At 41.3% G+C, this 288,358-nt stretch overlaps 3 protein-coding genes and 1 non-coding gene across 11 annotated transcripts; 3 read left to right on the top strand and 1 right to left on the bottom strand.

The window, feature by feature from the left end:
* Positions 1–84,844: 84,844 nt before the first annotated feature.
* Positions 84,845–185,990, top strand: RAB3GAP2 (RAB3 GTPase activating non-catalytic protein subunit 2). Of its 4 annotated transcripts, none has more exons than XM_047840634.1 (36): positions 84,845–85,064; positions 105,221–105,285; positions 121,401–121,536; positions 122,619–122,700; positions 124,488–124,535; positions 124,620–124,695; positions 125,026–125,127; positions 129,108–129,207; positions 131,174–131,272; positions 138,021–138,169; positions 139,013–139,092; positions 139,222–139,311; positions 141,687–141,826; positions 143,628–143,844; positions 144,410–144,553; positions 145,006–145,088; positions 145,637–145,701; positions 148,165–148,255; positions 150,914–151,041; positions 153,327–153,543; positions 153,926–154,023; positions 161,153–161,258; positions 162,111–162,271; positions 163,347–163,575; positions 168,416–168,589; positions 168,694–168,800; positions 171,790–171,856; positions 174,044–174,114; positions 175,356–175,418; positions 176,906–176,941; positions 178,148–178,222; positions 178,722–178,940; positions 181,966–182,055; positions 182,573–182,794; positions 183,681–183,839; positions 184,260–185,990. In XM_047840634.1, the coding sequence occupies exons 1-36, from the start codon at positions 84,950–84,952 to the stop codon at positions 184,413–184,415; spliced, it is 4,260 nt and encodes a 1,419-aa protein (XP_047696590.1). In that variant the 5' UTR covers positions 84,845–84,949; the 3' UTR covers positions 184,416–185,990. The 4 variants fall into 4 exon arrangements, with proteins under 4 accessions (XP_047696590.1, XP_047696591.1, XP_047696593.1 ...); XM_047840635.1 differs by having other exon boundaries at positions 84,846–85,064; positions 121,413–121,536; XM_047840637.1 differs by lacking the exon at positions 175,356–175,418 and having other exon boundaries at positions 84,846–85,064; positions 121,413–121,536.
* Positions 133,129–133,260, top strand: LOC125155887 (small nucleolar RNA SNORA36 family). The gene has a single exon (XR_007148403.1). It is a non-coding gene; the product is annotated as a small nucleolar RNA SNORA36 family (small nucleolar RNA).
* Positions 185,991–186,892: 902 nt separating the features above from the next.
* IARS2 (isoleucyl-tRNA synthetase 2, mitochondrial) lies at positions 186,893–253,330 on the bottom strand. Its single transcript, XM_047840638.1, has 23 exons — positions 252,940–253,330; positions 251,383–251,505; positions 233,678–233,837; positions 232,327–232,475; positions 232,195–232,244; positions 232,004–232,113; positions 231,586–231,676; positions 231,137–231,252; positions 227,018–227,187; positions 223,515–223,605; positions 222,103–222,254; positions 219,858–220,018; positions 210,008–210,110; positions 209,071–209,164; positions 199,322–199,430; positions 197,143–197,245; positions 196,002–196,127; positions 195,298–195,429; positions 194,060–194,166; positions 192,778–192,923; positions 191,873–192,063; positions 189,832–189,976; positions 186,893–187,987 (listed from the first exon to the last, which is right to left on the bottom strand). The coding sequence occupies exons 1-23, from the start codon at positions 253,204–253,206 to the stop codon at positions 187,842–187,844; spliced, it is 3,042 nt and encodes a 1,013-aa protein (XP_047696594.1). The 5' UTR covers positions 253,207–253,330; the 3' UTR covers positions 186,893–187,841.
* A 4,317-nt stretch (positions 253,331–257,647) lies between these two features.
* On the top strand, positions 257,648–278,772 carry BPNT1 (3'(2'), 5'-bisphosphate nucleotidase 1). 5 transcript variants are annotated; one of them, XM_047841041.1, is made up of 11 exons: positions 257,672–257,818; positions 259,179–259,383; positions 262,760–262,887; positions 265,496–265,600; positions 266,340–266,447; positions 268,138–268,186; positions 269,919–270,010; positions 271,123–271,167; positions 273,738–273,935; positions 276,273–276,378; positions 278,131–278,772. In XM_047841041.1, the coding sequence occupies exons 3-11, from the start codon at positions 262,768–262,770 to the stop codon at positions 278,277–278,279; spliced, it is 972 nt and encodes a 323-aa protein (XP_047696997.1). In that variant the 5' UTR covers positions 257,672–257,818; positions 259,179–259,383; positions 262,760–262,767; the 3' UTR covers positions 278,280–278,772. The 5 variants fall into 5 exon arrangements, with proteins under 5 accessions (XP_047696999.1, XP_047696996.1, XP_047697001.1 ...); XM_047841043.1 differs by lacking the exon at positions 259,179–259,383 and having other exon boundaries at positions 257,648–257,719; XM_047841040.1 differs by lacking the exon at positions 259,179–259,383 and having other exon boundaries at positions 257,666–257,818.
* The last annotated feature ends 9,586 nt before the right edge of the window (positions 278,773–288,358 follow it).

Below are 288,358 nucleotides of genomic sequence, written 5' to 3'. Positions count from 1 at the left end.
GACCAATCTGCTGCACAGTGTACAATTAGGGGGAAAGCCAATCTCACACTTGAGGTGAAAAGAACCAATACCTGTGTCTCTGTAGTCACAGATTAATACCTGTGCTTCCAGAGAGGATATGGGGAGCTAGAGAAGGTAATGGAGTGCACACTGATGGTTTGATGGTAAGAAGAGTGTGATGTTACATACTTCATAATTAATCATTCCCTAATTAACAAGTGTGCTGAACCTTTTATATCAGGTATTCTCACAACGGTTGCTAAATGTAATTGATTCAAGCCACTGCAAACACACAGCAGAAGTTAGCACAACTCGTGGAGGTTAAATATAGCAGAAGTATCCAGGATAGTTTGAGCCCTTTTTTTTTTAGAGAATATGCTACTTGAAAGAAAGATGTCTCAGAAGTCAACACCAGATTAGGTTAAAGATAATTAATTGCAGAATGTGTATGAAAGAACAACTGAAATCAATTTCTGAAATGTATATACCAAAAAATTGATTTTTTGGAAGTGAAGTCCAGACTGTTTCCACAGTTTAGGCGCCATCAGCATTGCCCTCAGCCTTGGGCTCTCTCTAAAAGTATCTGCAACATTCAATAATATTTTTTAAAGTTTATTTATTTTAAGAGAGAGAGCGTGCACTGAAGAGGAAGAGAGAGAGAGAGAGAAAGAGAGAGAGAGAATCACAAGCAGGCGCTGCACCATCAGCTCAGAGCCCGATGCAGGGCTCGAACTCATGAACCATGAGATTATGACCTGGACCAAAATCAAGAGTCAGACACTTACCTGACTGAGCCATTCAGGCACCCCAACATCCAACAATATCGAGCAAGAATTTATTATTTACTGAGGAGTCTGACCACACCTTGAGAAATCCCTTAGATTATTAAAATACAATCCCTTAAGGAGTTTGTAATTTAGTGAAGAATACAGAGTCCTTAACAGATGATTAGAGAATAATTTAGAGGCTCCTGGGCGGCTCATTCAGGTAAGCATCCGACTCTTGATTTCAGCTCAGGTCATGATCTCACTGTGAGTTCAAGTCCCATGGTGGGCTCTGTGTTGACAGCAAGGATTCTCTTTCTCCCTCTCTCTCTGCCTCTCCCCAGCTCATGCATGTGCTCTCTCTCTCTCTCTCTCTTTCTCTCTCTGTGTCTTTCTCAAAGTACACAAATAAACTTAAAACAAAAACAAAATAATTTGGTGACCACACTAATGGGGATATGCAAAGCACAGTATGAGACTTTCAAAGGTAAGTACGCTTTCTGATGACAAATCTACAAAACTTCTTTCTTCCATATATTTCACACTGAATCAATTTGTTTTTAAGTTATGCAAATTAATTAATTATAGTTCCAAGTATCATATGGAGGTGCTTAGAGAGCTGGGCACTCCCAGGGTAATGGAGTGAGGACCTTGGCAAATTTGCCTTTAAAAATCACTGACAAAACACAAAATTATCAATGATTTCAGAACTCTAAAAATTAGCAAAAGTCATACAACAAATTGAAAAGCATTTACTGAAGAAAACTCCTGACCCTCAGTAAGAACAGTGAGGTCTGTAGCATTTTAAATATGGAGTTGTTCTCACTTCATCCTCCAGATCCATGGTACAGTTCACCGTGAAGACAGTCTGCTTCACTGCCATGGAAAGAACTGATCTGATTTGAAGCTCCCCAGAAAAATCCCATGCCCTAGGGCATTGTCAAAAACAATAGCAATGTAGCAAACCATCGGGAAGGCCAATATTGCACCTGCCTGAGGCTACGGTACTAGTTGGGATAAGCAAGAGATCAGCCAAAAATTTAAAAGGAATACGTAGGAAAATGAGACAGCCATGGGGGTTTCATATTTCCAACTTATTTCTAGGGATCTGGAAGATTATATACACGTACAAGAATGCATGCACACTCGGAAAAGAGGGTCCCAAGATCCCTAAATAGATAAGAGATAGAACCGTGAGCCATCTAAGCTTTGAATGTGTGCACCACCCCACACAGATCCCTTGGCGGGTAGAAACCTTGCCGGCTCAAGATGTTTAAGGTAAACTTCTAACCAATCATGAGATAACCACTCAGCGATGGCAGAGCCAGAATTGACCGCTAGGAAGCCTGGCTTACACATAAAAGCAATAATTGGAAACCTGATTGGCCACATATTGAATGGACTCTATTAGTCCAGGAAAAGTCACTAAATAAACAAATAAAACAGCAAAACAACAACCCCTTGGGAGGATCAAAATCCAGATGTTACAACATATTATGTAAAATGTTTTTAAAAAATTACCCGAATCGCAGAGAAACAGGAACAAGTCCCCATGCACAGGAGACGAAGCACTGAATAGAAACTGTCTCTAAGAGAGTCCTGATGTTGGACTTAGTGGAGAGAGATTTCGAATTTGCTATTCTAAATCTGCCCCCAAAATTAAACGAAACCATGTTTAAATAATTACATGAAAGTATTACAGTAATGCTTCACCAAGTAGAGAATCTCAATGAAGAAACAGAAATTATTAAAGAAAAAGATCCAGTGGTACCTGCGTGGCTCAGTCGGTTAAGCGTCCAACTTTGGCTCCGGTCACGATTTCATGGTTCAATGAGTTTGAGCCCGCATTGGGCTCTGCAATCAGAGCGAAGCCTGCTTTGGATCTTCTGTCTCCCTCTCTCTCTGCCTACCTCTCAAAAATAAATAAACACACACCAAAAAATTAAGGAAAGAGAGCCAAATAAAAATTCTGGAGTTGAAAGGTGCAATAACAAAAATGAAAAATTCACTAGAGCTGTTCAAAAACAGCTTTGAACTAGCAGAAGAATCAGCAAACTTGAAGATACAGAGAAAGAGATGATCCAATCTGGAGTACATAAAGAAAAAGAACAAAGAAAAATACAGAGTATGAGAGACCTGTGAGATACCATTAATTAAACCAATCTTCACATAATACGTGTCCTAGAAGGGGGACAGAAAGAGACACAGAAGGGGAGAGAGAGCGACAAAGAGAGAGAGAGGAGAGAAAGGGAGAGAGAGAGAGAGAGAGAGAGAGAGAGAGGAAGAAGAAAAGAGGGAAAGAGGGAGAGAGGGAAAGAGGAAAAGGGAGAAGGAGAGAGAGAGAGAGAAGCTGAAACAATACTCAAGGAAATAATATCTGAAAACTTCCCAACTTTGATTTTGAAAACATTTATCCACACAGCCAAAATCTCTGCAAATCTCAAGTAGTATAAACTCAAAAGAGATTTGCCCCTGGATGCACCTGGTCAAACTTTGAAAAGACAAGTGCCACCAGAATGAACAATTGTCAACTGAAAATTCTACATCTAGTAAAACCATTTTCAAAAATGAAGCCAAGATAGAGACATTTCCAGATAAGCAAAAGCTAAAAAGACTTACTGATAGCAGACCTGCCTTATGTAAGCTATTAAAGGATGTCCTTTGTGCTGAAAAGAAATGGTAACTCAAATCCACAGGAACCAACAGAAATAATTATGTAGGAAAATAAAAAAAAAATTTTTTTAATGTTTATTTTTGGAGGGAGACAGAGAGAGAGAGAGAGAGCACGAGTGGTGGAAGGGCAGAGAGAGAGGGAGACAGAATCCGAAGCAGGCTCCAGGTTCTGAGCTGTGAGCACAGAGCCTGACGCGGGGCTCAAACCCATGGGCCAAAAGATCATGGCCTGAGACGAAGTCAAATGCTCAACCGACTGAGCCACCCAGGCGCCCCAATGTAGGAAAATTTTGTAGGAAAAAAAAAGGCAATATAAATATATTTGCTGTTCTTCTTTCAACTGTTTTAAAAGACAACTATATGAAATAATGAATATAAAACTGAGAAAAGAAATAATGATCTCAATATCTCTCCTTTTCCATCTCCAGTGAAGATCATGGCTCTGATGTAGATCTGGGTATCCTCGCTGGGGTTGAGACCTGTGAGATCAAGGCCACTCAAAGACAGCAAACAGTAAAAAGAATAAGTAGCAAAGAACCTCTGCGCTAGGATTAGAGCTTACCTACACTGTTGTCCACCTCTGGTGGCCTCTCTAACCTCATGGGACATACCTGCCCCATCTTCCCCAGAAGACTTCTCTTGGCCGAACCACATACTTTTCAGAATCTACCCTGTCGGACCCTACTGAGCAGTTAGACTCCTAATCTCAGTCATTCTGCCCACCTTGGTCCCTGTGATGCCCTTATCTTGATTTGGCAGAGATTATTTCATTTCCCAAGCAGCCAAATAGTTGAAGAGGAAAAGCTGTGATAACCATAATCTTTATGAGGACTTGTCTGTCGTGTTCCTCTCTGTATATTTGGTACATCAAGTTTGAATGAATGTTGATTGGGTGAATGAATACAACGCAATAAAACTCAGACAGCGGAGAGGTCATGGTGGTCTAGTGTTGAGGGTTTCTCAAAAACAGAAGTCATGAGCTCTGAGGGATTACAGAAATTTTGAGAAGCAGCGGTAAATGGTAGTCTAAAACCATGTTTCTCCCCCTTATCCTTTCTTACACATTACCTGTTACCTCGCTAATATTCCTCCTGTCCGTTATCAGTTAGTATCACTTAGATCTGTGGAGATGACAGGACAGAAGAAAAGCAGGCAGGTGGGGAAGCTGGAAAAAACTAGAGAAAGAAAACCCTGAAAACTGCTAGCTCTTTCTGTTTGAGAGCCTGCAGTTTTCCGTTCTCTGCTCTTTCTCTGTATCAGAAACTTCGACCTCGGGAGGAGTCCTAGCCTCCGGCTTGAGAAACATTATTTTTAGTCACTGCTGCTCGAAATTAGAACCAATTAACAAAAGGAAGGAGACAGATTCTCTGGACGCCAAAAAGGAAAGTAATATACACCATCCAGGGCAAGGTAAAATTTGACCCTTTAATTTGGATTTTTGTATTACATAACTACTGGGGATTACATCACGGTTACTTTTAAATGCACGTATTGAAGATTAATTGCTCTTAGTTCCTATTTCCTTTACCCTTTTCATCTCTGCCTTTCGGAGGCTGCAGACTGGAGATGTTGCTGTGGTTGCTGTGGCAACTGTTAATCAGGAGCTGGTGCTGAAGACCAGGGCAACTGGGTGGAAAGGGATGAGCGGCGGTGGCTGCAACCCTCACCACTGACCTTCGGCACTCAAGTGCTTTACTGTGGGCTGAAAGAATTAACAAGTCCAAGGAACCCAAATAGGGAGTCAGAGGTCCAGCGGAGAGGGAACGGCTCCAACGTCCCTTTTCGATGCAAACTTCTTCGGAATGACTCCGCGACAGCAAAGTTTTCAAGAACACACTAGGCCTGTTCAGACGCCCTCTGAAATGTGAGACATACATATTCAAGACATGTCAAGGACAGGGCTGTGCTCTGAGCTCAGCACCATCTGGAGGCATTAGCATGAGTGAATCCACTTGTCTTTTTTGTCCCTTTGTGAATTCATTTCCCCAACTTATGTATATCCTGTTTCAGGCTGTTCATGCACAACAAATTTGACTTAAAAAAAAAAAAACACCCAAGATCCAAGATCCTCCAAAACTGTAGTTCTCTCTTCACCCTCATGCCAGAGAAAGATATACTAAACTCTGACCTAGCGATAGAGCCATCTGGGCACACATGACTGATTTGCTCACTATAATAGTCAGGAAAGTGGTTTGACTTATTTTTAACCTACTAAATTTTACAAAGATTTGATTAGGGGGTGAAAGTGTATGCGCCTTCCTCAATGAGACCCATGAGGCCCCTTCTTCTGCTCCTGCACAAAACAGCCAATACGAACATCCCTGGTTGGTGAGTACAAGTCTGGGCTCCCCCAATAAGTCGTTCTGTACAAGGTGAAACACAAACTTCATTCAGAAAAGAATTTTCAACAGGAAATGGAAACACCGATGTCCCGGTTTATGGTACCATCATATTTAACTTTGAATTGATAGACCACACAAGGCACTTGAAGACACTTTTTTTTATGTTTAGGAAGAGATTGCGTTAAGGAGCATTAAAGAAAAGAAAAATGTTGCCTTTCAGTTTTGTTGGTTGTTTCCGTCGCCGTGCAGAAGCTTTTTATCTTGAGGAGGTCCCAATGGTTCATTTTTGGTTTTTCTCCCCTTGCCTCTGGAGACGTGTTGAGTAAGAAGTCGCAGTGGCTGAGGTCAAAGAGGTTGCTGCCTGTTTTCTCTGGTAGGATTTTGATGGTTTCCTATCTCACATTTAGGTCTTTCATCCATTTTGAGTTTATTTTTGTGTGCGTTGTAGGAAAGTGGTCCAGTTTCATTCTTCTGCATGTTGCTGTCCAGTTTTCCCAGCAAAAATAAGATAAAAACAGAGAGGGAGGCAAACCATAAGAGACTCTTACATACAGAGAACAAATTGAGGGTTGCTGGAGGGGAGGTGGGTGGGAGGATGGGTTAAATGGGTGATGGGCATTAAGGGGGGCACCTTTAGGGATGAGCACTGGGTGTCATGTGTGAGGAATGAATCACTGGGTTCTACTCCTGAAACCAAGACTACACTGTATGTTAACTAACTTGAATTCAAATAAAAAAATAAAGTAACTCTTTAAAACATGTTGTAGATTCTGGAGCCTTCTGTGCTCCATCCAAATAAAGGGATGAAGTGAGCAGATCTTGGATCTTTAATGCTCATCACTGGGCAAAGTTTTGGAGTGCAAAGACTTAGATACAGATCTCTGCCATGCCTCTCTGTGGGTGTGTGGCCTTGGGAAATTTGCTTAATTTCTCTGAACCTCAGTTTTATGATCTATAAAACGGACATACTAATAGTACCCACTTCGGGAGGATGTTAATAAGAGCTGAAGAAGACGGTGTTTGTAAAATGCCCACCATGTGCCGGAGTGGCCGTTATTGGCTTGATAGGACCTAGCCATGCATCTCTTGAAGTCTCACCCTCAAGTCTTCCCAACTTTGGTAGCGTGACATCGGCCATGGTGGGTGCATTAATACCACAGAAACTGGCAGCACTACAAAAGAGGGCTTTGTTTTTAGTTTCACCAAAACAGCTCACCGACACATGACTGTGCTCTCCCCGCAGGACATGCTCAGGTACGGCTACTTGTCATGTAATGATGACGGCCCACGGGGTGTGTAAAACACCCAATGTTCTGAGCTAATCCACTTAGACCAGAACACGAAAGAAAAACAGCTGTAAGTGAACTCAGTCAGCTTCCCCTCACTTGGGCGGCTGGGTTGCAGGGTGGTGACCTCACTCATACTTCCAGAGATCACAAAGAAGATTGAAAGAGAATGTGTGGTCTGGTCAACACAGCCCTTTTATTTATTTATTTTGAGAGAAGGACAGATAGGGAGTGAGCAGAGGAGGAGAAGAGAGAGAGGGAGACAGAGAATCCCAAGAAGGCTCCATACCATCAGTGCAGAACCCCATGTGGGGCTTGAACTCTCAATCTGATGAGCTGAAATCAGAAGTGAGACGCCCAACTAACTGAGCCACCCAGGCGCCTCTGAGTGTGATTTTTTTTTTTTTTTAAGAGATAGAGAGAGAGGGTGCAGTGAGTGAGGAGAAGAGAGAGACATGGAGAGAGAGAGAAGCCGGGCTCAAGCTCACCCAGCGGGGGGCTTGAACTCATGAACCGTGAGATCATGACCTGAGCCGAAGTCTGATGCTTAACCGACTGCGCCCTGACACAGACCCTTTAAAGGAGAACAGTAACTCAAATACCAGCCTAGCTTGCACAGGGATGGTGGCTTGGCAGAGTAGTGAAGGCTCACGTGGTAGAAATTTGACGCACGTCTCTGAAGAGGACAGAGCTTCTGTTTCCACCTTAATATAATGTTAAGAAGACGGTTTCCCTAGGAAGCTGACAGTCAAACCGGGTGCTCTTGTGCTTGTACAGAAGATAAGAGACTTCCTGAAACTGCAAATCTCAGGAAATAGGTCCTATCCCCAAGTATCGATCCCTATAACCTCCTGTAAGCAATGCTGGTGCGTTTGAGGTAAGATGATCTGTTTCTGAGCTCATGAATAAGCTGAGTTGTCTCCCTTCAGCGCATTTCCTGTTAGTTACTTGATGAGACTGACAGATTTTATTTACCAACCAATTTCTCTCTCTTTCTCTTCTCCCCTCTTCTCTCTGTCACATCTTTGTCTCTCTCTCTCTTTTTAGTTTCTCTCCATATCTAGCGAAGAACTAAGTAGCAGAGAGAAAGCGATGTTCCCATCTGGGTTCGATGGACAGTAAGACAGCCCGACAGGGGAACGTCAAATCCCAGAGGCCTTCAGGATAGCAGGAGGTCGGGTATCACCTAAAGGGAGATGCCTAAGTAGTTAAATTATCCCTCAGGGGTCTAGAGGCAAGTAACGAAGGCCCAGTCGTGGGAACCGGGAAGGTAAGAGGATCACAATTCCCAGAAGAAATATGCTGCAGGAAGTGAAAGGCGAGGAAGGACCCTTTCTCCGAGAAACTAGGTGATCGGGCACGTTACAAGGAATCAGGGCAGCCTTCCCATTTAGGAACAGGGTAAAGGAAATAAACCAATTACTAGAAACGCAACGTGAGTCATGAGGTGGGCACAAGTCAATATCAGAGTAGAATCAAAGGAGCGATTGGCTTGGTGCTGACTGATTGGCCCAGGGATCTTTGATAATCAAAGCAAAACTTTTATAGGAAATTGCTTTGGTGGCACCATCTACTCTTAAAAGAGTGAAGTGACACAGAGCCAGGAAATGAAGTAAATTATCATAAGACTAAGCAGTATGTCTACCTCGAGGCCTCAGATCAAAGGTAGTTTTTCATCCACTAAGATAATCCAACTTTATCTAATTATAATGATTAAATCAGCTCTACACACACTTAATATGTGTAGGCAGCTTTTGGTGATGGTGTTGTTCTAAGAAATTATCGGAATTTTTACTCTTGTGTTGATAAATATGGCCGCCTACTGATGACCACTGTTCATTTCCTATGATTCCACACTGAAACACTTACGTTATTGAAGTAAAAAATAATTAAATTTCGCCAGAGACACCGGCCTCCCAAGAATCTCTGGGCAATCTGGATTGGCCTTCACAAAGCATACATTTGCCGACAGGACTAAACTTATCCCTAGGCAGAGTAGAGAGAAGCATACATTTGGTGCAATCCTTCTCTGGTCAACTGAATTCAAAGACCTTGAGCTCTTGCCGTGAGTTGCTGACTCGCAAGTCATAATATTGTTTATCAAGCACCTATATATGCCACATCATGAGCAAAACCCTGGCAATTTATTTTTTTCTTTTTATGTTTTCTTAAACATTTCTTAAAATGTTTATTTATTTTTGAGAGAGAGGCAGACAGACAGAGCATGAGCAGGGGAGGGGCAGAGAGGGAGGGACACACAGAATCCAAAGCAGGCTCCAGGCTCTGAGCTGTCAGCACAGAGCCCAACGTGGGGCTCGAACTTACCAACCATGAGATCATGACCTGAGGCCAAGAAGGATGCTTAGCCAACTGGGCCACCCAGGTGCCTTAAAACTCTGGCACTGTAAAGAAAAAGGAGCGTGTTCCCCTGCCATTGAGGAGCTGAGGCGAAAACACCCACTCCTCCTGTTTTTGCTTCCTTCACGCACACTCACCACACTTCTGACACCAGATGTGTGCATTTTCCCCACATCGGGCAATGCTCTCTGACACCATCTGGGTGTGATTCAATTCAGTTCAATTCCAACACTAACCAGAGGTAGTGCAGATGGCATAGCTTCAGGAGTTAGTCCCACAAGGCTGCCCTCCTGCTCTGAGACACCTGTCTCAAGTCCCAGCTTGTCACCTGTACTTTTGATCAACTAGCTATAAATTAGAGGTTCCCATGACCTCTTCGTTAGGTTCAGTCAGTTATTAGAACAGCTCACAGAACTCAGGGAAACTCCTGCTCATGTTTACCAGTTTATTATATAATAAAGGATCTGAGAAAGAGTACAGATGAACAGCCAGATGAAGAGGTACGTGGAATGAGGTCTGGAAGGGTCCCAAGTTCAGGAGCTTCTGTTCCTGTGTGGAGCTGGTATGCACCACAATCCCGGAACATGGATGTGTTTACCAACCTGGAAGCTTTCCAAACCCTGTACCATTGGGACTTTTATGGAGGTTTCATCGCCTCGTCATAATTGATTATTAACTCTCTTTGCAGCCTCTCTACAGAGAATGTGAGAGAGGGCTGAAAGTCCTAAGCTTCGAATCATGGCTTGATTTTTGTGGGGACCAGAGCTCATTCAGAAGCTTACCAAGAGTTGCCTCCTTAGGACAAAAGACATTGCTATCACTCAGGAAATGACAAGAGTTTTTAGGAGCTCTTTGGCCAGGGTCAGAGACCAAATATGAAAACAAAAGGTGCTCCTGGTGCTCTTCCCACCTCGGAAATTACGAGGGCTTTAGGAGCTCTGTGCCGGAAACTGAGGACTGAGGCATATATGCATATTCTATTTGACAGGCACCTGGGGGTGACTAAAGAGTATAAGTGGGTATTGAGTGAGAAGCATTTTAGGAAGCAAGGAAGAGGAGAGAGCTCTAGAGCACTGGATATCTGAATTCTAGATCAGGGAGGCAGGGTCAGGATCAGGATGTCGGCCAGGATAGGAGGGGAGGTCAGCGACGAAGTACTATGCAACTTCACTCATTCATGTATCCGCTTAACAAATACTTATGAACTATCTCTTATGCCCTGTACTAGTTGGAGGTGGAAGAGTGACAAAGTCTTCCTTGTCTCGTGAGAAGACAGGTTATTAATAATTGCCATAGCAACCACACACAAAAAGAGAAGTATAACGTAAGCGCACATGGCATTTATATCTCTTTTATTTCACCGGGGTATTCCCCACACCTAGACCAGTGTTTGGCATATAATAGGACTCGGTAAATATCTTTTGAATGAGGGAATAAACATAAGGAACACCTAATCTAATTGGGGAGCGGGCACTGAGTGTCCGGGAAATCATGCAGCAGGAAGTTACATTTCAGGTAAGTCCTTGAAGAGGAGTAGGACATAGGCAGAGATGAGAAGCTCCTGTGTTCCAGGCACCAGGAATAGAAAGTTGAGAGAGAGCCTTGTAGGTTCAAGAAACTTTTACAGATGAAATATAAGGACAGAGACACTAGCTTAAAGAGTTTGTACTTTTTTCTGAGTACAGTGGGAAGCCATTGAAAGATTTTAATCATGGACAGATAACCATCTATTTTTGGTTTCAGAGGGATTATTTCACTACAACATGGGAGAACGAATTTAAAGGACATAAACCTGGAATCAGGAAGGCCAGGTGGCAGGCTTTTGTGGCTGTCCAAGGGAGACAAGTCTGGATTATGGCCGTGTGTGCAGCGATATAAAATGGTGGATGAACTTGGCAAATATTTTAAGCAGTAGCCCATGGCTAGTCTCGCACACAAAATTTTTTAAAAGTCACATTGTGGAATCAGTCCATTAAGATGAAGAAAATCAAAATTAATTCTTTCGTGATGATTGATTTTATGTACCAACTTGAAAGGTGTCTTGGGGTGAGATTAACATTTAAATTGGTAAACTTCTGGTAAAGCAGGTTGGTCTCCATAGTGTGGGTGGGCTTCATCTGATCAGTGGAAGGCCTGATCAGAGCAAAAAGACTGTCTTCCCATAGCAAGAGAGAATTCTCCAGCAGACTGTCTTTGGACTTAATCTTTACCTTCAGCTCTCTTGGGCCTCCAGGCTGCCAGCCCATACTGCAAATTTGGACTTGCCAACCCCCGTAATCACATGTACCCATTTCTTTTTCTTTTCTTTTTCTTTTTCTTTTTCTTTTTCTTTTTTTTTTTTTTTTGAGGTTTATTTATTTTGAGAGAGAGCAGGCGGGACAGAAAGAGGGAGAGACAGAGAATCCCAAGCAGGCTCCACACTGTCAGTGCAGAGCCTGATGTGGGGCTTGAACCCACGAACCATGAGGTCATGACCTGAGCCAAAATCAAGAGTCAGAGGCTTAACTGACTGAGCCCCAGGTGGCCCATATGAATCAATTTCTTATAATCTATCTAATAATCTATCTATCTATCTATCTATCTATGTCTATCTGTCTCTTATGGGTTCTCTTTCTCTGGAACACCAACTAATACATCGTTGAATTAAGAACACAAGAAAAAAATGGTCTAGATTTCTCAGATGTTTGATCTCAAGAAGCCATCATTGAAATCCACTCCAGGCAACATATGATCTCAATATACACTAAGAAGATAGGTCTAGGAATTCAGCCAAATGTGAATATGAAATTGCATCAGACTTTAAAACAAATCTAAGGTTGATGATACCTAGTGGTATCTTGCTTTCGATATGACTCCGATTCATGAACTTGACAACACATTTTTTAGAAATTAAGTGTATGATGATCAGAGCTAGGTGAGAATTTACAGGTTGTTAGTTTGACCCTATTATTTTTTAGTTGTGAAAAATGCCTAATTCCATCAGCATTTATGAGCACTGCCCAGGATTATATAGCCAGGAGGAAGCTCTGGGATGTAGCTGATGGCCAGCTTAGACTTGAGGGTTAGAATATGGCCCTCCTCAGCTGCGTGTGTGGGAAGAAGGGACATGGGGCATGTTATCCATGGTTGATTAATTAGATCAGTTCAAACACAGAATTAATGATGCTGATGTGATGGGTTTTAGTCTCATGAGCTAATTAACATCAGTTGTATTATTTTGTCACAGGCAGAGTTACTAGCCCTTAGTGGTTTGTTCCTCACAACTATGTGCTATGGGTCACAGTCTGCAAGAGAATGTGGCTGATTCAGAACAAGTTCATGCCACCACTCACAGAAATAATTACAATGAAAACGTGTAGATTTTTACTTGCTCAACATCCTTTCTTGCCTCTTGGAAATAAGTGACATTCTTACCTCAGAGGAATGCCCTTTCTGTTGCACGAAGTTCCAGTGGGGCCACCTATCAGAGTCCCTCTCATCACCTATGGTTGCACGGCAGACACACCCGATCCCAGCCAACCAGATCTTCTCTCTTGGGAATGTGAGTCTTGATGGGGCACAGGGACCTGAAAGCTGTTAGAGCTGAGTCATCCAGTGGTTGTGTCCTATGGTTCCTGTTGTCGACCACCATAGTAGTGGTCTGGGGGTTTCTACACTAGAAGTCCAGCAACTGACCTAGTTCTGATTTTTCCTGAGGTCAGGTTGCTCAACTTGTCCTGCCGTCCTCTTCCAGTAAGTGTCCATTTCTTACTTAAGATGAGTTTTTTGTGGCTTTCAGCCAAACATCATGATGCAACAACTCAACATGCCTATTTTTCAGTGAACCATATCTTATTCTTTTATTCATTCATTCAATACAATGATCACCGGCCATATTTTGGCACAGTTTTAGATGTGTTGGATTCTTTTTATCAGAAATGTTATGCGTGCATATACACCACGCAGAAGGTACACGTGTCCTGGAAACACGCCTCTCTTATGGAGTAGTCACTGCATTGTACAGTTGATACACGGTAATCCAAAATTTTCTGAAAATGGGATCATACTATAAATACTGTTGTGAAACTCATTGTTTCTTTTTAACGGTATAGCAATAATATCTCTCCACATCAGTGTCCATAATTCTACTCATTCTTTTAATTGGCTGCATATTATTATATTTTATAGATTGTTTTAAGGTGAGGATGCGAAGCCACGGGAATTCTCATTCACGGCTGGTGGGGATTCAAGAAGACACACGCAGCCACTTTGGAAGATAACTTGGCGGTTACTTACAGAACTAAACATATTCTTACCACACGATCCAGAAGTTGCGCTCCTTGGCATTCATCCAAAGAGCTGACAACATATGTCCACACAAAAACCTTCACACAGACATTTATAGCAGCTTTATTCGTAACTGCCAAAACTTGGAAGCAACCAACATCTTCTTCAGTGGATAAATGGATCATAAACAGTATACATCCAGGCAGTGGAATAGTATTCAGTGCTAAAAAGAAATGAACTATCAAGCCATGAAGAAACATGGAAGAAACTTAAACGCGTGTTCCTAAGCAAAAGGAACTAATTTGAAATGGCTACATACTAAAGGATTCCAACTGTATGACCTTCTGGAAAAGGTAAAACTATGGAAACAAGAAAGACATCAGCGGTTGCCACAAGTTAGCAGGGAGAGAGGGATGAATGGGCATAGTGAAGAGAATTTTCAGCAGTGAAAATACTCTGTATGGTACTATAATGGTGGAAACATGTCATTACACATTTGTCCAAACCCATAAAATGTACACCACCAGAAGCGAACCCTAATGCAAACCATGGGTTTACAGTCTGGATGGTTAGCGATGTGTCCGTGAAGGTTCATCAATGGTAACAAACGCACCACTCTAGTGGGGGGAATGTTGGTACTGGGTGGAAGGAAGGAAAGAAGGAAGAGGAAAGCCAGCCAGCCAGGAGCCTGGTGAGGGTGGGGGTGAGAGAGCAGGTGGCATTGTGAAGGCTTTGGTGATGCGTGCTCCCAGCTGTGTGGGCCTGCTGGTCTTGGTCACAACCGCTGGCCAACGCCTTCTCCCAACCCCATCTTGGAAATGTGATCCCTTTCACATGTACTCGGTGAGTGCACTAGATATGACCCCTTGATTGGAAGTGCTGAGATCTCCGAAAACAACCTAGGGAAAGATTGGACGCAACCAGCCTTGGATAACGCCGTTTTCTAGCACTTGCCATTAGCTGTGTCTAAACTGACTCCATGTGGAAGACTTGGCTCCTGTGCTCCAGAGAAAGTGCCTCGAGTCTTGCTAACATTTGATATTCGGGCTCCAGAGATGCTGGGTCTGCTCCTAACATTTGGTTTGCATTACACATATGTTGCACAGATCTGCTTGAGAGAGTTATGCTCTCCCTTTTAGGGTGGCCTCGCTGAGAAGGCAGAAGGAGGCAAAAGAGGAATTGCTTTTTGGACTCAAACACGGCCAACCGGTTGCTGACATGGCAGATAATACCTTAGGACCTGGTGACTCGGTCATCTTGGAGTTCTCGAACCAAGGAAGGGAATGCTGGGAATGGTCTAGCACGGAAAGTTGAAGTAAGACCCTCAGAGACAAGGCAGGTAGAATTCCATGGTCAGAAATTCCTTTTTTATTTTATTTTGTTTTAAGTTTATGTATTTATTTTGAGAGAAAGAGCACGAGTGGGGCAGGGGCAGAGAGAGGGAGAGAGAATTCCAAGCAGGCTCCGTGCTCTCAGCACAGAGCCCGATGTGCGGCTCGAACTCACGAATGGTGAGATCATGACCTGAGCTGAAATCAGGAGTCAGATGCTCACCTGACTGAGCCACCCAGGCACCGCCCGTGGTCAGAAATTCTAAAGGAGAGTATGGTTAATAGAAGATTACATTTTCCAGAATAATTTAAATATAATTCTAATAATGCAATCCCAAACAATCCCAGTGATGATTTCAGTGGGGCTGGGACAGATCATTTGCGTGTGATTTACTCAGTTGGCATTTATCAAATTCTTAATGTATGCTAGGAACCATGCAAAACCCTTCACAAGTATTTTCTCACTCAAACCTCAGATGATCTCTTTGTTAGGTACCGTTGTTATGCCCATTTTGCAGATGAGAAAACCAAGTTTCACATGGTTACATGAATCAGCCGAGATCATACAACTGGTAGTTTCTCAAATCTGGATTTGAACCTAGACAGTCTGTAGAGTTTATGCTCTTGACCATTTTCTACATGAAAGGGAGGCCCAGACCTGGAGGGTAGTATCAGGCTACACAAAGCCCAAATGAAGCTAGAGGTTATGAAAATACTAACTTGTTAACAATTTATATTCAAAGCAGTACTAATGAGGCAACAACAGGCCCATTTTTGGGGGGAAGCAAATAATATAGCTCAGGTCATGATCTCACAGTTCAGGAGTTCAATCCCTGCATCAGGCTCTCTACTGTCAGCACAGAGCCTGCTTCAGTTCCTCTGTTCCCCACCCTCTCTCTCTCTACCCCTCCCCCGCGCGCTCTCTCTCTCAAAAATAAATAAACATTAAAAAAAAAATGAAAAAAGAAAGAGGGCTGAGATTAATTAACGATAGTTGCTAAGGGTGCAGGGGTTGGGGAGAGGCAGAAAGTGCTGTGTGTGCGTCATTTTTTTTTTTTTAATTTTCCTTTTAATGTTTACTTATTTTTGACAGAGAGAGAGAGAGAGAGAGAGAGTGTGAGCTGGGGAGGGGCAGAGAGAGAGGCAGACACAGAATCCAAAACAGGCTCCAGGCTCCAAGCTGTCAGCACTGAGCCCGATGCGGGGCTCGAACCCACAAACCGCGAGGTCATGACCCGAACCAAAGTTGGACGCTTAACCGACTGAGCCACCCAGACACCCCATCGTCATTCTTGGTAGAAGCCCACAGGGGTCACAGAGAGAGCAGGATTTCTTCAAGGAGTTAGGCGAAAGTTGAAATAGATATGTGGCCAGCATCAGAGCGGTCTAACCATGACAAACGGTATCTGTTCTGACGCCACACTGCAGGTGGCCTCAGGGGAGTCTGCACTTACGTGGATGCACCAGCTTGTTCTTCAGAGTCAGTGGCCGAGTATCCAAGGGTAACTAGTAAAGGTGGGATTCCTTTTCCAGAAGAACAGGATCTCGGAAGAAATTAGGCGGTGACTCAGTGACTTGGATTGTGGTCTCAAAGGAGAAAGCAAGAGCTAGAGGCATGGTCCCAAGAGGCCAAGTTGGAGTGAGGTTGGCAACATGGCTGTAACACGGTTCCCCAGAGCTATGGGGCTCCAGTCTGTGGGTGTCTGTCCATGCGGGGTCCAAAATTGTTCTACAATACAAAGAGGGACAACTGGGAATTAGGAAGCCCCATTTGTTTGTGAAGCTTGAGAGAAAACAAGGCAAGAAAGCAGTATGCCTCACACCCATTCCATGGAGAGAAAATGGGGAAACTGGTTTGGCAACCAGTCAAGGGACAAAGGCCTAGAGGCTTTCAGTTGATGCTAAACTAAATGGAAGCAACAACTAACATGCTAATGCATTAAAAGCTAATGCAGGGCACCTTGGTGGTTCAGTCCGTCAAGCATCTGACTTTGGCTCAGATCATGATCTCATGGTTTGTGGGTTTGAGCCCTGCTTCGGGCTCTGTGCTGACAGCTCAGAACCTGGAGCCTGCTTTGGATTCTGTGTCTTCCTCTCTTTCTGCCCCTCCCCCACCCACACTCTGTTTCTCTCTCTCTCTCTCTCTCTCAAAAATAAATAAACGTTAAAAAAAATTAAAAATTAATGCAATCAGCTCTAGCCCTCTTTTTGGGGATTGTGGCATCCAGATTAACCAGGGGTAATTTATATTTTGCATTTGTTTATTTTTTATTTTTTAGAGAGACATAGCATAAGCAAGGAAGAGGGGCAAAGACAGAGAGAGAGAGAGAGAGAGAGAGAGAGAGAATCCCATCCCATACAGGCTCTATGCATAGCACGAAGCCTGTCATTGGGGTTCAATCCTACGAGCCTGGGATCATGACCTGTGCCAAAGTCGAGAGTCAGATGCTCACTCAACTGACTGACCCACCCAGGTGCCCTTATAGTTAGCATTTGTAAAGCCACATCTGGGGGGTTGTGCCCAGGTCTGGCCACTTCATGTTAAGGAGGCCAGGAATATAGGTACAGTTGAAATGACTGAAGCTGGGTATTGATTTCATTTTTGTTTTCTGGTTAATAGCAGACCTTTGAGGAACATGGGGGCTTCTTCTAGCCAAAGGGCTGGCCTTTGGAGGAAGGATTTGATTTACTCATAGTAACTCCTAAGGAAAGAATTGAAAACAGTGGCCTACTATTACAAGGGGGCTGATTTCTGTTCAATAAATGAAAGAATTTCTAACCATTAACACAGCTTTCCTCCAGATTATTTCCCCATAGAGTACTCTTCCCCTGGATATTATTAGCATGCACCAAGGGGTAAATTTAGGAATGTCTGCGTTAGACAAAATAAACAGGTTTCTTCCTGGCTGGACTCCTCAAATGCTTTAATGTATGAGCATTAATATGCTCAAAATTTCTCCAAGAAGAATATTTCCCAAACTTCATTGACCACAGAATCAAACTCAGTCTTTTTTTTTTTTAAACATTTTTTTTTTTTTTCAACGTTTATTTATTTTTGGGACAGCGAGAGACAGAGCATGAACGGGGGAGGGGCAGAGAGAGAGGGAGACACAGAACCGGAAACAGGCTCCAGGCTCCGAGCCATCAGCCCAGAGCCCGACGCGGGGCTCGAACTCACGGACCGCGAGATCGTGACCTGGCTGAAGTCGGACGCTTAACCGACTGCGCCACCCAGGCGCCCCAAACTCAGTCTTATTTATTCATTCAGTTTTCATGACTCATCTGTTACTATCTCCCAAAGCAAGTACTCTGTGAAACGCGTTTGGGAATGCTGGGCTAAAGCTATCAACAAGGAAATTGGTCGCTTAATGAAGAAAGTTAGCGGCCTGTCAGCATTCGAGCAGATATCCTTCAAATTCTAGGAAAACGGTTGGAGAGGAAAATACCTCACGGAGACACATTTGGGAATAGACCGCTCTAGAGCGTATGGTTCTATGATGCCACTGCCAGCCTTAATGACATTTGTCCCATAAATGTTTTCAAAGGTGGCTGAATTAATTTTGCAACCTCGACAGATCCCTATGACGATATAAAGGTCGTCACATGAGGCTACTCAACTGGTGATACCTCCTGAGATTTTGTGGGTCTAGCAAGAGCACACCGTTGGCAAATTCAGGTTTGTGAAATTTTGCAAGGCTGTTGCTGCCCCCACAAAATGCCTTACTTGTAGAACATTCTAGCCATCTTGTCCTGGCACCTCAAGTTGATCTCTGAAAGCTTTTTTTTCTGCTCTTTGTTGCAGAGTAGCTTTTGTCTAAGTTGTATCCACGACTTCCCCTAAAAATGATTCCGCTCCTCACGCTTTCATACCATTATAAATCTTTTTAGAAAGAGAGAGCGGGATATACATTTTAAATAATTTAGCTTAAGAAGACTGTGTCTGTCATGTTAAAAAAAAACATTTAAAAAAATTTTTTTTCACGTTTTTATTTATTTTTGAGACAGAGAGAGACAGAGCATGAACGGGGGAGGGGCAGAGAGAGAGGGAGACACAGAATCGGAAGCAGGCTCCAGGCTCTGAGCCATCAGCCCAGAGCCCGACGCGGGGCTCGAACCCACGGACCGTGAGATCATGACCTGAGCCGAAGTCGGATGCTTAACCGACTGAAAACATCTTTTAAAAAAACATCGAAAGGGGCGCCTGGGTGGCTCAGTCGGTTAAGTGTCCAATTGCAGCTCAGGTCACGATCTCGCGGTCCGTGGGTTCAAGCCCCGTGTCGGGCTATGTGCTGACAGCTCAGAGCCTGGATCCTGCTTCAGATTCTGTGTCTCCCTCTCTCTCTGTCCCTCCCTGACTCATACTCTGTGTCTCTCTCTGTCTCTTAAAAGTGAAAAAATGTTAAAAAAAAATTAAAAGAAGTATGTGTCTGTCATAAGCATAATGCGTGAGCATAAGCATATGACCAGTTAAAAAAAGGTGGGCCTGGTGTAAAATCTAACATCCCTGGGTTGAACAAACAAGACCCCAACCCTTTTCCTTTTGAGTAAACGACAGGGCTTTAGTTACACTATGCGAGGTTCTAGGGACTTCCGTAAACATCCCAAGCAGGCAAAGCCTATCGTCTGTCCAGCCGGTCAACATTCGGGGCAGCAAGGGGTGACTGCCTTGGGTTTCCCCGTCTGAGGATGTGCTGTATACACAGCCTAGCCTCACATGTGCTGCATACACAGGCAGTTATATACACAGCCCTAGTCGCAGCCCCCACCTCTGGACAAGAGACAATGGTGGCTCTTGTATATTTCTCTGAGTCCTGTGCACCCCCGGCTGCTAAGGAAGGGAGGGAGAACAATTTCTTACCACAGCCCCTGAGGCCTCCTGCGATCCGGCCCCCATCCAACCCTGTGACCTCACCTCCCAATACTCACTCTCCTTTTTTTCCCTTCCAGCACCTGCCTTCTTGCTGCCTTCTACCTCACCAGGCTCACTCCTGCCTCTGGGCCTTTGCACGCGCCCCTTCCCTCCAGCTGGAATTCTCTTCTCCCAGCCTTTTGCTTATTTCACTCTCTCCCTTTTTTTTAGTCTCTGCTTAAAGGTCACTTCCTCCGAGAAGTCTTCCCAGATTACCCCGAAAAGCCAGCGACTGTTTTACTAGGAATCCCTCACTCGAGATCCCCTTACCCTGCTTGATGTTACAGTAGCATTTGCCACTGCTTAACACTTTACTCATTGATTTGTTGCCTTTGTTTACTTCAGGCAGGTCTAAAGCCTAGGTCTGCGAGGGGGATAATGTGCCTAGAGAATGGACCCTGAGGAAGTGGACTTCGATCCACTCACCCTGCAGCAAGCTCTCTGAAATGGCCCGTCACCTGGTTCTGGTTGACAGACAGGCATCGGTGACAGCCTCTAGCACAGCTGAGTGGGTCCCGGAAGACATAGAACCCTCATCAGAGTGGCAAAAAGACCATCTCTTAGCACTTCCGGTCTAAACAGTTCATGTGGTCATCAGCTGCTGGGGCTCCTCCCAGGGCCCAAAGCCCAGGAATACGGCCCTGTGCCTTGAACCCCCAGCTCTGCAGAGCTGTCTGCGTGGGTGAGTTGCATCCCTCACGTGAAGGAGAGCCCCCGGATTTTGGCATCTTTCCATCAATCCTTTTACTGTCTCATTTGCACAAGTGAACAGAACTCAGTGAGAAAACAGTGTACATAAAAGGCGCTCAATAAAAGCTTTTTCATGGCTAAAAAGAGCAGTGGGAGACCCTCTAAGAGTGAGAGGAGAGAAAAGTGTAAGATCAACAGGGAGGACTATTGGTCAGCCTTTTTGGTTTTTTTTTTTAATTTTTTTTTAACGTTTATTTATTTTTGAAGGAGAGAGAGACAGAGTGTGAGTGGGGGAGGGGCAGAGAGAGAGGGAGACACAGAAGCCGAAACAGGCTCCAGGCTCTGAGCTGTCAGCACAGAGCCCAACGCGGGGCTCGAACCCACAAACTGCGAGATCATGACCTGAGCCGAAGTCAGACGCTCAACCGACGGAGCCACCCAGGCGCCCCTAGGGGTCAGCCTTTTTGTTCAGAGGGGAGCAACCCCAGAGGTGCCCCTAACTTTGTGACAATGGTCTTTGACGCTGACCAGCAGCCTCCTATCTGGACGTGCTGCGCAGCCTTGATGGGCCAACGGCCCACAGTATTGCCTCGGTGGTTCAGCTGGGATTCTTCCCTGGTAATAAAATCCTCTGAAATTTACAAGATGATGAGAAGACACGCCCTTGTTGTTCAGGAAGATGTTAAACCCCTTCCAGATTTGTGTCCAATCTCCCTCTGATCGGGACCATCAGGACTCTCTGTCATCCTCTGACCCACTGAATCCGCCGAGCTCTGCCTTCCATCCTCCACCAAGACTCACACCTGTTTCCTGGTCCAGCTCTGCTCCTGGAGCACTCCTCATCTCTGGCTACTCTTCTGGGTTCTTCCTTACCCCCCCACACTAATGGGAGCTGGACATGTGCCCCCATAGGGTATATATACTGCTTTAGGAAATAAGACCGTCTCTGGAAAATGGGAAGGACTCCTGGGGAAGCAGGCTGATTATGGGGAAATCATCAGGTTAGAAATGAGTACTCGAGCATCAGATGTAGAGGCAACGAAGTTGAACTCCAGAAGCTGTAAGTTACAAGCCTTCAGTCAACACAGGAAACAGGAAAGACGTCTATTTGCTGCAAGTTAGCTTGTTTTTAAAAGACGCCATTGAAAACCACGATCCATTAGAGAGGGTTTGTGTAGGTGGGTTACTCTGAGAAAAATCCTGCCTCTCACTATACTTTCCAGGAGGGATAATGAGGCAAATAGAATGATCAAGCTGACCTTCCATAATGAGGTCAGCAGAAGGGAGTTTTCTTTTCTTTTCTTTTCTTTTTTTTTCTTTTCTAAGTTTATTTATTTATTTTGAGAGAGGGGGAGAGGGGAGACAGAATTTCAAGCAGGCTCTCCACAGCCAGTGCAGAGCCTGACACAGGGCTTGAACTCAGGAACTGAGAGATCATGACCTGGGCCGAGATCAAGAGTCTCATGCTTAACCAACTGAGCCACCCAGGAGCCTCCAGAAGGGGGTTTTCTAAGCCCAACTGAATTTAATTTTTTTGATGTGTATTGAGTTTTGAGACAGAGGCAGAAAGAGAGAGAGAGCAAGCGTGAGAAGGGGAGGGGCAGAGAGAGAGACACACACACACACACACACACACACAGAATCTGAAGCAGGCTCCAGACTCTGAGCTGTCGGCATAGAGCCCGAAGTGGGGCTCGAACCCATGAACCTCGAGATCACGACCTGAAGTCAGATGCTTAACCTACTGAGCCACCCAGGTGCCCCTAAGCCCAAGTGAATTTAGAAATAGATGGAGGTGGTGCAAAGTGTCAGAGAGCAAAGAGCTGCCCTTCACAAGCTCCCTCATTGCCTTTGTGCCTGGGAGTCCCTTGGGGTCTGAGGGTATCACATGCCAGTCTGTCTTATCTATTCGGGGCTGGAGGTGTGTGCCCTTGGTCTGGAGGGACATCGGAGCCACTTGGTTCTGATCCGCCCCATCATGGCCCAAAGTCACTGGGCCTATTCCAGGATGTTCCCATCACCCTACACGTGTGCACACCCACACGTACGCACATGCAACAAGATGGTGACTCCTTCATGGGAAGGGACTGTCAACATCTCAAGACAGGAGAAAAAACCTAGTTTCAAAAAGCATGTTCAATGTGCTTCTGGCTTAATAATACAAAGGACAGGAAGCGGAGGTTCACAGAAATCTCTGTGTTGGTTTGCTTTAGCAGACAACAGAGCGAGAATACAGTAGGAAGCCACCAGGCTTTTTTTTTTTTTAATTCTTATTTATTTTTGAGAGAGAGAGACAGAGCATGAGTGGGGGTGGGGGAGGAGCAGAGAGAGAGGGAGACACAGAATCCGAAGCAGCTTCCAGGCTGTGAGCCTTTCAGCACAGAGCCTGATGCTGGGCTCGAACCCAAGAACGGTAAGACCATGACCTGAGTCGAAGTCGGACTCTTACCCGGCTGAGCCCCCCAGATGCCCCAGCTATTGGGCTTTAAAAAAAATCATTGCGAACCACTACTCGAGTTTGTAGCCTGTCCTTAGTGAGGGAATCAGAGATGGACAGAGCAAAGCAGGGTGCTTCAGCGCCTTCAGTCAGCAAATAGTATGCAAGCCTCTGTGTTTGGAGAAAAAAAAAAAAATCTGACCCCTAAGCAACGGAGGCCACAGGCAAATCTGCCTGCAGTAACCAGCTGGATGCTAGAAAGGTTTGCCTCTGCCTCGTGAAAATGTATTTCACTCGCAGATGTCTGATCTCCACCTGAAAGGATTACTGAGCAAATAGCAGATTTGCCTCAGACAACAGCTTAGTGAGTCATCACTGATGTCAGGCGACGCTGGGGCTCAAAACATCTGGGGACACGTAGCCGGATGGGGGCCGGCTGCGGACTCTGGTAATGTGGCATCTCGATGGGAAGGCAGAGCGCTGGAATCTATGTGACTGGAATTCTAATACATTGAGATTTTTATCAAGGACTGTAGGATGTCCAGGCTCGTTCACTGCCAATCGGAGCATTGATTCTGGAGCTGAGAATAGATCTCCCACCTAAAAGAAAAAAAATATATGGAGACGCTTCAGACCGTGACTGGCTTTACTTGGCAGGCGACATAAAGTTTAAAAAGAAAAAGTTTAGGCGTCAAGATTGAAAGGGACCTCAGACAGGATACAGTCTAAGCAATCAAGAGGCCAACCTCGGGGCGCCTGGGTGGCGCAGTCGGTTAAGCGTCCGACTTCAGCCAGGTCACGATCTCGCGGTCCGTGAGTTCGAGCCCCGCGTCGGGCTCTTGGGCTGATGGCTCGGAGCCTGGAGCCTGTTTCTGATTCTGTGTCTCCCTCTCTCTCTGCCCCTCCCCTGTTCATGCTCTGTCTCTCTCTGTCGCAAAAATAAATAAACATTGAAAAAAAAAATTTTTTTAAAAATAAATAAATAAAATAAAAAAAAAAAAAAGAGGCCAACCTCTCCAGCCCCCAAAGACATCGAATTTGAATTTGAGTAAAAGAAGTTGAAGTGTTATTCTGTTTCAACGCTGGGGAAAAGATGTCTTGAACATATTCCAAGCCATCCTAATATACACACATACACACGCGCTAACACGCCTCACATACATGTGCACACGTAACTCGGATTCTTCTGTCAATAGCAACACTTCTGCTTTATTAGATTTATCTGCGGAACTTTTGAAAATCCTGACACTTAGTCCATACTCCGGATCGATCATGTTGAAAAGCTCCAGGAGTGGGACCCAGACGTCAGTAAGTTTTAAAACTGCCACTAGGAGATTCCACTGTGCAGCCAAAGTGACGAACAGCTGCTTCAGAGGTTTGTCATTCAGTCATTCAACAAACATTTATTGGAAATTTAGTATGTGCCGGATGCTGGGAATTCAGGCATTGTTCCACTGTACGACACGGTGGAGTTTTTCTATAGGCAATAAGACAAGGTCCTGCACTCAAGGAATTCACCCGTCTAATTAGGGGGACAATGAAGAAGTGAGCCCAGTGCAGTGGGTGCCATGACAACATCCTAACAAAGGTTGGCACAGGGCTCCAGTCTCCTCACACAGGTGACTGAGTTGACCGGACAAGATTACGTCCATTCATTCACCAAACAGTTGTTGAATGCCTACCATGTGCCAGGACCTGCCAGGAAGCTAGGGATCCAGGGGTGTCAAAAACAGACAAGGGGGCGTCTGGGTGGCTCAGTCAGTTAAAGCGTCTGACTCTTGATTTCGGCTCAGGTCATGATCTCACTGTTCGTGTGCTCGAGCCCCGCATCGGGCTTCAGGCTGACAATGTGGAGCTTGTTTGGGATTCTGTCTCCCTCTCTCTCTGCCCCTCCCCCGTGGCTCTCTGTATCTCTATCAAAATAAATAAAAATGAAAACTTAAAAATAAAAAGAAGAAGAAGAAGACAAGTCCCAGGCCCTCACAGGAGGCGAGATCTCAGACTTGGAAGTTACAAAGATCTGGGCTCAGATTTCATCTCTCCTCTAGTAGTTAGGTTCCCTGGGGCAAAGGGTATAATCTTACCAAGCCTCTGTTTATCTATCAGGTGGGAGTAATAATAGTACTCAGCTCTTACCTCATTATGAGAACGGAATAAGAAAATGCATATATTTGTCGCCATTTTTGACACATAGTAGGTGCTACAATGCTTTTTTCCCCATCGTCTGTGTGTGTGTAAATAGAACCAAGGATTTCTCTTTGGACGTTGGCCTGAAATAAAATGGGAGGGTGGAAAGTTCCAGAGAGATGGAGGACGAGACAAGGTATATGTGACTCAGCATGGGGCTCTAGATTGCTCAGCACCATGAACATAATGTTCTGTCCCCACGTGTGCATTTCCATTTGGCTCACAGGGAAGATCTGTTTAGGGAAACAATCTTTAAAATTATTTTTAATCATAGCCAGGAAAATACCAGAATCTAAATCTTACTGTTTATCTGTTTAAAGAATAAGTCCACCCTTGGGGTGCCTGGGCGGCTCAGTCGGTTGAGCGTCCGACTTTGGCTCAGGTCATGATCTCACGGTTCGTGGGTTCAAGCCCTGTGTCAGGCTCTGTGCTGACAGCTCAGAGCCTGGAGCCTGCTTCGGTTTCTGTGTCTCCTTCTCTCTCTGTCCCTCCCCCACTCGTGCTGTCTCTCTCAAAAAAATAAACGCTAAAAAAAAAAAAAGTCCACCCCCACCTCCAGAAGGCTAGAGGGATTTTTCCACATGGCACAGATAAGGTGGCCAATTTCTTAAAAAGACAAATCAGGACATATCTGATGGCATGGCCACACCATACCAAAAAACAAAACAAAACAATATAATAAATAACCATTATTATACACATAAGGTGACTAAATTAGCATAAAAATATCAAAAATAGGCATTAATTTGAAGTTATATATTATTCTATATTATTTGCCTTCCTGTGACATAAATGTTGTTATTGTTAACAAAACAGTAACAGGACTGGGTAAGAGTGAATTACTAGTAATTGAAAGTAGGAATAATTTGGGGCGCCTGGGTGGCTCAGTTGGTTAAGCATCCGACTTCGGCTCAGGTCATGATCTCGCGGTTCCTGAGTTCAAGCCCCGCGTTGGGCTCTGTGCTGACAGCTCAGAGTCTGGAGCCTGTTTCAGATTCTGTGTCTCCCTCTCTCTCTCTGACCACCACCCCCCCCCCCCCCCCGTTCATGCTCTGTCCCTCTCTGTCTCAAAAATAAACGTTAAAAATTTTTTAAAAAAAGAAAGTAGGAATAATTAAACAAAAAATATGTGTAGGAAAAATATAACAATATTTTCATAGTGTTTCTTCCAATGCAGCAATTTATTTTAACTCGTCATTGGATAGTCAAATTTTATACGCTTTTTTATTGTGTATTCTTAAGCTACATAAATGTAAGTCTTCTAAAAAAAAGAGAACATAACTACAACAGGACTAATTAAACCACTATCAATAGTTGACAAAAGACGACAGTGACATGTTTCTTTCTGTCCCGTGATGCAGTAGGATATTTTACACTTTGTGTTTTCTTTTCTTTTAATGATTATTATTTAAAAAAAATTTTTTTAATGTTTATTTATTTTTGAGAGAGACAAAGACAGAGTGTGAACAGAGGAGGGGCAGAGAGAGGGAGACACAGAATCCGAAGCAGGCTCCAGGCTCTGAGCTGTCATCACAGAGCCTGATGCGGGGCTTGAACTCATGAGCCATGAGATCATGACCTGAGCCGACGTCAGACGCTTAACCGACTGAGCCATCCAGGCACCCCCAGCAAAATTCACTTTGACCCGCAGCTTTGCTCTTACCAAAGTCACATTACACAGAGTCCTGGTGTCAATCCTATGTGCTAACATCCAACTGAATAGCCTCACGAGGAATGCATTTGAACTTGGAACTCATAGGACTTTACTTTTTAGCAACCCCACTTCTACAATTCATTTCCAGCTCTTCAAACATGTCCACCCACTTTGTATTTACAGGCTCGTTTTGGTAGACCAGATTTTGTCTTTCAGGTCTTTGGCATCTATAAATTCCTCCCATAGGCTACCATGCCTCAAAGGGCCATCACTTGAGAACACTACAAATCACACTGTATGTCATTGTAAGTTAAACTTCTCCCTCTCGGGGAAGATGGTTTTACAGCACAGGGGTGGTTTAAGCTTGTAAGGGAGAAGCTGGATTCTAAAGACATTGTAGTTTTAGTAAAGCTATTGAGAAATTCCTGTTGAACTTGGCTGTCCTTTACCGGTGACTTTTTTTTTTTTTTTAAGGCTCTGAAGCCATCTTATTTCCCCCAAATGAATCATATTTTAAAACTATGAGTTTTTAAAAAAATGTATATTTATTTATTTATGAGGGAGAGAGAACGTGTAAATGAGGGAGGGCCAAAGAGAGAGGGAGGCAGGGAATCTCAAGCAGGAGCCACGCTGCCAGCCAGAGCCCAATGCAGGGCTCGATCCACAAATTGTGAGATCACGACCTGAGCCTAAATCAAGAGTCGGATGCTTAACCAACTGAGCACCCCCGGTACCGAAAATTTATGAGATTTTTTTTTTTTTATCACAACCAACACAGAACATCAAGCATCGCAGGCGCAGTCAGTTTATCCTCTTCTAGGCTCTTTGGGCTCTTTAAAGATAATCTTGCTCTAGAGAAATAGCTCGTAAATTTCTGTTTCACTGTAATCCTTTTATCCACTCTCATCCTCAAAACTGGAGGCCATTCTTGCACCACACTTTGAAAATGTGATTTTACAGCAGGTCAACATTTTAACATCTTTTCAATGGCCAGCACTAATGATAGCAAACCAATGGTAGTAGATGCATGTCTAAGGATACCTCCTTCTATTTCTATCAAGTCAAAAATCTCGGGGCGCCTGGGTGGCACAGTCGGTTGAGCGTCCGACTTCAGCCAGGTCACGATCTCGCGGTCCGTGAGTTCGAGCCCCGCGTCGGGCTCTGGGCTGATGGCTCGGAGCCTGGAGCCTGTTTCCAATTCTGTGTCTCCCTCTCTCTCTGCCCCTCCCCCGTTCATGCTCTGTCTCTCTCTGTCCCAAAAATAAATAAACGTTAAAAAAAAAAAAAAATCTCATTAAGTGCTTTGGCACATCCTGAAGGACTTAACTCGACCAACGGCTTTCATGATGAAAGTCTCAATATCACGGAAAAGCAAATCATACCCCTTTTTTCGGCAGTTCTTTTTTTAATTTTTGAAGATGTATCTGGATTTATTAGACCATTCATGGATCAGGTGACAATCCATCTAGCAAGTAGAGAAATGCTCTCTGTAGCAGTGTTGCATGAAAGGTGTGCAGGACCTTTTCAGTAGGTAAAAGCTTTTCGTTTTATTTGGTAACACGTTGATAACCTGAATGGAATTTGCCAAAACTTACATTTGCACCGTCTCCCGATTGCATGCGGATGAGTCAAGTCTAGCTTTCATTTGGAAATCGGCAGTCTCAATAATGTTTTTCTGCAGTTTCATTAAAAACTTCATAGAAATCAGGAACACGATTTGAAACTCCAGTTTTCACATCAAAGTACCTAAGAGCTAGGGACAAAACACTTGTTGGATGCTGTGATTTGATGTATCACTTGTTCCACTGTGGAAAGCATGATGGTTGGTGAGTTCTTGCAAAATCAGTTCTACACTGCAAGATGCTGACGTATTTGTGATCAAAACGTCTTCTTTTGTTCACCCAAAGGATGTCCTAGTTGCAATCTCTGAATCAGAAAACTTATCTTCACAAAGTTTCATTGAGCAATCAAGAGAAAGATGGATAATGCGTGTTAGTGTTTTGCCCAAGCTAATTTAGTGACCACCGTTTGGGGCTGAGAATTAATGTCTTTTGGGGAGATGCAAAACGTTTTATTAAATTAAAAGTTAAAGCTGTGGGGTTCAATATCTATATGTGCTTTTAAAAAAAAATGTGCTCTCAGCACAGAGCCCTGACACGGGGCTTGATCTCTAGAACTGATCTCTAGAACCGTGAGATCACGATCTGAGCTGAAATCGAGAGTCAGATGCTTAACCGACTGAGCTACCCAGGCGCCCCTCTGTATGTGCTTTTAATTCTCCTCAGCCATTCTCAGCCACAAATTCTTCTCTGCATATTATGTAGATGGTTCTCTTTGGATCACTCACCTCCCTTCTCCAGTTGCAAGCGTCCTTCATCAATCATAAGAGCACAGTCAGTGAAGTCTGGGTCATACTGGTGCTGGAACTGTCATTGTTCTCATTTTCATTGCCTGAACTTTTAGCAAACACGGTCACGATATTCACAACGTGAAAACTTCAACTAGCTGTTGATACAAAGCATGACAATTAATCTGCAAGCAAAGCCAAAGGTGAGCTCTTAACACTCATGATTACAAGGCCCTTGAGCTATACACTTAAAGTCACATCACTCAGGGACGCAACAAGGGGTGAGCCTTTAGCGAGGACTGGAAATCGTCCTTGTCAATACTACAGCTTGGGTGAAAAAAACGACAGTCACTTTGGAAGGTGGGTAATCTTTGTCGGTTCTTTTCACACCAAATCAGTGCTGCTTTCAGCTCCCATTTCTGGGGCCACCGTATGGGTTTCGTATTCCCTCCCTCTCCCGATCTTTCACACCCATTGCCAAAACCCTAGGACCTTTCACATTCTGGAAACGTTTTCTGGGAAGCAGGACTTTCAGTGCTAAACCCAGGCCACTGCTGGCCACCGCAGGACTGTTGATCACCCTATAAGGTTGGTCCTGACAGCGGTTTCCTGGCTCTCCCGCAGCACGTCACCACAATGCTGAACAGTAGGATCTCTCTCGCTCCAGACTCCAAGCTGGAAGTCACTCATGCCTCTCGGGGCTTCAGATACTTCTTCCCTTTCCCCAGCTCTGAGGATGCATGCCGTCCCCGGAACACAGATGAAGAGCCCTGACTTAGAGAGCCACAACATCTTGCAACCCGTCTTTCTGAGTGCAATGTCAGGCGATGTATTTTGAGGGAAAAGAAAGCTCCCCCTAAACACAATCATTAAAATCTTAGTAACCAGGACTTTAGCTTGAGCAAATTCAGCAAAATCCTTTTGTAATTAATAGCTGGAGACCTGGTATAGAAAATCAGCATGCTATGTGACAAGAGGCAGGGATCTTCTGTGTTGTGTGCATGTATATCCAAGAAAGTTGAAAACTATGTATCCCTTGCACATTTTTACGAAAAATTTTAATGTTTATTTAATTTTGAGAGAGAGAGAGAGAGAGAGAGAGAGAGAGATGCGAGTGGGGGAGGGGCAGAGAGAGAGGGAGACACAGAATCCAAAGCAGGCTCCAGGCTCTGAGCTGTCAGCACAGAGCCCGACGCGGGACTCGAACTCACAGTGAGATCATGACCTGAGCCGAAGGAAGATGCTTAGCGGACCGAGCCACCCAGGCATCCCCCTCCTTGCACATTTTTAAGTTGACATAGAAAAATTACACATACTACAATGTCATTTCTGGTATATGATAAATAATAACATTTTAAAATAAAACTGTCACATTACCCAATGAAATACCATAACCATTTGATATCTACCATCTTTCACTTCAAAAATATGGGAGTTTGTTTTTTAACATTTGGAAATATAATAGCTTTCCCTGCCCTATTTGAATTCATAATTCTGCTTCTCCACACACACACACACAAAACTGTCCTAACATCTTTTATGGTTAAAAGTCCTTCATGGTTAAAACGCTCTGATCATCTCTTCATACCTATAATAAAAATCTGTATATTAATTGAAATTTTAATATCCGTATCACTTTTGGTGACCTAAGGTGTTAAATGTTTAAACAACATTTTAGATTGCATTATCATTACACTGATTACTAAATGCAATTGATGAAGACAAAGTAAATATTTTTATTAATATTAACTATAATGAAGTATAAAATTATATTTTATATATACTACATTTCCTTGACAGATGAATCATGATCAAACGTTTCCTGTGCATAGGTGTGGCCACTAGCCCATAATTTTATTGTTTGCTAATGAGTTAAAAATAACTTAAACACCTTATGACATGAAACAAGGATTGATTGTAACTGGAATAAATATTTAATAATATGATTTGATAATATAGATTTTAACTGGGGCGCCTGGGTGGCGCAGTCGGTTAAGCGTCCGACTTCAGCCAGGTCACGATCTCGCGGTCTGTGAGTTCGAGCCCCGCGTCGGGCTCTGGGCTGATGGCTCAGAGCCTGGAGCCTGTTTCCGATTCTGTGTCTCCCTCTCTCTCTGCCCCTACCCCGTTCATGCTCTGTCTCTCTCTGTCCCAAAAATAAAATAAACGTTGAAAAAAAAAAATTTAGAAACACAGTCGAAATTTATCAGAATTCCCAAGATTTGGGGGCGCCTGAGTGGCTCAGTCGGTTTAGCATCTGACTTCGGCTCAGGTCATGATCTCGCAGTTTGTGAGTTCGAGCCCCTGATCGGGCTCTGTGCTGACAGCTCAGAGCCTGGAACCTGCTTTGGATTCTGTGTCTCCCCCTCTCTCTGCCCCTCTTCCACTCACACTCTGTCTCGCTCTCTCTTTCAAAAATAAACATTAAAAATTAAAAAAAAAAAAAAAGAATCCCCAGATTTTTAGATTGTAAGCACTGAACAGCAGGGATTCTGTTTCTTATTCACTGTGACATCCTCAGCATCTAGTAGAGTATCAGGCACACAGAACGTGCTCAATGTGAAATGAAAGAAAAAACAAAAAGGAAGGAGGAGAGAATGAGAGAGAGAAAGGGGAGAGGCAGAGAGGAGGGAGGAGTGGGGGAAGGAGGAGGGAAGGGGTATCGACTTGCTTGCATCCAAAGTCGGATTCCAATAGCTCTTGGGAGAAAATCTTCTATTATATCTACATAATGGCTTACCTAACATGTGTGGGGCTAGCTACACACCCACACAACACATTATAAATTTATATTTGGAAAATATGCCCCTGTGCTATGCCATATTATCCTGCTGGTATTCTTGGATCTACTCAAAATATAATCAGTAGGCCAGGACACTCCAACCTGATTCTTCCCGCTTATCTCCTCTTTTCGGGGACATTCCTATCAGGAATAAACTAAAACCTCCCTGGCTCCTCCCTACCTCACTCTACCTGCAACCTCATTTTAAGGGGAGAAATTCAAGAATGCAAGAGATACCAAGTCGAGCATTGAGCCATTCACCCCAGAGAGACCAGACAGAGGCATGTGTGGCTAATGAGAAGGCCTCTGTAAGAAAAAGGAAGTCAATGAATCTGTACTCCAATAAGGCCAGGACTGCTATTTTATAAGAACTTGGGTCAGGGGCTCCTGGGTGGCTCAGTCGGTTGAGCTTCTGACTCTTGATTTCAGCTCAGGGCATGATCCCAGAATTGTGGGATCCAGCCCCGTGTCGGGGCTCCATTGAGCACCAAGATTCTCTCTCTCTCTCTCTCTCTCTCTCTCTCTCTCCTTCTGCCTCTCTCTCCTGCTCATGCGCGTGCTCGCTCGCTCTCTCAAAAAAAAAAAAAAAAAAGAGTTCTCTCCATGGTGGGGTAAGACTGCTCTTGGGTAACTTAAGAGAAATTGGCGATGGTTCTTGCTGCTGGAGAGAAGCTGGAATGGTATTGGCTCACCCTGGTGAGCCAGCCTAGCCCCTCCCCCATCCCATCCCACCCCACCCCCAGCCACATTTGGCTAAGAGGAAACCTGAGTTCAGCCACACCCCCCTCAGATCCCGCAGAAACCTATGGGAAGATTTTACTGACTCCAATTGAAGCCCAAGGAAGCTGAGTGTATGAGGCACAGAGGGATTGGACCTCGGATACTTTAGCCTGTGGGGAGGTACAGTGTACCCAAAGGAAGAAAGGGGGTCTTACAGAGAGCATTCCTCATGCAAGAGAACACAGGGAAGATTGGGGAGATGGAGTTAGGGAATGGCAGACAAATCAATGAGGCTCAGCACTGCCCTCAGTTCACCCGACTTCATCTACCCCCGTGTATTATAAGGCATCAAGTTAACTAAATAAATTCACAGCTTCTGAGCCTACACTCTGTAAGTCTTTGGGACACTTGGTTCAACACCTTCATTCACATTTCAGTGCATGAATTTGGTCTGGGGAGGATGAGAAGGGCAATACTGAAGGCACGTACGCAGTCACCTCCAGAAGACCGCACACCCCTACCTTACAGCATGCCAGCCTCAGCGTCTCTCAGGAGGAGAGTTAGTTGACTGGGGAGTCTGTCCAGGGTCCACTGGCAATATTTCCCCATGGAAAAGAAGAGCATTCCCCACCAGACAGAAAGGAAGCTCTCTCAGAAACTCTTCAACACAACTTCCTGTGACATTTCACCACAAATAAGGGAGGGTTGCAATAGAGTAGCTATTAGTACGGTAACTCCCACTGTTCAAGGAAAGATGCTCGTACAGTCACGTGTGGGAGATTACAACCAGCCATAAATGCTCTCAACTTCTCACATCAAAAGGTAGTGCGTTTTCTAACTCCTTAAATCTGGATTGGCCTTGTGACTGGCTTTAATCAACAGAATGTTGTGGAAACGATATTCTACAAATTTGAACTTAGGCCTCCAGAGGCCTTACAGCTTCTACTCTTCTCCTGGAACGTGATTCTCTGTGAACAAGCCCAAGGTAGCCTCCCTAATGATGAGAAACCACATGGAGAGAGAGGCCGCCGGCACGAGGAAGCCAGCTCATATCATGTAGAGCAGAGAAGACCCATGTGGGTTTAAAAGAAATCTGGAAATTCTCTGATACTTCTCAGGTAACATGGTGGAGCTGAATTCCCTCTCCCCTTGACAATGGGTTGGCTTTAGAGACTCCCTGGTAAGGGATACAATGCAGTCAAAGTGGCACTGTGACTTCTGAGACTGGGCTAGAAAAAACAATACACTGCCCACTGGGCTCTCTGTCTTTAGACACACACCATGGGTTCACCGAGCCAACATTCGAGAGGTCTGGCTACGTTGGAGCCACCACGCTGGAGAGAATACATGTAAATAGAACCGGGTGCTTGAGGAGTCTGCTCCGCGTCAACCAGCAGACATGAGTGAGTGAGTGAGCTGTCACATGACACTCACTTCAGATGAGCCCCCAACTTGGAGACACTCTATGCCGACGCCGGGTGAAGCAGAGATAAGTGGTTCCTGCCAAACTCAGCCTGAATTGCAGATCTGTAAGCAGGATACATGTGCTCATTGTAAGCCACTGAGTTCTGAGATGATGCATCAGCTAACAAGATATAACAAACATGATACTGCATTTTCTTAATCTGGTCTGTCATAACTTGGTGAGTTCTGGTCAGGGGTGTGCTTAAGCCTCATCAGCATGAATCAGTGAGGAAGAAGCAGCTCGAACAGGAAGTGAGAGGGATGGAGGCTAGAGATATCGACCTTGGCCGCAGAGGTAGCTGCGGGTTCCAACACATGATGTTTGAAGGTCAGGGGTACTCAAGTGGAGGGGACAGGAGAGGTCACAACCCAACAAGTGTAAGTACACATTTTCAGGGAGGCCAGCAGATACCACGTGGCCATTGGCGGGCCTCACAAGGTCTTAATAATTCTCTGTCCCCAAGGGGCTTTCCTTTTGATTTTATTACCCAGTTGGAAGGACAAAAGTAACACACGTGCAACTTTTAGAGGGAGAAGTAAGTGCTCAATCACTTGGGCTATGTGTTCAGAGAACAGAAAGTTAAACACGAAAATCACCTTCACACCATACTAGTCATGTTCGTTCACCTATCACTAGCTGACCCTGTCGTAGTCAGCTAAACCGAAGGTGGGTCACTATGGCTCGAAAATGATTCCAACCTATTTCCTAGAAATGAATGGAAGGGTTTGGTGAAAACAAACCACTACTTTTCAGAAAGAGAAGGGTGTAGACTATGCCGTAGTTTGAATGTGAGAGTGAAATCTCTATCTGCCCCAAATCTCATTTTCCCTTCCAGCATTGGTTTTGGGAAATCCATTGCATGCTCTTGCCTTCATGGACTAGGCACTCAAGCACCAGCGTCATATTTTTGTATAGGTTACGCTGAACCTCTACCCATGAGAGAATCTTGTGTTCTGATCAAGCAGGGGTGGAAAATAATAATGGAAGGGAAACCCCAGACACTGAGCATTTATCAGGGACTGAAGGGTAGTGTATCTTGTGTCTATGACTATCCGGAATAATCTCATATTCTCATTGTGGAATGTTACTACCGATTTTCTACCCATTTGCCAAGAAGAATATGGAGAAAGGCAGCAGTTTCAGAGAACTGTGTTCAAAATAATCTGTTGCTGTTGGTAACTAAGACTTGGAATAAATTGAACTATAGGAATCTATGCTCCTTTTTGATGTTCAGATGGTTGAAACTTTTAGAAAAGGGACTTAGTTTATTTTTGGTTTTTATGGTTCAACTATTTCTCAGAAGGTCAGTAGGCCTTGGGAAGGTTTATATCCCATATTTGGATTACTAGATCTATGTTTTAAAGAAGAATGTTTGGGACTTCCAAAAAATTCAACTTACAGAAAAGAATTGTAAGATAAATAAGATTTCAACTGCCAAGCCAACCGCTTCACGTCTCCATTCAAGGGCACCATCACACATCATTTCACTTCATGGCAGCTATTAGTAGATCACACTCCAGAGAAGTTTCTAGGGTCCTCCAGTAGCTGGTCTGTTTTTTTTTTTTTCTCAATCCTCACTCTCTGCTCACCCTTTGGACTTGACAAAGGAATTTGGCTAACTCAGTGTATACATCGGGATTTTTCCAGTTGCATGTCACAAAGTATTTAAACCAAACTGTCCTGAACCAAAAAGGGAATGGATTGGCTCATGTGACTAAAAATTTCAGAAGTTCCAGGTACATCATGTTTCAGGAGCTCAAGTGAGATCTCTCAGTCACATTTTTTTTTCTCTGTCTCATGACTCAACTTCTGCGTTGATTCCTTTCTCAGATAGCCGCCCCCCCCCCCCAATGGCCCCCAAGTAGCTGCTACCTGCTATGGGAAAAACTTCCTTCTAGGTTTAAATCTGGTAGAAATAATCTGATCGAAAGTCGAGAGATCCACATCAATTAGACCAGTCTAGATCTCATTCCCACCCTTGTACTGAGATAATATGATGTGCCAATTGGTTTAGGCACCAATCTAATACCTAGCCCCTAAGCTGGATCTCCACCTATACTGCAGGAAATGAAATGGGGGAGGAATGGGTTCCAAAATGAAAACAGGGCCTGTTGATAGGAACCCAAGGTTGGATAGCAGGAAGGCAAACAACAAATACCCATTACATCTAGTTTGGGCCATTAGCTCTACCCAGGCTCTGATCCTAGGCTCTTACAACTCTCCAGCCATACGGAGCTCTCCACACCCTTAACTTGCTGTATTTTCCTTCTTCCTCTGCCTTCCTGCATGCCGGGAAACTTAGAATGGAGTCTGGCCTATTGCATGCCTGTCATGAAAAAGTGCAAATGAAACTAAACTCTAGGACCCAGATCCGTAATTAAGGTCTTGGACACAATCCAGTGAAACAACCTGGCAACACCAGGATTGCTACAGATATATAGAAATGAGCATTAATGCTCCCAAAGTGTATGGATCATGTAAGCCAAAGCACATCTAATTTGAAAGATCTATCCTGATGTAGGAAGAAAGATGATAAAACATCTATAGCCGACGCCCAGTGCCCAGAAGCCCTCACCATGGTGGCCAATACACCCTGGAAGTGCTTCCCTCTCTGTTGTCATCTTGAAAATATTCAAGACTTCTCCTCCAAGCAATTAATCCCTTTGAAACTACTAGACATCTGACATGGTCATTCATCCTAGAGAAAAGAAGTCTGACTTCAAATATATGAAAGACTGTGAGCTAAATAATAATAAAGTAAAATAAATAGACTTTTTTTTTTTGGTAATTTTTTTTAAGCATGTGACCAGAGCTCAAAAAACAGCACATCTCATTCAACACACATTTACGAAGAGCCTGCCAGGGCCAGAGCTGGGTATACAACATTGAAATGACACAAGTAAGATCTCTGCCTTCAAGACTAACCCACATTAACACACACATGAATACACACATTAACAAATGCCTGTCTCCCCCCACCTCGCCCCACCCCTGCTGGGGCAGCAATAACCCTAGGTGAGACCCACTGCACCCTTTCCACCTCTCTCCCAACACTCCCACCTGGAAAGGAGGTGAGCAGGCTTGGGCTTTGCAACATTCTAGGCCCTGCTTGGCAGTCTCCAGCTGATGACTCCTCCTTCCCTATTTTTGTCCTTCCTGTTAAATCCCTCTGTGTCAAGACCATCATGACACTTTCCTGCTGCTTTCCCTGCTGTCGCAAAAGGGCTGTGAACTGGAGCAAGGCTCGCTGAATAATTTAAAGGCAGTTTCTCACTTCCCGAAGCAGTTCTCCAGTTACGTAAGATAGCATCGGGCCACCCAGCTCTCGGCCTGGGCCTGAGGCAGGTGAGCCCTGATGGTGGCTCCAGCTGCAATCACCATGAATCAGCAGTGGCACTAACTATCCCCCGACTTTCATGAATTATGGACATCACTCTAAATGAGGGATGTGGGTGGAGGAGCAGCTGCTGGGGTTGGTCAGCAGCAGGATCACAGGCAAAAAGGACCACCTACTGGTGCTATGACAACAGGTCATGTTTGTGTTAAAAAAAAAATTCAAGTCAGTAAACATGAAGAGCTCACTGGCTTTATTAAAGGCTCCATGAATCGGGCAGCATCCCACCTAGCAAGTAAAGGATGTCTAGAGGAGTTGTACAAAATGGAAGGAGAGTACAGTAAGTAGGTTATAAGCAAAAGAAAAGAAAAGATCATTCCAGGGTAAGATCACTTTCCCTTAGGGGGAGGAGCGGGGGGCGGGCAGTCTTCCTGTGCACATTACCTCACCTTCCTTTGGGAGATAGATTCCCTCAATAGTGCTCCCTGGAAAATTCCTGATTGTTAGGTTAGGACTTAGATTTCTGGGGCAAGGTGAAACCACAGTTAGGGTAGGTTCTAACCCCCTGTTTGGTGATCTGGCCTGGCCCAAGGAATGCTCCTTTGGGGCCTGTGGTTTTCTTTTTAATAAGTGTTTACATTTTCTTTTAAGTTTATTCATTTTAAGAGAGAGAGAGCATGTGCTTGTGACTTGGGGAGGGGCAGATAGAGAGGGAGACAGGGAATCCCAAGTAGGCTGTGCACTGTCAGCACAAAGCCCAACGCGGGGCTCAAACTCCCAAACCTTGAGACCATGACCTGAGCCGAAGTTGGATGCTTAACCGACTGAGCCTCCCAGGAGCTCCAACGAGTGTTTCTAGTTTAAAAATCAAGTCTGGAATTTCACCTACTTCCTTCTTCCTGCCCCCAGCATTCTCTGTCACTTCACTAAGGTCATTCCACCTTCTCCAGGGAATTCAGAGAATCACAAATCACCAGTGTACTGGAGTCCTAAGTATGAACAGAAGTGAGACTCCTTCTGTGAGGAAGACAAAATGCAGGAAGGTCTAGGGTTCCCCAACTAGCTTTGTTAACTCAAATCTGCAACAAAAATTCGTTCTTAACATTGCTTAAATGATGATCATACTTGCAAGATTTCTGGGTGTGTTGGTTGAAATGTGATTTTTTTTAGTTTTTTAGTTTAACTCCAGTATTGGTAACATACAGTGTTGTATTAGTTTCGGTGACTCAACAATTCCATACGTTACTCGGTGTTCATCAGGATAAGGGCACTCTTGTTCCCTGTGCCTATTTCACCCATCCCCCACCCACTCCCCTCTGGGACCATCAGTTTGTTCTCTATAGTTACGAGTCTGTCTCTTGGTTTGATTCTCTCTCTTTTTTTTTCTTTGCTCATTTGTTTCTTAAATTCCACATATGAGTGAGGTCTTACGGTGTTTATCTTTTTCTGTTTGACTTATTTCACTAAGCATTATACTTTCTAGCTCCATCCATGTTTTTGCAAATGGCAAGATTTTGTTCTTTTTGATGACTGCGTAATATTGTATTGTGTAAGTATATACCACATCTTCTTCATCCATTATCAGTTGATGGACACTTGGTCTGCTTCCATAATTTGGCTATTGTAAATAACACTGCAATAACATAGCGGTGCATGTATCTTTTTGAATTAGTGGTTTTGTACTTGGGGGGGGAAATGCCCACTAGTGTGATTACTAGACTGTTAAAAAAAAAAAAAGAGGGGCGCCTGGGTGGCGCAGTCGGTTAAGCGTCCGACTTCAGCCAGGTCACGATCTCGCGGTCTGTGAGTTCGAGCCCCGCGTCGGGCTCTGGGCTGATGGCTCAGAGCCTGGAGCCTGTTTCCGATTCTGTGTCTCCCTCTCTCTCTGCTCCTCCCCTGTTCATGCTCTGTCTCTCTCTGTCCCAAAAATAAATAAATGTTGAAAAAAAAAATTAAAAAAAAAAAAAAAGAAAGAAAGAAATATAGTGATTTAGTTAATACTGAACAGAAGCTAAAATTGGAGGAAGAATGGAAACAAATCCAAGACATGGGGTCCTCTTTATATCCACCTTATGAAGTTTGCTCTTATTAGTTTAACTAAGCTCCTGGATTAATTTAGGTAAGCCCCTCTTGACTCATTCCTTACTCATGTAGGGATCCCAGCATGAGCTTAAGCTGGGTTCACTCTAGGACTCAAGCAAGTCAAGACATGTTGCAAAGATAGGTGGGGGTGGGAATGGGGGCAGTGTTCAGTAGGGCTTTACCGTGACAGATAAAGGAAGCTTCTGGAAAAGAACTTTTCAGGAAAGAGAATTGTAAGGCAAATAAGTATGATCCAGAATGAGAAGGGCAAAAGGGCAAAAGGAGTGAAGTGGGAGGTCCTCTGAGAGGTTGAGAGAGCCCCAAACCCATGTTTTTGAGACTCCTAAAATATTACACCACTAAGAAATACCAATACTGGCTTATAAAAATGGGCACATTTTTACAAATTCACATTTACTATTTAAATTTACATTTGCACTTAACATGTTCATTTTTTAACACCAAAACAGAAGCAAATCACAAATAATTGCACTCTTCCAAGATAATGAAAGGATTTATAAACATTAGTAATTCATAATTCAACGCAGGTAGGGTGATCCAGTTCAGGAGCACCAGGGAAAGGTATGTTGAATGCTGTCCGGTTTCAGTTCCGACAGCATCTCTGAGACAGTATGAACGACCTCGTTTGGAGTCATCCCCATGGCTAGCCTGCATGGGGGACTCCTACACCGTCCATCTGTCCTCACTGACCCAGCCTACAGCTTTTGCCTAGGGAGCTGCGGGGAAAAGGCAAGTGGAAACCACAGGAGCTCTTTATCCAGAAGCTCCGAGAGACGCTGAGCTCGCAAACCTCTGGCGCCAACAACTTCTGCAGCGATTGTGCTGACTTTGGCAGCCACAGGAGTCGGCTCAGACATTATTGCCTCAACTGGGCGTCAGCAGCTTTGGCACAGGTGTGGCTGGGCCATCACAGAAGTGGGAGTGCCTTCTACTGACACCAGCAGTGGCTACGTCTTCCAGGCATACTGACAGAACTGTCGCTTTCAATATTGGTTATAAGAACACCAATGGGAGCCAGATCACCAATGGCGGAAGCCATGGCATAACCAGGCGGATGGTATTCTGTCAATTAATCCTTCCGTGTCCTCTCCCTTGGGGCCAGACTTCCCGTAGAGGGCACATATTCTGTTTCTCCATGGCTGATTTTCAAGGGGCAGACCATGTGGGGAATCACTGCCTGTGACTGGGTGTGTAGGTCTATTTAATTCTAGGGTTTAATATTTAGAAGCCCTCTTGTCCACAGAGGGAAGGTCCATTCTTCAATACAAGCTTTACTTAGGAATTATTTTGATGTTATAACTTTGAGTCTACATGCTGACTCATCATCAGTGTATTCTCGGAGCCAGGTATATTATCTGACCCTAGCAGACACATAAAAATATATTCGTGAGAATGAATGAATGAGAACATATGTACAATACTCACCCCAGGGCAATAGCAGGAATATCTGGTTAGAATTTGAAGGGTGTGCCATGAATGGGAAGAAGGCAGATCCAGAGAAAAATTGTTGGTTGCAACAGTGACTCAAGTTTTTTCCCTAAAGCTAGTATACCCCAGGAAGCATAACTTATGCATTTATTGACTTATAATTTCAAGAAACATCTTTTGAGCACTTCACTTGCACCAGAAAGAGAATTGTCACCTTTAAGCGGTTCATATATTCTAGTTGGGTACACAGACCTGGATGCGAGTAATTGGGTTGCAGAATGACAAATGGTTTACCAACAGTGTAAAACCCGTTGCTACAGGGGCTTAGAGAAGGTGACAACCCTGCCTATCAAGAGAGTTAGAAAAGTTTTTAAATGCTGAGGACCAAAAAATATCAACTACATTTATGGATTCACAATAAGGAAAAGAAAGAAATGCTTGCGACATTGAACAAACTTCCAAGTAACTGCTGAAAGGGTATGGAACTTCTAAGGCCTCTTGGAGAGTGTCACTCTCCCCAAATCTCCAGGTGTTTGCCAACCTGGAAGCTCTCCACACACTGTCCTTTTGGGTTTGTATGGAGGCTTCATCATATAGGAATGGTTTATTAGATTAACCCATTGGCTATTGGTGATTGATTTAACCCCCACCCCCTCTCCCCTCCATGAAGGCCAGGGGGATGAGAGCAAAAGTTCCAACTCTCTAATCCTGTGGTTGGTTTTCTTTGCAATTTGCCCCCATCGTTAGGTGCCATCCAAAAGTCACCATTTTACAAAACAGAGGACAACTTTATTGCTCTCGTTGTTTAGGAAATTCCGAGGGTTTGGGGACCTCTGTGCCAGGAACAGTAGACAAAGACCAAGTATATATATATATATATATATATATATATATATATATATTTCTTACTATAAATCACAGTATCACACCATTCAACCCACAAGGTAGATAATGGCAGAGAGGTTTACTGCACATAGACCCTTTCTACCTGGGTTAATAGATCAGTAAGACAAAGGGCAGCCATCTAAGATGGACGTCTGTCTCCAAAACCAGAATTGGGGCTAAGAGATGCTTGCAAATTGCTAATGGTTACAGTTCACACTGTGCTCAACTGAAATATCTTAATAACATTACAAACTTGTGTATGGAGAAGCAGAGGTCACTGTGAAGACAGAAACCTGATGCCCAATGAGAAAAAGCCAGAAGGAGCCTAGCTGCCCATAGCTTAGTCCCTATGACATGGCCTCACCTCCTACTCTTGGATCCTGTTGCCCCATAATAAATCCTTGGCACACCACATTTTTGCTTAAGTTAGTTTAGTGGAATCTTCTGTGTTACCAAAAGAGCTTGAGGCTTTAAAAAAAAAAAAAAAAGAAGAAGTACAGCAGAGACCCTCTTCTGGGATGAATGGTCTGTAACTCACTAGCTGCAAAAGTTTCAGTTGACTTACAGGGTTCTATAAAGTCTGTGTAGTTGTGGGGGGATAGCTACATATGAACTTGGACACCTCATCCTACAAACTATTGCTTGCCTCTGGGAAATGCAGTTGCTTAGGTAGATCGGCTGCTGAGCCCCCAACATGGAAAGGCATGGATGCCTTTGCAGGCATGGATGTTGCCTCCAAGAAGAAAAACTGAAAACAGACTGGACTGGGTTTAGCGATGTTACTGTAGACTGGACTGATCGTGCCTTGTGCCGTTTATGTGGTGCTCTTTTAACCCAGCTGAGATAACACCAGAGTTTCTCTCAGCTGTGGGATTGGTTCAGGGGAGGGAGAGATGGATGGGGCAAACACGGGCACCAAAAGGAACGTTTGGGTTTTGTTGGTGCTCATGGGATCAAGATGGTCCCCAGATAGTGTCTCTGGTTTTCAGGGTTCTGGGATTGGTTTGTTGATTTCCCTGTGAAAACCAGGAAGAAATCCCAACTCCCCCAGTCACTGCTCTCTGAGCATTGCAAGGGCCTCTTCCAGCTGGGGTCCTAGCCTTATCTTGCTGTCACCTTTCTAAAAGTGACTGTACCCCACCTCAGGCAGGGTCACCCCCACTGGTGGCAGAGCTGGGGGGGGGGGGTGCTGCGTGGCGGTGGGCCAGGCCAGAAAATGCTTGACAGTGCTCTCGTTTTGTTCATAACATAAATTATTGCTGTCATTTTAGAAAATTAAAAAAAAGAGTTTCAAAGCAATTAAACAAATAGTTATTTTCTAAAGAGACTCTGTTTCTGAGGACAGAGACCACCTTCTATGGGGCAGGGGTTGATCATTTTGCTAAAGGGAATGATAATTTCCAGAACCTGTCACATTGGGATCGGACGATCCAGAGGCAGAAAGAAAAGACTCAGAAAGCAGAGAACATTTTACCTTTGAGGAATCTGACGATACCGAGGCCAATGGCTCAACAGAGGGGGATGGGCTCGAGGTCTTTCCTCCCCGTGGGAAAAAGAAAGCTGCCATCTACTACAGTGAGATGGGCCAGAAACTATACAGGCTTCCATGGGTGAGCTCTGAGAACAGTCATATCTATACTGGTTTTAGGTTTCTCTGCATTGTAATTTCCTTCTGTGATATTAAAGCCTTCAGTAAATTTTTGTTGGTACAGTCTGGCCTTGACCTAATTCAAGTAATGAATGGAAGGGTCTGTGTAGAGTAGTAAAGGGGAAACAGACTTTCCTCATCTTGAGGTCAGCTTCATGATGGAAGAGAGAAGTTTCTGGAACTGCATAAAGTGGCCATGAGGAAAGTTGAAAGAAAGCCCATGGTGGAGTGGAGTTCACCAGTCTGGAATAGTGCAAAGCAGAGGCATGGGTACAGCATGATTGGCCTGGGAACCAACATGAAACAACCTTTTTCCACCCACCTCCTCCCAAGTATGCTACAGGGGAAGGAACAATTATGGCAGAGACTGGGTAGGTGCCAGACAATAACATTTCCCCCTCTTGAGCGCCCCCTCTTGAGCCCACAGAAGACTACATCTTCCAGCCCCCTTGTAACAGCCAAAGGAACATGACCAGAAGTGAAATAAACCGCCACTTTCAGGCCTAGACCCTAAAATCTCCATGATACACTCTGCTTAGTTTCTCCTTGCTTGCTGGTCAGCTCAATTCAGACTCTGGGAGCGTTGTAGAGGACAGCAAACCCAAAGGATGGAAGGAAGATGAATCCCTGAGTCATCGCTTGGAGGAGAGCTGCCAGACCTGTTTTGAGTTGCAATGTGAGTGAAGAATAACCATTTACTGTGTTCAACCACTGAGATTGTGAGGTTGTTTTGTTCCTGCAGCCAACATTCATTACCCTAACTGATACAACAACCTAAAGAGATGCCTCACGTCCTGTTATTACTCGGATGAGGGCGTTTGAGCCATCGGAGATCCAGGTTACAGAAACATGAATCAGATATAGAGCTTTCCTCCAAAGAGCTTGCGATCCACTAAGAGGGTTAGACAAAAAGTGACAACAGAAGGGTAAACAGGACCTAATAAATGATGTTGTGACGAGGCATAAGGCCACCAGGAAGTGTTTAAGCAAAGATTCTTATAGCACCATTCCTTTGTCAGAATCACTGAGAGTTTCACTAGTAGTGAAGTCATGGAGATCCTACCCATTTTTCTCTCAGATGAGCTCATAGGGTTTTGTTTGTAACCTCTATTTTTTCATTGCCATGGTTTTATCTTTTACTTCTCCATGGTTATTGGAAAACAAAACAAATTAGAGAGACACTCTATATACTCAGTCAGTTCTCACTGAACCAACCTTTACTAACACAGTGCTTGTTAATGACATGTATAACTACAAGCCCAAATAGGACTAAAACTTTTTAAAAATACTTTTAAAGGTTTATTTCTTTTGAGAGAGAGTGAGCACATGACATGTGTACGCGAGCAGGGGAGGGGCGGAAAGAGAGAGGGAGCAAGAGAATCCCAAGTAGGATCTGTGCTCCAGACAGAGTCTGATGCAGGGCTCGATCTCACCACCGTGAGATCACGACCTGCGTGGAAATCAAGAGTTGGACACTTAACCGCCTCAGCCACCGAGGTGCCCCTAAAACTTTTTTTTTAAAGGTTGACCCGGCGTCCTTGGGAAAAGAGCTGTTCACATGGGATATATAGACTTTATTTCTTTTAATCTCCTTTTCCCGCTTCCTTGGGACCTAAATAACGCACCAAATCAGAGGTTTGTGATGGCAGTTCTTTCTCTCATGGACTGCCAAGTAACACTGGGTGAAAGGAGAAATCCAGCCAGGTGACATGGGTTGGTGACTTTTTTTTAAATTTTTTTTTAATCGATTTTTTTTTTTAATCAAAAGTCACTTACGAGATCTGCTAACCACGGATGAACCTTGAAAACATGAAGCTGGGTGAAAGAAGCCAGACACACACAAAAAACCCCACATACGGTATAATTCCATTTATATGAGATATCCAGAACAGGCAAATCCGTAGAGACAGAAAGCAGATTAGCGGTTGCCAGGGGCTTGGGGTCGGGAGGGAGGAAGGGAGAGGAAAGGAGGAGTGACTGGTGCTTAATGGGTACAGGTTGCCTTTTGGGAAGATGATAATGTTCTGGAACTAAATTACGATGGTGCTTGCACAGCAGTGTGAATGTACAAAATGCTGCTGGATTACACACTTTTAAATGGTTAAAATGGCGAATTTTACGTTCAATGACTTTTACTTCAATTAAAGATATTCTGATTTTTTTTTTAAAGTTAACTTGACATAATCTGTCGCCTTCCTTGCCCCACATACTCCTGCTCTGTCTCCTACTCGTCCTTCCTGAAATTATAGTATTCATAATGGTAGCACTAATAACAGGAGAAATTAAATGCAACTCACTGCAGCCACACTGGCAAAAGCACAAAAGTCAACTTTAGGGGAATTGACCGTCCGCCAAATCAATGGAAGCTCTGAAAGGCGAAATCACATGCTGTTTCGTCAAGTCCTGGGGGAGGCGGTGCTTCCAGTCGGGGCGGACACACAGCTGTAGGTTCCTGGATGGGAGATTAATAACCAAAGAGTAGAGAAGCGTATCTGGGTCCCGTCTAATTCTCTCCCAAATGCATGTTGGTGCTATTTATGGCTCAATCATTTTTACAATCCTCTTCCCTCCCAGCACTGGTTTTTGTGGCAAACCAGACTCAGACAGAGAAGAAGAACAGAGTAACCGAAGGACAGGAGAGGATCTGAGGTTGGATTGTGATTGTCATGCCGCTCTCCCGAGAGCCACCCCGTCCCTGTCACCGATGCTGCGCCGGGCCGGGTAGAAAGCCATGTGGCTTGAAGAAAATAGACTGAAGACGCTTGATTTAAACTCCTGCCCTCCCCTTGCACCTTGGCCACACCTTCTCCTCAGGGAGACGGCTTAGCACCTTCAGCTTGAGTTGGGAGATAAAGGGAATGTTGGCAGGAGGTTTGTCACTTCATAAAGAGGCTCATCTCCTTCGCAGAGGTCCCGGTCCGTTCTGTGAGATGGTTTCCAGGCATGTCCGAGTGTAAAGGTAGCATGATGGCAGCCGACCTTCCAGGGTCCAGCACAACGGAGAGCGAAAGCCACGTGGCGGCTTTGACGATTGAGCCCTGCCTTGAAGAAGACAAGAAGGGAGTCAAGCCAGGTCACTGCCCGCCTCAGAGACAGACGCATGCTGGAGCTGGCTTGGCTCACGGGAGGCAGTGATTACATTTGAGCGTATTTTGCAAGCCCAGTTCTTAAAACTAGTGTTTAAAAAATTATATTACAAATATGACCAGAACTGAAAGAGCTCTCAGTTTAATGGTTGTAATTTGCATACAGGTGATAACTCCTGGACAAACTGTAGGTGACATAGCAAATGTAATGGCAATAAACAGTGGGGAAAGCTTTAGCGGATTGGAATGTGACTCCCTTTGTCACATCATGGTTGAATTGCAAAAATAGGTTGGCTAGGGATATGTGAATGCAGCACAAGTCAACGAAAGCATTTTGTGAAAGTCAATTGGTTGTATGGAATTTACAGTAAAGTGTGCCATGCATTGTGTTATTGTTTGTTAATTGTATGAGACACTCCCTTTATATCAGTGAAATTCATAATAAACCCATAAACGCATTCTTTTTGGAGAGCCAGTTGTTAAACATTACTAGCTCACCACTGCCCGAAAGTCGATAATCCAAGGAGACCCGAATCGAGTCATTTGGAAAATGAAGAAGTGAAATGAAAGAAAGAAGGAAGGAACAGAGGCAGGCAGGTGAGCAAGGAGAAGAGTTATCCTAAACAATCCTACTCCTTGTGTTTCAAATCTAAAGTAGTGAAGGAAATGATAGATATGAAAAATAAAGGGCTCTCTCTGCAAAGGTAGAGTAGGTGGCCTCCCGTCTGGTGTGATTTGAGAGGAACTCCAAAGCTTGCCAGCCCGGAGATATCTACCCCTCTGGCTTGCCCGAGCCTGCTTCTTAAAATTCACAGGGTGTGAGTGTCCTTCCTTTGGGTGAGCGTTGCCTCCTGGAGCTTTCTCTTGCCTCCAATATCACTCATTAGCACCTTGCCCACATTTGTGTATAAATAACCACATATGACCTTGAGAAGCACTGAACTTCTTCCCGGGGGAAAAGAGACATAATTAAAAGTTCTGATGTGGGGCGGAAGCTGAAAAAATCCCAGACCTTGGGCTTGCCTTGGCAGTACAGGCCACAGATGGGGAATCACGGACAGCCGTGGATATAGCCACTGAGGGCACTGGGGAGGGAGCATCAGGGTTTTGCAGAGACAGGTGCTCCAGAGGCCGCTTCATCTGTGGGTCAACTTGATGTGTATGCTGGCATTGAGCTTGCGCGTTGGACCCCACGTGAAAAATAAGGAGGGTAGAGTGATTCCTACTGTAAACAATGGACTTTGGGGGATAATAATGTGTCAATGTAGGTTTCATTGATTGTAACAATTGTATAGGTCTAGCGGAGCATGTTGATGGTGGGGAAGGCTGTGTGTATGGGGACAGGGGTGTATAGGAGCTCTCTGTACTTTCTGCTCCATTTTGCTGTGAACCTAAAACTGCTCTAAAAAAAAAAAAAACAAAGCCTATTTCAAAAAAATAAGGGAGTTAGGATTCCAAGTGTTTACCTTATTTACTGTTCTAGTCTGAAGCTGCCCACCCAGGAGTGTTCTTCTCACTTCTCAGCGCCCCTCACCATGTCACGATCCTAAAGTGTCCCATTCCATGATGGCAACAGTGACAGTTCTTGGAAAGACATAATTATAACTTAATAAATAAGCAGACATGAATGTGTAGACATACATCCAAAGCGATGGGAAAGATGAGAGAAAGCATGTCTCCTGCACTGCCAGCAATCACATAGCAGAACTAATAAATAGTCTTGGGGTGCCTGGGTAGCTCTGGTGGTTAAGCGTCCAGCTTCAGCTCAGGTCATAATCTCGTGGTCCGTGAGTTTGAGCCTCGCGTCGGGCTCTGTGCTGACAGCTCGGAGCCTGGAGCCTGCTTCCGATTCTGTGTCTCCCTCTCTCTCTGCCCCTTCCCCACTCGTGCTGTCTCTGTCTGTCTGTCTATCTCTCTCTCAAAAAAATAAATAAATAAACATTAAAAAAAAAAAAAAACAGACCCTAAAACTCACGCAAGAATAGCCTGGTTGTTCTTTACTCCCTTGAGCTCTTGCTGCATGTATGGAAAAGCCACGTATTTTTAAAAAGGGGTTAGGAATGAATCACTGAGGCCACACAGGCGAGGCTAGCTTTTAGTGGTGATTACAAATGCCAGGGTCACTAGTTCGAGGCGAGGTTGCTCCATTGGTATGGGTCAAACTCCCCCCTGCTGGGCCTGACCTGTCTTACTTGCCACAGTGCTAGCCTAATGAGGATTAAACCTTCCTTTCTGGGTCTGCTTCAGTCCAAGAGAGCTCTGGGATGGCCCCTGGCGATCCAGATCCGTCTTCAATACCAAGGTCTCAGTCAGCAGCCATTGCCTCACCCGCCAGGTTTGGGCCTTGCTAAACCAAAAATGCAACCAAGTGGTCTAAGAAAAAAAGTTAAAAACATTTTTTTTTAATTAAAAAAAAATTTTTTTTAAATTTATTTTTGAGACAGAGCATGAACAGAGGAGAGGCAGAGAGAGAGCGAGACACAGAATCCGAAGCAGGCTCCAGGCTCTGAGCTGTCAGCCCAGAGCCCGACGCGGGGCTCGAACTCACGGACCGTGAGATCATGACCTGAGCCGAAGTCGGACACCCAACGGACTGAGCCACCCAGGTGCCCCAAGAAAAATAGATTTTAAAAGACATCCCTGTGTCTTTTCTCACACTGGCCGTTGCCCTCATGCTTTGGCCTCCACGGACACTTGCACTCCATTGGCAGAGATGGGACCACAGGGCACCCAGCCCTTGCCTCCAGATGGCCATGACTTTCACAAGAAATCACCTTTGAGAAGTCACCTCCACGTTTCAGTCTGGGCGGGAGTCTTTTTCCTTCACGCCTTCAACCCTCAGACAGAGCCAGTGAGTGGCTCTCTCTTCCCAGGCGTTAGCTCTCAAGTGGACGGTCTCTGCTTGGTTCACCCACAACGTAGAGGAAGCAATCCGGTGTAAACAGAACACCCAGAAACTGAGTTGAGTTTCTGACACGTGTGAAAGCTGCCCACTTAGTTACAGGATAGCAAGGCAGACGATGGCTTGTGGGAAGGATTCTTAGTCAACGAATAGAAGCCACAAACATGATGAAACCATGATTACCAGTGTATCTTCTGCTGTCTGCGCACGGTCAGGTGTCTCTGGGAGGCTTCCCGGGAACATCAGCTCTACAATTGCCACATAGAAGAATTGCAGGAAGCAGGTGACTAAGCAACTCCGTGCCTAGCGGCCTCGCTCCTCCAGAAGTAAAGAGAGGCCAGGGAGGACGAGACCAGGGAAGGGGCGCTGTGCTTTCATGGCTCTAGCTGTTTCCGAGCACATGTTCTTTGCTCAGCCCTCTGCCAGGCAGCGTTCACAGGAGCCCCAAAACATCAGGCGCATCTCCCTAGAGCAGAGCTCACCCTCAGCAAGAGTGAGAGAGGGCTGTGCCTGACAGCCATCCTTGCTGAGGTGTGGCTTCTGGGCTGTAGGGAGAGCCCGACGGCAGAAGCTAAACCAGGAGAGAGTTAACCCAGAGCCTGCAGACGGCTAAAAAAAAAATAAAAATAAAATAGAAAGTAGCAGTTGACTGTTTGCTTTGTGGTTTGTATCTCTGTTCACTCAGAAAGGGTTGTGTTCCCTCAGAGCTGCAATTAGCCCAGCTCACGAAGGATACGCCGAGGCCACTCCTGGCCGCCAACCATCGCTCCCGCTGTGACACCCTCCAACTGGAGAAGTTCACCGACGAAGAAGGGCAGGAGGCAACATGGGCTCAGTCCCTACGTCCAAGGCTGCTTGTCTTTGACCTTGTTTTTCTAACCCAAACTCCGGACATGTGGTCTGAAAAAGGATTTTTGTGTTCCCAGGGGCATGAGTCAGTCGGGAGAAACATGGTTTAGAAGGACAGATGTTGGAATTTCTGGTACATTTTAAGAATAGCAAAGAACAGTAGTTTTCAAATCAAAGGGCTGTGATTAAAAATTCTATCTCCACTACTTAAAAACTGCAGTCTTGGACAAATTATTTCACCGTGACACCGCTTTCCTCTGGTAAGAGGGAGGAGTGATACCTATCGCGTGCAGTGGCTCTAAGTGTTGAGGTAATATGTGCATTAGGAGAAGAGAAAAAGCGTCACGATAAAGTTGCCACAGATGCTTTCTAAGGAACTGGGATCCTGTTACAGACGGCCCTTTTAGTCTCGTGAACTTCTTCATGGGTCTGCTGGCTTTTCTTAGTAAAGAAACAAGAATTTGGACTTTGGGAATAGTCCAGGAGTGATTCCCTGAGGAATGGGATGGAAATAGGGAAAGAAAATAGAATCTTGGAGCCGGGGGAGGAAGCTCCAAGCCAGGGGCTTTAACGCTTGATAGACAGACCAGAGTCCAAATTCTGCTTCTTTTTTTTTTTTTAATGTTTAAATTATTTATTATTTATTTTTGAAGGAAAGAGCGAGCGAGAGGGGCAGAGAGAGAGGGAGACAGAAGTTCCAAGTCAGGCTCTGTGCTGACAATAGAGAGCCCAACACGGGGGCTCGAACTCATGAACCGTGAGACCATGACCTGAGCTGACGTCGGATACTTAACCGACTGAGCCACCCAGGAGTCCCTCAAATTCTGCTTCTAACACTTAACCAACTGTGGCGCGTTGGGAAGTTATTTGCCTTTGCTTGGTTCAGTTTCCCCATATAGAAAATCAGGATCATAATTCTTCCCTCTTGGGGCTGTTGTGAGAAATAGATGAGATAAGATTGTGGAAGTGCCTAGTATGTTGCATCCGTTGTTGCTATTGTTGTGAATGGCACCGAGAATATACGGTCCGATCTCTGCAACAGGGGACAGCTTGGCAAAGGCACATTGCCCGCTTGTGCAGCTAAAACTGGGCACGTGCTTGGCCCACCTTCTCCAGAGTCCAGTGTCATACGGGATACAGTTGGGAGAGCCCAGGGAACATCTCCGGATACTGGCAGTAGCTACCACACCCAAAGCCCTACCCGAATCTCAGATACGTACACACCACACTCTCCCCTTGGTATTTTATTTTTGAGCCAGGAAAGCAGCATTCTATAATGGGATGACAAATGTGGAAGGCCTACATTTATGCAAATAAAGTAATGGGGGCACCTGGGTGTCTCGGTCGGCTGACCATCCAACTCTTGATTTTGGCTCAGGTCAAGATCTCGTGGTTCATGGGTTCGAGCCCCCATTGGGCTCTGGGCTGACAGTGTGGAACCTGCTTGGGATTCTCTGTCTCTCTCCCTCTCCCTCTGCCCCTCTCTCCCGCTCATGCTTGTTCTCTCTCAAATAAAATTTTTAAAAAGATTTTAAAAAGTAAACTAATGTATGCGAAAGTATTTTGTAAACAAACTCGGGTGGGTGTATTATGCAGAAGTAAGTCACTGGAATTACTTTATCAGAAGACAAGGGCTTCATACACGCAAGGCTGGATATTCCTTTTTTATGTCAAGTATGGTTTTTCTCAGATACATCATCTAGGCATTAAGGAGTTAAAAAAATCATCTTGGGGGCACTTGGTGGCCTGAGATTCTCTCTTCTCTCTCTCTCTCTCTCTCTGCCCCTCGTTACCCTCCACCAAATAAATAAACATTAAAAAATAAAATAAATAAAATCAAATAAATCATCTCTGCAGCTCCACTTAGTTTCTGCAGGGTTGCTGAGAATAAGTGCCACTTCTGTGGGTGGCAGAGTTGTGTGGCTTGTGCCCAAGCACAGGGGACCTGCCCGCTGTGCCTGGAAGGGCAGCAGAAGTTGTGTCTGCCTCCTGTGTCCCTGCACTAACGTCTCCATGCTGGTGGCAGCAACTATCTGCTGGGCCCATAACACAACAGTGAGTAAAACACAGTACGTACAGGTATACACAAATATCGTTCAATTAAATGTCTAAATACATGTATACACGTGCATTGCAAAACAAGAGTTAGGAGTGCTTGGGTGGCTCAGTCGGTTAAGCATCCAACTTCGGCTCAGGTCATGATCTCACGGTTCCTGGGTTTGAGCCCTGTGTCGGGCTCTGTGCTGGCAGCTCAGGGCCTGGATGGAGCCAGCTTCACATTCTGTGTTTTTCTCTCTCTCTCTGCCCTTCCCCTGCTCATGCTCTGTCTGTCTGTCTGTCTGTCTGTCTCTGCCCCCCTCTCTGTCAAAAATTAATAAACATTAAAAAAAATTAAAAAGAAAAGAAAAACAAGAGTTAAAAGAAATATGTCAAAAGATGGGATTAAGGAAGATTTTCTTACAATGTGTGGTTGCTATCTTTAGAATAGAGGAAAAAAAGAAAAGAAACCAAGCTGTCTCTGGCTTATTAATTAGCATCTGGTGACAAATAAAGTTTCTTTATATATTCTCTTCCTCCATTTAGATTTGTGTACCTCGAGGTGCACCTGGGTGGCTGTGTCAGTTAAGCATCCAACTTCGGCCCAGGTCATGACCTCACAGCTCCTGAGCTCAAGCCCCACATTGGGTTCCATGCTGACAATTCAGAGCCTGGAACCTGCTTGAGATTCTGTCTCTGTCTCTGTCTCTGTCTCTGTCTCTCTCTCTCAAAAATAAATAAACATTTAAAAAATTAAAAAAAAAAAAAAAAGATTTGGGTACCTTGAGACTAAAGACCCTCTCTGCTATTTCTCTTGTTTTCTCCCTCCTGGTACCGGGGTTTTTGCACCGAGGGGCAGTCAGCCAATAAGTCTAAAGGAAGGATAGGAGCAGCTGATATCATCAGTTCAGTGATCACTTCTGTAAAGGCCCTGTGGTCAATCTTTCAGCAAAAGGACCAGCGGGTCACTGGGTGAAATTCTACAGCATTGAAGGTGATGAAATACCCAGTGCAGAGGGATAGCAAAAAACAAACAAACAAACAAACAAACAAATAAAAAATAAAAATAAATTAGGGTCAAGCACACCTGAGTTTTAATCCCAACTTTGCCACTTAATAGCTAAGCAAGCTGACTTGGCCAAGTTACCTACTTCTGTGAGCCCCAGCTTGATCACCAATGATAATACCGCTCCTTGAGGTGGTTGTACAAATTAAAGGAGGTACAGTGCCTGGCAAATTGTTGGTAGTTTCCCTTTTTCTTTTGGAAGCATGGATCATTTTACTAAGAAAAGGAGATTGTGAATAATTAAAATTGTCACCAGCTCTCACGGTTCATTAAATATCTTCTTTGGGGGAACTCAAAGGATTTAAAATGAAAATTTAAATGGTATCTGTGTGGACAGAATCCACCCACACGTGGAAAACTAGAGGTTGAGCCTTTGTTCTTGCTGCCAGCAATTAGATTGTTCAGTATTCCTCTGAAAACCTCTTGCTGTTTCATCAAATCTGATTGGGGAGGGACACTCGATTCCCCAGGGTCTGAGGTTAAGCGTTAGACAGGAAAGTCACATAGAGACCAGAAGAGATGAATAATATGCCTCAGCTCATTTATTTTCAAAAGCTTTTTGAGGCAGGAGAAGAGGCGGATGGGAGGAACTTTGAAAGACTAACCAGTCTGATGAGGCGAAAGGATATCGTTTTCATAATTTAATCCTGGAAAGCAGGATTATCTTTGAAGAAATAGATGTTGGAACGGGAGTAACTGTTATTTCTTTTCTGTTTCTCCAGGACAGCACAAGGACACTACAGTGACTGCCACAGGGCCATATGCAAGTTTATTTTGCCTCCTACACCTCTCTCTGTCCTCTCTTTCCTTGTGTTGTGACTATTTGGTTAAACACTGATTTTCCAAAAATTATTTTTCTTAGTTATGTGCTGTATACGTTTTCTATTATCAAAATAATTCTCTATTCTTTCATTCTGGCTTATGAAAATTGAATCTTTGCATTGCCCCTACCTTGAAGGTGGTGGCAATAAATCGTTTGGTCTATTTGCACACTAAGCAAACCAGTCATTTTCGCAAAGAAAAATGGTAGTAATGATGATTGGATTTTGGTGTGTATTATTCAATGTTATCTAATGCCAATCTGTATAAATTCCACTTAAAATGACCCTATTCCCACCATCCTTTGGGAAACACTCCTTCTGTCATGGTATCATCCAGATTCCAGAATCTTTGATCCTTACACTGTGAAATCCTTAGAGTCTGGCTTTTGTTCTCATGGTCTCAAGATGGCTCCTCCACATCTTCCAGATACATCCTCATTCCAACTGGAAGGAAGGGTCAAGGACCAACACAGTGAGTATAACAGCTAATCTTTGATTTTTCAGTGGGAAACAGTACTTTAACTAGCATTTCCACCCAGTTGAATGCAACTTGCCTCTCACTGGTCTGAATGATGTTACATGTCCATTCCTCACTGCAAAGGAAGGCTGGGGAGTCGTCCTCATGAGATGTGTTTCCTGTACAAATGTATCAGATATTCCCAGATCCATTTCCTTCCTTGGAGACACCGTTCCCGGTGTGCTCTAATGCCTGGATCCAACCTGCCCGGAATATGCTCTAGGCTTGGTGCTCAACCAGAAACCCGGGACACTTCCATTATTTTCCATCCCGGGAACTGTATTCCTCTTGTTCCTGTGTTAGATCCTTTGTTTCTTGGATGATTACTTCTTGGTTTACTCTCCCTTTTTTGATGGTGTGCATGTTTCCATAGCTTTTGGAAAAGGCAAAGTCAATTTTTGAGAGCTTACGTGTCTGTAAATATCTTTTATCTAGTGTCGTGGTTGACTGATAGCTTGGATGAGTAGAATTCCGGATTGATTACATATCATTTTTTTCTTATTTGTTATTTATTTTTTTACTTTTTGCTTTTGAAGGTATTGCTTCATTGTCATCTAATTTTCAATGATGTAATTGGGAAGTGTCATGCCATTCCTATTCCAGAACTTTCATGTATGTTCTCCTTTTTCTTTCTGGGGCTTTTCAGTATGCTATTTCACGTGTTCTAAAAGTTGGCTCGGTTCCTTATTTATTGTGTTAGGCACTTGTGAACCTTTTCATCTGGAGATGTATGTCCTTCAAGCCTACGAAAAGTTCTCATCTTATCTCTTTGGTCATTTCTTTCTCTCCCTCTTCTCTGTTTTCTTTTTCTGGAATAACTGCTAATTAAATATTGCACCTTTTGGATTGCTCATGTTATGTTCTTGTTTCTGTTTTCTCTCATGAACCATTGCTTTTACTTTTTATTCTTCTTTCTTATGATTAGTGTTTACATATAAATCTTTTTCCATCACTTCCCTTTTAACTTGTCTGTGCCTTTCTGTTTAAAGTACATCTCTTGGGGCACTTAAGTGGCTCAGTTGGTTAAGGGTCTGACTCTTGATTTTGGCTCAGGTCATGATCCCATGGTCACATGGCCCTGCAGGTCACATGGGGCTCTGTGCAGGTGGTCCAAAGCGTCCTTGGGATTCTCTCTCTCCCTCTCTCTCTGCCCCTCCCCCAAATGTGCTCTTTCTTACTCTCTCTGTCTCTAAAATAAATATATAAATAGGCCTTAAAGTATATCTCTTGTCGGGGCACCTGGCTGGCTCAGTCAGTGGAGCATGTGACTCTTGATCTTGGGGTTGTGAGTTCGAGCCCCACACTGGGCATAGAGCTTACATTTTTTTAAAAAAGTAAAAAATAAAAAGTCAAGTACATCTCTTGTAAACAAATATAGTGGGATCTTGCTTTTTATGCAGTCTGACAATATTTTTCAGATTTTGATTTCTATTTTGACTGGCTGCCCAGAGACTTCCAATATTTGCCAGAAAAATGATTCTGAATGTAGGAATAAAGAGAAGATTCTGTCAGAATAGATACACACAGAGGTGATTATTTTCTATTATAATTCCAACACGTCACTGAGTGAAACAATTTGTTGAGCCAGAAAGCTCCGACAGATCATGAAAAGCAATGTTTAAGATAAAAGGCAACTTACTCGAACTCTAATATGTGCTGTGGATAGAAACACCATCTGGGCTCCTTTTCCAACAGCTGCAGAGCCTTATGAGTCCGTAGTTCTTTGATCCAGAAGGTTATCCACATACCCCTCATATGCCCCCCCCCCCCCATATTCTGCTTCTGCCTTTCTCAGGTGTTGAGAAACCAGCACTGGAGAGCCTGTCAGCGCAGGAGTATGGCCTCTGGGAAATTATCCTCTCTGAGCCTCCGTTCTTCACCTGAAATATGGCAGAAAGCACTGCTTTTTGAGACATTATCTGTCTCTGTCCTGCCAAGTGGTTGACGCTAAAGCCGACTTGCTAGGGGAAGTGCATGGCCCAGAGGGGCATGTTGGAGACCCTTCTTCTCAGCAGGGGAGGCCGGAACTGATCTCCTGCATGTACACCTGCTACCTGACTTGCTTAGAGTAAGTGGTAAACCACTACGTGCCCTGTGGGTGTTAGCCCCGAGAGGCTTCACCTACTTCATTGTTCTTGTTCTGTGACAGTACCTCACCCGCTCTTTCCCTCAGGGCTCTGTACAAGCTCCTACTTCTGACAGGAACGTTCTTCCTTCTCAGATCTTCACTCAGACTCCCATCCCCAGCTTGATGCTTCCTGGTAAACTCCTACTCTTTTTTAGATCTCAACCCAAACATCCCTTCCCCAAGGATCACTTCTCTGACCTCGACTAGACTCAAATTCCCCTGCAGTAGGATCCCCTAAAAACCTGGCCTTCCCCTCATGTAACATGCATCACAAACGAGAGTATTTATTTAATATCTGTGCTCTCTGATAGGACAGAGAAACTCCCTGAGGGCAAGGATCGTGTGTGGAATCTCCAAGACTCGATCCTGATCCACAGAGAGTTGCCCAACGAACCGTTGCTGATGTGAGGTGTTAATTTTAGTTGAAACGCACCCCATATATTTGGAGCATGTTGATGTTTGAGGACCCAGGGTGGAGTAGCGGGGTGACTGGGTGGAAGCTTAAGTTGGGGTCCAGCAAGAAGATACTTTTGCAGCATAGCTTTTTATATTAAAAACTCCACACATTGAGGGAGTCAGATGGCAGAGGAGGAACAGAAGGTTTCGGAGCTGAGCAGTGAGGCACTCTGCCTGTGAAGGTCCTTGTGGAACATCTGCTGAATAGAAGACAGAACAGAAGATCTGTGTCACAAAAGGCAACCTCTGCTCGTTGGTACAAAAAGGTGGAAACTGAAAGTCTTTGAATCCTGACCAACAATGGTCAGGACCAGTTACATGCTCAGTGTTTCCCTTTCCTCTCTGGTGAAAATCAAGAGGCAGAAAGTATGTTTGTGGTCGTGATAGCCATTTTCTTTTTGTACCGCAGGAGTAAAAGTGCATCGCTTGTCTTCAGGCACGAGAGAACCAAACACGGGAACAAATGCCTGCATTAAAAAAAAAAAAAAAAAATTCTCAACATCGGGGAGGGGATTAAGAAGCAGTGACATTTGCTCTGAATAATTTGGACAGTTTATCAGAACTCTTCAAAAAATTAGATACACATGAAAGAGAGAGACAGAGAGAGAAGGCACTTGATTTTTCTCTATGTACTCTGTGTGTGTATGAAAAAAAAAGAAAAAAAACAAATATGGAAAATGTTATTAATTGGCGAACTTAAGTGAAAGGTATATATGGGTATTTTAGTATTCTGTAATTTTTCTCTATATTTGAAATTTTATAATAAAAAATATCACCATGATTAATAAAAGCAAAGCTGTGTATTTTTAAAATATTATATTTAGTCCATCCAGGGAGTTTGTAGAAGCTTTATTTGCTGACCCCCACATTCCTCTCCCCGAGATCTGTCTCTCTACCCACTTAGAATGCATAAGAATTTCTGCTGGAGCGACATGTCCAAACCCTCCCCCTAGACATCTAGCTAGTCCGACTAAGAGCCACTGCTCTAAAGGTAGTGACACTCTGGAGCCACTTACCAAAGCAGGTTATACGCCATCATTCTCCTGGAGAGTTTCACATGCTTTGAAGTTTTAGATATAATCTTCCTTAGAGGCAGATGGTTGAACCAGATAAGCCTCCCTAGGTCCTTTGATTATAAATGTGTCTGAATGCTGAGAGGTAAGGGTTTAGAGTCTCTGGAGTAAGTATTACAACTCCCTTTCTTCTCCCTTATGATTTGACTGCTCAGATTTTTGAAGCTGGCACATACCTTGTGTTTTGCTCTGATTTGTTTGCTTTTCTGTCTCCTGAAAGAGCTAGGAGCCAATCTGCCCAGCAAAGTTGCCAGTGGCAGCATTCTGGGAAGTTCCCACCTCCGGATGATGTCAGACTTCATGTGACCCAACCACCATGCATCCAGAAGCATTACATCATTCCAGGATGTGATCCCTTCTAAACGCAAAGCTTGTTGTCACCGTGCTGCCGTTGCCTCTGTGGCCACTATGAGCAATAAGCTATAACCTCAAGTGGAGTCGGCGTTGTCCAGGTCAGCAGTCAAGGCTAGGTCAACAATAGGCTCACCTGAAGGTCAGAGTGTCCCCCACAAGATACAGTGGCTTCTGGGGCAGGCCACACAACACATTCAACGTACATGAGACATTCTACGATTGAAGATCAAGAAATGAAAGGAAGGTGGCTTTTTCCTGGCCAAATGTGTTAGCATGCGGTTCCTGTTTTGTTGAGTCAGTATTTTGGTCTGTCAGGTATGGGCAAATTATGTAGGCAAATGTTAGAGTGAATCATCACTGTTGACTGTCTGATGGGGATTGGCTCTGAGTCTAAAACTCACGTACGGACAGGAACGGGCAAAGAGGACTTTTGAGGGGCATTAAAAGACAAGGCCTATTTTAAAGCCATTTGTGGGGTGTCTGGGTGGCTCAGTCAGTCGAGCGTCCCACTCTTGATTTCCATTCGCATCATGATTCCAGGGTTGTGCTATCAAGCCCCACATCAGGCTCCATGCCAGCATGGAGCCTGCTTAAAATTCTCTCTCTCTCTCTCTCTCTCTCTCTCTCTCTCTCTCTCTCTCTCGGGGCGCCTGGCTGGCTCAGTTGGTTGAGCGTCCAACTTCAGCTCAGGTCATGATCTCGCGGTTTAGGAGTTCTAGCCCCACGAAGGGCTCTGTGCTGACAGCTCAGAGTGTGGAGCCTGCTTTGGATCCTGTGTCTCCCTCTCTCTCTGTCCCATCCCCACCTGCACCCTATCTCTCAAAAATGGCCAAATGTTAAAAAGAAAAAAAAAAGATTCTCTCTCTCTCCATCTGTCCTTTCCCCTGCTCACACATTCTCTCTCTTTCTAAAACAACAACAAAAAAGTAAAGACGTTTGTAATCCATAGTCACCTCAAAATAATTAGAGACACAATCTGGGGTTGGAGGGAGACGATAAATAGTTAACACCCATCTGTAAAGGTGAATGTAACTAGAACAATAGAATTTTAGCTCTTACCATGTGCCAGGTGCTGTGTCAAGCACTTAACCAGATAAGGAGGCCACCCTTTGCCTCTTAGCCTTGTATCCCAGGGGGTTCCCATCAGTTCCCACCTCCTAACACTGAGCTCTATTGGATGAGCCTCTTGCCGTCTGGAGCAATTCAAATACATCTGCATTTGGATGAGCTTCAGTGCTTCCCAGAGACAAGCTCAGGCCCAGGAAGGATGGCCTCAGTCATGTGGATCTCAGTAGCCACAAGCATTTGACCACCATGCTGGATCTGAGGAAAGCAGGGAACCATGAGTTCCAATCCAATTCCCCAGGAGCTTCAATCAAAATGACTCCTTCTGCCATTATTTGCTCCGAGCAACAAGCCTTTGGTTTCTTTGCCATCTACACAACCTCATGGAAGTTAGCTCGTATTGGTGCCTCATTCTGCATCTCTGCCTCTTATCTATAAGCTCTTCCCCCAAAGTTCTTCCTTTCTCTTCCGCAGCCAACCCCCATTTGTACTTGAACTCAGTTTTGAAAAACTGGATCAGGAGTCCAGGAGGGATTTGCTCCTCTACTTACTCAACGGTTGTGTTCATCCGGCTAGCTTCCCCAGTGAGCTGAGGCCCCTTGATCGCTGCCTGCTGCCTCAGCTCTGGTCTCCTAGCAACCGTCAGCCTTCACAGTTTGGGAGGTAGAGGTGTCAAAGGGAGCCAGGGTGACGGAGGTGAGACTGTGAGGAAAACTCCTGCTCCCGGGCCCTGAAGTGAAGAACTGTTGATTCGCAATCATTGCTTATTACAGAAGGGATTGGCTTTCCCTGGCATATTTAAGAATCAGCCCTAAGGGTAACAAGTCATTCGCCAAGGAGTGCAGGGTTGCACTTTGATGCCAGAAGCAGAAACTTCTATTTGAAAGATGTTTAATGATTCCTTACTTAGTCTGCCCTGAGGACTGATGAAAAAACAGTGGGGGTTGAATGTGATTTATCTTTTTTGGGACAAGAACAAGTTGGACTGACTTGTCTTCACTTGCTCTTTGAGAATAATGTCATTTTAAAGCCAGATGATATCTTAGGATCACACTGGTCAAATATCATAATTTTTGTAACCTGGTAAAATGAAGCCCAAAGAAGTTAAATGACTCACTTGGGGGGGGGGGAGCTGTCTTCCAATGAGGAAATGCTGGAGTTGGAACCAGAATGCTATCACCCAAGTCTCAGTCCAGTGCTCCGTCTATTACCTCACTCTCCTTTCCAGAGATAGTGTCGATATGCACTGAGGCACACTGGTTCACAACATGGTCAAGGTCATGGGTTGCAAAACAGATGGATGTTTTTAGGGGTAAGTCTTATGCTATAGACAGAACAGAACTAAGTGAACCACATGACCCATGCAACCCGCCCTCACTAACAACATGTTCTTCCTGGTTGAGCTAACCAGGACAGGAAACGGGGAGGAAATATTTAAAAATAAACTAATCACTACTTACCCATGAGTCTGGTATTGAAAGATGGGACTCTTGGCTTGATCTTTAGGTTAGGGTCAGAAGCATGGTGTTATGACCCCACCCCAAGTTTGAACAGTCTCTGTAGTAGTCAGAATTCTTCACTGTGACAAAAATCTAACTCAAACTACCTTTAAGCAACAAAAAAAAGTGGGAACTGATAGGCTGGTGTAGGTAGGAGTAATAACTAAGGTGACTCAAAAGCCTGAGGAGCTGTAGGAGCCAGAGCTAATGGACTGAAATTAGGATTCGTTCCTCCATGTGGCTTTTGTCTCTGGCTCTATGCTTAACTCTCTTACCTCTTCTGGTTGCAAGTCTTCTCTATTTGGTTAGGAGGCTGTCCATGCTTGTCCAGTGCTTCTCATTCTTCTGGCGTCATGCCCCCCGAGACACGACAGCTATTCCTTCAATTGCAAACTCAGAAGTGTCAGAGAAAGGACTCTAACAGACCCGGCTGGATTTCCTAATAGAGCTCTCCTGAACCATCACGGTGTCTGGGAGGGACAGGAATCCGTGGTTAGGCAGACCTGTGTTGCTGACCCATGCCTCTGCGAGTAGGGGAGGGGAGAACAAGTGGTTACAAGAATCAGGGGTAATAGGAAAGGCTGCTCTTTTGTGGAACTAAAAGGCAATAGCTCGCAGCGGCACCATTCACTACATCTTGTTTTCTCTAAGCGCTGGCATTCAGCACGGTTGCCATTACATCATGCTACTCCTCCCTCCAGCCCACATGCATAGATATGGACCATTAATAAACTTGGATGATGACATTGGCAGTCCCAGGAATTCTTGGCAAGTTGATCAGCCTCGTCAGAAGCGATCTCTCGGTGGACCCCACACGAATCCTCCAGGGACTGGCGGGCAGGAGACAGTGTGCTACAAAAGGAATGCTGGAAGGAAAAGTAAGTGATCTGGGTTTTGCCACTGGCCAACTCTGTAACCTTAGGCAAGTCCCTTCGTCTCTCTGTTTGTTTATAAAACTGGAGAAGTTGGCCGAGGAGATCACTAAGACCCGTTTAGCCTTCATATCCTACAGGTGCATTTCAGGTGCCCTAACGGAGCAGGTCACTGCCCCCTCTAGTGGTTAATTTAAAGTAGAAAACGAGTTCAAGTGTATTTTCATTTCAAGATGAAGACAGGAACAACTTTCTCCGTAGAGTTTGACAGGCACATTCCAGTGGAACAAGGTAGAAAGGCAAACTTCTGGGAGCAGAAGGATGCCATTGCTTTGTCAATGGCAGCCGTTGAGAAGTGCAAAAAAGAGAGACCTCTCTCCTGCCGGGCAACGTTGTAGCCACTCTGACATCCATCCACCAACACACTACGTATCCCAACTGTAGGTAGTAGGTGTGTGAGAAGAAGGAAACTGATAGTAGACAGAGGAGTAGACAGAGAAGGAGAGCGAGAGAGGTTAGTCTCACAAATGCTATTGATCAAAACTCACTTATTCCAGAAATGTTTATTGAACATCCACCGTGTCCTAGGCACTGGTTGTGATTTGTAGCACTGAAGAAAAGCCTAACACAGCAGGGACACAGCTCTTGACTTTAGGATCAGGGGAGGTTCTCTGAGGAAGTTATCCTTAAGCTCACTTTTGAGAACACTAACACTGTGATATTGTGATTTATAATAGGAAATATATATATTGGGGGCCTCCTGGCTGGCTCAGTCAGTAGAGCATGTGAGTTTTGATCTTGGGGTTGTGAGTTTGAGCCCCATGTTGGGTGCTTCACCTTCCGTTGGGGGTGAAGATTACATAAAAAATAGATAAATAGGCAGGTAGATAGATAAATAGATAGGTAGGTAGATAGGTAGAATCTTTTTTAAAAAACATTTTTAAGAAATATATGCATATCTATTTCTCCAGTTTCTGACACGGGGCTCCTAAAACCCTTGTCATTTCCTAAATGACAAAAGCACTAAGAACATCTTTTGTTCTAATATTTGGTCTTTGACCCCAGTTCCTGACACAGGGCTCCTGAAACTCTCGCAATTTCCTGGGTGATAGGTGTGTCTTTTGTTCCAATAAGCGAGCTCCTGGATGGCTTTTGGATGAGAGCTGGCCATTGGAAAGACCAAGCCATGACTAGAAGCTTGGAATTTTCAGCCCCACCTCACACTCTCTTGAGAGGGAAGAAGGGCTGAAAATAGAGTTAAAGACCTCTCATGCCTATGTGAGGCAGCTTCCGTAAAATCCCAATAGTACGGGGTTCAGACAGCTACGTCTATTTTACCACAATTTAAAATTACTATTACTTTCCTTTTTATACAACAGCCAAAATTCTCAACTATCTTGGTGTATATCTTGCCCAGAGTGTGAGAATACTTAGTTAGAAGAGAGAAATCATAAAAACAGTGGCACAGAACCCAAATCATGGAAGTCATTGCTCTTGGATGAGGAAAGGAAGGAGCTCTTTTTCCATTAACCTAAGGAATTTGTCTATTCCTAATATATGTCTACTCGTATTTCCTATAACTTTAAGAATTCTATCTTATTCCCTACATCTAGGATAACAAGCTTGATCCAGGACATAGGGAATAAGATGCTCGACATAATTTAATCATAGTATTCTGTGAAGAGTTTAATCCAGCCTTTAGCTTTTCTTAAAAAAACCATTAGGGCTGCCTGGAGGGCTCAGTCAGTTAAGCGTCTGACTCTTGTCTTGAGCTCAGGTCATGATCTCACGGTTCGTGGGTTCCAGCCCCGCATCAGGCTCTGTGCTGACAGCTCAGAGCTTGGAGCCTGTTTGGGATTCTCCCTCTGTCTCCCTCTCTGCCCCCCACCACTCTCAAAATAAATAAATAAACAAACTAAAAAAGAAAATATTAGCAACTGGGTCAGCCCAACCCAAAATTCTCAGAAACTTTCAATACACGAACTAGAAGTAAGTGCAATTCGCCTGTCCCGTTACTGTGTGAACGTGCCTAGTAGTCACTATAATTTGCATTGTGTTCTACAGACCTCAGAAAGCTGTGACCTACTGCACGTTATTTTATCTGACCCTCATAATAACCCTGCAAGGGAGTTAAACAAGTATCATTGTTCCCATTTTAAAGGTGAAAACGAAGTCTCTCAGGGAATAAATTACATAACCAGGGTTAAATAAAGAGTAGAAAGAAGGGAAAAAACTCAAACCCAGAAGGCAAAAATCCATTTTCTTCCACCGCATTATGAGGCCTCCCCTAGCACTTGGAGAGCAAACTGCTTATTGTATTAAGCAAGTCAAGGATTCTATCCCTTTAAAAATTTTTTTTTAATGTTTTTTATTTATTTTTGAGACAGAGAGAGACAGAGCATGAACGGGGGAGGGGCAGAGAGAGAGGGAGACACAGAATCGGAAGCAGGCTCCAGGTTCTGAGCCATCAGCCCAGAGCCCGACGCGGGGCTCGAACTCATGGACCGCGAGATCGTGACCTGGCTGAAGTTGGACGCTTAACAGACTGAGCCACCCAGGCGCCCCGATTCTATCCCTTTTAAATGTATGAACTCATTTCATTTTCATTCAGATTTTCAGGCTTCGTGCTTTCATTATGTATTTTTCTTCAAAATGGAAAAAAAAAATACCTCAAAGCTTTATTCTGAATAAAAGCCAAATGTAAAGGTCTTAAAAAGAAAGACTTTGAGAGAGTTCCGTTTCCAGCTAGAAGGGGGACAAAAAATATCTGGCAATCTTTCAGCTCTAAGCATCTCAAAATGCTGGGTAAAATCTAAGAAATATTCTCTAAAAATTTTTTTAATGTTTATTTATTTTTGAGAGAGAGAGAGAGAGAGAGAGAGGATGAGTGGAGGAGGGGCAGAGAAAGAGAGAGACATAAAATCCTAAGCAGGCTCCAGGCTCTGAGCTGTCAGCACAGAGCCCGACACAGGGCTCGAATCCACAAATCGCAAGATCATGACCTCAGCCAAAGTCAGACACTTAACCAACTGAGGTACCCCGGTGCCCCAAGAAATACTCTTTGAAGTCATAGCTGAGGGAGCATGAAACAAAAGGAAAATTGCACGTGCTACAAACGAAAGAGAGGCTGAAACAGAGAAGCAAGCTTGCTTAGCTACACTTGAACAGCAGGCAGTGTGCATCAGCCTTGGTTAGTCAGGGCAACTCCAGTCCCCACCTGGTAAACGATGATTATGCCTTGGGCTTGTTCAATGCAGGGTATTGGCCCTGAGACTGTCCTCACTAAAACTAAGATTTTAAAAGGGGTGTCCTCTTAGCGAAGGACTGGTTTAGAAACAATGCACCTTCCAGCACAGCAAGAGAGCTTATCTGAGTAGACCTGGTTCAATGCGGAAAAAAATCCTCCCAGGGGCGCCTGGGTGGCGCAGTCAGTTAAGCGTCCGACTTCAGCCAGGTCACGATCTCGCGGTCCATGAGTTCGAGCCCCGCATCGGGCTCTGGGCTGATGGCTCGGAGCCTGGAGCCTGTTTCCGATTCTGTGTCTCCCTCTCTCTCTGCCCCTCCCCCGTTCGTGCTCTGTCTCTCTCTGTCCCAAAAATAAATAAACGTTGAAAAAAAAATTAAAAAAAAAAAATCCTCCCTGAAAAGTTAACACCACTGCCACAAACAAAGGTCGGGAGCTAATATTTATTGCACCCTACTGTGTGCCAGTCACCGTGCCAGGACCTCCTCCTGAATCCTCTCATTTAAGAAGCATGAACTTCATTCAGTGGGCACCGAGGAACATTCAGAAGCAAGGCAGTGACACAATTATTGAGGATGGAAGAATGTCATGCATTCATGTGTCTTCGAGCTTCCTTTCAATGCACAGAGTGGTAATATTTGGGAAATTGACTGAATTCTGGAAATGTGAAACAGTGGGGGTAGAACCGCCCAAAGCTGGGGACTTTCTATGTTAACTCCAAACTTCGCTATTTTCCGAGGGCCCTCCAAGGAAGCTAAGTACCATTTACTCCTTCATTTCCTTGAATAAGTGCAGCACAACTATGGAAAAGTATACAGACTCGTTAAGAAATAGTGCACTTGGGGGTGGTCTCATCTGGAACCCAACCCAGATAACTCATGTCTAGCACCTCCTTTAACAAACAGTATGATATCTTAAAATATAGGATTCCCTGGGGGAAGGTATACCAAAGAATAACAAGAATCTTCTGTTTCTTCATCATCATCATCACCATGATATCTTCACATTTTATATGTAGATGTAGCATAGTATAATCTATCTATATAGTGTGGTATAACCTCTCTCTAGAGTATAGTACATTATATACAAACCATGTACGCCTTGCTTGGCAATCCCTTTATGTCGCTCTAGTTCTACAATGGTTATTACATTATTCTGCCTCCATTTATTCAATTGTGAGAGGAGAATATTGGGCTAAATGGTCTCTAGATTTCTTTCCAGGTCTAAATTTCTACACGTCTATGATTCTACTGCAGTCCATAATTATTTAATTATCTTTTGCTAATGGTGTTTTCTCTAGCCAAAGAAATTGTATTCAAACTCTATATGTTGTGTGAGCAATATTTCAAAGTAGCACACTGTATTTACCAGCATCACTTCTCTCCACTGTGTCAACGTCAGTCTATGGAGTTACTTTACATTGAACCATATACATTTACACCTCTCCAGGAGAAACATCTCTGGACATTTGATAAAATAAGTGTTGCTTTTTAAATTTTTGATCATTTACAGTTACAGTCATTAGTAGTTATGTCGGGGAACGAGTGGTTCTTTTTTATGTGTAGCAACTACAATTTAGGATTATGCAGCCTTTCAGTAGGCAAACCATTTATATGGAAATCAAATAAATCTGTCTTTAGTTGGTTGCTTTATAAAAATAATCTCATAAAGACTTACTTCAAATAATGAAGTCCTCTAAATGCAATCTTTATAGTGGTTCTGTCACAAAAAGTCTATCTATCAAGACCAGGATAAACATGATGAAATACTCACACTATATATATATATATATATATATATATATATATATGTGCTTCGTGTGTGTGTGTGTGTGTGCATACAGACACATGGACATATATATACATATACACATACACACACATAGGACAAAGTGCTTGTATCCAGAATATATAAAGAACTCTTACAATTCAACAACAAGAAAGTAACCCAATTCGAAAATGAACAAAAGCCCAAACAAAAACTTCATAAAAGAAGATGCATGAATGATCCATTAGCACATAAAAATATGCTCAACATCATTAGTTATCAGGAAAAAAGCAAACTAAAGTCAATGGGTTACGACTACAGAATCATGAAAACAGCTAAAATTAAAATGACTGACAATACAAAGTGTTGAGGAGAGTATGTAACAACTGGAAACCTTATGCATTGTTGGTAAGAGTGTAAAATGGTACAACCACCTATCTTTGAAGGTAATAAAACACCTATCTTCTGATACAACAATGCCAACTCTAGGTGTTTACTAAGAGATATAAAAAATATATGTCTATACAAAGGCTTGTGCGTGAAAGTTCAAAACAGTTTTGTTTGTAAAAGCCCCAAACTGAAAGCAACCCCAAGTCCATCAATAGGTGAATGAATAAACAAGTTGGGTATAACCAAACAAATGGATACTACTGAGAAATAAAAATGAACAAGGGCGCTTGGGTGGCTCAATCGGTTAAGCATCCGACTTCAGCTCAGGTCATGATCTCCAGGTCCATGAGTTCGAGCCCCATGTTGGGCTCTGTGCTGACAGCTGAGAGCCTGGAGCCTACTTTGGATTCTGTGTCTGCCTCTCTCTGCCCCTCACCCACTAGCACGCACTCTCTCTGTCTCTCCCAAATGAATAAAAAACATTGAAATATTTTTAAAAATTAATAAATTTCTAATATACACAACAATATGCATAAATCTCACAGAGATTTGGTTGAGTGAAAGAAGTCAGACACAAAAGGGTCCAAAAGAGTCCATACTTGCTTGTTCCATTTGTATGAAATTCTAGAACAGCCAAAACTACTTTGTTACGATAAAAGTCAGTGCTTCTCTGGGAGAGGGGTTGGATTCGTGTTGGCTGGGATTGACAAAACAAAGTGGCAGGATGAAAACTCCCTAAGGTGATGGAAACGTTCTGTATCTTTTTTTTTTCTTCAAATAGTCTCTATGCCCAATATGGGGCTTGAACTCATGACCATAAGGTCAAGGGTCACATGCTCCACAGACTGAACCAGCCAGCCACCTCCCACCCCCAGAAATGCTCTATATCTTGACTGGGGTCAAGGCTACATTGGGTGTATATATTTGTTAGAACTCATCAAACTGTGCAATGAAAATCTATGTGATTTAATCTATGTAAGTTATATTTCAATAAAGTTGATCTTACAGGATTGATCAGTATAGACTAGTAGGCACTTTCTGTTACAGTAAAGGATTTTTGACACTTTCTTATGTTTTGACTCCTAAGTTCCTTCTAGAAAAAATGTAACTATAAAACCAGTGGTTCTCGACAGGGGATGATTTTTTTCCCCCAGGGGACATTTGGCAATGTTTGGAGATACATTTGGTTGTCACAGGCAGGGGCAGGAGCAGTTACTGGCATCTGGTGTGTAAAGGCCAGGATACTTCTCAACATCCTACGGGGTACAAGACAGGACATGTTATGTTTCTCCATAACAAAGAATTATCAGGCCCAAAATGTCAAAGTGCCCGGCCTTAAAACAGTTTCTGAAATCATAGTCTGCTGTGCACACACATGTTAGTGAGATTATCAGACTTAACTGATTGAATGTGAGCATGTGTATGGTGACACTAATGTGTGGTACAGTGACCCAAGGGACAGTTTGCAGTTGACAGTGCTAATAAACCCGTCATCCTACATGATATTGTCAGTTTTTTAAAAATGAACTGCTAATTGGGAATGCAAGCTGGAGCAGCCACTCTGGAAAACAGTACGGAGGTTCCTCAAAAAACTAAAAATAGGATTACCCCACGACCCAGCAATTGCACTACTAGGCATTTATCCACGGGATACAGGTGTGCTGTTTCGAAGGGACACATGCATCCCCATGTTTATAGCAGCGCTATCGACAATAGCCAAAGTATGGAAAGAGCCCAAATGTCCACCGATGGATGAATGGATAAAGAAGATGTGGTATATAAATACCATGAAATACTACTCAGCCTTGAAAACGAATGAAATCTTGCCATTTGCAACTACGTGAATGGAACTGGAGGGTATTATGCTAAGTGAAATCAGTCAGTCAGAGAAAGACAAAAATCATATGAGGACTTTAAGAGACAAAACAGAGGAACATAAGGGAAGGGAAACAAAAATAATATAAAAACAGGGAAGGGGACAAAACAGAAAAGACTCATAAATATGGAGAACAAACTGAGGGTTGCTGGAGGGGTTGTGGGAGGGGGGATGGGCTAAGTGGGGAAGGGGCACTAGGGAATCTACTCCTGAAATCATTGTTGCACGATATGCTAACTAATTTGGGTGTAAATTTAAAAAAATAAAAAATAAAATTAAAAAAATAATAAATAAATAAAAATAAAAACTGAACTGGTAAAGATGGAAGTAGTAAACATAAAGTATGAATTTATTTTTTCTTTTAATTTTCTTTCACATTTATTTAGTTTTGAGAGAGAGAGAGAGAGAGAGACAGAGCACAAATGGGGGAGGGGCAGAGAGAGAGGGAGACACAGAATCTGAAGCAGGCTCCAGGCTCTGAGCTGTCAGTGTGGAGCTGGACCCGGGGCTCGAACCCACGAACCATGAGATCATGACCTGAGCCAGAGTCTGACACTTTACTGATGCCACCTAGGCATCCCTAAAACATGAGTTTAAAAGATCCATCTGAAGACAACGTTTCAGGGACATATATGCAACATAAAGAGAGGCTATAAGTTTACTGACATAGCAACAGTCCTCTTAATATTTGTGTTCAGAATTCACCCTGATGCTTTATTTTAAGTAAAAAGAGTCCTGGTAAGTACAATGAAATCAGAGTGAGGGTGTGATAAATACATGTCTTTGCCTTTGAATGTCTTCTACTACTGTTGAGTTCACTTATTAAAACATCTGTAAAGTGTTCTTTTCATATTCATTACTGACTTCTGTTAAATATTTTATCTATAGATCCATGGCCAGTAATACTAAATAGTTTAAGTTGTAACATATAAAACATTCAAAGAATTTCACTTACTAAGATATTAACATGCATTAACCAGGACTCCACTCAGCGCTGAAATATTTATTAATACATTAGTGAATTATTTATTCCCTTGCTTTATTCATTGCTTAACATCTCAGGACTTTTGAAATTTAATTTCTTTAGGAAAAAAGAATCTCGAAATGGATTTTTCCCGGTTTACGGAGCTTAATGTCATACCTTACAAAAAATATTGTTGTCCAAAGGGTAAATTTTTTTGGGGGGGGGAGGGAAATGTAATTTAGCTAGAATGGCTGTATATACTATAGAGTCACGAACTCAGAGAGTACACAGTCAGTGTGGAAGATGCAGTGATCAAAATGGGGAGAGGAACGGGATAGATAAATGTAAATAGAATGACAGCAGTTGCCCAAGGAGTCATAATATGTGGCTAAATTAGTTACTAAAAATGTAAGATGAGAGTATACATATTTTTAAAAAATAAAATGTAGGTGGCTCGTTTCCACACAACATCTATATTCAGTTCATAGCAACATGAATGATAGTAACTTCAAAAATCGACAATTATTACACAAAGCGCACAATACAAGTCTATTCTCCGATTAAACGAAGGTCGGCAACTAGTTTCCTTATCCTAATGGTGAAACGACATTTGATGTGTGAGACTCCTAGAATTACATAAAGCATAAATTACATAATAAACGCTCCTTGTTTTTACTTCTTTGCTATATTATCATCACTCATTAAGCATCTGGAGGTAATAGCAAAACCGTGTCATAGCTAAATTCTAAAAATTACTAGTTGCAAAGAAATTACTGGACAATCTAAAAGTCATAGCGTTGGTTTTTCAAATTCTGCAACCACCAATGATTTATTTTCCTGCTTACAAATGATTACTGGCCGTTTGTCTTTTCAAACACAACGTTTATTCAGAAGAAGTGGTTTTCAAAATGGATTCAACACTTCGGTTTGCTTTGACTTTTGATCTTTTAAAAACCAGTGTTTATTGTCTCCTTGCATTTTTGCCATGTACATTGTTACTCATAAGCCACCATAAATGATCTGCTATTTGTATTTTGAATTTAATGAATGTGGAGTTCGTATAATCCCTGATCATTTTTTTCCTACGATGTCACAATTAAGTTTCACCCTTTAAGTAGCAGGCAGACGTATCAATACAATGGCTCTTTTCCCAATAAGATATAAACAACCTGACTGGCAAGAAAGACAACCAAATAAATATGTAGCTCTATGTTACTGTTTTTCTGTTAGGAGAAAGAATTTACCATGGCTCACACAGAAAATGTTGAAATATGTTTTAGTTTCGTTTACCTTTTAAATTCAGAAGCGACTCAGCAGAAAGAGGGAGGGCGTGATTATCAAGAAATAAATCATTGGTAATCAACATCACTTGTGATTTTTTAATAAATTGACTAGCAGACCAGAGTAAAGTATAGATGCAGGTGCTACTATCAAAATTAATTCATTTAAGGGGCGCCTGGGTGGCGCAGTCGGTTAAGCGTCCGACTTCAGCCAGGTCACGATCTCTCGGTCCGTGAGTTCGAGCCCCGCGTCAGGCTCTGGGCTGATGGCTCAGAGCCTGGAACCTGTTTCCGATTCTGTGTCTCCCTCTCTCTCTGCCCCTCCCCCGTTCATGCTCTGTCTCTCTCTGTCCCAAAAATAAATAAACGTTGAAAAAAAAAAATTTTTTTTTTAAAAAATTAATTCATTTAAAATACTTTTGACAATGTCACAGAAAAGTGTGGTGTTATCTGCAGTTCTTAAAAAAAGAAAATGTGTATATTGTTCCAAAAGTTTAGAAACTAAAAGCACAGCAATACTTAGATAAGAATGTGATCGAATCATTCCAACCGGATTTCTTTTATATTGGTTAGTCCAGAATGCCCCCTAAACTACTATTTCCACAATAGAAGGAGCCTACCGAGAAAATTTCTCATTGTCACATGTTCTCATTGTAGAAAATGTTTGAGAGTTCATTGTCATATGCCATTGACCCTAAGGTATACTTTCCCACATTTTAACAACTCTGAAAGGGAGATACACTTTACTAAAATAAAAAAAAAAAACTGTTATAGTTTAACTGACAATGTTTCTTATTCTTTGTGGTACATAAAATAATGGTCCATCCTTTAAGTAATGACCTCTCGGATTCAGTAAAACAGAGTCAATGCCGGGTAGAATTGTGCTGAGTGATTTACATGCATTAGGTAATGTTAATATACCCATGTTACAGGAGATGACATGGCATTTAGAGAGGTTAGAGTCACCTGGCTGCTTATACCACAAATAATATTTGTGCTAGAGCTCACATTTAAGATGTTCTGACTTTACAGCAAGCCCTTGCTCTAGGCGAACGACAGCATCCTATGCATTCATTGAAGTCTTACCAAGAGGACCAGGAACTAAGATATTGCAGCACAGGATGAATTTTATGTAAACATAAATGTCCCATAATCACAAAAGCCTATTCGAGACATTTTTAAAAGCTCTATATTAAGAAAGCACAAACTACAGATCTATGTTTTTTTTAATTACCTGAATGATAGTCAGTGGTGTGCTGGTAAATATTTAACAACTGGTTTTGGTAGGGGTAGAAAGAATGAATCCCAATTTGTAGGGTTTGCTGATTTCTCTGGTATAAATACTCTCACCATGGCAGATTTTAAGACACAAAGCTAAAAGCAAATGGTTTATAAATTTCTTCAAAAGTTAATAATAGCCAGCTATGGCAAGCTGGTAGGAGGCAGCTGGAGCATACCACGGCTTGTAAATGTTACCTAATGATTAAGAAACATTTTTATCATACTCCTATTTTATAAAATCTTATTTGCAATAGTAATTCAAACTGACTTGGGAAGGAGGATTAAAAACCGCTAAAATTATCATAAAGCAAATATAACAGTATGGTTAGCCTGTTTAAAAGGAGGATGGGCAGGGAAATCATAAATCTGGTCAGGATTTGTCTGCAAGTATATTTTGAAATTCTAGAGTCAGCCCTCACTTTTAAGTCATAGTCTATAAATAAACAGCATGAATGTGATGGTCAAAATTTAAGGATTTTCTAAGAGAGAAAGGAAGAAAAAGCTCAATAAGAAAATCTCGGGATTATTCTAAATTTGGGAGTATCGCAAACAATAGCCAAGACTGAAAAAGAATGCCAGAAATCTTTAAAGCCTAAAAGAAAAAAAAAAAAACATGAGGGGAAAATAAGTTTTAATTTCATAGAATATGAACCATTACATTCAGAGAAAATAATTTCACACACTAAAATTGGAAAAACAAAAAGTCAAAGACCTCCAACTGTGACACGCAAGTTGCCACGGGAATGTGTTTACACGAGGAGAGACAACGTGGCAGCACATCTAATAGAAGACTTAGCCAGGACAGTAGAAGTCAAATTCCATTACACAGGCTCCCAGGAACTATCCACAGACATGTTGATCTAGAATGTTCTTGGTTAGCTATCTCTTGAAATTGGCAGGGTGTTGGTTGCTTTTGCAAAACCAAGATGATCCTGTTTGGAAAATGGTATTTTTATATTAGCTGAACAATGAACACAGAGCACATTTTGTATATCCGTGCTTCTTTTTTTTTTTTTTTTTTTTCTTTTCCGGAACACACATCCATACCAGAAAGTGTGTTCACTTCAGGTCAAGCTTATGAACCTGAGTCTCTTGGGCTCTGATTCCATGAGCAGGTCTTCCTAGACAACCCCATGCCCTATGCGGTGGGACCTCTCTGCAGATATGTTGCCATCCTCAAAGCAACCTTCGTTAGATAGAGGTCGACTGGAAGAGGAACCAAGAAAAATTTGCAAGGGATTTTCTTTCTCCTTCACCTTGTCTCTCCATGCCCTCACCTCCATGGGGTAAAATTCAGAATGTCCTATTTCTTTTCTTCCTGTTTAAACCATACTCATCCCGCAGCTGCAACGGGTCCCATTTTTTTCTTGACATAGGCTTCGTAGGCCTTGGCGTAGGCCACGTCCTGGGGACAGCAATCTCTCCAGAGGTGTTTGCTGAATACCACTGTCTTTTGGTATTTAATCAAATGAGGCCTGGTTTTATTTACCTATTTTGACAGATGTGTCTTGTCTTTCTCCCATGGCCTTGAGGGCAAATGGGTCTGCATTTCATATCACGTATGTACCCTACTGGAGTGCTGGACCATCCCTCCCTTCCTCTCCTCCACAGACATCGGTCAGCTACTGGTTTGTCAAGTACTTTGCTAGGCACTAGAGAAACAAATTTGAATAAACCAGAGAACCTATCCTTGAGTCCTTTTATGATTTTGCCCCCTTTACGTCTCTAGCTTTATCTTAACACTTCCCTTTTAGCTCTAGATAGGCTAAAGGATGTTCAACCTCTACATACAGTATGTCTTCTCCCCTCTGGGATTTGGGCTATTTCCTCTGTGTCTCAGAATACTTTGCCCTCCCTGTTCCCACTCTATTCTCCACCCACTTTATATCTGACTAACACCTACCCAAACCTTCTGGGCTCAGCTTAGATGATACTTCCTCCAGGAAGCCCTCCCTGGTCCGCAAAGTGAGGTACCCTTTTTATGTGCTCCTTTTTATGTTCAACATTGCACTTTCAAAATGGAGTTAAAATTACCTGTTTATCAATGTGTGTTGCTGGAGCCCGTCATGTGTTTCTTTTGTATATGGGGAGGAGATGTATGTTTAGCTCCTGATACGTAGTAGGTATTTAAAAAAAATATATTGAGGGGTGCCTAGGTGACACAGTCAGTTGGGCGTCTGATTCCTGATTTCGGCTCAGGTCATGATCTCGCGGTGTGTGAGTTCAGGCCCTGCATCAGGCTCTGTGCTGACAGTGCGGAGCCTGCTTGGGATTCCGTCTCTTTCCCTCTCTCTCTGACCCACCTTCTCTCTTTTTTTCTCTCTCTGTCAAAATAAAGAAATAAACTTTAAAAAATGTATTGAATGAATGAATGAATGTCACAAAGGTAAACAGGTCATAATCCCTGCCCTTGAGGACATCACCATCTAGTGGGGGAGACAGAAATATAAATAGTTAACCAGAATACAAAGTGCTAGGTTTTAGAATAGATAACATAGCTACAAAGCTAGGGGGGGTTCAAAGTGACTGGTTTTGCCTGAGGAAGTCAGCTCTTTCACCAAGGAGGTGATAGGTGAGCTGAATTTGAAAGGATTTCAAAGTGTCCTGGGTAGAGAAGCAGCATAGAGCGGGTGCTCGATAATTAACTACTTTAGAATGCTCCAACATACCTTTGTGCAGGTCTATGGTCCTGAATGGCTCAAATCTTCCAGGTGCCATCTGGTGCAAGAAAGAGAAGAATAGAGTATGGCTGAGAACAAAAGATTCAACTAATTAGGACAGTGGTAAGGATTGGATTTCTAACAAGATTTGACAGATGTGTCCAATATAAATCAAATCCGTGGCTGCTGGCAGGACTATTCTCACTGACTACATCTAAGGGAACAAAACCACATCACGAAGAATGAGACACGGGGTCTCCCAATACCAGTCAATGTAAGGAGAAGAAATTAAAGGAGCTAAAAGAGGAGAATGCCTCACTGATCACATACGGGAAAGTTCTTCAACTCTAGACTCTAGTCGTCTGGGAAAGCTTTACCGAAGAGAAACGGAAAGCCAACACTCAACGCAAATCTAGCCTCTGGTGGAAATCACCAAGGAGGTCATGTGGAGTTAGGCCTTATTAGCACATTATGACTCCAACCTACCAAGCCCTGTCCCCTCCCTGCAGTCCTTTAGACTGCAAGCAAGATATGAAAAGTGGCATTGATGAAGAAAATAGACAAAAGGAGACTTTTCTCACTTCTAAGCAAACTAAGCAACGTTGATTAGTCCTTAATTTCTGGAGGAAGTGAAATCTGAGGATGGTTAAGGTCACACAGGCCACCTCTCTGGACTCACCCCCTGACCATGGCGTCACACTTCACATTCTAGAAACAGCTGCTTGTGTTTCTCTCTACACACAAGTCATTGGTTCTCCCAAGCCTTTGCTGATGTTTCCTTTGCTTAGGTTACTTCCTCCCCTCTCCTTTCCACCATCATCAGCCGGCCAAAACCTATTCTACGCTCAGGACTCAGCTCAGATATTACTTACAGAAAGCCTTACCTGAATCCCAGAGCTGTGCTGTCATCCCCTGCTCTGCACCCTTGTAGTATGTTAACCTGTTTGTGCCTTGGTAACCCACCACCTGCGCTAGCACTGGGTCTAATTTATATTCATGTGCACAGGGCCCCCTGTTATTCACAGCACCTTGTGGGCATCTAGAAAATAGCTCTTGAATGAATGGAAGTGTTATGGGAAGATTTACCAAGTCGCGCTGTCAGGAAACAATTCTGGCAGCAACGTGTAGGACGACTGAAGAGGGGAGACACCGGAATCAGAAGCGAGACGAATCAACGGGCTATAAAAACTGTTCAGGGGAGTGGTCATGAGGGTCTGGATTAAGGAGAAGGAGAAGGGCAGAGCGCCTGGGTGGCTCGTTCGGGTAAGGGTCAGACTTTTGATTTCAGCTCAGATCATGATCTCATGTTCCATGAGATCGGTGAGATCGAGCCCCATGTTGGGATTCTCTCTCTCCTCTCTGTGTCCCCTCCCCTGTCTCTTTCTCTCAAAATAAATAAATAAACATTTTTAAAAAAAGGAGATGGAGATGAGGATGGAAAGGATGTCAATCCGAATGACATTTTGGAAGTTAAAACAATAGAACTTGGTGGCTGGCTGGTGAACAAGGGGAAGAAAAGGATATTTTTATTTTATTTTATCTTTAAAAATAAAAAAACCCTATTTATTTATTTATTTATTAAAAAAATTTTTTTAACGTTTATTTATTTTTGAGACAGAGAGAGACAGAGCATGAACAGGGGAGGGTCAGAGAGAGGGAGACACAGAATCCGAAGCAGGCTCCAGGCTCTGAGCCCTCAGCACAGAGCCCGACGCGGGGCCCGAACTCGTGGACCGCGAGATCATGACCTGAGCTGAAGTCGGCCGCTCAACCGACCGAGCCACCCAGGCGCCCCCCCAATTTATTTATTTATTCATTCATTCATTTTCATAAAAGTTTATTTATTTATTTTGAAAGAGAGAGAGAGAGAGAGAGAGAGAGAGAGAGCATCGGTGCACATGAAAGCAGGGGAAGGGCAGACAGAAATGGAGAGAGAGAGAGAATCCCAGGCAGCCTCCACTGCCAGTGCAGAACCTGACACAGGGCTCGAACTTACCAACCATGAGATCATCACCTGAGCTGAAACCAAGAGTCGGATGCTCAACCGACTGAGCCATGCAGGTGCCACAAAGACTTTTACTTATTAAGTAATCTCTACCCCCAACATGGGGCTTGAACTCAAGCAAGTCACGTGCTCTCCTTGACTGAACCAGTCAGGCCCACCGAGGGTATTGTTAGTCTTTTTGTTATTAAATGATCCACCAACAGAAGGTTATTACTATTAACAGAAAGAAAGGAGTCTGGAATAAGATTGACTTTGAAGAAGGGACTGGAGGAGAGCAGAAAGATGAGAAGAAGATAATAAAATATCCAGAAATAAAATGATCAGAGGGGAAGAAAGGGGCCGTGAGGACGCAGATTCGTTGAAGCTAAGGATTGGGAAACATTTAAGGAAAGGATGAGCCAGGGCATGGAAGCCACAGGGAAGAAAGATGTTTGCCTCAGCTCTCATCATTCACAAATCCCAGTGTGATGGCGTTTTGGACTTGGGGTCCCAGGTTTAAATAGAACGCCTTCCAGCAGTTTGACCTTTTATTGACCTACCCTTGATTTTCCATTATGAAAACCATTGGTTGGAACTTTTCACACTGCTACTAATCATAACCTGGGGATATTTCTTTATTTCACAGAACCTTTTACGGATCTATTTAAGTTGTGCCCAAATAAGACAACAAGAGATATTTGGTCATCTGGGATATATTAAAAAAATTTTTTTAATGTTTATTCTTGAGAAAGAGAGAGAGAGAGAGAGAGAGAGAGAGAGAGAGAGAGAGAGAATGAGCAGGGGAGGGGCAGAGAGAGAGGGAGACACAGAATCAGAAGCAGGCTCCAGGCTCTGAGCTGTCAGCACAGAGCTCACGCGGGGCTCGAACTCACCAGCCGTGAGATCATGACCTGAGCCGAAGTCGGGACGTTTAACCAACTGAGCCACCCAGGCGCCCTGTGGGGCATGTTTTTATGTACAAATGAAACCAAAAGTATTTGAACAACTCAAAATGTCCAGGTAGTTGGTCTAATTTCTTCTTAACTACGCTGGAGAAAAAGAACATCCAAGAAATGAAAATGGTTTTGTTTAAACAGGACATATGGAACAGACAAGCTTCCTTCATGAAAAGTTCTTCTTGGCTATTTTGATCATACTGTGTCAGGATTAGGTTGTTTGCTACACTAACAGAAAACACAAAATAACAGTAGCTGAGACACACAAAATTTGATTTTCTCATGTAAAGGAAGCCCAGGTGTGGCTCTCCAAACATGACAAGGCATCTCCACAAAGCAAAGGATCCCCAAGCTCCTTGCACTCTACCATAGCTGAGGTCATTTCATTGTCTAAAATGGATGCTGGAGCTTCAGCCATAAGGTCAAATTCTACGAAAGAAACAGAAAAGAAGAAGGAAAGATCAAAAGGAGTTTTCTTAGCTGTCTGTTCCTCTTTTCAGTAAACTTTCTGGAAATTCCTTCTGACAATTTTAACAATTTGTGCTCCACCTAATTGGTCAGAACTCAGTTGTATGCATACACTAGGAGTCCAAAGAGATTGGTAAATCTGAGAACCAGATTGGGGGACCAGAGAGATTTGTTTTTAAATCTGGGTACCTAGTTGCCCCAGTAATAGAGGGTTGTCTTGGTAAAGAAAAAAGGAGAATGGATAATTTCTTCCACAAATGCCCATTCTCATTGTTTTAAAGATGGTGGCTTACTTACCAGGCAAGTCCCAAATGCAGGAAGGTCAAGAAGTTGGAAACTTATATGTGGAATTAAACCAGAACAAACCAAAACAATACTGAGCTCACAAAGGGACAACACCTTGGTGGTTGCCAGAGATGGGGGTGTGGGTGAAATAGGTGAAGGAGGTCAAAAGGTAAAAACATTTACTTGTAAATAAGTCAGGGCGATGTAATGTACAGCGTGGTGACTACCGTTAATACTGTGCTGCTTATTTGCAAGTGGCTAAGGGAGTGGATCTCAAAAGTTCTCATCAAAGAAAAAAAACTTGTAACTATGTATCATGATAGATGTTAACTAGACTTGAGATGATCATTGTGTAATTAACATACATAAATATTGAGCCATTATGTTGTAAACCTGAAACTAACAGGTTACCTGCTGATCATATCTTTAAAAAATTTTTTTTTAAATGTTTGTTTATTTTTTGAGAGAGAGAGAAAGCGAGAGAGAGGGAGAGAGAGAGAGAGAGAGAGAGAGAGAGAGAGAGAGAGAATGAGCGGGGGAGGGGCAGAGAAAGAGGGAGACACAGAATCTGAAGCAGGCTCCAGGCTCTGAGCCATCAGCTCAGAGCCTGACATGGGGCTGGAACTCAGGAACTGTGAGATCATGACCTGAGCTGAAGTCAGAGGCTTCACTGATTGAGTCACCCTGGTGCCCCTATGCTGATCATATCTAAAATAAGTTATGAATCACACACACACACACAGGAAGATGGAGATTTTTTTTTTTTCAACGTTTATTTATTTTTGGGACAGAGAGAGACAGAGAATGAACGGGGGAGGGGCAGAGAGAGAGGGAGACACAGAATCGGAAACAGGCTCCAGGCTCTGAGCCATCAGCCCAGAGCCCGACGCGGGGCTCGAACTCACGGACCGCGAGATCGTGACCTGGCTGAAGTCGGACGCTTAACTGACTGCGCCACCCAGGCGCCCCAGGAAGATGGAGATTTAAAAGCACTATAACACCTACGTTTTTTAGCTAATGATGTTACTATATTTTCTTATGCCATTATAAAGTAGATTTTGGCCCAATATAAATATTTGAAAATATTGAAAATATAAACATTTTCTTACCTTCAAACAAGTCATAAAACACTTAAAGTTCACTGAAGTTAGTTCTTTTTTCCATACTTGTTAAATGCCAGTAAAAACAAAATTCTTTCTCTCTCTAAAAAATTTCTCCTTTAGTCAGAGTTAATTAAAGACCAAGATGCCTTAGCTAGCTCCTGTGGCTGTTAGAAAAATAACCTACTTCTGAAGTTAGGTAACAACTTATCTGCCAAGGAAACAGGAGTTTGGCTGTTCAATAAGCTGGAGAGTCACCTTGTTACTTCCTACCTAGGAAATGCAATCCCCTCTTCACAGACTTTGCTCCCCTCAAATTCTTTATTGAATTCAACACAATAGATTCACCTGGTCATGGAAATGTCTTATGCCTCCCTCGGCCTCTATGGATGGTTCACTTCTTTGCTTTTTTCCAACCTGTGGCCTAATTCCATACTTCTAACTTCTGTTTATAACCCCCTCCCTTTTTTAAAATGTGTATTTATTTATTTATTTTGAGAAGAGAGAGAGAGAGAGAGAGAGAGAGAGAGAGTACTAGCAGAGGAGAGGGGTAGAGAGCAGGGACGGGGGGAGAGAATCTTAAGCAGGCTCCATGCTCAGTGTGGAGCCCCATGTAGGACTCGATCCCACGACTGGGAGATCATGACCTGAGCCAAAATCAGGTGGGACACTTAACTGACGGAGCCACGCAGGTGCCTGCCCCCCCCCCCGCCCACTTTTAAAAACCTATAGGCACTTCAAATGTAACATATGCAATACTGAATACATCCTATTCCTGTTGGCCCCCAAATCCACTCCTCCTCTGTCATTCTCTCTTTTGGTTGCTGACATGACATTGCCGACATCTCTCTAGTTCTTTACACAATGCACTTGAACGTCGGTCGCCTTGGCTCTCATCTTTTGTCCCTACCATCCATATCTAATCACACACTGAAAATCCATTGATTTGGCCTCCAGAGTGGCACTGTCTTTCCACTGGCATTACTTCTCATTTAGAATATTTGTATGGCATCTTGAGGTATCTCTGTCTTTAGTCGTGCTACATACTGCTACCCCACTGCTTCTAAAAAACTTTTCAATTGGGTATACCTTGCATGCAGAATAAAACTCAGATTGTAGTATTTGGACCTTGAGGTTCTCTAAAATCTGGAACCAATCTGTTTATTGCCTTTCATACGTCTTCCCCACCACTCCTTTTCCATTGGTCAAGACCACCAACCAATATTAATCTCTCCCTTATATCTCCCACAGCCCTTTATGAGTACCAAAAGTCACCCATAATACTCATCACACTTAGAGTCACGTGTAGCTGTCTCCCAGTTAGGCAGTGAGCCTCTGGAGGGCTTGTCCTCACCACCTCATTGTGCTCACATGGCCTCTAGTGTGATAAATTAGATGTTATCCTCTGAGGATGTTGGTTGAATAAAAACTGGTTGTATATAGCCTTTGCTTCTGCTGACACTTCAATTCAGATGTGAATTCAAGGATGACTTTCTGCGTGGCTCTGAGGTTTCAGTGTCCTTCCATTCTCCTTCTCTGCTCTCCTTTCTTGCACTTAAAGAGGCTCGGTGCCCTCATGTTCATTCCTGTCCACCCACGCCTCTTACTGGGGAGCCTACATAGATCATTCCTTTTAAGGAACACCAGCTCCCAGACCCTTTCCTTCCTAATTTCTTACCAAAACTACACAACCCGGAGACAGACTTTGAGCCCATTCTCTTCATTTTACAGATGAAGACAAAGGCCTAGGAAGGTGGCATGAATTGCCCAAGTTCATGCCACATATTAGTGGTCTCACTAAGACAGACCCACGGTCTCCGGACTCTAAGCCATTGCTCTGTCTTTCATACTTTGCCCCCCATTCCGTATCTCAACACCATCAGCCTCAGTCTGCCATTAAAGATGGGCAAGGACCCACTTCTGACAACGTTCCGGAAGCATCTCTCTGTCACCAACAGTTTCTAGCGCGCTAACTCAGAATCATGGGTTTGGGAGAGTTCATGTTAGTACCCTCCTGTGATTATTTTGGTCACAAAATCTGGATGATTTTGGTGCTTTTTCTAGCTCCTGAACTCATACCTCGGAGAGACACGGTCTATTCTGAGATGTGTAAAGCCTGCACATTTTCTGCAATGCGCTTCCTTGTGACCGCGTGGTTGGTGATGTTCACTGTCTAACACAATCCTCCCACACTCGCAGAAACCATGGCAGGCAGAGCTGCAGCTTTACAACTTCCTGGGGGAAGAGTTCAGTTCATGAATGTGTTGTAATTTCTGTGAAGGGTATCTCAAGTCCTTCAAAACATTCATGAATGAGCCTTTTCAATACCACTTGGAAGGAAGTCAGGGACTTCACCCGTTGAAACCCAGCAGTAATGAAATTCAAGGCAGCCACACAAGGGATACATGAATGCCTCCGGGCAGAACAAAGGGCAGCTGAATCAGCCGGGGGCAGTCACTTCCACAAAATGCGTTCACCTGAATAGGAACTCAGATGGTTTTCAAGGAATGACACTGTATCCTTCCCAAAAGTATCACGTGTTCTCTATTCTTCCTGTAAAGCTAGGAATATAGATTTACATTTTATTCTCATTTGGTATTGGTGCCATATTTTAGGGTTTAATCACTAGGACTTGATGATCTGAGGAAGCGTTGCATTTTTTTTCAGATGAAAAACAGAAGTACTGAAAGCTTGCTTTTTCTGCAAGCTTGCATCACAGAATTACAAGTCCCTGATGCTTCAGGAACCTTATAGTACATCCAATCCAACCATATATTTTGTAGGGTTAGAACTGACCCTGTTAACCTGATAGCATAGATTATCTAATTTTGTGCAAATCATTCTACTCTAGAAACAGGAATTGATCGAGTAGTAACTCGGGCACTAAATTATGGTTATATTATTAGGACGAAGTGTGTACACAGGCCTGACAGACAAGAACGCTCTGGACTTCATCTATTTGCCTTCAATTTATTTCCATCTCATTTTCTGTTGTACAAAATGGGTGACCACTTCAGGTTTTGGAAAATTATGTGAGTGCCAATGGTGCTTTGCGCTACCATTAAAATCATTCTTTTTTGGTTTTTACTTTTGAGGAAAAAATAATGTAAATGAACTTCAAGACAACTTGAACTCAGTGACACGTCAATTTTTTCATTAAAAAAAAATGAGCGAAGACACACTTTCAAGATGGTGTTGTGACTATCCAGTTAAACAATGGACAGAAAAATACTTTAAGAAATATAAAGTGCCTTGTAAAAGAAGCAGGCTACTCTACTTAATTTACGTACGCATTCCATTCCATTTATTTCCTCAGCAAATGTTTATTAAGCACTACGCGCTAGGTCTTGTGCAAGATACCGCCGACATGAAGGGGAGTTAAAGGAGATCTCACCTTGCTGGAGTTTGCAACAAAGTCTTCCTGATCCTGGTAACTCTCCACCCCCACTCCCCAAAACCAAAACCACCACCAGGTAAGGTTCCCTGTTATGTACTGTCTTCCCACTTCGTACTTCTTTCCTTCCCAGCATTGTCAGGATTTCAGTTACATAGTTGAGTAATTAATTGCCTACTACTTGTGTGCCACTAAAATTTTAGCTCCGTGGGAACAAGCCTTTCATCTTTTATTCTTTTATACTCAGCGCCTCACGTGGCTGGCATAAAAAAGACGAGCAACAAATAACTTGCTGAATGGATGGATGAACGAGAATGAATGAAAGGCCAAATGAATGTCGAAAACTTAAAGAGTATGTAATACATTATAACCCGTACTATATTAGGCGTGCAGAGTACTATGGGAATTTGCAGCAGGAGCACTTAAAGTTAGCCTTAATGGGGCTGATTTCCAGATGAGAAAGTAATCTCTTCAAACTCTGATGCTTGCAGGATACCGTTCCCCGCTGGGCTGCCACGAGTTTAACAGGGATTCTTCTCTGAAATACCAGGACCGTGCCAATAGTAGGACATCAATAAGATTGGTTAAACGGTTCAAAGGCTGGCGTGGACAACGTCCAATTAGGTCATCTCTGGCTCAAAGCCAGAACAAATAAAAGCGTTCGTTCCCGGCTGTAGGCGCAGAGCTGGGATTCAAGTCGGCAGCCAGCCTCCACGTAGACGTTGGCTCCCCAGGGCCGCAGCCGGTCACGTGACCCGGACCTCGCCAGGCCCCGGCGCCTGGGCCGGCCCGCGCATGCGCAGCGCTCCGGGGCGGCGGGCCCGAGCGCGCTGACAGCTTCCGGTTTGGTTTCCCCGCCCCTGCGCGGCTAAAGCAGTGCGGGCTCGGCGGCGGTAGCCGTGGGGCGGCGGGGGGGGGCAGGGCGTGGCGAGGTGAGGTGGGTGCCCGAGCGGGGTTCCCGGAGCCATGGCCTGCTCCATTGTCCAGTTCTGCTACTTCCAGGACCTCCAGGCCGCCCGGGACTTCCTCTTCCCTCATCTGCGGGAGGAGACCCCCAGCGGCGCCGTGCGGAGGGACCCCAGTAAGTGCCCCCTGCCTGGCCGCTCCCTTCCCCCGCTCCGCCCGCGGCCCCTGCTGGGCGGCTGCGGGTCTCCTCCCCGCCCCGCCACCGCTGCCCTCGGGGCTCCTAGATTTCCCCCCTGCGCTTTCCTTCTTCGCTCCGCGCTGAACCCCTGCCCTCCTCGTCCTACACCCCGTCAGCCCTGGCCCTCTGGCCAGAACTGCGCCTTGCTTCCTGACGCGTCTGCCTACCCCCCTCCCCACCCCCTACCCCCAGCTTTCTGCCCGAGTGCCCTCTCCATCTCCCCCCTCCAACCCGCGGTCCCCTGTTCCGCACGGCTTGCTCGGCGTTCGCAGCCTCCTCCCCGTGCCTTGCCAGCTGTCAGCGCCTTTCCCGGGTGCTGCCTCAGCCCCTACCCCTCCATCCCCGGAACTGTGGCCTTTGGCCACCCTCCCTTCCTAAAGTGTTTATCTTCGCCCACCGCCTGCCTTCTTCCGGCCCCTTCCCCTCCATTCCCCGCCCCCCCCAGTCCCCCATTCAGATGTAGAGAATAAGTGGTCTGATCGACAAGTGAGTGACTCCTGAGGTGGTGAGTAGGCGGCTCCCAAATAAGGAAAACCTGACAGGAAGCGAGGGCGAATCTACATCAGGAAGTAAAATTACCGTAACTTGGGCCAGGAAAAGTTCATGTGCTTTATTGAGACGAGACGCCGTCCCCCTGTTTATTGCCATCCAACAGTATGAAGCGAGTCCTGGCCCAGGCAGTATACAACCCCGAGTCTGGTTTGTTAGAGACTGCAGAGTTTCTCGGCATTTCCCCACGTTTCTCCTGTTGGAAGGGTGTGCGTTTGGTGTCTCCCGGGTTCTCCGTATTTCCCACCTCGAGCGCACGTCTGGTTTTGCGGTACCGTGAGTGCTGTCATTTGTGCAATGCCGGAATGGTGACAAAAGACCCGGACCCGCTAAATAAACTCCTTCCCCCTTCTCCAGCGTGGAAGGTGTCAGGACTCTCTGTGCCAGTCAGCAGTGCCGCAAATCAAGGAGGGTAGTGTCTGCCATCTAGGAGCTGGGACCGAGAAAGGAACACGGAATGAGATCTACATGAACACCCCTACGTGCATGTATAGCCATCCACACGTGCGTGTGCATGTGGCCCTAGGACACTCCTTGAAGCTGAGCCCGCCTTTGAAGTAGTAGCTACGCGAAGAGGGGAGAGGTGGTGGGATGTGCAGAGGAAGGGAGGCCTGAAATCACAGGGCAGAAAGTTGCATGGCTGAGGACCAGGAGGCGAGGGAAAGAGTGGGGGAGATGAGGCTGTGAAGGTAAGCGGGAGTTTGATCGCGAGAAGCCCGTGGAGGTAGTGGGAAAGGCCTTTGAAAGACTTTAAGCAGAGAACTGACTCGGCCGGGCTTCTACTTAAGGTATGCAGCAGAGTTTTTGAATACCTGTTACGTGCTTGCAGGGAGGTGGGTGGGAGGCTGTCCCAGAAACGCAGGAAGTGATGGGAGCTTGCACTAAAAGAGCCTCAGCGGGACTGGAGAGGAAGAGAGAGATTGGAAAGCTGCTAAAGGAGGTAGGATCTGCAGGACCTGGTGCAGATCTGGTGTTGGCATTGGAGCTGATGAGTGAGAGGGAGTTGAGAATGTCTTTGGCTTGGGCAGGGGTGTGTAATGAGAGAATGAAGGAGATGGGTTTTGGGCCTTTTGCGTCTTACGTGTTTGTGGTATGTCCAAGGGAGGGGGTCCAGTCAGACGCTAGATCTGGAGGTCTGAAGCTTAGTAAGGATCCCGGGCCAGCGATGTTAACCTGGAAGTTACCAGCCAAAAGTGTCAGTTGAGTCTCAAAGATCACGTATGCAGTGAAGTGAGTACAGCAGATGTTCCTTAGAGGAGCAGTGGTGTTCAAGAGTCATGGAATGGGAAGAAGACTGAGAAAGGAAAACCAGGTGAGAGCATGCCCGGGAGCTGAGGGGGGTCAGGATTTGATGAAAGGGAAGAGCGATGAGCAGTTGCAGGCGCAGCTGAGGTCAGCTCCGGCAAGGATGCAAAAATGCAGGGCGCCTGGGTGGCTCAGTCGGTTGGGCATCCGACTTCGGCTCAGGTCGTGATCTCCCGGTCCGTGAGTTCGAGCCCCACATCGGGCTCTGGGCTGACAGCTCAGAGCCTGGAGCCTGTTCGGATTCTGTGTCTCCCTCTCTCTCTGACCCTCCCCTGCTCAAGCTCTGTCTCTCTCTATCTCAAAAATAAATAAAAGTTAAAAAAAAAAATGAAAAAAAAGGATGCAAAAATGCTCGGTGGTTTTGGGCAGGTGGGGGTGAGTGGGACCTTAGGGCAGTTTCCATGGAATGTGGAGACAGAAAGCATATTTACAGAATATTGAGGAGCAAAAAAAAAAAAAAGAAGTTGACTCAAGGAGCCAGGTGTGAAGGATAGTAGATACAGGACTGTGGACAGGAGATGCGGCAAAAAGAACCCATTCTGTCTATCCTGCCGCTGATCCCCTGCTCTTCTTTCACCCGGGCAGTGACACCGGCCTGCTGATTGATCTTCCTGCTTCTGACCTTGATTTCTTGTCATTCTTTTCCCAAAGTAGTCAGAGCGAGCTTTTAAGACATTTTAGATCATAGCATTGTCCTTTAGAACTCCATGGCTTTCGATGGCGCTTAATATAAAAATCCAAAGTCCTTACATGCTTTATAAGGCCCTTGAGGCCCTGCCTCCTGCCACTTCTTGGCACCTCATGTTCCTCTCCCTTATTTCCTGTGCTTCGGACACACTGTTGTTAAACCAGTCAGGCTCCTTTGTGCCTAGGGCCTCTGCCCTTGTTCCGGTCTCTTCTTTGGATGCTGTAGGCAGAGCTTTCATTCTGTCTGCATCTTGTTAGTCAAGTCTCCCCCTCGGATGTCATCATCTTGTTCTGACCATCTCATCTAACGTAGTCACTCCTGCCCACTCAATTGCCTTTGTTACGCCCCATCATACCATTTATTTTTATCACTGTGTCCCCTCCAGTATGGTAGCCTCTAGCCACATCTGGCTCTTGAGCCCTTGAAATGTGGCAAGTGCTACCGAAGAGCTGAATTTTTAATTCTACTTGATTTAAGCTTCAGATGTGCCAAATGTGCCAGTGGCCAGATGTGGCTAGTGCCTACCCTATTGTGTGGCACAGTTGTAGGTGCTAGGATTTAGGTACATACAGAGTGAATACTTGTCCAAGGTCACACAGTGAAGGCTAGCCTTACGATATCAATCTGGGCAGTGGGGGATATAGAGTCATCTGGGGATATAAACATCTAGATTAATTTGCAGTATGCTCATGAGTTTGCAAGGGTGATTTAATTTCTTACCCTTTTAAATCAAACTCTCAGGTTTGTGGGTGTTGGTATTATTGTGGCTACCATCAATTCAAGTAGAAAATAAATAGAGAAGGAACCTCTTACCCAGTTGAGCCCATTTGCCAAGCCAATATTTTACCGCTAAAACAGTGCATTTATTTACAATTAAAAATCATCAAATATCTTGTCATACTGTTGATAGTTTACTTCAAATTCTTGGAATGACTAACTATGGATTTCCATAATCACTGCAGGTGTTTTTTGTTTGTTTTTTTACAAAACCTCCAGTTTTGTAAAGAGGTCTTCATTAGGACAACGCGAACTAAGGTTTTGTGAGGGTGCAAATTTACAGAGTAAAAAGAGCAGGTAAGTAGGACCTGCCTTAACCTGCGGATGGTGTTTGGCTTTGCGTTTCTTCCCTTTATTAGTGTTATAAATGATTACTTTATTAGGAAGCAGAAATCATGACATCATTTTATTTTCCTAGCTTATATAGTTTTAATTTCTTATCCCAGCTCATCTCTAGGGGGTATGTACAACCAAAACAACAATAATAACAAAAACCCCTCAACTACTTGTCATGAATTATTTGTTGTAGGTAAGTGATGATCTTGAAGGCTCATTAGTTGGTTCAGTAATTGTTTTAATGTGGACAGCTGCCATAGACATAGTGATAACCTGGTGCCTGGAGACCCAGAACTCTGTACTACTCTCTTCTATGTTTGAATTGTCAGAGAATAAGAGTATGACTTTATGGTACTTTGTATCTTCAATTATGAAATGAGAATGTCTTCTGTGGCTTTAAGAGAGGTCTTGAACCCTGGGGCACCTGGGTGTCTCAGTTGGTTAAGCATCCGACTTCGGCTCAGGTCATCATCTCACGGTTCACGAGTTCCAGCCCCACGTCGGGCTCTGTGCTGGTAGCTCAGAGCCTGGAGCCTGTTTTGGATTCTCTGTCTCCCTCTCTCTCTGCCCTTCACCCACTCACACACTCTCTCTCTCAAAAATAAATAAACATTAAAAAAAAAAAGATCTTGAACCCTACACTATTTCCCATTGTTTATATTAGTGATAACTATTAGTAATTGTTTCTACTAAATCAAATGCTATTTCAGACAAAAATTTTGGTCTCATGCTTTGAAATTTCAGAGGTGGGTAGTAGTAGGGGTCTGCACATAAACTATGGTGGCATAATTTCCAGTGAGACTGGATTTCTGGACCAGATCTTTCTGGTATTTATAATTGAATTGGGGGGGTAGAAAATAGACATACAGAGAGGGAGAATCAGAATATTTGGAGGTAATTTGGATATTACAGTATTGTGGATCTCATAATTACCTGATAATAAAATAATTTCCAGGTGGCATACTAAAAAAGTAAGGCAGCTTTCCTTCCTGCCTCTTTTACTGGAAAGATAGAAGATAAAGCAAGCAGGAAATTACCTTGGAGTCGTCAATTAAAGTCATGTTTTTATACAACTGCTGAGCAAAGTGTGCTTTTTAGGATAACCTAAAATCATGGAATCCACTTTACATGATGGGATATTACAAAGGGCATAAAATACCCATTTTTTATACCTTGTGAAAATGCTCTCTTGTTTCAGATCATACTAGGGGTAGAGATGTAATCTGAAAGTGGAACGTTTATAGGAATTTCAGAAAACTTATGGGATTACTGGATTTTGTTAGCTATTTAACATCGGAAGAGCTCTTACAGATAAAATGTGTCAGTGAGGAAATTGAGACAGGCATTGTCTTGTTTCATTAAGCTAGTATTTGTTGAGTACTTCCTGTGTACTAAGCACAAAGTAGGCATAAAATAAGTCCCTTTGCTCAAGGAGCTTTCAGCCAGTAAAGGAAATAAGCACGTAAAAGGAGTGTTAAAGGTGTTGTGCTGTAACTTGGCACAAGACAGTTGGAGAATGAAGGAGTGTCCATTCTATATAGGGGACTCACGGAAGTCTTCTTAGAGCAACTGTTACTTTCACTGAGTCTTAATTGTTTAATGGATGTCTGTCAGGTGGAGAGAAATGGTCAGCCAAGGGGTGTGAAACAGGATGAGGTTCAGATGCTGCAAATAGAAAATTGCGGGAGAGTGGGGTATGGTAAGGGATGAGCCTGCAGAAGTTGTCAGAGGAACTTCAATTTTATGCATCATCAGATGGAAGTTAAGAGTACCTTGGGGTTACATGGAAATTTGCCCAAGAGTTACTTGGCAACAGATAGTTTTAAGTAAACTAATTTCTAGGTACTCTTTTAAGTGCCTTCCTTTCTACCCTGCCTTTCTCCCACGTTACTAAATAAAGGCTCACCTTTCATACATTCTGAATATTATTATAGTAAGTTGCTCCAGATTATTTAGAAAAAAGTCCCCTTTAATCAAGGCCCCATAAACTCTCCATGCATCTCGAGACATTTCCAAATAATTTTTGCTATTTAATAGTCATCAAAATTTGTGATGTATGTATGTTGTTATTCTCTGTTATTGGCTCCTAATAATAATTGAAATAGGTCAAGAAGAAAAATTCTAATACATAATTCTAATAAAATTCTTGTCACAGCAAAGATTTTTCTCAATTCATGTTTTTGCGGAGAAATTTTTGGATTAATAATTAGAATCGCATTCTGTGGAGGAAATGGAATGGAAATAGGCATTTAAGGAGAAGGGAGTACTTACTACCTTTAGAGAACATCATTTTTTAATGGATATTGGTATCTTTTCCCTATAGTGTATGGAATCTACTGAATAAGTTTAAAAGGGTGGTATACATTTATATGAAAATGTCCATGTTTATCATATATCAGAAATTGTATCTTTTATGCAAGGGATACATACCATTGAAAAACTCTTGGGGGTGTATATAAACAAAAAGTTTGAAGGTAATCTTCTATAGGGCTCAGTCATTCCCAGTCTTTTTTTTTCATCATAGGACACATAAAAAATGAAACTTTGTATCTGAATAGTGAAAACAATTTTGAAAAAAGAAAAAAGTTGGAGGACTCATACCTCTTGATTTCAAAATATTACAAAACTGCACTAATCAAAACCATGTGGTACTGGCATACAAATAGACAAGTAGAATAGAGTCCAGAAATAAACCCTTGCATATATGGTCAGGTGATCTTTGACAGGGATACCAAGACCACTCAGTGGGGGAAAGGACAGTTTCTTCAACAAATGGTGTTGAAAAAGCTGCATATCCATATACAAAAGAATGAAATTGGACTTCTTAGACCATATGCAAAAATTAACTCAAAATGGATTAAAGACCTAAATATAACACCTAAAACTATAAAATGCTTAGAGGAAAACATAGGGGGAAGCTTTATGACATTGAACTTCCCAGTGAGTTCTTGGATATAACACACAAAGCAGAGGCAACAAAAGAGAAAACAGGCAAATGGGACTATATCAAACTTTAAAACATTTGTGAATCAGAGGATGCGGTCAACGGTGAAAAGGCCACTTACGGAATGGGAGAAAATATTTGCAAATCATGTTATCTAATAAGGGGTTAGTATCCACGATATATAAAGAACTACTTCACCTCGACAGTAAAACCAAAACCTGGACAAAGGGCTTGAACAGACATTTTTCCAATGATGTCATAGAAATGGTCAATAAACATGAATAGATGCTCCATATCCGTAATCATGAGAAATGCAAATCAACACCATAATGAGAGATCACCCCACACCCATTAGGATGGCTACTATTAAAGAAAAAAACCCAGAAAATAACAACTGCTGGCAAGGCTGTGGAGAAATTGGAGCTCTACACTGTTGGCAGAATTGTAGAATGGTGCAACTGCTATGGAAAATAGTATGGAATTTCCTCAAAAAACAAATAGAATTGTATAATTCAGTCTCATTTACGTCTCATTTCTGGGTGTATATCCGAAAGAATTGAAAACAGTGTCTCAGAGATATTTGCACACCCGTGTTCTTAGCAGTGCTGCTCACAAAAGCCAAGGAGTAGAAGCAGTCCAAATGTCTATTGCTGAATGAATGGATAAACCAAATATGTATACATACAATGGAATATTATTCAGCCTTAAGGGGAATCATACAGCATGCTACAATGGGAATGAACCTTGAGGACATTATGCTATGTGAAATATTAGTCACAAAAAGACAAATGCTACATGATTCCACTAAAGTAAATACATTCATAGAAATGAGAATTAGAATGGGGTTACTGGGACCTGGGAGCCGGTGGGGGGGGGTGGGGGAGGGGAAGAAGAGCCTTGTTTAATGGGTGTAGCGTTTCAGATTTGCAAGATGAAAAAGTTCTAGAGATCTGTTTCACAACAACGTGAATATATTTTGTACTACTGAACTGTACACTTAAAAATGGTTAAGATGGTGAATTTTATGTTTTTTAACATAATAAAAATGTGTATCAGTATGGTAATAAATTGGTCGTACAGAATAAATAAAGATGCTCATGGTGGGAAGTGACCTGCCAGTAGTTCGAATAGCCCCAAGCCCTACCTGGCTGTCATGAGAGATGAGAGATACCGGTAGCCTATTTGTAGTTTACTAGGAAGTTCTACTACAGGCAGGGAGTAGACATTAATGGTTTTAAGCAAAAGCATAGCATTTCAGGATTTGAGTTGCAGGTAGATGGATTTGGTGGCTGTGAAAAGAATAGATTGGGTAGTTCAAAGCTAGAGGTAGATGACCATTTGGGAGATGTTTATAGAAGTCAGATGAGGGCCTTCAGAAGTAAAGACAGAACTAGGGCTGTAGCAGTGGCGATGGAGTTTGAAACTTGCCAGAGGTAGCAGTGGCAATCTACGAAAGGAATTTGAGCTGAGAAGTAGCGTAACCAGCTAATATCCTGGCGACATTGTTTTGTCAGCAAAGAAGAGAATGGATGGGACTGGTGGGTGAAAGTGGAAGTAGAAAGACCAGTTGGGTGGCTGTATTCCAGAAGGGGAGGTAATCTTCTTAGATTGGTATTCCTCAGGTGTTATTTAGTATTATTTAAAGTGGCCATCCTGGAATTAGAAGACAGGAAGTATTTTTTTGCATGACTACTATGCTGATTACCATTTGGAACTATAGAGACCCTTAGTGAACGTTCCTGATGGAAAGGAATCCTTGAATCTCTTAGGTGTGTGCCATGCCCGTATTTCTCCTTTGAAAAGAAGAACAGAAATAGTCTTCCAAAGACAGATCACTTTTCTTTGTGCCATGTGAGCCGAGGTCTCACAAATTTCCTGGAAGAGAGAAGGTTAAGAGAAACTTAGTTACTCATTGTCACATTGCCTTTTTTTTTTTTTTTTAAGTATATAAAATCAGACATGAAAGTCACCTTCTGGTTGCTCATATCCCACCTTCTAGGTGTTAAAACTTCAGTGCTGTGCTGTTCAATATGGTAGCCATTAGTGATACGTGGTACTTTAAGTTTAATAGAAATAAAAGTAAAAATTCAGTTCCTCCATCATACTAGCTATATTTCAAGTGCTCAGTGGCTACATGTGTCTAGTGGATACCTTATTGGAGAGTACAGATATAGAACACTTCCATCATCAAAGTTCCATTGTAAAGTGCTGCTGTGGTAAGACTCCTCTGAGACTCTCTGCTTAGACAACACACATGCTGCTTGGGTATTTTAATTTTGTATTATAGTCTCATTTTTGTCAAATATGTACTCTGGAACTTTTATGCTTATCTGATGTAAACATCTTTCCAAGTTTGTATACGCAACTCTATAGCATTTTTTCTAATGACCACACAGTGTTCCAATGAAGACTCTACCAGGCTATATTTATTCCCCTATCAATGAACATTCAGATTATTTCCAAAATTTTTGCTATAAGAAAATGCTCTAGTAAGCATCCTTATGCGTGTGTTTATGTATGATATCGGTATTTCTGTGTGTACATTTCTAGGGTTGGAATTGCTGAATGATAGACATTCACATTTTAAATCTTGGTTACAGTTGCCAAATTACTCTAAACAGTGGTTGGGTTCACTCCTATCCATGGTAAACAGAAGTGCCTATTTACACACATACTTGTCATCATTCTTTGTTCCAGTTTCGTTGACTTGCTTTTCTGATAAGTGAAAAACGGTTCTCATGCGATAAAATAAGATTGTTATCAGACTTTATCTGTATTTTTTTTAAAGCGGCAGGTAATAGCAAAGTTAATCTGGCATTAGAAGAATTTACTTCAAATACAAGGAAAATTTTCTCACTAGTACTAGTTGAATATTATAATGAGTTAAATGATAGTGTTGAATTGGCTTCCTTAGAATATGCAGGAATTAGCTATAGCTAGCAGTATTTACATACCTTCACCCATATTTCACATCCTCACCTTATTAGCCATGCTTGTCTTTTTCTGAAGCTTTGGATATAATAAATCAGTAATACGTAAGTATGACATTGTAGGAAGCAATTATAAAACATGTAGAAGTTTTTTCTAACATACACATTATTGACCTTATGATTTCTTTTGAAAAACAAAATGAATAGAAAATGGACTAGGGCAATTAAATTATGTTAAGTCTATGTAGATTTTGTTGTTTTTAAGATGGGTCTAAAGAGTTCTTAGGATTTGGGGCAAAGGGAGCATATTTATTTTTATAAGCTTTTTAGAGGAGGAGGATATTTTAGACCTTAAAGATATTTTCAGTTCTGTCATTTTGTGAACTATTAAGAGCATACACTTACTTGACAACAGAAGTCATTAGAATTCTAGAACTGAAAGGACCCTTTTGAAGAGCTAGTCTGATTTAATCATGGTGTTCTGAACGAAGCTGCTTGTAGAAATGGGATGGCCTCTTCATTTTAGATTGCTGCATATTTTATGTGCTGAAAAGAATATGCTAATATGCAATTTATTTTACCATTTCCCTAGAAATAGAAAAAGATGAATAATTCTGAGGCATAGGAAATTAAGAAGCAGTTTCTCTATTCTTTAGTCCTTTTTTATTTCGTATTGCTCTGTGATGGGTTCTTTGCCTTGGCCAAGAAGAGCCAGCTAATTTTGTTGAAGTTTCTGAATTACTTACAAGCCGTGGGTTCTAGAGGTTCTTGCTCTTTATAGAAACAAGTACATTCTCTGTTTTTTCTTGTCTCAGGAAGAATGGAAACGAATTTGCTTCTGTGCTAATAAGATCTTTTATTAGACCATGGAGATTAAATTAAGTTTTTCTTTTTCTAACATTTAATGATTTCAGTTTCTCATTTAGTTTTTGATCTTGACATGCTCATATTGGAAAAAGCAAATACTGCCAAATTAATTGTCCGCTTCAGGATTCAGTTTCCTTTCTAGCTTCAGGTTCTTGTTATATGAAAAACATACACTCAGTTTATGAGGACAGACTGTTCAGAAGCAAATCAGACTAAGGTATTTTTGGAATTAAAAAGAGCTACAGAAAGCAAAAGTTGAATTTCTTATTTGAGCTTTTGTTGGTAGAATAATTCATTCACTGGGAGTACCCCTAAAAAAATCTGTATTTTTTCATGTTTGAATTAAAATGTGTTTTCTCTGTGTCAATGACTATATCATTTATCAAATGAGAGACTGAACAGTTCTTTTATACCAGTATAATCTGATCTCTTCGGGGATAAATTCTCTCCAGAAGGAGATGTAGTTACATTTTACATTTTGAAGTCACTGGTTTTATTCATTCAGGCAGAGTGTTGAACTTGATCAGGATAAGAACATCAGTTTGTGCTTATGTTATCAACCCCTTTAGACAGTTCAAAATAGTCATCTTCAGTGACGGGTATAAAAAACTTCAGGATTGAAAAGTCAAGTTACTAATCACTGAAGAGGTAGTTGCTTTTTGTTACTATTATTATTACTTCATCTTACTTGTTTTTATTTCTCTCCACATTATATAAGTTGTGGAGACAAAAGAGATCAGCTTATGAAATTTTTTTTTAATGTAGAGAACAAGAATGATTCAAGATGTGGTATGAAAGCAGGAATGAAGGGTAATGTCATCAAATGAAGTAGACTAACAAAATATGTTAAGCTGGCAAACTTTTGCAAAGAATCAAAATCCTCCGCATAGTCCTTGCTTTTCAGTGAATTTTAAGGGAAATTGGCTAAGAGTGTGAAAATTTAAAGAAAGCTCACCTCTCCAGAAAGGAGCTCACCTCCCCCACCCAAATTAAAACATTCAAAACTAAGCAGAACTGTCTCATGTACTTGGAAATGCCAGTTTTTCAGTAGGTTGCTCGGGAAATGAAGTGGGAAAACCCAGTTAAAACATGAGCCTTTGAAATATTTGGCTTATAGACGGAGGCTATGCTGATGTAATATAGTTGTAAAATTATTGCTTTAGGAGCAACATCTGGTACGTGAATCTCAGCATGAAAGTAGCAAGACGAGGGTAGGAGTTCCATGATCTATTTTAGATTTTTTTCAGTAGGCACTATTTGCCATTTGGAAAAAAGTTTTTTTTCCAGGTAAGTGTATTTTTATTATTTTCAATTCCAGTGTAATTAACATACAGTATTATATTAGTTTTAAGTGTATAATATAGTGAATAAGCAATTCTGTACATCTCCTTAATCCTCATCTCCTATGATCTCCCCCATCCCCCCCATCTCCCCACCTCTCCTCTGCTAACCATCAGTTCTCTGTAGTTTCTTGGGGTTTGTCTCATTTTTTCCCCCTTTGCTTGTTTTGTTTCATAAATTTCGCATATGAGTGAAAGCATATGGTATTTGTCTTTCTCCGACTGACTGACTTCGTTTAACGTTACACCCTCTAGATCCATCCATGTTGTGGCAAATGGCAAGATTTCATTCTTTTTATGGCTGAGTAATATTCCATCGTGTATGTATACCGCCTTTTTATCAGTCATCTATTGATGGACACTTGGCTGCTTCCATAATTTGACTATTGTAAATAATGCTGCAGTAAACATAGGGGCTCATGTATCCCTTTGAATTAGTATTTTAATATTCTTTGGGTAAATACCCAGTAGTGGAATTACTGGGTCATAAGGTAATTCTATTTTTAATTGTTTGAGGAGCCTCTATACTGTTCTCAACAGTGGCCGCATCCATTTACATTTTCACCAGTCGTGCGTGAGGGTTCCTTTTTCTCCACATCCTCACCAACACTTGCTGTTCTTGTGTTTTTGATTTTAGCTGTTTGGACAGGTATGAAGTGATATCTCATTGTGGTTTTGATTTGCGTTTCCCTGATGAGGAGTGATGTTGAGCATCTTTTTATGTATCTGTTGACCATCTGTATGTTTTCTTTGGAGAAATACCTGTTCATGTCTTCTGCCCATTTTTAACTGGATTATTTGTTTTGTGTTGAATTGTCTAAGTTCCTTATATATCTTGGATACTAGCCCTTTATTAGATGTGTCATTTGCAAATATCTTCTCCCATTCAGTAGGTTGGCTTTTAGTTTTGCTTGCTTTGCTCTGCAGAAACTTTTTATTTTGATGCCATCCCAACTGTTTGTTTTTGCTTTTTGTTTCCCTTGCCTCAGGAGACATATCTAGAAAAATGTTGCTTTGGTCAGTGTCAGAGAAATTACTGTCTGTGCTCTCTCCTAGGATTTTTATGGTGTCAGGTCTCACATTTAGGTCTTCAATCCATTTTGAATTTATTTTTGTGTATGGTGTGAGGAAGTGGTCCAGTGTCATTCTTTTGCATGTAGCTGTCCAGTTTTCCCAACACTATTTGTTGAAGAGTGTCTATCTCCCATTGTATATTCTTGGCTTCTTTGTTGAATATTAGTTTATCATGTGATTGTGGGTTTATTTCTGGCCTCTCTATTCTGTTCTGTTGACCTATAGGTCTATTTTTGTGCCAGTATCATACTCTTTTGATTACTACAGCCTTGTAGTATGCCTTTTTTTTTTTTTATGTTTATTTTATTTATTTTGAGAGAGTGAGTGAGCAGGAGAGAGGGAGAGGATCCCAAGCAGGCTCCGGGCTGTCAGCGAAGAGCCAATCAAGAGTTGGATGCTTTACTGTCTGAGCCACCCAGGTGTCCCTAGTACAGCTTTGTAGTATATCTTGAAATTTGAGATTGTGATACCTCATGTTTTGTTTTTCTTTTTCAAGATTGCTTTGGCTATTCACCGTCTTTTGTAGTTCCACACACATTTTAGGATTGTTCTAGTTCTTGTGAAAAATGGCGTTGGTATTTTGATAGGGATTGCATTAAATGTGTAGGTTGTTTTGTCTAGTATGGACATTTTAACAATATTTGTTTTTCTAATTCATGCACGTGGAATATCTTTCTCTTTGTGTCATCTTCAGTTTCTTTTATCAGTGTTTTCAAAGTACAGGTCTTTCACCTCCTTGGTTAAGTTTATTCCTAGGTATCTTATTATTTTTGATGCAATTGTAAATAGGATTTTTAAAAAACTTTTTTTAATGTTTATTTTTGAGGGAGGGAGGGAGGGAGGGAGAGAGCAAGGGAGACACAGAATCTAAAGCAGTCTCCAGGCTCTGAGCTGTCAGCACAGAGCCCAACGTGGGTCTCAAGCTCACAAACCTAAGCTGAGGTCAGACGCTTAACCGACTGAACCACCCAGGTGCCCCTAAATAGGGTTGTTTCTTTAATTGCTCTTTTGGCTGCTTCATTATTAGTATATAGAAATGCAACAGATTTCTGTATATTGATTTTTGTATCAATATACTGAAATTCATTTATCAGTTGTAGTCCTTTTTTGGTGGAGTCTTTCAGGTTTTCTATATATGGTATCATGTCAATTGCAAATAGAGTTTTACTTTTTCCTTACCAGTTTGGATACCTTTATTTCATTATGCTAATTGCTGTAGCTAGGACTTCCAGTAGTATGGTGAGTAAAGATGGTGAGAATGGACATCCTCTTAGGGGAAAAGTTCTCACTTTTTTCCCCATTGAGTATGATGTTCGCTTTGGGTTCTCTCTGTAGGGCCTTTGTTATGTTGAGGTGTGGTCTCTCTAAACTTACTTTGTGGAGAGTTTTTAATCATGAATAGATGTAGTACTTTGTCACATGCTTTTTCTGCATCTATTGGAATGATATGGCTTTTACCCTTTCTCGTATTGATGTGATGTATCGTGTTAATTGATTTGTGAATATTGAGCCACTCTTGAAATACCACTGGATGGAGAATGATAATTTTAACAGCCGTTAAGAGTGTCTATGTGCTAAGCACTGTTCCTAGTGCTTTCGCTATATTCTTTTTTTTTTTTTTTTTAACGTTTATTTATTTTTGAGACAGGGAGAGACAGAGCATGAACGGGGGAGGGTCAGAGAGAGGGAGACACAGAATCTGAAGCAGGCTCCGGGCTCTGAGCTGTCAGCACAGAGCCCGCTGCGGGGCTAGAACTCACGGACCGCGAGATCATGACCTGAGCTGAAGTCGGCTGCCCAACCGACTGAGCCACCCAGGCGCCCCTATATTCTAACAACAGTATGAAGTAAATATGGTTACTCACTCCATTTTGCTAAAGATGAAGCTGAGACAGTAAGAGATTACATAAATTGCCTAAGGTCATATAACTCTTTAGGGGGTAAAACTGGGTATCCAACCCAGACAACTTGACACCAGAGACCTAATAGTTGTAGATTTGTGCTGTCTCATATTGTAGCTGCTAGCCACATAAACTTTTGAGCACTTGAAATGTGCCTCGTCCGAACAGATGTGCTCTAAGTGTAAAATATACATATCAGATTTTGAAAATTTAGTGTGGGGGAAAAAAGCGAAATATCTTCTGAATAATTTAACATTGATTACATATTGAAGTGGTATGTTGGCCATATTATATTACATAACATATTAAAATCTCACCTGTTTTCTTCTACTTTTAAAATATGGCTGCTACTAAATTTTAAATTGAATGTGTGGCTCCCATTATATTTTTGTCGGAGAGCACTGCTAAAGACTGGCCACCGATGAGTGAAGAGTCTAATTGGAGAGAATAGAAGGGTGGTGGCAGGCAAAGGAAAAAAGGATAATTAGGATCAGATTAGATTGGCATTAAAGTTTATCTTTGAAGCCGGTGTTCCTCAGAGAGTGATGCGTGGACGGTCTGCTTCAGATTTGCAGGGTGAGGCCATCCCTGGAACTTCAGTCATCCCTGATTCATTATTTTCACCTCTTGCAGCGCTACCTAGAGAGAGGAATCTGCAGAAGAGACAGTAACTCTAATTTTATAAGGCAGTGAATGTGAATCCCATTTCCTTAATTTTCTGATCAATTTTGTTGAATTAGACTTTAGCATAATGAAAGGCATAGGCAGTTGCTGACAGTGTCATTTAAAGATTTGCTTTCTGAAGATTGGATGTTTGCTACTTATTTAATAAATGGGGAAAACATTTAAAATGACCTTATAATCTATAGTGTAGCCTTTGACTAAAATGAGTGCCACTTAGCTTAGTAAGCAAACTAGGTAATTGCCAATGGCTAAATGATTTGGTGAATTGTGGAGCGTTTGGAAGTTTCATACTGGACCCTGACTACCCTAAAGAAGTTGTATGTGCTGGTGTCCTTAGTCTAGAATACACTGTTAAATTGGCCTACCTCTTAAGTTATACCACAGCTTGGGTCTCTTTAAAATTACCCTGCCCCATAGGAGATTTTTGTCTCTTTATTCTAAGAGACAATCATGGTGAATGATTTTTAGCTTTTCTTTATAGTAAGTAATAATGAAAAGTTAGTGTTATTTCATTATGAGTACATAGAATGTATAGATCTTAAGGTCCTATAGTAATGTTTCATATTGACACTGAATAGTGCACAGTTCTTAAATATATTAAATACGTTGGTTTTGTTATCTACAACTCTGATTAAAGGATCAATTAAAAAACGCTGACTACGGGATCACTTGTAGAACACCAGCCTTCATAGAAAAGTTACCAGAGGGAAAGACTGCCTGAACAAAATTATTCGCCTGAATGGCAACTTGATTAGACATTCATCAGATATTGTTTTAATATAAACCATTTTTTTTTTAAAGAATGTGTTTGGCCTGCTTGCACAGTTTGAGGGCATAAGAAATAACCTCAGTGAAGTGCAAGATTCCAACACTTTTTAACAGCTGACAGTAGCCATCAGACAGCACTCTGCAAAATGGCATCAAATGATTTTCAGCAGACTTCAGGAGGCTGCAAAATTTACATCACCGGCACAGAGTAGAAATAGCCATAAGGGTAGTACCCAGTTTCCAAATGTCTCCCTTTAAAAAAAAACGGTTTCCACTTTTGAGTTGATGAGAATCAGAATTCATTTTCTTACAGTATTATAAATTAGGCTTAGGATTCTAGACCAACCTTCAGAAACATCTTTGACCTTCCCGAGTAATAGTTCTGTTTCACCTTCCATTAAGCTCTGACTTCTTTAGAAAATATATTCCTACGATAGGGGGAGATGCCTGATTAAGTCCCCTTACCCTCTTGTTAATAGAAACTTCTATCAGGGGCCTCGAGAAATGGGTAAACCTTCATGAACACAAATATCTCGTATAAAGAATTTGTCAAGGTCTTTCTCTTCCTGGATGTTTCTGATTCTGCTATGAAGCGATACCAGGTCTCTGCAGGGGCAGGAAATCCAAATTGCTGCTGTCTTGTGTTTGATTGTATGAGTCATTTGTGAATTGAGTCAGGTGCTTTTTATTTCAGTATGGAGGAGAAATAATACATTTTTCATTGTTTTGTTCAGAAGTTATGTGCACAAACTAAGCTTTTTTTTTTTTTTAATTTCCAAACTAAGCTCTTTGAAGGCTTATTTGCTTTTGTGTCTCTAGCAGTTAGCACAGTGGCCAACACACAAAAGATGTCATGTTTGTTGAATGAATCAGTGACTGACTGAGGGAGTGAACCATTAGCTGACCCCATTATGTGTTTGCAATTATACATGGTCTTTCTGAGATTGTGGTATTTCGATATATTCATTTTATAGCAGTATTAAAATTGAATTATGGATTTTAGAGGGATAAGCTTTTCAAGGTACTTTCCTTTCTTGAACAAGAAAAATAGTGCATTTTCTAAAACTCTGTAGATGGGATGGCCTAGTTGCCATCAGCCCACAATAAGGCAATTGTTTTTGGTCTAATGGAAAAATTAGGAGAGTAAAGAAATTGCCTAACTGAATTAGATTGCCAAAGAACAAACTGTAATTTTCCAATTTAGAAAAAAATTTCCAAATCTTGATATCAAGGGAATGTTTCTGTTTTAAGTTTTTTTTTAATGTTTATTTTTGAGAGAGACAGAGACAGAATGCGAGTGGGTTGGGGCAGAGAGGGAGACACAGAATCGGAAACAGGCTCCAGGCTCTGAGCCATCAGCACAGAGCCCGATGCGGGGCTCGAACTCGTGAGCCGTGAGATCGTGACCTGAGCCGAAGTTGGACGCTCAACCGACTGAGCCACCCAGGCACCCCTTCGGAATGTTTCCATTTTATGCATTCAATTTTTTTTAATGTTTATTTATTTCTGAGACAGAGGGAGACAGAGCATGAGTGGGGGAGGGGCAGAGAGAGAGAGGGAGACACAGAATCCGAAGCAGGCTCCAGGTTCTGAGCTGCGGGCTCGAACCCACAGATTGCGAGATCATGACCTGAGCCGAAGTTGGACGCTCAACCGACTGAGCCACCCAGGTGCCCCAGGAATGTTTCTGTTTTAAAATAATATGTCAGGTGGCTCAGTCGGTTAAGCCTCAGACTTCGGCTCAGGTCATGATCTCACAGTTTCGGAGTTTGGGCCCCGCATCGGGCTGTGTGCTGACAGCTTGGAGCCTGGAGCCTGCTTTGGATTCTGTGTCCCTCTCTCCCTGCCCCTCCCCTGCTCATGCTCTGTTTCTGTCTCTCAAAAATAAATAAAACATTAAAAAAAATTTAAAATAATATGTCATCTTGCTTTTTGGCCTTAACTGTAAGCCCCATGTTTCCTAGTTTTTATGCTCCTTCATAAGCCATAGGAGAGTAGAGAGTAAGTATAGCAGAATATGTGTGAGCGTGGGCTTTAGAACTCCAGGAGCCCTGGTTTCAAACCCCACTCCACCACTTAATGCTCTGTGATCTTGGTCAAGCTATATAAACTAAGTGATCTGGTTTTCTCATTGTAGTAAAGGGACGATAAAGAGTCCTTGGCATGTGTAAATCAATTAATGTCTATAAAGCACTTAGACACATAGAAATCTGAATATGTTAGTTGTTATGTGATAACCCCTATATGTGAGTTGCCTCTTTTTGCCTTTGCTCATGTTAACCTTTTTTTTTTTCAAGTAAATTTGAAAAATTCCTGGCTGCTCTTGAAAGACCTACGGTGACTCCTCCCTGCATTTTGTGACATCTCTCTCGCCATCTCCTCTTTTTTATATTAAGTAGTTGTTACGGCACTCACCATGTACTATAGTTATGTGTTTGTCTGCATTGGGTCACAAATCCTCTAAGGACAAGGAATATGTTTGAATTTTTCTCTGTTCCCAGTACAGGGCATGGCACATGCACGTGGTATTTAACAGAGCATTTGTTAAGTTGTTTATTTGACGTGTATGTGGAGATCTTCTACAAGCTATGCAGTGTTAATCAAATGATAGTGCTGCTTTAGGACGTATAACATGGCTAGGAATGTGCTTGGCAATTAGGAAGTAGTTACCTGATATTTCAGTGCCAAAGATGAGAATATTATCACAAAGCTAATTGAGCCATGATTCCAGGTACCAGACTGTTACTTTCTTATCATCTATATGTAATTGAGTTTAGCAACTTTTAAAACCTTATATATAATTGAATGTTATATATGCATCCTTCCCACTGTAAGCATCCTAGGAATCTGGTTTAGTCCCATCTTTTAAAATGATTCTTTGCTAGAAATAAGAAGCTTGACTGGTTTAAATACAATATTTTGTTTATATTTTGTAGTATTTTAATAACTAAATCTTGATGATTAGCATTGAGAACTTACTATGTGTCAGGCACTGAGGATTTTAGTATGCTATTTGATTTAAATCCTTATAGCAATCTGACGAGATAGTAAGCACTTCTGATTTCCATGCTTTTACAGAGACAAGTAAAGTTTGCAAATATGGGCTAACTTGCTGGTAAGTCCTAGATCCAGGATGTGAACCTAGGCAATCTGATTCTGGGGCCTAAGTTTATAGTTATGCAACTGCCTGCTCTTTTCACGTTTTCTTTGAACTTTATCTGTTTTTTAATTTAGTTTGAGGTAACATATATAAAATGTTTGTCTCTGAATAGTTGCTCAAAAGTAATAGTTTTATTTCTTCTGATGTGATATATCATAAGAGATAAATTCAAAGATACTCTCCATACCTTTTTGAGATTTTAATTCCTTGTTGCGGTGTTTCTTGAACATCCTATTTTAATCTGAGCAAATGTTCTCATGTGAAGGAAATCACAGAGTGTCAGAAAATATCAGAAATTATAGACCTCTTGTTTCAAAATTCAGTTTTTTTCATTGATACTTTGTTTTATTAAAAAAAAAGTTACATTAAGGTATCCGTGTGAAATGTTAGGTGTGTTTTTTGTCACTGTGTGCATTTAATTTGTCTCATGTCTGAGCAACAAATATTTGTAATTTTAAAGATTTTTAAAATTCACCTTTGTGGTTTGGTTTAAATGTGGAAACTTGATATCCAGTATCTTACCATCCAAATAACTTGCACAGTTCTACATAGATTTGGAAATTCAGCCCGAATGTTTCCTAATTATTATGTACAGCAAAATTTTGCCATTGTATAGTTTACCTTTTTCTTCCTTAATGCCAACATTATATTTATATAATATGTATTTATATGTATATATCAGGTGTTCTATTATGTTTAGAGAAATGTTTTTAAAAATATTGTTAAGCTCTTTGTTTCATGTAAGCTCTTTTCATCTTTTTTAATAATAGGTAAATCAACAAGCTGGGAAGATGATGGTTGGGGAGCATGGGAAGAAACAGAACCCCAAGAACCTGTAAGTCTTTATAAATGTATGCATGCTTTTTGAAAGTGGCATTTTCCTCTTGTAATGATGGTGACACATTCCAGTGTTAGGTCGACATTTGAAAACCTTTGTCAAGGACATCTTTATGCTTACTTAATAGTACTTAAGCAAATATTTTTATTTTTAAGGTATATTTATTTATATTGAGAGAGGGAGCATGTGCACGTGTTAGCAGGGGAGGGACAGAGAGAGAATCCCAAGCAGGCTTCGTGCTGCTGTCAGCATGGAGCCCGATGGGGGGCTTGATCTCACAAACTGTAAGATCATGACCTGAGCCGAGGTCAAGAGTCAGATGCTTAACTGACTGAGCCACCCAGGCGCCCCAAGTAGATACCTTTCTTAAGGATTTAATGACTTTAAGTCAGCCAGCTAAGCAGGCTGAATGGAGAATAACTGCTTTAGGATTCTTTCTCCTTGATTAGTTATTATTTTAGACTCCTCTACTTATTCAACACATATTTGTTAAGTGCCCATCATAAGCTAGGCATTTTTCTAGATGCTGGAAGTATAGCAATGAGTAAGTAGAGGAAGTCCCTGGATGTATTTTCATCTATCAGTAATAGAAAATCTAACCTAAACTGGCTTAAATAACAAGGAGATTCATTAGCTCATATAGAAGGAAGTCAGAGGTAGTATGGACTCATAGGTTGTTTGATCAGGAGATTCAACTATGTCATCAAGGACTTAAGTTTTTTCCTTCTGTCTCCTCTGCATATACAGTACTGACTTCATCCTAAAGATTGTTTTTCTCTAGATGGAGTGTGGCACCATGTTTCTTCATTCATGACCAGAGGGAGAAAACAGACTCTTACAGGAGCAGGGAACAACTTTTTCAGAAACCTCTAGCGAGCCTTGCCTGTATCTTCTTGGCCAGAATAAGGCCAGACCCTCATTTTTGAACTAGTCACTGGCAGGGGGTAGATTTTTCATCAGTCGGTCATACCATTCCCTCGAGTTGGAAGATAAAGGGTCAACGTCTCCTGAGGCCCATGACTGAACAAAATTACAATTTTTTATGAAGAAAGAAGAATGAACATATATATTGGGTAGATCTTCTTATCATCCCTGTTCTAGCAGCTTATACTCTAATGGGGAGAGAAAATTTTTTTTCAAAAAGATAGATAAAAGTATCAAATGGTGGTAATCAGAGTTATGTAGGGGCTTCAAACGGTGATGTGATGGCAAGTGATCAAGTGACTACTATAGCTTGGGTGGCCTAGGAAGGCTTTTTAGAGGATGCCACATTTAAGCTGCGGTCTGAAAGACAACAGGGAGTCAGCGACGTGAAGATCTGGCAAAGAACATTGCAGTCCAGGGCAACAGCTCATGCAGAGGCCCTGTGGCAGGACTGGGCTTGGAGTTTGGAGGACATAAAGAAGGCCAGTGCGGCTTGGCAGGACTGGAGGCTATGAGATGGGGTCAGAGAAATTGGCGGGCTTCGTGTAAGGCTTTGTGAATTTGGAGTTACTGTAAATGTGATAGGAAACCACACATAGCTGATTTCTCACTTTTAAAATTCATCTTCGCTGCTTTTTGGGGTAAGTTGAAATAGGGAGCGAAAGTAGAAGCAGGGAGAGCAGTTAGGAAGCTGTCGTGGTAGTGTAGCTGGGAAATGATGATGGCTTCCACTAAGGTGATTTTAGTGAAAATGAGATAGTGATGGATTCAGGATAAGTTTAGAGATAATAAGATTTTGCTCTCAGTTGGTTGTGAGGGATGAAAGGGGAAAAAAATCGAGGATTTACTTCTGTGATCCTGGGATGTGATGTAGAGTAGATGAAACATCCTTGGCAAGGTGTCGGTACTCCCTAAAGCCGGGTGATAGGTGCCAGTCTCTTCATTTTTGGCAGTGTTTGAAAGTATCCACTGTAAGTTTCTTTCTAAAAAGAAAACTTACTTTTGGTTTTTGGCTTGAGCAGGTGTTTGGCTTGAGCAGCTGGATGGATGGTGGGGAAAACTAGAGTAGGTTTGAGGGAGAAATGGAAGAGCATTGTGTTGTAGGAAGCGGAGCCTGCCACGTCATGCCAATTGGTGGAAAAGCTCCGTGGGGAGATTAAGAACAGGAAACCAGTTAAGAAGGCCTTACGGAGAATTGGGATGTGTTGAATAAGATGTAATGCAGCTCGAGGAACTTGTTTCACCATCACTTCAGCAAACAGACACCTTGTTCCTTGCCCCTCTGGCGCGGTGTCATCATGGGGACTCGGCTGTACTCTGTCTCTGCTTTTACCAAGACCGACTGGCTTCCGCTTACTCACGATCTACACTGTTTCATGGCTGTTATTTGTGTCTTTCATTTGTGGTTGTCTTGGATTCTTCTCTCCTCTTTGTTTCACACCCAGAGCTCATATGAGGATTTGATGGAGTCTCTTCATCACTACCCAGTACAGGACATTTGCAGACGGTGGGGCATAGTATTTATACCCGGCCACTCCGTGGGATGTCAGCCTGCCTCTTAATGCTGCCTCTGATGGGGCATCCACCAGAGGTCTCATTAGCTACTATGGGGGCGGAAAGAAAGGTGAGGGGGTGTGTGTAAAGAGGGTTGGAGCCTCCGCATGACCGCGTGAGTAAACCTCTCAGGAGGAGATGGGTGTGCTTGGAGAACCTCTCAGAAAGAGGCGGTGTGACTGGTAGCTACTTTGCATGTGGCGTTGGCTACATTCAGTATTTGTTTTCTAGAAACCTATAGCTAAGTGACTGTTGTGAGTAATACGACAAGCTCCTGAGTAAGTTTGAGGTTTCCTGGAATAAACCTCACAGACATTGCGCGTTAAAGTGGACACACGCATTTGTGATCTCCGGGGAGGTTCCATTGGGACAGTTGTTATTAAACATCTAAAATGGTGCTCGTGCTGAGTTACGGTATTTATTTACAGACCTAGAGGCCTACATCTTACTGTGTCTACTGGGGCATAGTTGGTTCTTTCTGGAATGGATTTTTCCTAGTGAATGACATAGTTGGAGAGTTGTGTGTCTGTTACATTTTCTGTAACATTAAGTATTAATATTAATATTAAATATTAGATGTAATATTAATCTGATAATATTAAGGGGGTTAGTTTACTGATAGTGTGTCATATCCCTGCTTTTTGGCTCACGTAACAGTGTGCCTTCTCTAAGTGTGTACTTCCTTGTGGCATTGTAATGTACCAGAGTAGAAAATGATCGAAGCTACAATTTGGAGTCAGAGAAGCAATAGTCCTGATGTAAGGCTTTATGAATTTGGAGTTTATTATCTTTATTTTTTATTAAAAAACTTTTTTTAATGTTTATCTATTTTGAGAGAGAGAGACAGAGCACAGGAGAGGAGCAGAGAGGAGACAGAATCTGAAGCAGGCATCAGACTGCGAGCTGTCAGCACAGAGCCTGACGCAGGGCTCAAACTTATAAACAGCAAGATCATGACTTCAGGCAAAGTCGGATGCTTAACTGACTGAGCCATCCAGATGCCCTGTGGAGTTTATTTTAATGTTTATTTTTGAGAGAGAGAGAGAAAGTGTGAGTGGGGGAGGGGCAGAGAGAGAGGGAGCCGGAGGATCCGAAGCGGGCTCTTGGCTGACTGCAGAGAGTCCAATGCAGGGCTCAAACTCCTGAACCGTGAGATCATGACCTGCGCTGAAGTTGGACGCTTAACTGAGCCACCCAGGCGGCCCTGGAGTTTATTCTAAATGTGATCAGAAACCACACTATTTCTGATTTAGAAAGCTCACCTTTGCTGCTCTGTGGAGTAAGTTGTAGTGGGTCTTTTGATTAGTTAGTTGTGTCTCTCATACTCATGACTTTTCATGGGCCGGCTTATATTATAATATTTTATATTGATGTGCCACTGTTCCAGCTGATTCTGGGTGATGTGAACAATGATCGCCTGGTTAGAGCGTGTATATTCTTATACTTTCTTTGCGTCTGTTAAGGCGTGCCAACTTCTGTTTATTGGTAAGGCTATCCTAAATTTAGGAGTAAAACTTCTTTTAACTGTTTCAGTAAAAAGCTGAAATATGTTTCTACTCAGTCCAAAACACATTAACTTACGTGTAGCACATTTCTTCATTTGGATAAAATTGGTTGTTTACAAATGGCCCTTGTGGATGATGGTAGCTTGTTCTCTTTGTCCTAACTGATTTTCTCACACAGTGGATTTGGCATACACGGCCAGTGAGACAGTTGACGACAATTTTGGGTGTACAAGTCATTCCTAACTGTTCTCATTATCCCCCTTTGAACCCTTGTGCCTTGTCAGGATCTTATACACATGGCAAAGGAGAAGGTATTTGAATGACAACAAAAGTGGGCCAGGATAGTGACATTGAGATGTTACCTGGGTGTTAAAATGATCCTGCTGTATTTAACAGAGCTTCGTTGAATTTGGATCCTGTCCTTAAAGTAAGACAGCATCTTTGTGAAGGGAGACTGTTCGGTAGTGAGAACAAAAATGGCAGGATGGCCAGGCGAAAGGATGTGATTGCTGCCTTACACTGCAGCATCATCACTGTCCATGCATAACATCACTAGGAGGTGAGGTTTTGCTGAGCAAAATGTTTGATACCAGGGCTGTTGGAAATGTTAGCTGAGGTAAGAGACTTGTGTTATTTCTGCTACTGTCTAGGATCATGAAAATTCCAAAGGCATAGCCAGCTTTAGAGGCATAACAAGAATCAGAATAAATTTCTGCAGATATATGAATTGCATGCTGTAGTTAAGGTAAGAGAGGTAGCCACCTTGTCAGAATGGAGAAGGAACTTTCTACTGTCTCTTGTTAGGAATAGACAGCAAGGGGCACCTGGGTGGCCCTCGATTAAGTGACTGACTCTTGATTTCAGCTCAGTCATGATCTCACGGTTTGTGGGATCCAGCCCTGCAGCAGGCTCTGTGATGATAACATAGAGCCTGCTTGGGATTAATTCTCTCTCTTTCTGTCTCTCCCTCCCTCCCTCCCTCTCTCTCTGCCCCTGTGTCCCTCCCTCTCTCTCTCTCTCTTTCTAAAATAAAATAAAATAAATAAAATAAAACAAAACAAAACAAAACAAAATAAAAAAGGAACAGACAACAAACTCAAAACCTGCCTTTCCTGAGAGTCTCACTTGTAGGTCTTGTCCACATTGAAGTTGAGACCAGTACTGGAACAAGAGACAAGTCTTGCGATCAATTTATGGCTGCGTCAAGGTGCTGTAACTGTAAAAACAATGGTAGCGTTCTCCACCACTGGGTTGTGGTCATTATGAACAGCAGAGGAGAATAGTCTGACACTGGAGAGGTGTTGTGTTTTGGTCTTTAGGGGGGCTGCAGTGGTGTGCAGATGAACCACAGGTGGGGTAGCTAAGAGTAAAGCACAGCAACAGCCACCACGAGCACCGAATGCCGGCCTGGAGGCCAGCTGGCTGTTAGCGCGTCCAGCAGAAAACGAAAAACTTCGGGGTGCTTTTATCTCCATAAGTCTGTCAGCTCTTTGAGAGTAGGTTCTTATTTTTGGCAGAAGAGAGGGAAGGGTTTCTGTAATCAGAAAGATTTGGCACCAGTGTGGACAAAGCTCTTTTAAGGATGGGAGAAGCCTCTTCAGCTTTCTGTGATTCTGAGATGTCCGCTATAATAAGGGCTCAGTGAAGAAAGCATATTCTAATACCCTTTATCAGCAGTAGCCACCATGTTCAGGAAAGGATACATTTGTGACATGGGTGGGCTTAGGAACTTTAAGGATAGCTTCCGTTAGAGGACAAATCTCTTGTGTAGGTATTTCATGCCTACGTGAGTCAACTTGGCTGCTGTAACAGAATACCACAGACTTGGGGTCTTAACAGAAATCTATTTTCTCACAGTTCTTTTTTTTTTTAATTTTTTTTTTTAATGTTTATTTATGTTTGAGACAGGGAGAGACAGAGCATGAATGGGGGAGGGTCAGAGAGAGAGGGAGACACAGAATCGGAAACAGGCTCCAGGCTCTGAGCTGTCAGCACAGAGCCCGACACGGGGCTCGAACTCACGGACCGTGAGATCATGACCTGAGCCAAAGTCAGACGCTTAACCGACTGAGCCACCCAGGCGCCCCTATTTTCTCACAGTTCTGAAAGCTAGAAGTTCAAGTTCAAGGGGCTGTCAGAGTTGGCTTCTGGTGAGACCCCTTTTCCTGGCTTGCACACAGCCACCTTCTCACTGTGTCCTTACTTGGCCTTTCCTCTGTGTGCAAAGAGAGAGCAGTGAGTCATGGTGTCCCTTCCTCTTATAAGGATAACCAGTCTGTCAGATTAAGGCTCTGCCCTTCTGACCTCATTTAACCTTAGTTACCCCCTTAAAGGCCCCATCTCCAGATAACATTCCCATCAGGGATTAGGGCTTCAACGTGGAAATTTTGAGAGGACACAATTGAGTCTATAAAAATGCCCCAAATAACTCTTTGTGTACAAGTGCAAAAAATAAGCTTAAGGGATTCCTACTTGCCCAAAGTAAAAGAAGATAGTTATACTGTAACACCTACCGGTGAATGATCCTCTGATAGTAAATAGCTTTGCTGTATTTTCTACAGTGTGGTTACAAGGGCTTTTAGTTTAGATTATAATTTGTTTGCTTTGGGAAAGAAGTGATCAGGGGGGGTATTTTGCTCAGCCTCATGCAGTAATAGAAAGGGAGGCAGTTAAGGAAGAAGCTGGACAAGGTTTAATTTTAAGGCAGATTTAATAAGCTTTCCTTCATTGGTGTATTAAGTCCAAACGGTAGGAAATAGAGAATCCAGGATTTGCAGGGCAATGGTTTCAGGAAGCACAGAAGCTGCTGGGTTGAGGCCTTCAGTTAAGGTAGGACACGTGGGAAATTTCCATTCAGAAGACACTTTGGAATGTGTTTTGTCTGTTTTACAGAAAGTGGTGTAGTACAGTTTACAATTTGATTTAGCAGATTAACAAGAAATGAATGCATGCTGGCCAGAGAGAGGGCCCCAGAGAAATGTTTGTTTATAGGCTGAGAAATTGGATATAGCATGACCTGATTAGAGATTCTTAGAACATTAATAATCTGGGATAATACTGGAAAATATTTTGCCTTATTTTAGTGTCATTAGACTCTGGAGTCACCCACCGCATAAGAGACCTAAGCACCAGATTGGCCACAGGCAGAGGAGAGCACCCACGTTATACCAAGGTTATGTTTTAGGTTCTTTTACAAAAGGGGAAATGGCTACAGAGGTTCTCCTTACTAAGGTGGGCTCTTATTGAGATTTTGGTGTTTGACTCTTAGAAACACTCATTTTGCCAATGACCTTCCTGTTAACGTTACTACATGCTGGGTCTAGCCTAGTGATTCTCAATTGGAGGTGATTTTGTCCCCTTGGGAGATATTTGGCACTGTCGAGAGAAATTTTAGGTTGTCACAACTTGGGGGAAGGTGCATCTAAGGGGGTAGAGGACAGGGACGCTGCTAAACACTTTACGCAGGACAGCATTCTAAAAGAATTTTCTAGCCCAAAATGTCAGTTGTCCTAAAGTTCAAAAACCTGGGTCTAGCTCATGGCTTTCAGTGTAACTCAGTCCTTCTTTCTGCTATTCCTCCTGCCTGTTTCTAAAATCCCTTGGCCTCTTTGGGGGCTTCAGAACTTTTGACCTATATGGCCATTGATTTGTTTTTAATAGATTCTGGTGAGTTGGTCTGTTAGTGTGAAAAGTGCAGCTAAAAGATTGTTTGCCAGTAATGAAAGGTGAACATAAAGTTGTTCCTCAGTCTTTGGCCACAGGTCAACAAGTAGTCCAGGCTCTGTCTCGGTGGCCTTATTTATGCCTAAATGTTTGAAGGAGAGCTGCCTTTAGTTTCCCCGTCACAGCAGCCACCACTTTTTCCTGCTCTTGCTTACCGTTGGTTAATTTCATTTCAAATCTGTACTCCTCAGGCGTTCCTGTAGGGTAGCTTGTACATTTTGGCTTAGTGATGGGCCCGTGGTCCTCAGCTGGGGAGGGTGGGACAGCCATCTGCCTGGGCAGTGGGGGGGAGGGGTCAGGAAACATGACTGTTGCTCAAACACACGTTCGGCGAGGCCTCCAGACTTGAGCCGCATCTTTGCCCTCCTTTCCCGAGGGACCTGGTACCGGTTCCTAAGCCTGTGGTCAGTTCTAGGGACTGTGAAATCTGTTGGCACCCGCCCTTCTGCTTTCTAGTGGCTTTTCTCCTCTCATTCTTTTTGCCCTTCCTGGTCTTTACCTTTAAGCAAACTCTGTAACTGCTGTTTTTAGTAGGGTTGAGGGCACTGGGGAGAGTAAGGGGAAAATTCATGTATTTATCCCTCTCTCTTTTTTAAAAAAGTTCTTTTATTTATTTTGAGAGAGAGTACACATGGAGGAGGGGCAGAGAAGAGAATCCCAAACAGGTTCCGTACTGTCAGTGCAGAGCCTGATGGGGGACTGGAACTCACAAACCATGAAATCATGACTTGAGCTGAAATCAAGTCAATCGCTCAACCAACTGAGCCACCCAGGCGCCCCTTGTTTATTTCTCTCTTACCGGAAAGTCTTTGTGGGTTTCATGTTCTACCTCTTTGTTTTTCTGGTTAATGTAATTTGGAGGTTTTTTCATATCTGCAGATATAAATCATCTAGTTCTTTTAAAGGAATGCTGAATATCTCATTGTGTAGACGTACTGAGATTTATTTAACCATACTCCTGTTGAGGGACATATAGTTTTTGTTTGTTCTTTGGTTTTTTTTTTGTTTTTTTTCCTATCACAAGCAAATGCTAGTCACCTTTGTATCTGCCTTACATCTTGAAGTTTTTTTTTTAAAGTTTAAAATATGTGCACACTTGAGAAAGAGTACAGATCTGACCAGCTCGTTTCACTGCTCAGAAACTCCTTCAGTGACCGCCCGTGTCCTCAAGATCAAGTGTAAGTACCTCAGCACAGTAGACGGAAGTTCTTCATCACCTGTCTGCTGCTGCAGTGGACCCTCTTACCTCACACTGTTGGACTTGTCCGTGACAGCAACCCCTTGCTGGCTCTGTTGCCTGTAGGCCTTCAAATATATTGAATTCATGGTTTTCTAGAGAACTAGGGTGCGGAAATAGTCTAGGAACGTCCACCTTCTCTTCCTCTCTCCTGCTGCCCCCAACCTGGCTACCTTCTACTCTCTCTGCAGGATTTAGCTTAGGAGTTATTTCCATTAGGAGGGTTTTTGTGTTGTTGTTGACACTCCACCCTGCCAGCCCCAGTCTGGTCTGGTGACCCTCCCATGCCCCCTTGTCTGACTACTGTGTACTTGTCCCTCTGTCTTCCCCAGAGGAGGGAAGAACGTGAAGCCCGAGAATTCTCTTTGCTCTTGTCTTTCTGTCCTAATACAGCGCTGGCACGTGGAAGTGGGCAGCCCTTCTGTAGTGTGTTGTGTGGGATAGATCAAGGCAGGGAGAAAGGTGTGAGACATCGAGGATCTGGACATCCTCAGGGGTTCTGACCCATAGACCGTTGCCTCGTTCTTCCCCCTTATCTGGACTATTCGTCCAGTCCCCGATTTTAGAGGTAGGGAACCAGACCTGCCAGGTAAAGTGTCCAAGGACTGTATGAATGTGTATTACTTTAAATTTATTACCTGTGGCATTCGTGTGGTTAGTGACAATCCATTTATTCTTTCCAAGCCTTGGTTTCCTTTTCTGGACAATGAGGATTTTGAGTCACATAGTCTCTATGGCTCCTTCTCTTCCTTTATACAATTGTGTAATCCCGTCAGCCGGCCGGGAGAGATTATGGCACATGGGTGAGGGAGGGTGTTGATCCCATGGTAATTAAAAAAAAAAAAACAACTTTACAGTGTGTTTCTTATTCAGCTAAATCAGTGGTTCATAACATTTTGCTCTGCAGGGGACATTCGGCAGGGTTTAGTTGTCCCAACTGGGAAATGCTGTGGGTATTTGGTGGGTAGAGGCTAGTGGTGCTGCTCAGTATCTGCAGTGCGCAGAACGGCCCCTCCAGTAAAGAAGTTCCAGCCCGAAGTGTCAGAGTTGCTGAGGCTGAGAAGCCCGGAGTGAGCTGTTAAACCACCCAGTAAGGTTTGAGTACTTTCAAGGCAAAGCTTAATTTCATACTTCTTAGCATTTATTGCAGCGTTCGTGACCTTTTTAATTTGATAAAGACTCTCAATATGTCCATTCATTCAATGTTTAATTACATTGAATGGGACGGGACTATTTCTTGGCTCTCTTTAAAAAGAGACTAGTTGAACAAGATTATTAAATACGTGACAAGCCTTTGCAAAAAAGGTCACCGTAGTCAACCAAGTGGCTGAATTGGATTAGGTTCGACCTCACTTGATCCACGTCCCTCCTTCTTTACTTCTTCCGTCACTGAGGGGCACTCGCCTCTTAGCCAGCAAGTGGGGTAGAGCTTCTCTTCATCCCTTTAGTTCTGGACACAGCGTCAGTCATTCTGCCTGGTCACTCCCAGTGTCAACAGCGAGGAGAGCAGCGGAGCAGGCAGGAATCAAAGGTGCTGTTGCAGATGTGCTTAGAGGGGACCAGCTTCCCTCGGCAGTGTCGTGTGGGAGCGGCACAGGGGAACTCCGAAGCCTGGGTTCCTATCTCTGCCCCAACTGTGTGACCCGGGAAGGGGGGTTATCTTGATAAGTATCTGTTTCTCCGTCTCAAAACTGGGGTACTAACATACCTTCGTAGAGTTACTGTGAGAATTAAGATTTACATGTAAAGCATTTAACCCAGATTCTGGCACATAGTGAGTGAGTGGCAAATGTTGCAGTGAACATCTTCCAAATCACCAGGACCATGGCTGCTCTCTTCCCTGGAGTTAAGTGACCGAACCTAAAGTCACATCAGTGCCAAACACTTCTTGATAGGCCTGCTGTCCTCTACTCACGATGGTGTGGAAAGATTTCTTTATTGTGGGAAGAGATGTCACGGTACTGTGACCTGATTTCGACACGCCACATTGCTTGGGTACAACGTAGCAGACATTGTAGGACAATTTAGGACACGTACTTTTCCATCCTTCAGTTCTGTGTTTGCCTTTGTAGATAGCATGTTCATTGTTGATGCACCATCCTGATTTACCTGGAGATTTGTTTTTTCTTTTTGAGGTTGAGGGTTTATTGAAAGAAATTTGATTTACATGAGGTCTCTTCTCCCGCCCTCCTGGTGGCTTTCAGTTTTTAGATTTACTTCCTAATATTCTGGCACAGTTTACACTGTTTGGCAAAATAAATGGCTAATTAGGCTTATAGAGAAACACCTAGTTATGAGGAAATAATGCATCTTTACCTCTGTTGGTAATTTTAAGGATATGATTCATTTTTGGTTACTGTCCTTAGAGGCTTTTAATCTTCAGTCTGCTAACCTCGAATACTGTGTCTTAGGGACAAAGAATGTCTTTGGGTTTACACATGACCAGGAGCTTGTGGTTCTGTAGGTCGAGATGCTCCCCCATGTTCCCCCCGCCCTGTGTGACTCCACATCCAGAAGCCACTGAGCTTGTACTAAGAGCTCACTGCCGTGCATTTCATGGCAAGCTAGTATCATGCCCAAGCAGCAAGACTTGAGATCTAGAATTTTAGGGCATATCAAACCCTAATGATGATAATGTTATGTAATATAATCATACGATAGTATTTTCTAACCTGTTTTTAGAATGTAGAACTCCTGCTTGTACATGCCCCCCTCTGCCCTGACAAACAGGGCAGATCTGTGTCATAAGGAAAGATGGAGAGGTAAAGAGGACCTAGAAAAGAAAATGCAGTGAACAGTGACAGAGCTTGGTTTTCTCCCTCTTGGAGTAAAACCTGAAAATGTTTGAAATGCCGGAAACTAGACTGCTAATTCACGTGAAGTTTCTTTTTCTGGCTTCATATTACTAGATAGGCACATTTATGAGATGGCGAAGCAGGGTTAGGCAGGTAGCCAGTGGAGTAGTTTCTCTGAATTTGTTTCCAAGTAAGTGGTATGTTTCCCAAACTTTCATCTTGGTTAGTTCTTGCAGGGCAGAATTCATGCTTGCTTCTGGGATCGCTTGTCCATTTGCTGGGACGGTGGCGGACAGAGCTGAGCTCTAGGCTCAACTAAGAGGGTAGTACTTTGTCCCTTTTTACATCTTTCTAACTTGTGTTTTCCACGGGTATGGTATATCAGCCAGAATCTTGAGCTATTTAAGGGAAAACATTACTGAGGATACTATTACTTAAGGATGCTAGCTTTGAATCGGCTGTTTGTTGATGTAGAGTTTGATGTGTAAGAGTGATTTCTGGGTTATTCTATTATCTTTATGAATATAAGAAAGGAGGCATGGGAATGCCGTTATCCACTTGTCTGTGTGTCAGTGGGCTGTGTGACGTGTGGACTTGAGGAGTCCTATCAGGCACAGGCTTGGCCAATTAGAAGGCTTGGAGTCTAGTGTGAGACAAGTACCATCACAGAATAAACAGGTAGCAGAGAATAAATAGGTAGCAGTAAGTTTGAGAGAAGGTAATAGAACAGGATGGAGGGAAAGGACCTGGCACTGGGCACAGAAAGACAGAAATGAGAGGGGAAGTAGTTTTGAAGGAAGGCCTAGAGAGATATCTCTAGGGTATACTGGCTCACATGCTCAAGTAGTGCCCTGCGGTTCCAAATTGGTTCAAAAACTGTGGGAAGGTTGGCCTGGGATAAAGCGATAAGTAGTAGTAATCGTTTGAGAAAAGGCTTTCGTCGACTAGGAGAGTAGAGTCAGATCCCAGGGGAAGACCCATCTTCTCGGAGGGCCGTTAACAGCTGTACCCCAGGATGACTGGGCAGGGTGATGAAATGGGAAGACCACCTGAATTAAATGTCAGGAGGCATGGGTTCTAGTTTGGGCTCCGACATGGATTCTGTTCCTCCCTGAGACTCTGTTTTCTTTATTATAAAATGAGGTTTTGAATCAGTTAGCTTTTAAATCCTTCCATCTTTGAATTTCTTTTACTCTGTCTTTTCAGCAAATATAAACACGTAGGTCTAATCCTTGTTAGTGGCATTATTTTGAAAACGTAGGACAGAAACATAGAAATGATGTGCTTTTGGGGCTCCTGGGTGGCTCAGTCAGTTAAGCAGCCGACTCTTGATTTCGGCTCAGGTCATGATCTCCTGGTTTGTGAGAGTCCCATGTTGGCCTCTGACAGCATGGACCCTACTTAGGATTCTCTCTCTCCTCCTCTTTCTGCCCCTCCCCCACTTATTCTCTCTCTCTCTCTCTCTCTCTCTCTCTCTCTCTCAAAACAAATAAACATGAAAAAGAAATAATGTGGTTTTTAAAAAAAATGTTTATTTATTTTGGGAGAGAGAGAGTGCACGCATATGCACACACCCCAGGGAGGGGCAGAAAGAGAGAAAGAGAATCTGAAGCGGGCTCTGAGCTGTTAGCACAGAGCCCAACGTGGGGCTCAGTCTCCTGAACTGTGAGATCATAACCTGAGCTGAAGTCAAGAGTTGAACACTTAACCGACTGAGCCACCCAGGCGTCCCTAATGTGCCTTAGTGCGAAGTAACTTTTAGAAGATTTTCAGGATCTGTTGTTTGAACCTCATTTTGGGAGTGTAATAAAAGGAAGAAACCTGTTTGTATAGAATTTGCTAAGATTAGGACTGTATCACATCTCTGGAACGACGTTTTGATTCTTTTTTATTGCACTAAGATGGAAATTTTAAAGTCAGAGTTTTAGGCACCCCTGACTTCTTATCACAGTACCCAAACATGCCCGTGTGACTCACCCTGCTTCTAGCGGCCTGGCTGAAGGTGAGATGCTCCATCACTTGAAAAGTCCTGCACCTCGAAGTTGGTACAGTTGGAATCTCAGTTGTTGGGGAGGGAACCCCAGGGCGGGGTTGTCTTCAGCTATAGCTGAGCCGCGCTGAGGAGTCCTGGGTGTGCGCTGCCTAAGCAGAGACTGTATTCTACAGCAGCAGTTGTGGGCCCAGAGAGAGGCGAACTACAACTAGCCTTTGCTATGTTACTTTCGTCTTTAGGGGATGAATTTTCCCCCTAATTTACATATAGGAAAGTACACATTAAGAACACCAAACCGGGTAGCAGAATTCCTTAGAAAAGTAGAACTTTAATAAAACAAGGAACTTTTCCAGAAATCTACATGATTCCTATTTGCTAAGTTTAAAAAAAGTATAAATGTGTAGATTAAGAAGAAAGAACGAACAGCCTACGTGTCATCCCCTCTCTCCCCATGTCCTGCTGTTTAGTTCAGGCTGAGAGCCACTGGGTGGGTTTGAGTAAAGCTTTGAAAGCTTAGAAACCAAAAAGAATAGATCGAAAATTTAGCTGCACAACATTAAAAAATGTCTACATAGAACACATTAAACTACCATATTGACTGGGAAAAACTATTGCAACTCTTATGTTCAAAAGGCCAGTTTTGGGGCGCCTGGGTGGCTCAGTCGGTTAAGCGTCCGACTTCAGCTCAGGTCACGATCTCGCGGTCCGCGAGTTCGAGCCCCGCGTCGGGCTCTGGGCTGAGGGCTCAGAGCCTGGAGCCTGCTTCCGATTCTGTGTCTCCCTCTCTCTCTGCCCCTCCCCCGTTCATGCTCTGTCTCTCTCTCTCTCAAAAATAAATAAAGGTTAAAAAAAAAAAAAGGCCAGTTTTCTTTGTATGTAAACAATATATACAAATAAATGAGAAAAGGAGTAGCAACCCATCAGGAAATGTGTAAAGGAAAGGAACAGACCATTCATAGAGAAGACTTTTTTTTTTTTTTTAATTTTTTTTTCCAACTTTTTATTTATTTTTGGGACAGAGAGAGACAGAGCATGAACGGGGGACGGGCAGAGAGAGAGGGAGACACAGAATCGGAAACAGGCTCCAGGCTCCGAGCCATCAGCTCAGAGCCTGACGCGGGGCTCGAACTCACGGACCGTGAGATCGTGACCTGGCTGAAGTCGGACGCTTAACCGACTGCGCCACCCAGGCGCCCCTAGAAGACTTTTAAGCATATGAGAAAATGACTGTTCTCATTAATAAGAAGGCAGTATACTGAGGTAGCATTTGTCGTCTGTTGCATTGACGGAGATCCAGAGTTAAAGCATCTTTTGAAAAGTCTGTGGGGAAGCAAGCACTTTCAAAACTTGCTGGTCAGATTATAAATTAATACTACCTCTGTGGAACACAATTTAGATAGCAAATTTACTAATACAGATTACCTTTGACCTGGCAATTTCACTTCTAGGAATTTATCCTGCTAATATGCTCCCACACAAACTGACAAGTGTATGAAGTTATTTGCTGTATCGTCATTTGTAGCAGCAGAAGAGTGTAGACATCACAGATGCCCATTAATAGGAGACTGGTGAAATAAATCATGGTGTATCTCTACAGTGGAGTATTATGCAACCTTAAGAAAAACTTTGTGGGGAATGAAGTCTCAGGCATACGTTAAGAGGAAAAAAGTAAAGTATAGAGGACCCTGTGTGTAGTGTGCTACTATCTGTATAAGAGAAGGTAAAGGAGAGTAATGTATTTGCTTGTATGTGCATAAAGCATCCCTGGAAATACACCCTCACTGCACTGGTTGTCTCCAGAGTAAATAGGCAGCTAGAGTTCTAGAGTGTGAGAGAGACCATCTTAGAGAGAAGACCATTTTAGATCCTTCGAATTCTTAACCATGGGGATTTTCCTCTTTTTAATTATTTTTTAAGTAATTTTTCAATAAAAAATGAAAACATCTTTCAATTCAAATGAAGGAAAAAGTATCAAATTTATCCAGTACATTTACAGACCCTACAACATAAACAGCAGAGAATTTTTTCCTTGCCGTGTAGCTGCAGATACCTTAGCTGTCTCTCTGGAATTGGATTATTCAGTAAAGCTTCTAACAGTGAGTCATTCTTGGAATGATCTCTGTATGACATTCTTTTAATGTCTTACTAGTTTATATGTGCTTATGTTAAAACTGTCTGCATTAATATTCAAAACTGAGATTTGTTTGTAGTGGATATTTTATTTATTGGTCATCTTTGACATGTTTTGATAAGGAATATTATTGAGACTTTTAAAAAGAAATAGGAAGATTTCTTTATCCCTTTTTCTTCCCCCTTGTTCCTCAAGGCAGATAAGCCGAGATGCAGTACTCTCAATATTTTTACATACACTGTAATTGAAGTTTTACCCACAGGAAGAAGAAGGAAATACTTGCAAAGCACAAAAAACTTCCTGGCTGCAAGACTGTGTTTTATCCTTATCTCCGACCAATGATCTTATGGTTATAGCTCGAGAGCAAAAAGCTGTTTTTCTAGTGCGTAAGTACTCTTATTATTTTTAGTGCCTTTTATTTTAATGCATAGAATAGGACGGAAATGGGTTAGCTAGAAACAAAAAATGTTACTTACATTGTATGCATTATATGGTGGCGTTCTACAGTGTACTTTCATGTTTTGTATAACACTTATTTTCAGTGTTTTTGTACCTCTCATTCTCTTTCCTTCTTTCGATTCTGTTTGTTTCCTCTGCTTTTCTTTCTTGGCTGCAGATACTTTAGCTGTGGTTATGTGGCTCTTCAGAGGCAGAACTGGGCATTGCCCGGTTCTTGCAAGGGGCGGGCAGAGCTAAAGAGGCCGCTGGCCCCTTCTTAGTCATAATGTGAATGGAGGTGATTTTTAACTACATTTTGAAAACTCGTAGAACTCTAGTTTCTCACTGTGGGCATAAATTTTCAGTTCATAATTTTTGTTGAAGACTAAAATGAAGGTTGACATAAAATATGGAAAACCTCACTGATCAAAATCAGATCATACGTTATTAAACGGCTGTGGAATGGTCTTCAAAGTAGATTTATCCTTCTGTAGCATAAGCCTTTTTCTTTTTTTAATATTTCTTTCTTTTGAGAGTGAGAGAGAGTGGGGGAGGGACGGAGAGAGAAGGAGAGAGAGAATCCTAGGCAGGCTCTGTGATGTCAGTTCAGAGGGCTCCGTCTCACGGTTCGTGAGACCCGGGTCGAAATCAAGAGTTGGATGCTTAACCGATTGAGCCACCCAGGCGCCCCGGTAGCATAAATCTAATAGAAAAGGCTTCTTTGTCATCTGAAGATAAAAGTCATTGCATAAATACAACAGATGGGGTGGTACATAAGAATAGTAATTTTCTTCTGCAAGAACTGCGACATCAGATGGATTTAATTGGAGGAGGGGAGAGACTACGGGCCAGGAGACTAGGTTGAGTTTTATAAAAATCTTATAAAATTTTTTAAATATTTACCTATAGAGACCCAAACCCACTAATATAGAACAATTACATTCTGTACTTATTCTAAAGGGAAACTGTGAAATTTATAAATTACTGTTTTAGTATGCTATAAAGTTATTTTATATGATAATTTTTTCAGCAAAATGGAAATACAGTGATAAAGGAAAGGAAGAAATGCAATTTGCTGCTGGCTGGAGTGGTTCTTTAAATGTCGAAGAAGGGTAGGTACCAGTTAACGTTTTGTTTCTCAGCTTGTTAAATGTATGTGTGAAATTATTTGACTTGTAGAGCAAGAAGTTTCATCACTGGAGTATTTAGTGAATGTATATTCATCCCAGCTTAGAGGTTGTGGAGCGTGATTTGGTCAGCAAATTTAAATTTTACTCACGTGATTACTTTTTTAAAAAAACTAGTTTGCAGAGGATTTAAAGAGAAGCTCAGAGAGAATCCCATACTTTCTACATTTTGTTGTTTCCTGTGTTCATTACTGATTTTATTCAGCAAAAAGTCCAGGGCAGTCATTGTTTTCTCTGCTTTGGTAGCATTGGCCTTGTACTTAAAGGGGACAGTGCTACATTAATTCTTAAAACTCATAAATACTTCAGAAAGGCAAGTTGGTAAATTCAAGTTTCCCAATGACCCAATAAGAGTGATTCTCTAGCCTGATTATTTGGCGGAGCTGCTAACCTGGAACCTGGTGCCAAAAACTGTTTTCACTTAAATTTTTATGACAAAGCTGTCTGGTGAGGATGAGTAAGATACTTCAGACTTTGGATTCAGGTAAAAGACAACAGCCAAGTGGAAGTCCATAATATGTGTTGACACGTTGTAGTTACTCACTGGAATGTTCTCTACTCTTATCAAAGTAAATGATAATATTTCACCTCAAGCCGTGTAGTCTAAGAATTTGAAGACATTTAATTTCTGTCAGCAGTGCAAAGCAAACACAGTGGTTCAATTACAACAAACAAAGATTTTGTTCAGTGGTTGCATAATACGATGTATGGGGCAAGAGTGTTCACACCTTCTTTAATAAGCTGGTGATGGGCCTGAGGGTTGACACTAAAATCAGGAGAAAAAAAAAAAAAAAAGATAAAATAAAATCAGTCAGGAGGAGTATTTTATTTCATTTCATTTCATTTCATTTCATTTCATTTCATTTCATTTCATTTCATTTCATTTCTTAAATGTTTATTTACTTTTGATAGAGAGGGAAAGCGCAAGCTGGGGAGGGGCAGAGAGAGAGGGAGACACAGAATCTGAAGCAGGCTCCAGGCTCCGAGCTGTCAGTGCAGAGCCTGATGCAGGGCTTGAACTCACGAACTGTGAGGTCATGACCTGAGCCGAAGTCGGACGCTTAACTGACTGAGCCATCCACGCGCCCCAAGAAGGAGTTATTTTAATTTGGGGGCTTAGTCTCTGAGCTCCTGAAAGATTTTTCAAGTCCACATGTCACATTAAAAAAGAATCTTTTAGGGACACTCAACCTAGCATTTTCTTCGAAATGGATTATCAGGGGCAGTTTCTGCAAAATATCAAGGAAGAAGCCAACCAGGTGAGATGCAGTTAATCCCTAGAATAACATAGCCGCCGAAGTGGGGTTTGCCTGTGATGTGACCGACGTGCCTCCCGTGCTGTGCCCCATGCGTAGCTGACGTGGAGGAGAGGGGGCCGGTAGGAAGTGACCGCCCACAGTGACCTGCTGTTCCTCAGTTCTGTGTATAATCCGTGCGCGCAGTAAAGTTTTGCTTTCTCTTGTGCTTTTCGTGACGGTACAGAGTGAAGAATAGTGTTTTCATTAACCTCAAGTGAATGTGACCTTACCTTTTACGTGAATGATTTTTATGATTCCTTATGTGGAATTTTACTGTATTTTTACTTCTGCACTGAAGAAAACTGGTTCACAGGGCACAGCTTCCATTGGTTGCCCTTTAACATTGAAGTAGAGGGAAATAAAAGTACTTGCTGAATTCATTAGATAAACCTACGATTTCGTTTCTGTTTTTAGAGAATGTGTAACCAGTGCTCTGTGTATCCCCCTAGCAAGCCAAAAGAGGTGAGGATAAAGAAATTATTTGTTTTCTCTGCTTTGCTTTATGAGCAAAATTAGAACAAAAATTACAAATTTTGTCTGTGGCAGGAGTTCCACCGGGCGTCCTGACTGGACCTGCATCGTGGTGGGCTTTACTTCAGGCTACGTACGCTTCTACACGGAGGTGAGCCGAGTGTTCAGCAGTTAGAAAGCACCGCTCGACGGGAATGTCTAGTTAGGTGTCCCCATTGTACTCATTTGTGACTCACTGCCTGCTGCTTGGGAATGTGTAGTTGCTGCTTCCTGTGGGGGGTGGGTGTGGAAGCAGGGACAGGGGAAGTCACGGTGGAAAGTTCTGGTAGAACCTATCGAGAAGAGAAGCTGTGTTCTTCTGAAAGAGAGTGCCTGATATCCGTGGAAAACCGGCGGGGAAACGACAGTCTCTGCCTGGCCATACATGTTCGGGTCCATTCGTAAGGAAACGAGCAGAGCCCTCCTCTTTGCTTCCTTCCAGAACGGCGTGCTCCTGCTCGCACAGCTTTTGAATGAGGACTCTGTGCTCCAGCTTAAGTGCAGGACCTATGAAATCCCACGGCATCCTGGCGTGACCGAACAGGTAGTGTAGAAGACTGTGTTCAAAGTAACAGTGCCTTTACTTTGAAGTATTTTTTTTGTCTTTTTTGGGAAACTTAAAGGTATCTTGTGACACAGTTAGCTGTGCTGGCATATTCTGGAAATATAACCTGTTTATAACTGAGTAAAGAATCCCATTCTTGCTTTTACTTATTTAATGAAATATCCTATGCTTTATTATGTAATAAAATAAAAGACTGTAGTCAGAGAACCTTAAAAGGGTTTCTTATTTTCAGAATTTAATAGTGACTTAAGGTAGACATATGGTATATATCTTTTTTATTTGGATTTAGCTGTCAAAATTGTACACAACAAAAGAAAAGAGTTCTGACCTATTATTAATACTACTATATTGTACTACCTATTTCTCAGGGGGTGAAGTTTTTTTATAGTGGGAAATACATTCACTGAACTGAAGATTTTGATAGTAGAAAATAATATTTCATATCTAAGGCTCTCCAAATGTACAGTTTTCACTGTTTCCCAGGTGGTGTGAGAATTTGCCTCAGTCAAAAATTAATTGTAGAGCCATGTAAACTAATACGCTCTTGTTTGACTCACAGTGTACATAGTCAAAACTATGTAAATATGCCTTCCTCCTTTTTACTATCCTGCTTCCAAAAGGTTTCACGTGAACAGATGTGTGTATTGTGTACCTATGTAGACTTAAATTGTATGAGAGGTGGCCTGGAGACTGGAGCTGTAGAAACTTAATCTAGTAAGAGAGACTAGATTAATTCGTATTAATGCCTTTGAGCGAATTAAGCATCAATGCAAAGCAGTACCTAGTGATTTGCCATTTTATGTGGCCAGAATACATTCTGTACAAGTTTGGAGAAAGGGGCGCTCAATTAGAACGAGGACAATAAAAGAAACTTTCATTGAGGAGGTGAGATTTGAATTAAGCTGTGAAGAATGGTTATAGAATCTAATTAGTTAATGGTAAAAGAAGGGAAAGTATTTTAGGTAATCAGGAGAAAAATGAAGGGAGATTCAAATGTAGGACAGTGCATGAGACAACAAAGAAACCTATGATAGAAAATATTGAGAAACTGTCGAATAGGCAGAGTGGCCAGTTTTTTTCATAAATTTGAAAACCAAGTAAAAATCATAGTGATTCAGGAGATGAGCAAAGCTACAAGGATTTATGAGAAGGAAGTGATATATCAAAGGGATACTGAAGGAATCTCTCCTCAGGAGGAATTGGAGTTGAGAGAGTCTGGAATCAAGGAGGCTAGTTAACTGATTTTTTGAAGTTCTCTGTAATAGACGTGCAGTGTTGGGATGGGACTCTAATGGCTGCAAGAAGAGAAAAATGACCAGTACAAAAATCATTTAAAGGAACAATCGACAGGATTTGGTTATTGTCTAGAGATGTAGACGAGTCAAGAGGAAAATGAGTGGTCTCTAAGATACCCACGCTGAAGAGTGCCATTGACAAAGTAGGAAGATGGGACTGCTTTGGCAGTGAATAAAGGTTGTTAAGTTTGGTTTTAGATATGTTGAGTTTGAGGCGATGGTAGGAAATAAAATGAAAATACTAGTATGGCTTGCCATACAGAATTTCTATACAGGCGCAAAGACTAGATTGAAGAAGTTGGTTTAAGTCATAGATAATGAATTCCTCCAGGTATAGGACCTAGGAAAATAAAAGTGAAGACTGAAAATTTAAGTCTTCCTAATATTCACCACAAGAAAGTAGAAGAAAATGAAACCACTGAAGGAAACAAAGAAGGAGCTCTTGGAAATCTAAGAAGATATTGTGTTCATTGAAGATACTTCTCAAGAGCTGTTCTCTGTTTTTCTATTCTCTAGGTGGTGAAGGTTCTTTGAACATTTTAAGTTGGGTTATGTCTATACTATTTTTTAGAGTTGGTAGAAAAATATAACATTTAAATACTTGCTGTTTGCGAGTCAAGAAAATCTATTGGTTGAAAAATAATTCTTACTGAACACGGAGAGAGAAGTCTTTGTTGTTACTCTATATTCTACATAAGCATCTTTGGATCTGATATATCAAAAGTACATATTCGCTTCTTCTTGTACTCCCAGATCTATTAAGGATCATAGAGCACATTCCCTCTGATTCAATTCTCTGGGGTCAATGAGTGTAGTGGGAGTGACAGCAGGTCATTGTAGGAGAAGATTCCAAAGAGAGAAGATCTCTTTCTTGAATGTCAAAGGAACTCCTTCTGGGTCTTCTGCACAAAGATCTCTGTCATCCGGCATAATTTCTGTAGCTTTTGGACCATTGGTGTTTGTATTAGTATCTCCTTCAGGAGGACTTTCTGGATTTGGAGATAACTGACTTGCTCCTCCAAGGCAGTGACAAGGCTCTTTCCCCACTGTTGTGCTCAGTGGGCCGTACAGCCTAGCCTTGTGCATCTGTCATATGAGCACCCATGCCAGCTCCCTTCCTCTGGCTCCTATTCCTCGTGGCCCATAAATCTCTTTTAAAAATGGAAACAGTCTACTGGTCCAGTAGAAAAGAGGGCAAGGCAGTTCTGAAAAGGAGAAATAAAATTTGTCGGAAAGCACATAACATTTTGAATCTAAATAATAATCTAAGAACTATAAGCAACTACATTTGGATAATTTTTCACCTTTTATATTGACAAAGATCAAGATTTACAAAACTGTTGGTTACAGTATGGAGAAACACACTCATGTATTGGTGGAAACGTAAATTGACAGGTACTTTCTTGAGGGCAGTTTAATAATATGAATGAAAATTGAGAATACTATACGCTCCACCAGACCCAGTTGAAGGAACTTATACTAAAGTGATGTGAAAAGATCTACACAGAAGAATTTTTATTGCAGTGGTGTTTATAATGAAAATGTATTAATTCATTCATAACTATTTATTTACTGCCTATTTTATTCCCCGTCCAGTTCTAATCACTGAGAATCCTTGGTTAAGCAGACACACAGAGATCCTCCTTTCCTGGAGCTTATAGTCTGGGGATGGCGAAGGGAGACCAGCAATAAACAACTAGAGATACAAAGATGGTTTCAGTGTCTGACAGGTACTAGGAAGGAAGTAATCATGTTGATGAGGTGGTAAGGAGGCAGGAGAATGGAGGTGCCTGCTTGACCTCTAGGGGCTCTGGAGCAGCCTCTGAGCAATTGCGTTTGAGCTGAGAACTGATTGATCAGAAGAATTAGGCAGGTGATGACCTGGGAGGTAAGGTCTAGGCTTGTTCAAAGCACTGAGATGATAATGGCCTTTGTTCAGGGAGCAAGGGGAGAGAGAGGTGAGATGATAGACAGGTGCCCCGTCCTCCAGGCCTAGTTAAGGAGGCAGGCTGTATCCCAGAGTGCAGAAGGAAGCTGTTGGAGGGCCTCAGTCAGGAGAGTGGTTTCTAGGTCTCCCAAACAAAATTTCTATCACTAAGAACTAGTTAACTAAATTTTGATACATATGCTACCTACTGCTTTAGCCACAATAAAAAATGATTTGCTCACTTACTGGAGTGGAAAAATATCATTGACATATTGAGTAATAAAAAACATGTTATACTGTATATAGTATAACCTCATCCAAAGCGTATAAGGATGTGTATTGAGACATGTCTGGGATATCAGGTGAGTTTCTTTTTTTTTCCTTCTTCTTCTTTTATATATTGTTGTATTTGCACGATGACTATACTTCAGTTTAATGCAATGTGTACGTTTTTTGGTTAATCTCACCACCTACCCTGAATGCATTATATGTCATTTACAAAAGCTCATGTTTGAGAAGAATTGTAGGTCCTTGGCCAAAAGGCATTCTGAATTTAATTTTCCATTTATTTTTACTTTTCTTCTGCTTGATGGTGTTTTGTGTGTTGGGTGGTTGACACTTAACTTAGTCATAGTATTTTCTATTTTTCATTAATCCTGACATTCAACTATAATACAAGAAGTAGACATGCTTATTTGGCAATGATGAGATGTATTATTTTCTTATTTCTTTAATAGAATGAAGAGTTGAGTATCTTATATCCAGCTGCCATTGTGACTATTGATGGATTTAGCCTTTTTCAGTCTCTTCGTGCTTGTCGAAATCAGGTAGCAAAAGGTAATTTTTGGCACGCCGTATCTGACTTCTAACTTGTCATTTAATTTAACCCATTTAGAGAATTAAGTATGTCCTCTAAATTAAAAAGGCCGCCTGTACTAGATTTACAACAAAGACCCTGTGACTGTAAAAATGGGAGTGCATTGTTGGGTAGATGGCTCAGTAAGATAAAGGCAAGGACTGGTAATCAACGCCATGTATTGGGGTGAGAAATTTCATTGCATCTAGCCGAGGATCCAAGTTCTCACTATTTCAGCAGATGTTGGGCTGGTTACTAGAATCTTGTGATTCTGCATTGCTTCCATTCTCACCGAGGGTAAGGATGCCACTGTGTGCAGGGGGGATTTTATTCCCCACCCCGCCCCACCCACCCGTGGGCAAGGCCCAACAGGGAGTCCACACTGGCTCCTCTTTGCTAACCCGGAAAGCTTCTGAATGGAGAAGTTAAATGCCTGAACGATGTGTATATGGGCAACTACATTATTTCCAGACTTGGGGGTGAAAAGTGCACAATCAAGAGTTCTTTCTCGTACTGCTCAGTTTACGTTCTTGGGAAGAGGATGAAGAGCAGAGTTGTGTCCATCAAATTCAAGATGTCATTGTTTACAGATGCAGTAGTACCTGCAAAAATGCCACCAGAGAGAAACATACCATCAATTTTAAGACCCCACTTTTAGAAAAGCCTTAAACTCAGTGAAAACACCAGTGCTAGACTTCCTCCTTTTCTTCTGGGCTTGGGTAGTGGGGCTTATAATGGCCCTAAAACCAAGTTTGTCTTGTTTGCAGGTTGATGGATTGGTAAAATCAGGAGGTTTTGGTTATGTACGTCTTTAATGGTACCTGCTTTTGTATTCAGTCAGAACTTGTTGGAATTTTTATGGCTATTTTCATAATCTTTTAAATTATTTAAATTTAGGCATAATAAGCATCATTATCTTGGGGTCATTTAAAATAGTCATTAGTATATATACCTAAAGAGACTGGCAGTTTTCTGCAGGTAAGAATTCAGTCGGTGAAATAAACTAGAAATAGATGATTATTGGTATTGTCAGCCATTTAATTTTTATTGTTGAGTTCCTGTTTATCTTTTGTGTTTAAGACCATAAAGCCATTGGTCTCCTAGGAAGTAAGAAAGCCACTAAGTGCCCACCTAAAGTAAGCTGCTCTGAAAAGAATTCTGACAAATTGTTGTGTCTTTTTATTTCGGCATGTAGGAAAATTCTCTTTTGTTGGCCTTACTATCAAAATCTGAAGTGCTTAGAGGAATCTGTTTTTCCCTTATTAAAGTACTTCACTTCCCAGAATAAACAACCAGAATCCAGCTGTATTCTAATATGTAGCATGAAACTTTACTGATAAACAGGACCGTGTGCCTAAACCTATGGCAAGAGGTGTAACTATTGCTTTTCTGTTCATTACTCGCTCACTAGGTGGAAATACTGAGCAGATACAGGCATTTTATTCTTTCTGGTGATGCTATTGCTGGTTACATATCTTTCTATCAAGACTGGCCTAGGCTGTTGTCTTCGAGGCCTTGCTATATGTGTGCTCTTACAGGCATGTCATTGAGTTTTTAATTTTTCACCAAGTTAAGGCACTGGTTGCCATTCTCAGGATTTTATCCACTATTTCTCAGCAGGGAGAGATTGTTTCTTTGTCTTCAATTGCAGTTTGAATTCGCCTTAAAGTTTAGTAATAGTCTAGAGTTTTTAATAGCCTTCTTCCAATTACGTGAATGTTCCAAAATCTCTTGTGACGGTCAACTTGCTCTTTTAACGTTTGCGTTTTACATATACTGTCTTGGCATGAATAAAGTTCACTTTAGCCTTGTTTATGTTGCCTTGCCTCATTATTATTATTGAAATTTTAAAGTAATCAAGTTATTATATTTTTAAAGGTTTTTTTGTAAAACTTCGCTTCATCCATTATAGTTAAGTTTGGATTGTTTAATTTTTGTCTTTAACAGCTGCGGCATCAGGCAATGAGAACATACAGCCACCACCGTTAGCTTATAAAAAATGGGGTCTACAAGATATCGACACTATTATTGATCATGCTAGTATTGGTAAGCATTACTCATTCAAATTCTTATGGAATTTACTTCTTTTGCTTTTTAATTGATGTATCTCATTTATTAGAAATATCCATTTATTCTTAGGCGAAAGGAAATGCATTGTCTTTAGTGCGACATTTGGAAGTTACTCCAGACTTACGGATCATTGTAGGTTTATAAGTTTAAGAAGTGATAGCAGTTTTAATAATTACATCTTCAGCAGCAGTATTGTTCAGTTTTAGGTCTTTCACTATTTGACTTCTTTTTTTTTTTTTTTTTTTTTTTTTGCAGACAAGTTTAATTCATATAATCACCATATAGCTCAGTCTTCTAAAACTGTAACCTTTAGACCAGCAGAGTATAGGTAAAAGCAGATTTCTCCTTGCGAGCATAATTGAAGACTCACTGTGTTAGGCACTGGGAACACAGACGAAAAAGACAGAGGTGAGAAGGCTTGGTCTCATCAGGGAAGCGTGAGGCTAGCTGGAAGAACCATGTGGAAACAGCTGCAGTCCCCAAGTGCGCCAGCTGGGGCGGGAGGCGGAGGAGAACCCCTGGCGCTGAGGGAGGTAGGGAGCAGTGGCGGACTTCAGTCTGAAATTGGAAGAATGAGTGGGACTTGATCAGAAGCAGCAGCACAGAGGCGGCATCCTAGCCAACGGGTGCTAGGCGTGAGGGGGGAAGTGCACCGCGTGCTGTAAAAATAATGGGTCCAAGGAGAACTGGCAGGCAGACATGTAAATAGGAGTCAGATTTCGAAGAGCCTAGTGTGCTACGCGGAGGAATTTAGGTCTTCCTCCCAGCAACACTGAGAGCCACTGGAGAATTCTTAACAAAACAATGGTATTATCACTTAGCCTGTTAGAAGAATCACTTTGGTAGTTCTTAGTGACTGTAATGTGGGGGTCAAGGCTAGAAACTAGGTGCAAGAAGGATACTTCTTGGTAAGAAGTAATGAGTTTCTGAATTAAGGTAGTAGAAATGGAGTGGAGGAGAAAATACTATTTAAAAAATGTGTATTGTTTTCTGTTTACCAACATGTTATATGCTTGTTAAATTCAAATAGTATATAAGTATATAAAGAGGAAAAGAAAAAATATCCCCTTAAACCCTACACCATCCAGAGATACTCACCATTGGCATTTTGGTAAACATCCTTATAGACTTGTGTGTGAAATGCATGTGTAATATGTATATGGTGATAGAAATAGGTTTTCATAAATAGGATTACATCATACCAACCATATTACAGCCCTTTTCTAATCAACATATTGTAAAGAGCCTTTCAATCAATTTTGCTAAATACACATTTTATCGGGGTCGTGATAGAAAACAGATGGCACCCCTGAAATAGGACAGCTGAAACGTGTTTTATTTACAGAGGAACTATTTGGAAAGATGTGGTGCAGGAGAACCACAAGGGATGGTACAGCATCTCGGGGCTTCGTAGCAGCCCAGCTGTTAGCCACTGCTAGGCCACAGGGGGCGAGGGCCTGGGCAGTTCCAGAACTTGGAGGTAGTGAGTAGAATCAGCATCTTACGAGCAGGATGGCTTTTTTTTCACGTGTCACAGGGAAGTAGGTGTCCTGACTTCACTTTCCTTTCTGTCTTTGATGTCCTGATGAGGCTTCCCCTTGTCTGAAGCCAGGCGGACGTCAGCCTAATCTACACACACTGTGCCCTGGGAGTGGGCGGGGAGAGAAGGCAGGAGTGTGAGTCTGCAGGGTCAGACGGAAGATCCCTGACACACGCATCCCGTGGCTTGTTGCTGCGTCCTTCTCATGAGGAGTACTCTGCAATGAAGCACTTTCTTGTAGACATTCAGTGTGTCTTTACTGTTTTGCTGATAACATAAACATGCTGCAAAATTCCAAAGTGTTGAGTTCGGTTCAGGGTGGCTTCCCTGTTCTGTTAATTGAACTTTGGAACATTGAAACGGGCTAGGAAAAATGATTGGATAGAAAATATTATTCTATTCATTTATCTCCCAGCCTACAAAATGATGGGAAAATAAAAAAGGTACAACGGACTTTATTTTGCATGTACATCTTTATGTTGAAGTTCTGATGAATTCATCCAACAAATAAGTGAACACCTGGTATGTCCTAGGTGCTAATATTGGAGCTAGAAATAGAAGGCAGACGGAACCCCGTCCTGATGAAGCTTACAGTCTGTGATAGGGAGATACACGATGGACAGTTAAGCCAAATGAATAAATATGGTCACACCACAAAGTTAGCCTGCATCATGAAGAAAATAAGCAGAGGGTTATGATGGAGAGTGAAAGGAAGAGGCCACCTCAGGTAGACTGGTGAAGATAAGGCCCTCCAGAGAAGTGACGTTCAGACGGGACATCGGGGGGGAAGAGCAGCCAGCTATGTGAAGGGGGGTGTAGGAAGAGCATTCCAGGCAGAGGAGGCAGCAAAGAGAGAGGCCTGTGGGGCCTCAAAGTCCTGAGAAACGGGAAGGAGGTCCCTGTGACTCGATTGTAAAGAGTAAGGGGAGGGGCGCCTGGGTGGCTCATTCTGTTAAGCGTCTGACTCTTGATTTTGACGCAGGTCGTCATCTCGTGGTTGTGCGATCGAGCCCCATATGGACTCTGTTGGGCTCTGTGCCGGGCATGGAACCTGCTTAACGTTCTCATTCTTTCTCTCTTTGTATTAAAAAAAGGTGGGGGGGGGGGGACAGGACAAGGTAGGGTTGGAGATGGAGACTGGGGACAGATCACATAGGGTAAGGAGGTTGGATTCTCTCTAAATACAGGGGATGTCACTGATGGTGTCTAGCTACGGGGCATTTAAAATTATCCTGACTGCTGCTTAGAGGCTTATGAAATAAAAAGTAAAAGCAGGGAGACCAGTAAGGAGTTTGTTGCAATAAGGGAGAATGGCGGCCTTGCCTGGAGAGGAAGCCGTGGAGCTGGAGAGGGTGGACAGATTGAGATATTTTTGTAACTGGTAAGGGATGGATTTGAGAAATGAGAGAAAGGAAGGACTCAGGAATATCTGATTTTGTTTTAATTTGAGCAAGTTGAGTGGATGATCTGTTTACTGAAATGAGAAATATGGAGAAGGAAGAGGTTTGAGGTGGACAGATCAAGAGTTAGGTTTCTTACAGGTTAACTTCTGACACAATTACACATTCAAATGGAGGTGTCCAGTAGGCAGTTAGACATCCATCTGAAGTTTAGGGAAGAAGTCCAAGTTATTGACATAAATTTGAGAGGGAGTGGTTGACTGTGGGATGCTTCATAGAATGCAGGAAGGGAAAAGGTCCATCAGATTTGGCAACGTAGAGCTCTTCCTTGAGTCTGATGTGAACACTTTAGGTGGAGCAGTGAGGAGGAAAGCCAGATTGGGGTAGGTTGAAGAAGAAACTTTTCCACCTCTATTTTCAGAAACTAGAAACACAAGAGCCAAGAAACTGGATCACAGCATCTCCATTTTTTATGTTCAGTCTTGACCTCTTCCTTAAAATTCATTTCTATAAAATTCATTTTCCACCAGGGTATCCAAACTTAACATATCCAAATCGGAATTTTTTATTTCCTCCCCCAAACTTGTTTCTCCTTTTTTCTTATCATCTCTTCTGTTGCTCACACTCAAAGATTCTGAGTCATCCTTGACCCCTCCTTCTCTTAGGTTTTTCATCCAGCAGTTACCCCCCCCCACCCCCGCCTCTTCCTGCACAGCAGACCCTTTCTGACCACCGCTCATCTCCATCATTGTGAGCACCGTGGTCTAAGCCACCATCATCTCTTGCCTGAATGATTGAGGAAAAAACCATTCTAACTGGTCTTTCTGCTTCCTTTCTTCCCTCTCTAAAATCTGTTTGCCGGTTAGCAGCTAATAGCCTTTTGAAATGTAAGTCATGTTTTTGTCACTCTTCTGTGCAAAATGTTATTTTTATAGTGGCTTCCTGTCTTATTCCTAATAAAATCCAAAGGCCTTATAGTGGCATACAAGGCCTGACATTGCCTGGATTTTGGTATGTCTTTTACCTTATCATCTTTAGTACCTCCCCCCCCCACCCCCCACCCCGTGTGTTTGACCACATCTCCTAGTTGTTCCTCAGATACACCAGGCAGCCTCCTGCTTGAGAGCATTTGTGATTGTGGCTCCTTCTGCCCGGAAAATTCTACCCAGCTAGCCATGGCTCGCTCTCTCTCTCACCTCATTTAGGTCTCTGCCCAGATATTATTTTGTCAAAGAGGTCTTCTTTAGCCACTATAACAGACCTAGAAAATTATCTGAGTTTGACTTTATGGAAATTTGTATTAAGAGTTAAATTAATATTTATATTTTAATAATAATATTTAAAATAATAGTGGGTTAACACTTAATCATAAATTATATTTCAAATTAGTATTATATTTACATAAATATATTTTAATATGTATTTTAACTGTAAATTGTAATTTTTATAATATAAGTTATATTAATATTTATACTAAGTTTCAAAGTGTGGAAAGGCCTCAGATAAGATGTTCAGGAAAAACACAAAAAGTTCACATCTAAGGAAATACACTTATAGTAGGCAGCTTGTCTCAGCAGTAATATTCACCTCATTCCTAATAATGTAAGCAGTGTATATTTAATAAGAAATTGAAATATTTATATATTGAAAGGATATGGGGAGAAGAAGGGCTGTCAATAAGCTGTATCTTCATTTACCTTAAATCAATGAAAAATAATGCTCAGATTGGTGACTCATCAGACCACGGGTCTCTCGATTTCACCACTTTGCTGCAGTACAGAGAGCAGGACAGCGCACATAAGACCTCAGGGATGCAGTCAGCAATCCGTAGGCTGTGGGAGAGGAGTGCCTATTGGAGAACAGGAAGAAGTTATTTAAAAAAATTTTTTTTAATTTATTTTGGGGGAGAGAGAGCAGGTGCATTTAGTGTAGGGGCCGAGAGAGGGAGAGGGAATCTCAAGCAGGCTTCTCGCTGCCAGTGCAGAGCCCAGCATGGGGCTCCATCCATGACATGGGGATCATGATCTGAGCTGAAATCAAGTCGGACACTTAACTGACTGAGCCACCCAGGCGCCCCGAGAGAGGTTATTTTAAAACTTAAATTTCAGGGGCGCCTGGGTGGCTCGGTCAATTAAGCGTCCGACTTCAGCTCAGGTCACCATCTCGCGGTCCGTGAGTTCGAGCCCCACGTCCGGCTCTGGGCTGATGGCTCAGAGCCTGGAGCCTGCTTCTGATTCTGTGTCTCCCTGTCTCTCTGACCCTCCCCCGTTCATGCTCTGTCTCTCTCTGTCTCAAAAATAACTAAACGTTAAAAGAAAAAAATTTTTTTTTAAAAACCAAAACTTAAATTTCAATTTATATGTCACACAGTCCACCCTTTGATTTCATTCTGGTAGTGTCAGGCCAAAGTTATGCAGATTTTTATCACATAGTAAAAACATTTTGTATATTGAATCATGAACTTATTCATGAAGGTGGGACAGGTGTTCTGCTCTTTGAGAATAGTCCAGCTTTGACAATTATTTGATCACTTCAATCCCTCAGTCCAGCAAATGGCCTGCTCGGTCTCTCCCTAAAAGTATTTCCTTTCCCAGGACTCTTCTTCAGGAACATTGTGTTTTTTGACCATTTGCAGGTCAAGTCGAGGCAATACCTATATGTGAAAATTAGGGTAACTCCTGTTCCAATCTACAGTGTATTTCAGTTTAGAACTTTCCAACTGAGTATCTTCACGGACCATGTGAATACCCAGGTACCGCATGTGTGCCTGAGTCCACATAGGTTGAATCTTAGCAGCACATCTTTACTTCCTGGATCTCTAAGCTTCCTCCACCACCTGCTGCTCCCATCTCTCTCTCCCTGCCCCCCAGGTGAATTTACATGACCTTGGTTTTTCCTTTGCTACTCCAGACAAGCATGTGGGTGTCAGCAGTCTGTCTGCTTTTACTCTTAGAGCCTTGGGGAAACAAAAAGTTAACTCTTCCTTCGAAAAGGTTGGGGATTTCTGGACTACAGAGTAAAGGTTTGAAAGTGTTTGTTTTTTGCTGTGTTGGGAGGGGTAGGATACAGAGCACAGATGCTCTCGTCTTTTTGGTGGCCGTGTAAATTAACACCACCTCTATGGAATGCAGTGTAACAGTATGTAATAAAATGTTTAAAAATGTGATCCCCTTTGAGAATTTCTGTCTGTAAGAATTTTCCGTACTGATAGACGTACATAGGTGTTCAAAGACATATCAGAGATCTTTATCACAGCGTTATTGGTAGTGGCAAAGATGGGAAACAACCTAAATATCCATCAGAGGTCAAATCACTTATGGCATGGCCGTCGTGGAATGTTCTGGGTGACTGAGAAGAACGTGGCACGTCTCTTTGATGTTTTATGAAATAAACGAGTAAGACACACATCCTTTTACTTGGTGTGCTGTCATCTGTTGTACAACATCTCCTGAAGGTGGCGTAAGACACGGTTTCACTTGTTGCCTCTGGGAACTGACTGATGCCTGGAGATCTGGGCAGACTGGATACCTTCTGTACTGTCTGAGTTTGTGTGTGTCAAAAAGTTAATATTGAAATTTTGTAGTATTTTACGGCTTAGAGAAATAGGTGGCACTTTTAATATTTTATGACATTGGTTTTACAGTCATTTAAAAATGACTTTTATCTGTTATATAAAAGTAAGCAGTTTGCATCTTTGAATGGAATCGAAAATGTAATGACCTGAAGTAACAGTGTCATTTCAGTGCATTTAGCTCACGTGTTGTTGCTGTTGTTTCGTCATTAGGTATTATGACTCTGTCCCCGTTTGATCAAATGAAGACTGCTTCCAATGTAGGTGGATTTAATGCAGCAATTAAAAACAGCCCACCTGCCATGTCTCAGTACATCACTGTCGGGTCCAATCCATTCACTGGCTTCTTCTATGCTTTAGAGGTAAGAGTTTTGTCACTGATCACGGGTAAGGCCTCTCTCGGTTTTTCACCTTGTCTGCAAATTGGATATTGTAAGTTAGCCTTAGAAAGATTAGGCAGTTTACGTTTCTAAGTTTTCAATGTAAGCTAAAATTAGTCCCCACTGACTTCCTTCTAGATTCTTTAGGTGAACTGAAAAGGTACTAAAGTCAGCGTAAAACCAACACATTTCTCCATTTCAGCTGCCCCAACTTCCTGAACGGTTGATTTGTCTTTAAACACTGGTGCACTAATCAGCGTCTCAGGGTTACTCATAGCCCACCAGAGACTGCAGTAAATCAGGAATTGTAAAGTTACCCGCTGTGGCGGATACAAGTGGTGAAAATTGGTTCCTAAAAATAGGGGAAAGTTAGGTGCTGGACTTGCTGGCTCTTATTTCTCGCTTATAAAACAGCCTTCTTAGAATTGTCCAAACTATCTTTTTACTTTAATAAAAATATACATTAAAAAAAAAAAAAAAAAGAGGGACGGGAGCCAGTTGTGAGTAGACAGGAGATCCACAGCCTTGCTAGAATAATGCCATGTTAACGTCCTAGTTAAACTTTTTAAATTAAATTACAATTTAAGGAGGCTAATCCTGAAGATAAAATGGACTGCTGGTGATTTTACTTTTAAACTGTAGACTTAAAACTTCTGATTATATTCCTACTTCCTAAAATCATGTTTATTGCACTCTCTGAAAGATGCTATTTTTGATGGTCCAGGCTTTACAGCCTTTCAAAATCTTTAAAAGTAAGCCTTGTTTAGAAAGTATATTTTGGTTGTCAGCTATTCCCTGTTCTCTTTCAAATGTCTTGTTTTTCAGGGAAGCACGCAACCATTATTATCTCATGTTGCCCTGGCTGTTGCAAGTAAGCTCACTTCGGCTTTATTTAACGCTGCCAGGTAATTACGGAACGCTTGACTGCAAGATGATCTAATTTGTATCTCGCTTGGTTTTCACATCTGTTTTGATAATCTGCACATTAGGATGTTGGAAGCCCCGGTTTTATTCTAAATTCTCTTTCCGGTCAGTGGTTGGCTCGGTTGGAAAAGTAAGCACGAGGAAGAGGTGGTGCCGAAGCAGAAGCCGAAGGTGGAGCCCGCTGCCCCGTTAGCTGTAAGGCAAGTTGGCCGTGCTCGTCTCCCATTGTGGTGTTTGTGAAAATGTACCGTGAAATGTATGGCCTTTTAAAAAAAATTTTTTTTTATGTTTTATTTATTTTTGAGAGAGAAAGGGAGAGAGCATGAGCAGGGCAGGGGCAGAGAGGGAGAGGGAGACACAGAATCCGAAGCAGGCTCCAGGCTCCAGGCTCCAAGCTGTCAGCACAGAGCCCGATGCAGAGCTCGAACTCACAAACCATGAGATCGTCGCCTGAGCCGAAGTCGGGTGTTTAACCGACTGAGCCGCCCAGGCGCCACGATGGTCTTTCTATGAGTTTGGTTGATTTGTTGATCTCATGAGTTTGTGGAGCTTCTGAAAGTCATTAATGTGAGACTTTTTCTGTCGGAATATAAACTCCACGAGGAAGGTGATTGGCATGTGTTTTGTCCACAGCTGTCTCCCTGTCATACAGTAGGCGCTCAGTGTGTGTTTGTGGAGTGTGCTTTCTTGCAAACACCTAGAACCTTAGCTTAAGTTTTAGGAAAATTAGTTCTGTGATAGCTGTTGAGTTTTTTGTTAGGTTTATTTATTTATTTGAGAGAGAGAGAGAGAGCATGCCTGCATGGGAGAGGGACAGAGAGAGAGAGAGAGAGCAGCGCATTGTGCCGGCAGTGTGGAGCTTGACATGGGGCTCGATCCCACAAACTGTGAGATCATGACCTGAGCTGAAATCAAGAGTCAGATGCTCAACCACCTGAGCCACCCAGGCGTCCCAGATAGCAGTTACAGTTTTTTAAAGAAAGTTTAGTTTGTCAGTCAACTGTGTAAACTTAAAAAGTGCTTAGTAACTTCTTTAAAAAAAACAAAAACAAAAACGAGGAGTCTGTGCATTCAAGCACTCTGAGGAATGCAGGCTTGTGCTTTTTTGTTGACTTCACTGGTGCTGTAGGATAGTGTATTTGTCAGATTGTGCAGGGACAGGGCGTGATTTTTGCTTGATTTTGTTTTTAAATCGTTTGTGTTACCTAATATAAAATACTACCACGAAGGGAAACAGAATCCACCCCCCCTTGTAGATATTCTTTAACTAAAGAGATATAACGAACTGTCTGTTATTAAAATTTATTGAAGATTATCCTCTAAGGTTGTTTCGTATTATTTTAAAATACTGTAACACCTCACATTTTCTAAATTCACTTAAGAATCAAGAAGTAAGCCAAGCTGCCCTCTGCCTGCACACAGATGTAACAGAATTTGGACACTTTGTCTCAGGGGCTTTTCTCAAAGTGAGTGCACTTGGTCCTTTTGTAGTACCTCTTTACTTTTATCTTGCAGTTCTAGTAAGATTGGTTATAGACCAAGAACAGTTTAAAGATAATTATTTAGGGGCACCTGAGTGGCTTAGGTGGTTGAGCATCTGACTTCAGCTCAGATCATGATCTCACAGCTTGTGAATTCGAACCCCGCATTGGGCTTGGTGCTGACAGCTCGGAGCCTGGAGCCTGCTTCCGATTCTGTGTCTCCCTCTCTCTCTGCCCCTCACCTGTTTGTGCTCTGTGTCTCTCTCCTCAAAAATAAACATTAAAAAAAATAATAAAAATATAGTTATTTAGAAGAGGGAGAGTTCTTCAGGCAGATTTGTTGGTGCCAGTAGATTATGGTATCTAGCAGAAAGTAGAGGTTAGAAATACAAACTTAAGGGGCGCCTGGATGGCTCAGTTGGTTAAGCGTCCAGCTCTTGATTTTAGCTCAGGTCATGATCTCACGGTTCGTGAGTTCAAGCCCCTCATGGGGCTCTATGCTGACAGATTGAGACCTGCTTGGGATTTTCTCTCTCTCTCTCTCTCTCTCTCTCTCTCTCTCTCTCTCTCTCTCCCTCCCTCCCTCCCTCCCTCCCTCCCTCCCTCCCTCCCCCCCCCTCTTTCCCCCCCTCTCTCCCTCTCCCTGTCCCCTTCCCTGCTTGAATGTTTGTATGCTCTCTCTCAAAATATTAAAAAAAAAAATGAACTTAGGACAGACGAAATATGCTTGTATAGAAGTGTGGTATTCTAAAATTGGTCATGAGGGTACTGTTTCCTCTGACATAACACTTCATCAAGAAAAGATAGTTATACTTGATATTCTCTAAAAATATAAGATTATCGATACTTATGTGGAAAATCTATGAAATAAAACTTACCTGTTTTTATTTTATAATGGAAGAAACTTCTTATGCATTTTGTGTTGCAAAATGTCTGGTACGATTAGTTAATAAATTCACCATGAATCCGTGCAAAGTTTATATTTCTTTACCTAAAAGCAGATTTTGCCTATTTTATTTACACATTTCATTATTCTGTTAACTTTTTCTAGATTGGAGTTTGATTTGAGCTTTTTATTTTCTTTTAAATATCAGATTTGGACTTCCAGATTCTAGACGCCATGGTGAAAGTATATGTCTGTCTCCATGTAACACGCTGGCAGCAGTAACGGATGATTTTGGCAGAGTTATTTTATTGGATGTAGCTAGAGGAATCGCAATACGCATGTGGAAAGGTACTTCCTTATAAAAATCTAGAAAAAAGTTAATTTGCTTTTTAGCCCTATAGTTGAGCAGTATTCTCATCCTTCAGCTTCTAATTAACAACACTGCTTAATGCATTACGTATATGCTTTCTTTCTTTCTTTCTTTTTTTTTTTTTTTTAACAAGAACTCCCATCAGCCACACTTGATCCAGTCCAGTTGGTCTGTTAACTTTAAGTTTGATCAGTTTATACGCTTTTAATTTCTTCCTTATGTCTTTTTCAATTCTGTCCTTGTCAAATTCCTGAAGTCAGTTTCTTGCTCCTGTTATATTCATTCCACTTCACAAGGTCACACTTAAGTCAGATGTTCTCTTCAAATCTAGAATGCTAAGTCTTTCAAACTAAAGACAGCAAAATAATTTTTGCTTATTTGACTTCCATATCCATATGCTGGGGTCAGTTTCTTGGTAAAATGTCAGTTAGGAGTTGTAGTTAGTTGCTAATAAACGACTCAAGTTCGGGATTGTAATGATATGCCCATGACAACCTCAGGAGCCCAGTCGCCTTTTATGTAGCTTCCCTACTCAAGGTTATTTCATGGTTCAAATGACTACTGGAGCTCCAGTCTTCTTGTCTGAGTTCCATGAAGGAAGAAAGGAAGAGGAAGAACTTCCAACTGAGCCAGTTCGCTTTGAAGATGATTCCCTGCCAAGCTCTTTCCACAGTGCATTAGTCAGGACTTAGTCACATAGTCATACCTAACTATAAGGGAGACTTGAAAATATCTAGGCACATTGTCAGCCTGAGAAAGGTAAAATCTCTTTGACCAAGGAAGAAGGGGAGAATGCATTGTTTTGGAATCCTTGGAATAGTAATACGTCAGTAATATGGTAGGAAATCCCAGCTGTGATGCAATGTGGTCTCTGCTTAGCAATGCGAGGAAAAATGGATTTGAGGAGATTAAAGTACTCTGGACAGATGGAGACCAGTATCACCTTCTTGCCAGAGAATTCCTGCAGTGTTTACCTGTTACATGTTTAAGTGTCTATAGAGGTAGGTTTCAGCACCGCAGACACATCATTTCTTCTTGGTGTCTGTCTTCTGAAATAACATCAGGGATGGTTCTCAGCAAGACTTTTCCAGAATATAGAAGACATAGGTGTCCCAGCGGGCCCACATCCACTACAGCGATGTTGTTGGAGGCATTGTGGCCTTCCCTTCTGCGGCTGGTGCTGTTCCCCCATATTTGGAAGAGAGGGGCCTGTGGCCGGTGGAAGGGGCCCCCCTGAGATGGAAGACTGTGTCGGCTGCCTCTTCTCAGAGGCAGGGGCTTCCTGCTGCCACCTGGCACCACATCCCCCCCCCCCCCCCCCCCCCCCCCCGTCTGCGTAGCACCACAGGATTTGAAAAGCACAAGATCAGGTTGATCTTTTTCTTACGTTTTAATGGGACTTTTATTCAAATCCAAGCCTGGTAACCTCCCCCAGAGTTTTTAAAGGGAAAGAATTTTTTAAAGAGAAGGAGGGGAGAGAATGGGATCAGGGAAGGGACTCATGAAGCCTTAATGACAGCCGTTTGTTTTTTTTTTAAGAAAAAAAGTGATCAGGAGGAAATTTAACAAAATTCTGGATTTAGTATGACTTGGTGATTGAGTCAGTATTTGTTACAATTATTATTATCTTTTCTGTTGAAGCCATTTCATAATAAAAAGGTAATGTGCTTTTATAGCTCTTCTTAAACCCCTGGCTAAAATATCCCAGAGTGCATCAGAAAGCTACGGTTGAACCTAGATTAATTAACTAATTAGCTGCCCTTTTCCTCTGTCTCAAAGGGTATCGAGATGCACAGATCGGTTGGATGCAAATCGTAGAGGACCTCCATGAAAGAGTACCAGAAAAGACGGATTTTTCCCCCTTTGGAAATACTCAGGGTCCAAGTCGTGTAGCTCAGTTCCTTGTGATCTATGCACCTAGAAGGGGAATCTTGGAAGTGTGGGGCACACAGCAGGGGCCTAGGGTAGGAGCCTTCAACGTGGGAAAGCACTGCAGGTAAGCCGCAGACCCCGTCATTTTCCTGGTTACAAAAAGGAATGCTTTTGTTCGAGTAAAGCTTTTATTAAAGCTACTTATTAGATTGCGAGTCGTTTGAGAATTGCAGTGTTCTCTATTATGGTTTTTCCCTGTGAGTGCCTGGTATATAATTAAGGATTAAGTATTTAATAACAACAACAAAAAATCTTAATGAAAAGGCCATGATATGCTACTGAATTTAATAAAGTGACGTGTGGTGTTGCCATTTGCCCCCATCCCTTACTTATGCTGTGGGGGCTCAAAAGGAGAGATTCCTTCAGATTCCCATGGTGATGATGTTAAGTGAGGTGAATGCTTTGTTTGCCATAGGCCTGTCACTTAATTTTTCTAACACATTTTAACAAGGCGTCATTCTGCCAGTCACCTCTGCTTCCCTTGTGTTTTTGGTATCAGTTAGTGTTTATTTTACTTAGTGGTGCCCCCAAATCGAGACCAACGTAGGGGTCCCTAGCTATAATATAAGCACTTCTGGCATTTCTCCTTTCTCTAATATTCTTACCGTATTGGTATGTGATTTCCTCAGGCTTCTGTATCCTGGCTATAAAATAATGGGCTTAAATAATGTCACCAGTCAGAGCTGGCAGCCACAGACTTACCAGATCTGTCTTGTTGATCCAGTGTCTGGAAGTGTGAAAACAGTAAACATTCCTTTCCATTTAGCACTGAGGTAAGATCTATCAGGTATCCCTCTGCTAGCTTTTCCATCCCGTGTTTTGCTCTTGGTTTTGTAGTTATTGTTTTGTTGTTGCTGTTTTTTTCTCATTAGACAGAGATCTTTATTTTATTTTTTTTTAACGTTTATTTATTATTGAGAGACAGAGAGACGCAGAGCGTGAGCAGGGGAGGGGCAGAGAGAGGGGGAGACACAGAATGGGAAGCAGGCTCCAGGCTCTGAGCTGTCAGCACCGAGCCCGACGGGGGGCTTGAACTCATGGACCGTGAGATCATGATCTGAGCCGAAGTCGGTCGCCCAACCAACTGAAGCACCCAGGCGCCCCTAGACAGAGATTTTTAAAGTTAAGTAGGAAGAACATAAAGGAAAAGAGAGTTGGAGTGTGCCAGACTTAGAAGGAAAGCGATTTCATGTTCTGTAAGAATTTGTTGTGTTTATTGTTTTAGCGACAAGAAGTGTGAGCGAGCCAAGGACATGCACCTAGTGAAGAAACTGGCGACCCTGCTGAAAACAAAACCTCCCAATCTCGGTGGGTGCCCTTTAGTCAAAATAACAAAGCATGCTCTTTTATCATTTTCTAAATTAATAGCATATTATAAATGGAGCAATCGAAATAGTTCAGGGGCGCCTGGGTGGCTCTGTTGGGTAAGAGTCTGACTCTTGATTTCAGCTCCGGTCATGATCTCAAGGTCGTGGGATGGAGCCCTGGGTCGGCCTCTGCGCTGGTCGTGGAGCCTCCTTGAGTTTCTCTCTCCCTCTCCCTCTGCCCCTCCCCTACTGTTGTGTGCTCACTTGTGCTCTCTCTCTCTCAAAAAAAAGATTCATCTCTGAGCAGTTGCAGTTCCTTAAAATAAGGTGAGCTGCAAGTAATCCTGTATATATTTTATTGGAATTGCTCTGTAAAGATGAAGCTTGCCACCTGGGAGATATTAACATTCATGTAAAGTAACAATGTGAGAGAAACCAGAAGTCCTGTAGACTGACTGATAGCTACAAATATATGCATTTTTCTTTCCACATAAAGTTTACCTTGTAATAATAGTGAAAAATTTAGTTTGGTTAATTTTCTCTTTGTAGATTTGGTTGAAACAGAAATAAAGGGATTAATTCTTGATATTAAGTATCCTGCAACGAAGAAACAAGTAAGTATGCATGTGAATTTTCCTGACGAGTGGCTGTAACCTATTTCTCTTAAGAAAGCCTTTGTTTTCCTCTTTCCCTCCAAACATGACAGGTTAACGTCTTCCTTTTCATGTTTTTATTCATGCATCCTTTTTATATTCATATATGGAAGTTGTGTTGTCTCTCTTTCTCCTTCTTTTTCTTTTAAAAATTAAGCAATACTACCATACACGTGTATGCATGTTTTAGACACAGACACACATATCTATACATAGCATTTATTCAGATTAAAGAATAATAATAAACCCTTATGTATGACCAGTCCCCTGAGGAAATAGAACGTTACCAGGAACTCTGACGAGCCTCCTGTCCCTCCTCAGTCCCCTCCCCCATCCCTAATGTGACCAGTGTTCGGAATTTCGTTTCTCTACAGTTGATGGAGGTACTGCACGTGCTCACATACTGTATGGATTCCACCCTGTGACTCTACTTTCTTCACTCGCCTCCTGTCAGTGGGCATTTAGGTTGTTGCCGGTGTTTTGGTTTTTTGCCATTACCGTGATACTGTGATTATCCTTGTACTAGGATACTGTATCTTTGTTTCCTGGTGCCCGGTGTGCAAGAGTTTCTCCTGAGTTTTATACCTAAGAGGGGAATTGTAGGGCACGAGCTACGCTAGCTGTACTAGTTGATGAAAAATTGCTTCTCAAAGTCCTTGTGCTGCTAGTTTGCTTTCTCACGTGTGCTGTGTCAGAGGCCCTTGTCAGGCTTCTTGAGTTTTGCCAGGTTTGGGATTCTGCTGTGACAATTCACTGTGATTTCTGTCCTCGCACCCTTTTATCAAAACCCTCGTAATGCTGCTTGAGTTTTGGCTGTCTGAGTTCTTACACGACGCTTCAATCCCTGTGGACATCTCTGAACTCCTAGTCTACTTTTAATCAGAACCGTGATGTACATGGGTTATAGCTCACCGTTTTTTTTCCCTTTTTACCTCGTTTGAGCCCCTTCAAGTAGGGTCTTCACCAAAGATGTCTGTTTCATAATCCACAGCAACTAAAGTAATGCCGGATTTGTGGGAGAATTTAGTGAATACTGATTTCTTATCTCCTCTTACTGTGGTAGTCATTTGGTTGAGACACTTCTTCTTGTTTTCTTGTAAAACAGGCAAGTCCCTGTGACTTCTCATCCAGTTTCCATTCTGACAGGGCTAATTAGCTCTCATTTTCCTCAGGGCAGAGTCTTGGTTATGAAAGCTGACGTTCCTCTGACAAGGCGGGCACCCAGGAGAGGTAGTTCAGAGAATCTGTAGAAAGGGAGGGCTCTCACCCAAACAAGGCTTCTCATTTTGATACTGTCTTTTCTCTTACCTTACATCCTGGAACAACAAAACTGGGAACTTTAGCATATTACAGACTGTCATCTTGGCCTTTTTAAAAATTACTGCACTACTGAATTGTGCGTGAAACTATGAATTTCATTAAAAATGCAGGAAAAGCTGATAGTAAAAGTTGTGTATTGTTTTCAACACTAAGCGGGGAAAGGAAACCAGGTTAGGCTTGAGAAGACCGAACAAATAGGCAGCCAGCTGCCCCTCTGTGTAATAAATACCAGAACACAGGCGGTTACATTTTCTTGGGTGTTACCTTTCTCAGAAGTCACTTTCTTTATATCCACCATGTACTGAGGCAACTACATCATGGGCTTGACCAACCCTCTGAGCCCAACCCTCTTGAGCCACCCTCTGAGCCTGTTTCTTTCCCCCCCACACACAGAGGGGGCTGTGATACCATTTTTGTCTCATGCCATATTCTCAGCCTGCTTTTGAAACTATGTAATCTCATCGATAAAAAAGCCAATTTAACGTGGTAGTATGAAAGGGTAAGTATGAGCTTCAGCCGCTGTGTCTACCCATTGGTGATTCTGATGGTTGCTTCTTTAGGCACAAAGGGAGATTTTGGAACTATGGTGAAGGCTCTAGAGCATCTACTGGGAGAGGGCAGGAGAGGTAGCTGGGGTGAGGTGGCGCCATATATATCTCCCATGGCCTGTAGGTTGACCTGGCCGTGCTCAAATGCACTCATTAAGCAGTAATTAAGTTCTTGTCAGATTTTGTTATTGGCACATCAGCAACAGCCTCTGCTTTTCATTTATGCCCGTGGGGTATAGACTTACACTCTTCTTACTGGTGAATGGCTTTGTCTCGGTTTCTGTTTGTCTTGGCCGTTCTGTTAAACACCAGTTGCCTTCTAGTTGTCTCATTCTGAGTCCGGACTCTTTGTCATCCACCATATTGGGTATACGATGAAATTCATTGATTATTACGTATGATGCAACCCTCATTCTCAGGTACGTATGCTAAAACATCTTACCAATGGAGCTTCCTTGGGAATTTGGGGCAACAAAGGTGTAGGCATAAATACAAAGCTTAAAAAACAAAATCATTACCTTTTAATTGTTGCAATTGCTCAATATCTTTCTTCCAGGCTTTGGAAAGCATTTTGGCAAGTGAACGTTTACCATTTTCCTGCCTTAGAAACATCACTCAGACTTTAATGGACACTTTAAAAAATCAAGGTAATAGGGTTTGTACTGATTGGAGGTTCTGGTCTCACTTCAGATTTTACAGTTCTGATTATAGAAAGCTGTTCCTGTGAAAGATACCATGATGTTACTTCAGCGTGGAAATAATACATATAAGACATGGTATTTGGAGACTTTTACTCCCTATTTAGTATACGCGCTGATCTTCATCTGAGCTTTCTCTGAATATAAAAATATTTCTCTTTCAAATCTCTCTACTGGGGGAAGGACACCAGCATAGCACGGCGAGAAGTGATTATTCTGATACAGCTATACACATGTGAAAGCCATTGGCACGGGGAGGAGATGAGCTGGTGGTGTGCAAAAAACAGCCAGGTTCTCTTGCTGGCATTTTCTTCTGTTTACCTTTATGGGAGGAGAACGGTTTCTGCAGATGAAGAGTTCTTTAATTTTGTTTTGACAGGGAAGATGATAAGAAAATTTATGCTTTGAATTAATATTCTTTTAGTGTATAGAATCCACATTTTCTCATCCATTTCCCTCAGGAACAACTGAGGACTTCCCAAATCAGACTATGAGTAAATTATTAGTTCTGTTTTTGTTTGTTTGTTTGTTTTTGTTTTTTGCTGTTCAGAATTCGTCAAAAAAGAATTACGTCTCTATCTGTAGGATTTTAACTCTGTACTCCAGCTAGCTAGCCCAGCAAAATGCAATTTATTCAGAATCCCTAACATCAATTAAATTGTAGTGTGCAATTTGCAGACTTCATCTAGTTGTGACTTTCTGCTTGTCATGTTAATTATATAAAGCCAGCTTTATATTTATATTTAAGCCAACGTAAAGTGGTTTAATTAGCAAATCATAGTATCCTCTTTCAACACTTTCAGCATCCTAATTTTGAGATTTGCTTTCTCCACACGTAATTAAAGCTGCCTTTTGGAAGATAGTGAACTTCTTTAGTGCATACAACTTGTTGGAAATGTCTGTTAAAAAGCATAGTATGCTTCTGAAGCTCCCCTGTCCCTCAAGGCTTTATCAAAATCTGAAAATTTATTAAATAAGAATTTATCTTGCACTGAGCTGAGAATAAACCAAACACCACTTTGGAGCTCTATAAAATCATCACTGGTTTCAAGTTCTACCCAGAACTGGGATTCCTAAAAATTTTACCTGTTTAATATGTTAATAAGTTTTATTGTGGCTATAATAACTCTTGGAGGTAAAGTGTCTGTCTTTTGAAATAATAGTTGTTTTATATTAGGTTATATCTAAATTACCATGCAGGAGGGGCGCCTGAGTGGCTCAGTCAGTTAAGCATCTGACTTCGGCTCAGGTCATGATCTCACGGTTTGTGAGTTCGAGCCCCGCGTCGGGCTCTGTGCTGACTGCTCAGAGCCTGGAGCCTGCTTGGGATTCTGTGTCTCCCCTCTCTCTTCCCCTCCCCCACTTGCAGTCTGTCTGTCTGTCTGTCTCTCTCTCAAAAATAAATAAAAGGTTAAAAAATTTTTGTAAGTTGCCACACAGGCATGTTTTATACAGAGAGGAGTATTTCTCTGATATTAAACTTTCTTCAAGAAGCCTGATGGACAGACGGGGAATGTCACTTTGGTCTCTGCCTCCCTTGAGGGTGGGCCTGTCACAGTCACAGTTGGCAGCAGGCACCATGGTAACGGGAGCCAGGCAGCTTCCTGCCGGCCATCCTCTGTGTGTGGGCACAGGAGGCAGCGTGTGAGCTCCGGGCTGACAGAGGATACCTTCAAGGCTGCTTTCAGTTTAGTGTTTTAAAAATTGAGTATTAGACTCAGGTAGCTCTTTCTGTTTTTCCCCACCTCCCCTCCACTACTAGTCTGCCTTATTTCATTTAAGAATTTGGATATTTTTCCATGGTGGAAAATATATACTTGTAGCTTATTAAGTACCCCAATATTTAATAGAATAAAACATCAGGCTGGGAATGCCAGCTGGTGCAGCCACTCTGGAAATGGAGGTTCCTCAAAAAGCTAAAAGTCAAACTACCCTACGACCCAGCAATTACACTACTAGGCACTTATCCACAGGATACAGGGGTGCTGTTTCGAAGGGACACATGCACCCCCGTGTTTATAGCAGCACTATCAACAATAGCCAAAGTATGGAAAGAGCCCAAATGTCCATCAGTGGATGAATGGATAAAGAAAATGTGGTGTATGTATACAATGGAGTATTACTCAGCAATCAAAAAGAATGAAATCTTGCCATTTGCAGCTACGTGGATGGAACTGGAGGGTATTATGCTAAGTGAAATTAGAGAAAGACAAAAATCATATGACTTCACTCATGAGACAAAACTTCACTTTAAGAGACAAAACAGATGAACATAAGGGAAGGGAAACAAAAGTAATATAAAAACAGGGAGGGGGTCAAAACAGAAGAGACTCCTAAATATGGAGAACAAACCGAGGGTTGCTGGAGGGGTTGTGGGAGGGGGGATGGGCTAAGTGGGGAAGGGGCACTAGGGAATCTACTCCTGAAATCGTTGCACTATATGATAACCAATTTGGATATAAATTTTTAAAAATAAAAAAATTAAATCAAAAAAATAATAAAACATCAGGGAAGTATATAAGACTATGAATGTTAATGAGAGAAAAATCTTTTGTGAGTCGACTAACTAGAGCTCTTTAATGTATTTTTTCGCCTCCACCTTTTTAGAACTGGAGTCTGTGGATGAAGGATTGCTACAGTTTTGTGCCAATAAACTGAAACTACTCCATCTTTATGAGTCTGTCAGTCAGTTAAATTCCCTTGATTTTCATTCAGACACACCATTCTCAGATAACGTAAGTAATTCTACTCCTCATCATACAAAATAATCTCTTGGATTATTTTTAATGTTTTAATTGATAGTAAAGTAGAAAATTAAGAATTTTTAGGAAGTATAAAGGTGTATTTCTTTACCAGACCCCCTGCTGGCTCTCCGTGCCTTAATGTTCAATTTATATTATTTATGCTAAGATATTACATTTTATTATTAATCTATTTTTACTACCGTAGAAGCATTGTTTTTTTTCTCATTTTTTTAAGGTTACTTCATACCACATAAGTTTGACAAGATTTGCCAATTACAATAAACTTGGTTTACTAAAGTAGGAAAATTTTAATTTCTTTAAAGAAAAAAAAAAAAAAAAGATTCTGCCAAACAGAAGAGATTGGTTTTCTGTGGTGGTGTTGTGAACACATTCCTACAGCTTGCTCTGTTGTATACTACATAATGCTTTAAAAAATTCTGTCTTACATCATAGTGTTTCATTATAGTAACTGTTCTATGTTTTTATTCTGTAAAACATTAAAAAATGGCAGCGCCTTGTAATCTTCATTACGGTGCAGTATTACTCATTTCTGGGGCGTGTATACAAATTCTTACTTTCCATACAGAGCAATCAATAGGGAAGGAAGTAAGTAATAAATAAATAAATTTCTTAATAGGGAACAGAGGGAAATATTGTCCTGTCTTTCCCTCAGATTCGTGTGTGACTGGGCGCAGGTCGCTTGCCCTGAAAGCCTCTTGTCTTCCACCTCTCTCTCAAAAGGAAAATTATCTAAGTGATTTTAGTTATTTGTCAAGTCCCTGATAATGCTTTTAGAAAATTACCAGGTGTATCTGAAACTTAATTGAGGTTTAAAGTGGAAGCTTTTTGTTTTAAATATATGTATGTGAATAAAAAATTTTTAAACAAAAACAAGAAGATTTTTCTCTATTGGAAACCACTTACATATTCTTAACATCTTTTTAATCTTTGGGATTATAGATGGATTTCATAAAAGCATTTTAACAGTCTTCATCATTTTCTATGATTGCCATTATAAACGACAAAGCCATTTTTGGGGATCTTTTGCTTTTCTTTCTACTTCAGCAATAGTATAAAATCTTTCAAACAACAAAAAGGTCAGGTTGATTTAATTATGTCTGTAGGATTGCCTAGACGTTTCATAGATTCTTAAGTGCTTAATTTTTTTTGTAAGATCCAAACCCTCCTACTTTGCCAGAGAAAGTTAAGTATATGTCATTAATAATCCCTTATAGAATTCATTTCCACTTAATAGCCCCAGTATAGTCTGTAAATAGAAAAGATTTAGAAAATTTAAGAAATCAGTTTCTTAACCGATTGTTCTTTTTTTAAGTTTTAAAGCACTTTTTAAGAATTATAAAAATTATGTTTTGCTGTGGACTTTTAGATCCTTCAAAAATATACAGTCATTTTCTAGGCTGAATGGCCAATATTGTACATGTAAAACTAAAATTGAAATTTGAAATCATTCTTGTTGTCTGTGGGACATAGTTCATATAAGCTCATATCAATTCAGTATAGCATTGAACTGCTGGTGTGTGTTCAGTGCATTTTGCAATTTACTGCTTGTTTTTAAAAACAACAGCCTTAATAAATAGAAAGCTGCATTCTTAAACAAGCGCAGTTTTATCAGGTAGCATGGGGGGAAGAAAGCTGTGCTTGCTGTGGCAAAATGGTCTCTTACGTATGTGTGTGTTTGTGTATGCTTATTCCTAATTTAGAAAAATAATAGTATCAGGAGATGTTTTTGCACATACGGGATATAAAAATCGTTTGAAAGGCTGGCAGGATGTTATCTGTGACTTTTCAATCCCTGTGTCCCTAAGAGTTACATAGAGGATATGCATGTAAATACAGTGATGATTGGTTTCCAGTATTTTATTTTATTGTGTTTTTGCTGCTTAATAAATATTGTTTCAAACAGACCTTTAGTTTTCTTAGAATCACAAGAATCACAAGGGTTGTAGTTGATACTCTTGTAATTTTTTTCTGATTATACATTAATACGATTAGGTGTAATCCGAACATTTTAGAAGAGAATATTCTCAAGACATTATATAAAAATGGTACTTTTAGTTATATGTAGTATTTCAAGATTAATTTATTTAAATAACACCCCACTCGTGATTTGAGAGTAAAGTTTTAAGCGGAGTACGTTATAGCCGTCTTTTGCTCATAGCCTTGAATTTCACCTCAGATAATGGGGTCGACTCCTTTGGCAGAGTCAGAGAAAGAGTCATGGTCTATTCAAGGCTTTTTTTTTCCTATTTTTTAAGGACTTGGCTGTGTTACTGAGGCTTGATGAAAAAGAACTGCATAAGCTCCAGGCATTACTAGAGAAGTACAAACAGGAAAAGTCCAGAACTACTACCGTCCGATTCTCTGATGATAAGGATGGTGTGTTGCCTGTAAAAACATTCCTGGAATATTTAGAATATGAGAAAGATGCGATCAACATAAAAAAGATGAGTGAAGAGGAGTATGTGGCTTTAGGTAGGTGGCATGATAAACTGCTCTTTGAAACCTGCCTCTTCTGGATGAAAGCCTGGGAGGAGTTCACAGCATCTCAGAGATTCAGTTTGTTTCAAAAGTAAATTAATGAGAAAATTTAATGTATGTTTTTCAGTTAACATAAGATACTCTGGATATGTAGACACTATGTCATAAAAGTTTTATTGATTATTACTTATACTAAAGAGACAGTGCTAGACATGGAATGATTTGCCTTCTGCTATAAAGTCAACAAACCGAACCATTCATTTCTCTTCTCTTGTGCTGTATTGCTTCTCTGAGGATCTAGGTTGCAATTCAGGAAGAATGTTAGTCCAAATGGTAAGTAGCTGTTGGTTCATGCATTTTGCTTTTGTTTTACTAGGCAGCTTCTTTTTTTGGAAGTGTTTGCATGGAGAAAGCTCTACTGAGGATATGTGTCGTACATTGGAGTCAGCTGGACTTAGCCCTCAGCTGTTGTTGGTAAGGTTTCTTCGCATGCTCTTCTTCCCTGCTGATGTCATCTGGAAGTGTCAGTCTTTTGTTTAAATGCCATTGTCTAAAGCATATCATACAACATACATCAAACCTCCCAAAAATGATCAGAGAAACGTATAGTTACCATATTTGAGTAATAATTATTTCTCTAATTCTCTGTAAGTTGTAGCATGCATGTTCCATGGTTGGCCTAAAATAAATTTAGAATCTGACACATATGCGTGCATTTATAGTGGGTTGTGATCATCAAGGAAAATGTTCATATTGGAACTAAAAAAGGTCTTATTTACAGAACAAAATCAACTTCCCTTAAAGCAATACAGAGTTGTTATCAAACATTCCCAAACTTTGAAAATAGGTTAGGGTTTAGTCTCTGTGCTATAACAAATGTAAAACAAAAGAATCATCCAGTAGAGAATGACAACACTAAATGTTTGCCCTTCTGCAAAGGACCCTGTCGTCATCCCTTTTCTGTTCCCTCCCCTCTTACATGCACAAATACATACTTTTTCACATCCTTACTAACATCTCCTATTTTGGCCAGGATTTGGGCAATCTCCCTCCGTAAGCCTGTTGACTGTGGTCATGTATTGTTTTAATTGAACATTTAATCTTCTAAAAACAGATTCCATTCTGTGTCACTTTGCAGTATGTATGTCCGAAAGTAAAGTAGTTAAAGATACATATAGATTGTACATGGATTTTCATAAGCAGCGTTTTTTGGTTTTGTTAGAGAGCATGTGCGTATGAGCAGGGGAGGGGCAGAGAGAGAGAGAGAGAGAGAGAGAGAGAATCTTAAGCAGGCTCCATGCCCAGCGTGGGGCCCAACACAGGGCTCTATCCCGCCATCTCATGACCCTGGCAGCATTTCCTGAGCCAGAATCGGGTCAGATGCTTAACCAACTGAGCCACCCAGGCACCCCAAAACCAGCTTCATTTATAATAGCCCAAAATTGCAAACTACGCAAATGTCCTTCAGTGGGGGGAATGGTTAAACTGTGGTACAGCTTTACCAGGAATACTCCTCAGCGATAAAGAGGACTGAGCCACTGATTGAGACAACACCTCTAGTGAACCGCAAGGAAGATATGTTGAGTGTAAAAATGTCAATCTTAGAAAGACATGTACTGTGTGATTCTGTTTTTGTAACAGTCATGAAATAGCACAGTTACAGAGATCGGGAATAGATTAGTGGTTGCCAAAGGTGATGGGTGAGTGAGCGGGGAGGGACAGGTATGGCTAGAAGGATTAACACAAGGGAGTCTTGTGCTGATGTATAGTTAAGTGCTTATAGTGGTAGTGTGTTTGCAAAGTTACACATTTGGTAGAATTGCATGCACACACGTATGGGTGCATGTATTACTGGTGAAGTTTGAATACACTCTATGAATTTTACCAGTGTTAATTTATTGGTTTTGATATTGTGTAAGATGTTAGCATTAGGGGAGACTGCAGGAAGGGTGCATGGAACTTCCTTGAGTGTTTTGTGTGTGTGTGTGTGTGTGTGTGTGTGTGTGTGTGTGTGTGCCACTAGTGAATCTTTCACTGTTATGAAATAAAAAGTTAAAAAAAGAGGAGGTAAGTATTGCTTATTATTCAAAGTTGAGATGCTTAAACAGGATGAGTACAGAAGACTTCTTATTTCACACTGTGTTTAATCAATATCAACAAATTGTTATTTGCATTAAGTCTGGGGTCTAAGAAACTGGGAAAATACGAACCTCAAATCTTACCTCACTCCATATATAAAAATTAACTCAAAATGGAACATAAATATAAGAGCTAAAGCTACAATACTTACAGGAGAAAACATAGGGGACAGCTTGGATTGAGCCAAGATTTCATAGGACACAAGAAGCATGAGCATAAAAGAAAAATATTGGTCATTTACACTTCATCAAAATTCAAAACTTCTATGTTTTACAGCTGTTAAGAAACTGAAAGGCAAGCCTCTCTTTCAGAATTTATACTTGATAAATGAACTGTAGCCACAGTAGGAAAGAATCTGTACAACTCAGTAATAAGACAAACAGTACAATAAAAAAAAAGCAAAAGATTTGAACAGACCCATCACCAAAAAAGATACATACAAATGGCAAGTGATCACCTGAAAGGTGTTCAGCATCATTTGCTGTTAGGGAAATGCTAAACAAAAGTACGGTAGCCTCTTTCTCAAGAAGGTGACTGAAATGAAGTCTACTGATGGCATCAAGTGTCGAAGAAGTTGTGGACTGATCGGAGCTCTCAGCACGGCTAACGCAAACGATAGCACAACAACTTTGGAAAACTGTTTGAAAGTTTCTTATAACGAACATAAATTTACTATAAACTCTAGCAATCTCACTCCTGGGTATTTAAGAGGAATGAAAATAGATGCTCACATAGATTTGGAATCAGATATTAACAGCAGCTTTATTCGTAACAGCCCAAAGTGCAAGCAACCCAAATATCCGCCAGCTGATAAATGGATAAACGATGGTATCCATACAGTGGAGTGAACTACTGGTACACAGAATAACTGTGCGATGAATGAATGAATGAATGAATCTCAAAAGCATTATACTAAGTGAAAACATCCAGAAACAAGACTGCCCACTGTATGATTTCAGTTGTATGAAATACTAGAATAAGCAAAAATATAGGGATGGGGGGGATGGGCGTTTGCTGGAGAATGAGGGTGGGGGTTGGAGACTGACACCAGGAAGCACAAGGGAACTTTGGGGAATGAAGATATGTTGGCCACCCAACTTAAAATCAGTGAACTTTATTGTAAATATGTAGATGTTGTAAGGTAATCAAGTGACGCATATTATGTAGGAAATCTCCCTGCTTTAAACCCATAAAGCTGTGATCTATAGAAATATTGTGCTGTAGAATTTATAAAATGGGTTATAATTTGAAATTATTTTAAAAACGCATCTGAGAGATTGTATTTCACACATTCCAAATGATTCATCTCTTTTCCCTTGTTTTTCTCAGACAAATGGTTTACGGCTAGATTTTTTTTTTTTAGAAGTATTTTATCAATAGCTGAAAGCTGTTAAGCAGCTGTGTAATTTTTAAAAATCCTGCCGTGAGTACAGAGAAATAAACAAGGCGTTTTCACTTAAAGTGTGTAATTAATAGTATGAATAGGCAGGGAAGGGGGAATGTCTTTAAAAAAAAAAAAATACAAAGCCTAAGAGTTAAGAGTAAGAAATGGAATATACAATTAAAAAAAAAAAAAAGACAAGCTTTTCAAGAAGGCTGCTTGGTCATTGTGGTCACGTTGATCAGAGAAAATAGTGGCCGGCACGTTGAGGCCGCAACTAAGCCATCTGACCTCGGGGAGATAAAGTGCAGGGGTTTTGTGTCCCCGTGTAGTAAGTGTGTGTCCTGCTTCATCCTGCTCATCCCCAAAGAAGTTAGTGCCAGTGTCAAAATATTGGCCAGTGATATTTCTTTAGGCTATTAAATTTTAAAAGGTTTTTTTAAAGAGAATAAATGTCTATTATATTCAAGGAGTAACAGACTTTTAGGAGTTAGGCACATAAACATTATGAATAAAAGGTGTTTGGTCTTTCAGCAAAATATATTATTACTGTTATAAAGACACACTATTTGAAATGCTAATTCTTCCTATTTTTCTGCAGTATTTTCATAATAGTTTTATTGGAATTATGTTCATGAAGAAATTTGGTACTTGTAATCTAGGTTGTATGTGTTTGGGCGGTATATATTTTTAAGTTTAGAAATATTTCTAGATATACTTACCATTTTTTTTGTCAAACTTACATTTGATTTAGTCACTATTTTACTATATTAGTGTAATTCACAGACCGATAGCCCGATAGTTTTTAAATGCTTAAAACGATAATGTTTAAAGCTCTAATTACCCTCAGTGGAATATTATCAAGTTTTAAATCTGTAACCCAAAACAGATCTAGTTTTCAGCAAAGACTGGAAAGTAAGGCTCCTCCAAAAAACTGACAAGAGAAGTTTCTTTTAAGTAGAGACTGGACTTAACAGATGGCTTCCTCACATTCTGTCTGCTGGCATTTCTGCTGAGGGAAGGGTTTAAAACATCTGGGTTATTACTATTACAGGAGGATACTTAGCAAGAGGTACAATTAATTCATTAAGCATTAGAAGCAGCTACCAAGGACTCCTGGGATTTTCTGTTTCATTCTTAGGTACAGGTTTTACCAGGTCTTAGATCTTGCTTGACTTAGAAAAGAGGAATTAACTGAATTTCCTCTCAAAGTTTCTCTTAATAAAAATCTCATACTCACATATCATCTGGTAGTGTGTCAAGACGTGACATTTGTGTGTGAAACAACAGTATACATTTATAGTATGAATATCCACGTTGTAAATAAGCTGACATTTTTTACTGTGATGTATTGAAAGAATATTTCGTATTTACTAGTTACAGCTACCTTCTGTATGCTTACTCTGTTATGTATGTTCATGTGTATGTTTTTATGTGGTATCTTATCTCTGTATTCTCTTCTTTGATTATTTTTCTCCTTTTACCTTTTTTCTGATGCTTAAAAAATCTTCCTATTGCTTGTAAGTGATCCTAAAATTGTGTCATTGTGTTCTGATGACTCCCATGGCATCCTCTCTTTCATACTGACTTTTTACATGCAAACTAAAGCAAAGCTGATTGGAATTTTTAAAGTTTATTGAAAAGGGGGAACACCCACTGTGTCATAAGCAAAGATTACCTTGGTGGAAGAAAGTTAGAAAAACAGGGCTGACCCAGAGAGAGACAAAGAAAGAGGGTTCAGTAGAATAGTTTTTTGTTTTGTTTTGTTTTGGAATTTGCTAAATAAAGGTGGTGGTGGGTAAGGGGGAATGGTTAGTTGGAGAGAAAACTAGAAGGGTTTATAGTATGAAGAAAGATTCAGGGTATGGCATATACTTTGTCTAAGTAGGATTTAGTCTGCAGTAACCCCTTGGGTTGTGTACCTTTTTGAGCACTTTGAAACTTTGTTGCTGATGAGGAGACGAATCAAGCTTGAAAAGACAGACTGTAAATCTGTAAGTGTGTTTAGAAACCTGCACGGTGCCTGGGTGGTGCAGTTGGTTAAGCTTCTTACTTTGGCTCGGGTCATAATCTCTGCTTTCATGAAGTCAGGTTCTGTGCTGACATCTTGGAGCTTCAGTGTCTGTGTCTCCCCCCTCTCTCACCGTCCCCTGCTCATGCTCGCTCGCTCGCTCGCTCTCTCTCTCCCCAAAATAAACATTAAAAAAAGAAACCTGATGTGCTCTTAAAATACCCCTGGGGCCTATATTTTGTGCCTGAAATTATTCAGAGTGAATCTAATGGCAACTTAACAGTGAAGCTAAAAGATAAATTGTGCCAATTCCCCCATTTCCTTTTGATTTGCTTCATAGCACGTGTGTTCATCGAACACTGGCACGGTTAAGTTCTGGATTTTGGAGTGTCTTTGTTGCCTTTACAGGCAACTTTTTTTTTTTTTTTTTTTTTTTTAGCCTGCCTAGTGGTTATAAGTAGCACTGTTGTATGAGGTTACGAGAAGATCTGGAAGAGAGGGAATAACCTTGATAAGTGGATAAAGTCAGTCAAAACTTCGTGGACTACATAGGATGTTGTGTGGCAAGTGGAGTGAACGTGGCATAATATGACCGTGTTTTTATAAAGCAGTGACCACCTCTCTGTTATGCCCCTGCCTAATGCTCTCTGGGTAGCTATACTTAAAACACTACTAGTGGCTTGGCACATGGTAAGCTCTGTATAACCACTAGCACTTATTATTGTTCACATTGTCTTATGAATACGCAGGCAAATATGAAAGCACATATTCGGTTGTAAAAAAAAAAGTTTTGGAGGCGCCTGGGTGGCTCAGTTGGTTGAGCGTCCGACTTTGGCTCAGGTCATGATCTCACAGTCTGTGAGTTCGAGCCCCACATCGGGCTCGGTGCTGACGGCCCAGAGCCTGGATAGGATGAGGTAGAAAGGCTGACATAGGGAGAGACATAAGAGTTAAAAAAGGGAGACAAGTAAAAACAAAAGAAAACAACAGTACTTTTAAAAGTGTGTATTTTTTATTTGTAAAAATTATGTAACGTGTAAGTTTATTTGTACATGTACATGCCTGTGCACATGTATAATTTTTTAAAGAGAAAAGAAAACATGCATGTTAGAATCCAGCAGATCTAGGTTCAGACTTTAAGCCTAACTCATTAGCTATATGGTACCGGGTAAGTTACTTTTCGTCATATGTACAATGTGGGAGACTATCCCTGCCACAAGGTTGTTGGAATTGAACGGGGTGATGCCTGGCAGGTACTTCCCTCTCCTGGCCCATAGGTCATTCTCATAGGTTAATTTCCTTCACACACTTCTTCAACTTCCTACTCTTCTGAATTTTTGAGAATTACTTGTACTAATATATTTAAAGTGATAATCAACCTTTTATTTTCAAGGCTTTTTTTTTTTTTTTTTTTTTTACATGAAGGTCCAGGCTTTTCACAAACACCAGTACCGAGAGGTGTGGTGCTGTGCCTTTGAACTTCTCATTATCTCAGAATTATCTGTGTACAAATTTTATACATCTTCAAATACTTGAGTTTTCAGTAGGTATGCTGGTTCATAGGCATCTTAAAAGTCACTTATGTTGATTTAGGTGTTTTTGCTTAAAGTCTGTTTCTCATGCCTTATTTAAAGACTAGAATCTGATAGTTGTACATGTCTGTTCACCATTGCCAAGTCCACAGTGCCTCGTGGCCAATGCAGGGTATGGTCCACAGCTCCAGATCCTTCCTTTCTTCCAGTCGGCTGAGTGGCTTCTCACCAATCCACAGCGATCTATGCTAACTTGGTAGTGACCTTTCTGGTAATATCCTCCGTAATCAAGGCTCAACCTGGAAGGCAATGCTTAACCCAAAGAAGAGATGGAATTGGTGGAATTTAGTTATCTGACAGATGATAGAGAATCTCTTAAGTAGACAAGGTACCTTTTCTGTCCCTCGTGTTATGTGATACAATAAGCAACCACTTCTTTCTCCCTCGGAAGGACTGAATCATATACGCACATGTGCTCTCTTGAAAACTGCAACCTTTTGTTTATTTATTTTACTGAAAATTATTTAAATTTGATTTCAGGCTCTGCTGCTAAGTGTTTGGCTTTCCAAGGAAAAAGATATTTTGGATAAACCGCAGTCTGTGTGCTGTCTTCACACGATGCTGTCCCTCCTGAGCAAGATGAGAGGTAAGATAGATGCCGGTGGAAACCATGGTTCCCCAAGCCCTGAGATGCAGGCTGCTGCTTTTGCAAATGAAGATTAATTACCATTTGAAAACCACAAAACTGGGAAAGGAGGATGCTTTCTCGAAATAAAAGGAGACTACAGTGTACAAAACGTTTCTCTACAGATTCTTTTATGTATGAATGGCTCTCAGTGAGTTCAAAGCATGCTTTATGGAAATTAAATTTATATTTTGTGTCATAAAAGTAATGTGATATGAACAATGTGTTTTCTTAATTCATTGAGGTAAGTCATATGGTCTTTGGTGGAGGTCATTTTTTAAATTATTTTTGGCCTCATTAGAATAATAATCCGTTACATCAAAACATTCAGTAGTAGTGGGGCACCTGGGTGGCTCAGTCAGTTAAGTATCCGACTCTTGGTTTCAGCTCAGGTCAGGATCTCAGGGTTCGTGAGTTCGAGCTCCGCATCGGGCTCTGCGCTGACAGTGCAGAACCTGCTTGGGCTTCTTTCTCTCCCTCTCTCTCTGCCCCTCCCCTGCTTGTACTCTTGCTTTCTCTCAAAATAAGTAAAATAAAACTTAAAAAAAAATTCAATAGTAGTTTTCAGCAATGATGAAAATATTCCACAGATTTACAGTTGATTCAGAAGCAAGACCACTAAAGGCAGCCTAAATAAATGGGATATAAGTATTTTGATAAGAGAAGTTATGGATTTGTTTTCTGAGTCATTCAGAAATCTACCAGTGCATAACTAGGGAATTTAGCTTCTGCATTACATTTGATGTAAAGATTGGACCAGAAAAAATCGACAAGCTCCGAGTCTCTTGTTTAACTTTCTCTTTTTGCCTGCAGTGGCCATCGACGAGACCTGGGACTCCCAGTCTGTGTCCCCGTGGTGGCAGCAGATGCGGACGGCTTGTGTTCAGTCGGAGAACAACGGGGCCGCCCTGCTGTCTGCACATGTCGGCCATTCCGTTGCCGCACAGATCTCGAACAGTCTGACTGAGAAGAAAGTAAGTGGGCAGGGGCGCGCCCATGTTTGGATGGGCTGGGTCCGTCCCTGTCCAGCCTGCGTCGGGGCTGCGGTGTCTTCAGTGTTACGGAACATCTGGAGTTTGAAATGTGTGCTCAGCAGGTTCTTATTTGTCTTATTGGGAGTGAGGGGTGCTGCCCTTAACTTGTTTATTCAGATGACATGCGTATTTGAGCTGAGCCGCCACCTCATGGCATGAGGGGTAAAGTCCTGCAGGTGGAGGGCAGAGGTCTTCCCCCTCGTGTGTGGTAAGTCCCTTAAACATGTATCTCCTGCTTCGGTTCCGTCTGCAGGAGGTCAGGGTTAGACTGCATTATTTCTGAGCTTTGTTGTAGCTCTCAAGTTCTACGGTTGCATTTATAACCTCTGCCCCCTCTTTTATAAACAGAAGTTGTTTTAGGGGATGTAGTGTTGAATGACACATAAAAGTTTCCTATTGACCGTCCGTTTTGCTTTGTGGTTTCTCCTCATCTCTTGAACACTCAAATTTATTTTAAAAATCTCATATCTCATGGTAGATCAAATAATTTCTTTCTAGGGGACATTGCGTTTAATTGGATGAGTCACTTAAATGGGCCTGTAGACATTCACTTAACACTGTCGGTCTGAGTATAGTTTCTATGCTAAATTTAAGAGTACTGGCTTAAGATGTTTATAATAATGGAAAGAGAAGAAGTTTGAGATACATTTTGTATGTTGGTGAGTGCATTTTGAAGAGATACCAGTACCCGGTACTGACCGAAGAGACCGGGGCCCTTGTCAAGGATGGCCCTGCAAACGTGTTGAAGTACACACTGGATGAATCGGGCGTTACGGCAGATCTTCTTGCAAATGTCGAAGCAGTGAGTCCAACTCACTGTTGCCCCAGAGTCTGCCGTCTCCTCCTGTCCCTCCTGTTCCATCCCAGTCAAGTAGTAACATTTGTGAACCAGCATCTGTGTGCTGCTTTGTGATGTATCCTGACGGTCTGTCATCAGCTTTCAAGTTAAAAGCTCATTCGAGTTAATGTCGATCCAGATTCTTTGCCAGAGTATCACCAGTGCGTTTTCTGTTAGTTTTCCCAAACAGTCTTGGGTGCTGATTCTGAGGCCCTCACCGACTCCTGGGAGGCCCTCTCTCTTGACACCGAGTACTGGAAGCTCCTGCTGAAACAGCTGGAGGACTGTCTCATACTTCAGACACTACTTCACAGCAGGGCAAACACGCCAACCTCCAAAGTGTCATCGCTGCAGGCTGAGCCCCTCCCGAGGCTTTCTGTCAAAAAGTTATTGGAAGGAGGAAAAGGTGAGCTGGAGTGTATTTGAGCGTTGCACCTGTAAATCTGCATGTTTATGTCGTGGGCGTTTCTGGTGGTTTTTATAGAAATGACTGAAAGAATAGGGAAAGAGAAATACACTCAGATTAAAAGAATTCTAACTAACCCACCACGTACTTCTTCTCAAAGTCTGACCCTGTCAGTTCCCTGCTCAGGAACCCTCCTCCTGCTTCCCCCACCTAGAAAATCAGCTGTGGTTCTCAAAGAGTGCAAAGAAAGAGTCAGAAAACCCTCCCTTTTCTGACTTCGTGTCTGTGGGAGGCTGGATTTTCCTCCTGTACTTCAGCCAAAACAACAGATCACAGTGGATGGAGAGCAGAAACTGATGGGAGACTCCAGATATGAGCTGCACAGTTGAAGAGATTGGCAAAGACGTAGTGTTGCTCCTCTTGCTAAACGTCTTTTGTTGCTTTGGGGAATACAGCTATTTTCATAAAATGTTATTAACACATAATAGGCTTATTATTTGTATTTAAAAATGAATTAATAACAATATTTTAAAATTTTGTTTTAACTTTTAATACCATAAATATCAGTAAATATAACCCATAAACTCAAATTCTTTGGAATTGTCAGTAATTTTTTTTTAATGTTCATTTTTGAGAGAGAGAGCGTGAGCAAGGAGGGGGCAGAGAGAGTAGGGGGGACACACAGGATCTGAAGCAGGTTCTGAGCTGACAGCACAGAGCCTGACATGGGGCTCGAACTCACAAACTGTGAGATCATGACCTGAGCTGAAGTCAGACGCTCAACCGACTGAGCCTCCCAGGTACCCCTGGGATTGTCAGTATTTTTTAAGCATTTAAGGAGATTCTGAGACGAGAGTCAAGAACTTCTGGAACAAATATAAACTCTTAAGTCTTTTCTCTAAGAATTTGGGGCTTTGAATCCAACCCATTTTTCCATTTCTTGCTGCTTGATTGTGGTTCTAATGAAGGACCTGTGATTCCCCATCTCTGGGTCTGAGCCTGCCCCCTTCCTGCTCCCCACCTGTCCCATTCCAGATTCTAAATTACATGCCTTTCTCAAGGCCCAGCTCAAATGCTACCTCCTCTAAGAAACTGCTCATGATCCACTAGCTGCAAATTTTCTCTTCTTCCTCCTAATTTCCACAGAACTTTACACCCTCTTCTGTGATTTATTACGTTCTACTGTCCTAGAGACATTGGGTTCCTTTGACCATAAACCTCTTGAATTTTTAACCGTCATGGTGTAGTTTCTTTTTACCAGCAGCTCTTTCAGGCATTTGATACTGGAATGAATATATTTCTGGATTTATAAATACCTGTGTATTTATAGATTTTTTATTTAGTTAACTTGTTTTCTCGGGCTTTGTAAGACTTGTAAGCTTTGACCTGAGAGGCAGGCTTTCGGTTTGGCACATATTAAGTGGCCTATGGAGCTGCTCTGAAGGAACATAGGCTGTGGATGCCATCTTGGCACTCGCCTTCTGCCTTGTCCCAGTTTGTCATTATAACCCAGAAAGAGCTTATACACTCATGAGCCCTAAGTTTTGCAACTGCCACCCGGGGGACATCTCAGGTCTCCTAACTCTGGTGGCCGGTGGGGTTTACGCTTGTGGGCCTACAAGACTATATATATTTGCGTACTTTCAAAAGCTGATACCTGAGGTTCTGGCTTCAGTCAGCCTGAATCGAGGTGTTAAGATTCTCCCTTTTGGGACACTGGCATGTCTCAGTATGTCCTCCACTACTAGAAGCTGTTATAAATATAATAGGCTGCTTGGATAAGCACAGAGGCTTGAGAGCCAGCCAGGAGCCAAGGCAGGATTGAACAACAAGTTTCATCTCCTACACAAATCCACTCCTTTAAGACTAGGAGAGGTGGTTCCATCTACTGTATAGAAACCACAGGGAGTCCAGCAAAATGAAGAAATAGAGATATTCCAAAAGAAAGAAAAAGATAAAACTTCAGGGAAAAAAAGCTTTAATCAAATGGAGATAAGTAATTGACCTGATAAAAGGTTCAAAGTTATGATCATAAAAATGCTCACCAAACTGGGGAGAAGAATGGATGAATACGGGAATAACTTCAAGGAAATGGAAAATAAAGTAGCAAGTAGAAGTCACGAGGCTGAATAACATGGTAACTGAACTGCATATCCACTACAAGGTTTCAGCAGCAGACTAGATGAAGCAGAAGAAAGGACCAGTGAACTCAAAGACAGGGCAGTGGAACTCAATCAGAGCAAAAAGAAAACATGAAGAAAAAAAAAAAAGGTAAAGATAGCTTCAGGGACTTAGGGGACAATATCAAAGGGGCTAACATTCATACTGTAGGGCTCCCAGAAGGAGAAAAGAGAGAAAGGGGCAGGGATCTTACCTGAAGAAAAAATGGCTAAAAACTTCTCTAATCTGGGGAACATCCAGGTCCAGGAATTTGACAAAATTCCAAGTAAGAGGAATCCAAGGACCCATATTAAGACACATTATTATTAAAAATGTGAAAAATTAAAGTCAAGGAGAGAATATTAAAAGCAGCAAGAGAAAAACAACTTGTTATGTACAAGGGAACACCCATACGACTGTCAGCAGATTTTTCAGCAGAAATTTTTCAGGCCAGAAGGGAGTTGCATGATATATTCAAAGTGCTGAAAGAAAAAAAATTTTCAACCAAGAATACTCTGTCTGGTAAGTAAGTTATCATTCAGGAGTGAGGGACAGAGTTTTGCAGACAAGCAGAAGCTAAAGAAATTCTTCAACCCTAAACGGACCTTATAAGAAACACTAAAGGGACTTCCATAAGATGAAAAGAAAGGGCACTAATTCTTAACGAGAACACATGTGAAAGAATAAATCTCACTGGAAAGGTGTGTATATATATATATATATATATATATATATATATATATATATATATATATGGTAGCGGATTAATCACTTATAAAGCTAGCATGAAGGTTAAAAGACCACTATGAGGGGCACCTGGGTGGCTCAGTCAGTTAAGCATCCAGCTCTCGATTTTGGCTTAGGTCATGATCTCACCATTTGTGAGTTCGAGCCCCATGTCAGACTCTGCAGTGACATTGCAGAGCCTGCTTGGGATTCTCTCTCTCTCCACCACCCTCCCCCCACCCCTCTCCCGTTCACACACATGCTCTCTCTCTCAAAATAAATAAACATTAAAAAAAATAAGTAAATACAAGGGGCACCTGGGTGGCTCATTCAGTTGAGCATCTGATTTCGGTTCAGGTCATGCTCTTGCATCTGTGGGTTCGAGCCCTACATTGGGCTCTGTGCTGACAGCTTAGAGGCTGGAGCCTGCTTTGGATTCTGTGTCTCCTTCTCTCTCAACCCCTCCCCTCATGCTCTGTCTCTCAAAAAATAAAAACATAAAAAAAAAGACAACTATGATTATAATAGTTAAGGGATATGCAAGATAAAAAGATGTGAAATGTGACATCAAAAATATAAAGTGTGGTACCAGAGAGTCATTATGTTGAACTTTCCAACAGGATCAAACTTGTTATCAACTTAGAATAGCCCACGACAGACACAAGTTGTTATATCTAAGCTCATGGTAACTACAGAGCAAAAACCTATAGTAAATACACAAAAGAGAAAGAGAAAGGGGTATAAACATATCACCAAAGAAAGTTATCAAGCCACAGAGGAAGAAAGCACGAAAAGAAGAGAGGAACCATGAAAACAGCCAGAAAGCAATTAAATGCCATAGGCGTATACCTATCAGTAATTACTTTAATTATAAATGTACTAAATTCTCTAATCAAAAGGCATCAGGTGCCTGAATGGATGAGAAAACAAAAAAAAAAAGACCTATATATGCTGCCTAGAGACTGACTTTAGATGAAAGGACACAGAGACTGCAAGTGAAGGGATGGGAAAAAATACTCTGTGCAGATGGAAACCTTTCTTATTTATTTTTTTAAGTTTAAATAAATTAAAAAATTTTTTAACTGTAACTCATTATACCCTATGCTGTCACCTGCTGCTAGTGTAGGACCATCACTGTGATATTAACCTAAGCAATATAATCAAGGGCTTGATTCTAGAATGAAAATTACCAGTTGATTTGGAAATCAGACATAAGAAATTAGATCACTCAGCCTACTGCTGTCATTTATTTTCACTGATAATTGTGATTTTACTGTGAAGCTTTTGTTTTGTTTTTTTGGAAAGGTTGTATTTGAATCCAAGTAGGAAGAAAGAAAGGTTTTGGTGAATTATAGAAGAGTGTATAATTTGTTTTAACTAATAAACAGGACTTTTTGCCTTGAGTGTTTTTCAGATTACATTTATAATTTTTTTGAACTATATTGATGACCGAAACTTGGGATAGCATCATGTTTCTTATACATGGCTAAGTTTTGCCCATAAATATTCCATATAGGCAAGTTAGTTGACTATTAAAAGTAATATGCTAAGGAACCTAGGCAAGTATTATGCTGATCAGTTTCACTTACAATTAAGTGAAAGTGTTTTAAAGATATATTCATCCCTTCATCTGTGTCTGTTAAAGTATACTTTGAATTTGTGGACATAGAAACCACGTGGTATATAGCCATGTATATGTGAATGCATTTACCTTTCTCTAATATTTTATGAGAGTATAGAGATGCCCTTAGATATCAGATATCCCACCTGCCCTCACAAGATGAATGGTAGGTATTACACTGGTGAATCTCATGGCTTTTGGGGGTCACTCTCAGGTGCAGAACTGAATGTGGCACTTAGATCTCTTTATAAGGAAGACCAGATCGTGCACTGTGTTGGCTCTCTTTGGCGAACACGGTAAGTTTTCATTTTGTTTCTTGTCTCCAAACTGTAGGTGGCATTGCAGACAGTGTAGCCAAGTGGATATTTAAACAGGACTTCAGCCCTGAAGTGTTAAAACTGGCTAATAAGGACAGAGATGCAGAAAACCCAGATGAACCCAAAGAAGGTATTAACAGAGGTTTATATGAGGTGCCAGAGGTGGAGACGAACCTCGGAACTATACCAGGTAACACAGAAACAGGGAGAAAACACAATCCAGAGAGGGGGAGATGTGGCTGAGACTTTGTTAGGGAAAGAATACTAAGTACGTCTCTCTCTTCTGGCTTTCAGACTTGCTGCATTCAGCCTATAGGCAGTTTCCCTGTAGCCTTGAGCTAGATGTGCTCTACGCGCATTGTTGTTGGGAGTATGTTGTTCAATGGAATAAAGACCCAGAGGTAAGATTCCTGCTACTTCTGTCCTGTTGATTCTGTCGTCGTGCTCATGCTGTGCACCTGTGAGAATGTGTAATTTGGTAACTTACTGGAAACACTGGGCTTTCCCCTTTGGAATGCCTCCACACTAGGAGCGGTGCTAGGCCTTTTTCATGATCTCTTACAGTCTTCACAGAAAACCTGTGTGGTGCGGACATTGTCACGATCCCCACTCTAGGGAAAACGAGAGCTCAGAGAAGTTCTGTTCCATGCCCCGGCATACCTTGTCAAGTTGGGGTCTGGGCCCGGATTTAAGCCTGGGTTTCTTTGTCTTTAAAGCCAGTGTGTTTTGCCCCACTCCTGGGTAGGTTGTGATGAGTAGAGTTATTTCCTTTTGATTTCATACAGGAGACAGCACCTACCTAATGGAAACTTTTTAACATTGTAGTCCTTGTGATGAAAGCCAGGGTAAAGATCCTGACGTTCACCTAGCGTCTGCTTGTTTAGAAAGCCCGTGTTTGTCACTTCTCTTACGTTTGCCTCAGAAGAAAAATCAAGAAAGTCACGTCCAAGGCTGACTCAGTCCAGGGTTAGCCTTGCTGCCCTTTCTCCTCTCTGCTTGGACACTCTTTTCTCCCACTCGTGGTAGCCACCTTCTCTCCTGGCACATTCACAATCCAGAAGCAGAACGGGAGAAGGGCCCGTCCTGGGGGCAGGAGTCCTGGATTTGGATCCCAGATGAATGGCTGTGACAAGGGTCTGGGTTTGGGCCAGTCACTGAATCTCTGGACCGGTTGTTTTCTCCCTTCACCTTTTTTTTTTAATAAAGGTGCCAGTCCTTCAGGGTTGATGCCAGGATCAAGTAAGATGTCCAAACATAGGATGGATATTCCTCTTTACCAGTAAGTCCTTCACGTAGGTCCCCCTTGTCAGCGCTCCGGGAAATGATCCTCCTCAGAGCAAAATTAACACCTTATCGCCCTTGGATCAGGTTGCACTTTTGAAGAAACATCTCACCGATGAACTCATTCACACCAGTACTTTAATGGTAATCATATTCTTCCTCCAAAAAAAATGGTCTTTGATACATAATCATACATACTCAAGGAAGAGCTTTAGAAAAGAAAGTGCTTTAAGCAAAGGAATGGCCTTTGATCAACTAAACCTTGACCAAAAAGTGATTTTAGGACAGCGGACCCTCTTGATGACCCTTGAGTCACCCTTTTCTGTGGACTCCCCTGCAGTCTGAGTGATAATTGTGTTCGGGCTCTCCCCTTACATGGAATATTTTTCTTACATGAGAAAAGAATGTTAAGGCTATAGTAAGGACATAATAATTTCTAAAATCTGGATAAATTCATTCCAGATTCGGGTGTAAGAAAGTGATACTTAAGAAAACTGTTTTGGGGCACCTGGGTGGCTTAGTCAGTTAAGCACTGACTTCGGCTCAGCTCATGATCTCACGGTTCATGAATTTGAGCCCTTGTTGGGCTCTGTGCTGACAGCTTGGAGCCTGGAGCCTGCTTTGGATTCTGTCTCTCTCTCTCTATCTGCCGCTCCCCAGCTCACCCTGTCTCTCTCTCTCTCTCTCTCTCTCTCAAAAGTAAATACACATCAAAAAAAAAATTAAGAAAAAACAACTGTTTTTAGATCATTCATTATACATTATTCATTATAAACCAAAGGCAGCTTGCAGAGTAGACACAGAATTGAGGTCAAGCCCATTGCCACTATTAACAGCCGTGTGACCTCTGGGAACATTTCTGAACCCTTTGTTCTCGCTTTTCTCCTAAAAGTACATGAGGACTAGGGCTACCTCAGAGGGTTGTGGCAATTTATAGAGAAGGTGCATACACAGCGCCTGACGCTTTGATTAATGTTATCATTGTCTATTGAAATTGTTTACATTTCAAATAAGTGGCCGCTTTTCTCTTTTTTTTTTCTTCTCAAATAGCCCTCCTTACCCCATCCGACCCCTACCCTTCTTCCACCATTTTATGCACACAGCTTAATATTAGGATCAAAACAACTGAAATTACTTTGGGGAAATTTTTTTTTTGAGAGAGAGCGTGAGAGGGGGAGGGACAGAGAGAGAGAGAGAGAGAGAGAGAGAGAGAGAGAGAATCTGAAGCAGTCTCTGCACTTAGCTCAGAGCCCGATGCAGGGGCTCAGTCTCACGACCCTGAGATCATGACCTGAGCCAAAATCAAGAGGTTGAACACTCAACCGACTGAGCCACCCAGGCGCCCCACCTTTGGGAAGTCTCGAACAGCGGTATGTGTTGGCAAAGGTGATATATTTAATCTTCATACAGGCCATACAGTTACTGAGCAAAGGTCCGGATGGTTTCGTCGGTTTCGCATGCTATGTTTGAGTGTTTACTGTGTAAGCAACTGCCTCAATTGGAAGGCTGAATTCAGACGTCCCCTCCAGTAGGTCTTGTTTCCCTTTACTGCTCTGGTTTTCCTCCTTGGCACATATCACCGACATACTGTATAATTTACACACCATATTTACTTGGCTCCCTCGCTGGAACGTAGCCTCAGTGGTTACGTTCCCCGAGGATTCGGGTCTGTTTGTTCGTTGCAGTATCTCTGGCGCCTCAGACACTGTGATGTATAGTAGTTGCTCCGTAAATATTTGGTGAATAATGAATGAATGATATTTGCAAAGAAGTAAATCCACTGTTTTCACATCCTTGTGAAATTCAAGTATTAGAGAAAATACTGCTGTTATATACAGACCACAGAAAATTTTGATTCCAGATGTCAGCATATATGACCTGGGGGTTTCTAGGAATCAATCATTATGTAGATCATGTGAATTTCAAGATACCATTGACACTATCCTATGAAAAATTACTTCTTACCTAATGATTTTATGTTCTTATCACAGCATTCTTGGGTAGCTTTATGCAGAAATTTATGTAAAAAGTTACCATTTATATTGAAACATCTGTTAAATGATACTTCTGTTTTTTTTTTCTCTCTCTCTTTTTCTCCCTGTATGTAAGGAAGCACGTTTTTTCGTTAGGTCAATAGAACACTTGAAGCACATTCTTAATGCACATGTTCAGAATGGTAAGTAAATAGGTGTTAAAAACATAACTGGTCGATTCAAAAGAAGCAGGAATCTTTTAAGTTCGCATTCTGTTAAACTTTCATTTGATAGTTCAAATCTCACCTGTAACTGTGAGTGTGTATTGTGATGTGACAAGTCCTGGCTGTTTGAAGTGCTGGGAGAAATGCGCTCCAGAAGGGGAGGAGGGGTGGCCACAGTTCTCCCCTCTGTCCCCGCCCACCGGTTTCCCAGCTGTTCCTAGTGAGTAAGGAGAATGTTAGACGGAAATCACTGCTCTTCTTTTCAGCTCACAGGTAGATGAGGCAGGAGGGCTGGGCTTCTGAGGACTGCAGTTCCTGATGACAAAGCTAGGGAGCCAGGAGCCTAATCATATATACCCTACAAAAGAGCTTGTGCTTTTTTTGTTTTTAAGTTTATTTATTTTGAGAGAGACAGTGCATGAGAGAGCAAGCGAGGGCGGGGGGAGGGGCAGAGAGGGGAGGGGAGGGCAGAGAGAGGGAAAGAGAGAGAGAGAGAATCCCAAGCTGGCCCTGCACTGTCATGGCTCGATCTCACGACCGGGGAGATCACGATCTGAGCTGAAGTCAAGAGGTGCTGAACCGACAGCCACCCAGGTGCCCCCGGTGCTCCTTTCAGCACCTGTGAGTACTCTTCTGGTGGCTGCCACGCCGTGGGGACTGCTGATGTCTCCTTGAAAAAATGTCACACATTGTTGTAGACAAATTGCAAAGAGGCTGCTGTTTCCATTAAATGGATAGCTGGGTTTCCCCGGAAGAATTGATGGAACAGCTCAGAACGAGGCTAGTTATTTTACTAATAAGTAAGTGGGGAAACTAGAAGTTGGGCCACGTAAGAGGGAGGCGTCATCTTGATGTCTGTGTGGTGAACTTTAGAGAAGCTCCTTGTCTCTTCTAGAATGGTGCCGCCTTCTCCCAGCGGTATGACGTCAAGTTGCAGAAATTCTAAATTGTCTCGTTTTATGTGAAGAGAACTTGAAAATTTTATTTATTCGTCTCTTAGATCTGACCTTCTTCCAAAGAGAAAAGAGAAATGACTCATTTGGAAAACAAGGTCTCCATAGAATTCTTTCCTTCTTGATAAAATTAAGTCACTGCTAACTTCCGGCTAGTAGTTAAGTAAGAACTTACCCGTTTGTCAGCTTCCTGGCTTCTCACCCTTATATCCAGAAGCAGACAAGGGGTAGTGGTGACCGCATGGGAAATGTCATGTTTAAGTTGCCTAATTGACCACTGTTTCTGAAAGTTTGATGCCATGGTTTATTGTATATGGAAGTATAGAGCCCAGATTTCTTGCTTGGTGTCTTTTGTATTCTCTTTTGTTTTTTTAATACTTCCTTACATGGCACTTTATTTGGTGGTTGCTTATGAAAAAAATCAGTTTTAGACACGGGGCTGTTTCTCCTGTTTGGCTGTTTTGAACAAAGCTGTTCTCAACACGCCTGTACGGGTCTTCATGTTCATCCGTGCAGTAGAGTCCCCGGGCCATACGGCAGACACGCGGTTAGCTTAGCAGATATGACCAAGCAGTTTTGCAATTTGTGATGCCCCCAGCAATCCATGAGCGTTCCAGTTTTTTCCACATGCTCCCCAACACTTGGCACTGTCATTAAAAACAATTTTAGCCTTCGTTGGCGTCCGGGTGGCTCAGTCGGTTGAGCGTCCGACTTTGGCTCAGGCCATGATCTCACAGTTTACGAGTTTCAGCCCCGCATTGGGTTCTGTGCTGACAGCTCGGAGCCTGGGGCCTGCTTTGGATTCTGTGTGTCCCTCTCTCTCTGCCCCTTTCCTGCTCGTGCCCTCTCTCTTTCTGTCTCTCAAAATTAAACATTAAAAAATTAAAAAAAAAACAAAACAATTTTAGCCTTTGTGTTGTTTGTGTAATGATATTTTCTTGGATTCTAATTTGTATTTCTCTGGTAACTAATGATGTGGATCTTTTCTTATGATTATTAGCCTTTTGGATATCCTCTTATGCAGCTCAGTTCTGATTATTGTTGAAGATCAAGGTTTTTGGTAATTTTATAAGTATTACATAAGATGTAAGAAACGATATGTAAATAAATAGCCCATATAGCTTTATAAGTTTAAGGAAGACAGTAATTTATTAGGTGTGGTGAAAGGGAAAATAGATCAGCTTTCTACTTACCGCTTTTACTTGCTGTCTAGGTATTGCACTGATGATGTGGAATACATTCTTGGTTAAAAGATTTTCTGCTGCTACATACTTGATGGATAAGGTAAGGTCATTTTAAGTGTCATCTACTTGTTTATTTTGTTCCCTTAATTAATATTGGAAAGATTATTTACCATGGGCCTTGTTAGACTTTTTTGTTTGGTATTACATTTTACTAATGCTCAGTTAAACGTAATTCCCATGCTGGCATCTTGATGACCTGGAGAAGAACCTCAGGTCCTTGAAAGTAATTTACTTTAAAAGCTCCTTAAGCAAAGAGAGTAAGACTCGTGGTTGAATCAGGGATTTGCACTTTTTCTTTAAGGTTTATTTTGAGAAAAAGAGGGAAGCAGTGGGGGAGGGGCAGAGAGAGGGAGAGAGAGAATCCCAAGCAGGCTCTGTGCTCAGTGCAGAGCTGGACACGGGGCTCGATCTCGTGACTGCAAGATCATGACCTGAGCCGAAATCAGGAGTCAGACGCCTAACCGACTGAGCCACCCAGGTGCCTCGCACCTTATTATTATTTTTTTAAATCCTTTTTAAGTCTTATTTATTTTGAGAGAGAGAGAGTGGAGGAAGAGAGAGAGAACGAGCCCGTGAGCAGGGGAGGGGTGGGGGGGGAGAGAGAGAGAGAGAGAGAGAGAGAATATCTCAAGCAGGTTCAGCACTGTCAGCACAGAGCCCAATACGGGGCTTGAACCCACAAACCTTGAGGTCATGACTGGAGCTGAAATCGAAGTGTACAAATGTACAGTTTCTCATCAATCTTTGGATGTAGGGCTAAGATATTTTCTTTGAGTAGGACTGCCACCCTACTTTGGTTTTCCTATGTAAACCTCACTCACCCCTAATGCCTGGCCTGTGATTTCTAGATCGTGATTCTTTAACGTTGTGATGCAGTCTGAGTGCAAAATGTTTAGATTTTATAAGCTCTGCCCTCATCTTTGTAGCTGTCCCTCTGTCTAATCCAGTAGACATCGGTGTTAAATCTCCACAAATGTTTTGAAAGCCTTCAACCTGGTAGTTAAATAAACAACTCCCCTTGTTTCCTCACGTTTTATCAGTTATTTCATTAAGTTGCATAATTGCGACATTACATATGACACCCAGCGTGAGCAGCGTTGGGAGCAAACCCAGCACCTGGGCAAAGACAGCAGCCGGTGGGGCCCTGCCCCCAAGCTGGGCGCCAGGCCGTCGTCACCGTCCCCAGGCCCGTCCAGAGGGAGGTTCATGTGGCTCAGTTAAGCGGATGTCAGGAGAGTTACCGCTGTAATTACAACATGTTCTTTCTGATGTCGGTGACAGACGTTCCTAAGCCATGAACAGCGCTACATTCAGACCCACTTTGGGCCACAGCTCCTGTCACCGGTAACATGTTTTTCTAGTTACACCTGTTTTTCCCTGTGTGCTCACCTTCCTTGCCTGCTTAAATGTTTCTTTTTCAAAACTCACTCCTATGGCCTTTCTGATCCTGTTCTGTTCACCTGCACCTCCGACCGCTGCTCTTTTGGGAGAATAGTGAGCAAGAGTTCTGCGTGTATGTTACTGCTTAGTGTTCTAGCATTCTCCCGTCCCCGGTCACGCTTGAGCCTCACAACCTGGATTTGAATTTTTTGAGCAGTCCTGAACGAGGAGGCAGAGAATTTTGATGAGACATTTGACAAGTATTGATTATGATGAGTATCTCTTCTGTGCCAAGAACTGTGCTAAGTTCTATGGCCACAGAGTTAAAAGCCCCAGTCCCTGCCCTCGGAGGACTCCCAGTCCACAGGGTACATAGGCTGCCTTTGGAGTGGAGAAGAGGAAGTAAGTAACAGACCAGAGGGAGGGCTTCTGGGCTGAATTTTGAAGATTAGTACGTACGAAGCAGTGGGTGAGAAGAAGAGGCATTCACAACAAAGTCGTGGACACAGGAGGCTGTGTTTTTGATTCAGAGCTGCGAGTAGCTTCGTGTGCTTGAAGCGCAGGCTTAGGAAAGTGCAGGAAGCAGGGCATGAAGTACTTCCCAGGTAGGCTCTGGATTTGGGGTTTTCTAATGGTACGTGTAGACCACTCAGCGTGGGGCACATACGGCAGGGGGAGGGTCGTCAGTGGTGGCCCTTCTTTGTCTTGAAGACACTGGGGCAGCTCAACGCAGGGGAACGATAGGTTCAGGTTTGCATTTTGCAGGCAACAGGGTGAAATGTTGGGATTGGGACGGGCTGGGCTTGGTCGTGTGAAGGCCATGGCAGTGATCTCAGGAGAGGCAACAAGGTGAAGCGGCCTTTGTGCTGGAGTCCCATCCCTGGTACTTACCACTGCCTCCTGTGAATTCTGATCAAGGCATGTTCCTGAAGAGCAGAACTTTCCGCTCCCACTTATCACCTTGGGTAAAGTGCACGGTGGAATCTCAGTGCTTACAGAATCGAGAAAATCAACCAGTTTTCTGAGCTAGGAATTTAACTTCTGTCTGCATTAGATTGTCTCTCCTTACCATTTAAAAAATTATCGTGTGTCTTTATCAACAGGCAGAATTCTTAGCTTCTCTTTATTCATAACCTTGAGTTTTGTTCTGGGTTTGAAGGCAACACAGTTACTTGATTGTACAAATTGATCACCAGATTTTTAGAGTTCTTTTTTTATTTAATAGTTCAAAAATATTTATTTTTGAAAGGATTATTTGGGGGCCCAGCGTGACATATTTTCATAATATATGTTTTAAGTTCCACCACAAAGTTAAATGAGCAGAACCAACATTTATTTATAGCTCGATTTAGGTTCTTTAAATTTCGTTACTTTTTATTTCCTATACCATAGTAATGCCTTTTTTTTTCAATTGTTAAATAAATATAGTATTCTGTGTCCTTTTGCCTTAGGTTGGAAAATCACCAAAGGATAGGTTATGCCGAAGGGTAAGTGAATCTCCTTTAACTGGATGTATAGTTAATCCTGTGCTTTACGTAGGTGCCTTATTAACTTCAGGCAGGGGTGAACTTTGCCTTTGTTACCGTTTTGGTGACCTGTCAGGAGATAAAGGTGGAAAGAGAGTGTGATACTAAGGAGACTGGTCACGAACTGCGGCCGATTTTAATTGACCTTTCCAGGTTGTCAGATGCTCTGTGTCAGGTGAGTTTTCACAAGGTGTCTTCAGTCTGGACCGTGGATGGGAGGGCGCCAGGCCGTCTTGGCTTTGCCGCGCGTGGTTTCTGCGCTTCCTGACAGCGGCAGCCAGTGTCTGGTCGAGGCAGATTCACGAGCGAACGTAGCCACCTTTATGGAACAACCATTGTACGAATAGTCTTAAGCAACATTCCAGCCCACGGATACTGGGCTTCTGTTTGAGGCCAGTGATTAACAGTGCAGACTTTTGCTTGAAGCTTTGAAGTATTCTTATTGCAACACCTTAGGAAGTAACGGGGCACGTGCATGTAGCCGTTCTAGGCCCACAGCCCTGAAAAGCCGCCACCGTCGAAGATTCTTCCGCTGTGCCCTCGAGAGTGGCTCTGTGGCTACGGTTATACCTGTGTGCGCTCTGGATCCCTTAGATGTGAGGGGCTTATTGGTTGGTTGTTTATGTTGACTCCAGGCAGTGGTACCTTGTGGGTCAATCTGGAGTCAGGAGGAACGGCCTGGTGCCCACAGCACGGGTCTGGTGTTTAGTTCACAGGCTCGAGGATTCAGGTTTTGTTCAGAGGCTTCAGCTCCGTCCCTGAAGGACGCTCCAAAACCAGAGCAGGTTGTTTTCTCGCGACCTGACAGATGGGGCTTTCGTGTGTGCGTCTTCCCGTGCCAGGGTCGTGTGTGTCTCACGCAGGTGGCTGTGACGTGCCTTAGCGAGCCTGCCCGCAAGCAGAGTGCCACCGTCTATGGCGTCTGACGACACCATGTCTTTCAACACACGAAGAACACTAACTTTCATAAAGTTGATAGTGGTACCATAGTTTTTAAAGCCCGATTTAAAATTAGTTGACGCTCAAGAAAGGAATAAAATGTGCCCGGGTCTTCCTGTCTGTGCAGTGCAGACAGTTACATAGGCCTGTTTTTTATTTTTCTGATAGTAAGTGTAGCAGCTTTGCTCCTAGCACTAATTGTGTTCCTTTAAAAAAAAAAAACAACAGGATGTGGGGATGAGCGACACGGCAATGACCTCTTTCCTCGGCTCCTGCTTGGATCTTCTTCAGACTTTAATGGAGGTAAAAGAGGTGTATTTGCATTCTGAACTGTCTAAGACAGTAAATGTTGTTTTTTTTTTTTATTAATTTTTTTCAGTGTTTATTTTTGAGAGAGAGAGCACGAGTAGGGGACAGGCAGACAGACAGGGAGACACAGGATGCGATACAGGCCCCAGGCTGAGCTGTCAGCACAGCGTCTGATGTGGGGCTCATACCCATGAACCGTGAGATCATGACCTGAGCCGAAGTTGGACGCTTAACTTACTGAGCCACCCGGGCGCCCCTAAATGTTTTTAAAATCATTGGACTAGAGAAAAAAGTTTTTTCATTTATTCATTTCTTAGTTTTGACTTAAGCCCCCAAAATAGTGGTTTCTTATAAAGGATTAGATTTGTTGTTGTAAATCGGAGGTGCGGGGACAAAAGGGGTTTGTACTTCCCACTGGTAGAGCTCGTTAACGTGTTTGCAAGCTGTTATCTCTCCGGTTCTGAACACAGTTCTCTGTTCTGAAAACACGTAGGCTGACGTTAGCAGGGATGAAATGCAGGCACCTGTCCTGGATACGGAGGACGCGTGGCTCGCCGTCGAAGGACCGATCTCGATCGTGGAGCTGGCCTTCGAGCAGAAACACATCCACTACCCGCTGGTGGAGCACCATTCCGTCCTGTGCTCCATCCTCTTTGCCATTATGAGGTTTTCTCTGAAAACCGTGAAGCCGCTTTCACTCTTTGATAGTAAGGTGAGTCCCTCCGAGGACGCCCGAGCCACCTCGGAGCCGAGGGTCTCGCAGGACGAGGAGCCAGACTCATCTTTCACACTTGAAGTTGCTCGGTACTTGTGTGACTCAGGGGTATCCTGTCTCTCTCAGAATGTGCTGTGCGATCCCAGACACTTCATATCTAAAATCTGTCTCGACCCCCTCACCCGCACTCTGCCCTTGACCTACGCTGCTGTCCTCCTAATCCCCGGCTGCGCCCGGGTGGACGGGAAGCCGTGAAGGTCTCTTGCTGTCTCCCCTTCGAGCCCCTCTCGTCGATTCTTCCTGAAACCGCCTCCGTCCATCCCTCCCATCACCCAGGTCAGGCCTTCTGGTCTTTCGCTTTCTCTCCGTCCAGTCCCACGCTGCCACAGTTCCCTTTCCAGAACGCACATTTACTCAGGATCCAGACAGCTGGAGATGAAAATCAGAAGTCAGGCGGTTGGCCAGCTTTATTACTTAACCTTTCACTGACAGAAGCAGAGTTGGAGAACACGGCTTAGCCTTGTGGGAAAGTGGTGTATTTCACCCTCAGTGAGTCACGTGCCTGGGGCACGGCTGGACTCGCGCGGGCTGCCCTTCAGGCTCCTGCTCCGTGCACAGAGGCTGCCCCCTGAAGAAGGAACGCAGGGAACGCTCAGCGGCTTGTCCCAAATTCACAGGTCCCTTTAGCGGGGAGAGTGCGGGTGGGGCGGGAGACGCCGGCCCGTTACTGCGCTGGAGGCAGAGGAAGGCTCCCCGCACCAGGGGCTGCCTCTCCTCCCTCCACCCGTTCCTCCGTGCACCTGCCCCGCAGACAGGGGCAGGCAGACACTTTTCCCTCTTCTCACTGCGGTGGTCCGTTTTCCCAGACCGTGGTTTTGCTGTGGCCACAGCTTCTGCGTGTTGTCCCTTTCTCACTTAAGTGTCACTTTCTCCTCCAGGTCTTGGTCAGCACTCCCTAACTTACCACGTCTTCGCTGTTCCCCCGGCTCTGTGCCGTGCCTGGCACGCCACAGGAGCCCAGAAAATGTTTAATAAATTTAAAATTAAGGAGATGTTAGAGAAGAGTCAGCGTCAGCAGGATGCAGAAGAGGGGAGACGCGGCCGTGGTCTGGGGAACCAGTGACAGCGATGAGTCGCTGAGGGTGCGGACTGGGGAGAAGAGGAAGTCGTGGAGGGTCTGGGGGAACCCGTACCCTGAGGACGGGCTGGGAAAAGTGCCGCAGGACACGAAGGGGCCCCAGTTCCATGAGCTCCCAAGCTTGGAAGGCTCGTGGCTTCCCAAGGAAGCCCATGTAGAGGGGTTTTGGATGTGTTGAGTTAGGGGGTAGATATAAACAGAAGTAGCTATGTTTTAAGAAAGTTATTTTCACGTTTAAATCTCAGTAGTTGACCTTTGAAAGGTAGAAGGCTGATGACAAATTTTTATCTACTTCATAAAGTAACGATATAGTTTTTACATTTGTGAACATAGATTCTGGATGAATGTTTATAGCTTGCATTGATGTTTGTAAAAGCAGAGGGTAAATTTTTTTTCTTTAAAGAAAAACTAAAACCGCATGCCTAGCTCAGTAGTCCCCTCAGGGAGCTTGTGAGACCAGAACACGTATTGGACAAGCCCGGTGGTGAGGTTAGTCCCGGCCCAGGTCATGCCAGGATGCCCCGAGACAGCTGTGGGACTCTCACGTGCAGAGGCGGTGGGGTTTGGCTGGTGAAACCGAATCCTAGCTCTGCCATTTCCTGGTGAGTCTTCCTGAGCTTCTCCTGGCCTCAGTTTTCTCATTCAGAAGTGATGATTCTAGTACCTGCTTTATGGTGGTTCTGAGGGTTACGTTCACTTAACACGAAGTGCTGAGCGGTGTGAGAACTTGGTAAACAAATGGTGCTGTGATAGCTGTGCATACGTGTTCCCTGCCCAGAGGCCCTCACATACGGTAGACCCTCATTATAACTGAGACCACCAGGCGGAATCTAGAGAGTAACAAATTGTGAGCTTGCGGAAAAACTTTGAATCAGTGATGTCTGTAATGCAGGGCCTTGCCCTAGGGAGCCTGCTGTTTCTCCTCACTAAAGGATGAGTAGCTTTATCCTCATTGGCAGTCACGCTACAGATAACCTTTGAGTCTAGAAAATACGTTAGAAGATACCCGATGACTGTCTGCAGGTGAACACACAGCAGCCTGGGATGGTGGGGTCGTTTGTCCAAGATAACACGGTGGCAAGTGTGGGCCTGGGACTAGAAGCTGGGTCTTGGCAACTTCCGGAGGCCGGTGTTCTTGGCTCTGTGTTACACTTCCTTCCAAGGAAGTTCTGAAATCCAGCTTTCTGATGTTCTGCTTCGCCTTTTCAGACACACATCCATTCTCTTAAAGATGACTTCCGAGTTGAACAAGTGTTTTTAAAAGAATTCAGAGTACACACATGTCTTTGTTATCTATTACTGCATAACAAATTATCTCAAAATTTAGTGGCTGAAAACAACAAACATTTACTACCATTTTCCTGGGTCAGGAATCTGGGTTCTGCCCGCCCTCCACCCCTTAGTTAGGTGCCTCAGGCTCAAAGGCTTTCAGGAGTCTTGAGGTAGGGTTTTAGCCGGGGCAGCAGTCCCATCTCGAGGCCCAACTGGGGTGGAGATCGGGGGAGTCACTTGCGGGCTTCCGTGGTTGCTGTGGGTGCTGGCTTCCCTCAGGGCAAGGAGCGTGAATGTGAGCACCCAAATCTGGAAAATGACACGCTAACATCTCTGCTCTGATGCTGGCACCAGGTCCAGCCCCCACTCAAGGGCAGGGGACAACCCGAGGCCTGCATAGCAGGGGGAGGGGGATCATACCTTAAAGGCTGCCTACCGTATACTAGATAATTATTATAAAAATTAAGTGAATAAAATTCTGAAATGTTACTGTTCAAGGAGAAGAAACATCAACCGTGACTTATCCATTAAATGACTAAATTTTAAAATCTTTTGTCTTGCCTTTAATAGTAATGTACTCATCAGTTTTTTTGGTCTTTTCTTTCTCTTCAGGGGAAGAATGCATTTTTCAAAGACCTAACTTCAATTCAGTTATTACCTAGTGGGGAAATGGATCCAAACTTTATTTCTGTACGACAACAGGTAAATTACAGTTACTGGATTTTGTTTGTGTGTCTCAGAAAATAATAGTAAATAAAAAACGTAGCAGGTCTTAAAGGATGGCGACCACTTCCAGGGTATTCTGGAGAGCCATTTTTCCTTTCAAGTATATGTTCCTCTTTGATCATTATTTTTTTTTTTTAAAGAATTTATTGTTATTTGTTTTTAATTTTTTTTAACATTTATTTATTTTTGAGACAGAGAGAGACAGAGCATGAACGGGGGAGGGGCAGAGAGAGAGGGAGACACAGACTCGGAAGCAGGCTCCAGGCTCTGAGCCATCAGCCCAGAGCCCGACGCGGGGCTCGAACTCATGGACCGCGAGATCGTGACCTGAGCTGAAGTCGGACACTTAACCGACTGAGCCACCCAGGCGCCCCGATCATGAATTTTAATGGAAAAGCTACCCTGACTGAGAGGAAAGCCAACAATTACTTTGATTTAGACATTTTAAAACGAGATATACTAACAGTGCTCTGTGTCCTTCTCCATTTTTGAGTTCTTACTGAAAGTCGTTAGTGCAGCCGTCCAGGCCCAGCATTCAGTCATGAAGGACAGAGAGTCCTCCGAAGAGGCACCAACCACTCCTTTTGGGAAAGACCAAGATTGGCCAGTTCTGGCCGTGGATTTGGCTCATCACCTTCAAGTTAGTGAAGATGTTGTTCGAAGGCATTATGTGGGGGAACTCTACAACTATGGAGTTGACCACTTAGGAGAAGAGGTAATATCACCCTAGGAGCGGGAGGTGGGGGCTCAAGTTAGAACGTTTATAGTTGGAGTAAAGAATCAGAAAAGTCTCCAGTTAAGCTTTTTGCTTTTCTTTCTGTTAGAACGTCTAGGTCCCCAAATAAAAGAATATTAAAATATAAAACTGTAATCAGTTGCCCGTTTCTGGTCTGTGTTTAACAGACTCCTCCAGTGTGTCAGGCCTGTTCTATGCAAAGGGCACAAGAGTAAAACAGACCAGCTCCCTTCCTCGTGGGGTCAATAGTCTGCTGGTAGCAGAAGAGCACGCTGACTCCTGTACTGAGTGAGAAACGCTGTGACGAACAGCGGTGGTCAGAGGTGACATCTGAACCGAGCCCCCGAGGAGAAGATGCAGCCAGTAACAGAAAACTGGGGCAACCGAGCTCGCGGCCCAAGTAGCGACAAGAACAGAGGCCCCGTAGCGGGACTAGCTTGGCAGCGTGCCAGGCCAGAAGGGCCCGCGTGGGGGACCGTACGTAGCACGGAAGATGAAGACGTCAGAGACGAGGCGGGAGGTCGGCAGGGGCCAGGTCCTGTCTCGTGGTGATTCAGAGTGTGTTCGGAAGCCATTAGAGGGTCGTTAGCAGTCATGATGTGATTTTAAGTCCCCTTCTTTGCCAGAAATTTAAAAACGGACTCTTCTAGTCATATTGAATTAAAAAATTAGGGGATAAGAAAAATTAGGTGATGAGGAGAAATTTGAATTTTGAATGCCAAATTTGATTTGGACTTTTCTTCGTTGGTTGTATACATGGCCACAGCTCAAAAATGAACGGGAATCTCTTCACTGGCAAAGCCTTTCCTAGAGTAAATAAATCTGTTAGCTCTTACCGTACGTTTGTCCACGTTCATCTCCTCAGGCCATCCTCCAGGTTCAGGACAAAGAGGTCCTCGCCTCTCAGCTGCTGGTGTTAACAGGGCAGAGACTGGCGCACGCGCTTCTCCGCACCCAGACGAAAGAAGGCATGGAGCTGCTGGCCCGACTCCCACCCACGCTCTGTACCTGGCTGAAAGCGATGGTGAGTACGAGCGCGTGGGACCGATGAGGCCACTGGATGCCTGCCGTCTACCTGTCTGTCTGTCTGTCTGTCGTCTATCAGAGACAGAGTAAGCGGGGGAGGGGCGGAGAGAGGGAGAGAATCCCAGGCAGGCTCTGTGCCGTCAGCGCAGAGCCCGACGTGGGGCTCGATCTCACGAACTGTAAGATCGTGACCTGAGCTGAAATCAAGAGTGGGACGCTTACCTGACTGAGCCACCCAGGTGCCCTTGGGTGTTTTCTCAGATGCATATTTAATAACGGTGAAGGAGAAGATTTAAATTACAAGTTTAATTTAGGTCCAAAGAAAAGCATTCTTACTAGGAAGTAACTATTCTGATAACTCTGAAGCGACCAACAGTTACTGTTGTGTATGACTGGTCATTTTCTGTTCCATTTGCAGAACCCCCAGGATCTTCAAAACACAGAAGTGCCAATCGCAACAACAGCTAAACTAGTACATAAAGTAATCGAGCTGCTGCCGGAAAACCACGGGCAGTACAGTTTAGCCTTACACCTCATTGAAGCTGTGGAAGCCATATCGAGTCCTTCTTTATGACACTCAGCCAGTTGTGAACCGTCTACAGTTGTGAACAACATGAATTAGTGCATGGTAATTGTACATAGTAAGATCTGGAATTTTATGGAGGGAGTAGATCTTTTTTCTTTTGTAAAATAAAAACACATACTACTTTTAAAAGTGCAGTTCTGGCTGAATCCACTCCTTTCGTTAATATTGAAGATAAAATATAAACAAATATCAATGATACCATTAATTACTAACAGGTGTTTTACTGTTTATTTCTAATTTAAGCACTTTAAGTAGCTTTATTGGTGAACTTTGCTATTTCAAATGGGTTATAATTTACAGATTATGTTATTATCAGAGTCTATATTTTGTACTTGAAATGTTATTGTAGTTAAATTTAAACGTGTTCATGTGTAGTCCCCGTCAGCAACACGAGGGAAACGACCCCCTCGCTTTTGTCCGCATGCTCCAGTCCCACACCCGGGCCGCCGCCTGGAGTCAGGACGCGGACAGGCTCTTTCCCAGAGGTTATGCTGCCGCCACCGGAGGATGACCTTGCTCTGGAGGAAGAACGGGTTCGAGATCATCACATTCATCGGAAGGGACGCTGAACAGAACCTTAACCTGCTGTGCTTGCCAACTTGCACACAGCAAAGTTAATTACGGTGTAAGCTGAGATTTCCCTTTGCCAAGATTCAAAGTTGTATCCACATCAGGTGATTGTGAAACTGTACTATCTTGTAAAATTTATGTTTTAAAAAAAGGGCAACGATGCTAAAAATTTAAGTCCCACTGTATTTTTCCTACCAGTGTTTAGAAACGTCTGCTTCTGGGATATGGTAATGTTATCTGTTCTTGGGAACAGCCCAGAAAAGGCTCGGTGATAATTACGGCTCCGCAAACCTACCTCACAGCTGGGTGGAGAGAATAAGATGATCTTGTACCCGAGAGTGCCTGTGCAGTCCAAGTGCTGAATAATTACTTGTTGAGTAAAACCAGATTAACCAAAACTCTGTAAAAGCTCCACAAGTACCAAGTATAACGGCATATTTTTGGAATGTAGCCATATAGTGCAATTACTGACCTCTGTCATGGATCACAGGTGTTATTCATAGTAACTCATTGTGATACAGAAGTTTGTTTCGTACTTGTGAGAAGCCAACTTTAGCGACTGGAGAATTGAGGAGCATGCCCCTCGAGGACTAAAGAAAAAAGTCTTATGTCTGAGGATCCTCAGAGGATATCCTAATTCTTTTTAACTAAAAGATAACACCCGAATACGAACTGAACAGTCTAAGACCTAATAATTACTGTCTAATTTAAAAATCTTGAAAGATAAAGTTGGAAGACGTCTCGACTATTTGGGTGAGGGCCTGTAAGCCTGGTCGAAGGTCCCGCTGTACCGTGGCAGCACTGAGAAGGACCGAAAGCTAGCCCAACGTCTCAGCCTCTGCTTGGATCTCCGCTGCCCCATCCAGACCCATTTGTGTGATTTCTTGTGAACCTACCTAGCTTTATGTAGTCACTTGTTATATGCATCCCAAAAGCTTAGTCTGAAAGTAGTTATGAATTTTGGGGGCTGGTCAAAGAAACTTTAAATCCTCACTTTGATCCAAGTGTCATTTCTGGGGGAAGGGGTACCTAATGAGCATTTTAGAGAATAAACCTGGTTAGACTAATTCTGGTAGGACTCATAATCAAATTTGGGGATTGTTGAGAGTAATAAGCTAAAATATGGCTCATAGAACTGTAACCAATCGCTGAATTACAAATCTCTAGTTACACCTGTGATCCTAAAGTGGACCATTCACAGAATTTTAAAATTGAATTACATGCTTAATTCATGGTTACATGGTTAAGAAAAGCAGCTAGGGGCGCCTGGGTGGCTCAGTCGGTTGAGCGTCCGACTTCGGCTCAGGTCGTGATCTCACGGTGAGTTCGAGCCCCGCATCGGGCTCTGTGCAGACAGCTCAGAGCCTGGAGCCTGCTTCCGATTCTGTGTCTCCCTCTCTCTCTGACCCTCCCCCGTTCATGTTCTGTCTCTCTCTCTCTCTCAAAAATAAATAAACATTAAAAAAAAATTAAAAAAAAAAAAAGAAAAGCAGCTAAATATTTATTACCTGCTAGCCACAAATAAAGGAATTAAACTGTATGTAGAATAATGGGTGGTTTCTGGAACAAAGGTCGGCTGCACTTAGTGATGGGAAGCCAAGAACCAGTCGTGTTTTCTTAGGTAGAACTGCCACCCCCCTCTCTTCACTAACATTAAATAGGCATTCTGTCCCTTGTTAAGTCCCACTACATAATGCTGAAGGAAAACAGGAATGTTCAAATCGTCATAACTTCTACATTACAGGTTGTGTTTAGATGTAGACCTAGAAGAGCCAGGACAAACCAGGTGGGGAAGAACATAGCACTGACCTTCTAGAAGCTTCCTGCATACTATTGCAAAAATAAGAAAGGAAGTTTCACCTTTGTTATAAAAACTCATCTAAGGTCAACGTAAGCACTGTTAAAGTGTCTTCTTTAAAAAAAAATGGTTACAATTTAAAATCAAAGGCAAGATTTAATAATACGAAGCTTATGTGGAACATACCGTTCACTTACAAGTTGCTGCGGCTCCTTCATTTACAAGAGACAAATCTTTTTAAAGGATGCCATAGCGACAGTGAAAGCCCTTTCTCACACTGACGGGAATGAGTTTGTTGGGCTTCTGAAAGTTAGATTTCTGCCGGTAGAATTAGCCATCCCTCGCAAGGTTTTAATCCAATACTGAATTGTTTATAAAACGCTCTTCTCTAATGTACTGTAAGTAGTGACCCTCTGTATATACTTCCATTTTCTGTGTCTGTTCCTTGTTGTGAACTTACGTATGTTAGTGAAATAAATTTTCAGCTTTCATGTTTCAACATTCATAAATACAAGGATGAAGTTTTTTTCCGCTCTCGTAGGAGAATAACAAGTTTGGTGGCGATGTGTTGTGACGAGGTTGACGTTCACTAGTGAGGCAGAATGAAATCACTCTTTTCGTCCCTGAAGGGGAACACGCACCTCTGCCATTTGCCTTCAAAACCATATTTTTCACTTGATTTTTACAACTTCACCAATGTCGGTAATTTTCCAGATGCCTTTATTTTTAGACATTAGAGAACTTAAATCCTGAGTCAAGAAGATTTATAAAATATTAAACATTTTCCTGTCAGCCACCTCTGAAGGCAAACATATTCAGTGTCTCTGTTCTGAATAAATCCATTATGGATCCGTCCAGATCCATCTTCATACGTGTATTTTTCTGCGTGTGTGTATATACATACACGTTACTTTTTATCTAACACAGGAAAGACTTACAGTTCTGAATTTGCCCCTTCTCCTCCGCCATCTCCTCTCCCACTCGTCACCTAAATCTTGGGTTTCTCGCCGGTGCTGTGAACGCTCCCCCGTGAGCAGCAGCGTGACCTATTCCCTCCCAGCGACGACTTGCGTGCACCGGGGGCAGAGCGCGTCTGAAGAGTCGGCGGTGTACTTCCAACAACGGGGGCATTTTTCTTTGGTGGTCGGCATGGCGATTACTTTATAGGAAGACTCTTCACGAATATCCCCACCTGGGAGAGAAAGGACACCAAGAGGCTTTCTGACGGGCCGGCCCGCTTGTATCCCCAGCTCCCGATGGCTCTGCCGGCGCTCCGTTTTTGAAACTTCTCCTTCCCCTGGTAAACCGGTCGTTCCTACTTCACTTGCCTCACACGCACACGGCTATGACGGGGGACTCACGATCTGACGACTGAGGACGGCCGAGGAATCGGGAGACCCTGAGTGAGAGCTTAACTGCTTTTTCTACAAGTCACTGAACTGTTATCTCCTCAGGCAGAGCGGAGCGGGCCTGCTAGCTCTTCTTTAATCCAGGTTTAGTTCTGACAAATTACTTTGCCTCTCTAGCTACACAAGAATTTGACTTTAAAAAAATTTTTTTTTTTTACATTTATTTTTTTGAGAAACAGTTGAGACAAAGCGTGAGCGGGGGAGGGGCAGAGAGAGACAGAGACACAGAATCGGAAGCAGGCTCCAGGCTCCGAGCAAGCGGTCAGCACAGAGCCTGACGTGGGGCTCGAACCCACAAACTGTGAGATCGTGACCTGAGCCTAAGTCGGACGCTTAACTGACTGAGCCACCCCGGAGCCCCTACGCAAGAATTTTTAAAAGTTGAAAAATTCTAGTGACAACTGCAGTGTGCCCACTTAAAATTGCTTGGTTTGACCAAAAGAAAACAAAAATTTCTCCATTATCAGTGCTCAGACTTCAGACTGAATACACGTAAGAAAGGTATTTTCTAGCCATAATACAAACAACGTACATTAACATTTTGAGAAGCAAGTGAGAATCTTTACTCACTTGGTCAGGGTTTCCAGGCCTCAGATTTACACTGATGCCCATAAATTAGCCTCACACCTCCCGATGGCACCTAACAACTCTGGGAAACACAGGCAGCATCCCCTTCCCACAGATCCCGCAAGTTATTCTCTGTTAATGTTGCTGTGCCTCCATCGCATCACCCGACAGTACTTGCTTGGGAGAGAGACTGTGGTGGGCACGAGTTCGATAAGACCTCTTCCTTAACCCTTCATTAAGAATGCCTACATCTTGGGGCGCCTGGGTGGGTTGAGTATGACTCTTGATTTCGGCTCACGTCCTGGTCCCAGGGTCGTGGGATCGAGCCCCGTGTCGGGCTCTGCACTGAGCACGGAGACAGTCTCTCTCCCTGGCTCTGGCCCCTTCCCCCACCCGCACTCTCACTCTCTCTAAAATAATTTTTTAAAATGGCTAAATCTGTTAACATAGGGTGGGCAAAATAAGCAATTTCAGAGTCAATGCTGGAGAAGGGCAGGCGAGGCAGTACTAGGGTACTGAGTGTCAAAGGACAGGAGCACAAAAAGCCAACAGGAGTGAGTGAGGCCAACTAACTTCACACACAATGACAATTATCAATTATTCACAGGACAGCAAGGGAAGCTCTCTCCTGTCCCTAGTCCTGGGTTCCCAAGGTCATCATGCAGGATGCTTCTGAGAGCTGGCTTAGAAACTTGAGCCACTTTCCATAAAAAGATGTATTCCAAGGGGCGCCTGGGTGGCTCAGTCGGTTGAGCGTCCGACTTCAGTTCAGGTCACGATCCTGTGGTCCGTGAGTTTGAGCCCCGCGGCAGGCCCTGGGCTGATAGCCCAGAGCCTGGAGCCTGCTTCCGATTCTGTCTCCCTCTCTCTCTGCCCCTCCCCCGTTCATGCTCTGTCTCTGTCTCAAAAATAAATAAATGTTAAAAAAAAAAAAAAAAAAGATGTATTCCAAGAACATATCTGACTTTAGAATACACCTAATCCACGGGAAAGCTGGAGATGACTTTCGATTATCACTCAGTTCTCCAGGTCCCTCTCGTTACTGTGGCCTCCTCCTTACCTTCTAAATTGATCAGAAACGTCCCTTTGCGCTCAATCACATCTGTTGTTAGTGTTCGTGGTTCCTCAGGGAGTAAAGTCGTTTGGGAAGCCATCATTAATTCATTCAACTGAGAGGTGCTGGAAGTCTCCTCAGCTTGTAGCATCTGGGAACGAGCGTGTCAAAGTTACCATCTCAATTTTTACTGCAAACTGAGGTTGTAAGAATAAATGCTACAGACTCTCGTGTTTTGTGAGTAACCCTTTGGTACCAATATCTCCTAAATCCATTCTTAACTAGAATGAAACGCTTCAGATAAAATCTTCCAGTCAAGGGGCACCTGGTGGTGCAGTCGGTTAAGCGTCTGACTCTCGGTTTCTGCTCGAGTCATGATCTCACAGTTTGTGAGTTCAAGCCCCACGTCGGGCTCTGTGCTGATGGTGCGGAGCCTGCTTGGGATTCTGTCTCTCATTCTCTCTGCCCCTCCCCAACTTGTGCTCACTCGTGCGCTCTCTCTCCCTCTCTCTCTCAAAATAAATTTTAAAAAATTTTAAAAAAATCCAGTCAGTAGGTACCTCACTATGCTAGATGCTGAATGTCCCTTATGATTAGAAACACAGTGTTTCTTATCCCCATTTTCCAAATGAGGAAAGCCACTCGGAGGGGTGCACTCACCCGCGGGTCTCAGGCAGCAGGTGGGGAGCTGCGATTCCAGCCCAGGTCTAGTGGCCTCACGGCCCAGACTTCTTTATCCTGCACCCTGCCTCCCGCTTTAGGAGAGGGGTCAAGGCGCTACATGAGCAGACCTGCTTTCAGCAACACAGACCAATGGAGGCAACTGAATTACCCCCAGAACTCTTCTGAAGTACTAGAAAGCTGGGTGTCTGATAAGAATTTTTCCATTTTTCATTGTAATTCTGCTCTTCAAAATGAGTTAGTAAGCTAATATGGACATTCCTTTAAAAAAAAAAAAAAGCTCAAGAGAAAACAGGAGCTTTGAGGAAATTAATTTGGCTTTAACAAATTCATGTAATCAGTAACTGATAGATCCAGGACTCCATCATCTGACAGCTATCTAACGTAATTCCTAAGAAAAATACATTCATATTTTTTTAAATCCCTAAGTTTTTTCCAATGTAAATGATCCAAACAAGGTGTATTTTTTTAACTTACTACTCAGAACTAATGAAGTCAAAAGAAACACGACATGCAGGAGAAAAGCCCAGTACTAGGCTGTGTAGCCTTAGCTCGCTCACAGTTGCAACGGTCCTCAGTTTCCCGCTCACAAAATAAAGGAGTCTGAGCCTGCCAACCGGTAGATTTTAAAACGTATCTTACTGAAATTCTCCGCTATGGTCAACGATCTCCTAGAGACTAGCTGTTTCAAGCCTCAAATCCTAATTTAATCACATTACTAAAAACTTAAAGTGAGCTTACGAACCAAATGAGATGGTCATTTTTCAGAAAACTATGATAGCAGTAAGACTTTAAAATATAGATTATCAATTCTCTTCTCAAGCATTGAAAGTAGAGCCAGTATGTTAACATAAAAGTCAATCTGGCCAATGAACCCCTAAGAATCCCAAGAAGAAAATTCTGATGGTCCTTTCGGAAATAAAAATAGGATGAATGCTTTCAGAGAATGCATGCTGATTTGCTACAGCAAATGAATTTTCTTCAGGTTTCCTGAGAAAAAGATTGAAATCCGTTCTTGGATTTCTTTTGACAAAATTCGCAGAGAACTAAACCCTGAACACAAAACTCTCAATTTTTATGTACTGGAAACTAATGTCATAGGTTTCTGTCACATCCAAGTAGGCCCAAGGTTTTGCATTTCAAATAGGACTTTATTGCACCTTCCCTGCCCCTCTGGTAAAGTACGTACTTTGCAGAAGGAGGGAAAGGAAGCACAGAAAAGTAGGAAACAGAATCTGTGATACTATCAGGGTTACAAGATTTGGAAACTACAAAATCTTACTTACACGGAGATTTTTAAAAGCCAAATTTCAGGTGAGGCTGTAGGATCCTAACATCATTTTCAAAGGTACAAACCACTCCTCACCTCTATTATCTCAAAAAGCAGCCCGGGCTCTATCACAATGGTAACCTGGTACTCGGCGGCATTTTTACCAGGGATGCTTCCAAGAAATGAATCTCTCATTGCACACGCGCCCTCTATTGCTTCCTCTAATCCTGGCTTCTTCCAGATAGAACTTGTTCGAATCCACCCAGTACGAAAAACACTCTTGGGTTCTATAAAAAAAAAAAAAAAAAAAGGTAAAGTAATTCACATATAGCCGTTTTACACCGTACGCAGAGCGCTAACCATGAAATATTTATTCACAGAAAATAAGAATTGTTATTTATGGTAAATATTATGGAGCCATTCTAATTGTTTACCAAATATTTATATTCACATTTGGAAATCTAAACAAAGGAAAAAATACATAGTAAGACCTCAAAAGGAAAAAAAGGATGCCTAGAAGAAAATAAAATTGAAAAAATAGCCCCAAATTAACAGTAGTTGTCTTTGCGTAGCGAGATTGTGAGTGACTTTTTCTCTTTGAATTTCTATAGTTCTAATTTACTATAAGCTTACTAATTAACAATCAGGGGGAAAAAACCGTGATAAAAATATTCACTAAAGGCACCACACTTTGTCTTAATAAAACCTAAAATATATTTCACACATTTATAAAGGCATCGAGGAAAAACTGATTTTGCGGCCATGTCAAGTTGCTCGTACGTCTCAGAAAGCACTCCGTGGTGGCTTGCAGGCCATTCTGAAATGCATCGCACGCGGCCCCAAACAAGGGCAGAGACGGTTGAAGGGCCAAGACCTGTCCTGCCACACGCGCGCACCGTGGACGGGAAAGCGCCCCTTCCACCGAGTAGAGAAAACCAGAAATCGCATCCTCACCAGGGAAGGGTCTTTCTCCTCATGCGAACAAACCGAGTGTTCCTTACCTTTGACGTAAGGTATGTGCTGGAACGCTTCCTCAGCCAGGTGAGGAAGAATGGGAGCAAAAGAACGAACCACCACGTCCAAGATTTCAGCCAGGGCGGTCTGGCAGGAGCGCCGCCCGGGGTCGCCGGCGCTTTCACAGTAGAGCCTGGGCGAGAACAAAGTGCGCGGCGGGGCGTTACACGCACGCAAGTGCGAGCGCCGAGGCAGGGCCTGCCTCGGGTGGTCTCCTCCTGCAGTGGCCGGTCCTCCGGCTCTCACCACCTTCCGATTTTCCGCGGCAGATGTTCCATCACGGAACTTGACTGATCAACCCTCCGTCCCGGTTCGCCCCTCGCGGGTGCGCTCGCCTTCCCCCAACACGCCCCGCAGCGGCGCCGCGTCCACGTCGGTTTTCCGAGAGACGACAGCCGGAACCCTGACCACTGATACGTTAGTTGATGGTATTCATCTTCCTGCGTTCGGAGGACTGGGGGTTACGATCCCCGTGTGTGAGGTCCCTGAGGTGCTCAGGGGTCGGGGCTGACCCGTCACGGTGGCTCACCCGCCACCCAGGAAGACTAAGCACCAAGCCCTCCTCTGAAAGGATACTGGATAGGGGCGCCTGGGTGGCGCAGTCGGTTAAGCGTCCGACTTCAGCCAGGTCACGATCTCGCGGTCCGTGAGTTCGAGCCCCGCGTCGGGCTCTGGGCTGATGGCTCAGAGCCTGGAGCCTGTTTCCGATTCTGTGTCCCCCTCTCTCTCTGCCCCTCCCCCGTTCATGCTCTGTCTCTCTCTGTCCCAAAAATAAATAAACGTTGAAAAAAAATTAAAAAAAAAAAAGACACCAGGGCCAAACAAAACACATGTCCAAGCCAGATTCAGACCACCTGCTGCCAGTTTGCTACACTGACATACAGTAAGTTTTCCACTTTAAAAAAAAAAAAAAAAAAATGAAAGGATACTGGATAGTACTGATCTGACACAATGTTCGTAGGTAACAGTGGCTTGTCTCTTGGTCTCTCCTCAAAATTTATAAACTCCTCTGAAAACAGGGACTAGATTCATTACCCCCACTGGCACCTGTTGCTTAGTGAGCCCTCACTTTACCACGCAGAGCACAAAGCACGTTCCTTATATCATCTCTTCTCATAATCACATTATGAGGCTGTATTACCCCTGAACTCAAGAACCCAACTTCTTCATGACTGCACAGTGCCGCCCGTCTGGCTCACCGATGTACGCCCGGAGTTTGTCAAGCAGAGTAGACACTCAAGAAATGTTTGAATATTCAGTCCCACATACCTGTCTTTGATTATGCTGAAATAAAAGTTGGAGAGTTCTCTGGTATAAAATGCTCGTAACAGCCGAACAACTTTTCCAAAATCATACTGTTTGTATGAATCGGTAATCTAAGGAACAAAAGCCAAAACAAATTTGGAAGATGGGATAAGCAAGCAAAAATGCAAGTCCTGTGAGCTTGCATTATCCTCCCTGGATCCCTCAGTGAGCCTAGCCCTCACCCTATGAGCAAAATGTGTTCCTTTTCAAAATCTGTTCAAAGGCAACAGATACAAAACAGGAGATATGCAGTAGTGACAGGATCTTTGAAACATTTCTGGCTATCAAATTTGACTATCCTCAGAAAACACTGAACATTCTACTCTGGAAACTACAAAAGAATACTCGTCAAAGGAATCAAGTTTTTTTGTTTTTTTTTTGTTTGTTTGTTTTTAATGTTTAGTTTTGAGACAGAGAGAGAGAGAGAGAGAGAGAGAGAGAGCAAGCATGAGCGGGGGAGGGGCAGAGAGAGAGTGGGAGACACAGAATCGGAAGCAGGCTCCAGGCCCTGAGCTGTCAGCACAGAGCCCGATGCCAGGCTCGAACTCATGATCTATGAGATCACGACCTGAGCCAAAGTCGGATGCCCAACCGACTGAGCCACCCAGGTGCCCCAGGAATCAGGTTTTAAATGATAAACCACACTATTTTAAAACAGCAGAGACTACAAGTTGCCACTGTTCCCTCATTTTCGCCAGAAAAGTAAAATTGGGCAAACGTCTGCAGGGACATTTCTGACACAGGGTACGTGGAAGCAACCACATTTCCAGTTTCTGAGAAAACACAAATTATCTGTGTATATATAAATGGGAGAATATCTTACGAAACACAGAGGAACAGTCATTTCAGTTATTTCTATTCTTTGAAGAGTGCATCTACAGATAAACTATAGCTCCACTTTATTCCTTCTTCTTGGGGAAATATGTAAGGCAGACCTCGAAAGAAAAGTGTGGTCTTAGGGGAAGTCTGGGCCTACTGTTCCCACCAGGTACTGTGAGTCTCCTGAAAAACCACCAAAGAAATCCCAAGACTTCACTACCTAAAGTGAGCCTAAGAATGTGTGGACCTCACCAAGCATGACTTTTCTCAGTGCCATGGTTACTGTTTCTAGTAATGTCTGTTCTGCTTGCATGCAACTCCAATTTCAACATTCCACAGTGCTGATATTTCTATTTGCCAAAGGCTTATTAGTTCATACTTACCTTGTTTGCTAAATCCTGCAGTAAGTGTAGCATATACTGGTCTATGACATACATATCGTTAACAGGAATGGCATCTGTTTCTGGGTTGAAACCACTGACATTTCCCAAAAGAAAGCGGAGTGTATTCCTAAGCTATCGAGAAAAAAACATGCAGTCAAAAACAAACGTGAGCCTTTAATTCTTACTGAAAAGTTTTTTCTGTAATTTTTATCCAACTCGTGACTTTCTTAATGGTTTTTTTTTTTTATATATATATATCATTCCTAAATGAGACTACAAATGTCAAAAAACAGACTCTCATTTCAATAGCCCAGGTATGGAAACCACCTCTGGACTCTACACATGAAGACTGAATTTTCATTGTTATTTCTTTATAACCTTATAAAGGCAAATCCCCCTTCAGTGGCCCAGTGTGTTCCTCTGTATAGGTAAGAATGTTATTTTCACCTGCTTCCCAGGCAAAAATAAAGATAAATGGAATGAATGTGAAAGCTCACAGAGCACACAAAAAGTATATAAAATTAATATAATTTTGTATTATCTTATGCTAGGTTATATTTTATAAAATATAAAGACAGCATATAAAATTATTAGGATTACACTATGTTTTCACTGTTTTGAAATGCCAAATAAAATGTACTTCATTTAAAAAAAAAGTCATTTAGCTCACTTTTTATTTGGAAATGGGAAGAAGTGACGCTGACCTTGTTAATATCATCTCTGGCAGCATTAAGTGCAGCTGGACCAATGGTCACTTCAGTGAAGACGTTGGACTCGGCCACCCACCAGCGAAGGACATCAGCACCATAGGGAGGCTCTTTGCTTTGATCCTTTCGGTGGAGGGAAAAACATATTAACATACAAATGGTGAACGAATGTTTTCGATATTCTTCCTCCGACACATCTGAGCTCAAAGTGAGCATAAGATATACTTGCACTGTAATGAAATAAGGGCTAACAATCTCAGAGATCAGCTGTGTCTAAAAACCAACACTGGGAAAAAGTATGCTCTGCGATCTTGTTTCATGCGTGGATGCGGGCATTTCTGTATCCATCCATCTGTGACCGCTGGGGTCGAAGCAGCGCCCTGATGCCTCTCTGATGGTGGAGGGGGTGCTCCCTAGCCACTCCTTACACACAGCAGTGATTACTGGGCATTAGGAGGGTGGTACAAAGCCAAAGGAGTAATGGGTATCTGGGTGGCTCAGTCAGTTAAGTGTCTGACTCTTGATCTCAGCTCAGGTCTTGATCTCAGGGTCATGAGTTCAAGCTCCACTCTGGGCTGTGTGCTGGGCATGAAGCCTACTTAAAAAAAAAAAAAACAACAAAAAAAACAAAAAAACACCAAAGGAGTAAAACGACAGGTGATTTCTTTTCTGAAAGCAACTCCAAAATAAACCAAATTATTAGCAACTCCAGATACGATGCTCATTAATGACCCACGGTAAGGGGCGGAATTTCTGAGAATGTAATAATGAAGCATGAATTGTAATCTCATTGTTTTCTTATACTGATTCCACTGAACTGTACATTTTTATTGTTTTTTTAAATAAATTTTTACAAATTCTGAAGTTCAGTTAAACAAAGAGATAGCATGGTTCAGGACCCAGAGACTCAGACCTGAAGTGAGTCAACAGGGCCACAACCCCAGCCCTTCCCTTTTTCATTAAAATCACGTATTACCTAAGAGCCTAGATTTAAAACACAGTAAGGCACCTGCTATTAGCATAAAAGATAGGTTTTCATTATTTTTTTTTTACATCAAAGCAACTACATTAAAGATTTTGGCTGCCAATTTAGAAGCCTTAAAGCAAAAATAAAAAGACTTTTTAGAGAACCACCTACTTGTCCTCCATTGATGACCACATCAGGATCAATGACATTCCCAAGAGACTTGGACATCTTTTCTCCCTTTTCTCCAAGGGTAAAGCCATGAACAACCACTGTCCTAAGAAAACAAATCAGCTATTATGATAACACAATTCCAACAGTCTTTTTGAAGGTCACTTATAGTTTAAAAAGAGTTATCTTAGCTTGATCCAAAAACCAGGATTTTTCTTGACAGATTATGCATGAAAGCTTTTCTTGAAAGCCTAATTCTCAGCTGCTTATTTGTGATGACTGTTAGATAATAAGCTCTCTACGTATACACAGAAATTACTTTTTTGAGAGAGAGAGAGAGAGAGCACCAGCAAGCAGGGGAGAGGGGCAGAGGGAGAGTGAGAGCGAGAGAGAGAGAAAATCCCAAGCAGGCTCCACACTCAGCACAGAGCCCGACACAGGGCTTGGTCTCATGACCGTGGGATCATGACCTGAGCCAAAATCAAGAGGTGGATGCTCAACCGACTGAGCCACCCAGGCGCCCCATACCTAGAAAAATTTTGATGTTTACATTCACTATACAAATATTTCCTGAGCATCTATGATGTTTTCATTTTGGTCATTAAAACCAACCAGGAAAAATGTCTTATTATTATGTATTGTTATGTCTTAAAAAGAACAGATTATCACCTCAAAATATTTTCAAAAAGACAACGTGAGAAAACTACATCTGCTGTTCTACTGGCTTCTAACAGCAGGTTATAGTAGTGTCTGGCCGGCTCAGTCAGTGGAGCATGCAACTCGATCTCAGGGTTGTAGGTTCAAGCCCCGTGTTGGGGGTAGAAATTACTCAAAAAAAAAAAAACTACAATCTTTAATCAATCAATCAAATAAAAGCAGGTTATACAAGAAACCTACACATGTAAATTGTTCTGGGATGGGTTTTCGTTGTAAGATAGTAAAAATCTTAAGCTATTCAAAAATTTTTCCGATTCTCTAGCCACACACTTGAATAAGGAAAACCAATTATCTGTAACTTAATACCTAATTTAACAAAACAAGAATGTTTCAGTTAATTAGCCACTTGTGGACATTACAGATACAAGGAGATGTGACCTCAGGCCGTCTTCAAGCATCGCAGAGTACCATCCTCCACGTCAAGTCTTCCCATATTTCAAGATCTGGCTCTTCGGAAATTTCCCCACTCCTCCAGTCGATGCTGACTTTACCTCTTGTGGGAATTACCAGTCTGTGTCAGTGACAAGACTTCTCTGTATTGCTGTTTGTTTTTTTTTAACTTCAAACTCATTTCTCATGAAATAAGAGACTAAGCTAATAAAGGAGGTGCTTTATCATATCCAGGCATAACTCGGAGATATTGCAGATTTGGCTCCAGACCACTGCGATCAAGTGCATATAAAAGTTATGTCTACACTACTGTATTCTATGAAGTGTGCGAAAGCATTATGTCTAAAAAAACTATGTACATGTCTTAAGTAAAAAATACTTTATTGCTAAAAAACGCTAACTATCACCTGAGCTTTTAGCAAACTGCAATGTTCTTGTCGGGGGGAGGTCTTGCCTCGATGCTGATGGCTGCTGACCGGTCAAGGTGGAGGTCGCTGACAGCGAGGGTGGCTGTGGCAATTTCTTAAAGACAACAGTGAAGTCGGGCACACTGCCTGACCCTGCCTTTCACACACCACTTCTCTGGGCACGCGATGCTGTCTTAACACCGTTTTACCCAGAGAACAACTCGTTTCGAAACTGAGCCAAGGCCCTCCAACCCTGCCACTGCTTTACAACTAAATTCATGTGATACTCCAAATCCTTCACTGTCCTTTCCAACCATCTGCACAGCCTCTTGGCCAGGAGTAGATTCCACCTCAAGAAACCACCTTCTCTGTTCGTCCGTAAGAAGTGGCTCCTCACTGTGAGAGCTGTGTCACGAGACTGCACGATTCGGTCCCGTCTCCAGGCTCCGCTTGGGACTCTGCTTCTCCTGCCGTTTCCACCACGTCTGCAGGCACTTCCTCCACTGAGGTCCTGAGCCTTCAATTTGTAAAAAAAAATGCAGCATCTGCGAAGCGCAACACAGCGAGTTCTGCCGGGATAAGTGCTCGGCACGGGGCTTGGCACCGGCCAGGGCGCCGCACAGGTCCTCACGGCGTGAGGACACCTTTAGCTCAGCTTGAACACTTACTTAAAAGGTGCTTTTTTCCTTGTTGCCACACTTGTTAATAAAGAAGACTGAAACCAACCACCAAGCTGGTCTTTTCCTTCCAAGTACAAATCTGCTCTTTGGTCAGTACCTCAAAATAAATATTAAAGAACAGAGAAATTTAAGTTAATTAAAATGGGAAAATGAAAATAAATATGCATCGAAGTGTTAACATAATAAAAGCAATCACGTCATTTATTTCATGCGTCATGCTGCCAGTCACTGGAGCTATTACCCTCTCGCTGCCCATTTATTAATCAAGAGAAACAGAATAAACGTTGGGAGTATGATCTCCTAAACTAGAAGTAACTAAAACACTACCTAAGTTAGGGACTGATTGGGACGCCCGTGTGGCTCAGTCAGTTGCACCTCTAACTTCAGCTCAGGTCACGACCTTGCAGTTTGTGGGTTCGAGCCCCACATCGGGCTCTCTGGTGTCAGTGCAGAGCTGCTTCAGACCCTCTGGCCCCCTTCTCTCTGCTCCTCCCCCACTCAGGCTCTTCTTTCTCTCTTAAAAATAATAAAGATAGATTTAAAAAATTAAAAAAAGGATAGTGACTAATTAATAGTTACCGGTATCAATGTTTTCAGTTGTCTCTTATGAAAATGAGCATCTAGCTTTATGTTAATTCATTTGATTCTCACAGTAACTCTATACGGTAGGTATTATCATCATCCCATTTCACAGATGAGGAAGGTGAAGCACTGAGATGTTTTAGAACTCGTCCAAATTTATGGGACAGTAAGCGGTAGAGAGGGATCCTGAATCTAGACAGTCTGGCACTGGAGTACATTTAAGCAAGAAATTAAACAAATCAGAAAAAAGAATCTTTTAAAAAGGGCAAGTTATAAACTTCTAATTTGACAATGACCCAGTCAAAGATGGACCACCTATTAAAAAGCCATGTGAGGCAGGGGTTGGGGTGAGCGATGAGGGGCTGGGGTAGGAGGGATGAATGGCAGAGCACAGAGGATTTTTAGGGCAGTGAAAATACTCTATGTGATACTATAATGATGGATACATGTCCATTATACCTTTGTCCAAACCTATAATATGTACAACACCAACAGTGGACCATAACGTAAACTACGGACTTTGGGTGGTCATGATGTGACGCTGTAGGCTCATCTACCGTAACAAATGTCCCACTCTGGTGGAGGATACTGATAATAAGAGAGGCTATGCATTTGTGGGGGCAGGAGGTATACGGAAAATCTCTACACCTTCTTCTTAATTTTTTAAATACTTATTTTGAGACAGAGAGAGAGAGCATGCAAACAGGGGAGGAACAGAGAGAGAGGGAGAGAGAGAGAGAGTCCCAAGCAGGCTCCACACTGTCAGCACACATCCCAATGTGGGGCTTAAACTCACGAGGCGTGAGATCATGACTTGAGCCGAAACCAAGAGTAGGTCATTTGACTGACTGAGCCACACAGATGCCCTTGAGTGTTTATTATTTTTGAGAGAGACAGAGAGAGACAGAGAAAGAGAGAGAGAGAATATGCGCTGGGGAGGGGCAGAGAGAAAGGGAGGCAGAGGATCCAAAGTGGGCTCTGCACTGTCAGCACGGAGCCCAGTGTAGGGCTTGAACTCACGGACTGTGAGATCATGACCGGAGCTGAAGTTGAAGTTGGACACTTAACTGACTGAGCCACCCAGGCTCCCCTCTTCTTAATTTTGCTATAAACCTAAAATGGTTCTTTAAAAAAAATAAAGTCTTTTAAAAGAAGATGTAGTAAAAGGAGAAAAAATGTGGGGCCCCTGGGTGGCTCAGTTGGTTGGGCCAATGACTTCGGCTCAGGTCATGATCTTGCGGTTTGTGAGTTCGAGCCCCGCGTCGTGCTCTGTGCTGACAGCTCGGAGCCTGGAGCCTACTTAGGATTCTATGTCTCCCCCTCTCTCTACCCCTACCCTGCTCACGCTCTGTGTCTCTCTGTCTCTCAATGATAAATAAATGTTTAAAAAAAATTTTTTTTAATAAAAAAAAAGGAGAAAAAATGCTCTATGAACAACTTAGTCTCAAATTTGTTAGGACATATACATAAGCAAGCTTCAGGGCTACTTCAGCATTCAACAGTTAACCAGTTAATTCAGGAGTTAACAATCTAAGATAAAAGACCATTTGGAAAACATCATAAGTAACAATCATTTCAGTCAAGACTCATCAAGGGTGAAAATTTGGTGAGAACACAGGGTATTTCCATAGTTGTCAAGTGTCTCTCTACAAGACACTTCCTAACGTAATAACCCCTCTGGCGACATGGGGGTAAGAAGTCACCGTAATGGAGAAAACAAGCAGACACCACTTCCAAGTGACCAAAGTTCAACATCACTGGTAAGTCACTGTGTGACTTCTGTTACAATGTGGAAAAGGACACAGTGTCTCTTCCGTGATATTCCTGCCCAAAACGCATAGTCTAAACCACATCATGAGAACGCATTACACAAACTCAAAATGAGGGGCCATCGACAAAATAACCTGTACGTGCATGTATGTCAAGGGCATGAAAGACAAGATCAAAGTAAGACTAAAGCGACGTGACACCCATGCCACGTATGGTCTTAGACCCTAGGACACTTATTTTCCCTCCTTCCCGAGAAAGGGCGTCACTGGGTGAAATGTGAATAAGGTCTGTAGATAGGTGACAGGATGGTGACAGGATGGTGACAGGATGGAATCAGGGTCATTTCCTGAGTTTGATACTCATATTGGTGATATAAGAGACTGTCCATGTTTTTAGAAAACATACGCCGAAAAATTTAGGGATAAAACAGCATCAAGTCTGCAACTTACCCTTAAATGGTACAGAAAAAACTGTATATACATAGCCATAGGGAAAAAATATATAAAGGAAACACAGTAAAATGCTAACTTTGGAAGATCTAGATGAAGGGGAGATGCTACTTCCTTACACTGCTCTGTGACTTTTCAGAATAAAATGTTATTTATTTATTTTTTTTTTAAAGAATATGAGGGGCACCTGGTGGCTCGGTCGGTTGAGCTGAGACTTGGGCTCGGGTCATGATCTCGCAGTTTGTAGGTTCAAGCCCCACGCTGGGCTCTGTGCTGACAGCTCAGAGCCTGGAGCCTGCTTCAGATTCTGTGTCTCCCTCTCTCTGCCCCTCCCCTGCTCGGGCTCTGACTCTCTGTTTCTCAATAACAAATAAATGTTAAAAAAATTTTTTTTTAATAAAAAAATAAAAAATAAAAAATAAAAAAAAGAACATGAGGTCTTTGGGAAAGATTATTCCTATATTTTAAATCTAAACTCACAACTTTAAAAGCCCCTTCTACTTGTGAAGTGAAGATCGGTCCTTATGCCCTAATATTGAGGATTCGGGGTTATAATCCTTATGTGACAATGCGGGTCTGGGGGGAGGTGGGAGACAAAATTAAAATAATTAAATCAAGCCAGTTCCATTCATTCAACATTTCTGAGCACTTATCATCTGACAGGCACTGTATGTACTAGGTCCTGGGGCAGAAAATGCAAAGAAGTCTGGCATCTGTCTTCTTGGAGCTGACAGTTAGGGGGTGAACTTTATGTTAAATAAGAAATAATTGTGCTGGTTGTTATCATGGCAAAACTGCACTTCAGCCTAGTCTCCGCAGCCAGGAAAGTCTAAGAGGGTAAGAAGACAAATGCATATGCAGTAAGAACAAAATGTTTTAGCCTCAACATCTAGAATGCTACATCTACAACCTACTTTTCTTCTCCCTCTACTGACCTGTAGCCATTTGTAACCCTAACCTTCTTTTTTAAATCTTTTTTTAATGTTTATTTTTGAGAGAGAGAGAGAGACACACAGACAGGGCGTGAGCACAGGAGGGGCAGAGAGAGAGGGAGACACAGAATCCGAAGCAGGCTCCAGGCTCCGAGCTGTCAGCACAGAACCCGACGTGGGGCTCGAACTCACGAGCCTTCAAGCTGTGAGATCATGACCTGAGCTGAAGTCGGCTGCTTAACCTACTGAGCCACCCAGGCACCCCTGTAACCCTAAACTTTTATAAATCCTCTTCCACCCAAGATGTTAACCTCCTACTGCTGACCACTTTGGGGATGTGGCAGTAATCAAGGAGATGATTGATAACAGAATGCTAGTGGAAATCTTTTCCTGAAGGAAGGAAGGAAGGAAAGAACAGAAAGAATCACTAAATCCTCTTCCTCTCTGAAAGCTCAATCACTGACAGTAACCGGGCATCAAACGGAAGTTCTGTCACCTTACTGCAAACACTGCTTCTGAGCCTTGATTAACACACCTCTCAAATAAGGGGTTTAAATAATCTCTAAAACCTTTGCCCTAAAAGTCTAAAAAGCTGGCTGCTGCCCAAAGACTTACAGTCGTCAGGACACCAGCAATCTGACTGCACGGGGGCGGCACTGAGGCTGCCGGAGTCCCAGTCCTGTGTGTGGGACGCACCAGGTGTGGGGTCAGAGCTTAACCTTCCCACGTGCCCAGGTCTTTACTAAGATGAGGACAACCCCAAATGTATTTACCTTACGAGGCTGTAAGAGAGATTAAAGAAGCAATAGGACATGCTGCGTACACAGCACATTATCAGTAAACGTTAATTATTACAAAGATTTATCACAAAGGGCACTGACATTTCCTGATGGAAAATTAAGAAAGGTGTATTTTTTCAAATAATTTTTATATACAAGAATACTTGTGAAAGTATCGTTATCCTAAACTATTTTAAAAATACGTGGTCTCTGATTCTGTCCTAGAAATATATGCTGCAACGCTCTAAAATAGGAGGACATCAGCCTACTAATCACAGCACAACAAAACAGCTCATACTTAGCAGGGGTCAAGTCTCAATGCCTTTTCCATGCTCATATAGATACTGAATTGCTGGAACTGGGAAGGAAGCAAAATACCATCCTAGAAAAGGAAGTGTAACCCCAGAAAACTTCTGCAAGCCAGAGCCTTTCAAGGTGGTGTATGAAACCAGTGGAAAAAGATGGACGGGGTAGTGGGGTGTTTGGGCGTAGCAGAGCTCTGGACAAGAAATGAAAACAATAAAGCTTGTAGGAACTTTAGAAAAAAAGATAAGCTCAGTCTTAAACGGTAAGAAATATGAAGATCTGTCAAACTAAGGTGCTGGAATACTCTGGAATTACTGTACAGCTACAACCACATATGATGAATTATTGGGACTATTCCCTATTTTAGTAAGTTTATTTTTAGTAATGGTTGTTTTTCCTAGCAAATGTACATTCTCACTTTAAGAAATCTGTAAAACACTGGGAAGTTAAAACAAAATAAAATCACCTCTATCCCACTACCTAGAGATAACCATTTCATTACAGCGCATGTCTTCCCAGTCTTTTGTCTGTGCTCAACATTTCCATGAGTTGTTAGCAAATCACGGTATTTGTCTATATCCTTTTGTTTTGTATTCTGTACTTTTTCAAATTTAGCATGCCCTTAGATAATACCCATACCCTCAATTATTTTTCAAAAACATTACTTAATGGCTGCATATGATTCTGATGTATGAATGTATACCATATTGCTTTAGTAACTTTTCTACACATAGACAATGAATTACTGTGCCAAATCACGTACTATTAAAATAGCATTGTAAAAAAAGAAAGAAAGAAAGAAAGAAAGAAAGAAAGAAAGAAAGAAAGAAAGAACGAACACTGTAATGAATATCCTCACACACAGTTCTTCATCCAGATTTGATCACTTGAGAGAGTGCAGGTGTGTGAGCAGGGGAGGGGGAGAGGGAGAGAACCCCAAGCAGGTTCAGCATTGTCAGCACAGAGCCCGATGCGGGGCTCGAACTGACAAACTGCAGTGAGTGAGCAGTGCGTAAGCTCATGACCTGAGCTGAAACCAAGAGCCAGACACTTAAATAACTGAGGCATCCAGGAGCCCCACATCTGACCACTTGGACAGGAGAGATGCCCATAAATAGAACTTTTTGGTCAAACGACAGAAAACCACTCCAAAGCTTCTGAGGCATAATGCAAAAATCCTGTCCGGTCCACCTGTGACAGATTACATTCCAACAGCAGTGCACAAGAGGGAGCAACGGTGCCAACTTTTTCTGCCTATTTTTTAATCTTCTTTCCTCTTTTTCTTCCCTCAATAGACCTTCTAGTAAAAGAAAAAAACTAGAAATAAACCTGGGTGTTGTAATACTCCAGGAAAAGTTGCAATCAACCATGTGGCAAAAGGCTAATATTTCTATTACAGTAACTTTCTTTGTTAGGAAAATTACAAAAATCATAAACTATTCAGTACCTCTAAGATTATGATTTAGGCATGGTAGTAAATAAAGAATAAACTAATTACAGCATTAAAAAAAACTCTCAAAGCAAAATCAGCCAAAAAATTGAGTAATCTATAATTTCATTACTAAATTTGTTTAACTTAGCTGAACTGATAAAGTTTGAGCAAGATTATATTGTATTTAAGAAGGCAAGTTATAGAACTAGCACAAAACATATTTGTCACAACTACTGCTTAACCAACGTAAAATAATTTAAGCCAAGAGTAATTTGTCAAAAATGTTAGGATATAATTATCAATTTTAAAAATTAGGCTATTTGTAAACTATCATCTATGTTCTTAATAGGGTAATCCTTTAAAAAAGGCTTTGTAAATCTAAACTGTAAATAATAGTTTCTCTTTCAAAAAATGATCTTTTTTCTATTTATTTCTCTTTATTTGTTAAAAAAAACAAACAAATGAAGTAGAATAAGTATTTTAAAACACTAATTCCTTGATAGGTGAAGATAAATAAGTTACGGCACATGCAGACGAGGGAACATTACTTAGCACTACAAAGAAATGAGCTATCAAGCCAGGAAAAGACACGAAGGGACCATGGATACATGTTAAGTAAAAGAAGCCAATCCGAAAAGCTACATACTGTGTGACTCCAACTATATGACATTCTGGAAAGGCAAAACTATGGAGAGTACAAAGATCAGTGGTTGCCAGGGTCAGCTGGGAAGAAGGGATGAACAGGTGGAGCAAATTTTTAGTAAAATTTTAGTAGAATTTAGTAAAATTTAGTAAAACTGTTCTGTGTGATACTACAATGGTGGATACATGTTGTTATACATTTACCAAAACCCACAGAGCGCACAACACCAAGAGTGAATCCTAACTATGGACTGTGGGTGATCATGATTTGTCAATGTAGGTCCATCAATAGTAACAAATACACCACCGTAGTGTGAGTTGAAGGCAGGGGAGGTTATGGGGAAATGGAGGCACAGTGTATGGGATCTCTGTAATTTCTGCTAAAACTGTTCTAAAAAATAGAATTTACTTAAAATTTTTGAAAACATTATTTTTAAATCACTGCAAAAATTAATGCCTTCGGTAAATGTTTAAAGAATGTTTTAGAAATGATTCACTTAAAAACGCCATTCCCTTTCAGAAAGCGTTCGGGTTTCAGTTTAAGTACTATTGACCTTGAACTCACAATCAAAGAGGTACCTGACCTGGTGTTCAAATTCTTAAGCCAAATCTTTCACTGTTGTAAAACGTGTCAACAAAAAGTAAAACCAGTCATGTATGCCATAATCACCAAATTCATCTTGTTAAACATCAACAGGTACTGATGAAGACTAAGTAGCTCAATTAAACTCAAAAGTAAGTTGATTTTAGTTTGCAGTAACGTACTCTGAGGGAACTACGCAGGCGTTGAATCATTTATTAGAATTAATGTAAGCATTTGAGAATGGAAAGTAAAATACCCTTCTCGAAAAAGACTTCTCCCTCTTGTTCTTTCTCTCTTTTAAGGAAAGTTTGTTTTATGGATTTTCAAACCGTGAATTCACTATATCTTGGCTCTTTCCCACTTCATTCTTTCTCCCTGTCTTTTGAAAATTTTCTTATCAAAAAAGAATAAAAGCTCAGAGGTAAATAGGATAAAATATAAGCCAATTGATCTAATTCTTTGACTAACCTCACACCATGTTTGACTGATTTAGAGGAAGAGGAGGAGGAATATGACAGCTCAGTGAAAAAGGAGAAATTACAGTCTAAAATTAGTCTTGTGCACTTATCTGTGAAGGTAGCTTATTTAAGTTCTGGCGGCCTCTATGCAGGCAACATACAAGTTTAAATGACAAATCAGTTCTCCTTCTTCGAATTAATTATCTAAATATGACACCTACCGCTTAGGTGTAATTCTACCACTAACTTCATTTAAGAAACTATTTCTTTCCCAAGTATTTAGTTAAAAACATCATCAACTAGAAGGAACGTGACTATACTTTTATCAGCACCACTGGCAGCAGCACAGACGGGTTTTAACGAGCTTTCATGCAGTTTCACAAGGTCTCTAAGTAGAACACGACCTTGCTGTGTGGAGTAATGTGAAACCACTTCTGAAATTAAACTGCAACAACGCTCAAGACAGCCATTGTACCAAGGCCAAAAAAGTTAATGAACTTAGAAATATATCATATAAACGATTTTGCACATGGCACACTTTTGCTGAAATTCACGATGCTGCCCCAATGTGGTAGGAGATACAGAACTCTTCTCCCTATTTATAACACTACTTCTACCTACCTTATGTAGTGGTCTATATTTTCAGTATAATTGAGGGAAACAAAGTAATCGAACTTGCAGTATTTTCTCTTAGGTGTGGTGGGAGAAACTTACGAAATAATAATTCTGAAAATTACTAAAAACTGTAAAAGATTTTATTAATATGTAATTTATACATGGTCATTATGAATTACTATTTGTATTTTAGCTGTAATATAGAGGAAACATGAATTTACATGGATTAATTTCCTAGGCTACTAGAAGGGGACAAATGATCATATTTACCTACCAGGAATCAGATGTACGTCCTCTCAATAGTGAGGCCCAGTACCAAAAGGATACCTCAAGTCACACTTGGGGACAATCCCTCTCAATCCCGTAATAATGGCCAGCTGCAAAGACAAGTTACTTTCCCACATTCTCTCGCTCCAGAAAGCAAGATCTCTTGGGCCCAGGGTGGCGCTTAGCAGCAATGTGAAGAAGCATCTGATCCATCCTCGTTCCTGTCTTTGACCTCACGGTAATGATGGGCTTTGCTCTTTGTTTTCCCTCTGGTGTTCGCCCGGTGTGCTTAAGGATATCCTCTTAAGCAGCTACACACAACCTCCAATGTGTGCCTTCTCCTACTTCTCCCTGCTACTGCCCACCAGGTCTCTCCCTTCTCACAGTGTGCCCTGTGAGTGAGTGTAACATTAGTCAGCTGCCTGTGTGGAGGGGGGAAGAGCTGTGAAATGACAAGGTCGTGTAAGAAAAATAAGAACCAGAGATCAGGGTATCTGATTTCTGGTCTGAGACTAACTAAGCTATGTAACCATCACCTAATTTGGCTCTAATCTAATCTCATTTCCTCTTCTGAAAAGTGATGGGAGTCAGACCGTTTCAATGACTTCTAAATGTTACAGAGCTAATGCCTTGGGTTGCTAAGTGCGTCAAGAAGAGCTGGTTGAGAGGAGGAAGAAATGTCCGTTTTTATCTACCTTATGTATTGTGGGTCTATATAAAATTTCATTTGGAAAACCAAACAAATTTAGACATCATTGGATTAAATGATCTCCAAGAGCCCTTCCAGATCTAAAATCGTATCATGGCAGGAGATTTTCTTCCAAATAAAAAAAAATACTCCCAGATTATAGATTTCTTCTGAGTAACTTTTATGTATTTTCAAAACTGCTTGACTGGTATATAACCTATTATTTAAAATTACCTGGAAGAACACAAGACCATGAAGTTCCACTATCGAACCAGATGTCCAAGATATCCTGACCAGGCACATACTCCAAGGCATCAGGACCACCAACCTAGTAAGATAACGTGAAAACATTTTAATTATGCAAAGATAGCGATGTACACAATAAAAAAGCAAAAAGAAAAAGTCTTAAGAAAATAAAAGGATGGGGAGCCAGGGTGGCTCAGTTAGTTAAGTAGCCAACTCTTGATTTTGGCTCAGGTCACGATCTCACGGTTCATGAGACTAAGCCCCGCTTCGGGCTTTACGCGGACACAGCAAGGAGCCTACTTGGAATTCTCTCCCCCACTCTCTCTGCCCCTCCCCCACTCTCTCTCAAAATAAATCAACTTAAAAAAAAAAAAAGAGAATCAAATGCTTACAACCATTAAATTCGCATTTTAAAATGAAATTTCAAACATTTCTAAGTATTTTGCAATTGAGTACAACTGCCTCATTTGTATGTGAAAGTGGTTGTGGCCACTTGATTCTACACTTACTAACATAAAGTATTTTCACTTCTTGAAATGATCTCCTAACTTGGAGTCTGTTCATGTGTGATGGAATCAGTCAACTCCAATGCAGATCCTACAAAGCCCCGATGTACCAAGTTAGGCACCGCTCTCTCATAGTCAACACCTACATCTGCTTAGTCAACTAAACCCACTAAAAATCAATCTTGGCCCTCAATAAGTAAACAAATAACCCTCATACTCCACTGCTATATTAAACACCAAGCTTCTATGGCTAGGCAAAAACGTCTACTCTCAAACTGCACTGGCTCCTGATTTATCGTGAAATGAACTCATCAACTTTACACAATGACATAAACACTTTTTAACGCTCAAGAATCCCTTGTGTTTTCATTAAGTCATGCAATGCACACGAAGGTTGTTAAATACACACAGAAATTTACCTTAGATAAGACTTCCTGAGGAAGAAGCTGCTCAGGGGGATGAGTCCACCAGACATCGCTGCCATGTTGTTCCACTAGTTTAATAACATGCTCTGTGGTTTGGCTGTTTTAGGTGGGAAAAGGCAGAACTGTTCAATTAACTACAGAGGGTAATAGTGAACATTTAAAAAATAAGAAACAGCTAAAAGAAAAAAAGAAAAACAAAGAATAGTTATTTTCCCCTATCCACAGAATATTTTATTCAAAAATATTTATTGAGAACCTCCAGTATCTTAGAGACTGTCCTAGGAACTGGAAATATAGCAGTTGACAAGACAGATAAGATTCCTGCACTAATGGAACTTACACTGTACGATCCGAGATACCTCCCTCAGAATGCCATGTAAACGAAGTAAGATGATGCACAAAAAACGCAGCACAGAGCCTAATATGCAGTAAAAAGCCAGTAAGTGCACATCAAATGAAATTGACCATATCTTTGGGAAGACACACAGTTATAAATTCTTTGAAAACTAAACTCGGGAAAATTTATACTACATTTTCTCACAGCAGTAACATACTTTTAATTTATTATCACAGCTTTATTGACGTTACAACTTCCTCTAGTTGCTTTCCATGGGTCAGAGTACATGTAATGGTTAAGAGCATGGACCTTAGAACTAGACAGCTTTGGTTCCATTCCTGGCTCTTCCACTTATTACCTAATGTGACCTTGGCTACAGCACGTAACATTTCTGTATCTGTTTTTAAAATGCAGATAATAATATCATCAAGATGGCTATTAAGGATATTAATTAAGCTTATATATATAAAATGCCTAGGACAACGTCTGGCACATACTAACAAGTATTATATAAGTGTTAGTTATTATTCAAACTGATTTTGTGAAGTCAGGTAAATTTAGAGAGTAATTATGTTAACCTATCACCAAAATACAAATCCGTATTAATATTTACAGATTAAGACACACATACAAAAGCTAACTTTTGAATTATGCTCATTTCCACCACATTCCATTAGTTACTAATTCTTAGTAACTAAGAATTAACTACAGGCCCATGAGAGTCAATGGAAATGGAAAGACTAGTGAACGGGAAAAGCTTTACATTCTTTAAAATTGTTTAATGTTTATTTATTTATTTTTGAAAGAGAGCAAGCGCACAAGTGGGGGAGGGAGAGAGACAGAGACAGAGACAGAGACAGAATCTGAAGCAGGCTCCAGGCTTTCAGTTCAGAGCCCAACACGGGACTCAAACACGTGAACTGTGAGATCCTGACCGAAGTCAAAAATCAAGACTTGGACCTTAACCACAGAGCCACCCAGGTGCCCTGAAGTCATGAGGTTTTATATTCCTGACCCGTTCCTCACTCGGGTTGGTTCACATAAGGACAGGTTTCAGAATACTGTTTGGGAAATATACTTAGGCCAGCATTTCCCAAACCATCTTTGGGGTACACGGAAAACTCCTAAAGTTAACACAGACATACCACGCAACAGTCCACTGTGATCACACAGATTTAGGCAACTCTGATGCTGTGTCCCTCTTTGTAAGTTACGCTGTGAATTAACATATTAAGGATCCTGAGAAGTCCTGAAGCAAATGAACCGATCCCCCTTAATTTAACTCAACGCCCTGAAAAGCTTTACATTCTTAATCTGGATCTGATTCTTATTAATCATGACTATGCAAGGGCAAATCATCTACCTCTTTGGGTCTGAAAATTCACAGATGTGTATGAAAAAATTATTAAATTATTTTAAATTATTAAAAAAATTATGAAAGTAAAAATCAAATGGGTATTATAAATTATTTAGATAGGCTCAAAAAATTGAAATTTCAAATACCTAAGTTGGTATGCTAGGAAGGATAGACTGAAAAAGTATAATGTTATCAGCATTTATTTTAAAGAAATTACAAATAACAAGAATGTTAAAATGGGTACAAGTCCATATTTCTTCTAGTCATACATTTTCGATGGACTTTAACAGTAAAGATAAACTTTTGTGATAGGAGACCATAAAAACTTTGTGCAATACCTAGTTATATGACAATATTTAGTTACATATTACTTTTTTATATAGTTTGCACAGAACATTTTAACAGTTAAGAAAATATGAACATACTATAAAAGAAAACCTAAATAACCTAATGTTATTTTTCTAAAGAGATACTAGCGAAGTACATTTACACGTACCCAATTATAGTAGACATGATGCTCATACCAATTCTGAAATTGTCATAAAAAAGAATGATTCTAAACATGAGTGTCATTTTGACTCCTTACTTTTACAATGTTATTAGACTAATTTTAGGTAAATGATAAAATAAAACAGTAAAACCGTTTCAAGATTGTTAGAAATAAATAGGTTAAAAAATAACATAAAACTAAAAGCAAATGGTTCAAGTTTCATATCAACGTAGGAAATACGGTACAGTGTATTAGGGTTAATATTAAAATAAAAGCATTTATGTATATACCACACATTGTACTTTTCAAAGCAGTTTACACGCACTTTAAAAGTTTATTTTTGACACACACACACACACACACACACACACACACACACACACACACAGAGTGTGAGTGGGGGAGGGGCAGAGAGAGAAGGAGACACAGAATCCAAAACAGGCTCCAAGCTCTGAGCTGTCAGCACAGAGCGTGACGCGGGACTCGAACTCCCGAACCGTGATTATGACCTGAGCCAAAGTTGGATGCTCAACCGACTGAGCCACCCAGGCGACCCTAAAGCACTATCTAATTGGATTCACAGAAAAACATATTTAGTAGCTCCTGACAGATAAACCCTGTTCCCTGTCTCGGGGTTCCTTAAGTCATGAGCCTTTAAACTAAGTAACACCGGTAATGCCAGGCCTTAAAACTGTCTCCTAAATCATGGTTCGATTCTGTTTTTACTTCTCCCTTCAGCTTCTCTAACTCATCTACAAAGACAACCACTGTACCTGTGAATTCACACTCCTATTCTCTTCCCTTGCTAAGCAAAGGCAACAAAGAGTCTTATTACCCATGTGTAATGAAACCCTCAACTGGAGATGAAGTGAGGGAACAGGGCAGTCCCAGGAGATTAGTGTGCTGACAGAACACACACCAAGTCCAAAGACCGGATTCTACCCATGAATTATTAGATACTGATAGGAATACATCATATTATTTTTCTGAGCTTCAGTTTCTGTGAACACTGGGAACAGCTGTCAGAAAGAAGGCCATATGAACCTTACAATTATAGATGACGCATATCCATTTTAGGAGACCAAATTCACCTCTAATGTGACTGACAAGTTCTTTTTTTATATTCCTAAATAGATAATTCAATGAGGTTTTAGAACTATAACTAAAAATACCAAACAATAAAGATTCTCATTTTGGAGCAGACAAGTTATTAAGACAACTGTAAAGTCCCCCCAAGTTTAGTCAACTATCTCTAGTCTAAAATTATAGTTTTAATTGTTATATTTTCTTATAAAGATTAGTAATTCGCCCACATAATCTAACTTTTCAGTGTAAGAAGCATTTTATATACACTTTATTTGCAAATATACTTTTTTAAAAAACTCATAAGCCTCTTGCTTCAGTGAGGAGGAAAGTTTGATTTTGTTTTTCTTTTAGTTTCCCTAATACTTATTAAAAATGAAAAAAACCACACAATGTCATCTACACTAATGAAAATAATCCAGTAGTAGTCAGTTTTTAAAATCTAATTTCAAAAAAGCTGTCATAAGTAAAACTACACACTTTTAAAAAAATAAACCAATATTTTCCCTCATAACACATGCATATGAATCTGGACCAAAGAATAATTTTTTCAATGTATTCAAAAGAAATATGAAACATTTTATTTTATTTATTTTTTAATGTTTTATTTTTGAGAGAGAGAGAGGCAGGCACACACACACACACACACACACACACACACACACACAATGTGTGTGCAGGGGAGGGGCAGAGAGAGGGAGACACAGAAACTGAGCTGTCAGCACAGAGCCTGACGCGGGGCTCAAACTCACGAGCCATGAGATCATGACCTGAGCGAAGCTGGATGATTAACAGTCTAAGCCACCCAGGTTCCCCAGAAATATGAAACGTTTTAAAAAGGGAGAGAAGAAGCTCTGCCTCAATAATAGGGCAAATCTCACTAGTATTTAGAGCAAGACTTGCTTCCCTACATTATGAAATATAAGAATATCATGAACCAAATATACTTTTTTTTTTAAATTTTTTTTCAACGTTTATTTATTTTTGGTACAGAGAGAGACAGAGCATGAACGGCGAGGGGCAGAGAGAGAGGGAGACACAGAATCGGAAACAGGCTCCAGGCTCCGAGCCATCAGCCCAGAGCCCGACGCGGGGCTCGAACTCACGGACCGCGAGATCGTGACCTGGCTGAAGTCGGACGCTTAACCGACTGTGCCACCCAGGCGCCCCATGAACCAAATATACTTTAATAAGCATTATGCTCTGCAACTCAGTTCCGTCTTGAGATCTTACAACACTGTATTACATGTATTTTTGAAGACAGGAAAAGACGCTAAAGACAATTCTGGAGCTCGGGGATAAAAACTGAACAAAATTTATGATAAGAATACAGACGTCAAAGACAACACCCTCACAATCCAAACAAATCAAAATTTAAGTGCATGGATTTGGTACCACAAAGTAAGAACTTTCTCTTGATTTGTACTCTGAGTCTCTGAATAATCTTAAAAAACTGTGGCAGAGAGTTTTAAAAACACAATTTTCAACAAAAATAAACCTACCCTGGCAACCTACAGACTTGAGGTTAACTATCCTAGATTGTAAAATAAAGATAGATTTAACATTAGTTCAAACCAAATCTGGAAGGATAACTTGGAAACAAAACAAAACAAGTGAATGCTACACTAGTGCTTAAAGGTGGTCATTGTCACTAGAATACTGTAGCAAAAACCTAGAACAGTCCAATGTCCTTGGTGGGCCGCACGGATTGGATTTTCATTCAGAAGGAACCAGGCGACCATTAAGAGCTAAGCCAGCATTTTTAATGGCTGTATACTCAGTCTTCCAAAACCAATTTAGATTATTTCTTTCTATCACCATGTTTCTTTATTATCAACTATATGAGACACCCTTATATACCTGTCTTCGTATAAGAGATGTTCATCTTCTTATTTAAGGATAAATATTTTGGAAGTATAATTTGTTCATAATGAAACTGAAATTACGCTTCAATGAGTTTTTAAAACAATTTTAAACAATATTTGTTTTAAAAACAATAAACGTATCTTAGTGATAGTGAATATTCTTCAGGAAAAAATACAAGGAAAAGTCAAAATCTGTCTTTGGAAATTTAAGAATTCTTCCCTTGTGTTAATAATATCCTATACTTAACACAAACACATGGTTAACTTATAACCTAAAGATCAGTATAAATTACTGTTGATAAAAGTGGGTGAAACCACTTATCACTACATAATATATGCTTCCATTTTAATGCTGCATTTCATAAAGCAATAAATCCATCATAAAACTTTGTACTTTATGCAAGGGCCTTATCTAAACACATGTATTACGTGTCCCTCCTTAGGTTTCAACCAGTGAAAATCCACTAGGTTGTATGAGCAACTGAAACACCATCCAATCATTCTGAACTTTGATATCGACTGTGCTGAAGGCTTATTTAGCACATTATCAGAAATTAAGCAGCATTAGGATTACTAAGCAAGGAAGAAACCTGCTGTCATTCCACTGTCTCCTGTGCTTTGTCTTTATTAAAGGAACAATATTAAGGCCTATAAGACAACTCTTCTTCTGCAAGTTACTGGAATAAGAATGAGGTAAGAGGCTAAATGTTTCTAATTTATTTACTAAGTTTATAAATTTATTCTAGAACACAGTGAAATGTGAAGGGGGGGATTCTATTTTTAATTTAATCCTACACTTATGTATTATAGGTGACAGGAAACAATTTTGGAGAATTTTTTAACTGAATGATTATAAAATTTTTTCACCAAAATGGTCATTGTTATATGAGCAAGAGGGAGGTAGAGCTAGCACTCAAAGTGAACTGTAAATTCCTTGACTATTTCTAGTAAATTTCTCATAGGTTCTAGAAATCAAGGGCCAAATTTCCGAAATGCATAGATTATTGTATTAATAGTGAATTGATACAATAATCTGAAACTGAATTTAAAATTTTTTTTAATGTTTATTTATTTTTGAGAGAGAGAGAGAGAGAGAGAGAGAGAGACAGACAGAACACAAGCAGGGGAGGGGGAGAAAGAGGGAGAGCCAGAATCTGAAGCAGGCTCCAAGCTCTGAGCTGTCAGCACACAGCCCAACGTGGGGCGCGAACCCACAAACCGTGAGATCATGACCTGAGCTGAAGTCGGAAGCTCAATGGACTGAACCACCCAGGCGCCCCTGAAATAAACAAAATTTAACAACTTCTTTTGCTTCCTAGGTAGCAAATGCTTCTAAATGTTACCTTTGTATTATGTTAAAAAGTATTTGTCTTTATTAACTAGGAGTAGATTTCTACCTAAATTATAATGGCATTCTATTACAGATTCAGAAAAATCAATGATGTTAAGGTCAGAAACGCAATTATATCTTGAGCAAATACAAATGTGAATATGAAGTGCAGATGAGAACATTAATTCAAATCCAAGTTAAACATCAGAGTTTCAAATCTACTAGTCTCTAACCTTATTAGCAATGTGAATCAATCAAGATTTTCTTCTGTGAAACAAGTATACTTAAGACTTGAACTTACAGACTTTGGTCCAGAAAAGCAGAAGGAATGTTCTGGTATGCTTACTGGGGTTATCAAGTGTAACAGCAACTCCATGTGGACTGTGTACCAATGTCCAGTGGAGATGCTGTTACTTTTGATGATTACCAACTCACTACAATAGAAAGATCTATCCAAGAAAGACAGAAAATTGTGGTCACTTGATTCTGACTTGATTAAGGAGGAAAAAAGATAAGCCTTCACGCGGTCTTAAAAAAATTACTTACAAGTAAGTAATTAAGAATTAACATCTATCTTCTTACATTAAGTGCAATGTCACACCAAGGAACCAACAGTGGAGGAAGATTAATCTTGGGTCATCACTCAGAAATGGTGTACAGGAAAATGACCTATGAACTGACAGACAATTTGGCTAAGTCTGTCTGTCATTTCTGTAGGCCAATATTCTGTATATCTCTTCTACTTCAAAATCAGAATTCAACTAATATGATGCAAGCAACACAATGGGAGATGCACAGAAAAAAATCTGCAACATAAGCATGTATCGACTGTAAGCAGAAAATAAATAATACCTGATGAAAATCTGCTTGTGTTTTTCTGACAAAGCTCACATTTATTTCACCTGGCTTAGTGACCAATCGACCTATGTACCGTTTTATTGTCATTATTGTCAAATAAACTAATTTCCTCTTCTTACTAATGTATACATATGTCCACCTCCATCACTTCAAGGAAATTCCCTAAAAATCTTGTTCTCTAAACACTAAAAAAACCCCAAGAAACGAGGAACAATGACAACGGCTTATACACACTCCTTAAAAGAAAACTGTACAGTGTGGAATTTTAAATAATACCTGTGTAAACTTATGTCAACTTTAAGGTATTAAGGTATCAGCAGTCTACATCTGACCAAGCTCTCAATTATAAGAACAACATGGGCAACACTATTTAGCCCAAAGAGCCTTGGCTCCAATCTGTAATAATACTGACGAAGTCTTACAGTGACCTCCTGGCCTCCAACCTCTAGCTTTTCTTCCTAAAATATACTCTCACTCCTCATGCCTATTTAAGAATTTAAACTGCTTAACCTAGTATTCAAAACTCACTACAATTTGCCCCCACAAACCTCTCTCAGCACTTGACTTTCTAAAACCCCCCTCAACACCGGACAGTCCCATAATGGCTCCTATACATGTGCTATGCTTTCCCTGCTCCACACCCTCAGCTCCTGCTAATTCCTCCACTTGCAAAATACTTTCCTACCTAATCCTCAAGGCCCTACTCAAATGCCGCGTCCTCTGTGAAGAAAGCAAATGAGCTGTTTTATGGCGATATTTGCCCAAGGCAGAACCTGCAGTTCTTCCCTGAGCCATGTTGCCATAAGGTGTCAGGTTCCCCATGAAACAGTGACAGAATGTATATTTCAAATTGACAAAGAACTTCTACACAAAAACACTAAGAACTACCTAATATGTGGCTATCGATGATTAAAACACACAAACAAACCCACTTTAATCAACATTCAAAAAAACCCTGAAACACACGCATTCATAAAAGGACCACATAAGAAATACTGATAACATTGACGATGAAAACTAGGAACTTTTACAAAAATTCTGATGAACCCCAAAGTAGGAACATGCAATTCTACGTCTACAGTCTCTCCAACTCCCCATCATTACTTAGTAGCCTCCATGCCCTCAAAAACCTCACTGGATCCTCAAATGATAAAATGTGAAAATATTTATCAAAATGGGCTCAAACTTCTCATTCATGTTAAAACATAACTTAGTAAAATTTCCATTAACCAGATTAAAACAAATTACTCAGGGGTGCCTGAGTGGCTCAGTCAGCTGAGCATCCAACTCTTGGTTTTGGCTTGGGTCATGATCTCAGTTTGTGAGTTCGAGCCCCACGTCAGGCTCCACACTGACAGCCCAGAGCCTGCCTGGGATTCTCTGTCTCTCTCTCTCCCTGTCTCTCCCCCACTCGCACTGTCTCCGTCTCTCTCAAAATAAATAGATTTAAAAAAATTACTCAAAAAAAAGGGAAAACTTAGGATGTATTCTTAAAAGGAATGATTACTATTTCCCTGTCCACATCTGTTAGTAAAAGCTATACTGAATACCGAAAACCTCCCTAATGTACTAGAAGATAAACTAGCCAGACTGTTCCCTCATGAAAAGCAGGGACAATGTCAGTCTATACACTGCCTCGAGAAGAGTCTAGTGTGTGGATTAGGAAAAAAATCTTTCCACTGTTTAAGTTTTTCTACCCTGCATTGTCGACTATGTCCATGTATTATCTTCTCAAAAGAAAAAAAAGAAAAAACCTTAAAGAAAAGAGAAGAAACCTTAAAGAAAAGGGAAGGTAATCATCACTAAAATAAACGTTAATTTTGTGCCTTTAACTATGTAACAGTTTCTTAAATTTTAAAGGATCTATAAATCATTATACAATGTCATTTCTATTGAAACAATAGCCTGAAGTAAGAGAGGGACTCTGATTCCTAAAGAAAAACTGCATACTTGGGTCCCCTCCTGAACGCTGTTCATCTTTGGATTCCTGACACTGGATTCTAGCACAATGCTAGGCACACAGTCAGAAACCATGGATTCCCACAGAAAAAGTATCAGAGCCTCTGCTTCTAAGTATCTATACTGAAAAACTGTAGCTGTTAAAATTTCAACCACATGAAAGGATCTTTGTGAAATTATATTTTATTCCCCACCACTGTTATTTTATAATATGTGATTTAACATATATCAGTTCTCAACAGTCCACTAATTTTCTACTTTTGAAGAAAACACAGCTCACTTTAAAATGCGGGGAAAAATTGGGGCACCTGGGTGGCCTGGATGGTTGGGCATGTGACTCTTGATTTCGGCTTGAGTCACAACCTCACGGTTCACGGAACTGAGCCCCACATGGGGCTTTGTGACGACACTGCGGGGCCTGCTTGGGATTCTGTCTCTCCCTCTCTCTCTGCCCCTCCCCGGCTTGTTAGCTCTCTCTCTCTCTCTCTTTCTCAAAATAAGGAACACTTAAACAAAATGTCTCCATTTAAAAAAAATGCTGAAAGAAATGCAGAAAGAGTTCTACCTGTTGATCAAGAATTCATCTTTTGTCTTGTGATGAAACACAGGGATTGGAACACCCCAAACTCTTTGCCTTGATATACACCAATACGGCCGTCTGTCCATCGTTTCAACCATGGCATTCAGTGCTGATCCAGGAATAAATTTCACTTTTTTTAACAATTCCTGTAATTGATGCACAAATCACATCCAGAGAGAGTAAGCAGAACATATTTTCCACAACTTCCACCATTTATTCTCATAGCTCTTTATTTTGGATGTTTATAGTCATTTACATGTCTCCCTCCCCATACCCAAAAAATTAAACTAAAAAACAGATTTCAGAGTAAATGAAGCAAAGTTAAAAGAAGGCCACAAAGGATCTAATAAATAACACTGAGAACAGACTTCACCTTTAGAGGACGGGACAAGAGATTTTCTACTGATTTCCAAACACCCTAGATCAAAACTGGTAATACTAGGGTTAGTAGAAGTATTATACTTAGTTAAACCACAGTTAAAATACATTCAAACATGACTGCAACAATAATTTTTAAGTACTTACTTAAAAAATAAGCTGCTGTTTTAGGCTGATAAACAAGGGCTGCAATATAACCTAATTTCACATACTATGGTTTACAACACAGAAAACACTCTGAAAATCACACTTTCTATTTATTTGCTCTCTCGCAAGAACTTCCTCTACCTTCAGCCCCCCAAAAAGTTGTTTTTTATTTCATTTCATTTGTCAGTTACCAAAAGATGAGTTATATAAGAAAAATGTTTGGTAATAATCTCAAGAAAGGACAAATATGTCACCTTCATTTTTAAGAATCGAGCCATTAATTAAGCATTTTTCTGCTTGCAGAGCGATTTAAATATTTTCCTCACTTAACCTCAACTACAAGAAATCCCCTCCCTCAAAACCTACTGGAAGAATGGCAACATATGCGATTCAATTTGATTCATCCTTGGTTTGAAAATCCAAGAAATATGAATACAGACTGGATATTTGATTTTGTTAAGCAATAACTATTACTTTTATAAGATGGTAACAATGGCATTTGAATTATGTTTAAATAGTCTTTATCTTTCAGGTATACATACTGAAATATTTATGAAGACGCAAGACCTGAAACTTGCTTCACAATGATCCAATGGGTGGAGAGTGAAAGGAAGGTGGTAGGAGGGGTGCAGACAAAATAAAATTGGCCAGAAGGTGATTAGTGTTGAATTTGGGTAGGAGAAACATGCAGTACATTATCCCTTTACTGCAATGAGAAACTGAAAGTTATCTGTGAAGGAATCAAAACCAAAACGAAACAAAACACTAGGCTCCAGCATTCTGCATCAGACTTAGATGTTCTTCAATCAAAAATCTGTGCAGAGCTCAAGTTACAAAACTTAACATTTACGACAAAGGAAAACAGGCTTCACAGGAATGCAAACAATAAAACAGTCCGTACGATAGTTGTCCACTCTGTACAAACACAGAAAATGTAAACTGCTTGCCCGGCTTTGGCAAGGGCTTCAAATTGCCAAGTCAACAAATAAACCAACTGATTACAGTTATATGTTAAGATGAAAGCAGTAACATAAAGTATCTTCATTATCGGCCTGGCTAACAAATATATATTTGAGCTCTTTCATTCAACAGAATTAAGTTGTTTACAACACACACACACACACACACACACACACACACACACACACACAGATACATATACTATGTGGTGAATGAAGGAGCTCAAATATATATTAATATTTAGAATACCCATTTTAAAGTCTTTGTTAAGTCAAAGCAACAATTTTTTGAATGGACTGCAATTTCAATCTTAAGGAAGCAAAGGGTTTTTAAAGAGTTTTACTGAAATGTTTACTATGTGCTAGACACTGGTCTGGAACCCTCATTCACTTACCCCACGAGGTAGGCATTATTATCAACTTTATATAGATGAGGAAACTGAGGTTCTGAGAGGCTAACCACCTCCTGAACTCACATCTGTCCTAACTCTATATTACTTTCACTATACTGGGCAGGAAATTGGGGCATGTCACTTAACCTCTTTAAGCCACACGTGTATAATGAAGGAATGGAAATCCAAGATCCTTCTAAATCTAAAACTATAATTTTATGAAACCAAATCACATCACCAAATCATAATAGCAGCAATCCCTTCTATTCCCCAAATCCTATTTCAACCTCCCATGCAATCCTTTCATACTGAGGGAATTAAAACCCAATGCTCACAACAGGATGTCTCGTATACCTTGGCTGTAGCCTTGATATCCGTGATATTTACAAACCACTGCTTGCTGGCACGAATAACCACTGGTTTCTTAGTCCTCCAGTCATAGGGATAGCTGTGTACCAATTTCTCCTCTTTCAACAAATGTTTTGAAGCCTGAAGCATCTTTATAACTTTTAAAAAATCAATAACAATTTACATTAGAATTAAAAAGTACTATGAAAATCCTAATAGCTCTGTAATTCCCAAGGAGTACTAATCTGAACCAGTAGGTACCAGTTGGTAAGAGTAGCTACAGAGGCATAATCTGGGAATCTCTTGGCAAAAAAAAAGCAGGGACTACAAAACCTTAAGTAGACTCTAAATTAAGCCATTCCCATGGCTCTTCATTCCAAAGGAAAGATAAATAGGATATATCTAAAATTCTACGTTTGAAATTCGTAGCCATAATCTTTCATATCATGAATCTTAAAATGGTCTCCAAAGAATCCAAAAAAAAACCAGCTATAGTGGGTTGAATTTATCCCCCCAAATGATATGTTCACATCCTAACCCTTAGTACTTGTGAATGTGACCATATTTGGAAATAGGGTCTTTGGAGATGTAATCAAGTTAAGATGAGGTCACATTGGATTAGAGTAGGCCCTGAATCCAATGACTAGTGTCCTAATAAGAGGGGAGGATAGAGACACACAAGAGCAAAGGACTTGAGACAACGGAGGCAAAGATTAGAGTGATACCAAGGAAAGCTAAGGATAACCAGAAACCACCAGAACCTAGGAAGAAACAAGGAAGGATTCTTCCATAGAGCATTCAGAGGGAGCAAGGCCCTGCCAAACCACTGATTTCAGACTTCTAGCCTCCGGAACTGTGAGAATAAATTTCTGTTGTTTTAAGCTGGTAGATTTATGGTAATTTGTTACAGTAGTTCTAGGAAAGTAATACACCATGTTTAATTAGCCTTGGTCTTAGTGTGGGCGAAGAAAGGTCTTAACAGTACATGGTCCTTGGGTCTATAACTATAAAAAGTCAAAAAGACAAGTCAAGGCTGGAGGACCCCGAAGATCATAGTACATAAACAGCACTGCACAGGGGATCAGTGATTTACAAGAGGGTTAGAAAAACAGTAGTGTCTGATACACGGTCAGCACCTAGCCTCAAGCTTGATTTTATTTCTCCACAAAACTAATACAGCCATAGCCATAAAATAACACCACTCCCTGTTGACTGCCCTGCTTTGCTTAAACAGAACAATTTTAAAGCAAAAGATGAACAAGTCCCAACTTCCATTTTAAACCATGCAGTAAAATAAAATACAATTTCAGATTTTTGTTTCTAATGAGAGTGTAAGATGGGAGAAGAGCCAGCAAAGCTTACTGCTGGCTGCTTTTCAGAAAGTATCTATTTATCACAATAACACATACAATACTCACCCACATCTGTTCCCTCTTCAAGGACAGCCTTGTTTTCAAGTTCAGGACCTGCAACTTCTGTGAAAACTCCATCTTCATCCACTAAACAATCCTACAAAGGGTTATTTTCAACAACAAAGTACCAAGATATTTTATCTTATGACAATACCCGGCAAAACAATCTATATAAAACATATCAGTACAGTCTTTCACTGCACTGAAAATCTGGATACTTCTTAGTTAATAGAAATTTGTGGATTTACACATTTAAACCACAAAAGGCAAATGTCTTTTTTGTTTTTGAGACACAGGGCGCGCACAAGCGCACAAGCACACAAGCAGGGGAGGAGCAGAGGGAGAGCGAGAAAGAGAATCTTAAGCAGGCTCCACGCAGCGGAAAAGTCTGATGCAGAGTCTGACGCAGGGCCTTGATCTCACAACTGTGAGATCATGACCTGAGCCAAAATGAAGAATCAGACGCTTAACAGACTGTACTACTCTGGCACCCCAAAAGGCACAATGTCTTATTAAAACAAATACCTGAAGTTTAATTAAAAAAAAAAAAAAAAAGTAAAATCCTCAACAAAATATTAGCAAACTGAATCTAATAATACATTTTAAAAAAATCACACACCGTAATCATTTGAGATTTATTCCTGTATGCAAGTGTGGTGCAAGATTCACAAAACAACCAACATGGCGTCACATCAACAAGAGAAAGGATAAAAACCATTATGATCATTTCAACAGATGCAGAAAAAGCATCTGACAAAGTACAACATCCATTCACGATAAAAACCCTCTGTAAAGTAGTAAAGAAAACATACCTTAACATAATAAAGCCTGTATACGAAAAACTCACAGCCAACAATGCACTCAATGGGGAACAACTGAGAGCTTTTCTCCTAAGGTCAGGAACAAGACAAGGAAGTCCACTCCCACCACTTTTATTCAACATAGTACTGGAAGTCCTAACCATAGCAATTAGACAACATAAAGAAATAAAAGGCATCCAAATTGCTAAGAAAGAAATAAAACTCTCATTATTTGCAGATGACACGATACTATATATATAAAACCTTAAAGACTCCACCAAAAAACTGCTAGAGCTGATACATGAATGCAGTAAAGTCACAGGATACAAAATCAATGTACAGAAATCTGTTGCACTCCTATACACCAATGATGAAGCAGCAGAAAGTGAAATTAAGAAACCAATCCCATTTAAAATTGTACTAAAAATAATAAATTATTTAGGAATAAACTTAACCATAAGTGAAAGACCTGTCCTCTAAAAACTGTAAAACAGTGATGAAAGAAATTCAAGATGATGCCAAAAAATGGAAAGACATTCTATGTTCATGGGTTGGAAGAACAAATATTGCTAAAATGTCTATACTCCTCAAAGCAATCTACAGATTTAATGCAATCTCTATCAAAATACCAACAGCATTTTCCACAGTAGAACAAAAAATATTAAAATTTGTATGGAACTATACCTAAGACCTCTAACAGCCAATGCAATCTTAAAAAAGAAAAACAGGGGCGCCTGGGTGGCTTAGTTGGTTAAGCGTCCAACTTTGGCTCAGGTCATGATCTCGTGGTTCATGAGTTCAAGCACCGCATCGGGCTCTGTGCTGATAGCTTGGAGCCTGGAGCCTGCTTCGGATTCTGTGTCTCCCTCTCTCTGCCCCTCCCCCTCTAGTGTTCCATCTCTGTCTCTCTCCCTCTCTCTTAAAAATAAACATTAGAAAAATTTTTAAAAAGAAAAACAAAACTGGAGGTATCACAATTCCAGATTTCAAGTTATGTTACAAAGTGGTAGTAATTGTATGGTACTGGCATAAAAATAGACACATAGATGAATGGAATAGAACAGAAAACCCAGAAGTAAACGGACAATTATATAGTTAATTAATCTTCGACAAAGGAGGAATGAATATACCATGGGAAAAAGTCTCTTCAACAATTTTTTCCAGTTGGACAGTTACATGCAAAATTATGAAACTGGACCACTTTCTTTCACCATACACAAAAACAAACTCAAAATGGATTAAAGACCTAAATGTAAGACCTGAAATCATAAAAATCTTTGAAGAGAACATAGGCAGTAACCTCTCTGACATCGACTGCAGCAACTTTTTTCTAGAGAGGTCTCTTGAGGCAAGGGAAACAAAAGCAAAAATAAACTATGGGGACTACACCAAAATAAAAAGTTTCTTCACAGAGAAGGAAACAACCAAAAAAACTAAATGGCAAAATACTAAGTGGGATAAGGCACTTGTAAATGACATATCTGATAAAGGGTTAGTATCCAAAATATCTGAAGAACTTATAAAACTCAACACCGCAAAAATAATCCAATTAAAAATGGGCAGAAGACATGAACAGACATTTCTCCAAAGAAGACATCCAGATGGCCAAAAGACATGAAAAGATGCTCAACATCACTCATCATCAGGGAAATGCAAATCAAAACTACAAAGAGGTATCACTGCACAACTATCAGAATAAAACGCAAGAAACAAAGTGTTGGCAAAGACATGGAGAAAAAGGAACCCTCGTGCATTGTTAGTAGAAATGCAAACCCGTACAGCCACTGTGGAAACAGTATGGAGTTTCCTCAAAATGTTAAAAACAGAACTACCCTATAATCTGGTAATCACACTACTGAGTATTTACCCAAAAACATTAAAAAAAAAACACGAATTCAGGAGCGCCTGGGTGGCTCAGTATACACACACACACACACACACACACACACACACACACAGGAATATTATTCAGCCATAAAAAAGAATGAAATCTTGCCATTTATAACAACACGGATGTATCTAGAGTATAATGCTAAGCAAAATAAGTCAGTCAAAAAAGACAAATACCATATGATCTCACTCATATGTGGAATCTAAGAAACAAACAAAAGGCAAAAAGAGAGAGAGAGAGACACCAAGAAACAGACTCTTAACTACTGAGAACAAACTGATGGTTACCAGAGGGGAGGGGGGAGGAGGGGATGGAGGAAATAGGGGTGGGGATTAAAGAGTACACTTTTGATGATGAAAAATAAAATAATTTTTTAAAAAGTTAAATATACTAAAAATTCCTTTAACTTGGTCTCTATTAATGTCCAGATCAATTGTAATGTACATATATTGTGCCGACTTTGGGACTCACTTTGAACTAAAGGAAAAAATTCCCTAAGTAACTGACATGTATAACATAAATTTAAAGAGGACTGTTTAAAAACAAACTGCTCTTTCAAACAGAAAGAGAAAACATTCTCCCCATTTAATACGTATTTTTCAATTCTAATTCTGTGCTGATTTTGTGTTAATTCTCCAAAGTCTTTCTCAATTAGTATGAATTAACGAGGCATTAGGGTACTGAACAAACCCGAGCATTTCACAACTTAATTGTGACAAAAATGATTGCTTATCACCAAAACATAAAGATGTCAATTAGGATTTATCACTTTAATTCTACAAAGCAACAATTAAAAAGGAAAGAAAAAGGAAAAGTACCGTGGACAGGTTGTGTTGAGAAGCTACACTGTAATCTTCCATACCATGGGCTGGGGCTGTGTGAACCAACCCTGTTCCTTTTGCCATGGTCACATGATTTGCAGGTAAAAGAGGAGAGGCTTTACCAGGAATTAAAGGATGAGTACAAGTACCATTTTCCAAATCTACACCTGTGGGGGGAAAAAAAAACATAATTAAGAATTATCTTATGTAACAATGTTTCTACCTCTTTAAGAGCAGCAAGAGAGTAGCAAGTGAAAAGTGCAGGATCTTCCAGGCACCTGGGTGGCTCAGTCAATTAAGTGTCCGATTCTTGATTTTTGGCTCAGGATATGATCTCACCATCGTTGAGAATGAGCCCCATGTTGTACTCAGCGTGGAGCACAAAGCCTGCTTGGAATTCTCTCTCCTCTCACTGCCCCTCCCCTGCTCATTCTCCCTCTCTTTCAAAATAAATAAATAAACTTCAATTAAAAAAAAAAAAAAAGAGGGGTGCCTGCGTGGCTAAGTCAGTTAGGCTTTTGACTTTGGCTCGGGTCATAATCTCACGGTCCATGAGTTCGAGCCCCACATCGGGCTCTGTGTTGACAGCTCAGAGCCTGGAGCCTGCTTCAGATTCTGTGTCTCCCTCTCTGTCTGCCCCTCCCCTGCTCGTGCTCAATTTCTCTCTCTCTCTTTCTCTCTCTCAAGAAAAATAAACATTAAAACAAATTAAAATTAAAAAAAAGAAAAGTGCAGGATCTGGAACAAGACTGGCCTCAAACTTGGCTTCCCTTTTTACTTGCACTGTGACCTTTAGGAACCTATAGTATGTAGAAAATTACAGTTCCCATCTCAGGGGTTGCCATGAGGATAAATTGAGGTAATACATTTTAAGTATTTGGGGCACTTAGCACAATAACTGCCACACAGTAAATGATTTAAAATATTAGCAATTAATGGGGCGCCTGGGTGGCTCAGTCGGTTAAGCGTCCGACTTCGGCTCAGGTCATGATCTTGCAGTCTGTGGGTTCGAGCCCCGCGTCAGGCTCTGTGCTGACAGCTCAGAGCCTGGAGCCTCCTTCAGATTCTGTGTCTCCCTCTCTCTCTGACCCTCCCCCATTCATGCTCTGTCTCTCTCTGTCTCAAAAATAAACAAACATTAAAAAAATTTAAAATAAAAATAAAAATAAAATATTAGCAATTATTATAACAGACAACACAAATGAGCCCAAGATTTCTCTAACTTACGTACAGCTATGCACCTTTTGGAATATAAGGACAAAGAAATTAGAACAGATCAATGACCAACAGGTTCTAACACTATCTCTATGGGAATTAACTGTTGTTGCTTTTCATGTTACCCTAAAAAGGTAAGAGATGATAAATAATACCTAACAGTCAGTAGGTACCTACCATGTACTGAGTTCAACATAAATTCTTACTTCATCTTCATAACACTACCAAACACCTAATATTATCTGCAATTTATAAATCAGAAAACAAGAAAATGTAGGCAATATGCCTGGTGTTACATGGCTAATAAATGACTGAATCCAACTTCCAAAGCAAGTATGACTCTAACATTCTGTATAACCCCAGCCCTTTTAATAATACATCGTATCCACCATCTGTCAATTTTTCCACACTACCAGTAACGTTTCTCACCTTTACTGCTTCTTGAGTTGGATTCTATAAATTAATCTTTCATATGCTCTAAAAACAACAGAAATAAATAAGTCCCCAAACTTTACAAAGATTATCTGGTTCTACTTATGTATTTACCAAGATGTACTAGGTAAGTCTGTTAAGTCTATCTACTCTTCAATAATTAAAGAAATTTCAATGGTCCCCTTACTCCTAAGATCTTCCCCACAAATCATCCTTCATCTTTCTAAACTAAATAATATTAACTTAAAAAAAAAATCTGTCCTCACAGAGCAATGTCTCCACTTTTACGATCCTTCCTTTCTGGCTGTAGAGGAATAAGACGTAACCGATTCAATATCACCAAAAGAATACAAATCTTTTAAATTTTAACATTTCATAGATAGCCCTGTTGCTGATTTCATTTTGATTATAACAGTATATGAATAAAAAGGCTTGAGAAAAATTAACATTCCCTTATAACTGATGGCAATGAACTCCCTTTTCTGAAAATAAATCACAAGTTCTCCTCACTGTTGGACTTGGATGACTTGGCATTTTATTCCTAGAAAATACTTAAATTACTAGGAAAAACTTGAATACTTCAGGATACATGTTTTCCAAGATAATTCATAATGCTGTCAATGAAGAGAATTGTTAATGTTTATTTTTTCACTTTGATTCCTTTCTTTAAGTTAGATTTGCAAGTAAGACAAGTCCCTGTGACCCTATGTTGTACTTCTCAAGCATTTTTAGTATGGAAATGAAAGGTTTAGGGCAAAGTAAACTTTACCTATTAACCTTCCTTTATCTCCATCCTTAGCATATCTGCCACTCAATATTCTCTCTCCCCTCCCAACAAAGATCTTTGGTCAATAAGAAACAATTTATATTTTTCTGTAAAGAAAAACTATCCTACACAAATTATTACATTTTAGCTGTTCAACATTCCTACCACTTTAATATGTTAATAAGCTATCCGTCATCAGTTTATTTGCCACAGATGAGAAGTGTACCTACTCCTCTAAAATGTGGTGTCTCAAAACGGCAATCCAATAATTCTCTGACATAATAATTTGAAACAATTATCCAATCTAGAAAGATGACCTTAAATTTAACCTGAGTACTTTCAAACACCTCATGGGAATGCCATTTAGCTTCTGCAACAACATCTAACTTTTCAGTGAAATCTGTACTACCTTCTGTGCTTAAAAAAGGGATAGGAGAGGGTTATGGGGTAAAGAATATGCTGGATCCTCTAACTTACTTACGGCACCAACAAGGACCAAATGGTATTAAATACCAAACATTTTGTAGCTTCTTTCCTGCTTTTGACATAAAACCCTCTTATTTTTGTTAAGACCGCTTCAACTTCTAATTGGCCTGCACCTAAAATGATACATTTAGGTCTATGGCCATACCACCCTGAACATGCCCAATCTCGTCTAAAATGATGCATTTAGAGGGCTTCTTTATTTGACTAGGCAATCTTTCCATTTTGGGGTATCTCTACTCATCCTACTCATGTGATTTTTCTCTTTAAGTAAGAAATTCAAGAAACGCAAAGATGTATCATCCCTAAAGATAAAAGGTAATTTTAAACTTCCCTAGATTTTGGGGTGCCCTGGGTGGCTCCGTTGATTAAGTGTCCAACTTTGGCTCAGGTCAGGATCTCACAGTTTGTGAGTTCAAGCCCTGCATTGGGCTCTGAGCTTTCAGGAGCCTGCTTTGGATTCTGTGTCTCCCTTTTTCTCTGTGCCTCCCCTGCTCACGCTCTGTCTCTCTCTCTCAAAAATAAACAAACATTAAAATAAATTAAAATAAATAAATGGACTTCCCTAGATTTTAGTAATTATATTTCAGAATCAATCAATACTTCAGAAGTTACAAATTACAGCTTACTACGGATTCTTTTGACAGAAGAACAATCTCAGGAATAATTTTCTGAATTTATTAAATTTCCTCATTAAAATCATATACCAAAAAATAAACATATTTAATTCCTTCCCTGTGTCTCTGATTAAATCAGATAACAAGAATTTTTGGTGACTCAATTTTGAGTAAAATTTTATTTTTTTGTTTTTAATTTTTAAGAAATTTTTATTGTAAGTAGGCTCCATGCCCAATGTGGGGCTTGAACTCATGACCCTGAGATCAAGAGTCACATGCTCTACTGACTGAGCCAGGAGGCATCCTTTGAATAAAATTTTAAAAGGATACTTGTACATTCTACATTGTACAAAGGACATTTATCTAATTTTTCATTAGGTATTTACCAGATATACTGTTGTGTTTTTGTTAATGTTCATATTTTCTAGACTCTTATCACATTTAATATATATTTTCCTTCAGTGTAATCAATGTGAAATATATTCTACAAAAAGAGGCCATATCTGTTTCAATTTACAATGAGAAATGTTCAGCCAAATACTAAACTCAAATCACATGGATACTCTGATGACTGTGATGGTCAGAGTTTCTATAAATCTTCACCTGAAAATGTTGAAATAACTTCAAGTGTTGTTTCCAAGACAGAAGCAATGGATGTTACTTTATCTGCAGCAAGTATGTACAGGTCCCCAGATTTGGAACATTTCACAACAGCATACCTAAAATAAAATTTTAGGAGAAAATTACTAATAATGAAAAAGAAAAGCCACAGCTATTTTAAATGTTTTACATCATTTTAGGAAAACTAACTTCAAGATAAAAAAAAGCACTACTTTCAAAGAACTTCATCCCTTACATTTGTTTTCCAAAAAAGCTGCACGTGAGGTCTTAAATGGAATCATCTAAAGCTTAATAAAACCTATATGAACATAATAACTATGTTATAATTCACCGAATTTTAAGAGAACAATGATGAAATAAATCCAAAATAATGCTAATGATGAAACTGCTCCTATTTGTGGATAAAACAAAAAATACAGCAATAAACTTACTTTGAGTCTGGCATATAACAAACAGCTTGATTGGCAGGAATTGTCCAAGGCTGGGTGGTCCAGACTAAAAAACTAACAGGAGATGAACCATCTGTGAAAACAAAATTTTAATTTTTTTTTTTTAATGTTTATTCATTTTTAAGAAACAGAGAGAGACAGAACATGAGCGGGGAAGGGGCAGAGAGAGAGGGAGACACAGAATCCGAAGCAGGCTCCAGGCTCTGAACTGTCAGCACAGAGCCCCACGTGGGGCTCTGACGCTTGAACTCACAAACTGTGAGATCATGACCCAAGCTGAAGTTGGACGCTCTACCGACTGAGCCACCCAGGCACCCCTGTGAAAATAAAATTTTAAATATGCTACCAAATGTTACAATTCTGTAACTTGAATAAATTTCAAGCAATGAATAAATCTTACCTATGAGAGATACCAACTTGGGAGAAGGTTTCAAGAGGGGGAATTTTACATATATTGAGCGACTGACATGTTCAGGATTATACTCAAGTTCTGCTTCAGCCAATGCAGTCCTAAGGTTTAAGAATATTACATATAAATATTGGAAGGCCTCACAAAATTCTCCACTTTCACTACCAAAAACACGTACATACCTTGATGAAGGAGACCAAAACACAGGTTTGTAAGATCGATAAATCAAGCCCTATGAAAGACAAATACATATGAAAGCTGGAATTTTGTAACACATAATTTAACATACTCAAAGAAAAAAAATACTTCATTACCTTCTCATACATTTGGTAGAAAAGTCTCAACTGTTTGGCCTCATATTTTCCATCAAATGTATAGTAGCAATTATTCCAATCCGCCATTATTCCCCAACGAATAAATGCTGATCTCTGTTTCTCAATTGCTGCTTCAGCAAATGATCTAGCTAAAAAACAAATTTAAGAAAGACAAAAAAAAAAAAAAAGCACCTGAAAACCAATAAATTCAAACTCTTTTTTTTTAATGTTTATTTTTTTTTTGAGAGAGAGAGAGGGAGCGAGTGAGCGAGTGAACAAGCCGGGGAAGGGCTTCCAGCGCAAAGCATGATGTGGGGTTCAAACTCACGACCGTGAGATCATGACCTGAGCCAGAACCAAGGGTTGGATGCTCAACCAACTGAGCCAGCCACCCAGGAGCCCCAGTAAATTCAAACTCTTAAAGATGGTTTAGTATGTAGGTCTCTAAAAGCAGGTATTGTACATAGTATACACTACAAAATGTATACAATAGGGAAATTATTTTGAAAGTTAAAGGTGTCCAGAAGATAACTAAAACAAATTCTAGAATGAATTAGAATTTCAAAACTATTCTTCAGACTTTATACAATGAACTTTACATTTAGAAAAAATAAACTGGAAAAATTATTTTTCGTATTTCTTAATTTGGGAAAAGGCAAGAGTAATTTTTATTTCATTATACACAGAAAAAGTAATCAGTACATCTAGTTTAGGCCATTAACACGAAGATGTTTCACAGTGATGTCAAAAATCTTCACAATCATATCTAAATATATGATAATTTAAGAACAGAAGATTCCTCCCTCACCCAGCTACTGAAGGATCAAATAAGAGATTAATTTAAAAAATATATAAGCATTTTAGAATTGACTTTTAGTCTAGCACCTGAAATAGGTCAACAAACTCCAGCTAGGAAAGTAAATAAAAACACTGAGCACACTGGGCTGATGGCTCAGAGCCTGGAGCCTGTTTCCGATTCTGTGTCTCCCTCTCTCTCGGCTCCTCCCCCATTCATGCTCTGTCTCTCTCTGTCGCAAAAATAAATAAACGCTGAAAAAAAAAAAAAACACTGAGCACAATAATTTCACAAAATATGAACATCAAAAAATTGAAAAATGTACGTGGAAATGCTCACAAACCTTTCCTCAGTCTCTGAACGTAAGTTCTCACAAAAGTCACTTAAATGAGATCTGAATATTCTGTAACAAAAACTGGTTTCTAATAGATACCATTATAACCAAAAAAACCAAAACCAAAAAACAACAGAAAGTCTCTTTGATTAAGTCCTGACTTTTCCTAGGGACCAGTGTTTATGAATAACCATTTTAAAAAAGAAATAGGGATTATTTACCTTTTTCTCTAATTTCTACAGCTGAAAGATTCTGAGCTTTTCCACCAAGTTCTGACAATACTTTTATTTCAATGGGTAACCCATGACAATCCCAGCCTGGCACAAAATGTATTTTGGAACCTCTCATCATATGGTATCGATTGGCTATATCCTTCAAAATCTGCAAAGATAAAATGATAATCATCATTCACACATAAAGCACGTGGCCTACCATTACATTACTTTAATGTCATTGTAAAACACTGGGAAAGCCCAATTTTAAAAAGATTTACATAAACAAAATAACCTATTAAATCTGTTAACTTAAGTTCTACATAAACACAAAAGTAACAGATATTTGAAGTTTAAAAGTGCCATTAACTCCAGAAAACAAATCACATAAAAGGTTTCAAAGTGAAAAACATTATGCCCAGAATTATTAATTTGTTTGTCAAGTTGGAATATGCAGAAAAGCAGGCTATACCACCTTCTTAAGAAACAATTTTGACTTCTTAAAAACCAGAGGGTAAAAGAAAGTCAATTATAAATTTCCTTTACTCATACTAAAAACATTAACATGAAAAATCCAATATCATTTATATTCAGCTTAGAAATAGTATATAATCAATGCAGAATTTATAATGCACCCAGAGTATGGAATATCACAGTTAACTCTTTCTTTCATTGACAGAACCCTTATTAAAACACTAGACCTTCACTAGGTATAGTTCTATAACTGATTTCTCTTCTTAGTTCATTTTAGATACTAGAGGGCAGCCTTTTAAAACATGTATTACCATTTCAAAATGGAAGATCAAAGGCAAAGGATAGATTTGGCTCCAAACTCAATTTCCTTCTTCCCAAAAGGAAATAATGCAGTCGTCCAGAAAATTACTTCCTCCTTTCCACATTTATCAAAATTAGAAAAGATATTACACATTCCTCCCACACCTTCCCCCACTTAAAACTCTAACTCTCAAACCTCTTACCTAGGGGCAAGAGGAAGACCTGTGATCTGGGTGGTTATCACCGGACATAAAAAGTCATCTAATTACATGCACTTAAGATTTGTGTACTTTACAGTAGGTATATTATTTAAATCAACCAATATATAAATAACCCCCTTCCCACTTATTCGTTTTTGAAATTATTTTGATTATCTGTCCCTTCCCAGTAAAATATAAACTCCTTAAAACCCCATCTGTCTTCTTCACCAGCAAACTCCCAGCATTTAGAATGGCGTCTGGCACCATTCTACAAATATTGATTGAAGAAATATTGGTTGAATGCATGCACATATGCTCTAGACTGTAATGTCTTATATAGTCGTCACTAGCCACCAGTGGCTACTGAGCAATTGAAAACATTGCTAGTCCATGGGGCGCCTGGGTGGCGCAGTCGGTTGAGCGTCCGACTTCAGCCAGGTCACGATCTCGCGGTCCGTGAGTTCGAGCCCCGCGTCAGGCTCTGGGCTGATGGCTCAGAGCCTGGAGCCTGTTTCCGATTCTGTGTCTCCCTCTCTCTCTGCCCCTCCCCTGTTCATACTCTGTCTCTCTCTGTCCCAAAAATAAATAAACGTTGAAAAAAAATTTAAAAAAAAAAAAAAAAAAAAAAAAAAGAAAACATTGCTAGTCCAAATTGAGATGTACTGTAAATATAAAATATATATCAGATTTCAAATAGTACAAAAAAAGAATGTGAAATATCTCAAAACAAGTTTTAGAGAGGCTGTATGTCAAACGATACCTTAGATATGTTGACCTAAATATAATATTAAAAGAAGGTTCATCTGTTTCTTCTGACTTCTTTTTTATGGGGCTACTAAAAAGTTTTAACTTACCTAAAGAGCTTACATTGTAGCTTGCATCATTTCTAATGAACAGTGCTGTTTTTGATCATATTAACACAATAGAATCATTTGGGCTACTAATTAAGAATGTCCCTATTAAGGAAAGGTCTATGTGAAGCCTGTGGTAAAAGGAACAGCAGAGACGCAGTAAGAATGTTTTACTAGTTCCTCAGTACCAGATTACGCTCCTCTCCAAACAAGTTCCTCCGTTATGTTTAAGAACCTTCGGACCCTTTTGCTCATGATAACCCTGTCCTCATTTTTCCTTTTGTTTTTCATTTTCCTTTCATAATATTCACCTATTCCTTTATTTAATAAACAAAGTTTTGAATGCCTACTATGTGCTAAGAACTGTTCTGGGAACCTAGAGTAGGATAACAAACAGGGTCCTTCCAACGAAGGAAGACAGAAAATAAATACATTCATATTAAGAAAAGGTCAAGGTAAAGGTCAGAAAACAGTATGTGAGGTGGGGGAGGTGGGGGTGGTGGTACTATTTTAAAGGAAGGTCAGTAAAACCTGATGAGATGGCATCTGCACAGAGACATGAAGAAAATGAGAAAGTGAGTCATTTGAGTATCTGGGAAGTGCATTCCATGGCGAGAAAGCCAGCAAGACTACACAGGGTATGTCTGAGCAAAAGCAGGAACTGTTCCTCCTCCAGGTCTTTGACGGAACCTCCAACTATGCACATAAGAGGTGGATTTGCATGGTGCCTCAGGTTTTTAGAGAATAACTCCTTCTCTACCCTCAATCCGTGTGGAGCTCACTCGCCTCTATTCCAGCTCCAAGGGTGAACACATAATCCATCGTGGCCTTCAACATATTCTATCCCTACCTCCAAAATGACTGATTCAGGGATAGACCTGTGCCTCAAATCAGGACAAGGAGATTCAATTCCAGGACTTTTGTAAGAATTACTGGGGAAGAGAAGATAGAAGAATGTAAGCCTATAAATGCTGGGAAATGTGTGGGGTGGAAATGGGGGTATGGAGAGCACCAAAGGGGGATGCCGTGCTTAAGAGTGAAACACAGAGAGAAACCAACTCTGATAGTATCTGAGTCCCTGGGTCCGGCCATGAAAGGAGCTAGAACTATCTCTGAACTCTACAATTAAAATACCTAAGAAATTCTCTTTTTTGCTTAATCCCGTCAAGAGTTGTCTTTCTATCCCTAAGAACCCAAACAATGTGGAACAACAGAGTTTTGTTTTGTATTTTTGTTATTACAACTTATGATCTTACTGGGGATACTAAAAACAGGAGATTAGACTATCTTTCTTAAATTAAAGTGTCTTAATTCTTTGAGCATATGCAGCAGAAAGTTCCACAAGACAAATGGATAAATAATAAATGGACAAATTTTTAAATATTTAAAACAGAGAAAACAACCTAAAAGGAGTAACTTTTCAAGATAATACCTCTTGAAGCTTCTGTGTGATAAATAACAAGACTATATTAAAATAGACAAGACTAGTCCAGACACCTATTTTATTGATCAGAACCAGATAATGCTGCACTATATTCCAATCTGGGAGAGCAATGTGTTCTTTGACCTTTTTTAAAATTTTGACTATTCAAACACATTGACTTTCCAGCGTTACTTTTTAGCCATTAAGTACATTAAAATTTGTAAAAAATATTTTCTTTGCTGTTTGTGATTATAAGAGTAATACAAGTTCTTTCAAAAAAAAAAAAGAGTAATACAGGTTCCTGTTTTAAAAAAAATTTAAATGGGGGTGACTGGCTAGCTCAGTTAGTAGAGCACACAACTCAATCTCAAGGTCATGACTTCGAGCCTCACGTTGGGCATGGAGCCTACTTAAAAAAAAATGCTATAGAAATAACAAATATTAGGTTTAAATTTTGTGTGTGTGTGTGTGTGTGTGTGTGTGTGCAAAATTAGATTCTAATGTAACACTTTTAAAACTTGTTTTACTTCCTTCACTTAATGATATTTGTACATCTCTCACGTCAGTACAGAAATATCTACCTGATTCCTTTTAAGATTCCATATACTTCATCACCAAGATTTATTTAATCAAGTCCCATTAAGGACACTCAGTATGGGCTATCAGTGTAATACAGCATTAACACAAGACGGTTAACGTTTTCCTTTTACATATAGCACAGTCACTTTTTCTAACAAAATTTCAACCAACCAAAGTGCCATAACAATAGATGGCTCAATAATCAGAACCTAGATAGCCCCAAAATATATCTAATTTGTATGATTTAAGAGGGACCACAGAAACATGGCAAGGACATAAATGTACTAGATACATTTCTGATTAGATACATAACTGATTTCCTGTCTGGAAAATAAATCAATTTAGGTCATCCCTACCTCTTGACATCAACCTAAAGAAATTACAAATGGATTAATGGTAATAATAACATTAATAAGAAATCAACATGAAAATCCAAACGTATACAAGAGACAAATTAAAACATTTAGAGATTACATTTGTCTTTCTAATCAGTAATACATACTCAAATTGGCAATAAAATTCAGTGACAGTGGAGTACAATAAGGCAAGTTTCCTAAGTCGCCTGTAATATAAAAAGTGATATAATCTATTGAAAAGTAATTTACCAGTAGGTATCCAGAAATTCCTGTCTATTAAACTAACTCAAGGAAACAATCTGAATTCTTAAGAAAGTTGTAGGTATAAAAATATTCATTATAGCATAATGTGATACAGTCATGAAAACACCTATATAGGATATTATAACAATTTCAAAATACATTTATGTCAAAAATATCAGGAAAAAAAGGCAAGACAAAATCTATTCATAAAAATATTATCATTAACTATTTTTTTAAATATTAAAACTAAGGAAATACCTCAAAAAATGTTAAGGGCATTTACATTTGTTTGATAGGATTATGATAATTTTAACTTTCTTTTTTCAACTTTTTTGTATTTGCCAAATCCACATTTATAACCAAAGAAAACAATTAACTTTTAAAAATTTTCAAAATGTACCTCCCACTTCTTAAAAGATGGAGTAAATTCTTCCCAGTAAATAAAAATTTAAAACACTGGACATTATATATAACACAAACAGAAAGGTAAAGAGAAGGCACTAAGGACCTTAAGACCAAGAATGGACACAGTGGTGACTTTCCAGGGTTTTGATTTGCCTCATAGATTCTAGACGTGGACACAAGAGGCCAGCAATCTGGAAATGCCAAAGGCTACAGAAGAAAACCCATCGAAACCTTTTTTCCCCTCTGTCTCTAGCCAAAACACCAGGAAAGGGACAGCCTAACTGCTCTTCTCCAGTCAAGCACCACAAAAAAATCTGTGGCCTCAATTACACTCCTTCAAGCAAAAGCTGAGTAAAGAGCCTAGATTTCCACCTTTGCAAATTTGTCACGAGGCACCCTAAGCCCTCCTCCCCTGTCAGGATGGTGTCAGAGAAAATCAAGTAGCGAGTAGGACCCACACCTCTGCTGGGTAGTAATGAGACCCCGGTCTGCAGAGGCAGTGGAGACCATGTAGGGAGCCTGGACTTCATTCCTACCCAGCACCAACGAGGCACCCCTACCTGTCTCCCACGGGGGTGCTCGAAGGAGGGTTCGTGCAGAGTGGGATGTTCACCGCTGCCCAGTGGTAACAAGGCCACCTCTTCCTCCCCTGGTATCAGCAGTGGCCATGCGGGGAGCGAGCACTTTCTGGCCAGCAGACAGCTGAGGTTTGGGGGGAAGCACAACTTCTACCTGGCGGAGCAGTAAGAAGGAGCACCCCACCTTCGTGTTAAAAAAGGCTGAGTGGGGAATCTGGACTTCCGTCCCCTCCTTGGAGTAGCCAGACAGTGACCCCCTTCCTCTGCGGGAGAGGTGTCAGTGAGTGAAAGCTGCTAAAACAGAATGTTTAAATAAGATCCAGGCTCTCAAAATACACAAAATGTCAAGGTTTCAATAAAAATTCACTCATCATACCAACACTAAACATCTGACACTGAAAGAAAAAAAAAGACAGTCCGCAGACAACACTGAGATGACAGAGATGTTAGAATAACCTGGAAAAGATTTTAAAGGAACCGTGATAAAAATGCTTAAGCAAACAACTGTAAACACAACATGAAAAATATGAAAAAATAAAAAGCCTCAAAGAACGTGTAGAGATAAAGTAAACGGTATTTTTTAAATTGAGATAGAACTCAGTATATCAAATGTAAATTTTAAAAGTGAAAAATAACTCAAGTGACAATAACTTCAAAAGTGAAGCAGTAACTGAAATAAAAAGTGCAGCAGATGGGCTTGACTGCAGAACGGAGAGGACAGAGACAGGAACCGCTAAACCACGACTGAATGATAAACTACTCCCTCTAAAAAGCAGGGTAGAAAACAAAGGCAGGGAAAAACATGAAAACCAGGGAACTGTGGGACTATCACAAAAGACCTAACACAGGTGTCACTCTGTCCTGAAAGGAGACTTTTTCAGCCAGAAATGGAAAACTACATGAAAAAATAATGGCCAGAAACTCCACACGTTGATCAGAGACATAAACCTACGAATTCAAGAAACTAAATGATTTCCAAGATGAAAAATCCAAAGAAATCCACACCGAGAGTCATCATATCATTAAACTTTTGAAAATGAAAATGTCTTTAAAAAAAAGAAAAGAAAGAAAATGAAAATGTCTTATAGGAAGTCAGAGAGCAGGGGCACCTGGCTGGCTCTGCTGGAAGAGCATGCGATTCTTGATGCCAGGGGCGTGAGTTCAGGCCCCACGGGAAGTGTAGAGATTATTTAAATAAATAAAACTTTAAAAAAAAGAGAAAAGGGGACACCTTACTTATATGCAAAAAATAATTTGAATTACAAGAGAATTTTCATCAGAAAATATGAAGATCAGAAGGAAGTTTTTCAAGTGCTAGGGAAAAAAAAGTCTATCTGAAATCGTAGACACAGCAAAAATATACTTGAAGGACAAAAGGAAAATCAAGCCATTATCAGATAAGGGAAAGCAAAGATGACTGTCGACCAGCAGACCTACCCTAAGGAAAGGCTAAAGGAAATGCTCTATAAACAGAGAGAAAACAATAAAGAAGGAACATGTAAACATCAAGAAGGAAGAAAGAACATAATAAACAAAATATGGATAAATATACACTTTCTATTTACTCAGCATTCTATTTCATCAAATATTCTAACCAATGTTTCACAGTCAAAAGAATAACTATCAAACACTGTCTTGTGGGGACTGAAACGTGAGGGATGTGTAAAACAAGTTACAAATACAGGAGGGTAAAGGGATGGAAAGGCATACTAAATAGTCCATGGACCAAAGAAGAATTCTCAAGAGAAATCGCAAAGCACAATGAATTGAATAAAAATGTAAACTAAGTACATGTTAAAATTTGCAGAACACAAGCTACAGAAGTACTGACAGAAATTTACAGCAATAAAATACATGTGTTAGAAAAAGAGGAAAAGTCCACTCAATCATGTAAACTCTCACCTCAAGAAACTACAAACAGAACAAAGGAACCCAGAGCAAGCAGAAGCAAGACAATGATAAAAGGCAGAAATTGGTGAAATTAAAAACAGAAAAACAAGAGAGAAAATTCAGTGAAACAGAGTTTGACCTCGGGTATGACAATGCAAAGAACCACAGGGACACGCTTGGCACTGAATCTGGGGGAGTAATTTTAAAACCCAACCTTTAAAGCTCCTAGAAATGGCCCTACAGGTATGCAACAGATGAAGCAACATCTATACGAGAAAAAATTCTGTAAAAATTTGGTAAGAAAAGTGAGAGTCCGTGGCATCTGAACCAAGACCATTCCCTCCCTCCAGCCTGCCAGCTCAGCACAGCAGAGAAGCCACTCTGGTCTACTGCTGCCAACAACACAGGGCTCCCTCTCCAGTCCCCCCCAGCTCCCGGGCTGCAGGGAGGTCTTCCCCAGAGAGGGCAAGCATTTCTGTCAGCACTTCTGACCCTGCCCCAGCTCCCTGCAGCTGAGGCTCTAAGTTCCAGGCAAGGGCCGTCGTCGAGAGATGGGCCTCCCTCCCTCTACTTGGCCCGCACTCAGGGAACACGCTCTACTCTAAGTGAAAGTCCGCTGGGAAGACTGGGGCTCCAATCCCACTTGTCTAGGCTCATAAGATGGTGGTTCTACAACAGGAAAGGCAGGTCAAGATCGCAGACTACTGACTCTCCCACCAGTGCTCAGCTCCTAAAACGGGGGTGTCTCTCACAGAAAAGTATACAGTTGTCCCCACTCTTGGCTCCAGAGCCCTGGCCGGGAGAGTGTCCGTGAGGAGAGGAACAAGCGGTAAAAAAATGGCTCTTACTCTCTTCCCAGCAACAGAGCACAGAGAAATCCAGGCCTAAGGAGGCTGTCGAAACCAGTGGAGGCAGTGGGGAAAGGCAGTTGGAAGAAGGTTCATAGATTCAAGATGACACGGGCTAAAATCTAGGTCGGCTAGTTTGCAGGAGAAAACCAGAAGACACAGCTGGGCGGGACCCTCCCGGGATGAGAACAAATGTCAAACACTGACTCCAGGACCTAATACTTCGAAGGATCCCCCAAATTTGATGGATTAGTCTATAGAACAGATTATGCCCCAGGGCACTTTTGAAAATAAGAGAGAAAACAGTAGGAAATCTTCAGAGTAAAATAGATGGGTTTTGTCAGGGAAAGAGGATGGGCATCCTGCCAAAACCACAGCCAACCCAGGGTGACTGAGCATACCCAAAGCTGTGCCTCCCCGAGAAGCGACGTCAGAGGCTTGATGCTGAAGAAAAATAGGAGAGGGTGGAAAGAGACCTCAAAAAAAAAAAAAAAAAAAAAACCAAAAAACCAAAATCCATGCAGTTGCTACACATATAAACAAGAAAGTCATAATAAAAAGCCATGAGGGGAGAAGGTGTCCAAGAGGTAATTATTAAGATTTATTACAATATATTATCTAAAATGCCCAGTTTCTAACAAAAAAAATCCCTGCAAGACACATAAATATTTCTCATCACCAGCATCCACTGCTGTGCACATGCACGAGGCTAACCTCTGCAGCTGTACAACTACGTGCCGACAATCAGGGATCCCGCAGCTGCTGGCCCACAGGCACGGAGCCAACCCTGACTCCCGTCACTGGCCTGCATGGCTTTGAGGGCCAGCAGCTAGCTCCCGTAGTCACACAAATGCATGCTGACAGCCAAGGCCCCCACAATTGCTTATGCGTCTGGGTTGGCCCTGATTCATTTCACTGACCTGCATGCCACCAGCCCCAGCGTCCATGACCACCCTCCATTACCGTGCATAGGCTGTGGCTAGCCACAGCAGTCACAGGAGTACAAACCAACAGCCAGGGTCCCTGAGCTGACTATCTGACCAACGGTGGCCCCGGACACTGCTCCTGGCTCTGACCCTCCCCATTGCCTGTGTCTGCGTCTGGCCCCTAACACCACATTGACTCCCACGGCCAGGCATCAGGCCACCACATGATGCTCAGGCCACCACCACCTGCCCTGGTCCTTAGCCATTGGACCTGAAGGCACTGCTGAGGACCCCAGCAGCCCATACGCCCATGGTGGACCATTCACAGATCTCATCAACGATCACACCATTGTTGATGTCGTGCTCCCAACTGCCTGAGCGGACAAGATACTACACCAGCCCCATCCCTAACCTAGAATTGCCAGGGGGGGGAAAGAAAGTCAATCGAAAATCCTAGATGCAGCAATCCCAGTTACACCCTGCACCACAGCACACTCCAGCATGCCCCCATCTATATGTGAGTTCTTTCCATAAAGTCTCGAAGAGGTGACTGCTTCTTCAAATGCATAGTCATCTACACAGGGCTGCAGGAATCATGAAGAATCAAAGAAACACGATACTGCCAAAGGAACAAAGTAAACTTCTAATAAAACACACACACACACACACACACACACACAGAAATTAAGATCCATAAAATGCCTGACCAACATTTCAAAATAACTGTCCTAAAGATGCTCCAAGAGCAACAAGAGATCAGACATATACAATTTAACAAAAATCAGAAAAATAATATGAGAGTAAAATTAAAAGTTCAATCCAAAGATAAAAAACAATGATGAACCAACAATACATTTGGGGGCTGGAGAATACAGTGACTAAACTGAAGAATTCAATGGAGAGCTTCAACAGCCCACACGACCCATCAAAAGAAAAGAATCAGTGAAATCAAAGACAGATCATTTGAAATTATCCAGTCAAAGGTACAAAAGATACAAGAATGAAAAGGAATAAAGAAAGCCTACAGAACTAGTCTGAAACTACTTTTAAAAAAATATATGTTTTATGAGAATCCCAGAAGGAAAAGAGAGGGGGAAAAGAGTCAGAAAACTCAAAGAAACCATAGCTGAGAATTTCCTAAATCTGGGGAGATACATGGACACCCAAGTTCACTAAGCTCATACATTCCCAAACAAACGCAACCCAAAGAGATTTCTGAAAGACACATTATAATAAAACTGTCAAAAATCAAAGACAAAGCAAGAACCTTGAGAGCTGCAAAGGAAAAAAGCTTGTCAATTTTAAGAGATTCCCCCACACCCTCCCATGAGGCTATCAGATTTCTCTATAGAACCCTTGCACACCCAGAGTGGAATGACGCATTCAAAATGCTGTAAATAAACTTCCAACCAAGAACACTTGATCCAGCAGAGCTGTCCTTGAGAAATGAAGGAAAGAGACCTTCCCAGACAAAGTCACCACCACTAGACCTGCCATATAAGTCAAAATTTCAGAAATTCTTAAAGGAGCTCTTCAAGCTGCAATAAAAGGATGCAATTTACTACCAGAGAGCACATGAAAATAATCAAGGTGAGTCTATAGTCAGATTCAACATACCCCAATAGTGTAATATGTTGGTGCGTTTATGGTGTAACTCTAATATAAAGACCAAAGGACAGAAGAATTGAAGATAACTACAGTGGGGAGCGCAGCTGGCTCAGTCAGTTAAAGCGTCTGACTCCTGATCTGGGCTCGGGTCATGATCTCACAGTTTGTGAATGTGAGGCCCGCATTGGGCTCTGTACTGATGGCACAGAGCCTGCTTGGGATTCTGTCTCTCCTTTTCTCTGCCCCTCTCCACTTCACATACACGTGGTCTCTCTTTCCCTCTCTCTCAAAATAAATAAATAAACTTATTGGTGGACATTGAATTTGCTTCCAGTTTAAAAAAAAAAGATAACTATAGCAACAATAACTGGCTAGTATGTACACTGTATAAAAAGATGTAAATTATGACATCAAAAACATAAAATGTGTTAGAGGCAGTAAAAGGATAGAGTTTTTGCATGTGACTGAGGTTAAGTTGCTATCAGCTTAGAGGACTGTTATATTTTATGTAAGCCTCATGGTAACCACAAAGTAAAAACTTTCAGGAAATGTATAAAAGAAAAAGAGAAGCAAATCAAAGCATACCCCTATGAAAAAAATCATCAATTCACAAAGGAAGACCGAGAGGAACAAACAGAAAACAGTATATTGAGATAAGTCCTTGCCTATCGATGATTACTTTAAATGTACATGGATTATATCACCCATCAATAGATGTGGGGTGGCTGAATGGATGAGAAAACAAAACCCAACTGTGCTCCCTAGAAGAGACTCATGTGTAAGCTGTAAGGACACATGTAGGGATTAGGTGAAAGGATGGAAAAAGATTCCACAAAAATGGAAACCCAAAGAGAAATATTAGACAAAACAGATTTTAAGCCAAAAACTGTAACAAGAGATGTGGTCATCATCATGATAAAGGAGTCAATTCACCAGGAGGATACGACAGTCTTAAAAACCCATGCATCCAACATCAGAGCACCTGAATACATTAACTAACTACTAACAGATCTGAGGGGGAAAAAAAAGACAAGAACACAATAATAGTAGAGGACTTCAATACCCCATTTTCAACAATGAATAGGTCAGTCATACAGACAGAACATCAGTAAAGACACATTGGACTTGAACTATACTTTAAATCAAATGGACCTAACAGATAAACACTGAACATTCCATCCAATAGCAGCAGAATACACATTCTTCTCAAGCACACAGAGCACCATCCAGAATGGACCATATATTAGGCCATAAAACAAGCCTTAACAATGTAGAAAGATTAAGATCACATCAAGTATATTTTCATACCAAAATGGTATAAAGTTAGAAATCAATAATAGGAAAAAACTGGAAAATTCACAAATATGTGGAAAATAATCAACACATTTCTGAAAAACCAATGGGTCAAATAAGAAATCAAAAAAGAAGTCAAAAATATATTGAAGCAAACAAATATGGAAACACAACAGACCAAACAAACCTTAGGGAATGGAGCAAAAGCAGTTCTTAGAGGAAAGTTGATAGCAATAACTGGTTACCTTAAAAAGCAAGAAAGAAGGGGACCTGGGTGGCTCAGTTGGTTAAGTGTCCAACTCTTCATTTCGGCCCAGGTCATGATCTCCCAGTTCATTAGTTTGAGCCCTACATCTGGCTCTACGCTGACAGCACAGAGGCTGCTTGGGATTCTCTTTTTCCCTCTCTCTGACCCTCCCCACCTCAAAATAAATAAACTCAAAAAAAAAAAAAAAAGCAAGAGGGGCGCCTGCGTGGCTCGGTTAAGCATCCGACTTCAGCTCAGGTCATGATCTTGCATTCGTGGGTTCAATCCCCATGTCAGGCTCTGTGCTGACAGCTCAGAGCCTGGAGCCTGCTTTGGATTCTGTGTCTCCCTCTCTCTCTGCCCCTCCCCTGCTCATGCTCTGTCTCTCACTCTCTCAAAAATAAACATTAAAAAAAATTTTTTTTTAAATAAAAAGGCAAGAAAGATCCCAGACTACTCAACTTTATAGCTCAAGGAAGTAGAAAAGAACTTAAGCCCAAAATTAGCAGAAGGAAGTAAAATGACAAAGATCAGAACAGAAATAAATGAAATAGAAAACAGGAAAACAACAGGAAAGATCAACAAAACTTAGTGTGGGGTTTTTTTTTTAAAAGATAAACAAAATTGACAAGTTGTTAGCTAGACTTACTGAGAAGAGAAAGAACTCAAATAAGTAAAATTATAAATGAAAAAGGAGATATTACAACTCATACATGAAAAAGACAAAGAACCGTAAGAGACTACTATTAACAATTATATGCCAAGAAATTGAATACCCCAGAAGAAATGGGTACATTCCTAGAAATATCCAGCCAACCAGGGCTGAATCATGAAAAAATAGAAAATCTGAAGAGACCAGTAACAAGTAAGGAGATGGAATCGGTAACTAAAAACCTCCCAACAAAGAAAAGCCCAGGACCATATGGCTCCACTTGTGAATTCTACCAAATATTATAGAAGAATGAATGCCAAACCTTTTCAAACTCATCCAAAAAAATGAGGCCAGCATTACCATGATACCAATGTCAGATAAGGGCACTATAAAAAACTATAGTTCAAAATCCCTGATGAATATAGATGCAAAAGTTCTCAACAAAATGCTATCAAACCAAATTTAACAGTACTTTAAAAGGATGATACACCACGAGCAAATGAGATTTATCCCTGGGATTCAAAGATCAACATACACCCAAAAATGATACAATAAGTTAATTGATGGAAAGACAGAAATCATAGCATCATCTCAATAGAAGCAGAAAAAGCATGTGACAGAATTCAACATCTTTCCCTGATAAAAACTCTTGACAAAGTGGGTACAGAAGGAACATACCTCAACATAATAAAGACCAGTGGCACTTGGGCAGCTCAGTTGGTTAAGCGTCCAACTTCAGCTCACGTCATGATCTTGCAGTTCATGAGTTCAAGCCCCATGTCAGGCTCTGTGCTGACAGCTCAGAGCTCGGAGCCTACTTTAGATTCTGTGTCTCCTTCTCTCTCCGCCCCTCCCCTGCTTACATGTGCTCTCTCTCTCTCTCTCTCTCTCTCAAAAATAAAAACATTAAAAAAAAAACATATAAAGACCATATATGATAAGCCCACAGATACCATCATATTCAACAGTGAGAAGTTGAAAGCTTTTCCTCTAAGATCACAAATAATACAAGGGTGCTCTCTCTCACCACTCCTATTCAATGTAGTATTGAAGGTCTTGCCAGAGAAAATAGGCAAAAAGAAAAAAGAAAAAGAAATAAAAGGCGTCATCCAAGCCAAAGGAAGCAGTAAAATTATCTGTTTGTAGATGACATGATCTTATACACAGAAAATCCTAAACACTCAATCAGAAGCTATTAGAATAAACAAATTCATTAAAGTTTCAGGACACAAAATCAACATACAGAAAGGAGTAATATTTCTATACACTAACAATGAATTGTTAAAAAAAAAAAAAAGAACAAAAAAAGGAAAACAATCCCATCCCATTTATAATAGTGTCATAAAAACCACAACGAATAAATTTAACCAAGGAGCTGAAAGATCTGTACATACACTGAAAACATTTTAACAATAAAATGTCCATACTACCCAAAGCCACCTAAAGACTCAATGCAATCCCTGTCAAAATTCCAGTGAAGTTTTTACAGAAATAGAAAAAAACAATCCTAACATTTGTAATAAATTACAAAACACTCCAAATAGCCAAAGCAAATGTGAGAAAGAACAAAGCCGGAAGCATCACACTTCCTGACTTCAAACTATATTATAAAGCTATGGTAATCAAAACAGTATGGTATTGGCATAAAAACAAAACAAAAACCTAGATCGATTGAACAGAATTAAGAACCTAGAAATAAATCCTTGTCAATTAATATCTGACAAGAGAAACAAGAAAACTCAATGGGGATAAATGGTGCTGGGAAAATTGTATATTCACATGCAGAAGAATGAAAATGGGTCTCTATCTTATACCAGTCACAAAACTTAACTGAAATGGATTAAGAACTTAATTATAAGATCGAAGAAAACATATGAAAAAGCTCCTTTACTTAGCAATGATTTTTGTTACACAAACAATAAATGCAAAAATTTAAAAAAATGCAACTGTCACCAAGCTAAAAAGCTTATTCCTCACTTGAAAAACAAACAAACAAAAAAGAAACAATCAACAAAATGAAAAGCCAACCTAAGGAATAGGAGAAACTATTTGGGGATCATCTATCTGATAAGGGTTTAAGATCCAAAATATAAGAAACTCATGCAAATCAAAGGCAAAACAATCAAAACAACAACAAAAAAATCTGATTTAAAAATGGACAAAAGACCCAAACGTTTTTCCAAAGAGGAGATACAAATGACAAACAAGTACACTGAAAGTCGCTGCAAGTATCTAATCATCTGGAATATCAAAACCACAATGAGGTATCACTTCAGCCTTGTTAGGATGGCTGTTATCAAAAAGATAAATGATAAGTGTTGGTGAGGGTGTGGAGAAATGGGAACCCCTGTGCACTGATGGTTCAAATGTAAATTAGGGCAGCTGCTATGGAAACAAGTATGGAGGTTCCTCAATACATTGCAAATAGAACTGGCATACGATCCAGAAAAGATCCAGCAATTCCACTTAGTGGGTATATATCCAAAGGAAACAAAATCACTATCTGGAAGAGAGATCTGCGCACCTGGGTTCACTGTAGCATTGTTTACAACAGTCAAGACATGGAAACAACCTAAGTGCCCATCAATGGGTGAATGGATAAGAAGCTGTGGTGGACATATATAATGGAATACTATCTAGCCATGAAAAGGAAGGAAATCATGCTATTTGCAACATGGATGGACCTTGAGGGCATTATTCTAAGCGAAATAAGTTAGAGAAAGACAAATCCGGATGATCTCACTTATATATGCAATCTTAAGAAAACTGAAGTCATAAAATGTTTCTAATTTTGATGAAGTCTAATTTATCATTTTTCCTTTTTTAAATCATTTTTTTAAATAAAACAGAGAAAAGATTGATAGTTGCCAGAGGCAGGGGTTGGGTGGGGGGAAATGAATGAAGGTGGTCAATATATACAAACTTCAAGTTATAAGGTTAATAAATTCTGTGGATATAATGTACAGAATGGTGACTATAGTTAACAATACTGTAACGTATATTTGAAAGTTGCTAAGACAGTCAGTGGTAAAAGTTCTCATCACAAGAAAATAAAAATTTGTAACCGTGTGGCAAGATGCATGTTAACTAACTGTGGTATTCATTCAGCAATACATACATACATCAAACCATTATGTTGTACACCTTAAACTAATATAATGTTACACGTCTCTTACACCTCAATAAAATGGTGGGGAGGGGGGTTAAAATTAGTTCTCTCAAAAAACTGCATACTGTTTACTATCCACCTCGCACAATTGACCTGAGAGTACCTGCTAGTACCCTCAAAACTCAGCTTACCTTCTCTGATACTGCAGTCAAAAAATTATCCTAAAACCTATATGGAAAGGCAAAGGAGCTGAAATTAACACAATTTTGAAAAACAGTAAAATGGGAACATAGAGACTACCCAATTTGAAGACTTATTCTATAGCTAGAGTCACCAAAACTGTGGTATTACCAGGACAGACACATAGATTAATGGAACAAAATAGAGAATCTAAAAATGGAGAATCATTTGCCAAACCGATTTTTTGACAGTGGTACAAAAGCAACTCATTAGGGAAAAGAGTGCCAAGAAACGGTGATAGACATCAATAGGGAAAAAAACAACCCTCAGTGTAAGTCTCACGTCTTATATAAAAGTTAATGCAAAATGTATCACGGACTTAAATGTAAAATGTAAAAGTTTTAGAAAAAATATGGGAGAAAATCTTCAGGATGGAAGGCCTGGGAAACAGTTCTCAGACATGTCACTACAAGCATGATTCATAAAAGGAAAAACTGATAAACTGAACTTCATCAACATTAATAACTTCTAGGGGGCACCTGGCTGGCTCATTCAGAACAACATGTGACTCTTGATCTCCGGGGTCATGAGTTCGAGCCCCACATTCGGGGTAGAGATTACTTAGAAAAAATTAAGAACACTTACTCTTCAATATACCTTGAAAAGACAAGCTACAGACTGGAAGAAATAGTTGCAAACCACGTATCTGACAAGGTTTAATACCTAGGCTATACACATAAAGAACTCTCAAAACACAGCGGTAAGATAAATAAACAGTCCAAGTAGAAAATGGACATGATCAAGGTGCCGGCAGACTCAGTCTGGTGAGGGCTGCTTTCTGGTTCACAGACCAATATCATTTTGCTGTACCCTCACAGGGCTAAGAGAGACAAGGAAGCTCTCTGAGGTTGTTTTTTTTTTTTGTAAGGGCAATAATCTCACTGATAAGGGCTCTACCCTCATGATTTAGTCATCTCCCTAAGGCCCCACCTCCAAGTACCACCACCTTAGAGATTATTAGGTTTCAACATATAAATAGCAGGAGGAGAAGAACAAGTATTCCGTCTACAGCAACTATCTAACATTTATATATATTTTACTTCTTTGTGTTATTATGTCTTTTTAATTAGAGCCTAAGCTCTGTAAAGACAAGATTCATCTTTATTTTGTTCACTGCTATTACCTGAGTCTAGAAAAATGCCCGGCACATAGTAGGTGCTGAATAATTATTCACTGAATAAAATATCTACTAATCTAAAATAACAATAAGCTCAATGCAAATACCAGGGATGTTATTTTCCATACAGCACTAAAACTATTGCTGCTTTCTATTAAGACAATTTAGTTTTATGGAAACTAACTTGACAATAAATTTCATATAATAAAAAATTAAAAAAACAAAACAAAACATGTTTTTCACCAAAAAAAAAAAAAGACAATTTAGTTTTATGCATTAATGCAAATTTACTTGTCATAAAAGCAAAATACACTTTGTAAAGTGTACTTACATAAAGGTTTTTCCCTCAGGTCTTATAACTGAAATCACAATTACCTTATTTAAAGCGTGTCCAACATGTGGGTCACCATTTGCATAAGGAGGTCCATCATGAAGACAAAATTCTGTCTTTACTTTTCTTTCTCTTTGCCATGAATAAAGTTCTGAAAATCCACATTTCTGTTTAAAAAGAACCATAATATCTGAACATACATACTCCTGCATCTTACCGTAAGTAACAGCCAGCATTTGCTTATTTCTTATCCCATGCCAATGTATTCAACTCTAAAACCCGATGGTGAAGTTTCTGAAATGCACATCCGAGTCCTCATCTTTTAAAACTTTTTAATAGTTTCCCTATAGGCTTCACATTGAGGTCTGAGCTCTTTATACTGTAAACAGGGCCCTGTTTAGGAGCACCAAATTCTGGCCAGTCTCCCGGCACTCTCCACCCTTCACTCTTCAGTCCAGCCATGCTGAAGGGCCTGTACACTACCCACCCCCCCACACCCACACACTCTTATCCTTGCTCTCCTTTGGCCTCAATACCTGCTACTGTCAAAATCCCAACAACACTCACTGCAGCCCTACCCCCATTCTCTCACCTACTGTGTACCCTTGGCCCAGACATTTTGCCCTTATGGGCATCCGTGTTCCCTCTTTTGAAAAAATGTTAACAATAACCAATTCACAGAGCTGGTGTGAAAATTACACGAGAAAACATCTGAAATTGTCACAGTTCCTGGCATAACAACAGTATTGAATAAGACACTTTAAAAAAGTAGGTGGCAGGGCAGCTGGGTGGCTCAGTCGGTTAAGCATCAGACCCCTGGGGGTCTTGGCTCAGGTCATGATCTCATGGTTTGTGAGATCAAGCCCCACATGGGGCTCTGTGCTGACAGTGCTGAGCCTGCTTGGGATTCTCTCTCTCTCTCAAAATAAATAAATAAACTTAAAAAAAAAAGTAGATGGCCAAAACAGGTTTATGAGTCTAGAAGTCTGATAACTGCCATAAAAATATCTAGGGTAAGCAAATTTACTTAACCAATATATGCTAAATATGGAGAATTTTTAAAACTCTGGAAGTACAGAAACTGAGAAGTGAATTTTCTCTTAGAAAACTCAGTCTAACACAGGAGAAAGGTGCATAGCTTAGGAAGGGGACTCTGAGGAAGTAAGTACAGCTACTCTCTTCGGCAAACAAGTCAGAATTCCAACTAGGCGCCTAACGACAACACAAAAGTAAGCTTCAACTTTCCCACATAATCGAAAACTTTATTTACAAGTGTCCATGTTTACTTTTCACAAACCACTGGAAAAGTGTCCAAATTCGACTGTTTTTGCCTAAAAAATGGCACTTATATTCAGCGCTGCTATGCGAGCATCCCTCTTTAATATTCTGCTTTGGAACCTGCTACAATTGAGGGATTCACCTAGAGGTTTTCCAGCAAGAAACCCTGTTGGGAGACCCACTCGTCCGGTCACAACGTCGCCGCCCAAAGGAGTCTAGAACCCGCGGCCCTACCTGCCGGGGTGTGTGGGTCACCCGGAGCGGCTGCCGGCGAGGGCCCAGCTCCCCTCCGCCCCCAGGCCGGCCCGGGCCTCCCTGCCCACCTGCTGGATCTCCAGCTCCGTGTCGGGCTGCTGGCGGCCCAGCAGCTTCATGGGGAAGCTGGTCTGCGGCAGCAGCACTGTGTCCCGATATCTGCCATTACTCGAGTTCTGCAGCTGGTTACTGGCCCCGGTGACTGACCGCACCAAAAGCCTCCTCGTCGTCCCTCGCCATCCCGGGTGACAACGAAGATGGGGCGGCACCCACAGATTTCGGGCCGTGGCCAGAGCCGCCGCCCCCGGCCCGCGCGGGTGCAGCCCCCAACGCATGGCGGGCTAACCCCGACCTCCCCTTGAGCGCCAGGTCCTCCGCGGGAGGATCCCGCCCGGGGTCTGGAAAACACGGACCCCAGGGAACCTCCACGAGCTTTACCGGAGTGCGCACGCGCGCGGGGCACGGAAGAGGCCGGGAGCAGGTCCCTCCCGGAGGCGGAGAGAATCAAGCCATCTCGGGTCTTGGCGGCAACCCCGGCGGGGGGCGGGGCTAACTCTGAGGGGCGGGGCAAGGTGTGGCGTGCCTGAAGGGGCTCAGATTTCAATCACACTGCCCTGTTTAGATATTTTTTATTTAACGCAGTATATCCAAGATATTATCACTTCAACATGTAATTAATATAAAATTATCCAGAAGATATTACATTCTTTATCTTCATACTGAATCTTCAAAATTGGGTATGTATTTTACACATATAGCATATCTCAGCTTGGGCTAGTGATTTGCCAAGCGCTCAACAACCATAGGGAGCTAATGGCTACTTTAGTGAGCAACGCCTCCTTAGCTGAGTGCAAAGTTCGGGACCAATATTATAAACCAGCCTAATTATGTTACTTTCAGGTCCTCTATTATCCCTGTTATGTCCCACTCCCACTCCTACAGAATAGTAGTGTGTAGGACTTCAGCTCTGGTTTCGGACAGACACCCACTTTTTTCTTAATGTTTATTTTTTTAGAGAGAAAGAGAGATAGCGAGCAGGGGAGGAGCAGAGAGAGAATGGGACAGAGGATCCAGAGCAGGCTCTGCACTGACAGCAGAGAGCCGATACTGGGCCAGAACCCACGAACCATCAGATCATGACCTGAGCCCAAGTTGGACGCTCAACTGACTGAGCCACCCAGGTGCCCCAGAAACCCACGATTCTACCGCGTTTTTGTAAAGTTTGTGTTAGGTCACTTCACTTTTGCGCGCGCGCGCGCACACACGCGCGCACACACACACACACACACACACACACACACACACACACACACAAAAAGGGGGGGGGTAACAGCATGCATCTGCTACATTAGTACCTGTTTTCACTAACCGAAAGAAAACTGAAAAGGATTTTTGCTCTTAGGAAAACAAGTGAAAATAGCATGAAGTATTTGTTTTGCAGCAAGCATACACCCAAGCAACCAGAGTGGCCCCCGACCAAGCTCCTGCCCCGGGAACTACACACAGCGGCTAACCCTTTGAACTGTGTGTATGAGCATCTGTGCTCTATCTCCCTTTATTCTGTGCATCTGTTAGCACCATGTGTCCTAAGGTATCAGAAAAGCTTAAGAAAGGTTATTTTTGGGTGACTTGGAATGCTAAAGAAATTTTTCCATATAAATTAAAGGTAATTGTTTCTTTGCTTTACTCCATTTAGGCTTATGAAAGGTTTCATAGGAACACTCTACTTTCAGAGGGAAACCTGTATTCGGTTGTCCAGGTCATAGTAGTTCACAATTGTTACGTTTTCATTGTAAAGTATATCTTCCTATTCATAAGACACAACATCTAGAAGATTTGGCTTAAATAAATAAAAAGACTGATTTTCTACAAAAAGAAAAAGAAAATTTTATATGGAAAAACATGCCACAAAGTAAGAAGGCAAGGGGCAAATAGTAAGCATTCCGTGTCAGCTTTTCACCCTTTGTCGTGCTTTTTGAAAGTTTGTGTTAGGCCACTTCAATTTCACACACACACACACACACACACACAGTGAAAACAGCATTCTTTACCTACATTAGTACTTGTTTTCACTAACCTAAACAGGTTAGCTCCTTACCTCTATTAACTCATTTAATCATTAAACCCTATAAAGTGAAGAGATCACATGCCAAAACAACCCTATGAGGTGAGGTAGGTACTATGGTTATTGCCATTTTACAGTTAAGGAAACTGAGGCACATAGTGTTAAGTAACTTGCCTAAGACCATAGAACTAAGAAGTGAGAGATGGGATTTAAATTCGGGCAATTGGGTTCTAGTGGCCATGTGGATAATCATTATACTATATTGCCTCCCCTACACTGTACTGTGGGACAAAACATTTGCAAACACATTTTAAAAATCAGTATCCATAATGTATAAGGACCTGCTACAAATCAAGAAAATAAATATCAACAGCCAAATAGAAAAAAAGGTCATAGGATAAGAATAGGCATTCACAGAGAAATGGAAACAGCCAATAAACAAACATACTCAAAGATACTCAACTTTAAGAATCATCAAGGACGGGCAGATAGAACAAGATACCATTTCCATCCAACAAATTAAAGCAAATATTAAGGCGTTTGATAATAAGGTGTGGGAGGGCATACGAAAGTGGCCTCTCTCACATTGCCGGTGGTAATGTAAAATTTGTACTGCCTTTTTGGTGTTTATTTTTTCTACTCTTGAGAGAGAGCACAAGCAGGGGAGGGGCAGAGAGAGCGGGGGACAGAGGATCCAAAGCGGGCTCTGTGCTTCCAGCAGTGAGCCTGATGTGGGGCTCAGACTCACAAACAATGAGATCATGACCCGAGTGGAAGTTGGATGCTCAACCAACTGAGCCACCCGAGTGCCCCTGTACTGCCTTTTTGAATGGCAATTGGCAATATCTGTCACCATTTCACTTTTGACCTGCAATTCTGCATCGGGGAAACTATCCTGTGAGCTTCAGTCTCACGGGAGCACAATGATGAATGTACGGGGAAGCTCTTCTAACCAACCTCTACATAACCCATTGCTGAATTCAACAGTGTTCTCTGTCTCCCCATAAAACCTGAGGGTACACTGAGCCCTCAGAGCAGAAGGCTACTCTCTGACACCTGCAGACTTCCCTTCTCACCTGTTGAGTTTACAGTCATGTTTATCCTTAAACTTATTCAAGCCAGTTGTACTCGTTTTGTATTACATAATTACAAAGACCAGCATATGTTTAAAATGGTAAATTTTGTTATATACCTATTTTACTACAATAAACGATCTGACTTAAGTCTCAAAGTTATTGCGAAAATCAAATGAGACTGTATAGGTAAAAGATTTCTCGGGGCACCTGGGTGGCTCAGTCGGTTAAGCATCCGACTTCAGCTCAGGTCATGATCTCACTGTCCGTGAGTTCAAGACCTGCGTTGGGCTCTGTGCTGACGACTCGGAGCCTGGAGCCTGTTTCAGATTCTGTGTCTCCCTCTCTCTCTCTGCCCCTTCCCCACTCATGCTCTGTCTGTCAAAAATAAATAAGCATTTAAAAAAAAAGTTTAAAAAAAAGATTTCTCGGGGCGCCTGGGTGGCGCAGTCGGTTAAGCGTCCGACTTCAGCCAGGTCATGATCTCGCGGTCTGTGAGTTCAAGCCCCGCGTCAGGCTCTGGGCTGATGGCTCAGAGCCTGGAGCCTGTTTCCGATTCTGTGTCTCCCTCTCTCTGACCCTCCCCCGTTCATGCTCTGTCTCTTTCTGTCCCAAAAATAAATAAACGTTGAAAAAAAAATTAAAAAAAAAAAAGATTTCTCAAACTAGAACTCCTGTAATGGTAGCCATTTGTTGATATTCTCCGATGAGTTGTTGTTGTTGTTGTTTTTTAATGGAAATTATTGTTTCTACTCATAAAAGTTTGGGAGTTACAGAAGAGCACACAGAAACAAAAATGGTTCACTGACTACTCTCTTCCCAAAACCAATGCGTTTTTTTTAATGCAAAGGTAACTGCTTTTATGAAAATCAAGCTGAATGCTCTAAAGAGTCCAGTAAAGAAAAATCTCCAAAACACAAAACAAACTGCTGTTAAATCAGGTGAAGATAAAACAAGTGCATAGTAGTGGAGAAAATATCATTTAAAAATTATAAGAATTCTGCAGTTAGAATGTGTCTCCGTTTGGGGGCGCCTGGGTGGCTCAGTCGGCTGAGCGTGTCCGACTTTGGCTCAGGTCATGATCTCAGGTTTGTGAGTTCCAGCCCCGCATCGGGCTCTGTGCTGACAGCTCGGAGCCTGGAGCCTGCTATGGATTCTCTGTCCCCCTCCCTCTCTCTGTCCCTTCCCCACTGTGCTCTCTCTCTCTCTCTCTAAGCGAATAAACATTACAAAAAAAAAATCTCATAAATGTTTAAAAAAAAAAAAGGTAAAAGCTAGTGACCATTTCGCAGAGAGCCCCACTGCCATTGCGAGCAGAAGTGCAGGTGTCGCGGACGTCCTGAAGCCACTCCTCGAACAACTGGGGTTCCAGGTTAAGCAGTCGCTGGCCGCCGCAGGGCGATATTACTATCTAACATTACTACTAACATTTTAAGAGTGAAGCATACATACAAAGAGGACTGGAAGACCCCTGAAATCAGAATGAACCTTTAAAAGTAGACACACCCCTCGCTGTGACCCGAGGCGACATGGGCCGCCGGAAAGTTCAGGGAAAACACGGAGAAACGGAGTTACCCTGCAGGTCCGGAGTCTCCCGCGGTCGTGGGAGCAGCTGTTCTGCGCCTGCGCCGAATTTCCCGCATGCTCAGTAGCTGCAGTAGGTTGTCCTGCATCCGCCAACGTACGACCTATTGCCGGGGAGAAGGCCAGGTACTGGAAGCTACCAGGGACCTGTTGCTTGATAGCTTTTAGTTGTTGTTATCACCCTTCCAAGTGTCTTTCGTCTAGCTTTGTTCCAGGCTTGTCACTGTAAGTTTCTCCCCTGCGAGTCAGAGCAAGGGCCTTGGGCAGATCTGAATCATTTATTGGTCCCTTAACTCCACCCCTTTGCAGAGATATAAGGAGATTTCAGGGATTTATGTTAAAAAAAAGAAAAGAAAAGATTGCGGGAATCAGATTGCCTCTCCAGACATTCCAATTTCGGACCTAGATTCTTGAGTGTCAACACTTTGATTGTTTGATTTGTTTTCGTGCTCTGGGATCTTTTCATGGCAATATATTGTAGAAATGGCAAGGCAAACCTAGACAGTGGGTTCGTTAGAGACTGCCTTACGCCTAAAATTAAATTTCGTTAAAATAGCACACATTCTTCCTACTGTCCTTGCTGCATACTTATAGACTTGCTTGATTTATTCAGGTTTTCCTGAAAATATAATTGCTAGTTCGAAAGATGTGTACGTTTTATTTTTAGTAAGCTTTTCAAAACCACTATGCATCCTTGCTAACAGTGCTCTGGAGGATGTTCCCTCACAGGCTAGCCCACATTGGTCATATTTATCCATGCCAGTCTTACACATGAACAATCATCTTTTGCTGTTTTAATTTGCATTTCTTTCATAATTAGTGAGGTTGAGCATTTCATGTAATTAACTATTGGCCATTGCTTTTCGTTTTCTAGGAATAGACTGTGTCCTTTGCTCATTTTTCTACTGGATTATTTATCTTTAACATGATGATGTAAAAAGCCCTCTACATAACCAAAGTTAACTCAGATGTCTAGGCTGTGATACAATTTTTTTTTTTCTCATTTTGTCACTCATCTGCTTTGTGGTAAACTGGCTACATAGATATTTTAATTTTTATGCAGTCAAATTTGTCAATGTTCTTTTATAGATTGTTAGTTTTTCTCATGTTTAAAAGTCCTTTACCAAATTTATAAAATATTTAATACAGTTTTATTTTCATACTTTTATGGTTCATTCTTTACTTCTAAAATCATGCATTGATCTGGAGTATATATTTGATACAAAGAATGCAGAAAGTTTTAACTTTTAAAAAGATTAGTAATTGTTCTTGACATTTTTTTGCACAATTAACTTTCCCTTGTGATTTGAAATACCACCTGTAGTATCTATTTCTGGAATTTAATTCTGCCCAGGACTAAACTCTTTAATTACTATAGTTTTATATCGTATTTTGATAACTGGTAAAGAGTGTATCTCTGCTTGTTGTTCTTTTTTCAGAATTTGCTCTGTCGTGCTCATATTTTAATTTTTCCAGATGCCTTTGCACCTGGCATCATTTGATCAGGTTTCAAAAGATATATAATCTTTGTATTTTGATTGGGAACTCATCATTCATTTAAAAAAATTTTTTAATGTTTGGGCAGGGAGAGCGGGAGACACAGAATCCAAAGCAGCCTCCAGGCTCTGGGCTGTCGTTACAGAGCCCAACATGGGGCTCGAACTCATGGACTATGAGATCATGACTTGAGCCAAAGTGGGATGTTTAACCGACTGCCAGCCAGGCGCACCATCATCATTCGTTTTTGGATCCTAATCCTCATGTGCTCACCACCTTTATATCGATTCAAGGTACATTTCCCAGGCTATCAGAGGAAATGGATCATTTGATTCCTGTTGTGTTTATCCTTCCAAGTTAGCCCTATTGGCAACTGTAAAGATTTCTTAAAGAGTGGGATGTTGGGTTGATAGCCTTAACTGGCATGCAACCTTTTTCATACATACTCTAAGCCTCAAACTCCAAATGTTATGAAAAAGAATCTGTACTGTGATTCAGGGTTATCATATTACATTGATTACATATTATCATACTACATATTACATTGACCCCAGGGTCAAAATAATGTTGCAGAAGTTATAGGGATTGTTTCGCCCTTAACACTGCCCTGATGTCTCTGCAGGATAGCCAGTAATGAGGACAATTATTACAATAATGGTTAGCCAGTATCATTTAGTGCTTACTTTGTGCCAGGAACTGTTACAAGTGCTTTGCATGCAATCCTCATTTAATAATTACAGCAACCCTATGCTATAGATGATATTGTTAGCTCCGTTTTACAGCTAGAGGCACAGAAAATTAAGTGGCTTTCCAAAGATCAGACAGCTAACATATGCCAGAGCCAGGATTTGAAGACTGGCAGTGAGCTCCAGTGCCTGTGCCTTTAGCTACCTCATGATGTTTTGAGTAAGCTTTCAGAAAGACGTGGTCACAAAAGGCGGTGTTTTAGGACCCAGAAGGTATAAAACTGGTAGAGAAGGAAGTACGGTGTGTGTAATTTGACCTGCTATAAGGAAGTTAGCAACTTGCAGGTAGCTTTTCAGACTTGCTCTGGCGCTCCAATACCGTCAACGAGTGATTCTCCAACAGGTGATTCTCGTTTGGGTTCTGGGAGGGAACGCAATGAAAAAGGCTAACAGGAACCTCTTTTACAGATGTGTTTTGATAATGTGATTAGATTAATTTTCTTTATATTAAGGGCCAAAATTGTATTCATTTGTTTAAGAAATATGTAAGAATATTAGACAGGGATAATTATTTTATTAATTATGTTTGGATCAAAGTATTTCAGAGAAATTGGTTGGCATATTTTCTTACTTGCCAACTAGAAGTGATTTGCAGGATCTCTTTAAAAATCAAACCTAGGGGCACCTGGGTGACTCAGTTGGTTAAGCGTCAGACTTAGGCTCAGGTCTTGATTTCAGGGTTCCTGAGTTGGAGCCGCACATGGGGCTCACTGCTGTCAGTGCAGAGCCTGCTTTGGATCCTCTGTCCCCACCCCCCCCCCCCCCGCGCCTCCCCCTGCTCATTCTCTCTGTCTCTCAAAAATAAACATAAACAAAATTAAAAACCAAACCATTCTTAGGAAACTGATGTTAGCTTTAAATGGCAGTTCATGTAGTATGCATTTTATGAGGAATGTAGTAAAAAGACAAAGCCTGAAAGCTTGTCTTTATGAAAAAATACTGTGAACTTGGCAAACATAAAGGGAAGTGGTTTATTTAGATATGAAGCCTGATGAGTCTAGAATGATTGCTTAATTAGCTCAAAGGTAAATGATATCTTGAAAAGTTAGAACACTACCACACAGTGAGGGAAAAGGATCTGCCTTTCATAAATGTCATTTTATAGAAGATGGGGACTGAACGAGCACACCAACACATAGTGCCACAACAGCAGTTAAGACATTTGGGCAGTACGTAATTAGTTGCCTGAAGACTACCTTTTCCAGAGTAGAATAAATCAGATAGGTAGCCAGTCATGGATACTAAGGGAGTAGAGGTAAAGTCCACAAAGTATTTGCTGAATTATTTCTCCTGTTTTCAACTTGAGGTGTTCCTGCATGAGTAATTTTCATGAGCAGATTTTCCACATGTAGTACCTAGCATGCCAAGAAAATGGATGTAGTCTGATGATATAATAAGATAAACAGGCTTTAAATACATAGGAGTTTGTTTTATTTTCATCTTAATTCCCGACAGCTACTGGCCACAGGATGGTGTTCATTACCTTACATCGAATTCAATTCTGTTCTCCTTCTGAAGGGTTTCAAACACTTCACTTGTTTTTTGCCTCAAGTATGTTCATAATGCCTGTGAATAAAATGTGGATGACAGGAAAAAGATGTAAAAAAACAGCTTGAAAGCCTCATCAGATCAAACATGCAGTCAGAAATTGGTGGTAGGGTGATGGCTGTTGCCGAACTGAGGTTTATAATGTCTTTTCTGTTCTGTATTGTGTTCCTTTAATGCATTAAAATAATGTTGACCTGATTTGATGGGGGGGGGGGGAGGGGATCATCAGGCGGTTCCCTGTAAGCATTCTGAGACAGAGATAAAGCCCAAGAAGTTTATTAGGGAGTGTTCTTGGGATCACTTGTGGGAAGTGGAAAGTAAACAGTGATGCCTTGTGGGGGGTTGGGAGTTGGGCCAGGACAGAGTCCCAGTCAAGGTCTCCGTCAACCTACCGTGCTGGGCATTCAGAAGCTCGGATGAGCCATCAGAGTTAGGGTGGCACCCAGCTGGAGTGTGGAGTGACCTTTAAATCCATCCCCTCTGTTGACCAGTTTCAGGTGAAGTGACTCATCTTAGCAGATAAATTCCCAGAGAAAGGTGGCAGGTAAGGGCCATCTGTTCGTGGCACTCTCAGCAGCTGGGGAAATGTCCTTCAGCCCTGAAGGGAATCTGAATGGTACATTGCAGCCTCAGAACAGTCACCAAAATTGCAGGATTTGTATTTGTATTTTCAAAGAGGAATTTACTTTATCCTAAAGGCTGTTTTTTTCGGCATTTTTCATTGGGCCAGGGGCTATTCTGACACTCATTACTTTTCCACATGATTGGTCTTTACCCCAATTAATTATGTCACTTGTTCTCTTTATCTGGTAACTGACGATGGTAGTAATAAATAACCAGCAGGTTAAATTTTATTTAATCTGTAATGGACTATTCTGTGTTTTTTAGGAACTAATTATCATCACGTGCAGTCCCTCTTCTTTTTAATTACTGCACACATCCATCCACATCCCTTACGCTGTCCATACCTCTCTTGGCACTTACTAGTTTTATGTTACAGGCTTTAGGTTATAATATTTTATCGCCAATCCACCAAAATATTAGCTCCTTGGTGGCAGATGTTTTATCTTATTAGTCTCTGTGGCACCTTCCATGGCCTTTGCACATACATTCATATATCTCATACATACAACCTTTTCACATGCTCATAGGCCTGGGCCAGCTTACCCTATGCTTCAAAATGTACCATCTGCAGAGAGAGAGTGCTATAAAATTTATTGAAAGAATGCTGAAATGGAAGTTTTTCCAAGTCTCTTTTAGGAAATATTTATTAAGGAATCTACACAGTTAGGCACTCAATAAATATGTATTGAGTTGAATTCAAGTAAATAAAACCAGTAGAAAGTAACACAACTTTCTCTTCATTTCCCCCCAGGGCTTATCATGGCTTCCAGTCACACTGTGTTGATGCGGCTGGTGGCCTCGGCGTATTCTGTTGCTCAAAAGGCAGGAACCATAATCAGACGTGTTCTTGCTGAAGGAGACCTGGGTATCGTGGAGAAGGTACTGAAAGTCTCATCTCATTTCATACCAACTTTATTTTTGTTCCTTGAAGTTTAATTTATTTATATTTTTGAGAGAGAAAGTGCGAGCAGGGGAGGGGCAGAGAGAGAGGGACAGAGGATCCGCAGCGGGCTCTGTGCTGACAGCAAAAAGCCCGATGTGGGGCTCACGGGGCTCGAACCCATGAACCATGATACCATGACCTGAGCCAAAGTTGGACAAGTAACCGACGGAACCACACAGGTGGCCCCAAACATTTCACGTTAATTCATGTTTCATGTTAACCAAGAAAAGATCATTGCTGATAGATCATAAGACTCTGCTTCTCTTTTTCTCTAACGATTAACTTCATACAGTTTTAATTCATTGAACGCATCTTCTCAAAAATGTTGTGGAAGAGGAGGACATGAAATCATACTTATCTGGGGCCCATGGGTGGCTCAGTTGGTTAAGTGTTGGACTCTTGATTTTGGCTCAGGTCATGATCTCACAGTTCATGAGTTCGAGCCCCACGTCGGGCTCTGCACTGACAGCGGGGAGCCTGCTTGGGATTTCCTCTCTTCCTCTCTCTCTACCCCTCTCCCACTGGTGTGCATGTGTGCTGTTTCAAAAATAAATAAACATTAAAAAAAAAGAAATCATACTTACCAAATTTATCAAAAAATGAACCTAGTAAGAGTAGTTAATATATTGGTTAGTTAATATATTGGATCACAGAATAAGTATTCAAAAAGTTACAAACACTGAGAGAAGAGGGCCAAGTCCAACAGGATATTATATTGGGAATAATTATAAGGTCCCAAAGTATTAATGTTCAAGGAATAAGAAGTAAATCTGATTTATAATTGTTTGAAAAAGAGGTTTTAGTTGACAACATACTGAGTGATAAATCAGCAATGTAATTCGGCAACTTTCAGAAGGCTACTAATCTCACTGCCTTTTTTATAAAGTGTTTTTACTGTTATGAAAAATAGGAAATAAAGAAAAATAGCAAAAATAAAGAAAAGTTATCCATCACACCACCACTGCCAATACTTATGATCATTTCTTTTCAGATAGTTTCCTTACGGCATCGCTTATTTTTACATTGATTTTATATTGTCATTGTATTAGATGTACCACATTGTAGCCTGTAGCTCAGAAGTAATGGAAAAACAGTATTCAAGTTAGGAAAAAGGTAATAATCGCACTGTCCTCTTCACCGGTCAGACGCTTCGAGTACTTTGTATCTACTTGTTGACACCTCATTTTAAAAGAGGAAGGGCAGAATTAAATTTGTCACACAAAGTATTGAGTGCCAGATGAGGTCTGGCCCTGTGTCAGTAGAAAGAGCAGGAAGTATTATCCTGGAGAAGAAAAGAATTGGGATAGCTTTCCTCGTATACTTCATGGCCGTCAGTGTGTCTTTTCTCTAGAGAGCAGTGTCCAGACTTGATTGCTGTATGTTGTCTCCAAATTTAACAAATCTTTTCAAAGTGTCAGCAGATATTTCTAGAGCGGCTACCATGTGCCAGACACAATTCTTTAGGAAATAAAACAAAGATCTTTGTCTCTGTGGCCCTATATTATACAGTTACTTTGCATTGAGATGACGAGCAGACTTCAGTGTGGCATAAGAGTCTTTGATTTTCATGATCGTTCCTTGTCTCACTCTCACTCAAAAGTATTATAAAATTTCTACTATTTGAAATAACATAATCCGTAAACCCACCTAACCAGGCATATGTAAATTGCAACATTTCATAATTCTGTGAAAGCAAACTAACAAAAGGTTGTAGCTGTCAATTACCAGATTTTCCGCTGTCTTTCACTAGAATGACTATCTGACATATGGCTTGAGTGAGAATATTGTAGATGAGCTATACATATCGAATATTATTGCTGTTCATTTTCATATTTTTTATATTTGAGAAATAGGAATTCTTTGTATCATCCTGAGGACCTATTGAATTATTAGGGAAGTAGATCAGTAGACCAGTAGAAGATTAGTGAATACAAGTTGTAGAAGGATCCGTGTAAGGAATACCTTTTAAATAGCTAAAGATAAAGTTTTTAGCTCCGATTGCCTTGGAAAGTTATCAGTTTCCTCTCTCTTCATCTTTTTTAAGTAAAATATTGATGTAGAGGGGCGCCTGGGTGGCTCAGTCGGTTAAGCGTCCGACTTCAGCTCAGGTCATGATCTCGCAGTCTGTGACTTCGAGCCCCGCGTCGGGCTCTGTGCTGACAGCTCAGAGCCTGGAGCCTGTTTCCGATTCTGTGTCTCCCTCTCTCTCTGACCCTCCCCCGTTCATGCTCTGTCTCTGTCTGTCTCAAAAATAAGTAAACATTAAAAAAAAAAAAAAAAGATCGATGTAGAGATCTTATGAAGAGGATTTCTCAATTGGGGGAGAAAATGGTCTAATAATCTAAAAACTCCTTTCCAAACTTTAACCACTATAAATCCCATGAGAAAAACCAAACTGGGAAACTAGTTGACTCCTTTGGTGTTAAGTTCCATGAATCTAAAAGTAGACAGTGTGATTTAAATGATATGGACACTCATGCGTTAGGAGTCAGAGGACAACTTATTTCATACTAGTTCTGCTGAAATTTGCATTCTTTGTTGCAGACCTGTCCCACAGACCTGCAGACCAAAGCTGACCGGTTGGCACAAATGAGTGTATGCTCTTCACTGGCACGGAAATTCCCCAAACTAACAATTATAGGGGAAGAGGTAAGACTTGTGAGAATCTGTGAATTCAATGTTGCGATACAATATGTGTGATGCAGTATGTTTTTAATGACTGTTCCCCATATGGATTTACAATTGCCCCTTAAAGATTTATATACCACTATTCCTATTTCAAAGTGTTGTATCTGGTGTTTTAACACCAAAATGATTTGTATTCCTTGGACTTGAAGGAAATGTCTGATTATAAAATATTTTGGTCCATTTTTAGGCAGGTATCTCACTTCTAGACCGTAAAAGATAGTTCCTGTTGTAATAATTAGCAGACAAACTATAAGATGGGATGAGTTCTAGAACTTTGGAATAAAAATGGATTTTGTTATTTCTCGTTTCGTTTTTTGTTTAAAATTAGGCGTATTTGTGCACTTACCCAAAGACTATAACACTGAAAGTGGTGGAGTTTGCCTGTCCTGTGTTTGAGAGGGAGGTATCAGATGTCAGAGCAACTTTACTTAAATATGTTTATAGCACTTAGATTTTTTTTTTTTTAATTGTTCAGGATAAGAAGGATGGGGTTTTTTGTAGTCAACTTTGCTCAGCCATATATGGTCGTTTTTGCAATTTGATTTGATTTGCTTTACTTTCTACTCGGTTAAACTCTAAACATAAAGGGTAAACAGGAAGCCCTCGTGACCCACGGTGTTGCATTTCTTCTGTTACGAAGACAAAGGCTGCTCTGTAAACACCAAATAGCTTCACTGACCATCAGTGTTCTCTGCCCTAGGATCTGCCTTCTGAAGAAGTAGATCAAGAACTGATTGAAGATGGTCAGTGGGAGGAGATACTGAAGCAACCGTGCCCATCACAGTACAGTGCTATTAAAGAGGAGGATGTATGATCCAGATCATTATTTCGTTCTTTGTCAGCCTTCATGTTGTTGCTCTAGTAAATAAAATTTGCCAGTAATGTTGAGAAGTTGGTAGATATAAAATAGGGCCAACCAGGAACTTGAAATCTTTCAGGGCCAGCATAGAAGTACCAGGCAACCACATGGAATGTATGATCTGTTAAGTTAGGGTTTAGTTTCTTATCCTCTTGGCTTCTTCTCTAAAACTATTATTAAAAATACCTGAAGGAAGAACATCTAATTTGTTAGTAGATTTGGGTAAAACATTCCATTGCTAGAAGGAGATGAAATAGATCCCTACGTTACATGTTTAGAAGGCCATAAAAATCACCTTACTTACTTATTTTGATTTGTTTAACATACATTCGTCAAATACCTACTATGAGTAAGGCACTTTGCTCTGTGATTTGGAGGACAGAAACAAAATGAAACATGGTGTCTTCCATCCGAAATATGCCTCATTCACAAATTCACATCAAGCATTATAGCTCTAGTGGGTAATGGCTACATATCCTGAATCACGTTAAGATCCTAAGGAGAAGGGATTTCTTTTTAATGTACCATCCGTTCATAAAACATTCATTTTTCGTTGCTGTATATTATTGGTATCCTTAAGTTAAAGTCAGACTGTCATTATTTTTTTAAATCAGCATTATATACCAAAGTGAGTACCAGCCACACGTTGTTCAAAATATTTTGGGTGCCACTTTAGTTTTCCCTGTATTACCACATAGAGCTCAGTGTGTTCATAGCATTGTGTTTAGCGTTCAGGTGACAGCAAATTTATTAGTTAAGCATCTTGTATTTAAAAGTCTTTGAGAGGGGCACCTGGGTGGCGCAGTCGGTTAAGCGTCCGACTTCAGCCAGGTCACGATCTCGCGGTCCGTGAGTTCGAGCCCCGCATCGGGCCCTGGGCTGATGGCTCAGAGCCTGGAGCCTGTTTCCAATTCTGTGTCTCCCTCTCTCTCTGCCCCTCCCCCGTTCATGCTCTGTCTCTCTCTGTCTCAAAAATAAATAAACATTAAAAAAATAAATAAATAAATAAAAGTCTTTGAGAGAGTGCGAGTTGGGGAGAGGGGCAGAGGGAGAGAGAGAGAGAGAGAGAGAACCTTAAGCAAGCTCCACACTTGGCATAGAGCCCACGCGGAGCTTGATCCCACAACCGTGGGATTATGATGTGAGCTGAAATCAAGAGTTGGACGCTCAACCGACTGAGCCACCCAGGCGCCCCACATATTTAAAATTCTTAGGTCAGGGGTGCCTGCGTGGCTCAGTAGGTTAAGCATCCGACTTTGGCTCAGGTCACGATCTCACAGTTCGTGGGTTTGAGCACCCCCTTGGGCTCTGTGCTGACAGCTCAGAACCTGGAGCCTGCTTCAGAGTCTGTGTCTCCTTCTCTCTCTGCCCCTCCCCCATTCGTGTTCTGTCTTTCTCTGTCTCTCAAAGGTAAATAAATGTTAAAACAAAAAATTAAAATTCTTAAATCAGACTTTTCTCCAATTTAAATGGACGTTTTCCATGATTACAAAATATAAGGTTTTTTACTATCATGAAACTGATGACATTAGCTTAAGCAATTCATAGTATAACTTTAAAAATGAAAAAAGTATTTTTAATCTACTTAAACCTATTTTTTAAATGTTGTATGCTTACTTTGGATATTTCTCTTATTTAGCTTGTGGTCTGGGTTGATCCTCTGGACGGGACCAAGGAATACACTGAAGGTTGGTATCTCTTTGGTATTTGTTTCCAACAACAATAGGTCTAGTAGATGATATTTGGTCGGCAACACTTAATATTTCACCTGCTGCATGAAAACCTGGTATCATATCTCATGTCCATGGCCTGAAGCTATATTTGTGCTCATCCTCGCTGTTATTGTGTATCAGTGAGTGTCAAGACAGCGAGGGAGAAAATTCATCTCCTTCAAATACCACCCCCCACCCCCGACCGTCTAACAGCCGCACAATTCTAATGTCCTCCAGGTGAGGATAGCTGATACACTAAGCCAGTGTCAACAGTGACAGCGCTGAACCCCCAGCTCTGTTGGGGTAGAAAACAATGTAAAGCCCAGCTGCACTGCTGGGCTGTGCCGCCTCTGCCCTCCCACACCGCTTCCACTCACCCTCCCCTCAACTGTGAGCTGCTTTCTCACTCACAGCCTCACCTTTAAAGATGAGTTTGGAGGGGCGCCTGGGAGGCTCAGTCCGCTAAGCGTCCAACCTTGGCTGAGGTCATGATATCATGGTTCCTGGGTTCAAGCCTCACATCGGACTCTGCGCTGACAGCGAGGAGCCTGCTTTGGACCCTCTGTCTCCCTCTCTCTGCCCTTCCCCCACTTGCTGTCTCTCCCTCAAAATAAATAAATGAACTTAAAAAAATTAGGAAAAAAAATAAAGATGAATTTGGAAACACAGTACAATATTTCTTTGTGAAATTGTCTACAATGAGAAAACTCAGAAAGTAGCAGATTAAAATAAAATGGACAGCATTAAAGTAAAAAGACCATGCTCCGAGTCTTAGGTTTTAGGAGCATAGCGTACATACGCTTAGAGTTTTATTTTTGAAATAGAGATCTACATAGGTTTTCCAATACTGGCTCTCAGCTTTATAGCTTAAGAAAAAGAAGATTTCACATCATTATTAGAAAAACTTTCTCTGTCTTTGGATGAGACATACCTGTAATGAGTCTGCTGCACAGGATACAAATGTACATATGCACACGCAGTACAACTTCTCTATGATCCGTTGAGAAATAGGGAAGCTCTAGATAGCTTAGTAAATATAAGAATGCCCAGATAGATTGTTTAGATCTTGACCCCCACCTCCAGAGAATTTGATTCACCGGCTCTGGGAAGAACCCTGAGAATCAGTGTTAAAAATTATGCCAGTTAAGGGGCACTGGCTGGCTCAGTCAGTAGAGCATGAGACTCTTGATTTCAGGGTCATAAGTTTGAACCCTACGTTGGGCATCAAGCTTACTTTAAAAAACAAACAAACAAACAAAAACCATGCCGGTTAATTCTGATGCTGCTTGACAATGCACAGACCCCACTTGGAGAAATGTTACCTTAGAGACTTGAAATGGAGGTCTAGACAGTAATCCTGGAACAGGGAGTGATCCAGCAGGCAGGAGTGACATGAATGGTGGCAGAAGGTCACAGCAGTTTGACAATAAATGGCTGTGGAGTTATGGCTGGTTTATTCAATTGGTTTACAAATTGTACTAATGAGACCATGCCTATCGATTCAGTTAAGTGGCCGTAGATCCTTCTGTCTCTGGCCAGCTATCTCTTATAATTTGTGCATTTTGCCAGCAGAGGGATTGATCGTGGATGAATCATTACAAATTTCTTACCTTTATTCCAAAAATAACTTGGAGCAGTTGATGTGCTGATGATGCGTTATATGTCATATGAGAAAGTTATATAATTGATATTCGTTTCTTCCTCATAGGTCTTCTTGACAACGTGACAGTTCTTATTGGAATTGCTTATGAAGGAAGAGCCATAGCAGGAGTTATTAATCAGCCATATTACAACTACCAGGTATTACTATAAATGATATAAAAATATTTTATTAGATACAGTGTTATATGATTCCTGATGTTATCTAATCCAGTGATTTCTAACTTCATTGTCCATGCAGTTATTAGGGAAGTCAACAAAATACAGATTCCCAGGTCATACCCCAGACCTGTTGAATCAGAACCCCTCAGGGCACCGATACGAGGAATGTATATGTACGTATTTGTGTGTACGGAGGGACACTATGTATATTACATGTACTTTTCTATGTATGCCTTATTTGAATGCCAAAGTTTGGGAATTACTGACATGGTTCTTGATTAGCTTGGTTATTGAGACACCTGATTTACAGGTGGTTCTTGAAGCATATTGAAGAAATGAACCATTTCAACCGAGAAAAGATGCTAGCCATGTTGTTTTCCAGGGAAAGCTATATAATCCCTAAATTACAGTCAGCATTGATAATAGAACTAGCTATGCTCTTGCACTCATTTCTCCTATTTTGTCTCTCTAATCTGCTTTGACTTTCTATTATGCTCCCAAGAAATTGCCTTCCTTAGAAACAAGAGAGTAATGTAATTCCAAGGCATAAATATACTGTGATGTGAAATCACATTAAATGTTGAAGGAAATTGTTGAAATAAAACAGTTGAGATATTTGCATTACTGTGACCTTGATAGAACTTGGAGAATCGAAGTGACCAGAGTGGGGACTATTACTTCTGAATTGCTAGCTTGAGTTTAAGAGCAGGATTAATCTTTGCTTCTAAGATATTTTTTTCATGTGTATGATCATAACTTTTTATTTATAATTATGTGCCTCTTAAAATTATTTAGCAAAAATAGTTCTGCATTACTGAACAACTCTCTCGTACTACTTTGCTTAAGTGTCTTTTAATTTTTTTAATATGACTTTAACGTTTATACAGTACTATACGCAGACACAAGTTTGTGGTTTTTATGTAAACTTTAAAGTAAGTTAATACCATTACTTAAAAGAGGGGTGTTTAGTTCACAGATGATGTTGTAATGCATGGCACCTTTCATCAAAAGACGATCGCAGTGCTTAGGGGTTGTTGATAGTTTCCATCACTTCTTTCTGAGATTAGAAAACTTGTATTCATTTTCCACAGAACAATGAAAAGCAGAAGTTAAGGGAACACGGGAATGAAGCAAAGGTGAGAAAAAAATAGGTAGGGTTTTGGCTCCACTAGTAGGTAGAAAACAAGGCAGGCTACTTGTGGTACCCAGGTGGCCATTGTCCCTCTTGTGTGTCTGTTCATTTCCTCCTGTCCTGCTTCTCCCACTGCTACCTCTCTCTCCTCCACAGTCCCTTCTGTACTCTCTTTTTCCTCTCATCCTTCACGCTTGCATATGCCTTAAAATTTGTTGCAACAAGTGGAAAAGTTGCCCAGCTCTGTTGATGGTATTCAAGGATGGATATTCAGCTTCAAAGAGTCATCAGTATAAGAATAATTGCTAAAGTGTATCAAGAGCTTACTGTGTGCTGCCAGACTCAAGAGATTCACAGGCTTTATCTGATGTAATACCACAGTCCTATAAGGAAACCTTTATCCTTGTTTTAAAGAAGAAGAAACTCAGGCAAGTAACTTGCCTGTCACGGACAAGATCTGGAGACTGAAACCGAGGTCCAGGCTCTTACCATTACTCTATATTGCCTTCTTGAGCCAGATAGAAGACTTCTAACAATTTGAACTTTAGTATTACTTCTAACAGATACTGAGCCTGGTAAGCACTTAAAGGAAGCAGGGTGGCTTAGTGCAAAGAAACCTAATTGGTCTTTATGTCAGAGATAGCCTCTTAACCATTATGAACTGTAATTAACCATCATGAAGCCTTTGTTACGTCCAGAAAGTTGGTGTGGTGCTTTTGAAGGAGATGGAGAGATCAGGAGCACAGAGGAAGGCTAGCTGGCTGCCTCATGGGATTGCATTATCGCACCCAGGTGCCAGATTCCTTGGTCACATCCTCTTTGCCTACATACTCATTTATGGAGTGAATGTGACATTTTAGGAACCAGAATACCCATGTCTGCTCTTTTAGTATGATTTCTTTTCTTTTTCAGAATAAATGGAGATGAATTGATAAATAAGTTTCTTGAGAGCATGAGATTTATCTCAGCAATCAAACTGAGGCCCAATGAGCACCAGAGCCCATCTGTACTTTTCAGGTTCTAAGACTCTCCTGTGGTGTAGATTCAAGAATCTACAGAACAGAGAGAGCGCATGAACATATATTGAACACCAAGTGCTTATTCTTTGGTTCCTCTGTGGCCCCATATGCAGGGAGAGCTATGCACAGACCGCCTTCAGCAGGCAGCCTCTTCAAGCATTGTCTCACCTGAAAAGAGCTGCCTCACCCAGTGACGTGCCCTTTTTCAAGGCAGTCCATTTCCAATGACTGATTATTGCATGAGTATAAATGCCTGGTATCTCCTTCCAATTTTTACCACCCTGAGGGCCATTCTAGCTTCAGAGCTAATCAGCTGAGGCTGTTGTTGGATCTGCATCACAGCTCGGTTTCTCCCTCTGCCCACTCATGTTTCCTTCCCTCCCTTGCACAGGTGTTAACCCCAAGGGTCCTCCCTAACGAACACCCTCCCTAATTCAGAGTCTGCTTCCTACGGAATGCAACCTGCAACATAAGCGTATTTCACTATAACAGCACCCAGGATGCCGCCAGTGGACAAATAAGATGATGTGTTTCAAAGCATTTTGATAAGTAAAATGCAGTATAATTTAGCAATGAAGGATACCAGCTTTGAATACAGATGAGCCTGAGGATCTTCCCAGAGTCCTTGGTCAGGTTACTTAATGATTCCACATCTCATATTTCTCATCTGTAAAACAAGGATGGTAATACTTGCTTCATGGAGTTGCTTGGGGGCTTAAATGAAATAATACATGTAAGGCACTTAGTATAGTGTCTGGTATGGTACTTGCTTAGAATTCAGTAACATATATGTCTGTATGTCTCTGGTATATGTTTAGTATATTAACATAACGGTGTTTTGATGACTCTGTGCTAATGATTTTATGCATCAGTTTTACTTTCCATGAAATACAAGTTTTGTTTTTCTGTATAAAGTATATAGCTAAAACAAGGTGTTTGAAAGTTCTTTGAGCTCTGCAAAGGAAAATGCAGGTGCTAAGATTGCATTATCATTGTCATTTTACCACCACAATTGTCAGTAAAAATGTTAACCCTGACCCCATTATCCGTGGCTACTCTTCAGTATCAGCCTATTCAGTTGCCGTGTCTCCATAGCTGCAAAATACATTATCACTATTACTTATTCCCATAGTAACAAGACCCTTGCTGTTCCTTACATGATGAAAAGTAGTAATCAGCATATGGTGTTTCATTTCCTGGGTACTTCAGTACCTTTTGCAAACAACCATTTTCAAATACAACAACGATATCATTGGCTGATTCAGAGAGAGACACGAATCAGTGTATGATTTTTCCTTGCCTGAGGACTTCAAGGAATAACCATAAGTTCCCTTCAGTGCCTCTTAAACCCGATTATTAGCCAAAACAACAAGAGAATAATCCTCTGATTATCTCAGGAAAATTTCATTGTCGATGATATTGTTCTGGTTCTTTATAACATTATCATATTTGTATTTCAAAAAAATCATGATGCTAACATAGCTCAGCATTCTATTTATGGCTGACATTTTTCTCCAGACTATTACAAGCTTTTCTGTTTCACTCATTTATATAGGCAGGACCAGATGCTGTGTTGGGGAGGACAATCTGGGGAGTTTTAGGTTTAGGTGCCTTTGGGTTTCAGCTGAAAGAGGCGCCTGCTGGAAAACACATCATCACAACCACCCGGTCCCATGGCAGCAAGTTGGTGATGGACTGTGTGGCGGCTATGAACCCGGACGACGTGCTACGAGTGGGAGGAGCAGGAAATAAGGTACAAAAGCGTCCTCCGTCCCGCTGAAATGCAATTGAGTCTTGGACAGAAATCCCAAGCTTTAAAAAAAAAAAAAAAAAGTGAAATCAGGGTTGGGGAGAAAGAATTAGAGATTGTAACTGACCATCAAAGGCACATTTCAGCAACATTTGAATTTTTAAAAAATGTTATGGTTCAAGTCAGTGCTAATAGAAGTCACCAGGATAAGATCCTGTGCCTCTTGCCAGCCTTCCTGTTCTCGAGGACTCTCCAGGGTTACTTCTAGATCTTTTATTCTGCGGACTCCAAGGACGGGCCTGCCTGCCTTTCCTGGATGCTTCCCCCATTCTTTCATCTAGGCTTCCATCCTCCTGAAAAAATTGTGAAATGGAACACAATTTGATCTTCATCCTTCCCAGCCCTGATCTCTTCTCCTCTGATTGCCCCCCTGGATATCATCATCCTGACATCCTTCAGGTATCTCAAAGTCAACATGTCTAGTTGGAGCTCTTCCTTTTCCTTCCTGCCCCATGTGCGTTCCTCCTATTTCCTATCTGCTAAATGGCACCACCATTTTCCTAACTGCTCCAGGCAGACACCTGAAAGTCTTCCTAGACTCCTTCATTCCTCACAGCCTATCTATGTATCTTCTTAATTCCTCCCTAATGTCTCCTCTCGTCCATCTTAACTGCCCCCACCCTACTTGAATCCTAGCATCATCCTTCACCCAGACTTTACAGTAGCTTCCAGTGGTCTCTCTGTTCAGTCCCAGTCCTCACATTAACATAGAGCCGTTAAACATGCAAAACTTACCATCTGTCACTCCCTTGCCCCAGACCCTTGGACAACTCCCTGCACCACAATTGAAAATCTAAGCCTATGAGAATGGAATGTAAATTCCTCTATATCTTGTTCCTTGGACACACCCAAGCCTTATCTCACGACATCCCCCCAGCTCAGAAGCTAGTGATACTGCCTGTGGTTCCGGATGCATGTGCGTTGCACACTTGTGTGCCTGGCACAGGAAGGCAAAGAATAAATACTTACCGAACTGAGTGGATTTAATTTTTCTTCACCTACCCTTTGGAAGCAATAATCAACTATTTTTAGATTTTTCAAAAGCACTTACTGGTATGAGGATGAAAATAGGAGTTTAAAAATAATAATATTTTGGAAAAAACTAAAACATTTCAAAGTAAAAATATATTCTTGGTATTCACCCAATATAGTGACAGGTGTGATTTCTCTTTGCCCTTACTTTTATAACCACAAAAATCCCATTACATCTTTTATTCCCAAGGAGCACCATTCTCCTTAGTAACAAAGTCCCCATCCTGCATATTCCCCACTTTTGCTCCTATAAAAAGACCTTGTTAGGCAGTTATTCACTTTTTTTATATATATCAAGGACTTATTTAAGGATCTAATGAAGGCTACAGCCCTTCCTCCCTCAAAAAATATACCTGAAATAGTTCTTGGCCCATAAAAAGACTTGACACACAGTTGCTAAATGAAAGGAAAACCGTTTACTTAAAAGTCTCCAGGAAGGTTTAATCAAGGTTGCTGGCGTTCTTGAGCATCAAGAAAAACAATTGAATGTGACCAAATCCTTTCCTTAAAGAATTCACTGAGATTTTCCTCATTCTGTCAGTGTGGCCTCTTCATCTGAATATTTGAAATCTGAATTTTATAGTACTGATTATTTTACAGCATAACCAAAAAATAAGTAAATGACTAATGAAAGCTTGATAGCAATTGCTCTTTATAGAGTCATGCAGTTTCTATCAGTGACCTCAGTTTTGTTTGAGAGTTGTAAGAGTTACTAAGATGACAATTTAAAAATTCATATTTTGGCATTAGAAACCGCAATGCACAGGATTCCCAAGACTTCAGAAGCTACTTGTTAGACTAGTCCGCGCTGCATATCTGTTAGGACTTACTACAGTTTATACATTAGCGCACTACTGGCTATTCTTCTATCCTTTATCTAACAATGGTCACTTCCTTACAAGATTGAAAAACTTTCATTTTTCTACAATATGCAATATGTTGATTTTACAGTAAGAGAAAAACAACATAATAAAAAGCAAATTAAATTTATCTGACTAGGACTATGAAGACTGTTCCGATAGACTCGTAGCTTATTAAACCACTTTCCCCCCTCAGGTTACTATATTATTCTATATTCTATAGTATTCTATATGTTTCTCCATAATACTCATATCATTTAAACCTGCTAAAAGCTTTAACCTAAGTTGAGTTGGACAGAGGAATTGAAATATACTTGATAAAAAGCAACTTCTCTTGTTTTTCAATTATTTCATGGTCCAAGGATAATTATTATCTCTAACCTTACAGATTATTCAGCTGATTGAAGGCAAAGCCTCTGCCTATGTATTTGCAAGTCCTGGATGTAAGAAATGGGATACTTGTGCTCCAGAAGTTATTTTACATGCTGTGGGAGGTCAGTCCCTTTTATTTTGGGGAATTACAGTTTTTATAGTTGTTATGTTATGCTAAGATATAATTTTTCAGTATGTTATTTTACCTAGACTGTGAGGATATAAAAGCTAGAAGGAATCCTAGAGATTAGCCAGTGCAACTCCTGTATTTCATAGAGATAGAAAATAGACTTTCAGTAAATTCCTCTTTCTTTAGTTATTGTTTACCTTTTGGACTTTGATCTATATACAGTTGATTTGATTTGATTTGATTTGATTTTTTTTTTTATTTGAGAGGGAGAGTGAGAACAGGGGAGGGGGCAGAGGGGGAGAGAGAGAAAGAGAGATTGAGAGAGAGAGAGGGAAAGAGAGAGAGAGAGAGAGAGAGAGAGAGAGAGAGAAAATCTTGAGCAGTCTCCACGCTGATTCAGGGTTCGATCCCACAACCCTGGGATCATGATCTGAGCCAAAATCAAGAGTCAGACACTCACCAATTGTGCCAACCAGGCACCCCTACATACAGTTGATATATTTTTTTTAATGTTTTTTTTTTTGTTTTTTTTTTTTGAGAGAGAGACAGAGCGTGAACAGGGAAGGGGCAAAGAGAGAGAGACACACAGAATCCGAAGGAGGCTCCAGGCTCTGAGCTGTCAGCACAGAGCCCGACGCGGGGCTCAAATTGCAAACCACGAGATCATGACCTGAGCCAAAGTGGGCCACTTAACCAACAGAGCCACCCAGGTGCCCCATATACAGTTGCTTCATTTAAGCCCTTAATGATTTATGGCTTTAATGCTACTAGGGTTTTTTTTTTTTCCTTGAAAAGCAAAATATTCATCACCATTGTCTTCACTGCAGTTTCATTTAAGCAAATATTGGTAAATATCTTAGTACTAGTGCTTAAGATCATAGAGTTAGAATTTTTTTTTTTAACCTTTATTTATTTTTGAGACAGAGAGAGACAGAGCATGAACAGGGGAGGGGCAGAGAGAGAGGGAGACACAAAATCCAAAGCAGGCTCCAGGCTCTGAGCTGTCAGCACAGAGCCCGACGTGGGGCTTGAACTCACGACCGTGAGCTCACGACCTGAGCCGAAGTCCGACGCTTAACTGACCAAGCCACCCAGACGCCCCTAGAATTTTTTTTAATCTGACTGAAAATATACTACAAATATATACATAGTAAGATGATTTTTCAATTTCTAATAGACATCAGTTCACTTGTACTCTTGAAACACTTGATTTTTTTCTATAATTTCTCCTAATATATTATCAATATCTCATTAGTATATTACATGACAAGGAAGTTAGATTCATCACAATCCCATCTCTTTAAAGTGTATAATTAAACTGTATTGTAACACAATTATATTTGATGAACATACTTCACTTAAACTCTTATTAAATAAAGTATTAATATTCAATGGAAGAATAAAGAAAACACTTCTGAAAATGGGAATCGTTGTGTTGGAGTAGAACCAACAAGAAATGTAATCACCTCAGGATAAGAGAAATTGATACTGAGAAATATAAATTAAAAATGCTAAGTGAAATTAGTTTTAATCAGGGAGAAAAATAGTTTATCTTTCAGTTAGTCAAAATTGCTCTGTAGTTTTAAATTCAAGTGAATGAAAACTTAACCTTTCTAGTCACTCATTTATCTTATCCAGAATGAATTGATATTATTGTACAGGGAAGTAAAAGGAACTTAAAAATAGCTAGAAACATAACCATGTGGTCAGCCACTAATGTCGTATTGATGTTTTTTTGCTGTAGGCAAGTTAACCGATATCCATGGAAATGCCCTTCAGTATAACAAGGAAGTAAAGCATATGAACTCCGCAGGCGTCCTGGCCACACTGCGCAATCACAACTACTATGCAAGTCGAGTTCCAGAATCTGTTAAAAGTGCTCTTGTTCCTTAAAGGAAAATCTCATGGACTTAGCTAGGAGAAGAACTTGGTTCTCAAAATACTGTACTTTAATTGGATGGAATTAGAGTTCCACTTTATTCATTGTTGATCAGTGATTTATATTTACTTAGGAGTAGAAAAAGGAATTAAAGAATTTCTTGATTATTCACCCAGACCAGTTGTGACAACTGAAGGGTTTATAAAGTAAGTGTGTTGATGGTTCTTTTCCTCCTTGTATTTGGATAAATGAAAGGAAGGCTTAATTTCAACTCCCTATTCTGGTCAGTTGTATAATCAACATTCCTGTTATTGTGAACAAGATTTCTTGTGGCACAAGTTGTTATCTGAATCTCATTCTTGTTTTTCACAGTAGTTTTAAAAGTTGTCCTTATTCCAGTGATGAATACACTAATACTCCAGGGATGAATACACTAAAATGTCATGTATGTGGATGAAACAGATTTATGGGAAGATTCTTTATAATAAATGAAATCATTTAATTCTAGTTCTTTATGTTCTTTACCATCTTTTAAAAATTTTGAGTAGTATTTGAAAATTACATATTCTCTACTGTGCACATTATTCTTATGGCATCATTGTAATGACTATGGACATTTAGGTAATTACCTTAGTTTTTTCCAAGGGGAGATTATAACATAAGCTATCAAAATCATTCTGACATTCTGCCCAGATTTTTCTTTTTTAGGTCTCTTTGCAGTGCTTTTAAATACATTTCTCTGTTGTTGGATTAGAGAAAAGTGGTTTAAATTAATGGTTCTCAAACCCAACTACATCACCTAGGAAGCTTTTCAAAAATACGTTCATAGGCTTCATCCCAGCAGTTTTGATTCTATATATTTTTAGAAGGCTCTTCTGTGGACTTTGATAATCATTGAAGTTTAGATAATAACTTCACAGCATCTGTAACGTAGCCTGAAGTGTGGCGTCTTGACATTGACACCTTTGACCACTCCAGTCTCTTATAACTCTCTTCTCAGTGATTTTCTTCTTCCCTCTCCAGCCATTCCCACCTAGTCTCCTTTCTTGGTTTCTCTTTGTCTCTCTTCATTTCAATGTCAGTGGGTTCACCAAGATTCTGCTCTGGGTTCTACCTTTTCACTAGATGATCTAATCCACACATATGGCTTCACCTGCTTACCCTTAATTCCAAAATCTTTGTCTAGTTTAGAATTCTCAGGGGCACCTGACTGGCTCAGTCAGTAGAGCATATGATTCTTGATCTGGGAGTTGTGAGTGCAAGCCCCACTTTGGGTGTAGAGCTTACTTTAAAACAACAACAATCCTCTCAAATTTTAAATTGCCATGCCCAAAAGCCTGTTTTGGTGTCTCACAGGTATCTGTGAATTACTATGTCTACAAAGCTCTTCATTCTTTCCCATCCCTCCTTAAATTATTTTACCAGTCCTCAAGGTGATTCTAGTAATTGGCCAAATTTGGAAATCGCTTCCTAAATCCGTTTACTTCCCTCTAAGAGTAGAGTTCTCTATCTATAAAGAGGAGACTAAACCTAATTTTCTTAATATGAAATTTATTGTCAAATTGGTTTCCATACAACACCCAGTGCTCATCCCAACAGGTGCCCTCCTCAATGCCCATCGCCCACTTTCCCCTCCCTCCCACCCCCCATCAACCCTCAGTTTATTCTCAGTTAAACCTAATTTTAAAAAAAAAGCCCAAGTGCAATGTGAGGATAACTTCTGAAGCCATTTTCTACAGGCTCCTATTTAAATTTTTTTTAATGTTTATTTAGTTTTGAGAGAGACAGAGACAGAGCATGAGCAGGGGAGGGGCAGAGAGAGAGGGAGACACAGAATCTGAAGCAGGCTCCAGGCTCTGAGCTGTCAGCACAGAGCCTGACGTGGGGCTCAAACTCATGAGTCATGAGATCATGACCTGAGCTGAAGTCAGATGCTTAACCAACTGAGCCACCAGGCACCCCTACAGGCTCCTATTTAAAAATGAGTTATCCAATACTCCTGAAATCATTGCTTCACTATATGCTAACTAACTTGGATGTAAATTTTAAAAAATAAAAAATTAAATTAAAATTTTAAAAATGAGTTATCCAAGAGACATATTTGAAAGTCTACATTCTCTCTTCAATCCCATTGCTTATACATTAATTTATACCCTCATACACCTTTATTTCTTCCATGGATCACTGTGATATCTTCCTGACGAATCTGCCTGCCTGTGCTGTAGTTCTTCTTCACTCCACTTATCATATTCTCTAGGGTGATTTTTTACAAAGTCAAATCTAGTAGTGCCACTCCCTTACTTAAAATCTTTTAGAGCTTCTTATTGCCTTCAAGATAAAATACTAGTTTCTTTCTTTTTTTTTTTTAATTTTTTTTTAATGTTTATTTATTTTTGAGACAGAGAGAGACAGAGCATGAACAGGGGAGGGGCAGAGAGAGAGGGAGACACAGAATCTGAAATAGGCTCCAGGCTCTGAGCTGTCAGCACAGAGCCCAACGCGGGGCTCGAACTCACGGACTGTGAGATCATGACCTGAGCCGAAGTCAGACACTCAACCAACCAAGCCACCCAGGCGCCCCAAAATACTAGTTTCTTATCATAGCATATAAACTCCGATGCCTTCCTTCTCCAGCATCAACTCTGATCACTAGCTTATATCCAGCTGTGCTCAACCATTTAGAGGTCTCCCCAAATACCATGCTTTCTCTCACCTTGGCTTCCATTCATTCATTCAACAAGTGTGTGTGTGTGGGGGGGGTGTTTAAAGTTTATTTATTTTGGGACCTTGGGACACCTGGGTAGCTCAGTCAGTTAAATGTCTAACTTTGACTCAGGTCATGATCTCATGGTTCATGAGTTTGAGACGGCATCAGGCTCTGTGCTAACAGCTCAGAGCCTGGAGCCTCCTTCGGATTCTGTGTCTCCCTCTCTCTCTGCCCCTCCCCTGCTCATGCTCTGTGTCTCTTTCTCTCTCTCTCAAAAGTAAATAAACATAAAGTTTAAAACATAAAGTTTATTTACTTTTGAGAGAGAGGGAAAGAGCATGTTCAAGTGGGAAAGGGCAGAGAGGGAGAGTGAGAGAATCACAGGCAGGCCCTGCACCGTCAGTGCACAGCCCGGTGTGGGGCTCAAACTCCCGAACTATGAGATCATGACCTGAGCCAAAGTCAGACACTTAACCAACTGAGCCACCCAGGTGGCCCAACAAGTATGTTTTGAGTACATATGTGAGTCACTGCTCTAGGTACATACAACAGTGGACATAACACTGACCTCTAATCTTTTCCTTTGTTGAGCTCATGTTCTTGTGAAGCAAATCAGATAATGAACAAGTAAGTGAAATTATTTTGATTGTGGTAAATGCTGCAGAGGAAATCAAGTAGAAAGATTAGCTAGAAAGCAACTGGGGCAGGATGGGGGGCTGGAAGATGATCTCTTTTACATAAAGTGGATATCTTCTCTGTGGAGGTGATGTCCAAGCTGAGATTTCCAGTAGGAATAACGAGCACAGTGTTTCTGAGGAAAGAAAGGAAAACAAAGCCGGAAGGGAGCCAGGATAGGCTGAAATAAAGTGAACAAGGAGACAAGAACGTTATAAAATGAGGTTGGGGAGGCAGGAGCCAGGTCATGTACAGTCTTAAATTTTTTTTTTTGTTTAAAGTATTTAGGAGAAATGAAAATGACTATTAAAAGATACAGGGTTTCTTTCTGGAGTGATGGTTTAAAATCGTGTTAATGATTGGACAACTCTGAATACACTAAAGGCCATTGAGTTGCACACTTTAAATCGGTAAATTGTACGGTGTATGAATTATATTTTAATGAAACTGTTAGAAAAAAATTAAATAGCCCTGCGTGGCTAGTGCCCATCATATTACATAGGACAGCTCCGTATCCTCTTCCTGGTTTATCGCCACAATTTCGACAACCACTCAACTCCAGCAAGATGTTTGAACTAAGCCTCAGAATTATATTACGCAGTTGCTATGGGATATTTTCATCTAGATACCTTTTTTTTTTTTTTTTAAGTCGTCTCCATGCCCACCATGGGGCCTGAACTCACGACCCAAAGATCAAGAGTCGTGTGTTCCACCGCCTGAGCCAGCCTTTGTCTAGATGGAAGCATCTCAAAAAATCAGTTTGGGGCCAAATACTTGGCCAACCTGTTTTCCCTCCTGTCTTGCTTCTTAGACGATGACAACCATCCACCCAATCATCCGACCTGAAGCCCGGCTATAAACCCAGGCACACCTTCTTCCCTCCCACCACCCCCTTCCTCAGCATCTCCTCAATCACCACTGAGTCGACCTCTCAAATATGTCTGGAACTTCCTCTCTGTTCTCAATTCTGATTTTTATTGCCTTAGTTTAGGCCTTCATCTTTTACCTCCTCTCTGATACATTGCTGTAATGACATTTTAACTGGTCTCTCTGCCACCGTTTCTGTACACAACAATCCACCTGCCATACTGTTGTCGAAACGGTCCTTGTAAAATGCAATCCTAATCATATCTCTTGCTGCTGCTTAAAACTCTTTACTTACTTCCTATCACAGGATGAACTCTAGTTCCTCAGAACTCTTTATAATTTAGTATCTGCTGACATTCCAGCTTTTTAATCTCTCATTGCAAAACATTTTACATTCTGGCAGTAACGAACTGGCCGGTTTTCCAAATACACACAGCTTCACAACTCCAGGCTTTAGCTCATGTTCTTTCTTTGACCTCTTTTTTTCCATCCCTTAGATATGCCATCTCTTACTGGAAGCTTTCCTTTACTATTCTCTCTTCCCTCCCCTACTCACCGTGAATAATCATTTTCCATCTTCTGAGCTACTTTGTACCTTGTGTAAGCTTTTACTCATGCATTTATTGTTATTACTCTTATTTCCAAAATGTTTTTTTATTTTTATTTTTTTAGTTTATTTATTTATTTTGTGAGAGAGTGAGCATGAGCCAGGGAGGGGTGGACAGAGACACAGAGAGAGAGAGAATCCCAAGTAGGCTCCGCACTGTCAGCACAAAGCCTGACGCAGGGCTGGAACTCACAAACTGTGAAATCATGACCTGAGCGGAAACCAAAAGTGCCCTCTTAACTGACTGAGCCACCCAGGTGCCCCCTCCAAAATGTTTTTAAGATGAAGGTATTTCTGGGGCACCTGGGTGGCTCGGTCGGTTAAGTGGCCAATGTCGGCTCAGGTCATGATTTCACGGTTCGTGAGTTTGAGCCCCATGTCGGGCTCTGTGCTGACAGCTCAGAGCCTGGAGCCTACTTCAGATTCTGTGTCTCCCTCTCTCTCTCTGCCCTTCCCCCCACTTGCACTCTGCATCTCTTGAAAATAAATAAATGTTTTAAAAAAAAAGATGAATGTATTTCTGTTGCTGCATGTATCCCATTGTATAGCAAATTTTATTTGTCTCTTTCACGTATAAGACTAGGTCCCTTTATGAAGGGCAGAGTTTTTTTCTTTCACCTCTGTATTTCCTGTTAATTTACATTGTAAGAAGGGTTTAATGTGTTGTTTGAATCTCAGTAGATGCTGAAAATGCCCATTTTAATTTTTTTTTTAAGAAAAAATACTGCTAACCTAAGAACAGAAGCAATTTTCCTTAATTGGATAGTGAGTATCTGTAAGATACCAGAAGGAAACACTATTCTTGATAGTGAAAACAGCTACATTCCCACAAAGTCAGGAGTAAGAGAAATATGGTTTTGCTCAACATAAACCTTGCCCCTTTGACAATGAAAGAAATAGGAGGTAGAAATATTGGCTAGAAAGAAAAAAAGTACCTAGAAAATTCAAAATGTCTAAGAAAACGATTGGAACTAATAAAATCATCCAACAAGATAATGGTCCTAAGACCTGAGACTCTTACCGCTGTAGTCCTACTTTCCCGAAAGCAGGTTTCTATTTGTGTACCACAGTTGTACACTCTTCTTGTCATTTCTATTGATGACATCCATTTTCTTGATGATTCCATGCTTCTCAAAATCAAGAATGATACGGTTTCGACTGGGAAGAATAATACGATTGCAGAACTCTATAAACAAATAGAATAGTTATCATTACTTCTTAGCACTAATCTCTTTCCTACTCCGTAAACATTCCCACTCTCTTCTGAATTGTTAAGGCATTTCTGGACTCATCCAGTCATTGGGCACTTGGAATGTTTGTACCTAAGTCTTTTCAGAACCGTCTGTATTACTTTGACAGTAGTTAATGTGCTGAATGACATAGATGGAACTAAAACAATCTCAAAAGTTCAAAGTTAGCAATGATATTTAAAATGAAAATGTTAGCTCTATCAAATCTTCTATGGATCAAGACTAGGCTAAGTTAATGCATGCAACGTCTTACATTAGTTAAGCAGAGAATGGGGAACTCGAGGGATTTTAGTTGTTTACAATCTTTTTTTTAACTAAAATCCCTATGCTGTACTTTTCTTGTCTCCATGACTTATTTATTTTACAAATGGAAGTTTGTACCTCTTAATCCCCTTCACCTATTTCATCTGTCTCCTCCCCCACCTCCCTTCTGGCAACTACCAGTTTGTTCCCTGTATTTAAGAGTCTGGTTTCTCATTTGTTCATTTATTTTGTTTTTTAGATTCCACATATGAGTGAAATCAAATGTATTTGTCTTTCTTTGTCTGACTTATCTCACTTAGCATAATACCCTCTGGGTCCATCCATGTTGTTACTAATGGTAAGATTTCATTCTTTTTCATGGCTGAGTAATATTCGTGTGTGTGTGTGTGTGTGTGTGTGTGTGTGTGTGTGTGTGTGTGTATACCATATCTTTATCCACTCATCTATGGATGGACACTTGGGTTGTCTCCATATCTTGGCTATTGTGAATACTGCTGCAGTAAACATAGGGGTGCATATATATTTTTAAATTGGTATTTTTTTTTTTATAAAATTTTTTTTTTTTACAACGTTTATTCATTTTTGGGACAGAGAGATACAGAGCATGAACGGGCGAGGGGCAGAGAGAGAGGGAGACACAGAATCGGAAACAGGCTCCAGGCTCTGAGCCATCAGCCCAGAGCCCGACGCGGGGCTCAAACTCACGGACCGCGAGATCGTGACCTGGCCGAAGTCGGACGCCCAACCGACTGCGCCACCCAGGCGCCCCTAAATTGGTATTTTTTGTTTTTTGGTGGCAGATACCCAGTAGTAGAATTAGTGGGTCATATGGTATATTTCTTTTTAGTATTTGAAGAAACTCCATATTTTTTTCCACAATGCTTGTACCAATTTACATTCCCAACAACAGTGCACAAGGGTTTCCTTTTCCCCACATCCTTGCCAACACTTGTTGTTTCTTGTTTTGTTTTTTTTTTTTTTTTTTTTTTTTGCAACTAGCCATTCTGACGGGTGGTATCTCATTGTGATTTTAATTTGCATTTCTGTGATGATTAGTGATGTTGAACATCTTTTCATGTGTGTGTTGGCCATCTGCATGTTTTCTTTGGAGAAATGTATATTCATGTCTTCTGTCCATTTTTAATTGGATTATTTGTGGGTTTTTTTGGTTTTGACTTGTGTAAGTTCTTTATATATTTTGGATATTAACCCCTTATCAGATATATCATTTGCAAATATCTTCTTCCATTCTGTAGGTTGCCTTTTGTTTTGTTGATCGTTTCTTTTGCTGTGCAGTTTTGCTGTGCAGAAACTTTTTATTTCGATGTAGTCCCAACAGTTTATTTTTGCTTTTGTTTCCTTTGCCTTAGGAGACATATCTAGAAAAATATTGCTAGGGCCGATGTTAGAGAAATTACTGCCTATGTTCTCTTCTAGGGTTTTTATGGTTTCAGGTCTCACATTTAGGTCTTTAATACATTTTGAGCTTATTTTCGTGTATGGTGTGAGAAAGTGGTCATTCTTTTACATGTAGCTGTCCAGTATTCCCAACACCATTTATTTAAAACACTTGTATATTCTTGTATATTCAAGAATTGTATATTCTTGCCTCCTTTCTCATAGTTAATTGACCTTTTAAGTATGGGTTTATTTCTGGGCTCTCTGTCCTGGAGTTGTTTACAATATTAATATGAGTCAACAGTTTCTTGTGGCTGTAAAGAGCTAACGTGGCGTACGTTATTAGCATGGTGATGGGCAAAACAAAAGACAGTGCTTCTGCCTGCACTCTGCCCTGATCACACCACACCCAGAACCTTTTGTTCAGTTCTGAGTATCACATTTTAAAAGACACATTGAGTAACAGAAGCATGTTTGTAAGAGGGAAGGTGGGATAGATTAAAACTATCATTTGAAGGATTGTTGAAAGGTCTGGAGACATCTGGCCTAGAGAACAAAGACATGGGAGGCATCATGACAACTTCCAGTGTATGAAAAGTTGCCATGTAGAGGATCCCAGACCTGTTCTGAACAGCCTCTGAGGGTAGTGGGCAGATGTACAGAAAAGCAGATTTAGATGCCTCTAATAGTAACAGGTGTTTAGAAACAGAGGGGCTGTCTTGAGCAGTATTAAGTTCCTCATCACTGAAGGTGTTCAAAAACAGGTTATTTGGTTATTCATCTGTTGAGGAAGTGATTTCAAGATTCTCTGTATCCCTAGTACGTCATATGGAAAAAGACACTTAATATGAAAAGAATTTTTAAGAGAGACCCAAGAATTCCTCAGCAAATAAACACTGATCTTTTCTCTATATCTCATATACGATTCAATCACTGCATAATATTTAGTGAGTGTACATCGGTGATGTGCAGGAAAGTCTATTGGGCCCTTTGTGAAACTTAATAATATCAAAAAAATCCTAAAAATCACTTTGACCAAGAGGAGTATATTTAGAAGAGGGCAGCTTCAAAGTATCAGTGCAATCTATCACAGTATTAGCACTCTGTGAACACACTGCATACTACGTAGATGGAAGCTGTGACCAAATCTGAAACAGCTCCCTGAAAGTTACGTGAGGTATTGGTTGATGAAGTGGAGGGGCCCATAACTAGGGGGGAATGTGACTTTCACCTTGGAGTTCTTAATAGTCATAAAATAAAAGCTGAGCATGACAATACAAGTTTCCTTATCTTAATGGCATTACATAGCACTTTATAATTCTCTTTTTCCTACCCCCTCTAACCATTATCTCATTTAAGTATTTCCACACATTTAGAAAAAGCTACATATTGTCCCTTGGCCATTTATGATATTGTGACCAGGAAAAATGAAAGCCTCTTCCATTGTTTTGTTTGAATGAAATTATGAGTCTATAATCATAAAAAAAGCAGATATATAATAAAAGGGCCAAAACATAGAAGCTTGAAGTGGCAGCATAAGGAGCTCTCTGCTAAGCGATTTTAAAAGGATAAATATAAAACAGAAGAAGTAACAAAAGACGATCTAAGACTACACTGACTTCAAATAGAACATTTTGTCTGATTTACTAGCCGAGAGGGACCATCCATGGAGAATATGAGGTTAAACATGTTATGGAACCATCTTTACAAGGCTAAACAGGTAACAATTCCACTTCTCACTTTTGTGTTTGCAAGTTAAAAAGACCTTAATCTGTAAATATTATGTCTGAAAGGCTATAGATAAGAAATGCAATATTAGCAAAAATTAAAAGCTAAAGACATCAAAAGGGATGTGTGAAGGTACATTCAGATCTGAAATTTGAATAAGAAGTCAGTCATGAAAATCTGGGGGAAAATAATTTCAGGCAAAAGGAAAGTGGTGCAAACAGATAAAAGATGTACTACTATTTTTGTTTTTTTTAGTCATTGGTTTACTGATAATGTATTTGATAAAATAAAATAAAATAGACATGTAAGGGTCCCAGATATTAGCTAAATTCAAAGCAATGGAGGAGTCTGGGTTAATAAGTTTGAAGAGCAGGTATAATTTGGTTTGATTCATGTAAACAGTTCAGAAACAATATTTCAACTTTAGAAGATGCAGTATTGAAATATCCCTTTGTCTAATCTTGAAGCTGAACATTTTGTCCAAAGGGAATGTTATTTTAATGTCCAAAGGGAACTTTAGTGGGAAAAATGTAGGTTTACACATTTGTGGAGTGAGAAAAATAGGCAGACATGATATTCCAACTATTAAATTCTTGG

This window comes from Prionailurus viverrinus, chromosome F1 (genome assembly GCF_022837055.1).
Source record: "Prionailurus viverrinus isolate Anna chromosome F1, UM_Priviv_1.0, whole genome shotgun sequence".
NCBI lineage: Eukaryota > Metazoa > Chordata > Mammalia > Carnivora > Felidae > Prionailurus > Prionailurus viverrinus.
This window is presented reverse-complemented; position numbering and strand designations above follow the sequence as displayed.

Bases quoted from the DNA above. Each gene is read 5' to 3' on its own strand.
- RAB3GAP2 (XM_047840634.1), top strand. From the start codon at position 84,950: ATGGCCTGCTCCATTGTCCAGTTCTGCTACTTCCAGGACCTCCAGGCC. The intron at 145,702-148,164 runs GTAAGTATGCAT...TCTTTCTTCCAG, and splicing joins ATCCTGCAACGAAGAAACAA to GCTTTGGAAAGCATTTTGGC. The intron at 174,115-175,355 runs GTAAGGTCATTT...TGTCGGTGACAG, and splicing joins CTACATACTTGATGGATAAG to ACGTTCCTAAGCCATGAACA.
- IARS2 (XM_047840638.1), bottom strand. From the start codon at position 253,206: ATGCGTTGGGGGCTGCACCCGCGCGGGCCGGGGGCGGCGGCTCTGGCC. The intron at 251,506-252,939 runs GTGGGCAGGGAG...CTTTTTAAACAG, and splicing joins CGGAGCTGGAGATCCAGCAG to AAATGTGGATTTTCAGAACT. The intron at 194,167-195,297 runs GTAAGTATGAAC...TTTGTTCCTTAG, and splicing joins TGCAGGATTTAGCAAACAAG to ATTACCGATTCATACAAACA.
- BPNT1 (XM_047841043.1), top strand. From the start codon at position 262,768: ATGGCTTCCAGTCACACTGTGTTGATGCGGCTGGTGGCCTCGGCGTAT. The intron at 271,168-273,737 runs GTGAGAAAAAAA...TCATTTATATAG, and splicing joins AACACGGGAATGAAGCAAAG to GCAGGACCAGATGCTGTGTT. The intron at 273,936-276,272 runs GTACAAAAGCGT...CTAACCTTACAG, and splicing joins TGGGAGGAGCAGGAAATAAG to ATTATTCAGCTGATTGAAGG.